This window comes from Canis lupus, chromosome X (genome assembly GCF_048164855.1).
Source record: "Canis lupus baileyi chromosome X, mCanLup2.hap1, whole genome shotgun sequence".
Lineage (NCBI taxonomy): Eukaryota > Metazoa > Chordata > Mammalia > Carnivora > Canidae > Canis > Canis lupus.
In genome coordinates, this window is record NC_132876.1 from 50,469,476 (window position 1) to 50,757,833 (window position 288,358).

Below are 288,358 nucleotides of genomic sequence, written 5' to 3' on the forward strand. Positions count from 1 at the left end.
TTATATCCAGTAAATACTGATGGCGAGAAAGTGAGAAAGATGTAAAGTGTGTAAGTTCTGAAAGGTAAACAGAGTTGCAAAAAAAAGGTGATAATTTTGGAAAGAAAAGTTGATGACAGAATGTGAAAAGTCATCTATACAAGTTTCTAAAAATGACAATCAGATGAATATATAAAGATTTAGAGCTAAAGAGGAAAAACTGAGCTGTAAACATTAATTTGGGCATCATTGGGATATAGTTGATATCATCTCCTCCAGGGAAGTTGTGTAGACAACTAAGGGCGATTTAAAAGAACACCAACATTTAAAGGGCAAAAAAGGAGTCAAATACAAACATAAAAGGAATGAATAAAAGAGGAATGAGAAAAATCAAGATAGAATGATGTTGCCATGAAAGTCAAAGGAGAGCATGGCCAACAAGCACATGAGAAGATGCTCCACATCACTTGCCATCAGGGAAATACAAATCAAAACCACAATGAGATACCACCTCACACCAGTGAGAATGGTGAAAATTAGCACGACAGGAAACAACAAATGTTTGAAAGGATGTGGAGAAATTATTGCACTGTTGGTGGGAATGTGAACTGGTACAGCTACTCTGGGAAACTGTGTGGAGGTTCTTCAAAGAGTTAAAAATAGAACTGCCCTAAGACCCAGCAATTGCACTGCTGGGGATTGACCCCAAAGATACAGATGCAGTGAAATGGCTGGACACCTGCACCCCAATGTTTATAGCAGCAATGTCCACAATAGCCAAACTGTGGAAGGAGCCTCTGTGTCCATTGAAAGATGAATGGATAAAGAAGATGTGGTATATGTATACAATGGAATATTACTCAGCCATTAGAAATGACAAATACCTACCATTTGCTTCAGCGTGGATAGAACTGGAGGGTATTATGATGAGTGAAGTAAGTCAATTGGAGAGGGACAAACATTTTATGGTCTCATTCATTTGGGGAATATAAAAAATAGTGAAAGGGAATAAAAGGGAAAGGAAAGAAAATGAGTGGGAGATATCAGTGAGGGTGACAGAACATGAGAAACACCTAACTCTGGGAAACGAACAAGGGGTGGTGGAAAGGGAGGTGGGTGGGGTTTGGGGTGACTGGGTGATCGGCACTGAGGGGGGCACTTGACGGGATGACCACCGAGTGTTATGCTGTATGTTGGCATATCAAACACCAATAAAAAACATATACAAAAAAAAGTCAAAGGAGGATATTTTAAGAAAATTATTTTTAAAAAAAGTTTTGACAAATCGAACGTAATTGTTGGCTCAGGGAAGAGGCTTGTGAGGTGTTGAATGCTGATGACTTTCGCAAACGCTTTCTGGTAATTCAGATACACCATGTCTAAAGCATATCTATTAGCTACCAGCCTAGTAACTCTATTTTAAAAGGATACGAAGTATAAAAATAAAGTAACAAAAGTATAAAAAGAGGTTAAACCTGATCTTTGAATGAGGAAGAACTTTTAAAGCATAAAAGCAATGGAGAAAAGAATAAGTGAAAGGATCAATAGATTTGACCACAAAGTTTTAAAGCTTCCGTATACTAAAAATATAGAAACAATAAAAAGAATAAATGAGAACACATTTACACAAATATGACAAATAAAAGTATTAATTTTATTTTTATTTTATTATCTTGTACCAGTCAATAAGAAAATATCAAGACCAATAAAAACAGATCAAAGAAGGGGAATTACATAAATGATTAAATTTTAAAAAGATGTAAATCTCACTGCTGTTCAAAGAATTGCAAGTTTAAAATGGGTATATTTGGGACTCCTGGGTGGCTCAGCAGTTGAGTGTCTGCCTTCATCTCAGGGTGTGATCCTGGAATTGTGGGATCGAGTCCCACATCGGGCTCCCTGGGGGCAGCCTGCTCCTCCCTCTGTCTATGTCTCTCACAAATAAAGAAATACAACATTAAAAAAATAAAATGGGGGATCCCTGGGTGGTGCAGCGGTTTGGCCCAGGGCACGATCCTGGAGTCCCGGAATCGAATCCCACGTCAGGCTCCCAGTGCATGGAGCCTGCTTCTCCCTCTGCCTGTATCTCTGCCTCTCTCTCTCTCTCTCTATCATAAATTAAAAAAATTTAAAAAAGGTTAAAAAATAAAATGGGCATATTTGTTTTAACCAATCAATTTATCCAAGAATTAAATGCTCAATATTGCAAGGGTGCAGTGAAATGGAAACTCATTCACACTGATGGGAGTAGGAATTGGTAGTACTTTTGTGGGAAGCTATTCAGCAATATATATCAAGGGTATTAAAATGCACATGTCCTTTTATTTTATTTTTAATAACACTAGTGAGGTAAAATTGACATACAAAGAACTACAAACATTTAATTTGTAAAATTTGATTAATTTGGAGATATGTAAAAAACTTGTGATAGCGTCATCACAATGAAAGTAATAGCTTTATTGAACACCTCTCAAGTAGTTTTTGGTTTTTTTGTCCCCTTTTGTTTGATGACAAGAACACTTTTTTTTTTATTGGTGTTCAATTTACTAACATACAGAATAACCCCCAGTGCCCGTCACCCATTCACTCCCACCCCCCGCCCTCCTCCCCTTCCAACACCCCTAGTTCGTTTCCCAGAGTTAGCAGTCTTTACGTTCTGTCTCCCTTTCTGAGATGTGGTTTATGTATACAATGGAATATTACTCAGCTATTAGAAATGACAAATACCCACCATTTGCTTCAACGTGGATGGAACTGGAGGGTATTATGATGACAAGAACACTTAACATGAGATCTGATATCTTAACAAATTTTGAAGGGTTCAATGCCATATTGTTAATCATGGGCACCATGTGGAATAGCAGATCTCAAGACCTTATTCATCTAACATAAATAAAACTTTATACTTATTGAAAAACTGTCCATTCCCCCTACTCCCTAGCCTCTGGCAACCATAATTGTATTCTCTGCTTCTATGAATTTGACTATTTTAGTTAACTCATATAAGTGAAATAATGTAGCATTTGTCTTATGAGTGGCTTACTTCACTTTGTATTTGTTCATGCTTCATTTGTGTTGTTGCAAATAGCAGGATTTGCTTATTCTTAAAGGCTAAATAATATTCCACTATTCTATACACAAAATACCACATTTTCTTTATTCATTTATCTGTTGAAGAACACATGAGTTAGTTCCACATTTTGTCTACTGTGAATAATGCTGAGATAAACATAATATAGGGAGGTATCTCTTCAAGATCCTGATTTCAATTCTTTTGGATATATACCCATAAGTGGGATTACTGGATAATATAGTTCTGTTTTTATTTTTTATTTTTTTGAGGAATTTCCACAGCTGATGTGCTATTTCACATTCCCATTAACAGTGTACAAAAGTTCTAATTTTTCCACATCCTTGACAGCACTTATCTTTATTTTTTTAAATAACCATCCTAACATGTATGAGGTGATATCTCATTGTAGTTTTGCCTTGTATTTCCCCCATAATTAATGATGTTGAGCATCTTATCTCATGTCTGTTGGTCATTTGTATGTTTTCATTGGAAATATGCTTATTTAAGTTCTTTGCCCATATATTTGCTTGGGTCGTTTGATTTTGTTTTATTTTGTTAATGCTGAGTTATAGGAGATCATTATATATTATGGATATTAATCTCTTTATCAGATACATGGTTTGCAAATATTTCTCTGTTTCGTAGGTTGCCTTTTTATTCTGTTGGACGTTTCTTTTACTTTGCACAAGCTTTTTGGTTCAATGCAGTTCCTTTTTTTGTTTTTTGTTTTTTTTTAATGTGTTTACTTTTTTATTGGAGCTTGATTTGCTAACATATAGTATAACACCCAGTGCTCATCCAATCAAGTGCCCTCCTCAGTGCCTGTCACCCAGTCACTCCATCTCCCTGCCCACCTGCCCTTCCACTACGCCTTGTTCCTTTCCCAGAGTTAGGTGTCTCTCCTGTTTTATCACCCACTCTGATTTTTTCCACTCCTTTTCTCTCCAGTTATCTCTTTTTCTTTGCTGTCTGTGCTTTTGGTATCTATCCTAGTAATCATTGCCCAGAACAATGATAAGAGGCATTTTATGTATTTTTTTTTCTAGGAGTTTTACAGTTTCAAGTCTTACATTTAACTCTATACTCCATTTGAGTTGATTTTTTGTACAGAGTATGGAAGAAGACCAATTTAACTTTTTGCTTGTGGTTGTCCAGTTTCGCCAAAACCATTTGATGAAGGGACTATGCATTTCCCATTGTGTATTCTTGGCCTCTTATTAAAGAGCAGTTGAGTATACATGAGTAGGCTTATTTCTAATATCTTTTATTCCATTTGTCTGTCTTTATGCCAGTACTGTACTGTTTTAATTACTGTAGCTTTAATAAATTCTGAAATCTGAATGAAACAGCAGGCCCAGAAATGTCACAATCTGGACTTGTAGCTATATTACAAAGCTGTAGTGATCAAGACAGTATGATACTGGCACAAAAACAGATACATAGATCAATGGAACAGAGTAGAAAATCCAGAAATGTTACCACAACTATATGGTCAACTAATACTCAACAAAGCATGAAAGAATATCCAATGGAAAAAAGAATTTCTTCAAGAAATGGTGCTAGGAAAACTGGACAGCAAAATGCAGAAGATCAGAACTGCACCATTTTCTTACATCCTCACAAACATAAATTCAAAGTGGATGAAAGATCTAAATGTGAAACAAGAAACCTTCAACATCCTAGAGGAGAACACAAGCAGAAACCTCTTTCACATTGTCCATAGCAAATTCTTAGTAGACATGTGTCCTGAGGCAAGGCAAACAAACAAAAAAAACAAACACAAAATGAACTACTGGGACTTCACCAAGATAAAGAGCTTCTGCACAGTGAGGGAAAAAGATCAACAAAACTAAGACAACCTTAAGAATAAGAGAAGATATTTGCAACTGACATATCTGATAAAGGGTTAATAAGAAATATCTATGAAGAACATATCAAATTCAACCCCCCAGAAAACAATCCAGTTAAGAAATAGGCAGAAAACATGAATAGAAATTTTTTCAAAGAAGACATCCAAAGGGTCAATAGACACATAAAAATATGCTCAACATCCCTCATCATCAGGTAAATACAAATCAAAACTACAGTGAGATATCACCTCATACCTGTCAGAATGGCTAAAATTAACAACACAGGAAACAATAGATATTGCTGAAGACTTGGAGAAAGGGGAACACTCTTACACTGTTGGTGGGAATACAAACTGGTGCATCCACTCTGGAAAATAGAGTATGGAGTTTCCTCAAAAAGTTAAAAATAGAATGACTCTATGATCCAGCAATTCCACTACTACATGTTTATCCAAAAGATACAAAAATACTGATGCAACAAGATACATGAACCATGATTATTATGGCTGCATTTTCAACAAAAGCCAAATTTTGGGAAGAGCTCAAATGTCCATCAACTGATTAATGGATAAAAAAGCTGTGGTAGGAACGCCTGATTGACTCAGAGGTTGAGTATCTGCCTTTGGCTCAGAAAATGGGATCGAGTCCCACTCAGGCATCCTGCATGGAGTACTACGTCTCTTTCTGCCTGTGTCTCTGCCTCTCTCTCTCTCTCTCTCTCTCTCTCTCTGTGTCTCATGACTAAATAAAATCTTAAAAGAAGTTGTGGTATATATACAATGGAAATTATTCAAAAGAAAGAACTCACCATAAAAGAAAGAATCAGAAACAGTATTCTCTGCCACAGAGTTACAGAATTTGGATTACAATTCAATGTCAGAAAGCCAAATCAGAAGCACAATTATAAAGCTCTTCGTGGCTCTGGAAAAAGGCATAAAGGATTCAGGAGACTTCATGACTATAGAATTTAGATCTAATCAGGCAGAAATTAAAAGTCAATTAAATGAGATGCAATCCAAATTGGAGGTCCCAATGATGAGGGTTCCTGAGGTAAAAGAAAGAGTGAGTGAGTGACATAGAAGACAAGTTGGTGAGACGAACTAAAGGTGGTGGAAGGGGAGGTGGGCAGGGGGTGGGGGCAACTGGGTGATGGGCACTGAGGGGGGCACTTGATGGGCTGAGTACTGGGTGTTATTCTATATGTTGGCAAATTTAACACCAATAAAAAATAAATTTATAAACAAAAAAAATTAAAAAAAGAAAACAAGATGGTGGCAAGGAAGCAAGCTGAGGACAAAAGAGAAAAACAAATAAAATATCATGAGGAAAGGTTAAGAGAAATAAATGACAGCCTCAGAATTAAAAATCTACTTTTAATTGGGGTTCCATAAGGCGCCAAAGGGACAGAGGACCAGAAGGAATATTTGAACAAATCATAGCTGAGAACTTCCCTACCTTGGGGAGGGAAACAGGCATTCAGATTCAGGAGATAGACCCCACCCTAAACTCAATAAAAACTGTTCAACACCTCAACATTTAATTGTGAAACTTGCAAATTCCAAAGATAAAGAGAAAATCGTTAAAGCAACAAGACACAAGAGATCCCTAAATCATATGGGGAGAAATATTAGATAAATAGCAGACCTCTCCACAGAGACCTGGCAGGCCAGAAAGGGCAGGCAGGATATATTCAGGGTCCTAAATGAGAAGAATATGCAGCCAAGAATAGTTTATCCAGCAAGGCTTTCATTCAGAATAGGAGAGATAAATAGTTTCCAAGATAGGGCAGAAACTGAAAGGATATGCAACCACCAAACCAGCTCTGCAAGCAATATTAAGGAGGACCCTGTAAAAGGAAGATGAAGCCCAAAGAAATAAGCCACAAAAACAGGGACTGAATAGGTATTATGATGACACTAAATTCGTATCTTTCAATAGTAACTTTGATCATGAATGGGCTAAATGATCCCATCAAAAGATGCAAGGCATTGGATTGGATAAAAAAGCAACACCCATGTATTTGCTGCCTACAAGAGACTCATTTTAGACCTAAGGACACCTCCAGCTTGAAAATGAAAGGTTGGAGAACAATTTACCATTCAAATGGTCCCCCAAAGAAAGCAGGGGTAGCCATCCTCATAGCAAATAAATTAAAGTTTATCCCAAAGTCTGTACTGAGATGAAAAACAACACTATATTATACTTAAAGGGATCTATCCAACAAGAGGACTTAAATTCATGAATATTTATGCCTTTAATGTGGGAGCTGCCAAGTATATCAATTAATAACCAAAGTAAAGACATACTTAGATAATAATACACTAATACTGGGAGACTTCAACACGGCGCTTTCTGCAAATGACAGATTTTAGAAGCACCACATCTCCAAAGAAACAAGAGCTTTAAATGATACACTGGAAGAGATGGATTTCACAGATATTTACAGAATTTTATATCCAAACGCGACTGAATACATATTCTTCTCAAGTGCAGATGGAATTTTCTCCAGAATAGACCACATACTGGGTCACAAATCAGGTCTTAACCGATAACAAAAGATAGGGATTGTCCCCTCCATATATTCAGACCATAATACTTTGAAACTTGAACTGAATCAGAAGAAGAAATTTGAAAGAAATTCAAACACGTGCAGGTTAAAGCCCATCCTGCTAAAACATGAAAGGGACAACCAGGAAATTAGAGAAGAATTAAAAAGATTCATGGAAACTAATGAGAATGAAGATACAACCATTCAAAATCTTTGGGATACAGCAAAAGCAGTCCTAAGAGGGAAATACATTGCAACAGAAGCATCCCTGAAAAAATTGGAAAAAACTCAAATACACAAGCTAACCTTGCACCTAAAGGAAAAGGAGAAAGAACAGAAAATAAAACCTACAATCAGAAGAAGAGAGTTAATAAAGATTCAAGTAGAACTCAATGAAATAGAGACCATAAGAACTGTAGAACAGATCAACACAACACAATTGGTTCTTTGAAAGAATTAATAAGATAGATGAACCATTAGCTAGCCTTATTAAAAATAAAAAAGGCTCAAATTAATAAAATTATGAATGAAAAGGAGAGATCACAACCAATACCAAGGAAATACAAAGGATTTTTAAAACATGAGGGATGCCCGTGTGGCTCAGTGGTTGGGCGCCTGTATTCGGCTCAGGTCATGATCACGGGATCAAGGATCGAGTCTTTAATCAGGCCCTCCCTCTGCCTATGTCTCTTCCTGTGTCTCTACCTTTCTCTCTGTCTCTCTCTCTCTCTTAGTCTGTGTCTCTCATGAATAAATGAATAAATCTTTAAAAAAGAAAAAACATATTATGAGCAGCTATACGCCAATAAATTAGACAATATAGAAGAAATGGACCCATTTCTGGAAAACCACAAACTACCAAAACTGGAACCCGAAGAAATAGAAAACCTGAACAGGCCAATAACCAGGGAGGAAATTGAAGAAGTCATCAAAAACCTCCCAAGACACAAAAGTCCAGGGCCAGATGGCGAACCTGGGGAATTCTATCAAATGTTTAAAGAAGAAATAATATCTATTCTACTAAAGCTGTTTGGAAAGATAGAAAGGGATGGAATACTTCCATACTTCTTCTATGAGGCCAGCATCACCTTAATTCCAAAACTAGACAAAGACCCCACCAAAAAAAGAGAATTGTAAACCAATATCCCTGATGAACACAGATGCAAGAATTCTAAACAGGATACTAGCCAACAGGACCCAATACTACATTAAGAAGATTATTCACCATGACCAAGTGGGATTTATCCCTGGAATGCAAGAGTGATTAAACACTCTTAAGCAATCAACATGATAGATCATATCAACAAGAGAAAAAACAAGAACCATATGATCCTCTCAATAGATGCAGAGAAAGCATTTGACAAAATATAGCATCCATTCCTGATCAAAACTCTTCAGAGTGTAGGGATAGAGGGAACATTCCTCAGCATCTTAAAAGCTATCTACGAAAAGCCCATAGCAAATATCATTCTCAAAGGGGAAACATTGGGAGCGTTTCCTCTAAGATCAGAAACATGACAGGGATGTCCACTCTCACCATTGCTATTCAACATAGTACTAGAAGTCCTAGTCTCAGCAATCAAGCAACAAAAAGAAATAAAAGGCAATCAAATTGGCAAAGAGGAAGTCAAATTCTCCCTCTTTGCAGATGACATGATACTATACGTAGAAAACCAGAAAGACACCACCCCAAGTTTGTTAGAACTCATACAGGAATTCGGCAGTGTGGCAGGATAAAAAAAATCAATGCCCAGAAATCAGTGGCATTTTTATACACTAACAATGAGACTGAAGAAAGAGAAATTAAGGAGTCAATCCCATTTACAATGCACCCAAGAGCGTAGGATAGCTAGGAATAAAACTAACGAAAGAGGTAAAGGATCTATACCCTAAAAACCCCAGAACACTTCTGGGGATCCCTGGGTGGCGCAGCGGTTTGGCGCCTGCCTTTGGCCCAGGGCGCGATCCCGGAGACCCGGGATCGAATCCCACGTCGGGTTCCCGGTGCATGGAGCCTGCTTCTCCCTCTGCCTGTGTCTCTGCCTCTCTCTCTCTCTCTCTGTGACTATCATAAAAAAAAAAGAACACTTCTGAACGAAATTGAGGAAGACACAAAGATATGGAAAAGTATTCCATGCTCATGGATTGGAAGAACTAATATTGTGAAAATGTCAATGCTACCCAGGGCAATTTACAATTTAATGCAACCCCTATCAAAATAACATAGACTTTCGTCAAAGAGTTGGAACAAATAATCTTAAGATTTATGTGGAATCGGGGATCCCTGGGTGGTTCAGTGGTTTAGCGCCTGTCTTTGGCCCAGGGCACGATCCTGGAGTCCCGGGATCCAGTCCCATGTCAGGCTCCCGGCATGGAGCCTGCTTCTCCCTCCTCCTGTGTCTCTGCCCTTCTCTCTCTCTCTCTCTCTCTATCATAAATCAATCAATCAATCTTTAAAAAAAAAGATTTGTGTGGAATCAGAAAAGACCCCAAATAGCCAGGGGAATATTGAAAAAGAAAACCAGAGCCGGGGGCATCACAAGGCCAGATTTCATGTTGTACTAGATCATCAAGATAGTGTGTTGCTGGCACAAAAACAGACACATATATCAATGGAACAGAGTAGATAACCCAGAAATAGGCCCTAAACTCTAGGGTCAGCTAATATTGGACACAGCAGGAATGAGTATACACTGGAAAAAGGACATTCTCTTCAATCAATGGTACTGGGAAAATTGGTCAACCACGTGCAGAAGAATGAAACTAGACCACTCTCTTTCACCATACACAAAGATAAACTCAAAATGGATGAAATATCTAAATGTGAGACAGGAATCCATCAAAATCCTAGGGGAGAACACAGGCAACAGCCTTTTTTAACTTGGCCACAGCAGCTTCTTGCAAGATACATCTATGAAGACAAGGGAAACAAAAGCAAAAATGAATTATTGGGGTTTAATCAAGATAAAAAGTTTCTGCACAGCAAAAGAAATAGTCAAAAAAACTAAAGGACAACCCACAGAATGGCAGAAGATATTTGCAAATGACATATCAGATAAAGGGGTAATATCCAAGATGTATAAAGAACTTATGAAACTCAACAGCAAAGAAACAAACAATCCAATCATGAAATTGGCAAAAGTCATGAGCAGAAATTTCACCAAAGAAGACATACGCATGGCCAACAAGCACATGAGAAAATGCTCCACATCACTTACCACCAGGGAAATACAAATCAAAAGCTCAATGAGATATCACCTTACACCAGTGAGAATGTTGAAAATTAACAAGACAGGAAACAACAAATGTTGGAGAGGATGTGGAGAAAGGGGAACCCTCTTGCACTGTTGGTGGGACTGTTGCACTGGTACAGCCAATCTGGAAAACTGTGCGGAGCTTCCTCCAAGAGTTAAAAATAGAACTGCCCCATGACCCAGCAATTGTACTGCTGGGGCTTTACCCCAAAGATACAGATGCAGTGAAACGCTGGGACACCTGCACCCAATGTTTATAGCAGCAATGTCCACAATAGCCAAACTGTGGAAGGAGCCTCGGTGTCCACTGAAAGATGAATGGATAAAGAAGATGTGGTCTATGCATGCAATGGAATATTAGTCATTAGAAACGACAAATACCCACCATTTGTTTCAACGTGGATGGAACTGGAGGGTATTATGCTGAGTGAAGTAAGTCAATCGGAGAAGGACAAACATTATATGGTCTCATTCATTTAGGGAATATAAGAATTAGTCAAAGGGAATAAAGGGAAAGGAGAGAAAATGAGTGGGAAATATCAGTGAGGGTGACAGAACATGAGAGACACCTAACTCTCGAAACCGAACAAGGGGTGGTGGATGGGGAGGTGGGCGAGGGTTTGGGGGTGACTGGGTGATTGGCACTGAGGGGGGCACTTGGTGGGATGAGCATGTTATATGTTGGCAAACTGAACTCCAATAAAAAAATATAACAAAACGAAACAAAAAGAATAGGTGCTATAGTGTGTCAAGTGGTTTTTCTGCATCTATTGAGAAGAAGTTATGTTTCTTACCCTTTATTTTATTAATGTCATGTATTAGTTGGTTGATTGGGGAATATTGAACCATTCTTGAAACCCGGAATAAATCCTGCTTGATTGTGGTTAATTATTCCTTTAATGTACTCAGATTCAATTTGCTAGTATTTTGTTGAGAATTTTTGTATCCATGTTCTTCAGGATATTGGCCTGTAATTCTCTTTTCTGGTGAGATCTTTCTCTGGTTTTGGATTGAAAGTAATGCTGACCTCATAGAATGAGTTCTATTTCTATTTTTTTGGAACATTTTGAGAAGAATATGTATTAACTGTTCCGTAAGTGTTTAGTAGAATTCTGCTATGAAGCCATCTCCCTCTGGACTTTTGTTTTTTGGGAGATTTTTGATTACTGATTCAATGTCTTTGGTGGTTATTGGTCTGTTCAAATTTTCTATTTCTTCCTGCTTCACTTTTAGTAGCTTTTATGTTTCTAGCACTTTATCTATTTCTTTCAGATTGTCCAATTTGTTGGCATATGATTTTTCATAATATTCTCCTATAATTATTTGTATTTCTGCAGATCTATTCTACTTTTTTGTTTCCATATCACTTATTTCTTTATTATTCTTTATTATTTCCCATCTTCTTTTGGCTTTAGGCTTCATTTGTTCTTTTTCTAGTTCCTTCGGTTTATGTACTTGATATATTTCTTGCTTCTTTAAGTAGGCCTCTATTGCTATACACTTCCCTCTTATGACCACTTTTGCCACATCCTAAATGTTTTGGACAATCATGTTTTCATTTTCATTTGTTTCCTTGTAATTTTTATTTCTTCTTTAATTTTCTGGTTGACCCATTCATTCTTTAGTAAGATGCTCTTTTACTTCTATGTATTTGTGGTCTTTCCAAATTTTTTTCTTGGAGTTGACTTAATATTTCATAGCATTGTGGTCAGAAAATTTGCTTGGTATGATCTCAATCTTTTTGTATTTGTTGATACCTGATTTGTGACCAAGTATGTGATTTATTCTGATGAATGCCCCATATGCACTTGAAAAGAATATGTATTCTGCTGCTTTAGGATGAAATGTTCTGAACATATTTTTAAGGCCAGATGGCCCAGAGTGTCATTCAAAGCCATTGTTTCCTCTTTGATTTTCTGCTGAGGTTATCTGTCCATTGCTGTGAGTGAAGTGTTAAAGTTCCCTACAATTATTGTATTATTATCAATTAGTCTCTTTATGTTTGTTATTAATTGTTGTATATGTTTGTGTGCTCTCAAGTTTGCATTGTAAATATTTACATTTGTAAGATCTTCCTTTTGGATAAACTCCTTTATTATGAATACAGTGCCTTTCTTCATCTTCTGTTACGATCTTAGATTTAAAATCTAGTTTGTCTGATGTAAGTGTTGCTCCTCTGGCTTTCTTTTGACATCCATTAGCATTGGTAAATGTTTCTTTATCCTCCTCAATTTCAATCTGTGGGCATCTTTAGGCTTAAAGTGAGTCTGTTGTAGGCAGTATATTTCTGGGTCTTTTTAAAAAGAAATCCATACTGATACCTTATGTCTTTTCATTAGAGCATTTAGTCCATTTACTCAATGTGATAATTTATAAGTATGAATTTAGTGCCATTGTATTACCTAGTCTAGTCTAGTCTTTGTCATTTTTGGTCTTTTCTTACCACTCAATAACTCTCCTTCAATATTTCCTGCAGGGCTGGTTAGATGGTCATAAAGTTCTTTAGTTTTTGTTTGAGAAACTCTTTATCTCCCCTTCTCTTCTGAATGACAGCCTTGCTGGATAAAGTATTCTTGGCTGGATATTTTTCTCATTCACTATGTTGAATATATCACACCACTCTCTTCTGGCCTGCCTAGTTTCTGTGGAGATATCTCAGCTAACCTTATTTGTCTTCCCTTATAAGTTAGAGATTTCTTTACCATTACTGCCCCTTTACTAGTATATTTATTATACATTGGTTATGACAGTAAAAAAAACATAGGAAATGATTTTTTAAAAAATAGTCAATAAACGAAGACTTGGATAATGACACATATAACAATATATGTTATTAATTTCTGATTTTGATTAATTTTTCATTAATTGGAGGAGTAGCTTATAATTAATCATTTTGTGTTCAGAGTGAGCACATTACCATGAACTTAATAGGAATCAAATACTTATTTTCATCAGATGTATACTGAGTGAAATAAAGTTAAATATAAAGACAGTATTCTTTTAGATTTATTTATTTCATAAAGAGAGAGTGAACAAGAGAGAACAAGTGGGGGGAGGAGCAAAGGGAGAGGGACAAGCAGACTCCATGCTGAGTGCAAATCTCATAACGCTGAGATCATGACCTGAGCCTAAAATAAGAGTCAGATACTTAACCAACTGAGTCACCCAGGCACCCCTAAAAAGGCAAGATTCTGAATGCAAATTTATAATGTATCAACAATATGAGAAAAAATTTTAAAAGTCTAAAGTACATTGAGTACACCAAAATATTAATAGTTATCTTTAGTTGTGGGTAAGAGTAAACTGTTACTCACTTTATTATTCTTATTTGTAATTTTGTTTTTCCTGAACTGCATATGAGTACTGTTTTTATAGTCTGAAAAAGCTTATATGAAGGAAAAGATGTGTTGAGTTGCCATAACATGTTCTTTCTGAATTCATGTTGACTCCAAATAATCACAGCCTCCTTTTCCAGATGCTCATAATATGTTTATCTAATAACCCACTTTAGAGTCTTGCCAGGAATAAACATTAAGCATTTGTCATGTTTGACATATGCTTTCTTGTATGTCCTGAAAGTTAGTCTATCTCCAGACTTTCAGCACATATCTATCCAGGTTGCCATGATTTCTCAAAATTAACAGCAGTAATTTTTTAATTATTTAGAAGTTTCATGGTTGCTTAGGACCCTCAGATAGAACTGTCTTGGGCCAAGGGATTTAAATTCCTTTACAGTAAGTAGGTTTTTTATTTTCTCACTTACTATGGACTTCAATTTTCTCTTAATAAGTTTTATTTTACCTATTTCTGTTAGAAAATCATTATCTTTTGGGTACCTGGGTGGCTCAGTCAGTTAAGTATCTGACTCTTTTTTTTTTAGTATCTGACTCTTGATATTGGCTCTGGTCATGATCTCAGGGTCCCCCATGTAGGGCTCTGTGCTCAATGAGGAGTCTGCCTGAGATTCTCTCTCCCTTTCCTTCTGCTACTCCCCACTGTGCACATGCACAATCTCTCTCGAATAAATGATTAAATATTTAAAAAAATCATTGTCTTTGATGGGTAAGACAGAAGTGGTACAGTTCTTACTAATATAATCCAGGCAGAGAGTCTATCTTATTTCTTCATCTTGTTCAAAACAAGAAAAACAAAACAAAACAGGCCACCTGGATGGTTAAGCTTCTGCCTTTGGCTCAGGTCATAATCCTAGAGTCTTGGGATGAGCCCCACATCAGGATCCCTGCTCAGTGGAGAGCTTGCTTCTCCCTCTCTGCCCCAGTTATGCTCTCTCTCACTATCTTTTTCTCTTTCAAATACATAACTAAAATCTTTAAAAAAGAAAAATGAAAACCCTCTTTTTTCTCAGCCTAAATTTACTCTCATCTTTATCTTTCTGACTGTACTTTTATACATTCATATAACTTTTTTTTTCTATTGAAGTAGAAAGAAGACCTGGGCTGAGAATTAATTTTGCCATTTGTATGGAAGTTGCTTTCTCTCCTAACCTGAGCCTGTGTTTTCTTTGCTGTAAAATGTCATTCATAATAATTGCTTACTTATTCCTTATGCTTATGAAAATGATCAAATGGGATAATATATGTGCAAATGTTTTGTAAGTTTTATGTTAGAGCATGGAGTATCCTCTCGGTGAAATGATTTTCAAATGTTTCATTGAACTAGTCCTTCATGTCAGTCTCATTGGTTTTGATTTATCATTCAAGAAAATGCCATCTCTTTGAAATTTTGGCAATCATCTTCATGTGTTTCATCCCCTAACTTACTTCAAGGAGCAGTTATTTCTTTTCCTCTGTGCTGTTATTACTTGGTACATATTTTGATTACTTACATAAATAAAAGTTATAAATGACATTATTTCATTGTATTATCATTGTTTCTCTTGATGCCTGTTATCTGTCATCCCTCTCCAAACTCCAACTCCACTCCTAGGCTTTGAGTTCCTTGAGAAAAATTGGATTCATTTTCTTTTTTGTAATTCTGGCCCAGTGTTTCTTGCATATAAATGTTTGCTGAAACAACCAATGAATCAATCAATTAATGAAGAACAAAACCAGCTATTAAATACTGTACACAAACAAGGAATTGTTCTGAGTGTTTTTTTCTCCTTTTCTTTTTGTATACATCCTTTAAAATGTAGTAAGCCATACCATATTAGGCAATTAACAGTTTTCTTTGTGTCTTATACTTTTTTTCAATGTACTGTTGATTTCTTCTCTGATAGAAGAAATCACTGAGATATATTCTCTCTTAGACTCTCTGATCATGGAGTCATATGTAATTTGTTATTTAGCCACTATTTCTTTGGCTATCACAAACCCCTAAAAACTATAGGATCATTTTCTTTCCTAAGATTCATTTCTTTTTTTTTTTTATTCTTTTTTTTATTGGTGTTCAATTTACTAACATACAGAATAACACCCAGTGCCCGTCACCCATTCACTCCCACCCCCCGCCCTCCTCCCCTTCTTCCACCCCTAGTTCGTTTCCCAGAGTTAGCAGTCTTTACGTTCTGTCTCCCTTTCTGATATTTCCCACACATTTCTTCTCCCTTCCCTTATTTTCCCTTTCACTATTATTTATATTCCCCAAATGAATGAGAACATATAATGTTTGTCCTTCTCCGACTGACTTACTTCACTCAGCATAATACCCTCCAGTTCCATCCACGTTGAAGCAAATGGTGGGTATTTGTCATTTCTAATAGCTGAGTAATATTCCATTGTATACATAAAACACATCTTCTTTATCCATTCATCTTTCGTTGGACACCGAGGCTCCTTCCACAGTTTGGCTATCGTGGCCATTGCTGCTAGAAACATCGGGGTGCAGGTGTCCCGGCGTTTCATTGCATTTGTATCTTTGGGGTAAATCCCCAACAGTGCAATTGCTGGGTCGTAGGGCAGGTATATTTTTAACTGTTTGAGGAACCTCCACACAGTTTTCCAGAGTGGCTGCACCAGTTCACATTCCCACCAACAGTGTAAGAGGGTTCCCTTTTCTCCACATCCTCTCCAACATTTGTTGTTTCCTGCCTTGTTAATTTTCCCCATTCTCACTGGTGTGAGGTGGTATCTCATTGTAGTTTTGATTTGTATTTCCCTGATGGCAAGTGATGCAGAGCATTTTCTCATATGCATGTTGGCCATGTCTATGTCTTCCTCTGTGAGATTTCTGTTCATGTCTTTTGCCCATTTCATGATTGGATTGTTTGTTTCTTTGGTGTTGAGTTTAATAAGTTCTTTATAGACTAAGATTCATTTCAATTTCACAGAACCTTGGTAGAAGAATTGGATTTAAAGGGATAAATCTTCTCTACTTCTTTCAGCTTCTGAGTTTTTATTTATTTTAGTAACCAAATAATATTCCATTGTATAGCTGTACATTTTGTTTTTGTTTATCCATTCATCAGTTGATGGACATTTGCATTGTTTTCACCTTTTGGCTATTCTTAATAATGCTGCTATGAACATTTGTGTGTTTATATATTTATGTGGACAAATGTTTTCAACTTTCTTGGGTATATACCTAGTGGTAGAATTCTTGGATCATATGGTAATTCTATGTTTACCTATTGGAAAAATTACTAAGTTATTTTCCACAGTAGATTAATATCTTTACATTTCTATCAGCAATTTATAAGGGCTTAATTTTCCACATCCTCTCCAACACTTGTTATTGCCTGTCTTGATTATTGCTATAGTAGCAGTTTTAAAGCTGTATCTCATTTTGGTTTGAATTTGCAGTTCTCTGGTGGCTAATAATGGTGAACTTCTTTTCATATGGTTATAGAACATTTGTGTATCTTCTTTGAGAAAAGATTTGTTTATATTCTTTGCCCATTTTTCAATTGAGTTACTTTCTTTGAATTTTAATTGATGTTAATATATTCTGGATACTAGTCTGTTATCAAATATATTATTTACAAGTATTTTCTCTTATTCTGTTGATTGTTCTTTCATTTTTGTCATAGCATCCTTTCAAGCACAGAATTCTAAAATTTTTATTAAATTCATTTTAACTGGGCAGCCCAGGTGGCTCAGCGGTTTGGCGCTGCTTTCCGCCCGGGGTATGATTCTGGAGACTTGGGATCGAGTCCCACATTGGGCTCCCTGCATGGAGCCTGCTTCTCCCTCTGCCTGTGTCTCTACCTGTCTCTCTCTCTCTCTGTGTCTCTCATGAATAAATAAATAAAATCTTTAAAAAAAATTCATTTTAACTTTTTTTTTCTTTTGTTGTTTATGTTGTGGTGTTGAGCTAAGAAACCATTGCCTAAGTTTATGGAAATTTACTTTTATGTTTTCTTTGAAGAGTATTATAGTTTTAGGTCTTACATTTATTTAGGTCTTGGATCCATTTTGGGCTAATTTTTATATATGGTATGAAGTAGGGTTCCACTTTCATTCTTTTGAATGTGAATGTCCTGGTTTTTGTTGAAAAGCACTTATGTTGAAAAGATTTTTCTTTCCTTTATTGAGTTATTTTTTACCCTGTCCAAAACAATTGAAAAATATGACAGAGTTTATTTTTTAGACTCTCAATTCAATTCTATTTATCCATATTCCTATCTTACTAGAGTACCATGCTGTCTTCAATACTATTTTGACTTGGTAAGTATTGAAATTCAGAAGTGTTATTTCTCCAACATTGTTCTTTTTCAAGATTGTTTGGACTATTTCAGCTCCTTTGCATTATACTAATTTTAGGATCAGCTTGTATATTTCTGTAAAAACCCACCTAAGATTTTGATGACTCTGTGCATAAATTTGGGGAATACTGCCATTTTAACAATATTAAGGTTTCCAATCCATGTTCATGAGATGAATTTTCATTTATTTAGATCTTCAATATCTTTCTGCAAATTGAGTTTTTTTTTTTACATCTTCCTTTCAATAGGGATGCTTTACATTTCTTTGTCTTGTCTAATTGTCCTGGCAAGAACCTCCACTACGATATTGACTAGAGCTGGCAAGAGTAAATATCTTTGTATTGCTCCTAATCTTAGGGGAAAATAATTCCATAATTTGCCATTATATATGGTCTTAGCTATGAGATCGTTGTAGATGTTTTTAATCAAAAGCAGAAATTCTCTTGCATTCCTATTTTGCTGAGTGTTTTATATCATGAAAGTATATTGGGTTTTGTCAAATTATTTTATTTTTCTATATCTGTTAAGGTAATCACGTGGCTACCATCCTTTATTCAGTTAATATTATGTAGCACATTGATTTTCATGTGGTAAATCAATTTTGCATTCTAGGGATAAATCTCATTTGAATATGGAATATAATGCTTTTTACATGATGGTAGGATTTTATTATTTGTTTTTTTAATTTTTATTTTATTTAAATTCAATTTGCCACCATATAGTATAATACCCAGGGCTAATCGCATCATGTGCCCTCCTCAGTGCCTGTTACTCAGCTATCCCATCCCCCTGCCCATCTCCCCTTCTGCAACCCTTTGTTTGTTTCCCAGAGTTAAGAGTCTCTCATGCTTTGTCTCCCTCTCTAATTTTTTCCCTTCTCAGTTCCCCTTCTTTACCTTATAATCCCTTTCAGTATTTCTTATATTCCACGTATGAGTGAAACCATATGATGATTGTCCTTCTCTGATTGACTTATTTCACTCAACATAATACCCTCCAATTCCATCCACATTGCAGCAAATGGTGGGTATTCATCATTTCTGATGGCTAAGTAATATTCTATTGTATGTATATACCATATCTTCTTTATCCATTCATCTGTTGAAGCACATCGGGGCTCCTTCCACAGTTTGGTTATTGTGGGTATTGCTACTATGAATATTGGGGTGCAGGTGTCCCAGCATTTCACTACAACTGTATCTTTACGGTAAATACCCTGTAGTACAATTGCAGGGTCATATGGTAGCTCTATTTTTAACTTTTTGAGGAACCTCCACACTGTTTTCCATAGTAGATATACCAGTTTGCATTCCCACCAACTGTGCAAGAGGGTTCCCCCTTCTCGTCATCCTCTCCAACATTTATTGTTTCCTGTCTTGTGAATTTTCACCATTCTGACTGGTGTGAGGTGGTATCTCTTTGTGGTTTTGATTTGTATTTCCTTGATGGCAAGTGATGTGGAGCATTTTCTCATGTGCTTGTTGGCCATGTGTATGTCTTCTTTGGTGAAATTTCTGTTTATGTCTTTTGCCCATTTCATGATTGGATTGCTTGTTTCTTTGCTGTTGAGTTTCATAAGTTCTTTATACATCTTGGATACTAGCCCTTTATCTGATATGTCATTTACAAATATCTTCTCCCATTCTGTAGGTTGTCTTTGAGTTTTGTTTACTGTTTCTTTTGCTATGCAGAAGCTTTTTATCTTGATTAAGTGCCAATAGTTCAGTTTTTCTTTTGTTTCCCTTGCCTTCATAGATGTATCTTGGAAGAAGTCGATGTGGCCAAGTTCAAAAAGGTTATTGCCTATGTTCTCCTCTAGGATTTTGATGGATTCTCATCCCACATTTAGATATTTCAACCATTTTGAGTTTATCTTTGTGTATGGTGTAAGAAAATGATCCGGTTTCATTCTTTTGCATGTGGCTGTCCAATTTTCCCAAACCATTTATTGAAGAGTCTGTCCTTTTACCAGTGTATATTTTTTCCTGCTTTGTCAAATATTAGTTGACCATAGAGTTAAAAGTCCATTTCTGGGTTCTCTATTCTGTTCCATTGATCAATGTGTCTGTTATAGTGCCAGTACCATACTATCTTGATGATCACAGCTTTGTAATACAGCTTGAAATCAGGTATTGTGATGCTGTCGACATTGGTTTTCTTTTTCAATATTCCTCTGGCCATTTTTCATAATATTTATACTTCCAATACATGAACATGGAATTTTTTCCATCTATTTATGTCTTATTCAATTTTTAAAATAAGTGTTCTGTAGTTTTTAGAGAATAGATCCTTTTCCTCTTTGTTTAGGGTTATTCCTAGGTATCTTATGATTTGAGGTAAAATTGTAATTGAGATTGACTCCTTAATTTCTCTTCTTCAGTCTCATTGTTAGTGTGCAGAAATGGCAGTGATTTCTGTGCATTTATTTTGTATCCTGAAAATTGCTGAATTGTTGTATGAGTCCTAGCAATCTTGGGGTGGATTATTTTGTGCTTTCTATATACAGGATCATGTCATCTGTGAAGAGGGAAAGCTTGACTTCTTCTTTGCCAACATGAATGCCTTCTATTTCCTTTTGTTTTCTGATTACTGAGGCTAGGACTGCTAGTAGTATGTTGAATACAGTGGTGAGAATGGACATCCGTATCGTGTTCCTGATCTGAGGGGAAAGGCTCTCAGTTTTTCCCCATTGAGAATGATATTTGCTGTGGGCTTTTCATAAATGGCTTTTTATCATATTGAATAATGTTCCCTCTATCCCACAATTAGAAGAGTTTTAGTCAGGAATAGATGCTGTATTTTTTCAAATGCTTTTCTGCATCTAATGAGAGGATCATATGATTGTTTTTTTTTTTTTCATTGATGTGGTCTATCACATTGATTGTTTTACGAGTGTTGAACCACCCTTGCATCCCAGGGATAAACCCCACTTGGTCATGGTGAATATTCCTCTTTATGTACTGTTGGATCCTAGTGGCTAGTATCTTTATGAGAATTTTTGCATTCATCTTCATCAAGAATATTCATCTTTAATTCCCCCTTTTTAGTGGGATCTTTATCTGGTTGTGGGATCAAGGTAATGCTGTCCTTATAAAATGATTTTGGAAGTATTCCCTCCCTTTCTATCCTTCAAAACAGCTTTAGAAGAATAAGTATTATTTCTGCCTTAAACATTTGGTAGAATTCCCCTGGAAAGCCATCAGACCTTTGACATTTGTGTCTTCGGAGATTCCTGATGGCTGCTTCAATTTCCTTGCTGGTTTTTGGCCTGTTCCAGTTTTGTTAATTTGTGGAATTCCAGAAATGCGTCTATTTCTAGATTGCCTAATTTGTTGGCATATAGTTGCTTATAATACGTTTTTAAAATCACTGGTATTTCTTTCGTTATTGGTTGTGATCTCTCCTCTTTCGTTCATGAGTTTATTCATTTGAGTCTTTTCTATTTTCTTTTTAATAAATCTGACTGGGGATCCCTGGGTGGCTCAGTGGTTTAGCCCATGCCTTTGGTCCCAGGGCGTGATCTTGGAGTCCTGGGATCAAGTCCCACATCAGGCTCCCTGCATGGAGCCTGCTTCTCTCCCTCTGCCTGTGTCTCTGCCTCTCTCTCTCTGTATCTCATGAATAAATAAATAAATAAAATCTTTTAAAAAATAATAATAAGTCTAAGGGTTTATCTATCTTATTAATTCTTTCAAAGAACCAACTTCTGATTTCATTGTCTGTTCTACAATTCTTTTCGTCTCTATTTCATTGAGTTCTGCTAAACTGTATTATCTCTCCTTCTGCTTGATTTATGCTTTATTTGTTGTTCTTTCTCCAAATCCTTTAGGTGCAAGGTTAGCTTGTGTATTTGAGTCTTTTCCAATTTTTGAGGGAGTCTTGTATTGCAATGTATTTCCCTCTTAGGGCCACTTTTGCTGTTTCCCAAAGATTTTGAGCCATTTATCTTCATTTTCAGAAGTTTCCATGAATCTTTTAAATTCTTCTCAAATTTACTGGTTGACCTACTCATCTTTTTTAGTAGGATGCTCTTTCACCTACATGTGTTTGAGTGTCTTCCGAATTTCTTCTTGTGATTGAGTTCTATTTTCGAGGCATTGTGGTCTGAAAATATGCAGGGTACAAATCCCAGTCTTTTGGTATTGGTTGAGACCTGATTTCTGACCCAGTATGTGGTCTATTTTGCAGAAAATTCCACATGCACTTGAGAAGAATATGCATTCAGTTGCATTCGTATGGACTGTTCTGTATATATCTGTGAAATATCCTTGGTATTTCAAGGCTCTTGTTTTTTTGGTGATGTTCTGCTTAGAAGATCAGTCTTTGGCTGAATGTGCCTTGTTGAAGTCTCCAACAATTAGTGTATTATTACCTAAGTATCAGTTTGGTTATTAATTGATTGGTGTACTTGGCAGCTTTCACACTAGGGGCATACATATTCATGATTGTTAGTTATTCTTGTTGGATAGACCCTTTAAGTATGATATAGTGTCCCTCTTCATCTTTTACTACAGTATTTTGGATAAACTTTAATTTATCTGATATGAGGATTGCTATCCCAGCTTTATATTGAGGACCATTCGAATGGTAAATGATTCTCCACCCCTTCATTTTCAGGCTGGAGGTTTCCATAGGTCTAAAATGAGTCTCATGTAGACAGCATATAGATTTGTTTTTCTTTTTTATCCAGTCTGATACCCTGAGTCTGCTGATGGGATCATTTAGCACATTTATGCTCAGAGTAACTATTGAAATATACGAATTTAGTGTCATCAGATTACCTATACAGTCTGTGATTCTGTGGATTGTTTCTTCGGGCTTCCTCTTTCTTTTACAGTGTCCCCCTTAATATTTCTTGCCGAGGTGGTTTTTTGGTCACATATTTTTTCAGTTTCTGTCTATCCTAGAAGCTCTTTATCTCTTCTTCTGTTCTGAATGACAGCCCTTCTCAATAAAGTATTCTTGGCTGCATGTTTTTCTCATTTAGTACCCTGTATATGTCATGCCAGCCTTTTCTGGCCTGCCAGGTCTCTGTGGAGAAGTCTGCTGTTAATCTGATAGTTCTCGTCATATAAGTTAAGAATCTGTTGTCTCCTAGTGCTTTAAGGATTTTCTCTTTATCTTTAAAATTTGCAAGTTTCACTATTAAAAGTCAAGGTGTTGAATAGTTTTATTGATTTTTTAAAGGTCCTCTCTATCTCTTGGATCTGAATGCCTGTTTCCTTCCCCAGATTTGGGAAGTTCTTAGCTATGATTTGTTCCACTATACTTTGTGGTCCTCTCTCTCAGTCTCTTCGGGAAGCCCAATTATACATATATTCTTCCTTTTTCAAGCTATCATTTATTTCCCTAAGCCTTTTCTTGTGGGCTCTTAATTGTTTTTCGCTTTTTTTCCCTCAGCTTCCTTCTTTACCATCAACTTGTCTTCTATGTCATTCACTCTCTTTTCCATCTCATTAATCCTAGAAGTTATAACATCCAGTTAGGACTGCATCTCAGTTAAAGTATGTTTAATTTTGGCTGCTTGACTAGATCTCAGTTCTACAGTAACAGAGTTTCTAGAGTCCTTTATTTTTTTTCCTGAGCCACCAGTAACTTTGTACTTCTGAACAGTACAGTAATTGTACTTCTGAATTGAATTTCTGTCATCGTATTTAAATCCACATTCAGTAACTCTTTGGCAGAGTGTATTGCTTCCAGTTCTTTCTTTTGTGTTTAATTCTTCCTTCTAGTCATTTTGTCCAGTGCAGATTGGCTGTATCAGTGAGATGAGTCCAAAATATCAACCACAACCTAAGTAAAATACACCCTTGTTAGAAGCAAAATCATTTGTCTCTGTAGTATTGCAGCCATTCTCTCTTTACATCTCAGGTTGAATTCAGAGGTGTTCAGGATGTTTTGAAAGTTATCTTGATAGGTTTGTGGGGTCAGATTTGTTTAGGACCCCTACTCTTCCGCCATCTTGCCCATTCCCCCATTAATTTATTTTCTAATCTTTATTATTTACTTCTTTCTGTGAGGATTGATATTAGTTTTCTCTTCTTTTCCAGTTTCTTAAGGTGAAAAGTTATTTACTTAATAGTTTCTTTTTAAATACAGGATTTTTAGATATAAATTTCTTCTAAGCACAACTTAGCTTCATCCCATAGGTTTTCTTATGTTGTATTTTGTTTCCATTTATCTCAATGTATTTTCTAAGTATCCTGTGTTTTCTTCTGTTATCTAGTTAGTACTATGTTTTGTAACTTTCTCACATTTTAAATTTCTCCATTTTTTTCTGTTGATTTACAATTTTATTCTGTTGTAATCTAAGTATATAATTTTATGATTTCAGTTCTGTTCAATTTATTGAGAACTGTTTTATGGCCTTATATATGATTTATTTTGGAGAATGTTAAGTGTACACTTGAAAATAAAATGTATTATTCTACTATTGGGTGGAGTGTTCTATTGACTTTAAATCTGCTGTTGAGCTAAGTTAATTTTTCATTTTAGATTTTGTACTTTCCATTTCTAAAATTTTTATTTCTTTTTTTATTATAATTTCTATCATATATATATAATCTATATAATTTCTATCATATATATATATTCTTTATTTGGTGAAACATTGTTCTCATATTATTCTTAATGTTTTGTTCATGGTTTCTTTAGCTCCTTGAGATTACTTAAGACATTTGATTAAAGTCATTGTCTAGGGCAGCCCTAGTGGCTCAGCAGTTTGGCATGGCCTTCAGCCAAGGGCATGATCCTGGAGACCCAGGATCGAGTCCCACATCAGACTCCCTGCATGGAGCCTGCTTCTCCCTCTGCCTGTGTATCTGCCTCTATCTCTGTGTGTGAGTGTGTGTGTGTGTGTGTGTGTGTGTGTCTCATGAATAAATAAATAAAAATCTTTAAAAAAATAAAGTCCTTGTCTAGTAATTCCCATGTGTTGATTTCCCAGGAACAGTTCTTTTTTTTAAGATTTTTTTTATTTATTCATGAGAGATACAGAGAGAGAGACAAAGAGGCAGAGGGAGAAACAGGCTCCATGCAGGAAGCCAGATGTGGCAGTTGATCTTAGGACTCTGGGATCATGCCCTGAGCCAAAGACAGTTGCTCGACTTCTGAGCCACCCAGGTATCCCAACTTCTCAGGAACAGTTCTAACCATACTTTCATGTTTCATAAAGTTTTCTTGAAAAGTAGGCATTTAAATATGTAAATGTTGGGGCGCCTGGGTGGTGCAGTTGGTTAAGTGCCCAACTCTTGACTTCAGCTCAGGTCATGATCTCAGGGTCCTGAGATTGAGCCCTACATCAGACTCCATGCTCAGTGCAGATTCTGCTTCTCCTTCTCCTTCTCCCTTCCTCCTCACTGCTTGCAGTCTCTCTCTCTCTCTCTCTCTCCCGATCAACAAATAAATAAATAAATATGTAAGTAAATAAATAAGTAAAATCTTTAAAAACTATATATAGGAAAAAGTCAACAAAACTAAAAGGCTGCCTACAGAATCAGACAAGATGTTTGCAAATGACATATCAGATAAAGGTTTAGTATTCACAAATCTATAAAGGACTTATCAGACTCAACCCCCTCAAAGTATATAATCCAGTCAAGGAATGGACAGGAGACCTGAACAGACATTTCTCCAATGAAGACACACAAATGGCCAACAAACACATGAAAAAGTGGTCCACATCACTTGCCATCAGGGAAATACAAATCAAAACCACAATGAAATGCACCTCACACCAAAAATTGGTCCACATCACTTGCCATCACGGAAATACAAATCAAAACCACAATGAAATACCACCTCACACCAGTCAGAATGGCTAAAATTAACAAGACAGAAAACAAGAAATGTTGGTGAGGATGTGGAGAAAGAGGAATCCTCTTACACTGTTGGTAGGAATGCATGCTGGTATAGCCAGTCTGGAAAACAGCATGAAGGTTCCTCAAGAAGTTAAAAATAGAGCTTCCCATGACCCAGCAATTGCAATACTAAGTATTTACCCCAAAGTTACAAATGTAGTGAAATTAGGGAGCACCTGCACACCAATGTTTATAACAGCAATGTCCACAATAGCTGTTGAAAGAGCTGAGATGTCCATTAACAGGTGAATGAATAAAGAATAGGTGATATATATGTAGAATAGAATATTACTCAGCCACTAGAAAGGATGAATGCTTACCGTTTACATTGAAATGGATGGAACTGCAGGGTATTATGCTGAGTTAAACAAGTCAGTCAGAAAAAAAACAATCATAATATAGATTCACTCATATGTGGAATATAAGAAACAAGGCAGAGGATCATAGGGGAAAGAAAGGAAAACTGAATGGGAAGTCATCAGAGAGGGAGAGAATCCATGAGACTCTTAATTATAGGAAACCAACTGAGGGTTCCTGGAAGGAGTTTGGTTGGGGGATAGGTTATAGGGGATAGGGTTGGGGGATAGGGTTATAGGCATTAAAGAGACATTTTATGTGATGAGCAGTGGGTGATAAATGCAACAGATGAATTATTGAACACTGTATCTGAAACTAATGATGTACTATATGTTGGCTAATTGAATTTAATTTAAAAAGACATATATTATGTGAGAACTCTAGGAATCTGATTAACCCTCACTCCAGGGTTTTTGTTGTTGATTTTGTTGCTCTTTGTTATTATTGTTGTTAGCTTAGTTACTTTTCTGAATTAATTATTTAAAGTGAGTATTCTTTGCTATTTATGACCATTAAAGTCTCTCCTTCATTGTCTTAGTTTTCAGGTAATACCTGTAAAGAGATTTCCTTAAGTGTCTTGAATGAATATATTTCCTTGCCTTTGTCAAAGGTCTCTGTTTGTGTTTTGGAGTATGCTTCCTGATAACACAGGACATCAATGTCAGATAGATAGGAGAGATTGGGCCATTCTCATATCTTTCTATACATTGTACACACCCCTGAGCATGCATTTGGCTTTCTGGATTCATATGAATATATTTGAGGTTTATCAAAATTCTCAGTAATGTTTCATTCCTGGTTTTTCTTTTATAGTTTTTTGTCATACTTTTGTTACCCCCACTGATATTGCTACCTCAGGCAGCTGCAATATTAAACAATTGTTGCTGGGTTTTTTGGGCAAATGCCCTAAGGGGTAGGCCTATTTGCAGAATGAGCTCTGAGTCAGAGCAAATAAAGACAAGCTTTGAGAAAGGAGCTATTCAGGAGTCTCCAGACAGGTCATATTGTGGCAAACACTTCAGTAAAGGGCTTTTAGGAAATCCAACTCCATCTATCCTCCTCCATTGTCTGCTAGGCTGTTGGTTTTCACAGCTTCAGTTATTGTAAGACCGTCAGTTTTCAAGGTTACTGCAGAGCTGGAGAGAATGGGAATAGAACAAGTTGAAATGTCATAAAACTCACTGTTCTCACTAACGTTCAGCCAGTTTTCTTGAATTGTTGCAAACTTTTGGTTAATTTACATTGTGCTGAAAAAATTAACCATTTTTGCCAGTGTTCTGGTGCTTTCATATAAAAGCCAATTTTCAGATTTTACTTCATTATCCCCGAAGTGTTTATTCAGTAAGGGCAACTTGTGTTCCTAGAATTCAAATAAAATACTCTTAAAGTATCATAATTGGGTGAAAAAAACACAGACTTTGATATTACACACACTGTACATTGAATCCTGGCTCAGTTATTTGGTTGCTGTGTCATCTTAGGCAAATGACTTATCCTCCCTGCATCTCAATTTTCTTATTTATTCATTGAGAATGATGATAGTTATGAGACTTAAATGAAATAGTGGCTATAAAGCTTTTGGTACATAAAAATTATTCAACGCATGTTAAATTTGCCACTCACCTTTTTGTTTAATTTTAACTCAGTGATTTCAACCTCAGTAAGTTGTTATCCCCCATGTTGGACTTGTCCATTTTACTTTGGTACAAGAAATATGTAAAAATGCTACTAAGATGCTCAGGCAGTGGTTACCACCCCATTAGCTCATTTGCAAGGTGTCTTTAGGGTGTGGTTGTTGCATTACAATTCCATTTTTGTTTGTGCCTTGAAGAACTGTGTTGGTTTTACTGACAGTGATACTACATTGCTGACTTATTTTCAGCCTCTATTTATCACCATGCCCCATAGATCCTTTTTAGCCCGACTCACACATGGTCAGTTATTTCTCTTATTATTCATTTATTGTTAGATTTATATGGTATTTTCCTCTCTAAAAGCTTAAGGCACTATACACAGAACTTAAACACATGGCTTAATGAACATTACACATCTAAAATGAAATTGAAAATGGGGAAAGTAGGCAAGCAAACAGGAATGGAAAATCTGAAGGATTAATGGATGATCAAGGGAAAAGGAAGAAGGATGTGTGGGCAATACTTTTTCTTTTGACAAAACACTCTGAGAACTTATCCCTGGTGAGTTTTTAAAACATTTAGTTTTTTAAATTGTTTTTAAAATTCAGATCTGTGATCAAGTCTCAAGGTACCTGAGGTCATTTACAGGTCAAAAGTGATAGATATGTTTTGCCTATACAGATTTGAGTGAACAGAAAGCACAACTCAATGTGTTCTATTCTATTGCCAAAGTCAGAGATTTAAATGGCAAATAACATTGGTCTCAGAATCAATTTCTTTCTTGATGGGGGGACATGCTAATGAAGTGTGAACTGTTAGGAGGAAATTGTGTGTTGTATGGGCAGGTTTATTGAATTTCGAGTGTAATGTGATAGATGGTACTAAAAGGAACAGGATTCTTCATAGGCTGTGAGTCACTAAGAGCATCACATTGACATAAGGTGTACTGAATCACAAATATTACTGGGAATTAAGTTGTAAGGAAGAATGATAATAATGCTTTTGTTTATTCCTCAGATTCTGGCATCTCACAGTGTATACTTCCAGTTTACAAGTATAAGTTAAATGGGCTTGGTGTTTGCTGTACATATCTGTTATTATAGAGGATATTGAGGGTCAGGTATGAATGGATATTGTCCTACTGCCTCTTATATTGACTTGCTGAGAAACCACCGTTTGAAATCACCCACAAGACATTCTTTGTTTAATGTCAGTGTTTTACACAACACACACACACACACACACACACACACACACACTTTCCTTCTGCCACATTAAATTGTGGTTTATGTGACCAGAATTTATTCATTTTTGTTATTTTGATTACCATTAATATTTATCTCAGAGGGTCTAAAATCAACTCATAATTCACTAGCTTGTTAGATTAGAAGGAGAAGCATTTCAAATTGATTCTTTCTGTTTCCATGTTATCATGAATGAAGCCAAATTGACTACTTTTTTTCATGATTCACAGTGGTTGGGGGTTCCAGGGTTTTCCCAATTATTTCATTAAACTACAACTAGGGTGAGATTTTTTGTGTGTGTGAATTTCACTTAAAAGAGATGTATCAAGAGACTGTTCAGAAAATGCAGACAAAATTCATTTTCAAAAACTAAACACTTATTATACATGGCTTCTACTGTGACAAAAGCCCTGGATAAAGATCTTTATCTAGATAGTCCTGGATGCAGGCCTATTTTTGTTTTCTCTCTGTTGGATCCTAGACTTTAGGTTTGCTCTCTGTAGCATCCTATACCTTCAGGACAAATTATTGAAGCCCATAGAATTTGGTTACAATCCCAAAAGGCATCTTGCTCTGAAACAATTAAGGTAACTGTAATTGTGTTTCAAAAGTATCACTGTTTTCCTGAATTTTGGTTTTTATTTTTTTCAATGAAGTTAAACCTTGTCTTGTGTACTGCTTTAATATTAGTGTTGTATGTTTATAATATTTAATATAGTAGTCTTAGTAAATACTTTGGTTAAGCCAAAACAGTTTATTTACTTCCCCTCCGCAAATAGCATGCAACAAAAATAACTTCATTTTCAGAAATACAGCTTACAGGGTGCATGGTACAGGATAAAAACAGATTATTTTAATATTCGTGATAAACAACTCTTTTGCACTCATAAATTCATCTTGAGTCACACATCTTTTAAAAGTATACTGAAATGGTCTCAGTTCTAAGTGAAAAATAAAATTAGTGGAGGAGAAGGGGCAAGATGGCGGAAGAGTAGGGTCCGCAAATCACCTGTCCCCACCAAATTACCTAGATAACCTTCAAATCATCCTGAAAATCTACGAACTTGGCGTGAGATTTAAAGAGAGACCAGCTGGAATGCTACAGTGAGAAGAGTTCGTGCTTCAATCAAGGTAGGAAGACAGGGAAAAAGAAATAAAGAAACAAAGGCCTCCAAGGGGGAGGGGCCCCGGGAGGAGCCGGGCTGAGGCCGGGGCGAGTGTCCCCAGGACAGGAGAGCCCCGTCCCGGAGAAGCAGGAGCTGCACCAATCTCCCCCGGGTGGAAAGGGGCCCGCAGGGAGTTAGAGCAGGACCCCAGGAGGAGCGGGGATGCCCTCAGGCTCCCGGGGACACTAACAGATACCTGCGCCCTGGGGAGAGTGCGCCGAGCTCCCTAAAGGGCTGCAGCGCACACGGCGGGACCAGGGAGCAGCTCAGAGGGGCTCGGGCAGCGGCTCCGCAGAGAGTTGGCTGCTTGGCCGGGAGCGCGAATCCAACAGCGCAGGCCTGGGAGCACTGGGCGCCCGGACAGAGCCCAAGATCCAGCCTCCCCCCGGACAGGTAGAGGCCGGGAGGGCCCAGGACAGCAAGGACACTCCTGCCCCGAGCTGGGCAGATCAGCGGCCCAACCCGGAGCCTCCAGGCCCTGCAGACGGAGAGCTCCGTAGTTACTGTAGGAGCTGACTCCAGGGCTCCAGAGCTGCGGTAGCCACTGGGGTTGTTCCTCCTGGGGCCTCACGGAGTAAACAACCCCCACTGAGCCCTGCACCAGGCAGGGGGCAGAGCAGCTCCCCCAAGTGCTAACACCTGAAAATCAGTACTGCAGGCCCCTCCCCCAGAAGACCAGCTAGACCGACCAGTTCCAGGGGAAGTCAAGGGACTTAAAGTATTCAGAATCAGAAGATACTCCCCTGTGTTTTTTGTTTTGTTTTTTTTTTTTTTTTTGATTTCTGATTGCTTCCCCCACCCCTTCTTTTTAACCTTTCTTTCTTTTTCTTTCTCTTTTTCTTTTCTTTTTCCTTTTTTTCTTCCTTTTTTCTTTTTTCTTTTTTCTTTTTCTCTTTTCTTTCCTTCTCTCTCTCTTTTTCTCCTTTACCCAATACAACTTGTTTTTGGCCACTCTGTACTGAGCAAAATGAATAGAAAGAAACCCTCACCTCAAAAGAAGAATCAGAAACAGTCCTCACTCCCACAGAGTTACAAAATCTGGATTACAATTCAATGTCAGAAAGCCAATTCAGAAGCACTATTATACAGCTACTGGTGGCTCTAGAAAAAAGCATAAAGAACTCAAGAAACTTCATGACAGCAGAATTTAGATCCAATCAGGCAGAAATTAAAAATCAATTGAATGAGATGCAATCCAAACTAGAAGTCCTAACGACGAGGGTTAACGAGGTGGAAGAACAAGTGAGTGACATAGAAGACAAGTTGATGGCAGAGAGGGAAACTGAGGAAAAAAGAGACAGACAATTTGAAGACTATGAAGACAGATTAAGGGAAATAAACGACAGCCTGAGGAAGAAAAACCTATGTTTAATTGGGGTTCCCGAGGGCTCCAAGAGGGACAGAGGGCCAGAATGTGTATTTGAACAAATCCTAGCTGAAAACTTTCCTAATCGGATAAGGGAAATAGGCATTCAGATCCAGGAAATAGAGAGATCCCCCTAAAATCAATGAAAACCGTTCAACGCCTCGACATTTAATAGTAAAGCTTGCAAATTCCAAAGATAAAGAGAAGATCTTTAAAGCAGCAAGAGACAAGAAATCCCAGGCTTTTATGGGGAGGAATATTAGGGTAACAGCAGACCTCTCCACAGGGACCTGGCAGGCCAGAAAGAGCTGGCAGGATATATTCAGGGTCCTAAATGAGAAGAACATGCAACCAAGAATACTTTATCCAGCAAGGCTCTCATGCAAAATGCAAGGAGAGATAAAGAGCTTCCAAGAAAGGCAGGAACTGAAAGAATATGTGACCTCCAAACCAGCTCTGCAAGAAATTTTAAGGGGGACTCTTAAAATTCCCCTTTAAGAAGAAGTTCAGTGCAACAATCCAAAAAAAAAGGACTGAATAGATATCATGATGACACTAAACTCATATCTGTCAATATTAACTCTGAACATGAACGGGCTTAATGACCCCATCAAAAGGCACCGGGTGTCAGACAGAATAAAAAAGCAGGACCCATCTATTTGCTGTCTACAAGAGACTCATTTTAGACAGAAGGACACCTACAACCTGAAAATAAAAGGTTGGAGAACCATTTACCATTCAAATGGTCCTCAAAAGAAAGCAGAGCTAGCCATCCTTATATCAGATAAACTAAAATTTACCCCGAAGACTGTAATGAGAGATGAAGAGGAACACTATCTCATACTTAAAGGATCTATCCAAAAAGAGGACTTAAAAATCTTCAATATATATGCCCCGAATGTGGTAGCTGCCAAATATTTAAACCAATTAATAACCAAAGTGAAGAAATAATTAGATAATAATACACTTATACTTGGTGACTTCAATCTAGCTCTTTCTACCCTCAATAGGTCTTCTAAGCACAACATCTCCAAAGACGAGAGCTTTAAATGATACACTGGACCAGATGGATTTCACAGATATCTACAGAACTTTACATCCAAACTCAACTGAATACACATTCTTCTCAAGTGCACATGGAACTTTCTCCAGAATAGACCACATATTGGGTCACAAATCAGGTCTGAACCGATACCAAAAGATTGGGATCGTCCCCTGCATATTCTCAGACCATAATGCCTTGAAATTAGAACTAAATCACAACAAGAAGTTTGGAAGGACCTCAAACACGTGGAGGTTAAGGACAATCCTGCTAAAAGATGAAAGGGTCAACCAGGAAATTAAGGAAGAATTAAAAAGATTCATGAAAACTAATGAGAATGAAGATACAACCGTTCAAAATCTTTGGGATGCAGCAAAAGCAGTCCTGAGGGGGAAATACATCGCAATACAAGCATCCATTCAAAAACTGGAAAGAACTCAAATACAAAAGCTAACCTTACACCTAAAGGAGCTAGAGAAAAAACAGCAGATGGACCCCACGCCCAGCAGAAGAAGAGAGTTAATTAAGATTTGAGCAGAACTCAACGAAATCGAGACCAGAAGAACTGTGGAACAGATCAACAAAACCAGGAGTTGGTTCTTTGAAAGAATTAATAAGATAGATAAACCATTAGCCAACTTTATTAAAAAGAAGAGAGAGGAGACTCAAATTAATAAAATCATGAATGAGAAAGGAGAGATCACTACCAACACCAAGGAAATAGAAACGATTTTTAAAACATATTATGAATAGCTATACGCCAATTAATTAGGCAATCTAGAAGAAATGGACGCATTCCTGGAAAGCCAGAAACTACCAAAACTGGAACAGGAAGAAATCGAAAACCTGAACAGGCCAATAACCAGGGAGGAAATTGAAGCAATCATCAAAAACCTCCCAAGACAAAAGAGTCCAGGGCCAGATGGCTTCCCTGGGGAATTCTATCAATCGTTTAAAGAAAAAAATCATACCTATTCTACTAAAGCTGTTTGGAAAGATAGAAAGAGATGGAGTACTTCCAAATTTGTTCTATGAGGCCAGCATCACCTTAATTCCAAAACCAGACAAAGAGAAGAATTACAGGAGATTACAAAGGAGAATTACAGACCAATATCCCTAATGAACATGGATGCAATAATTCTCAACAAGATATTAGCCAATAGGATCCAACAACACATTAAGAAAATTATTCACCATGACCAAGTAGGATTTATCTCTGGGACACAAGGCTGGTTCAACACTCGTTAAACAATCAATGTGATTCATCATATCAGCAAGAGAAAAACCAAGAACCGTATGATCCTCTCATTAGATGCAGAGAAAGTATTTGACAAAATACAGCATCCATTCCTGATCAAAACTCTTCAGAGTGTAGGGATAGAGGGAACTTTCCTCGACATCTTAAAAGCCATCTACGAGAAGCCCACAGCAAATATCATTCTCAATGGGGAAGCACTGGGAGCCTTTCCCCTAAGGTCAGGAACAAGACAGGGATGTCCACTCTCACCACTGCTTTTCAACATAGTATTGCAAGTCCTAGCCTCAGCAATCAGACAACAAAAAGACATTAAAGGCATTCAAATTGGCAAAGAAGAAGTCAAACTCTCCCTCTTTGCCAATGACATGATACTCTACATAGAAAACCCAAAAGCCTCCACCCCAATATTGCTAGAACTCATACAGAAATTTGGTAGCATGGCAGGATACAAATTCAATGCCCAGAAATCAATGGCATTTCTATACAGTAACAATGAGACTGAAGAAACAGAAATTAAGGAGTCAATCCCATTTACAATTGCACCCAAAAGCATAAGATACCTAGGAATAAACCTGACCAAAGAGGTCAAAGATTTATATCCTAAAAACTATAGAACACTTCGGAAAGACATTGAGGAAGACACAAAGAGATGGAAAAATATTCCATGCTCATGGATTGGCAGAATTAATATTGTGAAAATGTCAATGTTACCCAGGGCAATTTACATGTTTAATGCAATCCCTATCAAAATACCATGGACTTTGTTCAGAGAGTTGGAACAAATTATTTTAAGATTTGTGTGGAATCAGAAAAGACCCCGAATAGCCAGGGTAATTTTAAAAAAGAAAACCATAGCTGGGGGCATCACAATGTCAGATTTCAGGTTGTACTACAAAGCTGTGGTCATCAAGACAGTGTGGTATTGGCACAAAAATAGACACATAGATCAATGGAACAGAATAGAGAACCCAGAAGTGGACCCTGAACTTTATGGTCAACTAATATTCGATAAAGGAGGAAAGACTATCCACTGGAAGAAAGACGGTCTCTTCAATAAATGGTGCTGGGAAAATTGGACATCCACATTCAGAAGAATGAAACTAGACCACTCTCTTTCACCATAAGCAAAGATAAACTCAAAATGGATGAAAGATCTAAATGTGAGACAAGATTCCATCAAAATCCTAGAGGAGAACACAGGCAACACCGTTTTTGGACTTGGCCACAGTAACTTCTTGCAAGATACATCCACGAAGGCAAAAGAAACAAAAGCAAAAATGAACTATTGGGACTTCATCAAGATAAGAAGCTTCTGCACAGCAAAGGATACAGTCAACAAAACTCAAAGACAACCTACAGAAGGGGAGAAGATATTTGCAAATGACCTATGAGATAAAGGGCTAGTTTCCAAGATCTATAAAGAACTTATTAAGCTCAACAGCAAAGAAACAAACAATCCAATCATGAAATGGGCAAAAGAGATGAAGAGAAATCTCTCAGAGGAAGACATAGACATGGCCAACATGCACATGAGAAAATGCTCTGCATCCCTTGCCATCAGGGAAATACAAATCAAAACCACCATGAGATACCACCTCACACCAGTGAGAATGGAGAAAATTAGCAAGGCAGGAAACAACAAATGTTGGAGAGGATGCAGAGAAAAGGGAACCCTCTTACACTGTTGGTGGGAATGTGAAGTGGTGCAGCCACTCTGGAAAACTGTGTGGAGGTTCCTTAAAGAGTTAAAAATAGACCTGCCCTACAACCCAGCAATTGCACTGTTGGGGATTTACACCAAAGATACAGATGCAATGAAACGCCGGGACACCTGCACCCCGATGTTTATAGCAGCAATGTCCACAATAGCCAAATTTGGAAGGAGCCTCGGTGTCCATCGAAGGATGAATGGATAAAGAAGATGTGGTTTATGTATACAAGGGAATATTACTCAGCTATTAGAAATGACAAATACCCACCATTTGCTTCAACGTGGATGGAACTGGAGGGTATTATGCTGAGTGAAGTAAGTCAGTCGGAGAAGGACAAATATTATATGTTCTCATTCATGTGGGGAATATAAATAATTGTGAAAGGAATATAAGGGAAGGGAGAAGAAATGTGTGGGAAATATCAGAAAGGGAGACAGAACATAAAGACTCCTAACTCTGGGAAATGAACTCGGGGTGGTGGAAGGGGAGGAGGGCAGGGGGTGGGGGTGAATGGGTGCCAGGCACTGAGGGGGACACTTTACGGGCTGAGCACTGGGTGTTATTCTTTATGTTGGTAATTTGACCACCAATAAAAAAATAGTTTATTAAAAAAAAAGAAAAAGAAAATTAGTGAGTTCTTCAAATTTCATTAAACCACAAGTATATAATGAACCAATATTGCAAATCTTTTTAGAGTACTTCTTTGTTAACTTTTTTTTGACATTTCAAAGAAATTTAATCCTTTATTTCTCATCGTTGACTTGAAAATGAATAATAATACCCTTAGAATAATATTGTCCTGTTTTTTTTATTGGTTTTCCCTTCCCCCGAATAATTTCTTCTTGATCTGGCCTAATTATGTCTAGGTGCAAGATTTCAGACCCTGTTATAATAAGCCAGGTTGAAGGGCTGTTGACCATCTAGATGTCTTCTGAGAAATTCAGATCATGTTTTGTGCCTATTTTTAATTGGATTATTTGCTTTTTGAGTAATGACTGTTATAAGATATTTATGTATTTTGGATACTAACCCTTTATTGGTTATGTCATTAGCAAATATGTTCTTCCATTCTGTGGGCTGTCTTAGTTTTATTGATTGTTCCCTTTGCTGTGCAGAAGCTGTTTATTCTGATGTAGTCTGGGTAGTTTAAGTCTGCTTTTGTTTTCCTTGCCTCAAGAGACATATCTAGAAAAAACTTGCCTTGGATGGTGTCAAAGAGATTATTGTCTGTGTTCTCTTCTAGGATTTTTATGGTTTCAGGTCTCACATTTTAATCCATTTTGAATTTATTTCTGTGTATTATATAATAAAGTGGTCCAGTTTCTTTCTTTGGCATGTTGCTGTCCAGTTTTCCCAAAGTCATTTGTTGAAGAGACTATCATTTTCCCATTAGATATTCTTTTCTGCTTTGTTGAAGATTAATTGGCCATATAGTTATGGTTATATTTCTGGGTTTTCTACTATTGAATTATGTGCCTATTTTTTAATCTAGTACCATCCTTTTTTGATTACTATAGCTTTGCTTTTCTCTTTAAAGATTGCTTTGGCTATTCAGCATCTCTTGTGGTTTCATACAGATTTTAGGACTGTTTGTTCTAGTTCTGTGAAAAATGCTGTTGGTATTTTGATGGGGATTATATTAAATCTGTAGGTGGCTCTGGGTAGTATAGACAAAATTTGTTCTTCCAATCTATGAGAACAGTGTATTTCCATTTCCTTGTGTCACCTTTTTATAGTTTTCAGAGTACAGGTTTTTTACCTCTTTGGTTAAATTTACTCCTAGGTATCTTATTATTTTTGGTGCAATTGTAAATGGGATTGTTTTCTTAAATTTTCTGTCTGCTAATTCAGTATTAGTGTATAGAAATGTAAGAGATTCCTGTATATTGATTTTTTAACCTGCCACTTTACTGAACTTGTGTATCAGTTCTAATTTGGTGGAGTTTTTCTGGTTTTCTTTTTTTTCATATATTTTTTTTTATTGGAGTTTGATTTGCCAACAGTATAACACCCAGTGCTCCTCCATTCAAGTGCTCCCCTCAGTGCCCATCACCCAGTCACCCCATCCCCCTGCCCAACTCCCGTTCCACTACCCCCTGTTCATTTCCCAGAGTTAGGAGTCTCATGTTTTGTCACCCTCTCTGATATTTTCCACTCATTTTCTCTCCTTTCCCCTATAATCCCTTTCGCTATTTTTTATATTCCCTGTATGAGTGAAACCATATAATGTTTGTCCTTCTCCTATTGACCTACTTCACTCAGCATAATATCCTCTTGTTCTTTCCAGGTCGAAGCAAATGGTGGGTGTTCGTCATTTCTAATGGCTGACTAATATTCCATTGTATATATAGACCACATCTTTATCCATTCATCTTTCGATGGACACCGAGGCTCCTTCCACAGTTTGGCCACTGTGGAAATTGCTGCTCTAAACATTGGGGTGCAGGTGTCTTGGTTTTTCACTGCATCTGTATCTTTGGGGTAAATCCCCAACAGTGCAATTGCAGGGGTGTAGGGTAGCTCTATTTTTAACTCTTGGAGGAACCTCCACACAGTTTTCCAGAGTGGCTGCACCAGTTCACATTCCCACCAACAGTGCAAGAGGGTTCCCCTTTCTCCACATCCTCTCCAACATTTGTTATTTTCTGTCTTGTGAATTTTCCCCATTCTCGCTGGTGTGAGGTGGTATCTCATTGTAGTTTTGATTTGTATTTCCCTGATGGCAAGTGATGTAGAACATTTTCTCATGTGCTTGTTGGCCATGTGTATGCCTTCTTTGGTGAAATTTCTGTTTTCTATAGAGTATCATGTCATCTGTAAATAGCGAAAATTTTACTTCTTCCTTACTGATTTGCAATGCCTTTCATTTCTTTTCATTGATTGCTATGGCTGTGACTTTCAGTACTATGTTGAATAAAAGTGGTGGGAGTGGATATCCTTGTCTTGTTCCTGACCTTAGGGGAAAAGCTCTGTTTTTCCCCCTTGAATATGATGTTAGCTGTGGGTTTTTCATATGTGCTTTTTATTATATTGAGGTGTTTTCCTTCTAAACCTATTTTGTTGAGGGCTTTTATCATGAATATATGTTGTACTTTGTCAAATGATTTTTCTGCATCTGCTGAAATGATCAAACGGTTCTTATCCTTTCTTTATTCATGTGATGTATCAAGTTGATTGATTTGTGACTATTGTACTGCCCTTGCAACCTGGGAATAAATACCACTTGATTGTTGATGAATGAGTTTTGAATGTATTGTTGAATTCAATTTTCTAGCATTTTGTTGAAGATTTTTGCATCTATGTTTATCAATGATACTGGGGTATAGTTCTCTTTTTTAGTGGTATCTTCATATGGTTTTGGTATCAGGGTAATGCTGGTCTCATAGAATTAATTTGGAAATATTCCTTCCTCTTTTATTTTTTTGGAATAGCTTGAGAAGAATAGGTATTTACTCTTCTTTAAATGTTTGGTAGAATTTGCTTGTGAGCCATCTGATCTTTGCTTTTAATATTCCATTGTGCTTAGATCTCTGGGCATGGCCTTGTTCTTTTCTTTCATTTGTGATAAGTGTTTCTGTCTTTTCATTTTGTCTAAGTCTCTGTGCCTATTTCTCTGTGTTAGGAGAGCACATCTCCTCTTCTTGAGGGTAATAGCCTTACGAAGAGGTCCTGTAGTGCTCTGCCATGTAGTGTCCCCATTCCCTAGGGGGACCACCAGGCGAGGACTGAAGCAAGTGTAACTGGGAAGGGTGGTTCCACTAGATCATAGGTGGGCAGTGGTTGGTGTAAGTAAGTTAGGTAGAGAGTTGGTGCGGTTGGTACTGGTTCCTGCAGGTGGGTCTGTGATTATGCTGATGGGTTGGGGAGGGAAATGGTGCTGCACGCTTCCTTTATTCCCAGAGGGTTCTCTCCATGAATGCTGCTCTGAGATGAGCAAATAACCTTTCCACTATGTGCCCCAGGTGCTCTTCAGATGGCTATTTCCAGGCTGTATGTCCATGGGTTTTTTGCATGCTTTCTCTCCAAGAGCAGAGCAATGTCTTCTGGGCTCTACCCCAACCTTGCCTGCTGACCTTTAAAAACTCTAAAGTTTAAGACCCACTGGTTGCTGGAAGTCATTGCTATTTGCTTTCTAATCCAATTGCTATGGGAATTCATTTTCCCCAGGTGCTCCCCTGTATGTAAATCTTTTTCATGCCCTTCTCAGGGATCACAGCTCTTTCCCCACTGCAGTGACCACAAGCCATTTCCTTACCAAATGTCTCCCCACTTCCTACTTTCTTTGATATAGACTCTTCCTCTTCTCTGCTTTTAGTTGTAGAGTTTGTTCTGCAAGTCTTCAGGTTAATTCCTGCAGTATTTAGGATTATTTGATAGTTATCCAGTTGTATTGATGGGATAAGGCACACCTAGGGTCTTCCTACTCCACCAGTGTCTTCCAACCTGGCTTAGCAAAACCTAAGATACTTGCCCAAATTTTGCTAAAATGCTAATAAATAAACAAACTAATAGGAGCTGAAAGAAATTTGGAAAACTACATTTTCCAATTTCTGATTTTCTGAGAAATTGTTGCTACAACTAAAATGAATGTCTAATAACTTGAAGAACAATGAAGATCTTATGCAATCTTAAATTTCCCGAAGCAGCAGTCTACTCACTCAAAGACAAGAGTTCATTTTTTCACCTTTACTATCTAACACAGTGAGTCCAAGGATGGTACCAATTAGACAATTGGACAGTTGCCTTGCTGTCCTTAAAAATTAAATAGATTTAAAAAAACAAAAAAATTAAATAGATTTATGAAAATGTATAAATGTTTACTATAATAATCAAATAGTGTAGTAAAAATAAGAAAGCCCAAATAACCCCAAATCTCAACTCCTTATATAACCACCAGTATTCAGGGAACACCCTTCTAGACATCTTCTATGCAAGTATATGCATAGATGTCAATAGAGAATTTTACTTAAACAATATCATGTTATATATGTTGTCGTAGCCTTCCTTTTCCAATTAGTAGTATGTTGTAGAGTCGATATATTTCTAGGCCAACAAATAAAATCTATAGAAATAAGTAGGGTTGGATAAGCCATATCTGTGTCAGCCACTGACTCCCCATCATGTTCTGTTCCTGTCTCTTTTTATATCCTTCAGGGCCCAAGATATTTTCCCCTTTTTCTTGTATTCCTTCCTTCCCTCTCTCTGTTTTTATTTCCTCTCCCTGACCCTGTCTATTCTCTTCCTTTCCTTTCCTTCTTTCTTTCTTTCTTTCTTTCTTTCTTTCTTTCTTTCTTTCTTTCTTTCTTTCTTTCTTCTTCCTTCCTTCCTTCCTTTCTTCTTTCTTTCTTTCTTTCTTTCTTTCTTTCTTTCTTTCTTTTTCTTTTTTCACTTTCTTTCTTTCTTTTTCTTTTTTCATTTTCTTTCTTTCTTTCTTTCTTTCTTTCTTTCTTTCTTTCTTTCTTTCTTCCTTCCTTCCTTCCTTCCTTCCTTCCTTCCTTCCTTCCTTCCTTCCCCTCCATCTTCTCACTCTATTTCTCCCTCCCTCCCTTCCCCCATATCTCCCTTTTCCTCCCTCTCTCTCTCCAATGAAACTCTCTGGGTTAAACCATTTGTACCATGGCTAACATTGATTTAATCCCTCACTAACGCCAAGTGTGGGATACTGGATGCTACTGAATTCTAATATTAAGTAATGTCAAGACCTCATAAGAGGGAAAACTCAACTTTTTTGTTAGTAAAACTTCAAGAGCTTTATTTTAACAAATATTAGTAACTATTTTTTTAGTTATTGGAAAACATTATAGCCTCCAGATACGGAAGATAATTCAGTTAATATTGTGGTGTTTTTATTGACTTAAGTAATTTTAAATATTTTAACATATTTCTATTTGATTTGTAATAAAGCAAAACATGAATGAACAAATAGTAGTCTTTTTCTGGTTTTATTTATTTATTATTTATTTATTTATTTATTTATTTATTTTTTAGTTTCAGAGGTAGGATTTAGTGATTCATTTAATACATTCATTAGTTGCATATAACACCCAGTGTTGGGATCCCTGGGTGGCACAGCGGTTTGGCGCATGCCTTTGGCCCAGGGCGTGATCCTGAAGACCCGGGATCGAATCCCACGTTGGGCTCCCAGTGCATGGAGCCTGCTTCTCCCTCTGCCTGTGTCTCTGCTTCTCTCTCTCTCTCTCTCTCTCTGTGTGTGACTATCATAAATAAATAAAAATTAAAAAAAATAACACCCAGTGCTCATTCCATCAGGTGCCATCCTTAATTCCCATCACCCAGTTAATACTTTCCCCCACCTAAATCCCCTCCAACAACCATCAGTTTGTGTATATACTGTTTATATATATATATATATATATATATATATATATATATATATAACTTATTTATGGACATCTGGGATCTTTCAATATGGCTATTGTGGACATTGCTGCTATGACATTGGTGGGCAGGTGCTCCTTTGAATCGGTATGTTTGTATCCTTTCAATAAATACCTAGTAGTGCAATTTGCTGGGTCATAGAGTGGCTCTATTCTTAGCTTCTTGAGGAACCTCCATACTGTCTCCGAGTGGCTGCACCAGTTTGCATTCCCACCAACAGTGTGAGAGAGTTCTTGTTTCTCCTCATTTTCATCAACATCTATTGTTTCCTGAGTTGTTAATTGGTGTGAGGTCATATCTCATTGTGGTTTTGATTTGTATTTCCCTGATGCAGGCTCCCTGATGTGGAGCATTTTTTTCATGTATCTGTTGGCCATTTATGTGTCTTCTTTGGAGAAATGTCTGTTCACATCTTCTGCCCATTTCTTGACTGAATTATTTGTTTTTTGGGGTGTTGAGTTTGATAAGTTCTTTATGGATTCTGGATACTAACCCTTTATCTGATAAGACAATAAATAGTAATCTTTAACCTAAGATTTCACTTCAATATCTGAGTAAAGAGGGAAGAATTTTTCCTCCTTGATTGTTTTTAGGTTGATTAATTAAATTAGGGTGTTATAAATATATAAATACATTTATATAAATATAAATTAGGGTGACCAGGTAGGTAAATGCACATGAGCACATTGGACTTGGTGTTGAGGAAACGATAGAGAATGCTGGAGATGACAAAGAGTATCTTCCACATCCTCACTAATACTTGTTATTTTGGGCCTTTTCAAAAAATATTTATTTATTTATTTATTTATTTATTTATTTATTTATTCATTCATTCATTCATTCATTCCTTCATTCATTTGTGAGAGACAGAGAGAGAGAAAAGCAGAGACAAAGGAAGAAATAGAAGCAAGGTCCATGCAGGGAACCCAATGTAGGACTTGATCCAGGTACACTAGGATCACTCCCTGGGCCTAAGGCAGATGCTTAACTGCTGAGCCATCCAGGCGACGCAAGTTCTTGCCATTTTGATACCAGTCATTCTGACTTGTGAGAGTTGATATCTCATTGTAGTTTTGTTTTGTTTTTTAATAATAAATCTATTATTTATTGGTGTTCAATTTGCCAACATACAGAATAACACCCAGTGCTCAGCCCGTAAAGTGTCCCCCTCAGTGCCCGCCACACAGTCACCCCCACCCGCGCTCTCCTCCCCTTCCACAAACCCCTAGTTCGATTCCCAGACTTAGGAGTCTTCGATGATCTGTCTCCCTCTCTGATATTTCCCACCCATTTCTTCTCCCTTCCCTTCTACTCCCTTTCACTATTATTTATATTCCCCAAATGAATGAGACCATATAATGTTTGTCCTTCTCCGATTGACTTACTTCACTCAGCATAATACCCTCCAGTTCCATCCACATCGAAGCAAATGGTGGGTATTTGTCATTTCTAATGGCTGAGTAATATTCCATTCTATACAAACCGCATCTTCTTTATCCATTCATCTTTAGATGGACACTGAGGCTCCTTCCATAGTTTGGCTATTGTGGACATTGCTGCTATAAACACCAGGGTGCAGGTGTCCCGGTGTTTCATTGCATCTGTATATTTGGGGTAAATCCCCAACAGGGCAATTGATGGGTCGTAGGGCAGGTCTATTTTTAACTCTTTGAGGAACCTCCACACAGTTTTCCAGAATGGCTGCACCACTTCACATTCCAACCAACAGTGCAAGAGGGTTCCCTTTTCTCCACATCCTCTCCAACATTTGTGGTTTCCTGCCTTGTTAATTATCCCCATTCTCACTGGTGTGAGGTGGTATCTCATGGTGGTTTTGATTTGTATTTCCCTGATGGCGAGTGATGCAGAGCATTTTCTCATGTGCTTGTTGGCCATGTCTATGTCTTCCTCTGTGAGATTTCTGTTCATGTCTTTTGCCCATTTCATGATTGGATTGTTTGTTTCTTTGGTGTTGAGTTTAATAAGTTCTTTATAAATCTTGGAAACTAGCCCTTTATCTGATACGCCATTTGCAAATATCTTCTCCCATTCTGTAGGTTGTCTTTTAGTTTTGTGGACTGTTTCTTTTGCTGTGCAAAAGCTTCTTGATGAAATCTCAATAATTCATTTTTGCTTTTGTTTCTTTTGCCTTCGTGGATGTATCTTGCAAGAAGTTACTATGGCCGAGTTCAAAAAGGGTGTTGCCTGTGTTCTCAACTAGGATTTTGATGGAATCTTGTCTCACATTTAGATCTTTCATCCATTTTGAGTTTATCTTTGTGTATGGTGCAAGAGAGTGGTCTAGTTTCATTCTTCTGCATGTGGATTCCAATTTCCACAGCACCATTTAATGAAGAGACTGTCTTTCTTCCAGTGGTTAGTCTTTCGTGCTTTGTCAAATATTAGCTGACCATAAAGTTGAGGGTCCACTTCTGTGTTCTCTATTCTGTTCCATTGATCTATGTGTCTGTTTTTGTGCCAGTACCACACTGTCTTGATGACCACAGCTTGTAGTACAACCTGAAATCTGGCATTTTGATGCCCCCAGCTATGGTTTTCATTTTTAAAATTCCCCTGGCTATTCGGGGTCTTTTCTGATTCCACACAAATCTTAAAATAATTTGTTCCAACTCTCTGAAGAAAGTCCATGGTATTTTGATAGGGATTGCATTAAACGTGTAAATTGCCCTGGGTAACACTGACATTTTCACAATATAAATTCTGCCAATCCATGAGCATGGAATATTTTTCCATCTCTTTGTGTCTTCCTCAATTTCTTTCAGAAGTGTTCTATAGTTTTGAGGGTATAGATCCTTTACCTCTTTGGTCAGGTTTATTCCTAGGTACCTTCTGCTTTTGGGTGCAATTTAAATGGGATTGACTCCTTAATTTCTCTTTCTTCAGTCTCATTGTTAGTGTATAGAAATGCCATTGATTTCTGGGCATTGATTTTGTATCCTGCCACACTGCCAAATTGCTGTATGAGTTCTAGCAATCTTGGGGTGGAGGCTTTTGGGTTTTCTATGTAGAGTATCATGTCATTGGCAAAGAGGGAGAGTTTGACTTCTTCTTTGCCAATTTGAATGCCTTTAATGTCTTTTTGTTGTCTGATTGCTGAAGCTAGGACTTCTAGTACTATGTTGAATAGCAGTGGTGAGAGTGGACATCCCTGTCTTGTTCTTGATCTTAGGGGAAAGGCTCCCAGTGCTTCCCCATTGAGAATGATATTTGCTGTGGGCTTTTCGTAGATGGCTTTTAAGATGTTGAGGAATGTTCCCTCTATCCCTATACTCTGAAGAGTTTTGATCAGGAAACGATGCTGTATTTTGTCAAATGGTTTCTCTGCATCTAATGAGGGTATCCTATGGTTCTTGCTTTTTCTCTTGCTGATATGATGAATCACATTGATTGTTTTATGAGTGTTGAACCAGCCTTGTGTCCCAGGAATAAATATTACTTGTTCATGGTGAATAATTTTCTTACTGTACTGTTGTATCCTATTGGATAGTCTTGTTAAAGATTTTTGCGTCCATGTTCATCAGGGGTATCGGTCTATAATTCTCCTTTTGTTGGGCTCTTTGTCTGGTTTTGGAATTAAGGTGATGCTGGCCTCATAGAACGAATTTGGAAGTACTCCATCTCTTTCTCTCTTTCCAAACAGCTTTAGTAGAATAGGTATGGTTTCTTCTTGAAACGTTTGATAGAATTCCCCAGGGAAGCCATCTGGCCCTGGACTCTTGTGTCTTGGGAGGTTTTTGATGACTGCTTCAATTTCCTCCCTGGTTATTGGCCTGTTCAGGTTTTCTATTTCTTCCAGTTACAGGTTTGGTAGTTTGTGGCTTTCCAGAAATGCGTCCATTTCTTCTAGATTGCCTAATTTATTGGTATATAGCTGTTCATAATATGTTTTAAAAATTGTTTGCATTTCCTTGGTGTTGGTAGTGATCTCTCCTTTTTCATTCTTGATTTTATTAATTTGAGTCTTCTCTCTCTTCTTTTTAATAAAGCTGGCTAATGGTTTATCTATCTTATTAATTCTTCAAAGAACCTACTCCTAGTTTTGTTGATCTGTTCCACAGTTCTTCTGGTCTCGATTTCGTTGAGTTCTGCTCGAATCTTTATTAACTCGCTTCTTCTGCTGGGCGTAGAGTCCATCTGCTGTTTTTTCTCTAGCTCCTTTAGATGTAAGGTTATCTTTTGTATTTGCGTTCTTTCCAGATTGTGGATGGATGCTTGTATTGTGATGTATTTCCCCCTTAGGACTGCTTTTGTTGTATTCCAAAGATTTTGAACGTTTTTTATCTTCATTCTCATTATTTTCCATGAATCTTTTTAATTCTTCTTTAATTTCCTGGGTGACCCTTTCATCTTTTAGCAGGATTGTCCTTAACCTCCATGTGTTTGAAGTCCTTCCAAACTTCTTGTTGTGATTTAGTTCTAATTTCAAGGCATTATGGTCTGAGAATATGTAGGAGACGATCCCAATCTTTTTGTATTGGTTCAGACCTGATTTGTGACCAGTATGTGGTCTATTCTGCAGAAAGTTCCATGTGCACTTGAGAAGAATGTGTATTCAGTTGCAGTTGGATGTAAAGTTTTGTGGATATCTGTGAAATCCATCTGGTCCAGTGTATCATTTAAAGGTCTTGTTTCTTTGGAGATTTTGTATTTAAAAGACCTATCGAGTGTAGAAAGTTGTAGATTGAAGTCTCCACGCATAAGTGTATTATTATCTAAGCATGTCTTAACTTTGGTTATTAATTGATTGATATATTTGTCAGCTTCCACATTCGGGGCATATATATTATTAAGTCGCCTTGTTGGATAGATCCTTTAAGTATGATATAGTGTCCCTCTTCATCTCTCACTACAGTTCGGGGTCAATTTTAGTTTATCTGATATAAGGATGGCTACCCCTGCTTTCTTTTGAGGTTGTAGGTGTCCTTCTGTCTAAAATGAGTCTTTTGTAGACAGTAAATAGATGGGTCCCGCTTTTTTATCCAGTCTGACACCCTGCGCCTTTTGATGGGGTCATTAAGCCCATTGATGTTCAGAGCTACTATTGAAAGATATGAGTCTAGTGTCATCATGATGTCTATTCAGTCTCGGTTTTTGTGGATTTTTCCACTGGACTTCTTCTTAAAGGGGAATTTTACGAGTCCCCCTTAAAATTTCTTGCAGAGCTGATTTGGAGGTCACATATTCTTTCAGTTCTTGCCTGTCTTGGAAGCTCTTTATCTCTCCTTCCATTATGAATGAGAGCCTTGCTGGATAAAGTATTCTCGGTTGCATCTTTTTCTCATTTAGGACCCTGAATATATCCTGCCAGCCCTTTCTGGCCTGCCAGGTCTCTGTGGGGAGGTCTGCTGTTACCCTAATACTCCTCCCCATAAAAGTCAGGGATTTCTTGTCTCTTGCTGCTTTAAGGATCTTCTCTTTATCTTTGGAATTTGCAAGCTTCACTCTGAAATGTCAAGGTGTTGAGCGGTTTTTATTGAATTTAGGGGGGGATCTCTCTGTTTCCTGGATCTGAATGTCTTTTTCCCTTCCCAGATTGGGAAAGTTTTCAGCTATCATTTGTTCAAATACATAATCTGGACTTATGTCCCTTTCAGCGCCCTCAGGAACCCCAATTAAATGTAGGTTTTTCTTCCTCAATCTGTCACTTATTTCCCTTAATCTAGCCTCATGATCTTTAATTGTCTGTCTCTTTTTTCCTCAGTTTTCCTCTTTGCCATCAACTTGTCTTCTATGTCACTCACTCGTTCTTCCACCTTGTTAACCTTCATCCTTAGGACCTCTAGTTTGGATTGCATCTCATTCAATTTATTTTTAATTTCTGCCTGATTAGATCTAAATTCTGCAGTCATGAAGTCTCTTGAGTCCTTTATGCTTTTTTCTAGAGCCACCAGTAGCTGTATAATAGTGCTTCTGAATCGGCTTTCTGACATTGAGTTGTAATCCAAATTTTGTAAGGCTGTGGTAGCGAGAACTGTTTCTGATTCTTTCTTTTGACATGAGGTTTTCCTTCTAGTCATTTTGCTCAGTACAGAGTGGCCAAAAACAAGTTGTTGGGAAAAGGAGAAAAAGGGAGGGTAGAAAGAAGGAAAGAAAAGAGAAAAAGAAAAAAGAAAAAAGGAAGACAAAAAGAAAAAGAGAAGTAAAAGAGAAACAAAAGGAAAGATAGGAAAAAGGGAAGGGGGAAGCAAACAGAAATCAAAAGGCAAAGAAAAGAAAAGAAAAGAAGAGAAGAGAAGAGAAAAGAAAAGGAAGGAAAGGAAAGAAAAGAAAGAAAAGAAAAGAAAAAAGAAAAGAAAAGAAAAGAAAAAAAAAAAAAGAAAAAAACCAAGGGGGAGTATCCTCTGATTCTGTATACTGTAAGTCCCTTGACTTCCCCTGGAACTTTCCAGTCTGCTTGGTCAATACTTTGTTTTTCCACTGTCAATCTAGCTGGTCTTCTTGGGGCGGGGCCTGCTGTGCTTATTCTCAGGTGTGAGCACTTGGGGGAGCTGCTCAGCCCCCTGCTTGGTGCAGGGCTCAGTGAGTGATGTTTAAGCGCTTATCCGGTGAGGCCACTGTGAGGCTCAGTGGGGGTTGTTTACCCTGTGTGGCCCCAGGAGGAACAATCCCAGTGGCGGCGGCCAGCTCTGGAGCCCTGGATTCAGCTCCCGCAGTAACTATGGAGCTCTCAGTCTGCAGGGGGCCTGGATGCTCCGGGGGCGGGGCCGTGATCTGCTCAGTTTGGGGCTGGAGTTTCCTTGCTGTCCTTTGCCCTCCTGGCTTCTTCCTGTCCTGGGGGGAGCACCGGATCCTAGACTGTGTCCCCGGTGCCCTGTTCTCCCGGGCCTGTGCTGTTGGATTAGCGCTCCCGGCCGCGCTGCCCCCTCCACACGGAGTGTCTGCCCGAGCCCCTCGGAGCTGCTCCTGGGTCAAGCCCTGTGGGCTCCAGCCCTTTAGTCCGGAGCACTCTCCCCGGGGCGCAGGTGTGTGTTAGTGTCCCAGGGAGCCTGAGGGCATCCCCGCCCCTCCTGGGGTCCAGCTCCAACTCCCTGCGAGCGGCTTTCTGCCCGGGAAGATTGGTGAAGCTCCTGCTTCTCTGGGATGGGGCTTTCCTGTCCTGGGGACACTCGCCCCGGCCTTTGCCTGGCTCCTCGCGGGGCCCCTCCCCCTTGGAGGCCTTTTGTTTCTTTATTTCTTTTTCCCCGTCTTCCTACCTTGATAGAAGCCCGAACTCTTCTCACTGTAGCATTCCAGCTGTTCTCTCTTTAATTTTTTTTATTTATGATAGTCACACACACACAGAGAGAGAGAGAGAGAGAGAGAGAGAGAGGCAGAAACACAGGCAGAGGGAGAAGCAGGCTCCATGCCCCGGGAGCCCGACGTGGGACTTGATCCTGGGTCTCCAGGATTGCGCCCTGGGCCAAAGGCAGGCGCCAAACCCCTGCGCCACCCAGGGATCCCTGTTCTCTCTTTAAATCTCAGGCCGAATTCGTAGATTTTCAGGATGATTTGAAGGTTATCTAGGTAATTTTGTGGGGACAGGTGACTTGGGGACCCTACTCTTCCACCATCTTCAGATCATTGACTCCTCATTGTAGTTTTGATTCGCATTTCCCTGGTGATTAGTGATGTTGAACATCTTTTCATGTGTCTGCTGGCTATTTTTATGTCCTTAGAAAAATGTCTATTCAGGTGTTCTGCCCATTTTAAAAATCAGATTGTATTTTTGGTGTTGAGTTTTGTGAGTTCTTTATATATTTTGCATATTAAACCCTTATCAGACATGCCATTTGCAAATATCTTCTCCCATTTAGTTGGTTGCCTTTTGTCTTGTTGATGGTTTCCTTCACTGTGCAAAATAATTTTAGTTCAAATAGTCTCAGTTGTTTATTATTCCTTTTCTTTCCCTTTCTTGAGGAAACAGATCCAAGAAAATATTGCTCAGTCTGATGTCCTGGATTTTATTGCCTATGTTTTCTCTTGCAACTTCAATGTTTTTAGGTCTTATATTTAAGTCTTTAATCTATTTGGAATTTATTTTTTTGTATGGTGTAAAAAGTGGTCCAATTTTATTCTTTTGAATGTAGCTGTTCAGTTTTCTCAACATTATTTATTGAAGATTCTGTCCTTTCTTCATTGTATATTCTTGCCACTGTTGTCATAGATTAATTAGCCATGTAAACATGGGTTTATTTCTGGACTCTCTATTCTGATGTCTCTATTTTATAGGATATTTTTCTAAGAACAAAATTACCAGGATAATGGATCCAAACAGTTGTAAGACTTTAACACCATATGGTTAACTTTCAGAAAGATTTTTACTAATTTACCTTCCCATTATTATGTCTGGTTTATCTCCTCCCCATCATTAGCTATAATCATAAAAGAAATATTTGTAGGTATGATAAATAATAATATTATTTTTCTTCTTTAAATAATCTTACCCTTTTTGCCTTCTAAATTTCTTACAATGTCAAATCAGTCCATCTTTTTCTTTATTATTTTTCACAGCTTTAATGCCTAGACAGTGCTTCCCTATTTTCAGGTCAAATACATATTTGCTTATATTTTATTGTTGTATTTTTATGTATCACTTGATATTTAACTCTTTAATGTTACTAGAAACCTGTATTACCAGCTCCTTATGCTGAAATGCTGAAAAGTTGCTGAAGTGATTAAAGTAACTGATGCCAGGGAGTGCTAGTCTAGGTTGGTGTTGTAGAAGAAATCAGTCTTTCAAAAAATGTTTTATTTATTTATTTTAGAGAGAGAGAGAGAGAGAGAAATAGTGAGAGAGAGCACAAGCAGGGGGAACTGCAGGCAGAGGGAGAGGGGGAAGCAGGCTCCTCTCTGAACAGAGAGCCTGATGCAGTGCTAGATCCCAGGACCCTGATATCATGACCTGAGCAGAAAGCAGATGCTTAACCAACTGAGCCACCCAGGCACCCCAAGAAAATGAGTCTTGAGCAGAGTTTTGATTTAGAGAAGCAAGTAATATGATCAGATAGCATACTCCATTCATGGAGACATAGTTCAGAGTATAATAATTTGTATAACTAGAAAACCTTTATCAGTCTCTCTGTATATACATATATATATATATGTATCTATCTCTCTGTAGCCATATATACATATATATGTGTATATAAATATACACATATATATGTGTATGGTATGTGTGTATGTGTGTATGATTTTGACTATTTGAAGTCTCGTATCTTCCCTCATTTTGTGCTTTCCTTTTTTTTTTATTTTGTGCTTTCCTTAATGGTATAAGAGAATCTTGATATCATGATACAGAATTTTAGAATATTAAAGCTGGAAATTATCTCAGAGACCTTTTTGTGTTAAGTAGATACAAAATTAATTTCTAAAATGTTGAAATGATTTGTCTCAAATCACATTGCTGGAGTTGGCCTTAGAATTCAGATAACTGACTCTTCATTTTAGTGCTCTTCCCATTACAACAAATTGGTTAAAGGTCTCTCTTGTTAGATTATAGATACTCATGTAGAAGTAATCACATTGAGTTCAAATGTTAAAAGTACTTTGTCTTCATATGTCTTACCACATGAATTTACAATTGAAGATACAAAGTATAGAATATGTACAAATAGAATATTTACTTTGTTTATAAGGAAACATCTTAACATGCTAACAAACTTCCTCTTCGCTAAAGAATAATGTCAAATTCTAATTAATCTCATCATCCCTTCTACTTCATTCCTTTAAGTGGCATAATGATTGTGATATATGGCTAGACTACATGTCAATTTTAAACTTTGTGACTTTCCAGCTTGATTATTTCTGCTGTTTAATGTTTTTTCAGTTTTACTGAGACAACAAAGCCTTAGCTTTTAGACATACTCTAGAATTCAAATCCCCATTGTGCTGTGCTCTAGTAATTTTTCCTTGGATTTTTGACATAATCATTCAGAATTTTTTAAAAAATATTTTATTTATTTATTTGAGAAATAGAAAGAGTACAAGCAGGGAGAGGGACAGAGGCAGAGAGAGAAGCAGACTTCTTGTTGAGCAGGGAACCCAAGGCAGGGCTCCATCCACCCCAGGACCCTAAAGATAATGACCTGAGCCTAAGGCAGATACTAAACTGACTGAGTCACCTGGGTACCCCCACTGATAAAACTTTTGATGCATATCTTCTATATTCCTACTCGTGTGCTAGAAACTCTTGGAAGCATACTAGTACTTGCTAACCTCTAATGAGGGTCTTTTTCATTATGAGAAATAGCTTTGGATTTTGATGTTATATATTGGTAAGGTGACCAAAATTCAATTAGGATCACATCAGGAAACCTGAATGAAGGAAATTAGATAAGACATAATCATTACCATTATCATAACCAATAACTAAAAAAATTAAGTGTTTAATATGTGTTAGTGGCATGAGTGAGAAAAATTTGTGACCGTAAGAAGCTTATGATCTATTGAAAAGAATAATACATTCATAAAAGAATAAATAATAATGACAACTGGCATATGATAGGAACACACAAATTTATTTATTACTTTAGACAGGGGGAGGGGCAGAGGGAGAAAGGAGAGAGAAACTTAGGCAGGTTCCACACCCAGCATAGAGCATGATGCAGTGCTCAATCTTATGACCCTGCGATGATAACCTGAGTTGAAATCAAGGGTCAGACACTTAACCAACTGAGCCACCAAGACACCTCTAGGAGGAGCAAATTTAGATGAAGAAGTATAATTTTGTAAATGCTAGACTTCAAATGAATAATCAAATACACATTGGGTTAAGCGTGTGTTTAAACTGAGGGTTGGGATGAGATGTGAAGAGCACACCTGACTGGGAAATCAGTATGGATAAAAGGGCAGAGGTGAAATATTCATGGCCTATTTTGAAAAAAAAATATGAAAAGACTAGATAGCAGGTGTCATGGAAAGAGAACTGATAATTAGAATCAGGAAGATAGATGTTGGTTAAAATCCTAATCAGCCATGTAGGAGCTTTTTTACCTTCACTTATCTGAGTCTTAATATCTTCCATAAGAATACTGATAAAAGTGTTCAATTCATAGAGTTGGTGTGAGAGTTACATAAACTATAAATAAAATGCCTCATATAATATCTGGTAGATGTAGACACTAATTTAATGGCAGTTCCTTTTTTTGGTTCTTTTAACTGGAATAGAGGTAGAAGTAGAAGAATAGAGAGAGGTAAGTTGTGTTGGGCCTAACTTAGATTACCAATTTTATCCTTTAGGCATGGGAAACCACTGAAAGTTTATGAAGAAGAGAATAGCATGTGCACTGTGCAATTTTAGGACAATTAACCTTTTAATAGTCTAGAAAATGGTTTGGAGATGAGAGAAACTGGAGACAGAATGACTGTTACTATATTACGTAGGAGGTTAAAGAGGTCAATTCTGGAGTAGGGGCTGATTTGGAAAGGAAGCCATGGCCAGGAAATATCACAATGAAAGAATTGCTACAACATGAAGAATGGTTATAGAAGGAAGAAAAGGAGAAATAAAAGATGACTTATAGGTTTCAAGACTGAGTTGATGGGGAAAATAAGATGAGGGGAGAAGATTCTGGACGATAAGAGTATGTTTGAGCTTCTAATGTACTAAGAGACTATGCTGACTTGTGATGTGTTCATACCTGTGTTTATATGTGTGTGTGTGTGTGTGTGTGTGTGTGTGTATATATATATATATATATTTGGTCAGATTGAGTCTTTGGGGCATTAGTGATCCATGTTAATCTTATGGGAACTCTCTACTTTAATTCATAATTGAGGAATCTATCCACATGTCAGCCTTAACAAAAATAAAACATCAACTTTTTCCTCTTAGTCAATTTTTCCATATTGGGAAAATCTGCATTTGAAGAGGAATTTAGGCATTTAGAATAATTACAAGCTCAGTGTGCATGCTCTGGGTTAAAGAAAACTGCTATGATAGTATGTCGACCAGAGATAGAAAAGCAGTTAAAAGTGAAAAAGGACAAATATTTTACAGGTGTTTATTTGTGTTGACTGGACTATGGTAGTGAAACCTGCTAGATGGATTTGAAACCTTCCATGGAGTCACTTAGGAAATGCAGCGCCTTTCTTAGAATCTAGAAGCCTAGATGCCATTCCTAGGCATTAGAAAGTGTTGAGTTATTGAGAAGGTAGCCCCTGTAAATTGCTTTAGGTAACAGTAGCCTCAGTGTAATGTTTCAGGCTTTAACAATAAACTAAATACCCCAATGAAACCTGTTTGCATGAATTCTCTTTTATAGGAGACCACAAAATTGGAAAAAGCAAGCAGAATATGAAATGGTTTTGTTCAGTGAGATCAGACTTGAATGGCCCTGTATGTGTGTGTGGCAATGTGTTTATTGAAAGCCTCTCATACCTTCTGAATGTTTAATGGTTTGCTCTGCTTTAGCCTTCAAATTGGTAGCTCTTGTGTTAATTGCACAGAGGCTTTCAGATAACCCTTAGCCCAACAATTCATATCCAGGTAAATTTATTTCCTTTTTATTTTAGCTGGTTGGGGGTAGCAGTGGAGTAAGGTTTTTTCCCCCCAGGATGGGGACTTCTAGTACCTCCAGGAAGAAAGCAGACATTCAGGTCCAGCTGGTTTGAAAAGAATTTCTTTTTCTCAATAGATTTGTATCCATGGCAGTTAATTTAGGACCCATATTGTATGGGATTGAAAAGAGACTGATTTTACCTTGTCGAATTATCTGTGTCCTTTATTGATTGATCAAAAGGAAATGAGGGTTGTGGCATTGCTGCATATACTCAAGCAATCTCTTTTCAGCCAGCGATGTAACATGCACTAGGATGTGCTACATGCCTAGCAAAGGCTGCAGAATACCTTCTGCCTATTTTGATCTACCTAAAGAAACTGCTTTGTGTTGCTAGAGAATAGCTGACCCCATCATCCTAGTTACATTTTATCCTTGAATAATGAGGAGAAAATCTCCCTGCAGTAAATGTTTAGTTTATGCTGTTTTTTTCCTCTCACATCTAAAAGAAGAAAAGGCTTATGAAATAATGATGCTATCCTAAGCTGAACATAGGGTTTGTTCTTAATGTCTTAATCAATAGAGTTAGAAAGGTCAGCTCATCTCTAAACTAAAGCAAGAATCAGCTGTCCACCACAGAAATGAAATTTGGCAAAGAAGGCTGCAGGCTCATCTAACAGTTCCAGGTCTGTATTTCAAATCCATGAGTTTAACAGTTGGTCTTCACTGTTTATCTTTGACATCTTGACTAAGGGTCTTTAGAACTTGTGTAGTTTATCTATAGATTCCTCTAAATTCTTGTTAGTGTTTCTAATTCAAGCATTCTGCTCCAAACTTTGAATAAGAGTTTGATGTATGTCCCTGTAAGAGCCTGGAAGTCAGTTTTTGAGAATCACTATGGCATTTGTTAATTTATTCATACAATTAGGCATTTCTTTAACAAATATTTTTTAGTGCTTGTTATATTTCAGGCCCTGGGATAGATACTGGGATACAAATAGACTTACAGTCCAGGTTAATAAATGTTGTTTGAGGGACGCCTGGGTAGCTCAGGGGTTGAGCGTCTGCCTTTGGCTTGGAGCGTGATTCTGGGGTCCCAGGATTGAGTCTCACATCAAGCTCCTTGCGTGGAGCCTGCTTCTCTCTCTGCCTGTGTCTCTGCCTCTCTCTCTGTGTCTCTCATGAATAAATAAATAACATCTTTTAAAAATAATAAATAAATGCTGTTTGGGCCAACCTAACTTCCATGAAAAAAATCACTTTTCTTTTTTACCATTTTAAATTGACCTAATAGTTTTAAATTCAGGTGCTTTCCCCATTCTACACATATTTATACTTTTCTTTAGTTTGAGATGCTTGGATTTGAGTTCAAATTCTGGCTGTGATATTTATCAGCTCTGCGATCTTGGGTACATCACTTAACCTTACCTATTTTCCTTATCTTACTTATTTTCTTTATCTGTAAAATAGTACCTGATTCATGGGGTTGTTACAAAGATTAAATGAGGCACTGTCTGACATACAATTACAACTCAATAAATATTAAGTTATACTAGTTTTTTTTTACTTTGAAGGAAAATTTTTTTTTGGTTATATTCCATTGTCCATGTGAAGTGTGAACAGGAAAAATGAGCATACTGGCAAATGGTGAATTCTTGTTTCCTCTTCCTTTAATAAAGCCAAAAATTTAATGTACAAGAATATTGAGGCCATTTAGAAATTTGGTTTACTTTAAAATAGTAAGTCTATCTTTTCCAACTTGATGACAGAACCACTCAGTTTTGATTAGAAGTTTGTACTTAAGTGGTGCCTGGATGGCTCAGTCAGTTAAGCTGCCTTGGACTCAGGACATTGATCTTGGGGTCCCGGGATCAAGCCCTGTTTCGGGGTCCCTGCTCAGTGAGGAGACTGCTTCTCCCTCTGTCTCATTCTCACTTCTCTCTCTCACTCTTTCAAAGTAAATAAATAAAATCTTTTTAAAAAAAGAAGTTTAGTACTTGGGTTTTTACTCTTGGTATATTGAAGTGAATTTTATCCTTATATCTATTTCAAAATCGGGTGCTTGACCAATTTACCTAATTTCCATCATTGCAAAACCTACATGTACCCAGTATGCCCAGAGAGGTACATAAGTAATATGTTTTGTGAAAGTGAGAGCTGTTAGAACTTTGAAAACAATTTCTCTCTCAAAAAAGGACTTTCGTTTAACAAGATACTTTTGTGACCCATGACACCTAGTGATAAAAAAGGAGACTAGTATTAGCTCATTCTAAAAGTAGATATAAGACATTTGCCATTATTTCATATAGAAGCAATGACTTTTGGTTGATGACAGCATGATTATCAATGTAGCAAATCTTCCCACTACTTATAAACTATATCAACTGTGTTCCCTCAAGCCACACAGTCAAGTACTGGGGAATACAATAGGTGTCTCAAATGAAGTTTTTGGTTTTATGTGAATGAATATCATTGAGAAGGTAATTTACTCTAAAAATCAACACATCCTCAGAGCTGACCTTGATGTCTTATGGTATTAATGATCTCCCCAAAGGTAATATTGGCAATAAAATTTATGGATTTTTTTCTTTCTACAAATTTTATCATAATGTCTAACAATCATTCATACACAATGTTCAATGCAATATTCCTTGGTTCAGTCCAGATACTTATTATTATATAGCTGAATTTAAGTAAAGGTTAACATATATGCAAACCTTTTGTTGTCTATATTCAGAAACTGACCTACTTCAAGATAGGCATGCCTTACCTGGAAATGAAGCCAAGATTCCTATCCTAATATGATGAAATATCAAGAACTCTGTAAAGCTTTCAGTACAGTTGGTTCTAACTTCAGATGAGCAGGCCAAACAAGCCTTTACCTAAAGAGAAAAATCATCTGCTACTCTTGGCTTCTCTAATTAACTTGGGAAAATTTCTCAAATCTTAGTTATCTCAGGTGCCATTGAATGTGTTATTCACCATTCTGGATAAATTTGACTTTGCATTGTTAGTAGGCAACTTTAACAAATGTTGACATTCAAGTTGTTATTGGGTTAATAATTTTCTATATTTCATCAGGAATGTTGGAGAATTAGTTTTCCACATAGAGGCTGTGGGCTGTGACTGTAACTTGAATCTTGCCTTTGCAATTGATGGCTCTAATATCTCTTTTTTTCCCACTCCTCACATACTCACTTTTTTTTTGGTGGGGAGTACATTTAAGTTCTATTCTCTTAGAAATTTCAGTTATACAATACATTGTTGTCAACTATAGTCACCATGTCTTACATTAGATCATCAGACCTTATTCATCTTATAGCTGAAAGTTTATGTCCTTTTACCAAACTCTCCCTACTCCTCCCACCCCCAGCCCCTGACAACAGTACCTTAAAAAAAAATTTAATCTCTTTGACTTTGCCTATGTCATAGAGTTGCTTTGATAATTAACATGGGAATGCTGATATAGAGGATCTAGAATGGTGCCTGTGATATAATGGGTATTCATTAATTGCTAGGTATTATTATTGTCATTATTATTATTATTATTATACCTTCAAATTTGACCTTAGATAAAATAATAGATGGTAGAATTAATTCTATCACATGAAAGATGAAACCAGACATTTTCCCTTTCTGGAGAATTGGAAAAGCCTGTGTTCAGCATGCCTAATTGATAAAAATCTGCACCAATGGGGATATCATGGATGAGGTACTGTGGTTTCTTAGTAAGATAGACACCCATCTCCTGGGCCTACCAACAACAAAGCAATGAGGCACAGAAATCCAGATACCAATTTCAAATACTTTGGAAAGCATCAGTCTCCTGAAACACATTGAGGAACTCAGTAACCTGGTTAGAATTTACTGTTACTAGTAAAAAGCTGGGTACAATAAACCTGGCTATCCTGTTGTAAGCAGAATTTAAAATTCTAGAAGCAGTGTTGTATAAAATAAATGAATTGTATAGAATTGTGTGATTATAGGTTGAGCACATCAACTCAATCATGTGTTTCACTGATTATTAATTTTAAACTCGAAGCATTTTTGTTTTGTCAGTTGTAATGTTGTGAGTCAAAAAGAAAATAAAGAAAAGAAAAATGAAATCAAAGCTCCTACTAATCTATTAAACTACTACAAGCAGTGGAGATTGCTAACAGTGTCTAATAATCTGTCATTGTACCCTACTCAACAGTCCTAAAACTGTCATCCCTAAAAGGTTGTTATTAGAACACAAATGTAGTTGATTATTCACACTAGTGTGTTAAGATACTGTTGGGGCTGGAATACTTGGAAGCACACTTAAATGGGACTTACTGTTCATACTAAATTGATAAGATATCTTCAGCAGGGCTTTGAGTGAGGCTATGGCTGTTGAGAAAAATAAAACAAACGTGTGTGTGTGTGTGTGTGTGTGTGTGTGTGTGTGTGACAGAGAGAGAGACTTTTAATGAAAAAATATCAAAAGGTCAATATTGATCATGTAAGAGACCTCCAAGGGCTGGGGGAGTATCTTATTAACTGATTCATTTTTAAAAGATTTTATTTATCCATGAGAGAAACAGAGAGAGAGGCAGATATAAGCAGAGGGAGAAGTAGGCTTACTGCAGGGAGCTCGATTCAAGACTGGGTCCCAGGACCTGGGATCACAACCTGAGCCCAAGGCAGATGCTTAATCACTGAGCCACCCCGATGCCCCCTAACTAACTCATTTTGCATGTAATCCTAGAACCAAGCACACTGCTCAGCCCCTAGTCAGCTAATATGCATCAAACTGAATTTTATAAAAGGCTTGACTGATACACTCAAGTGTTTATTTTTGTCCAGATTGTGGAGCAGGGGGATGGACAGATCTCTTTCTACTAATATCTTTGGAATAGCATTTGCTTACTAGTTTTCAGTCCCATGGGAGAGGTCAACATTGTAGCAGTTTCCCATGTCATGTTCTCTGCCAGCTTCTTAGAAGTCCTAAAATTCCCAACTCTTAAATCTTGGGAAAAGAAAAAGAAGCTAAAAGCTCAGATATGAGCTCTTCCATCCACATTTTATAGATGAAATAGTTAGCGTTTTAAATTAAACATGCCTAAAACTCTTCTTCTAGTGAGGCTTTTGCAACCATCCTGCTTACAGAACTCTAACCTTGGAATAGAATCCACATATGAATCAAGGCCAGCCTGTTGGAGTTTCTCTAACCAAGGTCTAAATTTAAAATCAAGTGAAAGGGAATAAAGGGGAAAGGAGAGATAATGAGTGAAAATATCAGTGAGGGTGACAGAACATGAGAGACTCCTAACTCTGGGATACGAACAAGGGGTTGGAAAGGGAAGTGGGTGGGGGGATGGGGTGACTGGGTGATGGGCACTGAGCGGGGTACTTGGCGGGATGAGCACTGGGTGTTATATGTTGGCAAATTGAACTCCAATAAAAAAAAAAACTTGACTTCAAGAAAACAACAGGGGCTTTGGTAAAGGGTGGGAGTAGAGAACACCAGGGGGATGACATTTAGGGCACTAATGCAAAGTGTATATGATATTGGAAGTTGAAAAATTATCGCTCTTTCTATCCTGCTTGGTATTTTTTAATTCAAATTAAGCTACTGGAAATGGAAGAAAAATCATTTTTAGAGGCTGCTGAACAAAGCAAATCAAATTTTAGTCTGTGTTGACAGACATATAATGTCCATTAAATAAAAGAAATTCGTGGTCTCACTCTACCCTGGAGTTTTTCAGCTTATATTTTTAGTATAGTATTCTGTTCTGGGTATCACATTTTACGTGGAGTATTGATCAACCAAGTTGTGTTCAGAGGAGGGAGAGTAGTTTGAAGGTGGGCTTGGAAACCAGACAGAAGAGGGAATGTTGGACATAACAAGAATCATTTACCATGTTAAAAACTCTTAAATGGCTTCTTATTGCATTTAGATAAAGATCAAGATCAAACTCTCACTATAGCCTAAGGTGCTTTAATGGTGAAGAAAACAGGAAAACAGGTTTTATTTCTAGCAAGGCGTTCTGCTCCACTGTCCTACCTATTTTTACTTCCCACATTTCCCACCCCCTGTCACATTCTCCATCTAATCTCTGCATAGTTCACTTAATCCAACAGTGCAGTACGGTATAACACAAACCTATCTGCATGATTTAGTTCCTGTCCACTTTTCCAGCTTCATGCTTCTCTCTTTCCAGTTACTCTTTCTTATGTTTAAGTCGCACTAGTCCTATTTCTATACTGTTCATTGTTCATGTACCAAGTGTTTCTTGCCTCAAGGACATTGTATTCTGGTGTCTAGCCTGTTTGTTGAAAAGTCAGCCATCAGGAGCGAAATTTGCTCTTGTGAAGGTAATATGTCCTTCCTCCTTTTCCCTGCCTCTGGCTGTTTTTACTCCTCTATTTGTCCCTGCTTTTTAGAAGTTTTACTATGATATGCCTTCCTTTTTTTTTTCCCCTACAACTTGGGGTTTAATGAGCTTCTTGAATCTGTGGATCTTTTATCAGCTGTAGAAAAACTTCAAACAAATATTGCTTCATCTGCTTCTTCCATTCTTTCTCTTCTGGGCCTCCTTTCACATTTTATAAAATTTTCTCCGGAAAATTCAGATTCCAATTTTTGTTTCCTTAGCCCATGAGATAACCAAAACTCTTTATTGGCATCTTTGATTCTTAGCCTGCTTTCTGCATAGCTTTTCACTCTCTCTTGCCCTTTATGAAAAATTGGCAAATACCCTTATGAGGGAAGCAGTGTATAGAGACTGAAGCTTCATCTTAGCTTTATCTCTGCAATCTTAACGCCTTAGTTCCTGGTTGACTGGGCAGCAACTATACCTTCAAGCAATTTTTGTTTTGTTATTTTATCCTTGTTTTGTAGTTTATAGGTTTTTTTTTCTGGCTGATGCATTGATTAGCAAAACAATTCTCTAAACTTTATAGCTGGTAATGTAATAATATTGTTATTGTTATTATTAGTCATAATAGTAGTTTAAATTTAATTTTTACTGGCATAATAAATGAGTCTATGTACATTTTGAGTAGGTAGCCACTTTCATGTCACTAGGTTAAAAGATTCCCTAAGTTTTACTGCCTTAATGTATTTTCTCTGTGGCAGAGGTGTCATAATATTTTCCATGGTGCCTAAAATCACCCCTGTGGAGACATCCCATTTGGTTAAGGAAATATGCCTTCACTTTCCAACAACATTATCTGATTGGATTTTACATTTCCCAGTGTTTTTCTTTAGAACATTCTCTCTCAAAAGGTGCCACTGGAAAGACATCTGTGGTCTTAGACTTGTTTATATGGTAACAGTAGCTGGGTAACTAGAATGGAAGAAGAAATTTGCAAAATCTATTGAATCTCAGGCTCAGAATTCTTATAACATTACTTCTACTACACTTATTGACCAAAAAGTCCTAAGGGCAGTTCACATCCAAAGTGTGAAGACACAGATGCCATCTGTTAATAGAAGGACTGCAAAAAAGTGTGGGCATTTAAACTATTTTGTAGCAACAGTTTAGCCATAAGCCAATTTTGTACTGTCTTTGAGAAGTAAGTTAGTTCAGATCCTTCAGAAACAGAAACCAAGACAGGATAAGACATGCAAAGATTTATTAGGAGAAATTACTAAGTATAAAGAACAGGGAGCTAAATTGTCATGGAGAAACTTTAGACCACATTACAGATCTGACATCTGTAAAGGAGAGGAGAAAGAAAGGAAGATTAAGTAGAAATAGCCTTGGCTACAGCAAAATTCCAAAAATTGTCTGGAAACTGATGAAAAGATCACAACTTTTTATTGAGGTAATCTCCCTTAGCCTCTTGCTCATCAACTCTTGTCTTTTTAGCTTATAAATGTTGTTGGCTGTTCATCTATATTGCTCCTAGGAATGCCATATTCTATCAACCATCTCCACAACTCCCTATATGTAAAAACTACTTGACAGTCCTTCTACATTACTGGTTGTTATTGTAATTGTGTCCTCCTGACGTGGGGCAGTTACACCTTGTCCTTTGTCTTCTATTACTTTAGGGCCTTATTATCTCCATAGATATTAATAAGTCCAGTTCTGTGACCAAATCTCCTTCTATCATCTTTGGTCTGCAGAGGAGAGCCAACACTGAAATAAATTCTCAGTGATGCTGGTGCCCCTTTTGTCAGTGCATTTCTGTTGGCCTTGGTGAAAAGTATGTTCTCTGGGCTCTTCTGTGGAATACTATCCTTGGTTGGGTCTTCTGGACTCTATAATATATTTTTTCCAGCTGGCCCACCTCCTTGAGACTTTATATTTCTTCCAGTACTGTATGTTAAGGTACTTCAGACATTTGCACTTTATTCAATATAGGCCTTTGCTTTCTCTAGGCTTCTAAGAATCACAATAGCTGTGAGTTTGCCTCATCCTCTGGGGTCTTTGCAAGAGTATTAAATCCAATGTCCCCAGAAAATACCACTAAATTAATGCATTCTTGTTTATACAGTCTTATATTCTGGAAGACTTAATCAAACACCTTCAAAATCCACTCCCAGGAGTATTTCCCTGACTCCTGCTGGTACAAGCTAGCTAATTCTTGCACTTCCTTCAGGGTATAATTTTCTTTTTTCCCTTTATCAGACTGAACATGTCCTCAGACAGGTGATCTGGGGATTTAACCCTAGTTATATAACTTGTATCCAGGAGAGGAGGTAGAACAGCTTCCGAGGGCTGGAAGGATGGACAAATAGATACTATAATTTTGTAGGGGAGAAGTCTCTACAGCATTTCCAGCACACTGCTTATAGGGAAGGTGGGACATCTCTACAAGTTCTGAGGACTTGGGGGTCTGCAGAAAAAACATTTTCAGGAGAATCAATCCAAATGTCTCCTTGCATTTTAAGGTTCCAGGTTTTTCCATCCAGGGACCTAACCTAAGCATAACATACTTGCTTTGAGCCTAAGTGTCTCTAGAGGGGCTCCTGGGTGGCTTAGTCAGTTAAATGTCTGATTTTAGCTCCATTCATGATTGGGGTCTTAGGATAAAGCCCTGCCTCCAGCACTGCCACCCCGCCCACCCTGCTAGCTTCTCACTCAGTGAGGAGTCTGCTTGTCCCACTCCCTCTAACCAACCCCCCCCCCACTTGCGCACTGTCTCTCAAATAAATAAAATCCTAAAAAATATATCTCTAGAGCTCTATGACTTTGACTCTAAGATCCTGTGTCTTTTCCTCACAGTGTTTGTTCTTTTACTACAGAAGATAAATGCCTCTATTAATCTACTAAAGAGATTCTGTGATTTTAAACTTTACCCTTTAACTGTTAACACTTAGTTAACCTCTAAGTTTCTTATTAACCCTCTTTTGTTCATACAACTTAGCAATCGCCAGTCTACTCCGTTGTTCTTATAGACATATTCTTCCCATGTCTTTAAATGCCTGAATTATTTTTGTATTTAAATTCAATTAGCCAACATATATTACATCATTAGTTTCAGATGTAGTTTTCAATAATTCATCATTTGCATATAACCCAGTGCTCATGCCATCACAAACCCTCCTTAATGATCATCACCCACTTACCCCATGTCCCCACCCACCTTTCTGTCAGTGACCCTCAGTTTGCTTCCAAGAGTTAAGAGTCTTTCAAGGTCTTTCTCCGTTTCTGATGACTTCCCATACAGTTTTCCCTCCCTTCCCCTATGATCCTCTGCCCTGCTTCTTATATTCCACATATAAGTTAAACCATATAATAATTGTCTTTCTCTGATTAACTTATTTATATCAGCATAATTCCCTCCATTTACATCCACATTGATGTAAATGGTAAGTATTCATCCTTTCTGATGGAGATATATATATAAATCTTGGCTCTTTCCACAGTTTCACTATTGTGGACATTGCTGCTATGAATATTAGCTTGCAGGTGCCCCTTTAGATCACTACATTTGTATTTTTGGGGTAAATACCTAGTAGTGCAATTGCTGGGTGGTAGGATAGCTCTATTCTTAACTTCTTGAGGAACATCCATAGTGTCTTCCAGAGTGGCTGTACCAGCTTGCATTCCTGCCAACAGTGTAAGAAGGTTCCCTTTTATCTGTATCCTCATCAACATTTGTTGTTTCCTGTCTTACTGATTTTAGCCATACTGACTGGTTTGAGGTGGTATCTCATTGTGGTTTTGATTTGTATTTCCCTGATGTCAAGTGATGTGTCTCTTGGCTATTTTGTCTTTTTTTGATAAATATCTGTTCATGTTTTCTGCCCATTTCTTGACTGGATTATTTTTTGGGTGTTTAGTTTGATAAGTTTTTTATAGGACTTGAATAATAACCCTAATCTGATATGTCATTTGCAGATATCTTCTTCCATTCTGTAGGATGCCTTTTCATTTTGTTGGCTGTTTCCTTTGTCTTGCAGAAGCTTTTTATTTTGATTAAGTCCCAATAGTGCATTTTTGCTTTTGTTTCCCTTGCTTTTAGAGACATGTTTTGAAATAAGTTCCTGAAGCCCAGGTCAAAAGTTTGATGCCATTGTTCTCCTCTAGGACTTTGATAGATTCCTTCTCACATTTAGGTCTTTCATCCATTTTGAGTTTATCTTTGTGTATGGTGTAAGAGAATGGTCTAGTTTCATTTTTCTGCATATGGCTGTTCAATTTTTCCAGTACCATTTATTGAAGAGACTGTCTTTTTTTTTTTTTTTTTTTTTACCATTAGATACTTTTTCTTGCTTTGTCAAAGATTAGCTGACCATAGAGTTGACAGTCCATTTCTGGGTTCGCCATTCTGTTCCATTAATCTATGGGTCTTTTTTGTGACAATACCATGCTGTCTTGATGATCACAACTTTGTAATACAGCTTGAAGGCAGGCATTGGGATGCCCCCAGCTTTGGTTTTCTTTTTCAATATTCCCCTGGCTCTTTGGGGTCTTTTCTGGTTCTACACAGATTTTAGGATTATTTGTTCCAGCTCTGTAAAAAATGTTGATGGTATTTTAATGGGATTGCATTGAATGTGTAGATTGCTCTGAGTAGCATAGACATTTTCACAATACTTATTCTTCTAATCCATGACATGGAATGTTTTTTCATCTCTCTGTGTCTTCCTCAATTTCTTTCATAAGTGTTCTGTAGTTTTCAGAGTATAGATCCTTTACCTCTTTGATTAGGTTTATTCCTAGGAATCTTGTGGTTTTTAGTACAATTGTAAATGAGATTGATTCCTTCTTTTCTCTTTCTTTTGTCTCATTCTGAGTGTACAGATATGCCACTGATTTTTGTGCATTGATTTTTATATCCTGCTACATTGGGAATTCTTGTGTGAATTCTAGCAATTTTGGGGTAGAGTCTTTTGGGTTTTATACATGCAGTTTATCATGTCATCTGTGAAGCCTGAAAATTTGACTTTTCTTTGCCAATTTTAATGCCTTTTATTTCTTTTTGCTATCTGATTGCTGAGGCTAGGACTTCTAGTACTATGTTAAACAACAGTGGTGAAAGTGGGCATCCCTGTCATATTCCTGACCTTGGGGGAAAACCTCTCAATTTTTCCCCATTAAGAATATTTGCTGTGGGCTTTTCGTAGATGCAGTTTATGATACTGAGATATGTTCCCTCTATCCCCAAACAGTGAAGAATGTTAATCAAGAAAGGATGCTATATTTTGCCAAATGCTTTTTCTGAATCTATGGAGAGGATCATATGGTTCTTGTCTTTTCCTTTATTGATGTGATCTATCACGTTAATTGTTTTATGAGTGTTGAACCACCCTTGCATCCCAGGGATAAATCCCACTTGGTCAGGCTGAATAATCCTCTTAATGTACTGTTGGATCCTATTGGCTAGTGTCTTGGTGTGACTTTTTGCATCCATGTTCATCAGGGTTATTGGTCTTTACTTCTACTTTTTGGTGGGGTCTTTGTCTGGTTTTGGGATCAAGATAATGCTGGCCTCAGAATGAGCTTGGAAATATTCCCTCCAATTGTATCATTTGAAATAGCTTCTGTAGAATACATATTATTTCTTCTTTAAATATTTTGTAGTGGGCAGCCCAGGTGGCTCAGCGGTTTAGCACTGCCTTCAGCCCAGGGCGTGATCCTGAAGACCCAGAATCAAGTCCCACATCGGGTTCCCTGCATGGAGCCTGCTTCTCCCTCTGCCTGTGTCTCTGCTTCTCTCTCTCTCTCTCTCTTTCTGTGTGTGTGTCTCATGAATAAATAAAATATTTTAAAAAAATAAAAAAAATATTTTGTAGAATCCCCCTGGGAAGTCATCTGGCCCTGGAGTCTCGTTTTTTAAGAGGATTTTATGACTGCTTCAATTTCCTTGCTGGTTATGGGTCTGTTCAAGTTTTCTATTTTTTCCTGTTTCCGTTTTGGTAGTTTATAAGTTTCCAGGAACACAACCATTTCTTCCAGATTGCCTAATTTTTTGGATTATAGTTGCTCATAATATGTTCTTAAAATCATTTGTATTTCTTTGGTGTTGGTCATGATCTCTCCTCGTTAATTCATGATTTTATTAATTTGGGTCCTTTCTCTCTTCTTTTTGATAAGACTGGATATGGATTTATCTATCTTTTTAATTCTTTCAATGAACCAGATCCTAGTTTAATTTATCTGTTCTACTGTTCTTTTGGTTTCTATTTCTAAAATGCCTAAATTATTGTTTCTACAAGAGCATTGTAGAGCATTGTTCCTCCACTGGAACATTTCCCCAGGTCATTATAAGTGAAATTTATCAATTGGAATGCCACTTTCTACTAGGGACTATTTGAAACCTACATAACACTCAAGATAGTATTTTTTTCCACACTAGGTAGTGAGTGAGCCAGTTTCTAAAGCCCATATTTCTGCCTATTTTATTGTACCTCTGCTATCACCATTTGTGTTATGGTCCTCTGAGAAAATGTCAAGATGGGATTGGATGTGCAATATATTTATGAGATAAATTCCTTTGAAGATTCAAGAGGAAGTTTTGAGATAAGATTTGAGAGATAAGATTTGAGAGAACTGGATAAGATTTGAGGGATAGCCTTCAAGTCTTGATGTACATCAGTTACTTGTAAAGGAGAGAGGAAAATAAAGAGGATTGGGTAGAAAGACTGCAGCACAGTTCAAGAGTTTTGGCTAGTCCTATAGGAGCTCTTGAGTTAAAGTTACCCAATTGGAAGAGTCCTGCATCTCTGAGTAATGGGTCTCTATTTGTACTACTGCCATGCTATCTTTGGTTGGAACAAGTCCTTGAGAAGAGTGACCTCACTGCAAACATGGTGATGGATTGAGCAGGGCAGTAGATGGGGCCATTAGTCAGTGTTGTTCTATAAAGCAGATCTGTGGCAGAAATAAAAGCCCAGCCATTTGGATTAACATAAACTGTGCAAGTTTTCTAAATATCATAGATATCATTGTTTCATAAAGCAATTTCTATTTGGTGGGTTTTTTTGTTTGTTGTTTTCTCCATAAACTTTAGGTTTCTTTCTTAATTTGTTTTTGTTTTTATTGAATTTCATTTTGCCAACATATAGTATAACACCAAGCGCTCATCCCATTAAGTGCCCTCCTCAGTGCCCATTACCCAGTCCCCCATTCCCCCACCCGCCTCCTCTTCCACTACCCTTTGTTTGCAGTGGCAGTATCCATTGGCAGTAGCCAATGAAGTTTATCTAAGGTGCGATTATTGCTAATTGAAAACTTTTCCTAATTTAATTTGGATAGGCATGTCTTTTTTCAATGCTAGGGTGTAAATACAGAATTGCTCTAGTTTGAAAGTTTTATTTTGTGTTTTTCAAGACAATATTTAAGAAATAATATGTACAGAAGATGCCAGTTTTTACCCTTAAACCATGCAATCTTCTTATAAAAGTGATAGTTTCCTTGGTAACAGCCTCCTGAGTGAGAGACTAGAGATGAATCAATTTATCTTCTCTTTAGAACTCAACAACAAAAACCGAACACAGAGTTCATGTCCAATTCCTGGTGGGTCAGTTTTGTCATTTTCACATCACATTGGTGTCACTTGCTTAGATGAATAGCTAAGTGCTGATGATGCGACTTTAATGATATTTTTACCAGCATATGGTTCCCATGGGAACCTCACCTCTATCCCTTTGTGCTACTCTACTGATTAGAAAATAGCAGATATACCAGCAATAATTACTACTATAGTTGGATAATATTGAAGGCTATAGGCACAATGGATGACACAATATGGTAGGATTCATATTTGGATATTGTTTCTAAAAGTCTTGGTTCTGATCCATTTATGACCTAAATAGGGCTCTGAGAGTGTATGATGTACATTGAAGATTAATTTTTAGACTTTGGATTATCGGGTTGCTCAAATAATTGTTAATGATTATATCAATACTTCCCCAACCCTAGGTACCACATTCTCATATCTTTTAGTGGTTTTTATTATAAGTTGGCCAAATAGAACATAAGCTAGTTGACATAGGGTGAATTGTTCACCTTATGTTCAAGTGGATTGTCTTTCTAACTCTGAATCCTGGGTTTTGATGCTGGGTAGTAAGTCTCAGTTTTTATTTGGAGGGCTAATATTCATTGCACACATTGGTAATCTATGATAAATTGAATAAACTCAATTTATTGTCAGGTCTAAATATGAATGTTCAGTGCACAATTACCAAATGATTTTATCTGAGGGGTACAGAAATAAAGTTTCCTGTCATTAAACAGCTGCCTACCTTTTTACTGCAACTTAGGATTCTTCTACTAGCATATGGAAGAATTACTTCTCTGGCTTCAGCAACAATGGTATGGTGTTAAGGACACTGTGAAAATGCATGTTATTTGAAAGGTTAGAAATGCCTTCACGCTGGGTGAATATTCTTGTGAGAATTAGCATCTGAAAGCTTACCCACCTTGAAGTCATATAAATTATCAAGTACAAACTGGTCATTGTTTAAAAGTTGAGGTGGGGGGGCACTGAAGGGGGCACTTGATGGTATAAGCACTGGGTGCTATGCTGTATGTTGGCAAATTGAACTCCAATAAAAAAAAAAGTTAAGGTGGGAAGGGCTTGAATCTTTAGCTGTTTGAATCCATAGCTCTGGGAGAAGAGATCCAACAGTCCCACGGGAAGTTTAAAGACACTTCAATTATGGAGATATTATTTAATACATTGTCATTGCCATATACTAAATGAGCCCTAATGAGTTACCGGGCACTATTACTATTGCCATCATATACTAAATTAAAAATTTTCATCCCTGAACAACTAATGTATCTTCATGGTATTACCAGGGAAGAATACTTCAAAAGGGAAAAAACAGTTTGTCACATATTATAAGTTCAGGACCATACTATGTTTGTGTGTGTATGTTTGTATGTGTCTTTAAGTATGTTGTATATGTACCAAGCATTCTGCCTAACTCACCCCCATTGGACGGCAGGGCACAGTCAAACCTGTCTCAGACATTACAGACAACAGTTATCATGAAAATAGTACAGTTCCCTCTGTTCTGCCTAGTATCTCAGGGTTTTAAAAGTGCATTCATACTGGTTATCTCATTTAAAGCTGTTCACAAATCTGTGATGTAGGCAGGACTGTTAACTTTGTAGAATTGAAAATGCTGGCATTCAGAAAGGGTAAATAATTAGTCTAAGGTCACACAGTTTGTAAAATATAGACCTGGGACAATAAAACTGACCTTATTGCTCTGATATTCTTCTGAATAGAATTGAAATGAACAAGTGAGTTCTTAAAAGGGGGAGTGCCTATGCATACATGTGTGTTTGAGTGTACACCAGAAGTTGTGGGATTGAGCTATGGGAGAAAGAACCAGTTCTGAAAGAAGAAGAAGAAGAAGAAGAAGAAAAGAAGAAGAAGAAGAAGAAGAAGAAGAAGAAGAAGAAGAAGAAGAAGAAGAAGAAGAAGAAGAAAAGAAGAAGAAGAAGAAGAAGAAGAAAAAGAAAGAAAGAAAGAAAGAAAGAAAGAAGAAAGAAAGAAGAAAGAAAGAAAAAATCAGTTCTTATCTAAGACGAAACTGTTGAAAATCATGGTTATTATTTGTTATTGTACAATACTAAGACCTAATGAGACTGTCTTTTTCTTGTATTTTAGTTAATTTTCACCATTCTCACTGGTTTGAGGTGGTATCTCATTGCAGTTTTGTATTTCCCTGGTGGCAAGTGATGTGGAGCATTTTCTCATGTGCTTGTTGGCCATGTCTATGTCTTCTTTGGTGAAATTTCTGTTCATGTCTTTTGCCCATTTCATGTTTGGATTGTTTCTTGGGTGTTGAGGTTCATAAGTTCTTTATAGATCTTGGATACTAGCGCTTTATCTGATAGGTCATTTGCAAATATGTTGTCCCATTCTATAGGTTCTTTTTTAGTTTTGTTGACAGTTTTTTGCTGTACAGAAGTTTTTTATGTTGATTAAGTCCCAATAGTTCATTTTGCTTTTCTTTCCCTTGCCTTCATAAATGGATATTGCAAGAGGTAGCTAAGGCCAAGTTAAAAAAAGGGGGTTGCCTGTGTTCACCTCTAGGATTTCGATGGATTCTTGTCTCCCATTTAGATCTTTCATTCATTTTGAGTTTATCTTTGTGTATGGTGTAAGAGAATGGTCTAGTTACATTCTTCTGCATGTGGATGTCCAATTTTCCCAGCACCATTTATTGAAGAGACTGTCCTTTTGCAAGTGGATAGTCTTTCCTGCATAGTCCAAAATTAGTTGAATATAGAGTTGAGGGCCCATTTCTGGGTTCTCTATTTGGTTTTATTGACCTATGTGTCTGTTTTTGTGCCAGTACCACACGGTCTTGGTGATCACAGCTTTGTAGTACAACTTGAAATCCGGCATTGTGATGCCCCTGGCTCTGGCTTTCTTTATCAATATTCCCCTGGCTATTCTGGGTCTTTTCTGATTCCACACAAATCTTAAGATGATTTGTTCCAAATCTCTGAAGAAAGTCCATGGTGTTTTGATAGGAATTGCATTGAATGTGTAATTTGCCCTGAGTATCGTTGACATTTTCAAAATATTAATTCTTCCAATCCATGAGCATGCAGTATTTTTCTCTTTGTGTCTTCCTCAGTTTCTTTCAGAAGTGTTCTGTAGTTTTTAGGGTATAGATCCTTTACCTCTTTGGTTAGGTTTATTCCTAGACATTTTGTGGTTTTGGGTGCAATTGTAAATGGGATTGACTCCTTAATTCCTCTTTCTTCAGTCTCATTGTTAGTGTATAGAAATGCCACTGATTTCTGAGCATTGATTTTGTATCCTGCCACACTATTGAATTGCTGTAAGAGTTCTAGCAATCTTGGGGTGGAGTCTTTTGGGTATTTTAGGTACAGTATCCTGTCATCTGCGAAGAGGGAGAGTTTGACTTCTTTGCCAATTTGAATGCCTTTTATTTCTTTTTCTTGTCTGATTGCTGAGGCTAGGACTTCCAGTACTATGTTGAATAGCAGTGGTGAGAGTGGACATCCCCTGTCATGTTCCTGATCTTAGTGAAAGCCTCCCAGTGTTTCCCCATTGAGAATGATATTTGCTGTGGGCTTTTCGTAGATGGCTTCTAAGACGCTGAAGAATGTTCCCTCTCTCCCTACACTCTAAAGAGTTTTGATAAGGAATGGATGCTCTCTTTTGTCAAATGCTTTCTCTGAATCTATTGAGAGGATCCTATGGTTCTTGTTTTTTCTCGTGTTGACATGGTCTATCATGTTGATTGCTTTACAAGTGTTGAACCAGCCTTGCATCCCAGGGATAAATCCCACTTGGTCATGATGACTAATCTTCAAAATGTATTGTTGGATCCTATTGGGTAGTATCTTTTTTTATTTTTTATTTTTAAAGATTTTATTTATTTATTTATGAGAGAGAGAGAGAGAGAGGCAGAAACAGGTAGAGGGAGAAGCAGGCTCCATGCAGGGAGCTTGACGTGGGACTCGATCCCGGGTGTCCAGGATCACACCCTGGGCTGAAGGTGGCTCTAAACCACTGAGCCACCCGGGCTGCCCCTATTGGGTAGTATCTTGTTGGGAATTTTTGCATCTGTGTTCATCAGGGATATTGGTCTATAATTCTCCTTCTTTTGTGTCTTGGGAGATTTTTGATGACTTCTTCAATTTCCTCCCAGATTATTGGCCTGTTCAGGTTTTCTACCTCTTCCTGTTCCAGTTTTGGTAGTTTGTGGTTTTCCAGAAATGCATCCATTTCTTCTAGATTGCCTAATTTATTGGTGTATTACTTCTCATAATATGTTTTTAAAAATTGTTTGTATTTCCTTGGTATTGGTTGTGATCTCTTCTTTTCCATTCATGATATTATTAATTTGAGTCTTTTTTTCCTTTTAATAAGGCTGGCTAATGGTTCATCTACCTTATTAACTGTTTCAAAGAACCAACTCGTGGTTTTGTTGATCTGTTCTACAGTTCCTCTGGTCTCTATTTCATTCAGTTCTGCTCAATCTTTATTATCTCTATTCTTCTGCTTGGTGTGGGTCTTTGTTGCTCTTCTTTCTCCAGTTCCTTTAGGTGCAAGGTTAGCTTGTGTATTTGAGTGTTTTCTAATTTTTATGAGGTGCTTGTATTGTGATGTATTTTCCTCTTAGGGCTGCTTTTGCTGTATCTCAAAGATTTTGAACAGTTGTATCTTCATTTTCACGAGTTTCCATGAATCTTTTTAAATTTTTCTCTCATTTCCTGGTTGGCCCATTCATCTTTTAGCAGGGTGACCTTTAATCTCCACGTGTTTGTGTTTCTTCCAAATTTCTTCTTGTGTTAGAGTTCTAGTTTCAAAGCATTCTGGTCTGAAAATATGCAGGAGACAATCCCAAACAATTAGTATTGGCTGAGGCCTGATTTGTGACCCAGTATGTGGTCTATTCTGGAGAAAGTTCCATGTGCACTTGAGAAGAATGTGTATTCAGTTGCAAAGTTCTGTAAATATCTGTGAAATCCATCTGGTCCAGTGTATCATTTAAAGCTCTTGTTCCTTTGGAGATGTTGCTCTTAGAATATCTGTCATTTGCAGAAAGTGCCATGTTGAAGTCTACTACTATTGTATTATTATTATTTAAGTATGTCTTTACTTTGGTTTTTAATTGATTGATCTACTTGGCAGCTCCACATTAAGGGCATAAATATTCATGATTGTTAGTTCCACTTGTTAAATAGACCCTTAAAGTATGATATAGTGTCCCTCTTCATCTCTAACTACAGTCTTTAGGATAAACTTTAATTTATCTGATATGAGGATTGCTATCCCTGCTTTCTTTTGAGGACCGTTTGAATGGTAAATGGTTCTCCAACCTTTTATTTTCAAGCTGTAGGTGTCCTTATGTCTAAAATGAATCTCTTGTAGACAGCAAATAGATGGGTCTTGCTTTTTTATCCAGTCTGAAACCCTGCATCTTTTCATGGGAACATTAAGCCCAATCACGTTCAGAGTTACTATTGAAAAATATGAATTTAGTGTCATCGTAATGCCTATTCAGTCCCTGTTTTTGTGGATTATTTCTTTGGGCTTCCTCTTCCTTTTACAGGTTCCCCTTAATATTTCTTGCAGAGCTGGTTTGGTGGTCACATATCCTTTTAGTTCCTGCCTGTCTTGGAAGTTCTTTATCTCTCTTTCTATTCTGAATGAGAGCCTTGCTGGATAAAGTATTCTTGGCTACATGTTCTTCTCATTTAGGACCCTGAATATATCCTGCTAGCCCTTTCTAGCCTACCAGGTCTTTGTTGACAAGTCTGCTGTTTATCTAATATTTCTCCCTATATAATGTAGGGATCTCTTGTCTCTTGCTGCTTTAAGGATTTTCTGTTTGTCTTTGCATTTTGCAAGTTTCACAATTAAATGTTGAGGTGTTGAATGGTTTTTATTGATTTTTTGGGGGGGCCTCTCTATCTCCTGGATCTGAATTCCTGTTCCTCTCCCCAAATTAGGGAAGTTCTCAGCTATGATTTGTCCAAATATGCTGTCTGTCCTTCTGTCCCTCACAGCGCTTTCTAGAACCCCATTTTACCTAGATTTTTCCTTCTGAATCTATCATTTATTTTCCTTAACCTTTACTCATGGTCTTTTAATTGTTTTTCTCTTTTTTTCTCAACTTCCTTCCTTGCCATCAACTTGTCTTCTATGTTGCTACCTCTTTCTTCCAACTCATTAACCTTCATCGTTAGGACCTCCAGTTTGGATTGCATCTCACTTAGTTGAGTTTTAATTTCGGCCTGCTTAGATCTAAATTCTATAATTATGAAATCTCTTTAGTCCTTTATGCTTTTTTTCCAGAGCCACCAGTAGCTTTATAATTGGCTTTCTGACATCGAATTGTAATCCAAATTCTCTAACTCTGTGGCAGAGAGTACTGTTTCTGATTCTTTCTTTTGTGGTGAGTTCTTCTTTTTAGTAATTTTGCTCAGTGCAGAGTGGCTGTATGAGTGGGTTGTGTGAAGAATATCAACCATGACCTAGGTAAATTTCACCCTAGATGATTCTGCCATGTCAGAGACCAGAAATTGAAAACACAGATCAGAACAAAATAAAACAAAATAGAAGGACCACTAAATTGCAAAACAAATTTTAAAACAAAGTAGTCAAAAATAAAAGGCCAAGAATCCCAAAGAAGAAGAGGAAAGAAAAAGAAAGAAAAAATTTTTTAAAAGGAGAAGGAAAAAAATGGGGGTGGGGGGGGCTGGGAGATGGTGGTGGTGATGAAGTTGTAGGAGGTAGAATGTAGTCTACCTAAGGGGTTCTAGAGGGTGACCTCTTGTTTCTGAGTATATTAAATTCTTATGTTAGAAGATGCTCAGTCCCAAATTTATATTAACCAGAAATACTTGTAGAAGGCCCCAACATTGACCACAAAAACATAAATGAGATAACAAAGGGGGGAAGAATGGGAATGAGGAATCTCAGTGAATGAATCAGCACAGTATCCCACTTAGTTCTGGGTCCATGTTAGTCATGTTTTAGAAGGTATTAACTTCAGCCATTGTAGAACAAAATGAGGCAGAGGAAACAAAAAACACAAAACAAAGTAACATCTTGTATATCTCCCAAAATTAAGTTGAGTATGTTAAAGGGAATCTAGAAGTGGAAAATATATCTAGGACCTGTAATTGTAGAAATATGAAAGTCAAAAAGGAAGAATCTTAAAAATGAAGAAGTGGTAAAATATTGTAGTTGAGATGGGAAAGGAGAAAAAAATATTGGAAATTTACAGTCTGATATAAAAATGAGTTTTACTGGAAAAAGGGGAAAAAGGAGGAGTATCCTCTAGTTCTATATATTATAAGTCCCTCAATTTCCCCTGGAGCTTTCCAGTGCTGCTTGGTCAAGATCTCACTCCTCTCCTGTTCTTCCTGCTGGTCTTCTGGGGGAGGGTCTGTTGTGCTGATTCTTAGGTGTGTGCAACTGGGGAGATGCCCTGCCCCCTGCTGGGTGCTGGGCTCACTGGGAGCTGTTTACCCCGTGATGCCTCTGTTCCCTGGCAGCCCCGATCCGTCCCAGGCACACGGCGACACAAGGAGGAACAAGGAGGAACAACCACACTGGCTGCGGCGAGATCTCCAGCTCTGGAGTCAGCTCCCCACAGTAAGTAATGCAGTTTCCCACACTGGCCTAGTTGCTCCCGAGGTGGGGGGAAGGGCAGAGGGGGGGAGGGCGCTGATCTGCACAGCAGGGGGCTGCCCCGCGGCAGGAGAGTCCTCGCTGTCCTGAGCCCTCCCCGCCTCAGCCTGCTCCAGAGGGAGTGCTGTGTCCTGTGCTGTGTCTGCTCGGCACCCTGGGATCCAGGCCCTGCACTGCTGGAAGCACGCTCCTGGGGCTGTGGCTCCCGAGGGAAGGGGTCACCCCCCTCCGCCGGGAGCCGCCCACCTGACCGACTGGCTTCTCCCTGATGCCCTGCTGGGTGAGCGCTCCAGTCCTTTACTGAGATTGGCCCACAGTCTGTGGCGCGCTTTTCCCGGAGGCACACTTCCTATTATTGACTCTGGGAGACTGGAGGCTCCACTGCCTCTCCTGTGATTCTGCTTGATTTTCCTGCTAAGTGTCTTTCTGTCTGGGAAGAATCTGGTGTGGATTTTTTAGAGTTTCCGCTTCTCCGGGTCTGGGCTTTCCTGCCCTGGGTGCTCTCACCGCTCGGCCTTAGCCTGGCTCCTTGTGGGGCCCCTTCCCCACGTGATTCTTTTTTTTTTCCGCCTTCCTTCTTTGTTAGAAGCAAAAACTCTTCTCTCTGTAGCGTTCCAGGTGTTCTCTCTTTAAATCTCAGGTTGAATTTGTAGGTTTTCAGGATGGTTTGAAAGTTATCTAGGTTAGTTGGTGGGGCTGGATGAGTTGAGGACCCCTACTCCTCCGCTATCTTCCAGAAGTCCCCTTGGTTTTTTTTTGTTTTTTTTGTTTGTTTGTTTGTTTGTTTGTTTTTTAGTTTATCTATTTATTTGAGAGATGGAAAGAGCACATGAGCAGAGATAGGGTCTGAGGGAGAGGGATAGGGAGAGGTGGACTCCCCGCTGAGCAGGGATTCCCAATGCGGGGCTCTGTCCCAGGACCTTGAGATCACGACCTTAGCAGAAGGTCACTTACTTAACTGACTGATCCACCCAGGAGCCCACAACCCTACTTATTTGTGATCAAAGGTTCAGGTTCAAACTCCAATAGAGATATTGTTTTGAGAAGAAGTAATAAATTTAGTCTGAATATACAATTCATCTTTTTTAAGCTTTATAGAAATCTTACCGGCACTGGGTAAAGCAAATTTAGTGACTGAACTAAGAGATTACAAACATTGAGCAGAAATATATAGCTGTATTATCTCTCTTTTAGTATGCTTTGATTCTCCTAGAAGTCAAAGTGCTTAAAAGTTGTTAGATTATCAATTTTGGTAGCATTTGTTGGCTACAGGTAGTAAGATAATTGCAAGACAATGAAAGAAGTGAAGTAGGTTCCAGGTGAGTATTTCATTTATAATTACTTGTAATCTAAACCTCTAACCCTCCCTAACCCCACCATCAAACCTTTACACTATGTAACTCCTTTTAATTTAGTACTCTTAGTGGCACCTGGGTAACTCAGTTGGTTAAGCTTCTGCCTTTGGCCCAGGTCATGATCCCTGAGTCCCTGGGATCCCCCCTTTGGGCTCCTTTGCTCAGGGAGGTCTGCTTCTTCCTCTACCTCTCACCCCACTTGTGCTGTTTCTCTAGTTCTTAAATAAATAAATAAATAAATAAATAAATAAATAAATAAATAAATAAATAAAACCTTAAAATATTTAGTGCTTTTAAAGGCAGCAAAATTTATATGCTCATTTAATTTGAGCCAAGCTCTGCAATTAATGAGTTTGGAACACTTCCAAGCATGTTTTCTTTTGACAGTTATTAGTAGCCTCAGACTTTCATAAGCCCTTCCAGAAAGATACCCCTTCTCTGTGCTCTCTATAATAGACTGTATTATTTCTCTTTCCATTTTGTGACATAATTATTGGTGTAGCTGTCATTTATCTTACTCAGTTGTTTCTTGAACACAAAGACTGCATTTACTCACCTTTGTGTCTGAATTATCAACTAGAATTGTACTAGAATCATAGTAATAAAGACTTAACCAATATTTTTGAATGAATGAGTTGAAGGTGGGCAGGTTGGCATTAGGTATTTGTGAATTGAGTTGAAAGTGCTTAGTATTTCTTTGTTCAAATCCTTCATAGCTACCAAATTCCACTAGTATAAACATTCTTTCAGAACAAATTCTTATGAATTTTTGTTTTTTATGTAGATTCAATCTAATTGTTTATATTTATGGATTTTGTTTCTGTGAGTTGTTTCTTTTTTATAAAAGATTTTATTTATATATTTGAGAAATCATGAGAGAGCACAAATGGGGGGAGGGGCAGAGGGAGAAAAAGAAGCAGACTCCCTGCTAGGTGGAGAGCTCAATGTGGGGCAAGATTCTAGGACCCCAAGATCATAACCTGAGCAGAAGGCAACTGCTTAACTGACTGATCCACCCAGGTGCCCCTCTATGTTTTGTTTCAATTATAGTTTTAATACATTAATATATTTTATAAGAAAGCACAACCACTCACTTTTTAAAATTTCTGTGTTCTTGAAATTCCATTTGTGGTTGGTCATATGTAAATGTTAATCTGGGAATGCCTAATGAAAATTTGGCCTTGTTTATCTTCCCCAAACTTAGAAAATTGTTTCCATTCATAATTTCTTTCTACAGTACTTTTAAGCAAAATGTTTAATAAAAGTTCATTATCTGGGAGACTTGTTCTTTTATCTTTCTCTCTACTTTCTTTTTATTGATCTATTTCATATCTTCTATGTTCAAAGCAGCTCAGAGTTGTTTTGCCTAGACTGAATAAGATTACTTTTGTTGAACCAGAAAAGACCCTCATTTAAAGGAAATAAAGTATTTTATACTTATTATTGGAACTGAGTCTTGCCAAATGAGTCTGGTGATAAGCTTGTGACTTGTCTTGATTTTTCGTTGCTGGACACAAAAATCCCTAATAAGAGGTTTGATGTAGGTATGAGTTGTACTGATGATATCTCACTTCAGTCACTTGGGTGACTTGAGAAATAGTTTTGCTTTTCTGAAGCGGTTTTGCTTTATTAACATCTGCAGAATGCTAGGATATTCTGAAGAATCAAAAAGTCAATTGTTACATGTATGATTTACAAAATTCCAATCTTATATAAGCTTTCAGTATCCAAATATTTAGTGTAATGTAGAGGCCAATGAAGAAGCCAAAAAAGACTTCACCGGTTTGAAATGAAGATACTTTGATAATCTTTCATCTTTTCTTTCTACAGTGCTTTCCCTCATTATTCCCTCTTCATTTAATCTATTAAAGCTTCAGCTCCTCCACTTTTAAATATCTATCACATAAAATCAAGAATTAAATAAGAATATAAAGTTTATTTTATACTATTATATTCTACACAAATATAAGGATTATTTATTAATATTAATAAAGATTCTGCTTTCTTAATTTATTACTTAAAGCTAGTTTTCATAAAGGAAAGAAATCGATAAAGGTACACTAAAGCATGACTAACAATGACTGAATTGGTCATATGAGTTGCATATGCATTATAAACCCAGAGAAATAAGTCTCCAGTGATGGACATTCAGGTGCTTATATAACAAGCATGAGGGGGGCATGTGTAAGATATTTTGAGGCAGAGTCTTTTTGGAACATCTGAAATCACATCTTAGTAGTGACATGTAGTTTTCCTATAAATGAAGTTTTTTGCGGGGAGGGAGTGCAGAATTTAGAGGGATCAGCAGATTGATCATGGATTGAAGGTGAAATGGTAGAGAGCTATGTGGCTGGAAAGACAGGTGGGATATTTTGCCATGGATAGCCTATTTGATGCTAAGAAGTTTTAATTTTTATCCTGAAAAAAAAAAGGTGAGCTCCTAAAAAAACTTAAGACATAATCAAATTAGCATGTTTTGAATTCCTTAAGAGAGGTACAGTAAGCCAGTTAAGATGGTAGTAACTATAGCCATAGTAAGGAGAATAATTGGAATGGGGGAAAGTAGAGATAAAGGTCAACTGGGAGGCCACCAACCAAATACAGGGCAGATGTAATGTGGTCTTAAAATATTTTCTAGTGAGAAGCAGATGCATCTGAGAGGTCAGGATAAGAAATATGTAATTTGGGGAACTGAAAGTAGCCCAGAAGTACTGAATATCTAAGTGCCGATGGGTTGTATTGAGAGGGCAGGAGGTACTTAGGAATAAGATCATGCAAGACTATGCAAATTATGTGCTACAGATTGAATGTGTCTTCCCAAAATTTCCAGTGTGAATGTATTTGGACGTGGAGCCTTTGGAAGGTGATTCGATCATGAAGGTGGAGCTCTCTGAATGGGATTTTTGTCCTTATGAAAAAGACCCCAGGAATCTCACTTGTTCCTTCCATTATGTGAGGATACAGCAAAAGGATACCATCTATAAGTTACAAAACAGGCTCTCATCAGACACTAAATCTACCAGTTCCTTTATCTTGGACTTCCCAGCCTCCAGGACTGTGAGAAATAAATTTCTATTGTTTATAAGTCACCCGGTCTATGGTATTTTGCTGTAGGAGCCTGAATGAGCTAAGACATCATATTAAGGAGTTTTTATTTAACCCATAATCCATGGAAAGGCACTGAATGATTTTAGCAGTGTGAGTGACAGAGCAGAATTTGGAATAAGTTGGGTAAATGGTTGCTAGGAAAAAACAACACCGACAGAAGTGCCAAAATGCTCCTTATTTTATTTATTTTTTTAAGATTTTATTTCAAAGTAATCTCCACACACAAAGTGCAGCTTGAAGTCACAATCCCAAGACCAAGAGTCTCAGACTTCACCAATGGAGGCAGCCAGGGCCCCCTCACCTTTTTTAAAAAAAGATTTTATTTTTCCAAAATGTTCTTGATTTTAAAGAATTACTTTGTTATGCCCCCTAAACTTTCTAGTAGAGTTTTTTTCACTTGACATGTTCAAGTTGGAATATGTCAACACTCCAATCATGTTCAGATTCTCACAAAAGGGGAAGGTAAGTATATATTTGCTGATTTTTATTCATTTGAAAGGAAAAGAAGATAATAGATATGTTGTCTACAATTTTTTTCTTTTATTTCAAATAACAGTAAAATGAGCTGGATTGCATTATTAGTATATAGGGAATGTCCATCCATATAGAATAATGCTTTATGACTTAAATTTACTTTCTCTTTTTAACCTTTATTCATTTATTCATTTTGATTTCATTTTTTGCTGTCAACAGAGCTGGAATTCATACCAACCAAAGGAAGACAACTTATTTATATGACCTATTGTTTTCTAATAAAGTATTTTAGACAGATGTCCTTTATGTAAATAGAGCTATTGTAGCCATACTTTCTCCAACATGGAGGAGTTCTTTCTTTTTGCTAAGGAGTAATTTTGCTAATCAATATTTCTTTGGGGTTAGCTTCTTCTGTGCTACAGCCACGGCTGATGAGACACCTGTTATGGTGTACTAACCTCTGCCTCCATGTAGCACCAGGCTGGCTTTACATATCATCAAAGCTTCCAGTTTCTTAAATGATGTGATTCAAATGGCTTGCTGGCAATGATCCTCACCAGAATACTTTACTGGCTCTACCTAAGGCTTGTTATCTTAACATTAGCTTATTGAAGTTCAAATGCCAATATGATCTTCAAATGGTAAGCCTTTAAATTATTATCAATACTTTATCACAAAGTTAGTTTTTACTCATAATTTCTGGGCTATAAGGAAATGTAACACTAAGCAGATAAGTTTCATAGAAAGTCAAGGAGAATTTAGGGAAGGTATTGCTGGTAGAAAAGCAAACAGATGGAATATGGCAGTGTAGGACCAGAAGCAACAGAAAATACCACATTTGTTTGTGGACCCCAAAAGGGGGAGAGTTACTGTAGATGGTGATTGGAAAGGCATAAAAAATAGGTTTATACATTTTTAAAAGATGTAATTTATTTATTTGACATATATATAGAGAGAGTACAAGTGAAGGGAGTGGCAGGCAGATGTAGAGGGAAAAGCAGGCTCCCCGCTGAGCAGGGAGCCCCATGTGGGGCTCCATCCCTGGGTCCTAGGATCATGACCTGAGCCAAAGGCAGATGCTTAACCAAATGAGCCACCTAGGCACCCCAGGTTTCTACATTTTAAGCAGTTTTATAGATGGTGATTATGCTGCAAAGTAATTTTTGATACAGAAAGAAAGATAACAAAAGAAAGATTACTTATGATTATTCTGTAATCAGATATTTTCTGGAGCTACTTGAGGACTCTCATTTACCATATCCATAGACCAATGACACTCTCCACTGCCAACTAAACTTATTTATATCATTAATATGTTTTTCTATGGCTAAATGGGCTAAGAAGGTAAGGAAAGGATTATTTAATATCAGCCAAATGTGTTTTGTTTGATTTTCTTCCTCTTCTTAGAGCTTCCTATGTAACATCAGTACCACCCACCAGGTTTGCAGTCAGACTGGAATGTATTTACAGGTATATAATCAGAGGTGCCAAAGCCTCTCAGACAGAGAAGCAAGGTGGCAGAGGGGCTGATGATAAGGGCTTTGAGGTCAGACAGACCTGGGTTCACATCTTGGCTCTGCAGCTTACTAGCCTTGTAATCTTGACAAATTATTTAACCTTTCTGAATTTTCACTTCCCCATTTGCTATAAGAGGATATTATTAGGACTTACCTTGTAAAGTTACTATGAGAATTAAAGATTATGAGATTATGAATGTAAAGGTTTTTCACAGTGCTTGATACTTTGTAATCAGTCAATAAGTATTAATTATAAGTATGGTATTTACATTACATATAATTTTAATATCCCCATTGTAAATCAGGCAGCTCTCTTCCTTTCTCTCTCTCCCTCCCTCTCCTTCTCTCTTTCCCAAAGGTAGTATGGAAAGGAGGAGCATGAGTACTTTTGAATGATGTAGAGGATTTTGCATCACTGTTCTCCCCACTCCCTCCTTCAGCCTGAGTCTTTAAGGGGAAGTGAGAACTGGCTTAGTAATCATTATAAATAAAGCTAATCCTTTTCTTTTCATTTGTCCTAAACCTACCACCTTGCCCTAGTTGCTCTGAAGTGACCAACACAGATGTCCACACCCTTGACACTATCTTCAGATATCTTAATGGTAGAGACTTGCCAGTTGCAGAAATAGATCCATTGCCATAACCCTATTCAGCTTCAGGGTCATCTTCTCTCTCTTCCTCTGTCAGGGAAAAGTTGCCAGCGACAATCACATCTGAACATTTAAAATCTTATCACCTCTAAAATCTTATCACCTCTGAGAAGCTACCTGCTATAGCTCTTGTCTCCAGAGATTTTCTGTAAGAGAGAAATACAAAAGTAATTTATTTATAACTTTTGAGTGCCTACATTCATTCCTGATTCTGTGGGGGGGGGGCAATGTATTTTTGTATTTTTGAGGCTTGTTCCTTTAACCTGAATATTTCCAAGACTGATCTTCCTCTACTGTATTGAGCAGAGGAAATTTTCTTTTCATTTGGAGGCTGTATGGGTTGATTTTCTTTCTATCCCTTATCTACTCTTCTTACTTCCAAGAGTTCTGTGAGGGCTATATTTTGAAAAACTTTCTAAGCTCCTTGGATAAAAGACATCACAGAGAATGAAAATATGCAGAAAATAAATAAGTCATGCTAATTGGTTGCAACAGATCTGTAAAGATGCCCCAAGATTCTGCTTCTCCAGTCCAGCATAGTGCAGGGTTTATCACATATACAAATTCAGGAAATCTCCTTGGAGGAGAACAAACACAATTTTGAGTTCTAAAAAGCAGTATATAAAGTGAGAGAAAAATGTCAAGGGAGTGAACTGATAGCCAAGCAGATGGCCATCCTGAGACACACACACAAAAAAATAAAAAGGAATTCTAGTTCAAAATGATGCAAATGAGTTTTCTAAAGATTTTATTTATTTATTTTTAGAGATTTTATTTATTTATTCATGAGGGACACAGAGAGAGGCAGAGACACAGGCAGAGGGAAAAGCAGGCTCCATGCAGGGAGCCCAACGTGGGACTCGATTCCAGATCTCCAGGATCACGCCCTGGGCTGAAGGTGGCACTAAACTGCTAAGCCACCCAGGCTGCCCACAAATGAGTTTTCTAAATGGATATATTTTCAACACACAAGGAAATACAAGTTTCTGTGATTCTTAAGCATAGTATGCCAAATACAGTATAAGTGCTATAGCTTCAAGGATCTTTATTTGATTAATAGTATAGTTATTGGTGACATGTGAAAGACTTGGAGTAGAAGTGAGGGAAAATAAAGAGATTTCAGTGGTTTTAGTCACATTGACTAAGAATTTGAAAGTTTTATTTATGAGCGACTCTCTTGGCATTTGAGCTAAAGGGCAGGGCACATATCTTTTACTCCATGACCAAGACTAACACTTATAGTAATGATTTCTTTCAGCTGCAGTGGAAAATAATTGAACATATGTGAGAAATACTTGTGTTCAACACCTGTCATTGGTTTTTCCCATTATCTTTCCCATGCATTCAGTGCCTTTATTCCACCTCTTAGTAATCTTGACCATCCTGAGTAGCCTCCCAAACCCTAAAATGTTCCTGCCTGTCCCAACCCCATATATCCATTAAAACTTAGCTGTCCACTGTCACATTCACTTAAAGGCATTATATTTGCTAAGTGTACTAATTTCTTTTTGTTCTCAGGATATACACTTACATTTGATCAGGGCCCTTCAGTTACTAAAGCCAATGAGAGACAAACACTTAAAATTATAGAAATTGTATTGGTGTCAGTGGAGGAAAGATTTTTTTTGTTGGATAGGGGAGACAGCACCTGTCACCTAATATCTTATAGTTGTCTGGCTACTCCACATATTATTTACTGTTAGGGCATCTCTAACTATAAATAATATGTGCACTGATGTCACTGGACTAGCTTGATAGAGCAGTGAGAGAAATCTTGCTTTGGTCTCTGAAGGGTGGTAGCTATTGTCATAGCTCTACACTACCACAAAAACATTTCAACTCCTGAGAAGAAAGTCTTATATAAAATCTTTCCCTTAGAATTTGAGAAATACAGGTAGGCTTAACATCAGTTAGAAGAGATATAGGGAAGAAAGGAAAATAAATGGCTGTAGAGAGGGAATAGAGTGAAACAAAAATTTTCCTTAATTGCAGAATAGTCAGTATTTTTTTTCAGTTATGGTAACAGAAAATAACTTGGGATAGGTTAATAGGCCTTTGCTGTATTTGCAAATGAGACAAATTTGTGTAGTTGCTGATGTGTGGAAATGAAAAAAAATCCAAGACTGGCTTTATGATTTCTATTGGAAGTATAAGAAAGTAATTATAAAACAAGAAAATAATAGATCAAAAATGGGAGAAGATAGGGGAAAAAAGAACAAGAGTTAACAGGGGTTGGATGACGTGTAGTATCAAGAAGTAACAAGATAAAAGGGAAAGATGTTCAGATTAGCTACATATTACAATGATAGGGATTTTGAAGAGATAATTGGATGAGAAAGATTAAAAATAATTATGTGTACACTTTGGAACCTCTTTGTGGCATTTCCCAATACTTCAGTTAGTATTTTAATATTTTTCAATTATTTATTATATGTTGATTTTACATTTCTTTACATGCAACGTTGGGTTGAAATTGAACAACATGGTGGCTTAACTTTATATGGGTTATGCAAAAATATAAACATATTTGTCTAGTGGAACCCAAAGGTGGTGGTAGGGGCCAAATTGTGTTCCCCACAAATTCATATGTTGAAGTTCTAACATCCAGTACATCAGAATGTGGCTGCATTTGGAGATAGATATTTTAAAGAGGTAATTAAGATTAAGTGGCATCATAAATGTGGATCCTAATCTAATATGATTGCTGTCCTTATAAGAAGAGTAAATTAGAAAGCAGACATGCAAAGTTAGGACCATGTGAAGACAAAAGGAGAAAATGGTCATCTATAAGCCAAGGAAAGAGGCCTCAGAAGAAACCAAACTGTTAACACTTCTGGGCTCCAGAACTGTGAGAAAATAAATTTCTTTTGTTTAAAATTTTCCAAAGAAGACATACAGATGGTCAACATACACATAAAAAGATGCTCAACACCACTTTTCATCAGGTAAATGCAAATCAAAACCACAATGAGCTAACACTTCACACCTGTCAGAATTGCTCAAATAAAAAAAAAAAAAGACAAGAAACAACAAGTGTTGTGAGTATGTGGAGAAAAAAGAACCCTTGTATACTGACAGTGGGAATGCAAATTGGTATAGCCACTGTGGAAAACAATATTGTGGTTCCTCAAAAAATTAAAAATAAAATTACCACATGATCCAATAAGTCCACTACTGGGTATTTATGCAAAGTAAGTGAAAATACTAAAACACTAATTTGAAAAGATATATGGAGGCAGGGCAAGAAGGCAGAGGAGTAGGGAGGGGTCCTCAACTCACCTGTCCCCACCAACTAACCTAGATAACTTCCAAATCGTCCTGAAAACCTACGAATTCAACCTGAGACTTAAAGAGAGAACAGCTGGAACGCTACAGAGAGAAGGGTTTTCGCTTCTAACAAGGTAGGAAGGCAGAAAAAAAATAAAAAAGAATCAAGTGGGGGAGGGGCCCCGTGAGGAGCCAGGCTAAAGGCAGGTGGTGAAAGCCTCCAGGACAGGAAAGCCCAGCCCCCGAGAAGCAGGAACTTTAAAAAATCCGCATCGGATTCTTCCCGGACAGAAAAACGTTTAGCTAGGAAACTGGGCAGAACCCACAGGAGGGGCATTGGAACCTCCAGTTTCCCCAGAATCACTAATAGAGGAAGTGCACCCGGGGAGAGCATGCCACAGACTGGACCGATCCCGGTAAAGGGCTGGAGCACGCACCGGTGGGGCCTCGGGGAGAAGCCGGTAGGTCAGGCAGGTGGCTCTGGACGGAGGTGGCTGTGCCCTGCTGCCTTTGGCAGCCGCAGCCCCAGGGGCCGATTCCAGCAGCACAGGCCCTGGATCCCAGGGCGCCGAGCAGACGCAGCCCAGGATCCTGCGCTCCCCTGGGACAGGCGGAGGCCTGGAGGGCACAGGACAGTGAGGATGCTCCTGCTGCTGGGCACCCCCAAGCTGTGCAGATCAGCGCACCCGCCATCCCAGGAGCACCTAGCCAGTGCACACTGAGAGACTGCAGTAGTTACTGCAGGGAGCTGATTCCAGGGCTGTAATTCTGGCCGCCACCATTGTTATTTTTCCTCTTTGTTTCACTCTGTGCCTGGGAGGGGCGGAGACCCAGGGAACAGAGGCCTCAAGGGGTAAACAGCACCCACTGAGCCTGGCACGCGGGTGGGGTGGGTGGGTGGAGCATCTCCAAGGAAGAGTGAATTCTTGTCCAAGCAGCGCTGGAAAGCTACAGGGGAAGTCGAGGGATTTACGGTATATAGAACTACAGGGTACCTTTACTATTTTTTTTCCCTTTTCCAGTACAACTCATTTTTATATCAGACTAAAAATTTCCAATATTTTTTGCTTTTCCCACCTTAACTATAATATTTTACCACCTCTTCATTTTTTAGTTTCTTCCCTTTTGACTTTCATATTTCTACAATTACATGTCTTAGGTATATTTACCACTTCTAGATTCTCTTCAACATACTCAATTTAATTTTGGGAGATGTATAAGATATGTGGTTTTTTTGTTTGTTTGTTTTGTGTTTTTTGTTTTCTCTACATCATTTTGTTCTACAATGGCAGGAGTTAATACCTTCTAAAACATGACTAGCATGCACCCAGAACCAAGTGGTATACTGTGCTTATTCATTCTGTGAGATTATATTCTCTTTTCATTCCCATTCTACCCCCTTTTTTTTTTCTCATATATGTTTTCATGGTCAATGGTGGAGCTCTCTACAAGTATTTCTTCTTTATATGAGTTTGGGATTGAGCATCTTCTAACATACAAAACTTAATATATTCAGAACCAAGAGGATCAACCTCTAGGTCCACTCAGGTAGACTACATTCGCCCTCCAATACAAATTTGTCACCATCACCAACTCCCAGTCTCCCCTTTGTTTCTCCTTTTTTCCCTCTTTACTTTTACTTATTTCTCTTCCTTTTTTCTCTTTTCTTTTTTTTTTCTTCTTTTTTGGGTTTCTTGGCCTTTTATTTTTTACTAGTTTGTTTTAAAATATGTTTTGCAATTTAGTGGTCCTTCTGTTTTATTTTGTTCTGATCTTTGTTTTCAATTTCTGGTCTCTGACCTTGGCAGAATCATCTAGGGTGAAATTTACTTAAGTTGTGGTTGATATTCTTGACTCAGCCTGCTCATAGAGACCCTCTGCACTGAGCAAAATGACTAGAAGGCAGAACTGACCGCAAAAGAAAGAAGCAGAAACAGTACTCTTTGCCACAAAGAATTTGGATTATAATTCGATGTCAGAAAGCCAATTCAGAAGCATAATTATAAAGCGACTGGTGGCTCTGGAAAAAAGCATAAAGTATTCTAGAGACTTCATGACTGCAGAATTAAGATCTAATCAGGCTGAAAATAAAAATCAATTAAGTGAGATGCAATCCAAACTGGAGGTCTTAATGATGAGGGTTAATGAATTGGAAGAAAGAGGTAGCAACATAGAAGACAAGTTGATGGCAAGGAAGGAAGCTGAGGAAAAAAGAGAAAAACAAAAGACCATTAGGAAAGGTTAAGAAAAATAAATAATAGCCTCAGAAAGAAGAATATATGTATAATTGGGGGTCAGAGAGCGCTGACAGGGCCAGAGGGTCAGAAAGATTATTTGAACAAATCATAGCTGAGAATTTCCCTAATTTGAGGAGAGAAACAGGCATTCAGATCCAGGAGATAGAGAGGTTGCCCCCAAATCAATAAAAACCATTCAACACCTCAACTTTTAATGGTGAAACTTGCAAATTCCAAAGATAAAGAGAAAATCCTTAAAGCAGTAAGAAACAAGAGATACCTAACTTATATGGGGAGAAATATTAGATTAACAGCAGATGTCTCCACAGAGACCTGGTAGGCCAGAAAGGGCTGGCAGGATATATTTAGGGTCCTAAATGAGAAGAACATGCAGCCAAGAATACTTTATCCAGCAAGGCTCTCATTCAGAATAGAAGGAGAGAAAAAGAGCTTCCAAGATAGGCAGAAACCGAAAGGATATGTGACCACCAATCCAGCTCTGCATGAAATATTAAGGGGGACCCTGTAAAAGGAATAGGAAGCCAAAAGAAATAATCCACCAAAACAGAGACTGAATTGGTATTACAATGACACTAAATTCATATCTGTCAATAGTAAATCTGAGCATGAATGGGCTAAAAGATCTCATCGAAAGATGTAGGGTTTCAGACTGGATAAAAAGGCAAGACCTATCTCTTTGTTGTCTACAAGAGACTCATTTTACACCTAAGAAAACCTCCAGCCTGAAAATGAAAGGTCAGAAAACCATTTACCATTCAAGTGGTCCTCAAAAGAAAGCTGGGGTAGCAATTCTTATTTCAGATAAATTAAAGTTTATCTCCAAGACTGTGGTAAGAGAAGAAGAGGGACGTTATATCATACTTAAAGGGTATATCCAACAAGAAGACCTAACAATCTTGAATATTTATGCCCCTAATGTGTGATCTGCCAGAAAGATTAATCAATTAATAACCAAAATAAATGCATACTTAGATAATAATACACTAATAGTAGGAGACTTTAACATGGCCCTTTCTGCAAATGACAGATCTTCTAAGCACATCACCAAAGAAAGAAGAGCTTTAAATGATACAGTGGACAAGATGTTTTTCACAGATATATACAGAACTTTCCATCCAAATGCAACTGAATACACATTCTCCTCAAGTGCACATGGAATTTTCTCCAGAATAGACCACATACTGGGTCACAGATCAGGTCTCAACCGGTACCACAAGATTGGGATTGTTTCCTGCATATTTTCAGACCAGAATGCTTTGAAACTAGAACTCAAACACAAGAAAAATTTGGAAGAGACTCAAACATATGGAAGTTAAAGAGAATCCTGCTAAAAGATGAATGGGTCAACCAAGAAATTAAAGAATAATTAAAAAGTTTCATGGAAACTGATGAAAATGAAAATGCAACCATTCAAAATCTTTGGGATACAGCAAAAGCAGTTCTAAGAGGGAAATACATCGCAATACAAGCATCCATCCAAAAACCGGAAAAAACTCAAACACACAAGCTAATCTCACACCTAAAGGAACTGAAGAAAGAAGAGCAACAAAAACCTACACGAAGCAGAAGAATAGAGATAATAAAGATTCAAACAAAACTCAATGAAATAGAGACCAGAGGAACCGTAGAACAGATCAACAAAACCAGGAGTTGGTCCTTTAAAAGAATTAACAAGATAGAGAAACCCTAGCCAGCCTTATTAAAAATAAAAAAGACTCAAAATAATAAAATCATGAATGAAAGAGGAGAGATCACAACCAATACCAAGGAAATACAAATGATTTTAAAATGTATTATGAGCAGCTATATGCTAATAAATTAGGCAATCTAGAAGAAATGAATGCATTTCTGAAAAACCACAAACTACCGAAATGGAACAGGAAGAAATAGAAAACCTGAACAGGCCAATAATCAGGGAGGAAATTGAAGCAGTCATCAAAAACCTCCAAAGATACAAAAGTGTAGGGTCAGATGGCTTCCCAGGGGAATTCTATCAAACATTTCAAGAAGAAGCAATACCTATTTTACTAAAGCTGTTCCGAAGGATAGAAAGGGGTGGTATACTTTCAACCTTTTTTTTTTTTTATGGTGCCAGCATCACCTTAATTCCAAAACTAGCAAAGACCCCACCAAAAAGGAGAATTAAGGACCAATATCCCTGGTGAACACAGATGCAAAAATTCTCAACAACATAACTAGCCAATAGAATCTAATAGTACATTAAGAAGATTAGTCACCATGACCAAGTGGGATTTATCCCCGGGATGAAAGGTTGGTTCAACACTGGTAAAGCAATCAACGTGTTAGATCACATCAGCAAGAGAAAAAACAAGAACCATATGATCCTCTTAATAGATGCAGAAAAAGCATTTGACAAAATACAGCACCCATTCCTGATCAAAACTCTTCAGAGTATAAGGATAGGAGGGAACAATCCTCAGCATCTTAGAACCCATCTATGAAAAGCCCACTGCAAATATTCTCAATGGGGAAACACTGGGAGCCTTTCCCCTCTGATCAGGAAGGTGATAGGGGATGTCCACTCTCACCACTGCTATTCAACATATTACTAGAAGTCCTAGCCTCAGCAATCAGACAACAAAAAGAAATAAAAGGCATTCAAATTGGTAAAGAAGTCAAATTTCCCTATTGCAGATGACATGATATTATACGTAGAAAACCCAAAAAGACTCCATTCCAAGATTTCTAGAACTCACAGCAATTCAGCAATATGGCAGGATACAAAATCAATGCAAAGAGATCAGTGGCATTTCAATACACTAACAATGAGACTGAAGAAAGAGGAATTAAGGAGTGAATCCCATTTACAATTGCACCCAAAACCACAAAATGCCTAAGAATAAACCTAACCAAAGAGGAAAAGGATCTATACCCTAAAAACTACAGAACACTTCTGAAAGAAACTGAGGAAGACACAAAGAGATGGAAAAATATTCCATGCTCATGGATTGGAAGAATTAATATTGTGAAAATGTCAATGCTACCCAGGGCAATTTACAAATTTAATGAAATCCCTATCAAAATACCATGGACTTTCTTCAGAGAGTTGGGACAATCATCTTAAGATTTCTGTGGAATCAGAAAAGACCTTGAATAGCCAGGGGAATATTGAAAAAGAAAACCATAGCTGGGGGCATCACAATGCCAGATTTCTAGTTGTACTGCAAAACTGTGGTCATCAAGGCAGTGTGGTACTGGCACAAAAACAGACACATAGATCAATGGAACAGAATAGAGAACCAAGAAATGGGCCCTCAACTCTATGGTCAACTGATATTTGACAAATCAAGAAAGACTGTCCACTGGCCAGAGGACAGTCTCTTCAATAAATGGTTCAGGGAAAATTGAGAGACATGTTCAGAAGCATGAAGCTAGACCATTCTCTTACACCATACAGAAAGATAAACTCAAAATGGATGAAAGATCTAAATGCGAGACAAGAATCCGTCAAAATCCTAGAGGAGAACACAGGCAACACCCTTGTTGAAGTTGGTCACAGAACTTCTTGCAAGATACATCTATGAAGACAAGGGAAACAAAAGCAAAAATGAACTATTGGGACTTAATCAGGTAAAAAGCTTTTGCACAGTAAAAGAAACAATCAACAAAACTTAATTTTTTAAAAAGATTTTTTATAATTTATTCATGAGAGATACACACAGAGGCAGAGACAGAGGCAGAGGGAAAAGCTGGCTTCATGCAGGGAGCCCAAAGTAGGACTCAATCCCAGTTCCCCAGGATCAGGCCCTGGGCTGAAGGCCATGCTAAACTGCTGAGCCACCCGAGCTGCCCTGAAACTAAAATTTAACCTATGGAATTGGAGAAGATATTTGCAAATGACATATCACATAAAGGGCTATTATCGAAGATCTATAAAGAACTTATGAGAGTCAACACCCAAGAAACAAACAATCCAATCATGAAATGGGCAAAAGACATGAATAGAAATGTCACCAAAGAAGACTTACACATGGTCAACAAGCACATGGGAAAATGTTTCGCATCATTTGCCATCAGAGAAATACAAATCCAAACCACAATGAGATACCACCTCACACCGGTGAGAATTGTGATAATTAACAAGACAAGAAACGAAAAATTTTGGGGAGGATGTGGAGAAAAGGGAATCTTCTTGCACTGTTGGTGGAAATGTGAACTGGTACAGCCACTCTGGTTAACTGTGTTGAGGTTCCTCCAAGAGTTAAAAATAGAGCTACCCTATGACCCAGCAATTGCACTACTGGAGATTTACCCCAAAGATACAGATGCAGTGAAAAACAAAGACACCTGCACCCCAATGTTTATAGCAGGAATGTCCACAATAGCCAAACTGTGGAAGGAGCCTCGGTGTCCTTTGAAAGATGAATGGATAAGGAAATTGTGGTCTATATATACAATGGAATATTAACCATTAGAAACGACGAATACCTAGCATTTGCTTTGATGTGGATGGAACTGGAGGATATTATGTTGAATAAAGTAAGTCAATCGGAGAAGGACAAACATTATATAGTTTCACTCATATGGGGAATATAAAAAATAGTGAAAGGGATTATAGGGGAAAGGAGAGAAAATGAGTGGGAAAAATCAGAGAGGGTGACAAAACATGAGAGACTCCTAACTCTGGGAAATGAACAAGGGGTAGTGGAAGGGGAGGTGGGCAGGGGGATGAGGTGACTGGGTGTCGCGCACTGAGGTGGGCACTTGATGGGATGAGCTCTGGGTGTTACAGTATATGTTGGCAAATCGAACTCCGATAAAAATATTTAAAAAAAACCGGAAAGATCTATGTTTCACTATGTTTATTGCAACATTAATTACAATAGCCAACATATTAAGCAACATATATGTTCATTAATAGACAAGTGGATAGGGAAGATGTGATATATATATATATATATATATATATATATATATATATATAATTTACATACACAGAGACACACATGCAATAAAATATTATATAGCCATAAAAAGGATGAGCTCTTGCTATTTGAAACAACATGTATTATGCTAAGTGAAATAAGTCAAGTGAGAAAGAGAAATACCACATGACTTTCCTGATATGTGGAATCTAAAACACAAAATGAATAAACAAGAAAAATTGAAATTAGACTTATAAATATAGAGAATCAACTGATGGTTGCCAGAGGGAAGGGATGGAAGGATAGGCAAAGTGGATGATAGAGAGTGGGAGATCCAGGCTTCCAATTATGGGATAAATAAATCATGAGAATAAAAGGTACAACACAGGGAATATAGTCAATTATATTGTAATATCATTGTGTAGTGACAGATTAGTCATCACTACAGATTATTGTAGCTACACTTGTGACAAGTATAACATAACAAATGGATAAATTGAAATCACTATGGTGTATACCTGAAACTAATGTTACATTGTGTGTCAACTACACTCAAATTAAAAAAAATATGTATTAATTAAATATTTTGTTAAGCCACCCAGTCTGTCTTACTTTGTTATAGCACCCCTAGTAGAGTAATTCAGGCAGGAAAGCATCTGGTTCTCAAAAAGGGACTAGAATCAAGAAATAACAAGCTGCCATACACTTCAGAAGCACTGTCTATTGCTTCATTGTCTTTCTCTACATCATTTTTCTCTTGTAGAAGACTAACTTTGTTTCTATGCCCAAGTGACAAAATATTATTGCCCTACAACTCTCAAATTTATAACCATATAAAGAGATTGACTTGCAATTTTTGAATCTTAGTTAAATCTCCAGGAGAATCTTTGATCAGCTCAGGTTGGTTCACATGTCTGCTTCTTCCTAAAGAGCTATAAATCAGTTCAGGTAGGGTAGCAGTACATAGTGCAAACATGATAGCCAGGGGCCTATTCCTGTGGTCCTCTGTTATTACATTTTTTTGTTGTTTATAGCTCTTCCATTGGTTATTTTATTTTATCACAAAACATCTTTAAGGTATTCTGTATGAAGAGATATTTTTCTGTCCATTTAGTTCACTTTATGGCCAGAAACATATATTATAGACTGTATGTTTGTAACGTGCTTGGAAAGTTCAGTGTTCTATACCAGGAGCCATTTCTCTGTACATATAGTCCACCACATTGCCAGAAATATAGAGAGTACTATATCATGTTTATATATAATGTTATATATAATATAAACTTACTATGTTTTTATTAGGATAGATCAGTTGCTAGATATATGATATATACAATAAATGCATAGATCCCTCAGTTTGTGGGGTTTTTTAAAAGATTTTATTTATTTATTAGAGAGAGAGAGAGAGCGAGAGAGAGGCGGAGACACAGGCAGAGGGAGAAGCAGGCTCCATGCAGGGAGCCCGACGTAGGACTCGATCCTGGCACCTCAGGATCACACCCTGAGCCGAAGGCGGCGCTAAACTGCTGAGCCACCCGGGCTGCCCTCAGTTTGTGTTTAATAGGCAATAAGGGAGAACAAAAATTTAAGAATGCTATCAATAGGGGCAGCCCGGGTGGCGCAGCGATTTAGTGCCGCATGCACCCCAGGGCGTGATCCTGGAGACCCGGGATCGAGGCTTCTCCCTCTGCCTGTGTCTCTGCTTCTCTCTCTCTCTCTCTCTGAGTGTGTATCTCATAAATAAATAAATAAAAATCTTTAAAGAAAGAATGCTGTCAATAAAGAAACAAAGAGCAGAATGATTCCATTGCAAAGATGTATCTATATCATTCATACAGGCTCGGATAATAGGTGGATAAGTAAACCATTTTAAGTATACACCAGGTGGTTAAATAGCACTTAGATATAGGGGGAGGCATTGAATTTTTTCTCTAAATGAAAATCAAAGTAAACATTTATTTTTAAGAATTTCAGTTTCAAGCGAGACATTTGCAAAGCATCACCAGGCTCTTAATCTTCTGAAAAGCTTTTCATAAGTCATTTCAAGGATTCTAGAATAATACTCCTTTTTATAGTTTGACAGCTTGGCATTAAAAACAGAGCTGAATTCTGCCCTTCATGGTGCAGCATGGAAAAGGAATATGTATTCTCTTTCTTTCAACAGCTCTTTGACTCTTCAAACAGGAACTGTTTGAGGCTCAGACTGTGTAGTTGTGTTTGGCCATCCTCCTGTTTGACAAACTTTCCCCTCCTTTTCATTATTCTAATTTCACAGTGCATGAGAGTTAGATTTTCAGATCTTCATCTCTCCATCTCAAGAAACAAACTGCATATTTAACCAGGTTGTTTTTTCAAATGGAGTCTAGTCAAGAGTTTTAAACCAAACTAAATCAAAACAAAACATCAAACAAGCACATTAACTGTGATTACTGTTTAGTTAATATCATCTTTTCTTCCATTTCTGTCCATGTGAAAAAGTAGCCCTAATCATGTATTTACATGATATATATGTTTATATATGTATACATTTACATGATATACATACGTAATGCACTGTATATGTAACATATATAAATATATAATATATTTGCATGATATATTGATACATATGCACATATGTAAATTAGATGTGTGTATATATACTATTTGGTGGGAGTACTCTTAAAAATACTCTGGATCTTTATTTTTTGTTTAATGCAAAAAGTACTGAGCAATTATGGTTTTAATTATTATGGTAAAGTAAAATTTCTAGCCCTCTCTCCCAACTGCACTATAATCATGGATATATTTTTTCAAATTTCTTCTCTTCTGGACTCATCAAAATAAGTTAAAGTTCCTAAGAATCTTCCAGATTTATATTATACTTCAGTTTTCAGGTGCTACATCATTAAAACAGAGTCAAGAAATGTTTAATGGATGGCTCATTTGTGAATGGTATGGCATTCTTGGGACCAAAGAAGAAAGGAGGGCAAATACACTTTGAAGTGGAATTTGTAGGCTAAAATTTGGTACTAATTTCACTGACATTCATTGGTCTTAGCTACATGTATTACTAAAGAGACCTTTTGATCTCACACAGGAAGATCTTGAGATAACTGATATTGAAGCACCTTTATGCCTTGAGGACATTGTAAAGGATTAAGTGGAGACTAAAAGCAAGAACTAATCCTCCGAGTTAGAATAAGTAGTCTTCAATGTTACTAATGTGTTTGTTCAATGCTTCTACTTACATTTGCCAATGTTGTTCTATTTATTCATTTATTTTTTTATTTATTCACATCATTTATTCCTACAACAAATACTTACTGAGAGCCCATTAAATGCTAGGTTTTGTGTTAGACACCATGATCCAGTAGTTGGCAAGACATATACAACTACTGCTTTAGTTATCCTTTTTTCCTGACATAATAGCTTCTTGGTATAAATTATAGTTACAGTCAATATCTTTTTTTGTGGTAGAAGGTAAATCTTTTGTAAAAGAAAAATGTGACAAGTTTTATTTTTTATTTTTTTTAATTTATTTTTTATTGGTAATGTGACAAGTTTTAAACATAAAATCTCTTCTCTCTTCCTCCTACTCTAGTTCTCTAACAATATGGTCCAGATAACTTTTACTTTCTCCCATAAGAGTGTGAGCTGATCAGAGGCCATTTTTGGATATGACCCCATCTCTGAAATTACCAATTTTTAAGACTAATTCATCAATCCTGAAAGTTCCTACTAGAACATGACAGTTATGTCACATGTACAAGAGGAATGAAGGCTGTGAGCAGAGATATATGGGCTATAGGAAAAGGATTTTAGGGTCATTGACAAGTCAATTTCCATTCTTTAGAAAGTATAGCCACAAAAACTTAAGAAATAGTGTATTTAGCCAGAGATAGGAAGTCATTCATATGTCTGCCATCTATACCTTTCTGGAGGTGTTACGGGGTTATACCAATATATACCCAGTATGTAATAGTACTAGTTTTATTAATTTTATTCTTTCACTTCACATATATGAACTATACATCAAAATTTCAGAAATAATTTCATCTTGTGTATGATCATATCTTATTTGTTAGAAATAACTCTATGATAAAGAGATTATTACTTTCATTTTAAAGGTGTGAAGATTGAAGCATATAGAGTATGCTCTTTGAAAAATCAAAGATCACACAGAAAAATAGACACTAGCTAGGACTATAATCGAGGCAACCTGACTCAAAAATCTATTATGTGGCAGGAACTATGTTAGGTGCTAAGGATGTAGTAGTGACCTGTCCTCTTCAAGCTCATTGACTAGCGTAGTAGACATATATTTATGATATACTGTAAGAAATAGGTGTGAAATTACAAGTGTGAAAAATATTATAAAGGAGAGACATATGGTGAATGAGATTCTGTAATATGTAGATTTGACCTCTTCTAGGTGATTAGGGAAGGCTTCCATGAGCAAGTGATGCTTAAGACTAATTGATAAGTTGGGTTGGCATTAATTAGATATGAGAGTAAAGACAGACACTTCATGGAGGCAGAATAGTATATGCAAAGACACTAAGTTGGGAGGAAGAATAATAAGTATGAAGTTTACCCAACTAAGATCGGTATGGCTCAAGCATAGTGGTGGCCAGGGAGCAGTGGATATGTTGATGGAAAAAAAGTGGTCTTAGAATAAGAGATGGTAGAATAAGTAGAATAATAAGAGATCCTAGAATGGAGAAGAAGTTCTAGGTTGGCCCATTAAAGGGCTTAGACTGGCTACATTAATGAATTAGTTTGTATCCTAATGGCACTAGAAAATCAGTTGAGACAGCATGATTACATTTTCATTCTGAAAAGACTATCCTGGCTGTAGTATTAAAATAATAGGGGATGCAGGAAGATACATATATATTACTGAGGAAACAGTTGTATTTGTCATGACAGAAAATAATGTTGGTTTGGACCAGGCTAGAGGAAAGAAGTGCACATTTTTGGAAGATATTTAGGAAGTAAAACTGGCAAGTCAGGGGTGGATTGGATATGAAGAGTATGGGGGATGAATGTATGTATTGTCAAGGGACATGATCAGATTTATGTCTTAAAAAGGTGATTTCTGAGCCAGTGATCTTTTACATCATGGTGATTTTATTATACTTTCAAGTCTTAACTGGAGAGCAAAGTGAAACCTTAAAGAATTTAATCTTATTTTAATCTAATAAATCTTGTTTCTATTCTAAACCTTTTTAAAAAGATTAGAGAGGTTATGGTTTTCAAGTTGGACACCCAGTAAGTAGCAGAACCAGGACTGGTTCCAGATTCAACAACCCCCACAGTGATTACTTATTCCAAAATGGGGAGTCCTTATGTTCATGGTTTATAGCAGTTGGTATGAGGAGCCTGAGATTGGGAGGACAGTCTGGTTTTAGAGATAGTAAGCACTATGGTTATGAGAGATTCTGGGGCAGAAGAGACAAATGATGGAAATTCAATAAAACGTTGGAGTTGATGAATCAGGGTAAAACTTAATATGTTTGGAATATGTGCTATTTTTGAAGTGGCTGATAATGTAACCACCTCCTACAGTTGACTACATATATTAAATGAAAAAAAAATGAAGATCAAGCTGTTTCTAGACCTGGTATCAATGTGCATCACTGCAGTGACTACCACCAATAGATTTGAAATCAATGGGAAAAGAATTTATCTCTTATCAAAACAGTTTCAACACTTTTGGAATGCAGAGAATACATTCTGATATATGTACTGTGCCTACTATTTTCACATCTTATTTTTCTTTCAATATTATTGAGAAAAAACTGACATACAATACTGTATACATTTAAGGCATACAGCATGATGGTTTGTTTGATTTACATATATTGTGAAAGGATTACCACAATAGGTTTAGGTAACATCCATCTTCTCATATAGAGACAATAAAAATAAAAGAAAGAAGAAAAGAATAAAGGGAAAAATATTCTTTATCATAAGAACTCTTAGGATTTACTCTTTTAAAAAACTACCCTATATATCATAAAGTAGCATTAGCTAGAGTCATCATGTTGTACATTAGTACCCTTGTACTTATTTACTTATAACTCAAAGTTTGCACCATTTGACCTCCTTCCTCCAATCCCCACCCCCGCCCCTCCTGCTCTGGTAACCACAAGTGTGATTTCTTTTTCTATAGTTTGTTTTGTTTTATTTAGAATCAACATATATGTGAGATCATACAGTATATGTCTTTCTTTGACTTATTTCACTTAGCATAATGCCCTCAAGGTCCATCTATGTTGTTACAAATGGTAGGATTTCCTCATTTTTTATGACTGTATATTCCTTGTGATAAGAACTACTTTATCCATTTTCCCACCAATGGACAAGTGTTTTCATGTCTTGGCTGTTGTAAATAGTGCTGCCTATGAGCATGGGGGTGCAGATATTTTTTCAAGTTACTGTTTTGGTTACCTTAGGATATCTTGCCAGATGTGCACTTCCTGGATCTTATGGTAGTTTTATTTTTAATCTTTTTAGGATACTTAGTACTGTTTTCTTAGTGGCTATAACAATTTACAAACCCACTAACAGTGTAGAAGAGTTTCCTTTCTTCCACATCCATGCCAGCATTTGTTATATCTTTTCTTTTGAATGATGGCCATTCTAACAGACATGAGGGGTTATACTTCTTTGTGGTTCTGATTTTAATTTCCATGTACCTGTTAAGCTTTCATTTATCTTCTTAGGAGAAATGTCTATTCACTTCCTTTGCTCACTTTTTAATTGGGTTACTATCTATCTATCTATCTATCTATCTATCTATCTATCTATCTATCTATCTATCTATCATCTATCATCATCTATCTATCTATCTATCTATCTATCTATCTATCTATCTAGCATGTATCTATCTAGCATCTATTTATTTATTTTGCTGTTGAGTTGTATGAGTAGCATATATTTTGGATAGTAATTACATATCAGATATATTGTTTGCAAATATGTTTTCCCATTCTACAGGTTGCCTATCACTTTGTTGATGGTTTTCTTTTGCTATGTAAAAGCTTTTTAGTTTCAAGTACTGTTGTTTTTTTATTTTGTTACTTATACTTTAGATGCTATATCCAAAATGTCACTACCAAGACCCATGCCAAGGAGCTTTTTTATTTTTAGGAGCTTTATGGTATAGATCTTAAATTTAAGTCCTTAATAAATTTTGAGTTGATTTTTTAAATTTATTTAATTTTATTTTTATTTTTTTGAATAAATTTATTTTTTCTTGGTGTTCAAAACGCAAACATATAGAATAACACCCAGTGCTCATCCCATCAAGTGCCCCCCTCAGTGACTGACACCGAGTCACCGCCACCCACTGCCCAACTCCCCGTCCACCACCCTTAGTTCGTTTCCCAGAGTCAGGAGACTCTCATGTTCTGTCTCCCTTTCTGACATTTCCCACTCATTTTTCTCCTTTCCCTTTTATTCCCTTTCACTATATTTTATATTCCCCAAATGAATGAGACCATATAATGTTTGTCCTTCTCCGATTGACTCATTTGACTCAGCATAATACCCTCCAGTTCCATCCACCTTGAAGCAAATGGTGGGTATTGGTCATTTCTAATGGCTGAGTAATATTCAATTGTATACATAAACCACATCTTCTTTATCCATTCATCTTTCGATGGAAACCAAGGCTCCTTCCACAGTTTGGCTATTGTGGACATTGCTGCTAAAAACATCGGGGTGCAGGTATCCCAGCGTTTCATTGCATCTGTATCTTTAGGGTAAAACCCCAGCAGTGAATTGCTGGGTCATAGGGTAGCTCTATTTTTAACTCTTTGAGGAACCTCCACACAGTTTTCCAAAGTGGCTGCACTAGTCCATATTCCCACCAACAGTGCAAGAGGGTTCCCCTTTCTCCACATCCTCTCCAACATTTGTTGTTTCCTGTATTGTTAATTTTCCCCATTCTCACTGGTGTGAGGTGGTATCTCATTGTGGTTTTGATTTGTATTTCCCTGATGGCCAGTGATGTGGAGCATTTTCTCATGTGCTTGTTGGCCATGTCTATGTCTTCCTCTGTGAGATTTCTGTTCATGTCTCTCGCCCATTGCACGATTAGAGTGTTTGTTTCTTTGCTATTGAGTTTCATAAGTTCTTTATAGATCTTGGAAACTAGCCCTTTATCTGATACATCATTTGCAAATATCTTCTCCCATTCTGTAAGTTGTCTTTTAGTTTTGTTGACTGTATCCTTTGCTGTGCAAAAGCTTCATATCTTGATGAAGTCCCAATAGTTCATTTTGCTTTTGTTTCTCTTGCCTTCATGGATGTGTCTTGCAAGAAGTTACTGTGGCTGAGTTCAAAAAGGGTGTTGCCTGTGTTCTCCTCTAGGATTTTGATGGAATCTTGTCTCACATTTAGATCCTTCATCCATTTTGAGTTTATCATTGTGTATGGTGCAAGAGATATGGTGCATACCATTGTGTATGGTCTAGTTTCATTCTTCTGCAGGTGGATGTCCAATTTTCCCAGCACCATTTATTGAAGAGACTGTCTTTTTTCCAGTGGATAGTCTTTCCTCCTTTGTCGAATATTAGTTGACCATAAAGTTGAGGGTCCACTTCTGGATTCTCTATTTTGTTCCACTGATCTATCTGTTTGTTTTTGTGCCAGTACTACACTGTCTTGATGACCACAGCTTTGTAGTACAACCTGAAATCTGGCATTGGGATGCCCCCAGCTATGTTTTTTCTTTTTTAATATTCCCCTGGCTATTCGGGGTCTTTTCTGATTCCACACAAATCTTAAAATAATTTGTTCCAACTCTCTGAAGAAAGTCCATGGTATTTTGATACGGATTGCATTATACATGTAAAGTGCCAGGGTTACATTGACATTTTCACAATATTAATTTTTCCAATCCATGAAGATGGAATATTGTTTCATCTCTTTCTGTCTTCCTCAATTGCTTTCAGAAGTGTTCTGTAGTTTTTAGGGTATATATCCTTTACCTTTTTGGTTAGGTTTATTCCTAGGTATCTTCTGCTTTGGGGTGCAATTGTAAATGGGATTGACTCCTTAATTTCTTTTTCTTCAGACTCATTGTTAGTGTATAGAAATGCCACTGACTTCTGGGCATTGATTTTGTTTCCTGCCACACTGCTGAATTGCTGTATGAGTTCTAGGAATCTTGAGCTGGAGTCTTTTGGGTTTTCTATGTAGAGTATCATGTCATCTGTGAAAAGGGAGAGTTTGACTTCTTCTTTGCCAATTTGAATGCCTTTTGTTTCTTTTTGTTGTCTGATGGCTGAGGCTAGGACATCTAGTACTATGTTGAATCGCAGTGGTGAGAGTGGACATCCCTGTCTTGTTCCTAATCTTAGGGGAAAGGCTCCCAGTGATTCCCCATTGAGAATTATATTTGCTGTGGGCTTTTCATAGATGGCTTTTAAGATGCTGAGGAATGTTCCCACTATCCCTACACTCTAAAGAGTTTTAATCAGGAATGGATGCGGTATTTTGTCAAATGCTTTCTCTGCATCTATTGAGAGGATCCTATGGTTCTTGTTTTTTCTCTTCCTGATATGATGAATCACATTGATTTTTTATGAGTGTTGAACCAGCCTTCCATCCCAGGGATAAATCCTACTTGGTCATGGTGAATAATCTTCTTAAAGTATTGTTGTATGCTATTGGCTAGTATCTTTTTGAGAATTTTTGCATCCATGTTCATCAGGGATATTGGTCTATAATTCTCCTTTTTGGTGGGGTCTTTGTTTGGCTTTGGAATTAAGGTGATGCTGGCCTCATAGAACGAATTTGGAAGTACTCCATCACTTTCTATCTTTCCAAACAGCTTTAGTAGAATAGGTATGGTTTTTTCTTTAAAAATTTGATAGAATTCCCCAGGGAAGCCATCTGGCCCTGGACTTTTGTGTCTTGGGAGGTTTTTGATGACTGCTTCAATTTCCTCCCTGGTTATTGGCCTGTTCAGGTTTTTTATTTCTTCCAGTTACAGGTTTGGTAGTTTGTGGCTTTCCAGAAATGTGTCCATTTCTTCTAGATTGCCTAATTTATTGGCATATAGCTGTTCATAATATGTTTTAAAAATCGTTTGTATTTCCTTGGTGTTGGTAGTGATCTCTCCTTTCTCATTCATGATTTTATTAATTTGAGTCTTCTCTCTCTTCTTTTTAATAAGGCTGCCTAATGGTTTATCTATCTTATTATCTTTCAAAGAACCAACTCCTGGTTCTGTTGATCTGTTCCACAGTTCTTCTGGTCTCGATTTCATTGAGTTCTGCTCGAATATTTATTAACTCTCTTCTTCTGCTGGGTGTAAGATCTATCTGCTGTTTTTTCTCTAGCTCCTTTATGTGTAAGGTTACGTTTTGTATTTGATCTCTTTCCAGTTTTTGAATGGATGCTTGTATTGTGATGTATTTCCCCCTCAGGACTGCTTTTGCTGCGTCCCAAAGATTTTGAATGTTTGTATCTTCATTCTCATTAGTTTCCATGAATATTTTTAATTCTTCCTTAATTTCCTGGTTGACCCTTTCATCTTTTGGCAGGATGGTCCTTAGCCTCCACGTGTTTGAGGTCCTTCAAAACTTATTGTTGTGATTTACTTCTAATTTCAAGGCATTATGGTCTAAGAATATGCAGGGGACGATCCCAATCTTTTGGTATCGGTTCAGACCCGATTTGTGACCCAGTATGTGGTCTATTCTGGAGAAAGTTCAATGTGCACTTGAGAAGAATGTGTATTCTGTTGAGTTTGGATGTAAAATTCTGTAGATATCTGTGAAATCCATCTGTTCCAGTGTATCATTTAAAGCTTTTGTTTCTTTGGAGATGTTGTGTTTAGAAGACCTATTGATTGTAGAAAGCACTACATTGAAGTTAATGTATAAGTGTATTATTATCTATGTCTTAACTTTGGTTATTAATTGATTGATATACTTGGCAGCTCCCACATTCGGGGCATATATATTGATGATAAGTTCTCTTGTTGGATAGATCCTTTAAGTATGATATAATGTCCCTCTTCATCTCTCACTACAGTCTTTGGGATAAAATTTAGTTTATCTGATATAGGCATGGCTACCCCTGCTTTCTTTTGAGGACCATTTGAATGGTACATGGTTCTCCAACCTTTTATTTTCAAGCTATAGGTGTCTTTATGCCTAAAATGAGTCTCTCTTAGACAGCAAATAGGTGGGTCTTGCTTTTTTATCCAGTCTGAAACCCTGCACCTTTTGATGGCGTCATTAAGCCTGTTCACATTCAGAGTTAGTATTGAAAGATATGAGTTAAGTGTCACCAGGATACCTATTCAGTCCCTGTTTTCGTGGATTGTTCCATAAGACTTCCTCTTTCTTTTACAGAGTACCCCTTAAAATTTCTTGCAGAGCTGGTTTGGTGGTCACATATTCTTTCAGTTCCTGCCTGTCTTGGAAGCTCTTTATCTCTCCTTCTATTCTGAATGAGAGCCTTGCTGGATAAAGTATTCGTGGCTGCAGGTTTTTCTCATTTAGCACCCTGAATTTATCCTGCCAGCCCTTTCTGGCCTGCCAGGTCTCTGTGGAGACATCTGCTGTTTTTTTTTTTTTTATGATAGTCACAGAGAGAGAGAGAGGCAGAGACATAGGCAGAGGGAGAAGCAGGCTCCATGCACCGGGAGCCTGATGTGGGATTCGATCCCGGGTTTCCAGGATCGCGCCCTGGGCCAAAGGCAGGCGCCAAACTGCTGTGCCACCCAGGGATCCCGACATCTGCTGTTAATCTAATATTTCTCCCCATAAAATTTAGACATTTCTTGTCTCTTGCTGCTTTAAGGATCTTCTCGTTATCTTTGGAATTTGCAAGCTTCACTATGAAATGTCAAGGTGTTGAGCGGTTTTTATTGAATTTACGGGGGGATCTCTCTATTTCCTGGATCTGAATGCCTGTTTCCCTTTCCATATTAGGAAATTTTTCAGCCATGATTTGTTCAAATACATATTCTGGCCCTCTGGCCCTTTCTGCACCCTCGGGAACCCCAATTAAACGTAGATTTTTCTTTCTGAAGTTGTCATTCAATTCCCTTAATCTGTCCTCATGATCTTTTAATTGTCTCCTTTTTCCTCAGTTTCCCTCTTTGCCATCAACTTGTCTTCTATGTCACTCACTTGTTTTTCTACCTCGTTCACCCTCATCCTTAGGACCTCTAGTTTGGATTGCATCTCTTAATTGATTTTTAATTTCTGCCTGTTTAGATCTAAATTTTGCAGTCATGAAGTCTCTTGAATCCTTCATGCTTTTTTCTAGAGCCACCAGTAGCTGTATAATAGTGCTTCTGAATTGGCTTTCTGACATTGAAGTGTAATCCAAATTTTGTAACTCTGTGGGAGAGAGGACTGTTTCTGATTGTTTCTTTTGAGGTGAGTTTTTCCTTCTAGTCATTTTGCTCATTGCAGAGTGGCCAAAAAGAAGTTTTATTGGGAAAATGAGAAAAAGAGAGGAGAGAAAGAAGTAAATAAAAATAAAATAAAAGGAAAAAAAGAAGGCAAAAAAGAGAAGAAAAGAAAAAAAAGGGGGTGGGTAGAAGCAAATAGAAAACAAAAAACAAGGGGGAGTGTCCTCTGATTCTGTATACTGTACATCCCTCCACTTCCCCTGGGACTTTCCAGTGCTGCTTGGTCAATAATTTGTTTTTCCCCTGTCAGTCTAGCTTGTCTTCTGGGGGAGGGGCTTGCTGTGCTGATTCTCAGGTGTTAGCACTTGGGGAAGCTGCTCAGTCCCCTGCCTGGTGCAGGGCTCAGTGAAAGATGTTTAACCTCTTTATCCTGTGAGGCCACTGTGAAGGTCACTGGGGGTTGTTTATCCTGTGAGGCGCTGGAGGAACAACAACAGTGGCAGCGCAAGCTCTCCAGCCCTGGAGTCAGCTTCCGCAGTAACTACAGAGCTCTCAGTCTGCAGGGTCCTGGATGCTCCGGGGGCGGGGCCGCTGATCTGCTCAGCTCTGGCTGGAGGCAGGAGTGTCGTTGCTGTCCTGTGACCTCCTGGCCTCTGCTTGTCCCAGGGGGAGTGCCGGATCCTGGGCTGTGTCCCCGGAACCCTGGGCTCCCAGGCCTGCGCTGCTGGAATCGCGCTCCCGGCTGCACAGCTCCCTCAGCATGGAGCCTCTGTGGGATCCACCTGCGAGCTGCTCGCCGGTCGAGCCGTGCCGTGCTGCAGCCCTTTTGGGATCTTGGCCGCGGGATGTGGGGCGCTCTCCCTGGGGCGCAGGTCCTCTGTTAGTGTCCCTGGGAGCCTGAGTGTATCCCCGCCCTCCTGGGATCCTTCTCCAACTCCCTGTGAGCGCCTTTCCATCCGGGAAGATTGGTGAAGCTCCTGCTTCTCCAGGACAGGCTTTCCTGTCCTGGGGGCACTCACCGTGGCCTTTGCCGGGCTCCTTACGGGGCCCCTCCCCCTGGATGCCTTTTGTTTCTTTATTTCTTTTTCCCCGTCTTCCTACCTTGATAGAAGCCTGAACTCTTCTTACTGTAGCATTCCAGCTGTTCTCTCTTTAAGTCTCAAGCCGAATTCGTAGGTTTTCAGGATGATTTGAAGGTTATCTAGGTAATTTGGTGGGGACAGGTGACTTGGGGACCCTACTCTTGCACCATCTTGCCCCACCTCCCTTGAGTTGATATTTTTGCGTGGTTTAATATATGGGTCCCTTTTTTTCTTACATACGAATATCCAATTATTCTATCACCATTGAAAAGAGTGTCTTTTCTCCATTGTGTATTCTTGACCCCCTTGTCAAACATTAGTCGATTGTATATGCTTGCATTTATTTCTAAGATCTTTATTCTGTTCCATTAGTGTATTTGTCTCTTTTATGCCAGTACCATATTCTTTTGATTAATATATCCTTATAGTATAGCTTAAAATCAGGAAGTGTGTTACCTCCTGCTTTATTCTTCTTTCTCAGAATTTCTTTGACTATTCAGGGTCTTTTGTGGTTCAACATAAATTTTAGGAGTGTTTTTTTTTCTACTTCTGTAGAAAATGCCATTGGATTTTTGGCAAGAATTGCATTGATTCTATAGATAACTTTCAGTAGTTTTGGTATCTTAGAAGTATTAATTTTTGCAGTCCGTGAACACAAGATATCTTTCCATTTATTTGTATTTTCTTCAACTTCTTTTATCAATACCTTATAGATTTCAGCAGAGACCTTTCACCTTTTAGTTAAGTTTATTTCTAAGCATTTTATTGCTGTTGATGCTATTTTAAATGGGATCAATCTTTCCTTTTTGGATGTTTCATTGTTTGTGTATAGAAATGCCACCAATGATTCTATGTTAATTTCGAACCCTCCAACTTCACTGAATTTCTTGACTAGATATAAGTTTTTTATATTGAATCTTTAAGATTTTCTATTTATAAAATCATGTCATCTGCAAATAGGGGCAATTTTACTACTTCCTTTCTAATTCTGATACCTTTTTGTTTTTCTTGCCTATTACTCTTTCTAGGACTTCCATTACTATGTTGAATAGTAGTTGTGAGAGTGGGCACCCTTGTCTTCTTCGTGACCCTAGAGGAAAAGTTTTTATCCTTTTATCATTGAATATGATGTTAGCTTGGGTTTGTCATATATTACCTTTATGTTGAGATGTGTTCCTTCTATGCCTAATTTGAGTTTTTATAAAGCATTGATGTTGAATTCTGTCAGATGTTTTTTTCTATATTGAGATGATTATATGACTCTTTTATTTCATTATCTTAATGTGATATATAACACTGATTGATTTGCATATATTCAACTGTCCTTGCATCCCAGAGATAAACTCCACCTGATCATGGAATGATCCTTTAATGTGCTGTGAGATTCAGTGTGCTAGAATTTAATTGAGAATTTTTCCATCTATATTCATCAGAGATATTGGCTTGTGGTTTTCTTTTTTAGTAGCGTCCTTTTCTGATTTTGGAATCAGGATAATGCTGGCTTTGTAGAATTAGTTTGAGTGTTTCCTTCTCTTTAAGTTTTTGGAAGAGTTTGAGGATTGATGTTAATTCTAATTGAAAGGTTTCATAAAATTTACCAGCAAAGCCATCTGGTCCTGGGCTTTTCTTTATTGGAGATTATTGATTACTGATTTAATTTCCTTACTCGTAATTGGCCTATTCAGATTTTTTTTTCTTCCAAACTCAGTCCTGGTAATTTGTATGTTTCTAAGAATTTTTAACTTCTTCTAGCTTTCTGAATTTGTTGCCATATAGCTGTCCATAGTAGCCTTTTATGATCCTATGAATTTCTGTGGTATCAGTTATAATGTTTCCTTTTTCATTTATAACTTTGTTGATATGGATACCTTCTTTTTTTCTCTTGGTTAGTCGGGCTAAGGGTTTGTCAGTTTTATCTATTCAAAGAAGTAACTATTAGTTTGATTAATCTTTTTTATTGTTTTCATGTTCTGTTTTTATTTCTTCCTAATTCAGTCTTGGTAAGTTGTCTTTTTCTAAGATTTTTTTTTTCATTTCTTAAATTGTTTGCTTGAGATCTTTCTTTCTTCTTAATGTGTTTTTTGTCTCTTTGCTTTTGTTGCACCCCATAAGTTCTGGTATATTGTTTCATTTTTATGTCTCAATTTTTAAATTTTCCCTTCAATTGTTTATTTGATCTATTTGATTGTTCAGGATAATATTATTTGATTTACATGTGTCCATGATTTTTCCATTTTTCTTCTTCTTATTGATCTCTAGTTTCATGCTATGGTGGTCAGAGAAGACACTTGCTATGATTTCCATCTTCTTGAGTGTGCTAAAACTTGTCTTGGGCCTAACAAATATTCTATACTAGAAAATATTCCATGTACACTTGAGAAAAAATTAATATTCTAAATAATAGCTGAAAAATGTCCCAAATCTGAGGAAGGAAACAGGCTTCCAGATTTGGAAGGCACAGAGAGCCCCCAACAAAATCAACACAAAGAGGTCCGCACCAAGAAACATAAAAGTGAAATGGCAAAAAGGTGCACAAGACAGCAGTTACAGCCAAAGGAATTTTTTAAAGCAGCACAAGAAAATAGTTACACACAAGGGGAAGTCCATAAGCTATCAGCTGTTTTCTCAGCAGAAACTTTATAGGTCAGGTGCAAGTTGCATGATACATTCAAAGTGATGAAAGGAAAAAAAAACTGCTATAAAGAGTATTCTATTCAGCAAGGCTACTATTCAGAATAGAAGGAGAGAGAAAGGATTTCCTGGGTAAGCAATGTTTAAATAAATTAATTACCGGTAAACCAGCCTTACAGGAAATGTTAAGGGGGAATTCTTTTGTGGAAAGGAAAGGCCATAATTAAGAGTAAGAAAAACAGAAAAGAAAAATGTCACAGGTATATACAGACATAATAAAAGTGGTAGATTAATCACTTGTAAAACCAGTACAGAGGTTATAGTACAAAAGCAGTAAAATCAACTGTATGTATAAAAATCAAAGGACACACAAAATAAAATAATATAAAGGATAGAGGGAAATTGGGCAGAATTGCAGGAGGGGCAGTGAAGCTCCAGTTTCCCAGGATCACTAATAGAGGAAGTGCACCCGAGGGAAAGTGCACCACAAATTGTGGACTAATCTCGGTAAAGGGCTGGAGCATGTGCCAGGTGGGGCCTTGGGGAGAAGCCAGTCGGTCAGGTGGGTGGCTCCTGACGGAGATGTCTGTGTCCTGCTGCCACCAGGAACCGCAGCCCGGGGAGCATGATTCCAGCAGCACAGGGCCCCTGATCCAAGGGCACCTGAGCAGACAAAGCCCACAATCCTGCATTCCCCCTAGGACAAGTGGAAGCAGGGAGGGTACAGGATAGCAAGGACTCTCCTGCCTCTGGGTGCCCTCAAGCTGTGCAGATTAGCACACCTGCACCTGCACTAGGAGCATCTAGGCCAGCGTGGACTGGGAGACTGCATTAGTTACTAGTGGGGAGCTGATGCCAAAGCTGAAAACCTGGCCACCGCCATTGTTGTTTTTCCTCCTTGTCTCATCTTGTGCCTGGGAGAGACAGGGCCACCAGGGAACACAGGCCTCAAGGTGTAAATGGCTCCCATGGAGCCTAGCACCCAGCAGGGGGCGGGCATCTCCCCAAGGTACAGACACCAGAGAATCAGCACAGCAGGCCCCTCCCCGAGAAGACCAGCTAGAAGGACAAGGAAAGACCAAGTTCTTGACCAAGCAGCACAAGAAAGCTCCGAGGAAGTCAAGGGATTTACAGTATATAGAAATAGAGGGACCTCCAACCTCTTTTTTTCTCCCCTTTTCCAGTACAACTCGCTTGTCAGACAAAAATTTCCAATGTTTTTTTCTCTTTTCCCACCTTAACTACAATATTTTACCACCTCTTCATTTTTGTTTCTTCCTTTTTGGCTTTCATATTTCTACAATTAGATATATCTTCCACTTCTAGAATCCCTTCAACATACTCAATTTAATTTTGGGATATACACGAGATATATTTTTTTGTTTGTTTTGTGTTTTTTTTTTCTTCTCTGCCTCATTTTATTCTATAATGTTGGAAGTTAATACCTTCTAAAACATGACCAGGATGCACCCAGAACCAAGTGGTATACCGTGCTGGTTCATTCTGTGAGATTCCTCATTCCCTTTCTGGTCCCCTCTTTTATCTCATCTATGTTTTGGTGGTCAATGTTGGGGCCCTCTACAAGCATTTCTGGTTTATATAAATTTTGAACTGAGCCTCATCTAACATACATAATTTAATACACTCAGAACCAAGAGGATCACCATCTAGGACTCCTGAGGTAGAGTACATTCTGCCTCTACCACAACTTCATCACCACCACCATCTCCCGATCCCCTGTTTTTTTATTTTTTCTCTTCTTCTTTTTTCCTTTTTCTTCCCCTCTTTTCTTTTGCTTTTTTCTCTTCTATTTTTCTCTTTTCTTTTTTTAATCCTATTTGGTATTCTTGGCCTTTTATTTTTTTACTACTTTGTTTTAAAATTTGTTTTTCACTTTAGTGGTCCTTTCTTTTATTTGGTTCTGATCCTTGTTTTCATTTTTTGGTCTCTGACCTCGTCAGAATCATCTAGGGTGAAATTTACTTAGGCTGTTGTTGATATTCTAGAACCAGCCCACTAGTACAGCCAGTGTGCAAAGAGAAAAATGACTAGAAGGAAGAACTGGCCACAAAATAAAGAAGCAGAAACAGTACTCTCTGCCACAGACTTAAAGAATTTGGATTACAATTCGATGTCAGATAGCCAATTCAGAAGCAAATTTATAAAGCTACTGGTGGCTCTGGAGAAAAGCATAAAGGCTTCAAGAGACTTCATGACTGTAGAATTGAGATCTAATCAGGCTGAAATTAAAAATCAAAAAAAAAAAAAAAAAAAAAAAAAAAAAAAAAAAAAAAAAATCAATTAAGTGAGATGCAATCCAAATTGGAGGTCTGACGATGAGGGTTAATGAGAAAGGGTGAGTGACATAGAAGACAAGTTGATGGCAAGGAAGGAATTTGAGGAAAAAAGAGAAAATAAATTAAAAGACCATGAAGAAAGGTTAAGGGAATTAAATGATAGCCTCAGAAGGAAGAATCTATGTATAATTGGGGATCCAGAGAGGACTGAGAGGGCCAGAGGGCCAGAAAGATTATTTGAACAAATCATAGCTGAGAACTTCCCTAATTTGGGGAGAGAAACAGGCATTCAGATCCAGAAGATAGATCCCCCCTCAACAAAAATCAGTAAAAATCTTTCAACATCTTGACAATTTATAGTGAAATTTGTGAATTACAAAGATAAAGAGAAAATCCTTAAAGCAATGAGAGACAAGAGATCCCTAAATTATAAGGAGAGAAATATCAGATAAACAGCAGACTTCTCCACAGAGACGTGGCAGGCCAGAAAGGGCCAGCAAAATATATTCAGGGTCCTAAATGAGAAGAACATACAGCCAATAATACTTTATCCAGCAATGATGACACTAAATTCATACCTTTCAATAGTAACTCTGAATGTAAATGGGCTAGATGATCCCATGAAAAGACGCAGGGTTTCAGAATGGATGAAAAAGCAAGACCCATCTCTTTGTTGTCTACAAGAGACTCACTTTAGACCTAAGGACACCTCCAGCCTGAAAATGAAAGGTCAGAGAACCATTTGCCATTCAAGTGGTCCTCAAAAAAAAGCTAAGGTAGCAATCCTCATATCAGACAGATTAAAGTTTATTCCAAAGACTGTAATAAGAGAAGAAGAGGGACATTATATCATACGTAAAGGGTATATCCAACAAATGACCTAGCAATTATGAATATTTATGACCCTAATGTGGGAGCTGCCAAGTAGATCAATCAATTAATAACTAAGATAAACATACTTAGATAATAATACACTAATAGTAGGAGACTTTAACATGGCACTTTCCACAAATGACAGATCTTCTAAGCACAACACGACCAAAGAAAGAAGAGCTTTATTTTTTTTAAAGGTTTTATTTATTTATTCATGAGAGACACAGAGAGGGAGAGAAAGGAAGAGACACAGGCAGAGGGAGAAGCAGGGTCCCTGCAAGGAGCCTGACGCTGGACTTGATCCCGAATCTCTAGGATCACACCCTGGGCCAAAAGCAGATCCTACACCCACTGAGCCACCAGGGGATCTCCTAAACAAGAGCTTTAAATGATACAGTGGACAAGATGGATTTCACAGATATATATATAGAGCGTTCCATTCAAACGCAACTGAATACGCATTATTCTCAAGTGCCCATGGAACTTTCTCCAGAGTAGGCCACATACTGGGTCACAAATCAGGTCTCAACTGATACCAAAAGATTGGGATCATCCCCTGCATATTTTCAGATCATAATGCTTTGAAATTGGAACTAAATCACAAGAAGAAGTTTGGAAGGATTTCAAGCACGTGGAGGTTAAGGACCATCCTGCTCAAAGATGAAGGGTCAACCAGGAAATTAGAGAAGAAATAAAAAGATTCATGGAAACAAATGAGAATGAAGATACAACCATTCAAAATCTTAGGGATACATCAAAAGCAGTCCTGAGGGGGAAATACATCGCAATACAAGAATCCATCCAAAAACTGGAAAGAACTCAAATACAAAAGGTAACCTTGCACCTAAAGTAGCTGGAGAAAAAATAGCAAATAGATCCTACACCCAGCAGAAGAAGAGAGTTAATAAAGATTCGAGCAGAACTCAGTGAAATAGAGACCAGAAGAACTGTGGAACAGATTAACAAAACCAGGAGTTGGTTCTTTCAAAGAATTAATAAGATAGATAAACCATTAGTCAGCCTTATTAAAAAGAAGAGAGAAAAGACTCATATTAATAAAATCATGAATGCGAAAGGACAGATCACCACCAACACCAAGGAAATACAAACAATTTAAAAAACATATATTGAGCAGCTATACGCCAATAAATTAGACAATCTAGAAGAAATGGATGCATTTCTGGAAAGCCACAAACTATCAAAACTGGAACCTGAAGAAATAGAAAACCTGAACAGGCCAATAACCAGGGAGGAAATTGAAGCAGTCATCAAAAACCTCCCAAGACACAAAAGTCCAGGGCCAGATGGCTTCCCTGGGGACTTCTATCAAACGTTTAAAGAAGAAACCATACCTATTCTACTAAAGCTGTTCTGAAAGATAGCAAGGGATGGAATACTTCCAAACTCGTTCTATCAGGCTAGCATCATCTTAATTCTGAAACCAGACAAAGACCCCACCAAAAGGGAGAATTACAGACCAATATCCCTGATGAACATGGATGTAAAATTCTCAACCAGATACTAGCCAATAGGATCCAACAATACATTAAGAAGATTATTCACCATGACCAAGTGGGATTTATCCCCAGGATGCAAGGCTGGTTCAACACTCACAAAGCAATCAATGTGATTGATCATATCAGCAAGAGAAAAAAGAAGAACCATAGGATCCTCTCAATACATACAGAGAAAGCATTTGACAAAATACAGCATCCTTTCTGGATCAAAACTTTTCAGAGTGTAGAGATAGGGGGAACATTCCTCAGCATCTTAAAAGCCATCTACAAAAAGCCCACAGCAAATATCATTCTTAATAGGGAAACACTGGGAGCTTTTCCCCTAAGACCAGGAACAGGACAGGGATGTCCACTCTCACCACTGCTATTCATCATAGTACTAGAAGTCCCAGCCTCAGCAATCACGTAACAAAAAAGAAATAAAAGGCATTCAATTTGGCAAAGAAGAAGGCAAACTGTCCCTACTCACAGGTGACAGGATACTGTATGTAGAAAACTCAAAAGACTCCACCCCAAGATTGCTAGAACTCATACAGCAATTCGGCAGTGTGGCAGGATACAAAATCAATGCCCAGAAATCAGTGGCATTTCTAACCACTTACAATGAGACTGAATAAAGAGAAATTAAGAAGTCAATCTCATTTACAATTGCACCCAAAAGCAGAAGATATCTAGGAATAAACCTAACCAAAGAGGTAAAGGATCTCTACCTTAAAAACTATAGAACACTTCTGAAAGAAATTGAGGAAGACACAAAGAGATGGAAAAATATTCCATGCTCATGGATTGGAAGAATTAATATTGTGAAAATGTCAATGCTACCCAGGGCAATTTATACATTTAATGCAATCCTTATCAAAATACCATGGACTTTGTTCAGAGACTTAGAACAAATTATTTTAAGATTTGTGTGGAATCCGAAAAGACCCCGAATAGCCAGGGGAATATTAATAAAGTAAACCATAGCTGGGGGCATCACAATGCCAGATTTCAGGTTGTACTACAAAGCTGTGGTCATCAAGACAGTGTGGTACTGGCACAAAAACAGACACATAGATCAATGGAACAGAGTAGAGAATCCAGAAGTGGACCCTCAACTTTATGGTCAACTAATTTTCGACAAAGCAGGAAAGACTATCCACTGGGAAAAAGACAGTCTCTTCCATAAATGGTGCTGGGAAAATTGGACATCCACATGCAGAAGGATGAAACTGGACCATTCTCTTACACCATACAGAAAGATCAACTCAAAATGGATGAAAGATCTAAATGTGAGACAAGATTCCATCAAAATCCTAGAGGAGAACACAGGCAACACCCTTTTTGAACTCGGCTACACCAAGTCTTGCAAGATACATCTATGAAGGCAAGAGAAACAAAAGCAAAAATGAACTTTTGGGACTTCATCAAGATAAGAAGCTTTTGCATAGCAAAAGAAATAGTCAACAAAACTTAAAGACAACCTACAGAATGGGAGAAGATATCTGCAAATGACATATGAGCTAAAGGGCTAGTGTCCAAGATCTATAAAGAACTTCTTAAACTCAACAGCAAAGAATCAAACAATCCAGTCATGAAATGGGCAAGAGACATCAACAGAAATCTCACAGAGGAAGACATAGACATGGCCAGCAAGCACATGAGAAAATGCTTCGCATCACTGGTCATCAGGGAAATACAAATCAAAACCACAATGAGATAGCAACTCACACCAATGAGATTGGTGAAAATTAACAAAGCAGGAAACAACAAATGTTCGAGAAGATGTGGAGAAAGGGGAACCCTCTTGCACTGTTGGTGGGTATTTGAACTGGTGCAGCCATTCTGGAAATCTATGTGGAGGTTCCTCAAAGAGTTAAAAATAGATCTGCCCTAGACCTAGCAATTGCACTGCTGGGGATTTACTCCAAAGATACAGATGCAGTGAAAAGCCGGGAAATCTGCACCCCGGTGTTTATAGCAGCAATGTCCACAATAGCCAAACTGTGGAAGGAGCCTCGGTGTCCATTGAAAGATGAATCGATAAAGAAGATGTGGTTTATGTGTACAATGGAATGTTACTCAGCCATTAGAAACGACAAATACCCACAATTTCCTTGATGTGGATGTAACTGGAGGGTATTATGCTGAGTGAAAGAAGTCAATTGAAGAATGACAAACATTATATGGTCTCATTCATTTCTGGATTATAAAAAATAGTGCAAGGGAATAAAGGGGAAAGGAGAAAAAATGAGTTGGAAATATTGGAGAGGGGACAGAACATGAGAGACTCCTGACTCTGGGAAACGAACAAGGGGTGGTGGAAAGGGAGGTGGGCAGGGGGTGGTGGTGATTGGGTGATGCGCATTGATGGGGGCACTTGATGGGATGAACACTGGGTGTTATGCTATATGTTGTCAAATTGAACTCCAATAAAAAAGAGAGAAGCACAGTTTTCAGTTGAGCACCACAAGAAAAGCTTACTGCCTTATAACTGAATAATTGTCTTTCCCAAACTTATATCATGTTGTGTCTAAAATATATACAATTATGGCTTAATTAATTACCATGCTGGCTTAACTATTCTCTATTCAAAAGGGATTCCATACATGTATATGCAGTTTATATGTATTCTTATTAAATATTTTACTATGTATCACTCATTAATAAATGCAATGGTTTTTGTAGTCTGTTAAGTGTAGTTTCCAGTTCTCAATATATTAAGCTTATGAAGCATATATTATTCTTGTTCCCAATGTATATATATGGACAATTAATATATATGCCCCTGAAATGAAGGATGTATTTAAATACTCCTTAGAGAGTTCTTCACTAATTGTTCAAAGTGAATCCCATTCCTTCCTGCAGTCATTTATATGGATCCTTTTTTTGTTTGTTTATTTCATGGCACCTACTATAATTTTCAGTAATTTTGTTTTTCTGTTTACTTGATTTGTCCTCCTCTTCTCTCTACCATAATGTAAATGTCATGAGTCAGGGACTGTGCTAGATGTAATCACAATTACATTCCTAGTACTTGAAACAGTCTGGCACATAGTTGAAGCCTAATAAATTTCAATAGAACAAATGATTTTTTTTTTTAGAACAAATGATTATTATAATTCCTTATAAAACATCATATTTAGCACAATAGTAGGTATTCAGTAAATATTTGTTGATTATTAGATTTTTAGATATGACTTAAGCAGGTTAGAGCTATCTCCTCCATGCAGTGATATTAATACTAAACTTGTTAGTCAGGATATTACATTTTATTTCCTATTATTGTCTAAACAAAGGGTTAATCTCTTTCTCCAGAGTGCCAACTCTAATAATGTACTCTCATTGTTTCACTGAGTCCCGGAAACATATGTAGCCCATTTTTCAATTTGTTTTATCAACATGTAATATTTAGGGAAGCCAAGTACCATATGTGACCAGTAAATCAATGCTGCTAATGAAAATAGTGTAAAATGAGCTGGAAAGGAGCAAGAAAGAGGGGAGTGAAAAAGAAAGAAATACAATCATTAAGCAGTCAATGTAGTAAAGAGGAATGAAGCAGATAAAAAGTTATTTATTTACATGGTGTCTCTCTGTTACAGTTGGAAGGACTCTGATTTGTAAATTAGATGATTTTGGTTTGAATCATAGCTCTCATGCATACTAGCTGTGTGACCCTAAGCAAATGACATAATCTCGTGGATTTCGTTTCTGCCACTTTAAAGGGGGGCTAGTAATAGCCTTGTGGATTACAATGAGTATTAAATGAGATAATATATATGCAAGTTCCTGGACAGCTATGTTTTACATTAAGCATGAAATTTAATTTCAGGTAATTTTAAAATTTATTTATTTTTATTATTGTACATTAGGCTTTGTCAATTACTTTGGTAAGTTATTTAATTTTTGTGGGTCTTTTTCCTCATCTGAAAAATAGGCATAATTGTATCTACTTATTTGGATCACTGGGAAAATTGCCTTGTAACATTATCTTGAATGGTGCCTCAATACATAGTAGGTTACAAATATATTGAAAATGTGTGTTGTTGTGGCTAGTGATACACCTCATTTCAGTAAGTCTGTGTGTGTGTGTGTGTGTGTGTGTGTGTGTGTAAGAATGAGAATAAGAACTTGCATGACAGGAGCTTGCATCAAAGAAACACATGGAAAGTATAAAAAAGGACACGTAGTTTACAGAGGCCAATTTAGAAATTCTGTGATCCACTATAAGCTCCAATATTAGTTAAATAAAACTTCTTAACTTTTTAGAAATTAATCCTCTGAATAGCAGGATAATATCATCTCCTCCAATAATAGTTGTAAAAAATAACCAAAATAGTGGTTTGAGGGCATTTTGCAAATATAAACATGTTATAAACAGCTTAATGAGAAAATATAAAATAATACACTTCATCCTATTCAACAATAAAATTTGGACAGATAATACTATAAAGGTCAATAGTAATATAACAAATTATATACTTTTCCACCCTTGGAGTCAAAGAAAATAGATGAGACAAATTTTCAGAATAACAGGGTCATTTTCTGGAATAGAACATCTAACAATAGAAATCTGAGGGAGCAGAATTTGAAAATAGTATAATGAGATTCGATGAGCACCCTCTGCTGAGCTAGAATATCTTACTGTAAACACAATAGGAGGGGAAAGTGAGGTTTAGAGAGGTTAGAGGTTTAGTGTTCTTCGGAATCACTCCTCTTCTTACTATTCCCATTGATCTCTCTCTTGCAATAAGTATGCTTTACAACTGTTGGCTATGTGAGAAGGCTTTGCTTTTAATGAGCTCAACTGGACTATGGCCAGTGGTAAATGTTTAAAAACTGCTGCCTCCCAAAGCTCAGATTTGTAGCATTTGTTGATTTCTGGGATAGTAATACTTCCACTGCAGCCGATTTAAAGCTTCCAATGGTTTAACTACCAGTTTAAAAAATGCATGAAATTATAACAATTGGATTTTCTGGCTTAGTAGTAAGCAGCTCTAACACACTGCAATGCACATGGTTTCTGGAAGAGGTTACGTATTTTATGTGTAATGGTTGAGGCAGAAAGGGATGCTTTCAGAGGAAGCCTAGCTTAGATGCACTCAACTAATTCCACCATGATAGCAATACTTTATATTAAATATTTCCATCACATTCTCAGTATCTCTCTAGGGTTTCGCCTGTTTCAATGTTGTCTTCTCTTATTTTATCCTGGTTTAGGTGTTCTAAAATATCCAAATATATTGCTTTAGGGATGGAATTTTAAAGCTATGTTTTTGTGCACACCACTGTGGCTATTTAACTAAATTGGCCACTCCAGTCTAAACATTCAGGAAAATGGATTCAATTCTCAAAAGCAGTCACCATTTGGTGTGTGCCTCTTCTCTGCCTGGCAGTGTGCTAACCACTTGTCATTATAAAAGTGAAGAGGATGCAGCTCCTGCTTTGCAGTGCTCATCATCTTGCCAACAAGCTAGTTACTGCTATGGATTAAATAGTGTCCACAAAATTTATATGGTGAAGTCCTAATGCCCAGTACTTCACAATGTGATTGTGTTTGAAGATAGGGACTTTAAAGAGGTGGTAATGATAAATTGATGCCTTTATAGTGAGCCCTAATCAAATTTGACTGGTGTTCTTTATAAGAAGAGACAATTTGGACAAACAAGGTGACATCAGAGATGAGGATGCACAAAGAAAAGACAAGGACATTGAAGGACAAAAAAGATGAGACTTGCCTCATCTCTCAAGCAGAGCTAGATAACTATCAAATGATTCTGAATACTCAAGAAAGTGACCTGAGAACTGATAGGACAAATTGCACAACTAGAAGGAGAGAAGAGGCCACTTCAAGGAAAGTAGGACGTGAGGATACATAGTTTGGGAGAGAAATGGATCCTGGGGGCTGCAGAGGGGAGGGAGCCTTGATTGCAGAGAAAGGAGTGCATGAGAGAGTGGAGTGCACAGGGATACACACAAGGAGAACATTTCCCTGAAGTTATTGGCTGAACTATGAAAGGGGCTGAATTTCATGAGTTTTTGCAACCAGTAGGACTCAAAGACTGGAGTTTTAGAGGTCCCAGGCTTGGTAGAGTTAGAGACGTGGGGACACTGTCTTAGTCCTGGAGGGTGGCAGTCAAACAACCCTGGGGCAGACTGTATAATCTAAGGATCACCTAAGGGGCATGGGAAAAGACTGTTCACACTTTTTGGAGTTCATCTATGAGAGGTGGCATTGCCTCTCTAGGGACAAAAGAACTGGTGAGTGTTATTTCCCTCCCCTGTCACTCAGCATAGACACAGAGACACCTGCTGAGGGTGACTAACCCAGACACTGATTGTTTAGCCTGCTTGCTCTAAATACCACGAACCCATGCTCTGATGCAACTACTTTTATCCCAAGAGGACCAGCACAGATCCTCACCACACCAAGTCCCTGAAATTTAGAACTTTGAAAAAGTCAGCAGGCCTGCTAGGGTAGAGCCCAATATACATTGCACTGCTCAAAACAGCAAGTGACCTAGAGACAGTGTGAAATCAGCCATCTGAAAAATGTGATTCATGAGGGTAAATAATTTGATCCTCTGAAAGTGCTTCCTTGATAACAGCAAGAATGGACTCCCTTCTCCAGGGACAAAGGAGCAGGCTGGTCCTATTTCCCTCTCCTGCTCCTCAGCATAATCCACCTTCAGTAAACAGCACAGCTCCAACACTGGCTGCCTAAACTGCTTACATCAAGTCCCACCCACCTGTGCTTTGTTAGTACTACTTTTCTCAGACAAGTGTGTCTTAGGACCAGCTCAGTGGGACCTTCTCCCAGAAGACAAGTACAAACCTCTGCACACACCATGTCTACTAACCATAGAGTTCTGCAAGGCTTAAGTTCAGTGGGAATAGCACCAGGTCTCTTTTAACAAGTAGACCAGATCTAGTTAAAACTCACCACACATTGGCCAAGGTCCAAACACTCCCCACTGCAGGGAAGGAGAAACTATGCAGATGACTGGCCTGTGGGATATAGCAGCCAAAACATAGCAGCAGAGTACATGTAGCACACACCAGAGACACTTCCTGAAGTGCCAGGCCCTGGATGGTATATGACCTCTTCTTCATAAAGCCATTACTCTCAAAAGAAGGAAACACTACAGCCTTCCCTAACAAACAGAAAAAACAGAGGGCTAGACAAAATGCAAAGATGGAGGAATTCATCCCACAAGAAGGAACAAGAAAAGATCACAGCCATGGACCTACTTAAAACAGAAGTGAGTATATGCCTAATCCAGAATTCAAAGCAAAAATCTTAGCATACTAGCTGGGTTTGAGGAAAGCATGGAAGACATCAGGTAGACTCTTACTGCAGAAACAAAAGAGATGAAAAACAATCAGGCCAAAAAAATTGCAATAACCAAGATTATAAACTGACTGGATGGAATGACCACATGAATAGAAGATAGAATTATAGAGAATAGTGAAGCTGAACAAAAACAAAAAAGAGAGAAGAAATTTGTTTTTTTTAAATTTTATTTATTTTTGAGTCATCAGAGAGAGAGAGAGAGAGAGAGAGAGGCAGAGACATAGGCAGAGGGAGAAGCAGGCTCCATGCAGGGAACCTGATGTGGGATTCGATCCCGGGTCTCCAGGATCATGCCCTGGGCCAAAGGCAGGCGCTAAACCGCTGCGCCACCCAGGGATCCCAAGAGAAGAAATTTGGACCATAAGTGTAGACTTAGGGAGCTCAGCAACTCCATCAGACATAATAACATTACCTCAATATCATAAAATCAATCTATGAAAAAGCCTACAGTGAATATCATTCTCAATGGGGAAAAACTTAGAGGTTTTCCCCTAAGGTCAGGAACACAACAGAGATGTCCACTCTCACCACTGTTGTTCAACATAGTATCAAAAGTCCTGGCCTTAGCAATCAGGCAGCAATAAGAAATAAAAGGCATCTGAATCAGCAAAGAAGTCAAACTCTCACTCTTCACAGATGACATGATACTGTATGTGGAAAACTCAAAAGACCCACTCCAAGATTGCTAGAATTCATACAATAATTCACAATGTGGCAGGATATAAAAATCAATGCTTAGAAATCAGTGGCATTTCTATACACTAAAAATGAGACTGAAGAAAGAGAAATTAAGGAATATATCCTATTTATAATTGTACCAAAAACCTAGGAATATACCTAACCAAAGAGGTAAAGGATCTATACTCAAAAAAATACAGAACACTTCTTTAAAAAACTGAGGAAGACACAAGAGATGGGAAAATATTCTATGCTTATGGATTGAAAGAAAAAATATTGTGAAAATGTCCATGCTACTCAAAGTGATCTACACATTCGACACAATACCTATCAAAACACCATCAATATTTTTCACAGAGCTGGAACAAATAATCCTAAAATTTATATGGAACCACAAAAGACTGAATAGCCAAAGGAATGTTGAAAAAGAAAACCAAAGCTGGGGGCATCACAATGCCTGACTTCAAGCTCAATTACAAAGCTGTAATCATCAAGACAGTATGATACTGGCAAAAAACAGAATCATAAATCAATGGAACAGAATAGAAAACCCCCAAATGGACCCTCAGCTCTATGGTCAACTTATATTTGACAAAGCAGGAAAGAATATGCACTGGAAAAAGGATAGTGTCTCTTCAATAAATAGTTCTGGGAAATGTGGAAAGCTACATGTAGAAGAATGAAACTGGATCATTCTCTTACACTACACACAAAGATAAATTCAAAATGGATGAAAGACCTAAATGTGAGACAGGAATCCATCAAAATCCTAGAGGAGAAGATGGGTAGCAATCTCTTCAATTTTGGTGGCAGCAACTTCTTAATAGACATATCTCCAAAGGCAAGGGAAACAAAGGCAAAAATAAACTATTGGGACTTCATCAAGATAAAAAGCTTAATGCCAGGACACCTGCACCCCAATGTTTATAGCAGCAATGTCCACAATAGCCAAACTGTGGAAGGAGCCTCGGTGTCCATCGAAAGATGAGTGGATAAAGAAGATGTGGTTTATGTATACAATGGAATATTACTCAGCCATTAGAAACGACAAATACCCACCATTTGCTTCGACATGGATGGAACTGGAGGGTATTATGCTGAGTGAAATAAGTCAATCGGAGAAGGACAAACATTATATGGTCTCATTCATTTGGGGACTATAAAAAATAGTGACAGGGAATAAAGGGGAAAGGAGAAAAAATGAGTGGGAAATATCAGAAAAGGAGACAGAACATGAGAGACTCCTAACTCTGGGAAACGAACTAGGGGTGGTGGAAGGAGAGATGGGCAGGGGGTGGGGGTGACTGGCTGGCGGGTACTGAGGTGGGAACTTGACAGGATGAGCACTGGGTGTTATTCTATATGTTGGCAAATTGAACACCAATAAAACATAAATTTATAAAAAAAAGATAAAAAGCTTCTGCACAGCAAAGGAAAAAGTCATCAAGACTAAAAGGCAACCTACAGAAAGGGAGAAGATATTTGCAAATGACATATCAGACAAAGTGCTATTATTCAAAATCTATAAAGTACTTATCAAACTCTATACCGAAAATTTTAAAAATCACATCAAGAAATAGGCAGAAGACATGAACAGATATTTTTCCAAAGAAGACATACAGATGGCCAACAGACACATGAAAAATGCTCAACATCACTTGGCATCAGGGAAATACAAGTCAAAATCACAATGAGATATTGCCTCACACCTGTCAGAATGGCTAAAATTAACAACACAGGAAACATTAGACGTTGGTGAGGATGGAGACGAAAGGAAAGACTCTTACACTGTTGATGGGAATGCAAACTGGTGCACCCACTCTGGAATACAGTATGGAGGTTCCTCAAAAAGTTAAAAATAGAACTACCCTATTATTCAGCAATAGCACTACTAGGTATTTAGCCAAATGATACAAAAATGCTGATTTGAAGGGATACATGTGCACCCCGTGTTTATTTATTTATTTTATTTATTTATTTTTTGCACCCCGTGTTTAAAGCAGCATTATCAATAGCCAAATTTTGGAAAGAGCCCAAATTTCCATCGACTGATTAATGGATAAAGAAGATGTGGTAAAAAAATAAAAAAAATAAAAAAAGAAGATGTGGTATATATAATGGAATATTACTCACCCATAAAAAGAATAAAATATTGCCATTGTAACAAAGTGGATGGAGCTAGAAAATGTTATGCTACGTGAAATAAGTCAGTCAGAGAAAGACAAATACCATATTATTTCACTTGTGTGGAATTTTAGAAACAAAACATGATCATAAGAAAAAGAGAGGAAACAAAACAGACTTTTAGCTATAGAGAACAAATTGAAGGATGCTGGAGGAGAGGTAGGTAGGAAGATGGGTTAAATGGGTGTTGGGTGTTAAGGAGGACACTTATGATGAGCACCAAGTATTGTATGTAAGTGATGAATCACTAGATTCTCCACCTGAAACTGATGTTACACAGTATGTTAACTAAGTGGAATTTAGATAAAAACATGAAAAAGGGAAAAAAACAAGCCTGACAACACCTTGTTCTCCAAAACAAGGAAATAAATTTCTGGTTTTTAAGCCATATTTTGTTCTTCCAAGCCCTGGAAAATTAACACAGTTACTACTATAACTAAATATTTATGATATCTATCATTTAGAGTCAGGTTCCATTTTGAGGAGCATAAAACTTAAAATAACAGTGGTTTTATGGAGATAGATTATTTCTCTCTCATATAAAAGTTCAGGTTATAAGCAGCACAGAGCTCTCATTGGCATCTGTGGTCCATGGTATGCATTGAGACCCCATTTTCTTCCAATCACTCTGCATGTTCTATATGTGGAGTAATTTTACATTTTTTTGTAAATTTATTTTTTATTGATGTTCAATCTGCCAACATATAGAGTAACACTCAGTGCTCATCCCATCAAGTGCCCCCCTCAGTGCCTGTCACCCAGTCACCTCCACCCCCACCCATCTCCCCTTCCACCAACCCTAGTTCGTTTCCCAGAGTTAGGAGTCTCTCAAGTTCTGTCTCCCTTTCTGATATTTCCCATTCATTTTTTCTCCTTTCCCCTTTATTCCCTGTCACTATTTTTTATATTTCCCAAATGAGACCATATAATGTTTGTCCTTCTCCGATTGACTTATTTCACTCAGCATAATACCCTCCAGTTCCATCCACGTCGAAGCAAATGGTGGGTATTGGTCATTTCTAATGGCTGAGTAATATTCCATTGTATACATAAACCACAAAGATCTAAATGTGAGACAAGATTCCATCCAAATCCTAGAGAAGAACACTGGCAACACCCTTTTTGAACTTGGCCACCGTAACTTCTTGCAAGATACACCCATGAAGGCAAGAGAAACAAAAGCTAAAATGAACTATCGGGACTTCATCAAGATAAGAAGCTTTTGCACAGCAAAGGATACAGTCAACAAAACTCAAAGACAACCTACAGAATGGGAGAAGATATTTGCAAATGACGTATCAGATAAAGGACTAGTTTCCAAAATCTATAAAGAACTTCTAAAACTCAACACCAAAGAAACAAACAATCCAATCATGAAATGGGCAAAAGACATGAAGAGAAATCTCACAGAGGAAGACATAGACATGGCCAACATGCATATGAGAAAATGCTCTGCATCACTTGCCATCAGGGAAATACAAATCAAAACCACAATGAAATACCACCCCACACCAGTGAGAATGGGGAAAATTAACACAGCAGGAAACCACAAATGTTGGAGAGGACGTGGAGAAAGGGGAACACTCCTCCACTGTTGGTGGGAATGTGAAATGGTGCATCCACTCTGGAAAACTGTGTGGAGGTTCCTCAAAGAGTTAAAAATAGACCTGCCCTACAACCCAGCAATTGCACTGTTGGGGATTTACCCAAAGATACAGATGCAATGAAACACCGGGACACCTGCACCCCGATGTTTCTAGCAGCAATGTCCACAATAACTAAACTGTGGAAAGAGCCTCGGTATCCATCGAAAGATGAATGGATAAAGAAGATGTGGTTTATATAATTTACATTTTAAGATCGTGGCATCGGTGTTCTGGATGGGAGAATGGAGGAAGATTTGAATGAGAGAAGGCAAAGTTGTCAGTGGAGGAAAAGGTCCTGGAGGTTACCACATATTTCTGCATTGCACATAACTATGATTCATGGCTACACCTACCTGTAAGGAAGATTGGGAGTGTAATATTTAGCTCAGCTAAAAGTTTATTACTATGAACAAAATGGATACTGAATGGGGAAAAGAAATAACATCTGATACACTTTGCCTCATTGACTAACCAAGTAACATTGTTTTTCCTTCCAAACATAGAACATATTTCACTCTTTCCCAAGAGAGAAGACCTGGTGTCTCATCCAGTTAGTATGTTCATCTCAAAGTTTAAGGTATTTGGTGACACACGTTTAAAATTTATGTCCTAACTCTGGGAAACGAACTAGGGGTGGGGGAAGGGGAGGTGGGCGGGAGGTGGGGGTGATTGGGTGAGGGCACTGAGGGGGGCACTTGATGGGATTAGCACTGGGTTTTATTCTGTATGTTGGCATATTGAACACCAATAAAAAATAAATTTACAAAAAAATAAATAAAATTTATGTCCAGTTGTGATTCATTGTATTTTGGTTATGTACAAACTAAGAAACAAGTTCATTGTGCTTTGGTCACCTATAAACTAAAAGACAAATTACCTGCCCTCCCACTCATCCACCTAGTATACAACTGTAGAGAAGAAACAGCATAGTCACAACAAAAACTTCCATTTGGAAAAGGGAAGAATGGAAACTACACAGAAGTTACTCATCATCTACAGCAATGATCAAATCATTTGGGGCAAAAGTAGTAAACACCCAAAGCAAAGGCCTGGAAATATGAAATTGAATTTTATGAATGGAACAGCTAATTTACTTAACTAATTAGTGATTTCAATGAACTGACCTGTTTATTCACTTTTCCATATATAACAACTGAATTATTCCTTAATCAGGCTATATAGATCTTTCCTGACTTATGATAGGATTATGTTCTGATAAACCTCTCATAAGTTGAAAACATTATAAATCAAAAATGCATTTAATATATCTAACCTACCAAACATTATGGCTTAGCCTAACCTATCTTAATTGGGCTCAGACATGTACATTAGCTTACAGTTGGGCAAAGGGATCTAGCACAAAGCCTATTTTATAATAAAATGCTGAATATTTCATTAATTCTTGAATACTGTATTGAAAGTGAAAAACTGATTGTATGGGTATAGAATGGTTGTAAGTGTATTGGTTGTTCATCCTTACCTCATGATTGTTACTGAATATGTATCACTTTCATACCATTCTAAAGATGAATAATTTTTTTTTCAGAGAGAGAGAGAGAGAGAATAAGACAGAGAAGGAGAGAGCAGTTGAGGAGGGGCAGAGGGAGTGGGGAAAAGAGAATCTTAAGCAGGCTACATACTCAGTATAGAGTCCTACATGGGGCTTAATCTCACAACCCTGAGATCATGACCTGAACCTAAATCAAGAGTCAGACACTTAACTGACTGAACTACCCAGGTGCTGCTTAAAGATGAAAACATTTAGGGAGGAGGGGCAAGATGGCGGAAGAGTAGGGTCCCCAAATCACCTGTCTCCACCAAATTACCTAGAAAACCTTCAAATTATCCTGAAAATCTATGAATTCGGCCTGAGAATTAAAGAGAGAACACCTGAAATGCTACAGTGAGAAGAGTTCCCGCTTCTATCAAGGTAGGAAGACGGGGAAAAAGAAATAAAGAAACAAAAGGCCTCCATGGGGGAGGGGCCCCGCGAGGAGCCGGGCTGAGGCCAGGGCGAGTGTCCCCAGGACAGGAGAGCCCCGTCCCGGAGACGTAGGAGCTGCACCGACCTTCCCGGGCAGAAAGGGGCCCGCAGGGAGTTGGAGCAGGACCCAGGAGGGCGGGGATGTCCTCGGGTTCCCTGGGACACTAACAGACACCTGCGTGCCCGGGAGAGTGCGCCGAGCTCCCTAAGGGCTGCAGCGCGCACTGCGGGACCTGGAGCAGCTCGGAGGGGCTCGGGGGCGGCTCCGCGGAGGGGGCTGCGCAGCCCCGGGAGCAGCTAAGAGGGGCTCGGGCAGAGGAAGAGGCTCCGTGCAGGGGGGCTAAGCGGTTCCTGGAGCAGCTCGGGGGGGCTCCGGCGGCAGATCCGCGGAGGGGGCTGCGCGGCCCGGGAGCGCGAATCCAACAGCGCAGGCTCCGGAGCACAGGGCGCCGGGACACAGCCCAGGATCCGGCCTCCCCTGGGACAGGCAGAGGCCAGGAGGGCCCAGGACAGCAAGGACGCTCCTGGCCCGAGCTGAGCAGATCAGCGGCCCGCCCCGGAGCCTCCAGGCCCTGCAGACGGAGAGCTCCGGAGTTCCTGTGGGGGCTGAATCCAGGGCTGCAGAGCTGTCCTCCAACACTGGGGTTGTTCGTCCTGCGGCCTCACAGGGTAAACAACCCCACTGAGCCCTGCACCAGGCAGGGACACAGCAGCTCCCCCAACTGCTAACACCTGAAAATCAGCACAAAGGCCCCTCCCCCAGAAGACCAGCTAGACGGACAACTTCCAGGAGAAGCCAGGGACTTAAAGTACACAGAATCAGAAGATACTCCCCCGTGGTTCTTTTTTGTTTTGTTTTGTTTTGTTTTGTTTTGCTTTTTGATTTGTTTCCTTCCCCCACCCCCCTTTTTTCTCCTTTCTTTCATTTTCTTTCTCTTTTCTTTTTTTTTTTCGTTTTCTTTCTTCCTTTTTTTTTCTCTTTCTCTTTTATTTCCTTCTTCCTCTCGTCTCTTTTTCTCCTTTTCCCAATACAACTTGCTTTTGGCCACTCTGCACTGAGCAAAATGACTAGAAGGAAAACCTCACCTCAAAAGAAAGAATCAGAAACAGTCCTCTCTCCCACAGAGTTACAAAATCTGGATTACAATTCAATGTCAGAAAGCCAATTCAGAAGCACTATTATACAGCTACTGGTGGCTCTAGAAAAAAGCATAAAGGACTCAAGAGACTTCATGACTGCAGAATTTAGAGCTAATCAGGCAGAAATTAAAAATCAATTGAATGAGATGCAATCCAAACTAGAAGTCCTAACGACGAGGGTTAACGAGGTGGAAGAACGAGTGAGTGACATAGAAGACAAGTTGATAGCAAAGAGGGAAACTGAGGAAAAAAGAGACAATTAAAAGACCATGAAGATAGATTAAGGGAAATAAACGACAGCCTGAGGAAGAAAAACTTATGTTTAATTGGAGTTCCCGAGGGTGCCGAAAGGGCCAGAGGGCCAGAATATGTATTTGAAAAATTCTAGCTGAAAACTTTCCTAATCTGGGAAGGGAAACAGGCATTCAGATCCAGGAAATAGAGAGATCCCCCCCTAAAATCAATAAAAACCGTTCAACACCTCGACATTTAATAGTGAAGCTTGCAAATTCCAAAGGTAAAGAGAAGATCCTTAAAGCAGCAAGAGACAAGAAATCCCTGACTTTTATGGGGAGGAGTATTAGGGTAACAGCAGACCTCTCTACAGAGACCTGGCAGGCCAGAAAGGGCTGGCAGGATATATTTAGGGTCCTAAATGAGAAGAACATGGAACCAAGAATACTTTATCCAGCAAGGGTCTCATTCAAAATGGAAGGAGAGATAAAGAGCTTCCAAGACAGGCAGCAACTAAAAGAATATGTGACCTCCAAACCAGCTCTGCAAGAAATTTTAAGGGGGACTCTTAAAATTCCCCTTTAAGAAGAAGTTCAGTGGAACATTCCACAAAAACAAGGACTGAATAGATATCATGATGACACTAAACTCATATCTGTCAATACTAACTCTGAATGTGAACGGGCTTAAAGACCCCATCAAAAGGCACAGGGTTTCAGACTGGATAAAAAAGCAGGACCCATCTATTTGCTGTCTACAAGAGACTCATTTTAGACAGAAGGACAACTACAGCCTGAAAATTAAAGGTTGAAGAACCATTTACCATTCGAATGGTCCTCAAAAGAAAGCAGGGGTAGCCATCCTTATATCAGATAAACTAAAATTTACCCCGAAGACTGTAGTGAGAGATGAAGAGGGACACTATATCATACTTAAAGGATCTATTCAACAAGAGGACTTAACAATCCTCAATATATATGCCCCAAATGTGGGAGCTGCCAAATATATAAATCAATTATTAACCAAAGTGAAGAAATACTTAGATAAAAATACACTTATACTTGGTGACTTCAATCTAGCTCTTTCTATTCTCGATAGGTCTTCTAAGCACAACATCTCCAAAGAAACGAGAGCTTTAAACGATACACTGGACCAGATGGATTTCACAGATATCTACAGAACTTTACATCCAAACTCAACTGAATACACATTCTTCTCAAGTGCACATGGAGCTTTCTCCAGAATAGACCACATATTGGGTCACAAATCGGGTCTGAACCGATACCAAAATATTGGGATCGTCCCCTGCATATTCTCAGACCATAATGCCTTGAAATTAGAACTAAATCACAACAAGAAGTTTGGAAGGACCTCAAACACGTGGAGGTTAAGGACCATCCTGCTAAAAGATGAAAGGGTCAACCAGGAAATTAAGGAAGAATTAAAAAGACTCATGGAAACTAATGAGAATGAAGATACAACCGTTCAAAATCTTTGGGATGCAGCAAAAGCAGTCCTAGGGGGAAATACATCGCAATACAAGCATCCATTCAAAAACTGGAAAGAACTCAAATACAAAAGCTAACCTTACACATAAAGGAGCTAGAGAAAAAACAGCAAATAGATCCTACACCCAAGAGAAGAAGGGAGTTAATAAAGATTCGAGCAGAACTCAACGAAATCGAGACCAGAAGAACTGTGGAACAGATCAACAGAACCAGGAGTTGGTTCTTGGAAAGAATTAATAAGATAGATAAACCATTAGCCAGCCTTATTACAAAGAAGAGAGAGAAGACTCAAATTAATAAGATCATAAATGAGAAAGGAGAGATCACTACCAATAGCAAGGAAATACAAACGGTTTTTAAAACATATTATGAACAGCTATACGCCAATTAATTAGGCAATCTAGAAGAAATGGATGCATTTCTGGAAAGCCACAAACTACCAAAACTGGAACAGGAAGAAATAGAAAACCTGAACAGGACAATAACCAGGGTGGAAATTGAAGCAGTCATCAAAAACCTCCCAAGACAAAAGAGTCCAGGGCCAGATGTCTTCCCAGGGGAATTTTATCAAACGTTTAAAGAAGAAACCATACCTATTTTCCTAAAGCTGTTTGGAAAGATAGAAAGAGTTGGAGTACTTCCAAATTCGTTCTATGAGGCCAGCATCACCTTAATTCCAAAACCAGACAAAGACCCCACCAAAAAGGAGAATTACAGACCAATACCCCTGATGAACATGGATTTTAAAAATTCTCAACAAGATACTAGCCAATAGAATCCAACAATACATTAAGAAAATTATTCACCATGACCAAGTAGGATTTATCGCTGGGACACAAGGCTGGTTCAACACCCGTAAAACAATCAATGTGATTTATCATATCAGCAAGAGAAAAACCAAGAACCATATGATCCTCTCATTAGATGCAGAGAAAGCATTTGACAAAATACAGCATCCATTTCTGATCAAAACTCTTCAGAGTGTAGGGATAGAGGGAACATTCCTCGACATCTTAAAAGCCATCTATGAAAAGCCCACAGCGAATATCATTCTCAATGGGGAAGCACTGGAAGCCTTTCCCCTAAGATCAGGAACAAGACAGGGATGTCCACTCTCACCACTGCTATTCAACATAGTACTGGAAGTCCTAGCCTCAGCAATCAGACAACAAAAAGACATTAAAGGCATTCAAATTGGCAAAGAAGAAGTCAAACTCTCCTTCTTCGCTGATGACATGATACTCTACATAGAAAACCCAAAAGTCTCCACCCCAAGATTTCTAGAACTCATACAGCAATTCGGTAGCGTGGCAGGATACAAAATCAATGCCCAGAAATCAGTGGCATTTCTATACCCTAAAAATGAGACTGAAGAAAGAGAAATTAAGGAGTCAATCCCATTTACAATTGCACCCAAAAGCATAAGATACCTAGGAATAAACCTCACCAAAGATGTAAAAGATCTATATCCTCAAAACTACAGAACACTTCTGAAAGAAATTGAGGAAGACACAAAGAGATGGAAAAATATTCCATGCTCATGGATTGGAAGAATTAATATTGTGAAAATATCAATGTTACCCAGGGCAATATACACGTTTAATGCAATCCCTATCAAAATACCATGGACTTTCTTCAGAGACTTAGAACAAATTATTTTAAGATTTGTGTGGAATCAGAAAAGACCCCGAATAGCCAGGGTTATTTTAAAAAAGAAAACCATATCTGGGGACATCACAATGCCAGATTTCAGGTTGTAGTACAAAGCTGTCGTCCTCAAGACAGTGTGGTACTGGCACAAAAACAGACACATAGATCAGTGGAACAGAATAGAGAACCCAGAAGTGGACCCTGAACTTTATGGTCAACTAATATTCGATAAAGACGGAAAGACTCTCCATTGGAAGAAAGACAGTCTCTTCAATAAATGGTGCTGGGAAAATTGGACATCCAGATGCAGAAGAATGAAACTAGACCACTCCCTTGCACCAGACACAAAGATAAATTCAAAATGGATGAAAGATCTAAATGTGAGACAAGAGTCCATCAAAATCCTAGAGAAGAACACAGGCAACACCCTTTTTGAACTCGGCCACAGTAACTTCTTGCAAGATACATCCACAAAGGCAAAAGAAACAAAAGCAAAAATGAACTATTGGGACTTCATCAAGATAAGAAGCTTTTGCACAGCAAAGGATACAGTCAACAAAACTAAAAGACAACCTACAGAATGGGAGAAGATATTTGCAAATGACATATCAGATAAAGGCCTAGTTTCCAAGATCTATAAAGAACTTATTAAACTCAACACCAAAGAAACAAACAATCCAATCATGAAATGGGCAAAAGACATGAAGAGAAATCTCACAGAGGAAGACATAGACATGGCCAACTTGCATATGAGAAAATGCTCTGCATCACTTGGCATCAGGGAAATACAAATCAAACCACAATGAGATACCACCTCACACCAGTGAGAATGGGGAAAATTAACAAGGCAGGAAACAACAAATGTTGGAGAGGATGCGGAGAAAAGGGAACCCTCTTACACTGTTGGTGGGAATGTGAACTGGTGCAGCCACTCTGGAAAACTGTGTGGAGGTTCCTCAAACAGTTAAAAATATACCTGCCCTACGACCCAGCAATTGCACTGTTGGGGTTTTACCCCAAAGATTCAGACGCAATGAAACACCGGGACACCTGCACCCCGATGTTTATAGCAGCAATGGCCACGATAGCCATACTGTGGAAGGAGCCTCAGTGTCCAACGAAAGATGAATGGATAAAGAAGATGTGGTTTATGTATACAATGGAATATTACTCAGCTATTAGAAATGACAAATACCCACCATTTGCTTCAACGTGGATGGAACTGGAGGGTATTATGCTGAGTGAAGTAAGTCAGTCGGAGAAGGACAAACATTATATGTTCTCATTCATGTGGGGAATATAAATAATTGTGAAAGGAATATAAGGGAAGGGAGAAGAAATGTGTGGGAAATATCAGAAAGGGAGACAGAACGTAAAGACTGCTAACTCTGGGAAACGAACTAGGGGTGGTGGAAGGGGAGGAGGAAGGGGGGTGGGAGTGAATGGGTGACGGGCACTGGGGGTTATTCTGTATGTTAGTAAATTGAACACCAATAAAAAATAAATAAAAAAAATTTAAGTTGAACCATTATAAGTTATGGAGCATTTGCATTTAAAATAAACTTAAAAGTAAAGAAAATTTCTGATCCAACATAAAAGAGGAAAAGAATGAAGAAGACATTTACTGATAGACTATTATATTCATTTATTCAAGAACTAAAAAAATAATAATTACTATTCTAGGTATGGGAAATAGAGGAGTAAAGAAAACTCATAAAGTGCATGCTCTCATGGAGTATATATTTTGATAAGAAGAGATAGTCAATAAAAAGATAATAAATATACATTATACCAGTTTATATACATATATATGGATATATATATTCCTCAAAACAAACATTGCATTGGTATCATAAATATCAATTTTCAGCAATATAATCTTATAGAGAAGGAAATGAAAAGGATGATGAGAAAACTACCCTTGATAAAGCCAATCCAAAGAATAGATTGATACTCAGGTCTTATCACTTGTTATCCTTTCAACCTTGTTCAGTTCCTCAGATACAGTTCAGAAGAGTTTTGCAATTTTTCTGCCTATATATTTATTTATAAAATATAAAAACAACATTTTTATTTAAAGCAAACTCTATCTCTTTATATTTGATTATGTATGGATGAAGAAATATGGGCAGTAGTTAGCAGAGTCATAAAGCTCTAGTATCAGATTGACTTGAAAGTGAATCCTAGATTTACCACCTACCAGTTGCAAGATTTGAAGTAAATTAGTTTCTAAACTGTAAAAATGACTTAACATCACTTATCTTACAGCTTTGAGAAAATTTAATGTAAACATTAATACGAAGTGTACAGAATCCTACTTGGCAAATGCTCAGTGTTGATTGCTTTGCATTTTTCCACATCGTATGTATAAAACACTTTAAATAATTTTAAAAAGTAATATAACCAACACAAATATAATTCATAATAATATAAAATTAATTTAATGCAAATAGCATACTTAATTCATTGATAGTATAACAAGGTGGTAAAAAAAGGGAATTTTGAAATCAGGCAGACCTAGAGTCTATTATGTGATTAGGCTCTTTAAATGCTTTCTTGATTGATTCTTGCAACAGTCCTCTGAATTCAGTCTTAATATCTCTATTTACTGATATGAAATAGACTCAGAGAGGTTAACTGATACATCCATAATCATGAAGCTAGTAAGCAACAAATATGGTATTTGAAAACATGCCTATTCAATTTCAAACTCATGCCTTTTCTATTATATTGTACTACCATTATGGCTATCACTTTGTAGATCAGGTAAGCATTGTCATGTGGTCCATTTTATTTCTCTAAAGGTTTAAATGATATAGTAGTGCAGTATTAAATTAGATAAAAGCAATACCTATAGGTTTTCATTTCAGGTTCTTCCACAGCACTAAAGTATTCTCCATCTTTTGAATAATTTTCTTTTATTGTCTATGACAGAAGCTATTCACTTTGTTTTATTCCAGGAGAAACTTTCCCCATTCATCTTTGACATTCTGAATTTCTACTCTGGTTCCCAGTTTCCTGATTCTGTCATAAAGGTTTCCCAAAGTTGGATCAGGCTGACTAGTTGGATCACATAGATGTAGATGAATACTCTCTACCTAAAATTCAAGTGCCCTTGAAATAAGCCTCTGAGGTTTTAACTTTGTTACTATCATAATACTTTGGATATTTATTTAATGTTTTAAAAGATTCTATTTATTTATTTGAGAGAGATAAAGAGTGTGTGTGTGTGTGTGTGTGTGTGTGTGTGTGAGAGAGAGAGAGCATGAGCAGGGGCAGGGGCAGGGGGCAGAAGGAGAAGGAGAAGCAGGCTAACTCTTGAGCAGTAAGCCCAACCTAGGGCTATATCCCAAGATCCCAGTATCATGACCTCACCAAGGCAGACACTTAACTGACTGAGCCACCCAGGTCCCCCAATATTTATTTATTTTTTATTTTATTTTTTTTATTTTTTTATTTTTTTAATTTATTTTTTATTGGTGTTCAATTTACTAACATACAGAATAACACCCAGTGCCCGTCACCCATTCACTCCCACCCCCCACCCTCCTCCCCTTCTACCACCCCTAGTTCGTTTCCCAGAGTTAGCAGTCTTTACGTTCTGTCTCCCTTTCTGATATTTCCCACACATTTCCTCTCCCTTCCCTTATTTTCCCTTTCACTATTATTTATATTCCCCAAATGAATGAGAACATATAATGTTTGTCCTTCTCCGACTGACTTACTTCACTCAGCATAATACCCTCCAGTTCCATCCACGTTGAAGCAAATGGTGGGTATTTGTCATTTCTAATAGCTGAGTAATATTCCATTGTATACATAAACCACATCTTCTTTATCCATTCATCTTTCGTTGGACACCGAGGCTCCTTCCACAGTTTGGCTATCATGGCCATTGCTGCTATAAACATCGGGGTGCAGGTGTCCCGGCGTTTCATTGCATTTGTATCTTTGGGGTAAATCCCCAACAGTGCAATTGCTGGGTTGTAGGGCAGGTCTATTTTTAACTGTTTGAGGAACCTCCACACAGTTTTCCAGAGTGGCTGCACCAGTTCACATTCCCACCAACAGTGTAAGAGGGTTCCCTTTTCTCCGCATCCTCTCCAACATTTGTTGTTTCCTGCCTTGTTAATTTTCCGCATTCTCACTGGTGTGAGGTGGTATCTCATTGTAGTTTTGATTTGTATTTCCCTGATGGCAAGTGATGCAGAGCATTTTCTCATATGCATGTTGGCCATGTCTATGTCTTCCTCTGTGAGATTTCTGTTCATGTCTTTTGCCCATTTCATGATTGGATTGTTTGTTTCTTTGGTGTTGAGTTTAATAAGTTCTTTATAGATCTTGGAAACTAGCCCTTTATCTGATATGTCATTTGCAAATATCTTCTCCCATTCTGTAGGTTGTCTTTGAGTTTTGTTGACTGTATCCTTTGCTGTGCAAAAGCTTCTTATCTTGATGAAGTCCCAATAGTTCATTTTTGCTTTTGTTTCTTTTGCCTTCGTGGATGTATCTTGCAAGAAGTTACTATGGCCGAGTTCAAAAAGGGTGTTGCCTGTGTTCTTCTCTAGGATTTTGATGGAATCTTGTCTCACATTTAGATCTTTCATCCATTTTGAGTTATCTTTGTGTCTGGTGCAAGGGAGTGGTCTAGTTTCATTCTTCTGCATGTGGATGTCCAATTTTCCCAGCACCATTTATTGAAGAGACTGTCTTTCTTCCAATGGATAGTCTTTCCTCCTTTATCGAATATTAGTTGCCCATAAAGTTCAGGGTCCACTTCTGGATTCTCTATTCTGTTCCACTGATCTATGTGTCTGTTTTTGTGCCAGTACCACACTGTCTTGATGACCACAGCTTTGTAGTACAACCTGAAATCTGGCATCACCTTAATTCCAAAGCCAGACAAAGACCCCACCAAAAAGGAGAATTACAGACCAATATCCCTGATGAACATGGATGCAAAAATTCTCAACAAGATACTGGCCAATAGGATCCAACAGTACATTAAGAAAATTATTCACCATGACCAAGTAGGATTTATCCCTGGGACACAAGGCTGGTTCAACACTCGTAAAACAATCAATGTGATTCATCATATCAGCAAGAGAAAAAACAAGAAACATATGATCCTCTCATTGGATGCAGAGAAAGCATTTGACAAAATACAGCATCCATTCCTGATCAAAACTCTTCAGAGTGTAGGGATAGAGGGAACATTCCTCGACATCTTAAAAGCCATCTATGAAAAGCCCACAGCAAATATCATTCTCAATGGGGAAGCACTAGGAGCCTTTCCCCTAAGATCAGGAACAAGACAGGGATGTCCACTCTTACCACTGCTGTTCAACATAGTACTGGAAGTCCTAGCCTCAGCAATCAGACAACAAAAAGACATTAAAGGCATTCAAATTGGCAAAGAAGAAGTCAAACTCTCCCTCTTCGCCGATGACATGATACTCTACATAGAAAACCCAAAAGTCTCCACCCCAAGATTGCTAGAACTCATACAGCAATTTGGTAGCGTGGCAGGATACAAAATCAATGCCCAGAAGTCAGTGGCATTTCTATACACTAACAATGAGACTGAAGAAAGAGAAATTAAGGAGTCAATCCCATTTACAATTGCACCCAAAAGCATAAGATACCTAGGAATAAAGCTAACCAAAGATGTAAAGGATCTATACCCTCAAAACTATAGAACACTTCTGAAAGAAATTGAGGAAGACACAAAGAGATGGAAAAATATTCCATGCTCATGGATTGGCAGAATTAATATTGTGAAAATGTCAATGTTACCCAGGGCAATATACACGTTTAATGCAATCCCTATCAAAATACCATGGACTTTCTTCAGAGAGTTAGAACAAATTATTTTAAGATTTGTGTGGAATCAGAAAAGACCCCGAATAGCCAGGGGAATTTTAAAAAAGAAAACCATATCTGGGGGCATCACAATATTTATTTATTTTTTAAAGCAAATGTCTTAGTGATCATATTATGAACAATCATTTTTTTCTTTGTGGATATATATGGTATAGGAAGAAAATTTGTTGAGGAACACCAAAATTCTTAGTATAGATACTTCAATTGACTTATGAAAAAAGAAAATCTTGGGGTTTCCACAGCTCTACTGATTCCTAATGTAATGTTGTGTTTGTTTTTGAAAACTTTCTGTGAGTCTACATAGTTAGGTTCTTTGAAAACCAGAGAATGGGTATAAAAATGTTCAAAATCAACAGTAGCCTCAATAGACCCCCACCTTGTTTATCCAACAAGAGTGTTTATATAGGAGTATCCTAGGTGTTGTGTCAATTATTCACAAGTTTTGGAGTTTTAAGAAGACAATCCAGAATTTTAACAGCGCCAATCTCAGAATAATTTTCATTCCACCTGCTGAATTAAAAAAAACTTATGAAGATTATCACATACACATTTGATGAAATAAGATTTTGTTGTCTCTTCCTAAAAACAAAATAAGAAGAAAACCCACCAATTTTCACTCTGAGTTTGGTACTTAATCAACTAAACATTGTATATTTTTTGAGAAATTATATTTGATCTATACTTACAACAGTTTGAATCATTTTTCTAGCACTTGACATTAAGTTTGTTATCAATGTCAACATTTCTCTTCATTTTAAAAAAGTTTTCCCATGGTTTTTATAAGATATCTTAGTGTTATAGAACCAACATGATTTCTGAGTCTTTTTTAAAATTTAAATTCACTTAATTAACATAATGTATTATTAGTTTCAGAGGTAGGAGTCAGTGATTCATCAGTCTTATATAATACCCAGTGCTCATTACATCAGGTGCCCTCCTTAAAGTCCATCATCCAGTTCCCCCATCACCCCACAGACTCCTCTAGCAACCCTCAGTTTGTTTCCTATGATTAAGAGTCTCTTCTCTCTTTGATTTCATGTTGTTTTATTTTTTCTCTTTTCTTCTATGATCCTCTGTTTTGTTTCTAAAATTCCACATATGAGTGAGATCACTTGATAATTGTCTTTCTCTGATTGACTTATTTCACTTACCCCCAGTTCAAGCCAAGTTGTTGCAAATGGCAAGATTTCATTTTTTATGGCTGAGCAGTATTACATTATATATATATATATATATATATATATATATATATATATATATATAATATTCCATTATATATAACATCTTCTTTATCCATTCATGTATGGATATTGATGGACATCAGTATCTCTTTCCATAGTTTGGCTATTGTGGACATGGCTGCTATAAACATAGGGGTGCAGGTGCCCCTCCAAATCACGACCTTTGTATTTTTGGCATAAGTATCTAGTATTGCAATTGCTGGGTCATAGGGTAGCTCTGTTTTTAATTTCTTGAAAAACCTCCATACTGTTTTCAAGAGTGGAAGTAAGAGCTTACATTCCCAACGTGTAAGAGAATAGTTCATTTTTGCCTTTGTTTTCCTTGCCTTTGGAGATGTGTCTAGAAAGAAGTTGCTGCGGCAGAGGTCACAGAGGATGTTACCTGTGTTCCCCTCTAGGATGTTTTTTAATAATAAATTTATTGTTTATTGGTGTTCAATTTTCCAATATACAGAATAACACCCAGTGCTCATCCCGACAAGTGCCCCCCTCAGTGCCTGTCACCCAGTCACCCCCACACCCCACGCTCCTCCCCTTCCACCACCCATAGTTCATTTCCCAGAGTTAGGAGTCTTTAAGTTCTGTCTCCCTTTCTGATATTTCCTACCCATTTCTTCTCCGTCCCTTCTATTCTCTTTCACTATTATTTATATTCCCCAAATGAATGAGAACATATAATGTTTGTCCTTCTCTGATTGATTTCACTCAGCATAATATCCTCCAGTTCCATCCACGTTGAAGCAAATGGTGGGTATTTGTCATTTCTAATGGCAGAGTAATATTCCATTGTATACATAAACCACATCTTATTTATCCATTCATCTTTCAATGGACACCGAGGCTCCTTCCACAGTTTGGCTATTGTGGAAATTGCTGCTAAAAACATCCAGGTGCAGGTGTCCCGGCGTTTCATTGCATCTGTATCTTTGGGGTAATTCCCCAGCAGTGAAATTGCTGGGTCATAGGGCAGGTCTATTTTTAACTCTTTGAGGAATCTCCACACAGTTTTCCAGAATGGCTGCACCACTTCACATTCCTACCCACAGTGCAAGAGGGTTCACTTTTCTCCAAATCCTCTCCAACATTTGTTTCCTGCCTTGATAATTTGCCCCATTCTCACTGGTGTGAGGTGGTATCTCATTGTGGTTTTGATTTGTATTTCCCTGATGGCAAGTCATGCAGAGCATTTTCTCATGTGCATGTTGGCCATGTCTGTCTTCCTCTGTGAGATTTCTGTTCATGTCTTTTGCCCATTTCATGATTGGATTGTTTGTTTCTTTGCTTTTGAGTTTAATAAGTTCTTTAAAGATCTTGGAAACTAGCCCTTTATCTGATACATCTTTTGCAAATATCTTCTCCCATTCAGTAGGTTCTCTTTTAGTTTTATTGACTGTATCCTTTTCTGTGAAAAAGCTTCTTATCTTGATGAAGTCCCAATAGTTCATTTTTGCTTTTGTTTCTTTTGCCTTTGTGGATGTATCTTGCAGAAGTTACTGTGGCTGAGTTCAAAAAGGGTGTTGCCTGTGTTCTCCTCTAGAATTTAATGGAATCTTGTCTCACATTTAGATTTTTCATCCATTTTGAGTTTATCTTTGTGTATGGTGCAAGAGAGTGGTCTAGTTTCATTCTTCTGCATGTGGATGTCCAATTTTCCCAGCACCATTTAATGAAGAGACTGTCTTTCTTCCAATGGATAGTTTTTCCTCCTTTATCGAATATTAGTTGACCATAAAGTTCAGGGTCCACTTCTGGGTTCTCTACTCTGTTCCATTGATCTATGTGTCTGTTTTTGTGCCAGTACCACACTGTCTTGATGACCACAGCTTTGTAGTACAACCTGAAATCTGGCATTGTGATGCCCCCAGATATGGTTTTCTTTTTTAAAATTCCCCTGGCTATTCGGAGTCTTTTCTGATTCCACACAAATCTTACAATACTTTGTTCTAACTCTCTGAAGAAAGTCCATGGTATTTTGAGAGGGATTGCATTAAACGTGTAAATTGCCCTGGGTAGCATTGACATTACCACAATATTAACTCTTCCAATCCATGAGCATGGAATATTTTTCCATCTCTTTGTGTCCTCCTCAATTTCTTTCAGAAGCGTACTATAGTTTTTAGGGTATAGATCCTTTCCTCTTTGGTTAGGTTTATTCCTAGGTATCTTACACTTTTCGGTGCAATTGTAAATGGGATTGACTCCTTAATTTCTCTTTCTTCAGTCTCATTGTTAGTGTATAGAAATGCCACTGACTTCTGGGCTTTGATTTTGTATCCTGCCACGCTACCAAATTGCTGTATGAGTTCTAGAAATCTTGTGGTGGAGGCTTTCGGGTTTTCTACGTAGAGTATCATGTCATCGGCGAAGAGGGAGAGTTTGACTTCTTCTTTGCCAATTTGAATGCCTTTAATGTCTTTTTCTTGTCTGACTGCTGAGGCTAGGACTTCTAGTACTATGCTGAATAGCATTGGTGAGAGTGGACATCCCTGTCTTATTCCTGATCTTAGGGGAAAGGCTCCCATTGATTCCCCATTGAGAATTATATTTGCTGTGGGTTTTTCATAGATGGCTTTTAAGATTTTTAGGAATATTCACTCCATCCCTACACTCTGAAGAGTTTTGATCGGTAATGGATGCTGTATATTGTCAAATGCTTTCTCTGCATCTATTGAGAGGATCCTATGGTTCTTCTTTTGTCTCTTGCTGATATGATGAATCACATTGATTGTTTTACGAGTGTTGAACCAGCCTTGTGTCCCAGGGATAAATCCTACTTGGTCATGGTGAATAATTTTCTTAATGTACTGTTGGATCCTATTGGCCAGTATCTTGTTGAGAACTTTTGCATCCATGTTCATCAGGGATATTGGTCTGTAATTCTCCTTTTTGGTGGGGTCTTTGTCTGATTTTGGAATTAAGGTGATGCTGGCCTCATAGAACGAATTTGGAAGTACTCCAACTCTTTCTATCTTTCCAAACAGCTTTAGTAGAATAGGTATGATTTCTTCTTTAAACGTTTGATAGAATTCCCCTGGGAAGCCATCTGGCTCTTGACTCTTGTGTCTTGGGAGGTTTTTGATGACTGCTTCAATTTCCTCCCTGGTTATTGGCCTGTTCAGGTTTTCGATTTCTTCCTGTTCCAGTTTTGGTAGTTTGTGGCTTTCCAGGAATTCGTCCATTTCTTCTAGATTGCCTAATTTCTTGGCGTATAGCTGTTCATAATATGTTTTAAAAATCGTTTGTATTTCCTTGCTGTTGGTAGTGATCTCTCTTTTCTCCTTCATGATTTTATTAATTTGAGTCTTCTCTCTCTTCTTTTTAATAAGGCTGGCTAATGGTTTATCTATCTTTTTAATTCTTTCAAAGAACCAACCCCTGGTTTTGTTGATCTGTTCCACAGTTCTTCTGGTCTCGATTTCGTTGAGTTCTGCTCGAATCTTTATTAACTCTCTCCTCTGCTGGGTGTAAGATCTATTTGCTGTTTTTTTCCTAGCTCCTTTAGGTGTAAGGTTACCTTTTGTATTTGAGTTCTTTCCAGTTTTTGGATGGATGCTTGTACTGCAATGTATTTCCCCCGCAGGACTGCTTTTGCTGTATCCCAAAGAGTTTGAATGTTTGTATCTTCATTCTCATTAGTTTCCATGAGTCTTTTTAATTCTTCCTTAATTTCCTGGTTGACTCTTTCATCTTTTAGCAGGATTGTCCTTAACCTCCACGTGTTTGAGGTCCTTCCAAACTTCTTGTTGTGATTTAGTTCTAATTTCAAGGCATTATGATCTGAGAATATGCAGGGGACGATCCTAATATTTTGGTATCGGTTCAGACCCGATTTGTGACCCAGTATGTGGTCTATTCTGGAGAAAGTTCCATGTGTACTTGAGAAGAATGTGTATTCAGTTGAGTTTGGTTGTAAAGTTCTGTAGATATCTGTGAAATCCATCTGGTTCAGTGTTTCATTTAAAGCTCTCATTTCTTTGGAAATATTGTGTTTAGAAGACCTATCGAGTGTAGAAAGTGCTAGATTGAAGTCACCAAGTATAAGTGTATCATTATCTAAGTATGTTTTTATTTGGTTATTAATTGATTGATATATTTGGCAGCTCCCACATTCGGGGCATATATATTTAGGATTTTTAAGTCGTCTTGTTGTATAGATCCTTTAAGTATGATATAGTGTCCCTCTTCATCTCTCACTACAGTCTTCGGGGTAAATTTTAGTTTATCTGATATAAGGATGGCTACCCCTGCTTTCTTTTGAGGACCATTTGAATGGTAAATGGTTCTCCAACCTTTTATTTTCAGGTTGTAGGTGTCTTTCTGTCTAAAATGAGTCTCTTGTAGACAGCAAAGAGATGGATCTTGGTTTTTTATCCAGTCTGACAACCTGCGCCTTTTGATGGGGTCATTAATCCCATTCATGTTCAGAGTTACTATGCCTGTCTTGGAAGCTCTTTATCTCTCCTTCCATTCTGAATGAGAGCCTTGCTGGATAAAATATTCTTGGTTGCATATTTTTCTCATTTAGGACCCTGAATATATCCTGCCAGCCCTTTCTGGCCTGCCAGGTCTCTGTGGAGAGGTCTGCTGTTAATCTAATATTTCTCCCCATAAAAGTTACAAATTTCTTGTCTCTTGCTGCTTTAAGGATCTTCTCTTTATCTTTGGAACTTGCAAGCCTAACTATTAAATGTTGAGGTGTTATATGGTTTTTATTGATTTTAGGGGGGGATATCTCTATTTCCTGGATCTGAATGCCTGTTTCCTTTCCCAGATTAGGAAAGTTTTCAGCTATGATTTGTTTAAATACATATTCTGGACCTCTGTCCCTTTCGGCGCCCTCGGGAACCCCAATTAAATGTAGGTTTTTCTTCCTCAGGCTGTCGTTTATTTCCCTTAATCTATCCTCATGGTCTTTTAATTGTTTGTCTCTTTTTTCCTCAGTTTCCCTCTTTGCCATCAACTTCTTCTATGTCACTCACTCATTCTTCCACCTGGTTAACCGTTGTCATTAGGACTTCTAGTTTGGCTTGCATCTCATTCAATTGATTTTTAATTTCTGTCTGATTAGCTCTAAATTCTGCAGTCATGAAGTCTCTTGAGTCCTTTATGCTTTTTTCTAGAGCCACCAGTAGCTTTATAATAGTGCTTCTGAATTGCTTTCTTACATTGAGTTGTAATCCAAATTTTGTAACTCTGTGGGAGGGAGGACTGTTTCTGATTCTTTTTTTTTTTTTTTTTTTTTGAGGTGAGGTTTTCCTTCTAGTCATTTTGCTCAGTGCAGAGTGGCCAAAAACAAGTTGTATTGGGAAAAGGAGAAAAAGAGAGGAGAGAAAGAAGGAAAGAAAAGAGAAAAAGAAAAAGAAAAAAGGTAAAAAAAAAAAAGAGAAGAAAAAGAGAACGAAAAAGAAAGAAAGGGGAAAAAGGGGTTGCAGAAGCAAGCAGAAATAAAAAAATAACCACAAAAAAGAAAAAACAAAAAACCATGGGGGAGTGTCCTCTGATTCTGTTTATTGTAAGTCCCTTGACTTCCCCTCGAACTTTCCAGTGCTGCTTGGTCAATAATTTTTTTCCCCTGTCCGTCTAGCTGGTCTTCTGGATGAGGCGCCTTGTGCTGATTTTCAGGTGTTAGCACTCGGGGGAGCTGCTCTGCCCCCCTGCCTGGTGTAGGGCTCAGTGAGTAATGTTTATCCTTTTTATTGGGTGAGGCCACTGTGAGGCTCAGTGGGGGTTTATCCTGTGAGGCCCCAGAGGGAACAACCACAGTGGCGGCCACCAGCTCTCCAGCCCTGGATTCAGCTCCCGCAGTAGCTATGGAGCTCTCAGTCTGCAGGGGCCTGGATGCTCCAGGGGCGGGGCCCCTGATCTGCTCAGCTGGGGGCAGGAGCGTCCTTGCTGTCCTGGGCCCTCCTGGCCTCTGCCTGTCCCGGGGGGGAGGCAGGATCCTGGGCTGTGTCCCCACGCCCTGTGCTGCCGGGCCTGCACTGTTGGATTCGCGCTCCCCGACGCGCAGCCCCGACTCAGTGGAGCCGCCGCCTGAGCCGCTCCGAGCTGCTCCCGGGTCAAGCCGTGGGCGCGCTGCAGTCCTTCAGGGAGCTCGGCGCACTCTCCCTGGGGCGCAGGTGTCTGTTAGTGTCCCAGGGAACCTGATGGCATCCCCGCCCTCCTGGGGTCCTGCTCTAACTCCCTGCGGGCGCCTCTCTGCCCAGGAAGATTGGTGAAGCTTCTGCTTCTCCGGGAAGGTGCTTTCCTGTCCTGGGGGCACTCGCCGGGTCCTTAGCCCGGCTCCTTGCAGGGCCCCTCCCCCTTGGATGCCTTTTGTTTCTTTATTTCTTTTTTCCCCCATCTTCCTACCTTGATAGAAGTGTGAATTCTCACTGTAGCATTCCAGCTGTTCTCTCTTTAAATCTCAGGCCTAATTCGTATATTTTCAGGATGATTTGAAGGTTATCTAGGTAATTTGGTGGGGACAGGTGACTTGGGGACCCTACTCTTCCTCCATCTTGCCCCACCTTCTTTTCTCTGCTTATTAATTGATTGATTTACTTGGTAGCTCCCACATTAGGTGCACAAATATTCATGGCTGTTAGGTCTTCTTCTTGTTGGATAGACCTTTTAAGTTTGGTATAATGACCCTCTTCATCTCTTACTACAGTCTTTAGTATAAACTTTTATTTATCTGATATGAGGATTGCTACCCCAGCTTTCTTTTGAAGGGCATTTGAATGGTATATGCTTCTCCACCCCTTCATTTTCAGGCAGGAGGTGTCCTTAGTCTTAAATAAGTCTCTTGTACATAGCATATAGATGGTTCTTTCTTTTTCATCCAGTTTGATACCCTTCGTCTTTGATGTGATTATTTAGCCCATTCACATTCAGAGTAACAACTACAAAGATATGAATTTAGTATCTTCATGTTACCTTTCAGTCCCTGTTTTGTGGATTGTTTCTTTGGGCTCCCTCTTTCTTTTACAGGGTACCCCTTAATATTTCTTGCAGAACTAGTTTGGTGGTCACATATTCTTTCAGTTTCTGCCTATCCTGGGGGCTCTTTATCTCTCCTTCTATTCTGAATGACAGCCTTGCTGGTAAAGTATTCTTGGCTGCATGTTCTTCTAATTTAGTACCCTGTGTATATCATGCCAGCTCTTTCTGGCCTTTCAGGTCTCTGTGGAGAGGTCTATTGTTAATCTGATCTTTCTTCCCATATAAGTTAAGAGTTCCTTGTCTCGTGCTATTTTAAGTATTTTCTCTTTATGTTTGACATTTGCAAGTTTCACTATTAATTGTGGAGGTGTTGAACAGTTTTTATTGATTTTTTGGGAGGGTCCTCTCTATCTCTTGGATCTAAATGCCTGTTTCCTTCCCAAGATTAGGGAGGTTCTTAGGTATGATTTGTTCAAATATACTTTGTGGTCCTTCTGTCTCTCAGCCTCTTCTGGATTCCCAGAAGAGACATATATTCTTCCTTCTCTGGTTATCATTTATTTCCATATGCATGTCATTGTGGGCTCTTGTTTTTCTCTTTTTCTGCAGATTACTTTCTTATCATCAACTTCTATTCTATGTTACTCACTCTCTTGCACCTCATTAACCCTAGCAGTTACAATATCCAGTTTAGATTGCATCTCATTTAATCTATTCTTAATTTCGGCCTGATTAGATCTCAATGCTACAGTAATGAAGTCTCTAGAGTCCTTTTTTTTTTTTTTCCCAGAGCCACCAGTATCTTTATAATTGTACTTATTGTACTTCTGAATTGACTTTCTGGCATCATATTGAAATCCAAATTCAGTAACTCTGCAGCAGAGAGTACTGTTTCTGGTTCTTTCTTTTGTGTGAATTCTTCCTTCTAGTAATTTTGTCCAGTGCAGAGTGGCTGGATGAGTGGGTTGACTCAAAAATATCAGCAAAAACTTAGGCAAAATACACCCTAGATGATTCCAAAGAGGTCAAATTCCAGAAAATAAAGAAAAAAAGTAGAACTGAACTAAATAAAACAAAAGGACCACTACAGCGAAAAACAAATTTTAAAACAAAGTAGTAAATAAAAAAAATGAAAAACCATAAACACAGAAGAAGAAAAAAGAAAAAGAAGAAAAGAATTAAATAAAAGAGCAAAAAAATCAGAGATAATTGCATTAGGAAGTGGTAGTGGAGAGATGCCTCTACCTGAGGCATCCTAGAGGGTGAGTCTCTTGGTTCTGAGTGTATTTTGTTCTGTATGTTAGAAGATGCTGACTGCCAGATTTATGTAAGCCAGCAATACTTATGTAAAGCCCCAACAATGCCCACAAAAACATAAACAAGATAAAAGACGGGGGCAGAATGTAAGAGAAAGAGAATATAATCTCTCAGAATGAACAAGCACAGTATTCCACTTGATTCTGGGTGTATGTTGGTCATGTTTTAGAAGGTATGAGCTTCCACCATTGTAAAACAAAATGAGGCAGACAAAGCAAAGCAAAACAAAACAAAACAAAACAAATACCCATATCTTGTATAAGTACCAAATGTAAACTGCATACGTTGAAGGGAATCCAGAAGTGAAAAATATATCTAAGACATGTAATTGTAGAAATTTGAAAGTCAAAGAGGAAAAAAAAAACTTAAAAATGAAGAGCTGGTAAACTATTGTAGTTAAGGTGGGAAAAGAGAAAAAATATTGGAAAATTTTAGTCTGACATAAAAGAGTCGTTATGGGAAAAGAAAAAAAAAAGGACCCTCTAGTTCTATATACTATTTTCTTTCAGTCCTGGTGCTTTCCAGGGCTACCGGGTCAATAAACTTGCTCTTTCCTTGTTCTTCCAGCTGGTCTTCTGGGGGAGGGGCCTGCTGTGCTGAGTCTCAGGTGTGTGCAGCTGGGGGAGCTGCCCCCCTCCCTGCTGGGTGTGGAGCTCAGTGGGAGCTGTTTAACCTGTGAGGCCTTTTTTCCCTAGAGGCCCTGCCTTTTCCAGGCACAAAGTGAAACAAGGAGGAAAAACAACAATGGCAGTGACCAGATTTCCAGCTCTGGAGTCAAGATCCCCACAAGTAACTAACTGCTGTTTCCCAGTTCTCGCTGGTCTAGATGCTCCTGGAGGCAGCCACGGGTGCCCTGATCTGTACAACTTGTGGGGGCTCCCAGCAGCAGGAGAGTTCTAACTTTCCTCTGCTCTCCCCATTTATGACTGTCCCAGGGGGAATGGAGGATTGCCAGCTTTCTCTGTTTGGGCGCCCTGGGATCCACGACCCTGTGCCGCTGGACCTGTGCTCCCAGGGACCACATCTCCTGAAGGGAAGGGGGACAGCCACTTCCATCTGGAGCTGGCTCACCTGACTGGCTTCTCCCAAATGCACTGGAGGGCTGCAGCGCTCTAACCCTTTACTGGTATCTGACCACAGTTTGTGGTGCTCTTTCTCCCCAGCACCCGTCCTCTTATTGTGACTCCAGGAATCTTGAGGCTCCTCTGCCCCTCCTGGGATTCTGCCGGATTTCCCTGCTAAGCACTTTTCCATCACAGAAAACTCAGGCATGGATTTTTAAAGTTCCCACTTCTCCAGGGCTGGGCTTTCCTGCCCTGTAGACTTTCACAGCTCTGCTTTATCCAGGCTAGTGGCAGTTCCCTTCCCCCACTTAATTCCTTTTTTATTTTTTTCCCACCTTCCTACCTTGTTAGAAGTGAAAATTTTTCTCTCTTTAGCCTTTCCAGATGTTCTCTCTTTAAATCTTAGGTCAAATTTGTAGGTGTTCAGGGTTTTTAAAAATTACCTAGGTAAGTTTTTGTCTGAAGCTTTAATGTTTTGAAGCCAGGCATTGACTAATACTCTCTATTTATGAAAGCCCTAGATGGCATCTTCTTTCAATAGAATGCTGTCCCATCTACATTAAAAATAGGTTGTTTGGGTAGCCACAATATTAATTTCCTTATCTAGATCTTCTGGATAATATAGCTTCTACATTGGCACTTGTTGCTTTACCTTGTACTTTTACGTTATGGAGATGGATTTTTTCCTTAAACCTCATGAATCAACTTCAGATATACTCAAACTTTTCTTCTGCAGTTCCTCACCTCTCTCAGTCTTCATAAAATCGAAGAAAGTTAGAGCCATGCTCTGGATTAGGTTTTGGCTTAAAGGAATATTGTGACAGGTTTTGTCTTCTACCTAAAACACTAAAATTTTCTTACATAAGGGATTAAGCTGTTTCATCTTCTTCTCATTCATATATTCAGTGAAGTAGCACTTAAAAAACATTTATTTATTTATTTGAGATAAAGAGGAGAGAGAACATATGAGTTCAGTGGGAAGGGCCAGAGGGAGAAGAAGAAAGAGAATCTCAGGTAGAATCTCTGCTGAGCACAGAGCTTGATACCATGACCCTGAGATTACAACCTGAGCTGAAATCAAGGGTTGGACACTTAACAAACTGAGCCACTAGGGAACCCCTAGAGTAGCACTTTTAATTACCTGAAGAGGTTTTTCTTTGCATTGACAACTTGGCTAGGTGTTGGTAAAAGAAGACTTCCTTTAAGCCTTTATTGGCTTTTGACATGCCTTTCTTTCTTTCTTTCTTTTTTTTTTTTTTTGTATATTTTTAAATGGAGACCGAAATTAACAAGACAGGAAACAACAAATGTTGGGGAGGATGTGGAGAAAGGGGAACACTCTTGCACTGTTGGTGGGAATGTGAACTGGTACAGCCCCTCTGGAAAACTGAGTGGAGGTTCCTCAAAGAGTTAAAAATAGAATTACCCTACGACCCAGCAATTGTACTGCTAGGGATTTACCCCAGAGATACAGATGCACTGAAAAGCCAAGACACCTGCACCCCAATGTTTATAGCAGCAATATCCACAGTGGGCAAACTGTGGAAAGAGTCTCCATGTCTATGGAAAGATGAATGGATAAAGAAGATGTGGTATATGTATACAATGGAATATTACTCAGTCATTAGAAACAATGAATACCCACCATTTGCTTCAATGTGGATGGAACTGGAGGGTATTATGCTGAGTGAAGTAAGTCAATCGGAGAAGGACAATCATTGTATGGCTTCACTCATACAGGGAACATAAAAAATAGTGAAAGGGTAACATTGACATTTTCACAATATTAATCCTTCCAATACATGAGCATGGAATATTTTTCCATCTCTTTGTGTCTTCCTCAATTTCTTTCAGAAGCGTTCTGTAGTTTTTAGGGTAGAGATCCTTTACCTCTTTGGTTAGGTTTATTCCTAGGTATCTTCCGCTTTTGGGTGCAATTGTAAATGGGATTGACTCCTTAATTTCTCTTTCTTCAGTCTCATTGTTAGTGTATAGAAATGCCACTGATTTCTGGGCATTGATTTTGTATCCTGCCATGCTACCGAATTGCTGTATGAGTTCTAGCAATCTTGGGGTGAAGGCTTTTGGGTTTTCTATGTAGAGTATCATGTGATCTGTGAAGAGAGACAGTTTGACTCTGTTTGCCAATTTGAATGCCTTTTATTTCTTTTTGTTACCTGATTGCTGAGATTAAGACTTCTAGTACTATGATGAATAGCAGTGGTGAGAGTGGAGATCCCTGTCTTGTTCCTGATCTTAGGGAAAATGCTCCCAGTGCTTCCCCATTGAGAATGATATTTGCTGTGGGGTTTTTGTAGATGGCTTTTAAGATGCTGAGGAATGTCCCCTCTATATCTACACTCTGAAGAGCTTTGATTAGGAAGCGATGCTATATTTTGTCAAATGCTTTCTCTGCATCTATTGAGAGGATCCTATGGTTCTTCTTTTTTCTCTTGCTGATATGATCAATCAAATTGATTACTTTAAGAGTGTTGAACCAGCCTTGCATCCTGGGGATAAATCCCACTTCATCATGGTGAATAATTTTCTTAATGTGCTGTTGGATCCTATTGGCTAGTTATCTTGTTGAGAAGGTTTGCATCCATGTTCATCAGGGATATTGGATATTCTCCTCTTTAATGGAGTCTTTGTCTGGTTTTGGAATTAAGGTGATGCTGGCCTCATAGAATGAGTTTGGAAGTATTCCATCTCTTTCTATCTTTCCAAACAGTTTTAGTAGGATAGGTATGGTTTCTCTTTAAACATTTCATAGAATTCCCTTGGGAAGCCATCTGGCCCTGGACTTTTGAGTCTTGGGAGGTTTTTGATGATTGCTTCAATTTCCTCCCTGGTTATTGGCCTGTTCAGGTTTCTATTTCTTCCTCTTCCAGTTTTGGTAGATTGTGATTTTCCAGAATTGTGTCCATTTCTTCTAGATTGCCCAATTTATTGGCATATAGCTGCTCATAATAAGTTTTTAAAATTGTTTGTATTTCTTTAGTATTGGTGATGATCTCTCCTTTCTCATTCATGATTTTATTAATTTGAGTCCTCTCTCTCTTCTTTTTAATAAGGCTGGCTAATGGTTTATCTATCTTATTAATTCTTTCAAAGAACCAACTCCTGGTTTTGTTGATCTGTTCCACAGTTCTGGTCTCTATTTCATTGAGTTCTGCTCGAATCTTTATTAACTCTTTTCTTCTGTTGGGTATAGGATCTATTTGCTATTTTTTCTCCAGCTCCTTTAGGTGAAAGGTTAGCTTTTGCATTTGAGTTCTTTCCAGTTTTTGATGGATGCTTGTATTGTGATGTATTTTCCCCTTAGGACTGCTTTTGCTGTATGCCAAAGATTTTGAAGGTTGTATCTTCATTCTCATTAGTTTCCATGAATCTTTTTTAATTCTCTAATTTCTTGGTTGACACTTCCATCTTTAAGCAGGGTGGTCTTTAACCTCCACGTGTTTGAAATCCTTCTAAATTTCTTCTTGTGGTTTAGTTCTAGTTTCAAAGCATTGAAAATATGCAGGGGACAATCCCTACCTTTTGGTATCAGTTAAGATGTAATTTGTGACCCAGTATGTGGTCTATTCTGGAGAAGGTTCCATGTGCACTTGAGAAGAATGTGTATTCAGTTGTGTTTGGATGTAAAGTTCTGTAAATATCTGTGAAATCCATCTGGTCCAGTGTATCATTTAAAGCTCTTGTTTTTTGGAGATGTTGTGCTTAGAAAATCTATCAATTACAGAGAGCACTGTGTTAAAGTCTCCAAGTATAAGTGTATTATTATCTAAGTATGTTTTAAGTTTGGTTATTAATTGATATACTTGGCAGCTCCCGCATTCGGGGCATAAATATTCTTGTTAGGTCCCCTTTTGGATAGATCCTTTAAGTATAGTGTCCCTCTTCATCACTCACTACAGTCTTTAGGATAAACTCTAATTTATCTGATATGAGGATGGCTATCCCTGCTTTCTTTTGAGGACTATTTGAATGGTAAACGGTTCTCCAACCTTTTTTTTTTTTTTTTTCAGGCCGGAGGTATCCTTACATCTAAAATGAGTCTGTTGTAGACAGCAAATTGATGGGTCTTGCTTTTTTATCCAGTCTGACACCCTGGGCCTTTTGATGGGATCATTAAGACCATTCACATTTAGGGTTACTTTTGAAAGATATGAATTTCATGTCATCATAATATCTATTCAGTTCCTGTTTTTGTGGATTATTTCCTTGGACTTCCTCTTCCTTTTACAGAGTCCCCCTTAATATTTCTTGCAGAGCTGGTTTGGAGGTCACATATTCTTTCAGTTTCTGCCTATCTTGGAAGCTTTTTTTCTCTCCTTCTATTCTGAATGAGAGCCTTGCTGGATAAAATATTCTTGGCTGCAGGTTCTTCTCATTTAGGGCCCTGAATATATCCTGCCAGCCCTTTCTGGCCTGCCAGGTCTCTGTTGAGAGGTCCGCTGTTAACCTAATACTTCTCCCCATAAAGGTTAGGGTTCTCTTGTCTCTTGCTGCTTTAAGGATCTTCTCTTTATCTTTGGAATTTAAAATTTCCACTATGAAATGTTGGGGTGTTGAATGGTTTTTATTGATTTTGGTTGGGGGGATTCTCTCTATCTCCTGGATCTGAATGCCTGTTTCCCTCCCCAAGTTAGGGAAGTTCTCAGCTATGATTTGTTCAAATACACTTTCTGGCCTCTGTCCCTTTCGGTGCCCTCGGGAACCCCCATAGATTAAACGTTGATTTTTTTCCTTCTGAGGCTGTCATTTATTTCCCTTAACCTATCCTCATGATCTTTTAATTGTTTTTCTCTTTTTTCCTCAGCTTCCTTCCTTGCCATCAACTTGGCTTCTATGTCACTCACTTGTTCTTCTACCTCGTTAACCTTCGTCATTAGGACCTCCAGTTTGGATTGCATCTTATTTAATTGATTTTTAATTTCTGCCTGATTAGATCTAAATTCTGCATTCATGAAGTCTCTTGGATCCTTTATGCTTTTTTTGTAGATCCACCAGTAGCTTTATAATTGTGCTTCTTATTTGGCTTTCTGACCTTGAGTTGTAATCTAAGTTCTGTATCTTTGTGGGAGAGAGTAGTGCTTCTGATTCTTTCTTTTGTGGTGTGTTTTCCTTCTAGTCATTTTTCTCAGTGCAGAGTGGCTAAAAACAAGTTGTACTGGAAAAAGGAAGGAAAAGAGAAAAAAAGGGGGGGAGGGAAACAAAGAGAAAAACAAACAACAAGGAGGGTTATCCTCTGATTCTATATACTGTAAGTCCCTCGACTTCTCCCGGAACTTCCTAGTGCTGCTTGGTCAAGAACTTGCTCTTCCCCTGTCCTTCCAGCTGGTCTTCTGGGGGAGGGGCCTGCTGTGCTGATTTTGAGGTTTGTGTTCCTGGGGGAGCTGCCTTGCCCCTGCCAGGTGCACGGCTCAGTGGGAGCTGTTTATCCTGTGAGGCCCCTGCTCTCTGGTCGCCCTGCTCAGTCTCAGGCACAAGGTGACACCAGGAAGGACAACTCCACTGGCGGCGGCCAGCCTTCCAGCCCCTGAGTCAGCTCCAGCAGTAACTACTGCAGTCTCCCAGTCTGCAGGGGCCTGGATGCTTCAGGGGCAGGGGGCGCTGATCTGCACAGCAATTTACACATTTAATGCAATCCCTATCAAAATACCATGGACTTTCCTTCAGAGTGTTGGAACAAATCATCTTAAGATTTGTGTGGGATCAGAAAAGACCCCGAATAGCCGGGGGAATTTTTAAAAAAGAAAACCATAGCTGGGGGCATCACAATGCCCAATTTCGGTTGTCCTACAAAGCTGTGGTCATCAAGACAGTGTGTTACTAGCACAAAAACAGACACATAGATCAATGGAACAGAATAGAGAATCCAAAAGTGGACCCTCAATTTTATGGTCAACTAATATTCAGCAAAGAAGGAAAGACTATCCTCTGGAAAGAAAAGTCCCTACAATAAATGGTGCTGGGAAAATTGGACAGCCACATGCAGAAGAATGAAACTAGACCATTATCTTGCACCATACACAAAGATAAACTCAAAATGGATGAAAGATCTAAATTTGAGACAAGATTCCATTAAAATCCTAGAGGAGTACACAGGCAACACCCTTTTTGAACTTGGCCACAGCATCTTCTTGCAAGATACATCCATGTAGATAAGAGAAATAAAAGCAAAAATGAATTACTGTGACTTCATCAAGATAAGAAGTTTCTGCACAGCAAAAGTGTCAATAAAACTAAAAGCTAACCTACAGAATGGGAGAAGATATTTGCAAATGACCTATCAGATAAAGGGCTAGTATCCAAGATCTATAAAGAATGTGGGATTTGATGCCCAGGAGCATGCCCTGAGCTAAAGGCAGACTCTCAACCGCTGAGTCACCCAGGTGTCCCCAGAAAAAATGTTTAAAGGCAAAAATTAAAACCATACTATAGGAAAATACAGTTTCATGTTTCAAAATATCTGTTATGGGAAATGGTTTTCTAAGAATGTTAAGAGAACAGAAATCATAATGAAAAAGAATAACAGATTTGATTGTATAGTAATTTAAAGTATGTCAAAATAAAATAAAACGTAAGAAAGAAGAAGGAAACTACTTTTGCATATATGAGAGTTAATGATATTAATATGTAAGGAATTCGTTAATCAAAAAGAAAGAGATCCCAGTAGAAGGATTAAAATTGGCCCATTAGAAATATCAGAAAGGGAGACAGAATGTAAAGACTGCTAACTCTGGGAAACGAACTAGGGGTGGTAGAAGGGGAGAAGGGCGGGGGGTGGGAGTGAATGGGTGACGGGCACTGGGGGTTATTCTGTATGTTAGTAAATTGAACACCAATAAAAATAAATTTTAAAAAAATTGGCCCATTAAAGATATTTGATCTCAATAGTTATCAAGGGAATGCAAATTAAAACAAGATATCAAACTCCATTTTCAGAAAGTCATAAGAAAAAAGATATAATGTACAGTATTGACAAGAATATTAAAAACGTTCATTAATTACCCCTGGCAGTGTGACTGGCATCACAATTCTGAAAGGAATGATGGTAATATTTGTAAAAATCCTTAATATTGTATGTACATTTCAAAATAGAAATTTCACTTCTAGAAATATTATCCCAGAAAAATTATGATAGATGTAAAATGTCATATGCATATATGTTATTCAAGAAGTCTGTAGTGTTGTTTACAAGTGGCCAGTTTTCTAAGGTATGATGAAATGGATGTACCTAGAGGATACTATGCTAAGAGAAATATCAGAGAAAGACAAATAGCATATAATTTCACTCAAATGTGGAATTTAAGAAACTAAACAAATATGCAAAGGGGATAAAGAGAGAGAGGGGGGCACAAACCAAAAAAATATATACTTAACTATAGAGAACAAAGTGATGGTTACCAGAGGAGAGGTGGGTAAGGGGGATGGGTGAAATAGATGATGAGGATTAAAGAGTACACTTAACATGATGAACACTGAGTAATGCATAGAATTGTTGAATCACAATATTGTACACCTGAGACTAATATACCACTATATGTTAACTATACTGAAATTAAAATAAAATTTAAAAGTAGGGGAAAATCTACATGTGTGTTAGTAGGTGGTATAAAAATGTTGATGTGCACATACTGGTATTCACCATATATTAAGTGAAGTAAAACAGATTATGGAAAACCATACTTAGCATAAACCCATCTGCCATGTTTCCCCCCCCTCACCTCAAGCTCCTTGAACATGGACTTTGAAAATGGACCTTTGTGGGGAGCCACTTTCACTTTTTTTTCCAAATGGCTCCATCTGATATTACATGTTTCAATTCAAATCTCACCTCCTCAGATGTGATATTTAAGTACCCCCTGTCATTCCTCATTACAGCATGCTATTTATTTTATCTCTTTTAGCACTGATCACAATCTGTAATTTTTTGTTGCCTATTTCTTCCACTAGAAGTTAAGTTTGATGAAAGTCAATTTGTCTTATTTACAGGTATATCTCTCTAACAATTAACACAGTGCCTGGTACATAATAGAAGCTTCATGAAAACTTAGAGGAAGAAGAAAGGAAGGAAAGAAAGGAAAGAAGGAAAGAAAAAAGGAAAGAGAGAAAAATATAGGTGGGAGGAAGGAAAATTCATATGGAAAAGTCTGGAAGGGTTTACATCAAAATACTGACAAGGGTGATTTATTAAAATGAGATAGCAGATTATTTTAATTTTTTTCACTAGACTTCTCTGATTTTTCTGAAAAATTTGATGTAATGAGTTTGCGTTACTTTTATAAGAAAAAAAAGAAACAAAAAGTATTTATAGTTTGACAAGAGGAAAGGCTATAAAAATAATGAGAAACTGAATTAAGGTAGTGACAGTAGGGATGGAAAGGATATGGTAAATTTTAGAGACATTCTGGAGTTAGAATGAACAGGAGTTGGAGGAGCATGAGGAAAAGAAGGAGTTAATGATGACACTTATTCTAAGAGTTCTAGTACAATTGGAGAGTGCTTCATGGTTGGTTTCTTTACCCCTAATAGGTTCTTCTCATAATCCTTCTTTCCATCTCATTTTGGAGGGCATGATATAACACATTTTGTGTTAGAAACGTACTTTTGATGTCAGTGGTGAAGTCTGAAAACTGTTATCCCAGAGAGGGTTAGATCTAGATTAGTGGCTGTGGAGATAAGAAGGGGAAGGATGAGAGAAAGTTATGGAATATAAAATTCTCATAGTGAGTCTGCATATGCTTGTGATATTGGGCAAATAGTGGTGACATTTCCTGGGGTAAAATATGGATTTACAAGCAGAAATTTTTCTGATAATTTTGGTTTAGAGGAGCCTATATTACCTCAGTTTTGGAAGTGATGAGTTAAAGGCAGTGATTGTCATGCTTCGGGCTTGAACAGGGGATACTTTTGACTTGCAATAAGGAACACACATGATGAGGATCAAAATTGGGAATTTTGTATCCTTTGAGACATTGAGGTATAAATGTTTACTATTTAGTTAGATCTATATATCTGCAGCTCACAGAAAACTTTGAGGCTGGGAAGATTGATCATCATGGGTCATCAGGTTCTAAGTGTTAAATGAAATAGAGATATTTAGAAACCACAACATTTTAGCCTGATCTATCTCAAAAAAAACATTAAATCTCTCCCTCTCTCACCTAATAATTTAGGTGTCTGCAACTGTTCAACTACTCCACTGTCAAAAACACCTAGCCTGCAAAGCACTGCTCTCTGTGTTCTGTTGAAATAATTTTTATGATTCCTGATATTTGTTTCTTGTTTCTTCCTTTGGCTTTGATATCTCTTCTAGTTGTCTAACACATGCAATTGGGAAAGAGGCAGGGTGATGTTGTACAATTGTATTTCAATTGTTTCTTGGGTTCTGAAATCATTCTGCAAAATTGAAATAAAATGTATAAGTCACCAGAGTAACTTAGAAAATAGTCCTTGTCCATATGTATGAGGTTAATAATATGTAATTTGAGTACACATATAGTAAGAAAAGTTTATTTTATTTTTTTATTACTGGTAAAAGTTTGCTTCATGTTCCAACCATGTACTATAGGTGATATTACAAAGATTCCACCTCTTCAGGTTAGGACTCCAATAGTGAGGATGAAAATTCTCTAGGAAATAAAAATAAATACTAAAGAACTAATAAGGAGTAAGGTGTTATCAAAGGAAAGCTGGGCAAGAAGTACAGATGATGACTTCCTTTCATGCAGCTTCCTGCTCCTTATTCAATTTGATGTTTATTAGGATAAAATTATTCAATTAATTTCTTGATGAAGAATAATTCAGTTTAATAACATTTCTCTTTCATTCATTGATTGTCAGAAAAATATATTAGAAGTAGATAGTTTTTGAATTTTTTAAAAGATTTTATTTATTTACTCATGAGAGAACAGAGAGAGGCAGAGACATAGGCAGAGGGAGAAGCAGGCTTCATGCAGGGAGCCCGATGTGGGACTTGATCCTGGGACTCCAGGATCATGCCCTGAGCCGAAGACTGACATTCAACAGCTGAACCACCCAGGTGTCCAAGTTTTTGCATTTCTCTAGTTGCAGATTATTTGCATTTTTTATGTTGTCTTTGCTCAATTCATCAAGCACAACTCTAAAGGTCAAAACATTGCATTTAGCAAATGCAACCTCCCACCTACCTACTTCCTCCTACACCTCAGAGCCTACGACAGTGATTGGGAAGAGGAACTTAGTCCCACATGTAAGAGAAGTTACATGGCCCATTCTCTGTGAGCCCTTTGTAGGATTAGCTTCTTAGTCTATATTTCCTGAAGACCTAATGTTTGAACCATTATATCTCAATGCCTTATATTGAGTATATGCATTGGTTAAAAATAACTAGGAATTACTAAAGTTATATATTTATTTCCTTGCTTAATTTTTCTCTCTTCCAGGATTATTTTTATTTCTCTCCTCAGAATGTTATTCTTGAATTTAGGAATCTAATTACAGTAAAAGTTTGTCATCTAGGAAATTGGAGACACCACTGTTAGACAAACATTCTACTGGCTCAAGAGATAATTCATGTTGTACCTGGCTGTTCCCTCTTATAAGGCTCTTTGTGCATTTTACTAAGATCTACTAAGTAAATGAAACAGTTACCACAATTTATTTTCTCTTCACCTTCGAGTCCGCAACCAGATGAACCAATATAGAGTTAGATTAAAATATTTTGAGCCAACTTTGAATTAGATTAAAATCTAATAGTAAAATGGTAGACTCTAAATACTAGTTCATTATTTTATTGTATTTAAAACTTGTCAGTCTTAAAAAATTATAGAATAAAGTGCAGTGAGGAAGGACTCTTATGTAGTTAAGCACATTATATTTAGTTTTTTAAAAATATTTTAGCTATTTATTCATCAGAGACACAGAGAAAGAGGCAGAGACATAGGCAGAGGGAGAAGCAGACTCCTCACTGCAGCCCAATGCAGCACATGATCCCAAGACCCCAAGATCACGCCTTGAGCTGAAGGCAGATGCTCAACTGTTGAGCCACCCAAGCATCCTTACTTATTTTATTATTATTTTTAAACCTCACTTTTTCTTTTTAAAATTAAAGAAAAATTTTAAGCCCCTCTTTTGGTGATGAAGTTGTGCTATCAAACAGATTTTAGGGATACTTACTTCTCATTTTAGTATAGTTCTTGGATCTTCCATGCTAGACCTTATCATAAGATTTCTTTTTTTTTAAGACTTATTTATTTATTCGTGAGAGACACACACACACAGAGAGGCAGAGACATAGGCAGAGGGAGAAGCAGGCTCTTCACAGGAGCCCGATCCAGAACTCAATCCCAGATCCTGGGATCAAGACCTGAGCCGAAGGCAGCCGCCCAACCACTGAGCCACCCAGGCGTCCCTGTCATAAGGTTTCTGATAAAGTCTGAACTACATCATTATCAAATATACAGAATCAATATGAACAACATTATGCCTTCATTTGGGAGAATCTAAATGACTTAACATGCATAGTAGTGGGACCTTCATTTAATTGTTAATATTCTTTGTGCTTTCTATAAAGGTGACCTTTCTCATCAGATCATTATCTGTGACCAGATTATACATCATAAGGTTTATTCAACCTTCTTTAAAAGGTTCAGTCTAGATGTCTTGCTCATTCAAGGGGCTCAGAATAGCCACAGCAAATAGATTCATCCCTCTGGTCATTAATGGATATTTAAGGGTTACGGTACAAAGTGAAAAATCCAAGAAAACTGTAATAAAAATCAGATTCCTATTGTTAATGGAGCGTATTGTCTATTGAAGACTCTAATTTCACTACAGGGTGTACTCTTGGAGCCTTTTAGTCTAATTAGAATTCATTTCCATATTCTTTATCAATTTCTTCTTCAGCTGAAATCTTCTCAAATGACCTTTCTTCCCCCAATTATGACTCACACAAAGACTTTATTTTTCCCCAAACAATCATTCAAATACAATGGCATTTTTCTAGTAAATACATTTTAAGAATAAATGACCTCGCTGGTGAACATCTAATAAATGGGAGGAAGACATTGAGTGTACTAAGCTTGCTTTCAGTGTTGACATTTTTTATATATTTCTGAGGTGGGTAATACCAAGTGGGAGGCATGTTTCTGGGTCCTCTGAAGGTAAAAAAAATTGAGTGTATGTATACACACACACACACAAATTAGATGGAAAGATTTAATTGCATGTCTGAAACAAGAAAATAAAAGGGGAAGTCAGGTTGTTATGTGTTGTATACAGAGTTCCAACAAGGAAAACTACCTATGCTCCCACTTTGTTCCTTGAGTTCATCAAAGCAATTTAAATATGCATAGTTCCTGAAGCGTAGTTCAGTCTGACTGACACAGTGCTTTGCCTGTTCTTATTCTGGGTCATTTAGATGAATTCCAAAACTGTGTCTGGAAAGCCTTATTAATGTCTGTTAATTATCAGACAAAATTTCTAATTTAATCCTATTTTCTGAACTCAGGTCAGAGGCTGGTTTGTTGTCAACTATCAGAGGGAATTTTCTGGTCGATTTACAGGGTCCTGTAGGTAGTCGGGATGAAATAGAAAAGAAGGGAACAAATACCTCACCCTCTTCTGTATTGGTTACAGAGAGAGCATTAGTTCTCCTGTATAGTTTGTACAGGGACAATATGTACCCGTAAAAATGAAAGGACAGAATGAAGATGACTAACATTAAAAAAAAGAAGAAAAAGAACTTGTACATTGGAAGCTTTCAGTCATTTTTCCGTTAGTTTACTTTACAAAATTCAACAAATCAGAAATTATATGGGAGAAGAATCTGAAAGCTTTATGAGCTTCTACCGACCAAATTATAACCAATTCCATAGTGGGAATGAAATAGGAAATATTTCACATAACCTGTCTTTCTAAAATTGTGAGGGCTTTTGTTTTTGTATTATTGTGGTTAGAAATGCTATGACATTTACCTTCATGTTTCCAGAAGTGACACATATTGCTCTTCCTCATGATTCTGTTTCTAGTGGTAAAATGTACATAGCTTATCTTGAAGTTCTACATAGGGTCTTTTCCCTCTGATTGAGTGGTTTAATGCTTCAAATAATTCTGGGAAAAAAAAATTGCAGTGCAGGGGGTTCCCTGGGTGGCTCAGCGGTTTAGTGCCTGCCTTCTGCCCAGGGCACGATGCTGGAGTTCCAGGATCAAGTCCCACATCAGGCTCCCTGCATGGAGCCTGCTTCTTCTTCTGCCTGTGTCTCTGCTTCTCTCTCTCTCTCTCTCTCTGTGTGTCTCTCATGAATAAATAAATAAAATCTTTAAAAAAATTACAGTGCAAATTATTACTCTGACATCAATTAATCACTGGGGGTTGTTATGCAGTGTTGACTCCATTTTCCATAACCTAAACAAAGTGATATTGTTGATTTTGGTATAAGACATTAAGCACACATTTCTTCTCCCTTCCCTTATTTATATTCCCCAAATGAATGAGAAGAAATGTGTGGGAAATATCAGAAAGGGAGACAGAACGTAAAGACTGCTAATTCTGGGAAACGAACTAGGGGTGGTAGAAGGGGAGGAGGGCGGGGGGTGGGAGTGAATGGGTGACAGGCACTGGGGGTTATTCTGTATGTTAGGAAATTGAACACCAATAAAAAATAAATTAAAAAAAAAACTATAAAAAAAAGACATTAAGCAGATGGATTCAATGTTATTTAAATAAAAGTTAGGTGGTTAATTGTGAAAACCGAGATTTGAGTTAAAGATTCTCTCAGGTCCAAAGATCGTTTCTATTCAGTAATGATATGCACAAGCTAACAAAAAATCTCATTTGACAAAAATTATATCAATGATCTTCCATAGTGAATATGATGTCAAAAGTGCTAATCCAGAGAAACTGTCAAGAACTTTAAATTCTTTTTGTAGACGTGCAGTTCATAATTCTAGTTCAGCATCTTTTAAAGGTTAAAACTTGTACTTTTGAAACTGTTATCATTATTCTTTCATTCTAAGTTCCTTTTTCAAATTATGAAACACAAACTGTTTAGGTTTTTTAAAAATATTATTAAATATATTATTAATAATTATTTAAAATTATTAATAATAAATAATGCTTTTGAGGATGCATAGAGTATACCCTATTACAAAAAACTCCATGGACTCCAATCAAGATTGTTGTTGATGTTGTGTTCTTGAGATCTGAAACTTAATGTGAGAAATTTAAGTAAGGGAAATTAAAGGGAAATTGCTCATTTATGACAGAATATGAACTGAAAGAGATCATGTAGAACATTTCAACAATAATCTTCCCTATTGTCATGCAAACAGTGTAGCTTTTGTTAGGGAGACTGCTTCTGAGATTTGTATAAAAGAAAAAAATCTATATAGAAATTTCTAGGAAATTTGTCACAACTAATTCAATTCAACGATCAAACATCCATAATATAAAACTAAATTAGCCACAACTCTTGCCACTGAGAAACTAAAAACTCAGCGGAAGAATTTTAAAAAATAAATAATTTCTATGAAAAGTTCAGCCTTACACTAGAACTTCTTAGCTCTTTACCTGGATTTGCTTTTTGTCATATTTATGACATTCTTATATTCCATATAATTTATATTTTTTGCCTTTCCACACTAAAATTAAAGCTCCAGGAAAATAGGAAGCTTTTGTCTGTTTTGCTTGTGCTTAGTGATTAATGGAAAATAAAAACTATTGAATCAGTGAATGAATGAATGAGTATTACAAAGACTGTATTGAGTGTTACAATAGAGGTAGAAATCAAGTGATTTTAAAGTATATAGAAAGATGAGAGATAGGCCAATTCTGTGTTCCTGTTCAAATGTTAGCTAATGTGTGAAGCCATCTTCAGATCATCCAAGTGAGTTTCCTTATGCTGTGTCTTTATTTCTTCATACTTCTCTTATAACACTTACTATCTTGTACTTTAATTATCTATTCATCTCTCCTTGGGACTATGAAATATTTTAAAATAAGGACTCATTTTTTCCCATTTTTTCCATAATTGTCCATTACAGTGTTCAGGACCTAAGTGGTTTTTGAATGAATAAATGAAAGTTTAGTAAGTCTGGGATTCAGAAGCTAGGGTTTAGGTGTGGGGAAGAAGTGTGAACAAGTTAAACAAAGGGCATAACCAAATTTTCTTAGTATTTCTGGGGTCAAATGAGTGATAGATAAGATTAGAAATGTAGAGTAAGGGATGATTATAGAAGGTTTCATCTCTCAATATTATGGGCTTGACTGTGTTTCTGTGAGTAGTGAGAGGTTCCAAAAATGTTTTGGTAGGGAAATGCTGACTATATATGTGATTTAAGAGGGCAGAGTGATGGATTGAAGTCAGGGAGATACTAGTTACAAAGCTATAATAAAGAAAACTTGTGATAATGAGTTTGAGCTAAGATAGTGGATAGTAGACAGTTTGCTTGGAAAGGCAGTAATATATGACCAAAAAATATTATCAAATAATACATGCTTAAAAATAGGGAATGACTAAGAAAATGGAAGCTTAAATATTGATGCTGAGGTTTTAATTTTAAGTGCCTAGAAAAATAAATGTCCTTAGTACAGAAGGAGTGGAAAAGTTGGAGTCTGATGAGGTGATGTGCTTTAAATATGTTATGTTTCAGATGGTTCTGGGTCATTAATAAATACCAATCAGACAAATGTACATTTGGTACTGCACTTCAGAAGAAAATTAAGGTTTGAAAAATGTATTGTTGAAGTAATGGGAGTAGATAAAATTTAAAAAATAGAAGGAAATAGCATGAATTTAGACTAAGAACAGAACATTGGGATATACTTTAGTTAAGAAGTGCACAGAAGAAGACTCCACAAAAATGATGGAAGCATATTCAAAGAGAAAATAAGAGAAGAAAAGAGAATGAGAAGAATATCACAGAAATTATTTGAAAATAAAATGTACAAATGAAGAGGTGTCAAGGATACTGAATTATGGAGATAAATAGATTAGGATGAGAATTAGGAGGGTCATGGTAACTGGTGTTTTGTAGTGACTTTATAGTTTTTAAGACATGCCAGATATTGAACTCAGAATGAAAGGATTTGAGAAAAAAAATCCAAAAAGGATTTGGGCAAGTATGCAGCAAATATAAACTACTTATTGAAGAAATTTGACAATTACTGAGGGTTTACAAGGATTGAAGAGAACAGAAGTCTGTATATAGTTGCTACAGTGGATTCGGTAAAGATAATTATTTAGAAATGGAAAGAATCAGAATTGGGAGTGCATTTGAAATTTTATATTATGGATATTTAGTGCAAATCAGAATGTTTATAAGTCTTTCTTGAAGCAACATGAGCAAATCAGGAGAGATTTTTAAAATGGCTTCTTGGATTAATTTAAGTTTGGGGTTCAGTATGCTAGATATAATGCAAGGTTAAAGAACTTAGGAAGTTCAATGAATTGGTGAGAATGTTATTGAAACATTTGGCATAGGATCATAAATAGGTAGCAAGACTAATAAAGCACTGAGCAAGTTATTAAAATGTGATAATATAACACTCAGAGAAGTAGGAGGAGTACAATTAGGGCAACAAGGAAATTCCATGCAATGATAAGGTCTAAGATGACAAGTGAGGTGGAATACAGATAGAAGTTATTTAGCTATAAGCATTATTGCAATACTATTGTAAGAAAGTAGTTTTGTTATATGACATCTTTCAAGAAATTAGGTTAGTAGAGCATTATGGATGAGCCTCTAAAATTTATATTTTATTTTTTAAACAATAAACATTCATTTCTTATAATTCTGGAGACTGGGAAGTCCAAGATCAAGGTATGGATGGTCTGGTGAGTGCCAGCATCTTCTTGGCTTATAGATAGCCACCTTCTCAGTGTGTCTTTATATGGCCAACAGCATATTTTATGAATTTTGTATCTTATAAAATTTTTGTGATCACATGATGGTTTCTGAATGAAATTTTAAAGTATAACTTAAAACTTTCCAAATAAATGGGTAAAAGGAGTAGGATGCATTTACTACAGGATTGATTAATCTAAAAATCAGTAACTTGTGTGATTCTGTTTTGACTAAAAATCTTAAGCATCTAGAGGACTTCTGGGAAAGAAGGTAGAGTAGGAGGACACTAAACTCACCTTATCCCACAGATACTAGATAACACTTATATCAGTGTAAATAACTCAGAAAATGATGCAAGGATTAGCAGAACAAACTCCACAACTAAATGTAGAGAAGAGGCCACATTGAAGATGGTAGGAAAAGTGAAGAGATGGATGGGAGCCAAACAGACCCCCAAGACTGTCCACAGGATGGAGGGATGCCATGGTCCAGGAGAGGGGAGAGAAATGGGCCCTTATACCAGAGATTCCACATGGGGAAAATAAATCCCTATAACATTTGACTTTGAAAATTAGAGGGGTTGATTTTTTTTAAATCTTTTTTTAAAATTTTTATTTATTTATGATAGTCACACACACACACACACACACACACAGAGAGAGAGAGAGAGAGAGAGAGAGGCAGAGACATAGGCAGAGGGAGAAGCAGGCTCCATGCACCGGGAGCCCGACGTGGGATTCGACCCCGGGTCGCCAGGATTGCGCCCTGAGCCAAAGGCAGGTGCTAAACCACTGCGCCACCCAGGGATCCCCGAAGGGTTTATTTTTATGTGTTTTTTACAAGCAGTGGGATTTAAAACCTAGAACTTTAAAAACCATCAGGCTCAGCTCTAGGAGATCTGGTGGGAGGAAAGGAAATCAAATCCCCATCCTTAAAGAGATAGCACAATAAACAGCTTGAGGACATACAGCATAGAAACAGCAGTTTGAAAAATACCTGAGGAATATGAGAGAGAGAGATTTTTGTACTAGTGTCAGAGTGTGTGCTGAAGGGGAAGGATCCTTGGGAAACTCCTCCAGGAGCAAAGGGGCTGCCAGGCTCCATTTCCCTCCCTTGTCCTCCTTCCACATAAAAAGCATGACCACCTGTAGGAACCAGCACCTGTAGACACTCACTACCTAACTTGCTAACACTGCATATCCTGCCCTCCCACACTTAGGCAGACCCACCTCCTTCAATACACTCTTGACCAGAGCCCGCTCAAAGTGAGACCGCAAGCCTGGCTGTGTGTATGCAGCCCGAACAGGGGCCAACACTACTCCAAAGTGTCTCCTGCCCCAGGGAAAGGGAAAGATAACTACACACACCAAGAGACTGCACTTCCAGCAGTAGGCTGGAGTAAGACAAGCTAATTTGATTGCAGGCCCCACCAACCAATGAAAGCTTCACCAGGAAAACACAGGGAAATCCCCTGCAGTGTTGTGCTACTGCATCTTTGGTAAATGCTTAGTTTTACTTAAGCCCAAGGCAGCCCCAGACTTACCAACTAACTCCACAGGGACCCAATTCTGCCCACAGCAGGCAATGGGAGCCACTGCGGGTGACTGGATTGAAGGAAAAAGTGGCTTAGCCACAATAGTAGAGCACGCACAAAACACATAGGAGATATCCTTAAGTGCCAGGTTCTGGTGAACAGGGAACATTGTACTGCAGGTCACTACAAAAACTCTTGTGAGAACATCATTATATAGCTGAATAATATTCCTTTATATAATATGCCACCTCTTCTTTATCCATTCATCTATCAAAGGACACTGGTCTGCTTCCAGAGTTTGGCTACTGTAACCAATGCTGCAATAAACTTAGAGGCACATATATGTTTTTGAACTAGTGTTTTCATTTTCTTTGGGTATATACACAGTAATGGAATCATATGGTATTTGCATTTTAATTTTTTTAAGAACCTCCACACTGTGTTCCACAGTAGCTGTGCTAGTTTGCATTCCCATCAACAGTACAAGAGGGTTACTTTTTCTCCACATTCTCCCCAACATGTGAAGTGATATCTCATTGTGATGCCTCCATCTTGCTTTTCTCTTTCAAAGTTGCTTTGGCTATTCAGGGTCTTTTGTGGGTCCATTCAAAATTTAGGATTGTTTATTTCTAGTTCTATGAAAAATGCTGGTGGTATTTTGATTGGGATTGCTTTAAATGTGCAGATTGCTTTGGGTAGTATGGACATTTTAACAATGTTTTTTCTTCCAATCCATAAGCATAGAATATCTTTCCATTTCTTTGTGCCTTCTTCAATTTTTTTCATAAGTGTTCTATAGTTTTCAGAGTACGTATCTTTAGTTATTTTTTATGTTTTATAACTCTTCTTCATAAGGCCACTACTTTCAAGAGCAGGAGACATAGCTGACTTTCCTAACATTTACTAATGCAGAGAGTTAGACAAAATGAGGAGACAGTGGAATTTTTCCCAAATGAAAGAATAAGGCAAATATTTTAAATAATATTTTATTCTTTCTTAAGAAACAAATCAAACAAACAGAATGTTAAAAAGACAGACCAAGGAACAGACCCTTAACTATAGAGAAGAAAAAGATGGTTACCAGAGGGGAGATAGTTGGAAGGATGGGTGACCTAGGAAGGAGTTTGAGGCTACACTTGTCTTAATGAACACTGAGTACTACATAGAATTGTTGAATCACTATATTGTACACTTAAAACTAATATAACACTGTAGGTTAACTATACTTGTATTAAAGAATAAGAAAATTAAAACACTAAAAAGTATAAAATAATTTTTAATCTAAATAAATAAATAAAAAGTTAAACAAAAAAAATCTTAATCATCTATTCTGTTCTAGGTATTGAGGATACTATGATGAGTATCTTTTCCTCAAGTTACTGGTGCTTATTAAAGCAATGTATCAGCTCCTAAATTAAAAAAAATAAAAAAATACATGTTTTTCTTTTGGTATAAAAAGCTCAAAAATGCAAACAATCATAAACAAGATAATAAAATATTATTCATAATCCTACTATTTGGAGAAAATTGTCAAAAGTTCTTTCCAGTATTTTTAGCTATGTATGTATGTGGTTACAAAAATATGATGTATTTACTTACTTATAAATTACATTTTACATTTTTCCATAATTTCTTGTGAGCATGTTTCCATATCAATAAATAACTTTTGTATAATTTCATACATACTAAATATACTAAATAGTACATGGTATCTTACTTTATGGCTGTTAATTTATTTCTCTAGTACCTTTTATTTGGACAGTTAGATTATTTCCACAATTGCACCATGAATAAATACTGTAAACATCTTTGACTGTATGATTTAAAAAATATTTTAATATAATTGAGAGAAAATTACTTCTGAGATTTCTTGAACTTACTTTTCTACCTAATTGATTAAATAACATTTCTTTAGGCATAGTTGGATCAAATGGCATATTTTTAGAATCTTTCGAAATGTTCCCCTGACTTCAATATTTCCATTCCCTTAAATGTCTTTTAATTGCCTATCATTTTTATTTAAAATTTTAGGGAAAATACAATGTTATTAAAGAGAGATATTGGGCACCTGGGTGGCTCAGTGGTTGAGCATCTGCCTTTGATTCAGGTTGTGGTCCCAGGGTCCTGGGATTGAGTCCCACTCCCCATTGAGTCCCTATAGGGAGCCTGCTTCCCCCTCTTCCTATGTCTCTGCTTCTCTCTCTGTGTATCTCATGAAAAACTTAATAAAAACTTTTGAAAAAGGGTTAAATATTAAGCCAGAAGTGTTTTAACTTGAATAGTTCACCAGAGAAGCTGTAGTCACTTAGGTTCTCATGAGTATGGTGCTTATTTTTTTTCAAAGATTTTATTTGTTTATTCATGAGAGACACACAGAGAGAAAGGCAGAGACATAGGCAGAGGGAGAACCACCACTGAGCCACCCAGGTGCCCCAAGGGCATGGTGCTTATGATAGGTGTGTTTTGATAGACATGGGAAACAGGGATAGCATTTGACATACTGAGAATTCCAGGTAGGATGCTTTGTGGTATAATACCATAGTACAGGTTTTCTGGAACATGAGGAACAGTACCTAAAGGAAAGGATGAACATTAAAGAGGGGGAGAGCTGATGCCAACATGTTGTCTTCACTCCACACTGGTGTGAACAGCAAATACTGTAAGACCATGTGCATTTTATCCTTCTCTGTTTCCTCCAATTTCTTCAGCATTGCTCTGTTGAAATATCTTCTAGGGAAAAAATTGTAGTGTACTTAGAAAAATTTGTCCATCAAAATTCACATTATCTAACTGGGTAATAAAGAGAATATTTATAGTTTGCAATTACAATCTTTTTTTAAAAAGATTTACTTATTGAGGAGGGGCAAGATGGCGGAGGAGTAGGGTCCCCAAATCACCTGTCCCCACCAAATTACATATATAAGCTTCAAATCATCCTGAAAATCTACGAATTCGGCCTGAAATTTAAAGAGACAACAGCTGGAATGCTACAGTGAGAAGAGTTCACGCTTCTATCAAGGTAGGAAGAAGGGAATAAAAGAAATAAAGAAACAAAAGACATCGAAGGGGAGGAGCCCCACGAGGAACCAGGCTAAGGCCGGGGCGAGTGTCCCCAGGACAGGAGAGCCCCTTCCGGGAGAAGCAGGAGCTTCACCAATCTTCCAGGGCGGAAAGGCGCCCGCAGGGAGTTAGAGCAGGACCCCAGGAAGGGGGGGATGCCCTCGGGCTCCCTGGGACACTAACAGACACCTGCGCCCTGGGGAGAGTGCGCCGAGCTCCCTAAGGGCTGCAGCGCGCGCACGGCGGGACTGGGAGAAGCTCAGAGGGGCTCGGCTGGTGGCTCCGCGAAAAGGGGGCTGCGCCACTGGGAGCGTGAATCCAACAGCGCAGGCCCGGGAGCACTGGGCACCGGGGACACAGCTCAGGATCCAGCCGCCACCCGGGACAGGCAGAAGCCAGGAGGGCCCAGGACAGCAAGGACGCTCCTGCCCCGAGATGAGAACATCAGCGGCCCCGCCCGGAGCCTCCAGGCCCTGCAGACGGAGAGCTCCGGAGTTACTGCGGGGGCTGAATCCACCACCAGGGCTGACCGCCGCCAATGTGGTTGTTCTCCTGGGGCCTCACGGGGTAAACAAACCCCACTGAGCCCTGCACCAGGCAGGGGGCAGAGCAGCTCCCCCAAGTGCTAACACCTGAAAATCAGCACAACAGGACCCTCCTCCAGAAGACCAGCTAGAGGGACAAGTTCCAGGGGAAGTCAAGGGACTTAAAGTATACAGAATCAGAAGATACGCCCCCGTGATTTTTTTTCTTTTTTTTTCTTTTTGATTTCTGATTGCTTCCCCCACCCTTTTTTTCCCTCTTTTTCTTTTTTCCTTCTTTTTTTTCTTTTTTACTTCCTTTTTTCTTTTTCTCTTTTCTTTCCTTCTTTCTCTCCTCTCTTTTTCTCCTTTTCCCAATACAACTTCTTTTTGGCCACTCTGCATGGAGCAAAATGACTAGAAGTAAAATCTCACCTCGAAAGAAAGAATCAGAAACATTCCACAGAGTTACAAAATTTGGATTACAACTCAATGTCAGAAAGCAATTCAGAAGCACTATTATAAAGCTACTGGTGGCTCTAGAAAAAAGCATAAAGGACTCCAGAGACTTCATGACTGCAGAATTTACATCTAATCATTCAGAAATTAAAAATCAATTGAATGAGATGCAATACAAACTAGAAGTCCTAAGGACGAGGGTTAACGAGGTGGAAGAACGAGTGAGTGACATAGAAGACAAGTTGATGGCAAAGAGAGAAACTGAGGAAAAAAGAGACAAACAATTAAAAGACCATGAGGATAGATTAAGGGAAATAAACAACAGCCTGAGGAAGAAAAACCTACGTTTAATTGGGATTCCGGAGGGCGACGAAAGGGACAGAGGGCCAGAGTATGTATTTGAACAAATCATAGCTGAAAACTTTCCTAATCTGGGAAAGGAAACAGGCATTCAGATCCAGGAAATAGAGAGACCCCCCCAAAATCAATAAAAACCGTATAACACCTCGACATTTAATAGTTAAGCTTGCAAATTCCAAAGATAAAGAGAAGATCCTTAAAGCAGCAAGAGACAAGAAATCCCTGACTTTTATGGGGAGGAGTCTTAGGGTACCAGCAGACTTCTCCACAGGGACCCGGCAGGCCAGAAAGGGCTGGCAGGATATATTCAGGGTCCTAAATGAGAAAAACATGGAACCAAGAATACTTTATCCAGCAAGGCTCTCTTTCAGAATGGCAGGAGAGATAAAGAGCTTCCAAGACAGGCAAGAACTGAAAGAATATGTGACCTCCAAACCAGCTCTGCAAGAAATTTTAAGGGAGACTCTTAAAATCCTCCTTTAAGAAGAAGTCCGGTGGAACAATCCACAAAAACAAGGACTGAATACATATCATGATGACAATAAACTCCTATCTTTCAATAGTAACTCTGAACGTGAACGGGCTTAATGACCCAATCAAAAGGCGCAAGGTTTCAGACTGGATAAAAAAGCAGGACCCATCTATTTGTTTTCTACAAGAGACTCATTTTAGACAGAAGGACACCTACAGCTTGAAAATTAAAGGTTGGAGAACCATTTACCATTCAAATGGTCCTCAAAAGAAAGCAGGGGTAGCCATCCTTATATCAGATAAACTAAAATTTACCCCGAAGACTGTAGTGAGAGATGAAGAGGGACACTATATCATACTTAAAGGATCTACCCAACAAGAGGACTTAACAATCCTCAATAGATATGCCCCGAATGTGGGAGCTGCCAAATATATCAATCAATTAATAACCAAAGTGAAGAAATAGTTACATAATAATACACTTATACTCGGTGACTTCAATCTAGCACTTTCTATACTCGATAGGTCTTATAAACACAACATCTCCAAAGAAATGAGAGCTTTAAACGATACACTGGATCAGATGATTTTCACAGATATCTACAGAACTTTACGTCCAAACGCAACTGAATACACATTCTTCTCAAGTGCACATGGAACTTTCTCCAGAATAGACCACATACTGGGTCACAAATTGGGTCTGAACCGATAGCGAAGGATTGGGATTGTCTAATTTCAATGCCTTGAAATTAGAACTAAATCACAAGAAGTTCGGATGGACTTCAAACACGTGGAGGTTAAGAACCGTCTTGCTAAAAGATGAAAGGGTCAACCAGGAAATTAAGGAAGAATTAAAAAGATTCATGAAAACTAATGAGAATGAAGATACAACCATTCAAAATCTTTGAGATGCAGCAAAAGCAGTCCTGAGGGGGAAATACATCACAATACAAGCATCCATTCAAAAACTGGAAAGAGATCAAATACAAAACGTAACCTTACACATAAAGGAGGTAGAGAAAAAACAGCAAATAAATCCTACAACCAGCAGAAGAAGAGAGTTAATTAAGATTCAAGCAGAACTCAATGAAATAGAGACCAGAAGAACTGTGGAACAGATTAACAAAACCAGGAGTTGGTTCTTTGAAAGAATTAAAAAGATAGATAAACCATTAGCCAGCCTTATTAAACAGAAGAGAGAGAAGACCCAAATTAATAAGATCATAAATGAGAAAGGAGAGATCACTACCAACACCAAGGAAATACAAACGATTTTTAAAACATATTATGAACAGCTATACGCCAATAAATTAGGCAATCTAGAAGAAATGGACACATTTCTAGAAAGCCACAAACTACCAAAACTGGAACAGGAAGAAATAAAAACCTGAACAGGCCAATAACCAGGGAGGAAATTGAAGCAGTCATCAAAAACCTCCCAAGATACAAAAGTCCAGGGCCAGATGGCTTCCCAGGGGATTTACATCAAACGTTTAAAGAAGAAACCATACCTCCTCTACTAAAGTTGTTTGGAAAGATAGAAAGAGATGGAGTACTTCCAAATTCGTTCTTTGAGGCCAGCATCACCTTAATTCCAAAACCAGACAAAGACCCCACCAAAAAGGAGAATTACAGACCAATATCCCTGATGAACCTGGATGCAAAAATTCTCAACAAGATACTAGCCAATAGGATCCAAGAGTACATTAAGAAAATTATTCACTATGACCAAGTAGGATTTATCCCCAGGACACAAGGCTGCTTCAACACTCGTAAAACAATCAATGTGATTCATCATATCAGCAAGAGAAAAACCAAGAACCATATGATCCTCTCATTAGATGCAGAGAAAGCATTTGACAAAATACAGCATCCATTCCTGATCAAAACTCTTCACAGTGTAAGGATAGAGTGAACATTCCTCGACATCTTAAAAGCCGTCTACAAAAAGCCCACAGCAAATATCATTCTCAATGGGGAATCACTGGGAGCCTTTTCCCTAAGATCAGGAACAAGACAAGGATGTCCACTCTCACCACTGCCATTCAACATAGTACTGGAAGTCCTAGCCTCAGCAATCAGACAACAAAAAGACGTTAAAGGCATTCAAATTGGCAAAGAAGAAGTCAAACTCTCCCCCTTCGCCGATGACATGATACTCTACATAGAAAACCCAAAGCCTCCACCCCAAGATTGCTAGAACTCATACAGCAATTTGGCAGTGTGGCAGGATACAAAATCAATGCCCAGAAGTCAGTGGCATTTCTATACCCTAACAATGAGACTGAAGAAAGAGAAATTAAGGAGTCAATCCCATTTACAATTGCACCCAAAAGCATAAGATACCTAGGAATAAACCTCACCAAAGAGGTAAGGGATCTATACCCTAAAAACTATAGAACACTTCGGAAAGACATTGAGGAAGACACAAAGAGATGGAAAAATATTCCATGCTCATGGATTGGCAGAATTAATATTGTGAAAATGTCAATGTTACCCAGGGCAATTTACACGTTTAATGCAATCCCTATCAAAATACCATGTACTTTCTTCAGAGAGTTAGAACAAATTATTTTAAGATTTGTATGGAATCAGAAAAGACCCTGAATAGCCAGGGGAATTTTAAAAAAGAAAACCATAGCTGGGGGCAACACAATGCCAGATTTCAGGTTGTACTATAAAGCTGTACTCATCAAGTCAGCTGGTACTGGCACAAAAACAGACACATAGATCAATGGAACAGAATAGAAAACCCAGAAGTGGACCCTGAACTTTATGGTTAACTAATATTCGATAAAGGAGGAAAGACTATCCATTGGAAGAAAGACAGTCTCTTCATTAAATTGTGCTGGGAAAATCGGACATCCACATGCAGAAGAATGAAACTAGACCACTCTCTTTCACCGTACACAAAGATAAACTCAAAACGGATGAAAGATCTAAATGCGAGACAAGATTCCATCAAAATCCTAGAGGAAAACACAGGCAACACCCTTTTTGAACTCAGCCACAGTAACTTCTTACAAGATACATCCATGAAGGCAAAAGAAGCAAAAGCAGACATGAACTATTGGGACTTCATCAAGATAAGGAGCTTTTGCCCAGCAAAGGATACATTCAACAAAACTCAAAGACAACCTACAGAATGGGCGAAGATATTTGCAAATGACATATCAGATAAAGGGCTAGTTTCCAAGATCTTTAAAGAACTTATTAAACTCAACAGCAAAGAAACAAAGAACCCAATCATGAAATGGGCAAAAGACATGAACAGGAATCTCACAGAGGAAGACATAGACATGGCCAACATGCACATGAGAAAATGCTCCTCATCACTTGCCATCAGGGAAATACAAATCCAAACCACAATGAGATACCACCTCACACCAGTGAGAATGGGGAAAATTAACAAGGCAGGAAACCACAAATGTTGAAAAGGACGCGGAGAAAAGGGAACCCTTTTACACTGTTGGTGGGAATGTGAACTGGTGCAGCCCCTCTGGAAAACTGTGTGGAGGTTCCTCAAAGAGTTAAAAATAGACCTGCCCTACGAACCAGCAATTGTACTGTTGGGTTTTTACCCCAACGATACAGATGCAATGAAATGCTGGGACACCTGCACCCCGATTTTTCTAGCAGGAATGTCCACAATAGCCAATCTGTGGAAGGAGCCTCGGTGTCCATCGAATGGTGAATGGATAAAGAAGATATGGTTTCTGTATACAATGGAATATTACTCAGCCATTAGAAATGACAAATACCCACCATTTGCTTCAACGTGGATGGAACTGGAGGGTATTATGCTGAGTGAAGTAAGTCAATCGGAGGACAAACATTATATGTTCTCCTTCATCTGGGGAATATAAATAATAGTGAAAGGGAATATAAGGGAAGGGAGAAGAAATGTGTGGGGAATATCAGAGAGGGAGACAGAACAAGAGAGACTCCTAACTCTTGGAAACGAACTATGGGTGGTGGAAGGGGAGGAGGGCGGGGGGGTGGTGATGAATGGTTGATGGGCACTGAGGGGGGCACTTGACGGGATGAACACTGGGTGTTATTCTTTATGTTGGTACATTGAACACCAATAAAAAATATATTTATTTAGAAAAAATAAATAAATAAAAAAATAAAAAGTGTAAAACTGAAAAAAAATAAAGATTTACTTATTTATTCATGAGAGACATAGAGAGAGAGGCAGAATCAGGCAGGCTACCTGCAGGAGCCTGATGCAGGACTCGATTCCAGATTTCCAGGATCATGCCCTTCGCCAAAGGCAGACACTCAGCCACTGAGCCACCCAGGCATCCCAGAAATTGGAATCTTGATCCCATTTTTATTTGAGATTTTCTTTAATATCTCCAGATAGTGATACACACACACAAATATCTTTAAATATGTATGTGTACTTTACATATAAAATATGTATATCTGGTGTATGTCAAAACCCCTGTCTTTGAAACTATGTACTTGCATGACTGCCTATCTCCTGAACAAAACAATTATTTTTCTTTTTGAATTACCAAAACCATTGACTGCATTAAAGGTACCTTTTACTTTAGGTCACTCACTTATTTTTATTTAGAGTGAAGTCCTTTGGGAAATGAGTGTATGGCTCTACTCTAAATATTCACATATGAATGTGTGCAGTTGTAGAGATATTGAAATTAATAATTATAGTAGAAATTAAGTATTATATACAACAATATTAAAATGTTTGTTTTTTGATTCTGATTGCTGCTTGGATTTTTTAAGAATAAGGAAAAGATGACCTTTTTGTATTGGCCCCTAGGTTGTTTACTTCTTTACAATAGGCTGAAACCTATTAGCTCAAAAGCCTGCTGGTGCCAAATTCAAATTTCTACATATTCAAATATTTTTAAAGTAGCCCCAAAGCATATTTTTAGTCATTTGAGGTCTGATTCATTTGTATACTCTGTGAAACCTGGCCCCATATCTGCAGGCTTTTGATAAAGTCGAGCCTCTGGTTATGACTCCAAGCTGCCATGGTCCTTTGGAGTTTTCTGACCCAGAGACTTTCCACCATGCTGCTGAGTGACATTGCCTAGACACCTAAGCCCTACTCTGTTCCCTTTCTAGCACCAGGGAGATCCTTCATTCTCTTCCTCTTCACCTTAGCCTCTGACTAAGATTACATGTGGGGACTTTTCAGGAAACCCTGTTCAAAGGCCACCCAGTTTGCTCTTTTGTGTTACTGTCTCTTGTCCTTTATCATTAGCCCCAATTTTCTCAAACTCCTCACAGAACATAATAACATGTATTCAAAGACACACAGAGCCAATTAAACTTGTAAAACTTGAATTGCAAATCTGATTACATACATTATATATGAAAATGTACATGGATTAAAAGTAGTATGTGCAAAAAAGTAAAGAGTATGATAAATCTTTATGAATATATACTTGTAGAAATATCTGTGTAATTTGTAATGTAAAATTAAAGATTTTCTCCATGTTTTAAAGTTTTGAGGTAATGGCTAAAGGCATAATTTAAAAATATTTTCTGGTATTTTAGTACCTTTCTTGTCACTCTTTCTATTGCTATTTTTAACTTGCTTATCTGTAGGATATAAAAGTGAAAAGCATATAAATAAATCTTTCATGGAAGTCTACTTTTTTATAATTTAAGATAATACTGGTACTTTGTATGCATAGCTTGTGATAAATTAAATGTCCAAGTTTGTTGAATAGAAAACTTGAATTTTACTGATCAAAGAAAATGCTTTACTTTTAAAAAAAATTATTTACTTATTTATTTATTTATGAAAGAAAGAAAGAAAGAGACAAAGGAGAGAGGCAGAGGGAAAGAGAGAATCTTCAAGCAGAAGCCTGGTTGAGTTCAGTGCCCAGCATAGGGCTCAATCCCAGGACCCTGAGCCAAAATCAAGTTAGCCACAGAACTGACCAAGCCACTCAAGCACCCCTGAAAATGCTTTATTTCTGAGATGGACATACTTTATGGACGTTATTCTTTATTTGAATTATTCATTTATTCATTCAATAACCAGTGTTATGCTCAAGATAACGTGTTTTGGAATGAGACTTGTGCTCAACATATAGTTCTGCTGTTTACTAATTGGGAAAGTTTGGACAAGTCAGTTAACATCGCCGAACATCACTTGGCTTAACCTTCCATTGCTTAATTACTTCATCAGTTATATGTGCACTTAGATACTGAAATATTTGTTGAGCACTCAATATGTGCATATGTCATTAGCAAAACTACAAACTTCCTGGTTTAAGCAGTACCAAAGTCGACCAAATGAGTTTGGAAGGTGCTAATTAACTAGTAACAAGATGATAAGGCAACAATTATTCTGGTTCTTTTGGGGGCACAGGATCCTCAATTTAGGTAGTTCCAGGCATATATTTGGCAGTTTTCTGCTTTGTTTCCTTCTTTCAAAGAGAGTACTATCAAAATACTAATTTAGACTGTCACAATGCAAAGGTTTGACAGTCACATGAAGAATAGTTATTAAGGAGCAAGATAAAGACAAGTAAGAAAAGGAATTTAAATGACTGACTAAACATAGTGAACTTTCTGAGGAATGTAATATAAGGCCATGACAATTGCGATCGTAAGAATCTCTGCTTTTTGCTTGTTTCTACTTTGGCTTACTCTATTATTACTCTCAAGAAGGAAAATGATTTAATACATATGTTCATTGTCACAAAGTAGTTTTTGCCAAAAAGGGAAGAGATTTTTTTCTTCTTGAATCAGAAACTAAGATTTTATGCAAGAATTATTTTTGGTGATATTTGCCTTTGCTGTGGAAACATAATCTAACTTCTCTCTCTACAGGCAGAATGTTGGGCAGTTAAAACTCCGCCCAAAAACTCTGGGAACGATTTAAAGGGTGGTTCCTGACCACTTTGAAATTATACCATTTGATAGATAGTAAATGCTCCTGCTTATTCTACTGCTGATTATTCTCAAGGATTTACTGAAGTGGACCCTGTTAGTTCTTCAAGCCAGAAGTCCAAATTTGTAGGTGAGTATACATACATTTGTACTCTGTTGGCTCACTGAGTATATATGAAGTCCGTGTAAACTCAGTTCATAACCAAATACACACATTTCACTGTTACAAATTGACCTCACAACTGGATATATTTGGTCCTTCGTTGTTTATAAAGATCTTGGTTTGACTACAGGTATATATGGAGCTATATGCTTTCTGTTAAAGTAAGATCTTCAAGGTAAGGTTGGATAATGATCTATCCGATGGATGTAAACTGTACACTTAGGATTTTTCTTGATCAGTGTTGAGTTGTTTTGGCTTCTCATCATACTTAAAGAAAAGATTCTTATTACTTAACCTACAAAGCCTTAGATAATCTGACCTCTGCATACCTCTTCCACCTCATCTCCTGCCATTTTACCCTTTGCTTACTTAGGCTCAGTCAGTCAAGTGGACCTTTCTGACTCTCAATCAAACCAAACTCATTCTCTCTTAAGGGCCCTTTCAAATTTCATTCTCTCCACTTAGAATACTTTGTCCTCTGATATTGAATAGTGTACTTCATTATATCTCAGTCACAGTTCAAATATTATTGTCATAGACAGGACCTCCCTGGCTACCCAATCTAATAGCATATTTATTTAATCCTACCCACTACTGATAGTCACTCTTTATTAGATATTTTTTCTTGTTAGATATTTCTTCTCTTAAGAATATTTTTATTGTCTGTCTCCTTTTACTAAAACATAAGCCCAGTGAAGTCTTACTGGCTTATTCACAGCTGTATCTTTAACACCTAGATCAATGTCTGTGTTGTAAGAGACACTCAAAAATTTATTGAATGAATAAATAAATTTTGAGAATGACTTACACTGCACTCACTCAATTTATAAATTCAAAAGATTAATGTGTGTTGGGCTCAAGGGTTGGGCCCAAGGAACAAGGACTCTTAAGTGTCTAACATAGGAGAAGGAGGTTCAGATGTATTCCAATCTCAAACTACAAGAATCATAGCAAAGGAAAGGATATCAAAAGCATCTCTTGATGTAGCTTCCATAATTCTAAACTCCATTAAAATCCCTCTGTTTTCCTTTCCCCCAATATTGGAAAATTCAAATATGATGGCCTTGAACATGATTGTTAAAAATGCATCTTCTTTGAACCTCTACCACATAATTTTCTTTCTTTTTTTTAAAGATTCTATTTATTTATTCATGGGAGACACAGAGAGAGAGGCAGAGACATAGGCAGAGGGAGGAGCAGGCTCCTTGAAAGGAACCTGATGTGGGACCTGATCTCAGGACCCTGGGATCATGACCTGAGCCAAAGGCAGATGCTTAACCACTGAGCCAACCAGGAGCCCCTACCGCATCATTTTCTTTTTTGATCCATCTTCACATTAGACATTAGAATTCACATAATTCACATTAGAATTATCTTTTTTTTAAATGTAAATGCTGTAACATCAAATTTCCTTCTGCAGATAACATCCAAATCATTACCTTAGTTTAAGAGTGCGCAATCTGGCTTTCTACCTCCACATACTTTGAAATTTTTTGTATTCTTGGAATGTGCTGTCACCTTTCCCTTGGTTTAGGGCTTCACATATGCTATTCGATAAGCTTGATACAGTCTTTCTTCAGGCTCCCCCCCTTTCCTAAATTATCCTTCAAGTCTCAATAAAATGTCTCTCTCAAAAGGCTTCTTTTGCTCTTCAGACTAGTTGAAATCTCTAATATGAACTCTTACAAGCCCCTGTGCCCTTTATCTTTATACTTAACACATTTTATTCTGATTCCAATATAGAAAGCAGAAATATGTATGTTTTATTAACTATTACATAGTGCCTGGCACAGAACAGATGCTCAGCAATTACTTAAATGAAATTATTCAATGATGTGTTTGGAGTTTTTATTTACTCAGAATTTCCTCTTTTCTCTTATGAAAAAAACACCTTCTTTTTTCTAAAAACAGGTCTTTGATCAAATTATCTCAAATAATTGAAACTGCCTCCATTTTTTTGGTATTATTTTTTTAATTGGAGTTCGATTTGCCAATACATAGCATAACACCCAGTGTTCATCCCATCAACTGTTCCCCTCAGTGCCCGTCACCCAGTCACCCCATCCCCTTGCCCACCTCCCTTTCACCACCCCTTGTTTGTTTCCCAGACTGAGGAGTCTCTCATGTTCTGTCACCCTCACTGGTTTTTCCCACTCATTTTCTCTCTTTTCCCCTTTATTACCTTTCACTATTTTTATATTCTCCAAATGAATGTGACCATATAATGTTTGTCTTTCTCCAATTGACTTAGATTACTCAGCATAATACCCTCCAGTTCTATCCATGTTGAGGCAAATGGTGGGTATTCGTCATTTCTAATGGCTGAGCAATATTCCATTGTATACATATACCACATCTTCTTTATCCATTCATCTTTCAATGGGCAACAAGGCCCCTTCCACAATTTGGCTATTGTGGACATTGCTGCTATAAACATTGGGGTGCAGGTGTCTCGGCTTTTCACTGCATCTGTATCGTTGGGGTAAATCCCAAGGAGTGCAATTACTGGGTTGTACAGTAGCTCTATTTTTAACTCTTTGAGGAACCTCCACACAGTTTTGCAGAGTGGCTACACCAGTTCACATTCCCATCATCAGTGCAAGAGGGTTCCTCTTTCTCCACATCCTCTCCAATGTTTGTTGTTTCCTGTCTTGTTAATTTTCACCATTCTCACTGGTGTGAAGTGGTATCTCATGGTGCTTTTGATTTGTATTTCCCTGATGGCAAGTGATGTGGAGCATTTTCTCGAGTGCTTGTTGGCCATGTTTATGTCATCTTTGGTGAAATTTCTGTTCATATACTCTGCCCATTTCATGATTGGATTCCTTGTTTCTAGTGTGTTGAGTTTCATAAGTTCTTTATAGACCTTGGATATTAGCTCTTTATCTGATATGTCATTTGCAAATATCACCTCCCATTCTGTAAGTTGTCTTTTAGTTTTGTTGACTGTTTCTTTTGCTGTGCAGAAGCTTCTTATCTTGATAAGTCTCAATAGTTCATTTTTGCTTTTCTTTCCCATGCCTTCATAGACATCTCTTATAAGAAGTTACTGTGGCCAAGTTTAAAAAGGGTGTTGCTTATGTTCTCCTCTAGGGTTTTGATGGATTTTTGTCTCACATTTAGATATTTCATTCATTTTGAGTTTAGCTTTGTGTATGCTGTAAGAGAATGGTCCAGTTTCATTCTTCTGACCGTGCCTGTCCAATTTTCCCAGCACCATTTATTGAAGAGACTGTCTTTTTTTCCAGTGGATACTCTTTCCTGCTTTGTCAAATATTAGTTTGCCATAAAATTGAGGATCCACTTCTGGAATCTCTACTCTGTTCCATTGACCTATGTGTCTGTTTTTGTGCCAGTACCACACTGTTTTGATGACCACAGCTTTGTAGTACAACCTGAAATCTGGCATTGTGTGGCCCCCAGCTATGGTTTTCTTTTTTAATATCCCCTGGCTATTCTGGGTCTTTTCTGATTCCACACAAATCTTTAGATGATTTGTTCCAACTCTCTGAAGAAAGTCCATGGTATTTTGATAGGGATTGCATTAAACGTGTAAATTGCCCTGGGTAGCATAGACATTTTCACCATATTAATTCTGCCAATCCATGCGCATGGAATATTTTTCCATACCTTTGTGTCTTCCTCAATTTCTTTCAGAAGTGTTCTGTAGTTTTTCAGGTATAGATCCTTAATCTCTTTGGTTAGGTTTATTCCTAGGTATCTTCTGCTTTTGGGTGCAATTGTAAATGGGATTGACTCCTTAATTTCTCTTTCTTCAGTCTCATTGTCAGGGTAGAGAAATGCCACTGATTTCTGGGCATTGATTTTGTATTCTTCCAAACTGCTGAATTGCTGTATGAGTTCCAGAAATCTTGGGGTGGAGTCTTTTGGGTTTTCTAGGTACAGTATCATGTCATCTGCAAAGAGGGAGAGTTTGACTTCTTCTTTGCCAATTTGAATGCTTTTTATTTCTTTTTGTTGTCTGATTGCTGAGGCTAGGACTTCTAGTACTGTGTTGAATAGTAGTGGTGAGAGTGGATATCCATGTCATGTTCCTGATCTTACGGGAAAGGCTCCTAGTGTTTCCCCATTGAGAATGATATGTGCTGTGGGCTTTTCGGAGATGGATTTTAAGATGCTGAGGAATGTTCCCTCTATCCCTACACTCTGAAGAGTTTTGATCAAGAATGGATGCTGTATTTTGTCAAATGCTTTCTCTGCATCTCTTGAGAGAATCATATGGTTGTTGTTTTTCTCTTGTTGATATGATCTATCACATTGATTGCTTTCAAGTGTTGAACCAGCCTTGCATCCCAGGGATAAATCCCATTTGGTTGTGGTGACTAATCTTCATAATGTATTGTTGTATCCTATTGGCTAGTATCTTGTTGAGAATTTTTGCATCTGTATTCATTAGGGATATTGGTCTATAATTTTCCTTTTTGGTGGAGTCTTTGTTCAATTTTGGAATTAATGTTATGCTGACCTCATAAAATGAGTTTGGAAGTATTTCATCCCTTTCTATTTTTCAGAACAGCTTTACTATAACAGGTATTGTTTCTTCTTTAAATGTTTGATAGAATTCCCCAGGGAAGCCATCTGGCCCTGGACTTTTGTGTCTTGGGAGGGTTTTGATGACTGCTTCAATTTCCTCCCTGGTTATTGGCCTGTTCAGGTTTTCTATTTCTTCCAGTTCCAGTTTAGGTAGTTTGTGGTTTTCCAGAAATGGATTCATTTCTTCTAGATTGCCTAGTTTATTGGCGTATAGCTGCTCATAATATGTTTTTAAAATCATTTGTATCTCCTTGGTATTGATTGTGGTCTCTCCTTTTTTCATTCATGATTTTATTAATTTGAATCTTTTCTCCTTTGTTTTTAATAAGGCTGGCTAATGGTTTATCTATCTTATTAATTCTTTCAAAGAATCAACTCCTGGTCTTGTTGATCTGTTCTACAGTTCTTCTGGTCTCTATTTCATTGAGTTCCACTCAAATCTTTATTAACTATCTTCTTCTGCTTGGTGTTGGTTTTACTTGCTGTTCTTTCACCAGTTCCTTTAGGTGGGAGGTTAGCTTGGGTATTTGAGTTTTTTTTCCAATTTTTTGAGGGATGCTTGTATTGCGATGTATTTCCCCATTAGGACTGCTTTTGCTGTATCCCAAAATTTTTAGTGGTTGTATTTTAATTTTCATTAGTTTCCATGCATCTTTTTAATTCTTCTCTAGTTTTCTGGTTGACCCATTCATTCTTTAGCAGGATGCTCTTTAGCCTCCATGTGTTTGAGTTTCTTCCAACTTTCTTCTTGTGATTGAATTTAAGTCTCAAAGCATTCTGGTGTGAAAATATGCAGGGGACAATCCAAATCTTTTTATATCAGTGGACACCTGATTTGTGACCCAGTATGTGGTCTATTCTGGAGAAAGTTCCATGTGCACTTGAGAAGAATGTGTATTCAGTTGCATTTGGATGTAAAGTTCTGTAAATATCTGTGAAATCCATTTGGTCCAGTGTATCATTTAAAGCTATTGTTTCTTTGGAGATGTTGTGATATGAATATCTATCATTTGTAGAAAGTGCCATGTTGATGTCTCTTACTATTAGTGTATTCTTATCTAAGTAGGTCTTATTTTGGTTATTAATTGATGGATATATTTGAAACTGCCTCCATTTTCAAATTTTTCTAATCACAGAATATGCCTCCCCATCATTAATTTGTTGTTCTAGAAAGACCATCTTTCCAGAAAACAAAGAAATAGCCAAACAATAATGCTTGCTGTGATTCTTCCTATTTATTATTTTTTTTAAATTTTAGAATATCAATGAAGAATCAGAATATGTTTCCTAAGGGCAGGGATCTTATCTTTTTTGTTTATTTCTCTTGTATACAGTGCTAGAACAATGCCTGGCACATCATAGGTTTCACCAAATATTTGGTTAGGGAAAATGCTTCTGTCTATCATTCTTGGCCTGGAGTAGAGAAAATCCATAGATTCTTGTTAATACTAGGCCTTCTGGATTTTACAGTTTTGGGTTTCTAGAGACAAGCTGTAGCACTTCAGAATCAGTGTAAATAAACACTGAATTTGAGGGACTCAGAATTATCTGGGCTGATATCAAAGTTGTTATAGCCTTATAGTCACTGTGTGTCACTTACATCAAAAAAAGATCATTTATTCTCTGGATTGTGGAATAAATAGTGGAACTAAAGCATCAGTGATGGTTTAAATCTTTATAATAGCTGCACATATCAGTTCTGTTGCATGTTGGTGCATTTTGTTAATCTTCTTTTCATTAAAGATAAGCTCCATTGCAAATTGATCTGATGTACCTATAAGAACTTCCCTTATGCAGTGTACCATAACTTTTAGATACTCAGCTAGTACTAGATCAAGATCAACTCATATTTTACACTGTGAGAACACATTGTTCGAAAAGGAAATATCAGTGTTCAAAGTTCATAAGATATTTGGTGTTTAAAATGTAGTGTGATTTGGCACCCCAGTGGCTCAGTGGTTTAGCGCTGCCTTCAGCCCAGGGTGTGACCCTGGAGACATGGGATCAAGCCCCATGTCAGGCTCCCTGCATGGAGCCTGCTTCTCTATCTGCCTGTGTCTCTGCCTCTCTCTCGCTCTTTGTGTCTCTCATGAATAAATAAATAAAATCTTTAAAAAATAAAATAAAATATAGTACATTTATTTATGTGACTTTCAGCAACCTTGTATAATCTAGTGAAACAATATTTCCTTTCACAGTCAATTCTCTGTCATCTGATGTCACTAAATGGAAAAGATCAACAGAGCTAAAAACTGGAAATATTGCTTATCTCTACTCTGAAAGGGTCTCCCACAATATTGAAAAGTGAACAGTAAACATACATGCTTTATTTGATTTAAAGAGGACAGATAGAAGGATCTTACGATGTACCTACACTATATTGAAACACCGAAGTCCCTTGTACATGCTATTGTCTAGAGGCTATGTTGAAACTATTGTAGATCCAACAAAGTTTTAAACTTTTCATTTGTGTCTAAATGTAACTTTTAAAAATTTATTTATATAAAGGAGAGAGAGAGAAAAAGAATGCATGGGGGCGGGGGGCAGAAGGAAAGGGGAGAGAGAATCTCAAGTAGACTCCCTGCTGATTATAGAGTCTAACTCAGGGCTGAATCTCACGACCGCAAGATCAGTGCCTGAGCCAAACTCAAGAGTTGGATGCTCAACCAAATGAGGCATCCAGGCCCCCCAAGTGTAACTTTAAAGTAAACTATGACAAACTTGGTTTTTAATATAAAACTTTTCAAAATATAGTCTGAAAATTTGTGCATTTATAATCTTATGTATTGTGTTAAGGGATAATTTGAATCAAAATTTATAAATATATGTAAAATATTGTCTTAAAGGGCAAATAGTACTGAGAGGGGGAAAATATCCTTTTTTTGAATGAAAGAATGTCACAGCAGCAAACACATTTATTTATAACCTTTCCTCTCCATTTCATTTTTCAGTGGTAGTGGAAAATTGTGGCAATTCATAATTGATCAGGGATGCTAGAAAGACAACTTCACATCTTCTCTTTGATATGATTTGGAAGGAGTCTAGTCTCTTGTTAGAAAGTCATATTTGCAATTTTTTTTCCAAACAGGCCTAGAAAGTTGTAATGGTGGAATGGACATTTTTTTTCATCCCAAATTAGGAATTCTCATTCTCAATCCTGAGAGTAGGGATGAAGTGAACATAAGTTCAAAATTACCCTGTTGGTCCAGGATTACCAATAATGAATGGAATCTTATCTTAGATAAAATTTCAGTTTATGTATGTGTCACCATTTAAAAAATGTGATTTTAAGTGCAAGTTAGTGTTTAAAACTATGTATTTTAGGAAGATGTCCATTATTTGCAATAATATTAAGGTTAAAAATTATGCCATCACTTACATATTTTCTCAATGAGAACCTTGGCTGTTGTAAGCACTGCTCTTTGGCAATGAGGGTGCAATTAAAACACCCATCCAACTGGTGGTAATTTATCTAAATTTCCAGCAAAGTGTCTTATTTGTAATAGCCTGTAGTAATCTAGTTTAATAAAGACAGTACTCAAGTATTTTCCTCCCCCAAGAACAGTAGTTATTAGGATATATAATTTCCAAGCCATTTATACTTTATAGGGGTTCTTTCTTCATGTAAATCCAACTTATGAAAGTACTTGGCTCTTTTATGTGCAATTACCTGGATTACTATTCTCTACCACTGACATTCTTTCACATCATTTTCCTAAAATTCTCCTTCAATAGTCTAGGAAAAGACTAATAAAGCTAGACAAATTTCTTGCCCTCTTTCTCACCTGTCTTATGTACATAGATATATACATATACATATATAAGAGCACATGAGGGTTTATGGAGATTTTTAAAAAGTAAAACTATGCTAAAATTTGAGTTTTGGGTAAAAGGGGAAATTTTCTAGACAAAAATATGTTGCTAAAGTGTTTCTAGAATAAAAACACAAAATAGACCAATAACTATAAAGGAAGTTGGAAAAAAGAAAAGTTTAAAGGAATTGCCTGAAAGATATCTCAGCTCCAAAATCGTTTTATGACTAATTTGTCTTAAACCCTTAAGAAACTGGAAATTCCTGCACTTTTAAAATTTATATTACCAGAAAATAAACTCTTCAAGGACACAAAGTTAATTTTCACAGCTAACACAACAGCATAAATCTGATGTATTACTTTGCAAATATAACCCTTATCCCAAACAAACTACAGTCTAATCTTATTTACGAATATATATATGTATGCATGTATGTGTTTGTAAACATATGTATGCCTACTAAACAATGAAATAATAGGTGAATATTATATAATCAGGGAGCTGGTAGGACATTGTGTTACTTCTAAGGAAAAGAAAACTGTAAGAAAAATTAAATGATAGATTTGATTGCATAGTTTTTAAAAAATTTGGTGAATATCATTAAAAGAAAAATGGCGGGTATTTGTCATTTCTAATAGCTGAGTAATATTCCATTGTATACATAAACCACATCTTCTTTATCCATTCATCTTTCGTTGGACACCGAGGCCCCTTCCACAGTTTGGCTATCGTGGCCATTGCTGCTATAAACATCGGGGTGCAGGTGTCCCGGCGTTTCATTGCATTTGTATCTTTGGGTTAAATCCCCAACAGTGCAATTGCTGGGTCGTAGGGCAGGTATATTTTTAACTGTTTGAGGAACCTCCACACAGTTTTCCAGAGTGGCTGCACCAGTTCACATTCTGCTGAGTGAAGTAAGTCAGTCGGTGAAGGACAAACATTATATGTTCTCATTCATTTGGGGAATATAAATAATAGTGAAAGGGAATATAAGGGAAGGGAGAAGAAATGTGTGGGAAATAGCAGAAAGGGAGACAGAACGTAAAGACTGCTAACTCTGGGAAACGAACTAGGGGTGGTGGAAGGGGAGAAGGGCGGGGGGTGGGAGTGAATGGGTGACGGGCACTGGGGGTTATTCTGTATGTTAGTAAATTGAACACCAATAAAAAATAAATTAAAAAAAATAAAAGAAAAATGGCGAATGAAAAATAATTGAAAAATAACAGATGAAATGTTAATATTTTAAATATATGAATATCACATGCATGCCAATTAGAAAACATGAAGCATTCTAGGAGAAAACAAGGGACATAAAGATAAAATTTATAAACACTGCCAATCTATGAAAACACCTTTAACCTCCAAATTAATTGAAATTCAAATTAAATAATTAAATAGATTTTTTTCTAGCAAACGAGGAAGAGATTGTTAACATACAGCTAGTTCTGGTGATAATATTGTAAAATTGGCACCCATGTACACTGACAATGAAGTGCAAATTATCTTGAGGGAAAGTTGGCAATATGTTTGAAGAGATTTAAACAGCTTTACTCCCTATGACCTAGTAAATCCACACATTGGAAATTATTCTAAAGAAATAATTAGACACATGTAGAAAGACATACTAAAAGGATGTTTACTACAACATTATTTTGATGCTAAATATTTGAAATTACCTTAAGAAACAGCACAGAGGATCATAGGGGAAGGGATGGAATGGGAAGGCATCAGACAGGGAGACAAATCATGAGAGACTCTTAACTATAGGAAACAAACTGAAGGTTGAGGGAGGAGAGGTGTTTGGGAGGATGGTAATTGGGTGATGGTCATTAAGAAGGGCATGTGATGTGATGATCATTTGACATTATATGTATTTGATGAATTACTGAACTCTACATCCAAAACTAATGATGTACTAGTATATGTTGGCTAATTGAATTTAAACAAACAAACAAACAAACACAGGATTCACCCACAGGCAGGCAAAAAAATTAAATCACTTTAAATGTCTAAAAATTTGGAATTATTTATAAGCAATGATTGATGCCATTTAAAAGCATGCTTTAAATTATGTTTAGTGACATGGAAAATTTACTTTTTAAAATTTTATGTAAGTAATGCAGAAACTAAAACAGAAATGGAATGATTTTATGATATTTATATACACATCAATATATAGAAAATACTAAATATATACAATTTTTAAGTGTTTATGTTTGTGATGGGATTTTGAGTGGTTATTCTCTTCTTTTTCATTTGTTTTTATTCAAGTTCGATTTGCCAACATATAGTATAGCACCTAGTGCCCATCCCATCAAGTGCCCTTCCCATTGCCCATCACCCAGTTACCCCGACCCCCCGTTCACCTCCCCTTCCACAACCCTTTGTTCGTTTCCCAGAGTTAGGAATCTCTAATGGTTTGTCTCCCTCTCTAATTTTTCCCACTCAGCTCCCCTCCTTTTCCTTATAATGCCTTTAATTATTTCTTATATTCTACATATAAATGAAACCATATGATGACTGTCTTCTCCAATTGAGTAACTTCACTCAGCATAATACTTCCAGTTCCATCCATGTCAAAACAAATGGTGGCTATTCATCCTTTCTGATGGCAGAGTAGTATTCCATTGTATATGTAGACCACATCTTTATCCATTCATCTGTTGAAGGACATCATGACTTCTTCCACAGTTTGGGTATTGTGGACATTGCTGCTATGAACATTAGGGTGCAGATGTCCCGGAGTTTCACTACATCTGTATCTTTTTTTAAAAATTATTTTATGATAGTCAGAGAGAGAGAGAGAGAGAGAGAGGCAGAGACATAGGCAGAGGGAGAAACAGGCTCCATGCACCGGGAGCCCGATGTGGGATTGAATCCCGGGTCTCCAGGATCGCGCCCTGGGCCTAAGGCAGGCGCCAAACTGCTGGGCCACCCAGGGATCCCCACTACATCTTTATCTTTAGGGTAAATACCCAGTAGCGGAATTACTGGGTCGTGGGGTAGCTCTATTTTTAACTTTTTTTTTTTTAAACTTTTTTTTTTTATTTATGATAGTCACAGAGAGAGAGAGAGAGAGAGAGAGGCAGAGACACAGGCAGAGGGAGGAGCAGGCTCCATGCACCGGGAGCCCGATGTGGGATTCGATCCCGGGTCTCCAGGATCGCGCCCTGGGCCAAAGACAGGCGCTAAACCGCTGCGCCACCTAGGGATCCCCCTATTTTTAACTTTTTGAAGAACCTCCACACTGTCTTCCAGAGTGGCTGTACCATTTTGAGTTCCCACCAACAGTGCAAGAGGGTTCCCCCTTCTGCAAATCCCCTACAACATTTGTTCTATCCTGTCTTGTTAATGTTCACTATTCTCACTGGTGTGAGGTGGTATCTCATTGTGGTTTTGATTTGTATTTCCCTGATGGCAAGTGATGTGGAGCATTTTCTCTGTGCTTGTGGGCCATGTGTATGTCTTCTTTGGTGAAATTTCTGTTTATGTCTTCTGCACATTTCATGATTGGATTGCTTGTTTCTTTGCTGTTGAGTTTGATAAGTTCTTTATAGATCTTGGATACTAGCCCTTTATCTGATATGTCATTTGCAAATATCTTCTCCCATTCTGGAGGTGGCCTTTTAGTTTTGTTGACTGTTTCTTTTGCTGTGCAGAAGCTTTTTATCCTGATTAAGTAACAAAAGTTCATTTTTGCTTTTGTTTCCTTTGCCTTTATAGATGTATCTTGCAAGAAGTTGCTGTGGCCAAGTTCAAAAAGGCTTGTGTTCTCCTTTAGGATTTTGATGGATTCTTGTCTCACATTTAGATCTTTCAACTATTTGGAGTTTATCTTTGTGTACAGTATAAGAGAATGGTCCAGTTTCATTCTTCTGAACGTGGCTGTCCAATTTCTCAGCACCATTTATTGAAGAGACTGCCTTTCTTCCAATGGATAGTCTTTCCTCCTTTATCGAATATTAGTTGACCATAGAGTTGGGTGCCCATTTCCGGGTTCTATATTCTGTTTTATTGATCTATGTGTCTGTTTTTGTACCAGTACCACACTGCCTCGATGATCACAACTTTGTAATACAGTTTGAATTCAGGTATTGTGATGCCTCCTGCATTGGTTTTCTTTTTCAATATTCTCTGGCTATTTGGGGTCTTTTCTGATTCCATACAAGTCTTTAGATTATGTATTCTAATTGTGAATAAAATCCATGTTATTTTGATGGGGATTGCATTGAATGTGTAAATTGCCCTGGGAGGCATAGATATTTTCACACTACTTATTCTTCCAATCCATGAATATTGAGCATTTTTCCATTTCTTTGTGTCCTCCTTAATTTCTTTCAGAAGTGTTCTGTAGTTTTTAGGCTATAGATCTCTTACCTCTGGTTAGGTTTATTTCTAGGTATCTTATGGGTTTTGATGCCATTGTAAATGGGATCGATTCCTTAATTTCTTTCTTTGGTCTCATTGTTAGTGTATAGAAATGCCACTGATTTCTGGGCATTGATTTTGTATCCTGCCACATTGCTGAATTGCTGTATGATATCTATCAATCTTGGGGTGGAGTCATTTGGGTTTTTTATATACAGTATCATGTCATCTGCGAAGAGGGAGAGTTTGACTTCTTCCTTGCCAGTTTGACTACCTTTTATTTTTCTTTGTTGTTTAATTGATGAGGCTAGGATTTTAGTACTATTCTGAATAGCAGTGGTAAGAGTGGACATCCTTGTCGTGTTCCTGATCTTAGGGGAAAGGCTCTCAGTTTTCCCCAATTGAGAATGGTATCTGCTGTGGGCTTTTCATAGATGGCTTTTAAGATGCTGAGGAATGTTCCCTCTATCCCTACACTCTGAAGAGTTTTGATCAGGAATGGATGCTGTAGTTTGTCAACTGCTTTCTCTGCATCTATTGAGAGTATCATATGATTCTTGTTTTTTTTCTCATGTTAATGTGATCTATTATGTTGATTATTTTACAAATGTTGAACCACCCTTGAATCCTGAGGATAAATCCCTCTTGGTCATCGTGACTAATCTTAATGTACTGTTGGATCCTATTGGCTAGTATCTTGTTGAGAATTTTTGCATCTGTGTTCATCAGGGATATTAGTCTATAAGTCTCCTTTTCTGAGGGGTATTTTCTGGTTTAGGAAAAACACTAATGCTAGTCACATAAAACAAGTTTGGAAGTATTCCCTCCTTTTCTATCCTTTGAAACAGCTTTCATAGGATAAGTATTATTTCTTCTTTAAACATTCGATAGAATTTCCCTGGGAAGCTATCTGGCCCTGGACTTTTGAGTCTTGGGAAGTCTTTGATGACTGCTTCATTTTACTCCCTGGTAACTGGCATGTTCAAGTTTTCTATTTCCTCCTATTCCAGTTTTGGTAATTTGTGGTTTTCAGAAATGCATCAGTTTCTTCTAGATGCCTATTTTTTTTGCATATAGCTGCTCATAATTCATTTATAAAATCATTTGTATTTCCTTGGTATTGGTTGTGATCTCTCCTCTTTCATTCGTGATTTTATTGAGTCTTTTTTCTTTTTAATAAGACTGGCTAATGGTTTATCTATCTTGTTAATCCTTTCAAAGAACCAACTCATAGCTTTGTTGATCTGCTCTACAATTCTTCTACTGTCTATTTCATTGAGTTCTGCTTGAATCTTTATTATCTCTCTTCTGCTTGGTTTAGGTTTTATTTTCTGTTCTTTCTCCAATTCTTTTAGTTGCAAGGTTAGCTTGTGTATTGAGTTTTTTCCAATTTTTTTGAGCAATGTTTGCATTGTGATGTATTTCCCTCTTAGTATTGCTTTTGCTGTATCCCAAAGATTTTGAGTGGTTGTATTTTCATTTTCATTACTTTCCATGAAACTTTTTAATTCTTCTCTAATTTCCTGATTGACCCATTCATCTTTTAGTAGGATGCTCTTTAACCTCCATGTGTTTGAGTTTCTTCCAAATTTCTTCTTGTGGTTGTGTTTTAGTTTCAAAGCATTCTGGTCTGAAAATATGCAGGGGACAGTCCCAGTGTTTTGGTATCAGTGGAGACCTGATTTGTGACCCAGTATGTGGTCTATTTTGGAGAAAATTACATGTACACTTGTGAAGAATGCATATTCAGTTGCATAAGGATGGAATGTTCAGTATATATATCTGTGAAATCTATTTGGTACAATGTATCATTTAAGGCCCTTGTTTCTTTGTAATGTTGTGCTTAGAATATCTGTCATTTGCAGAAAGTGTGGTGTTGAATTCTTCTACTTTCAGTAAGTTATTATTATACTTTCAGTAAGTTATTATCTTTCAGTAAGTTATAGAAATCTATTTGGTACAATGTATCATTTAAGGCCCTTGTTTCTTTGTAATGTTGTGCTTAGAATATCTGTCATTTGCAGAAAGTGTGGTGTTGAATTCTTCTACTTTCAGTAAGTTATTATCTAAGTATCTCTTTACTTTGGTTATTAATTGATTGATATACTTGGATCTCCCACATTTGGGACATAAATATCATGGTTGTTAGGTCTTCTTCTGGATAGACCCTTTAACTATGATATAGTGCCCCTCTTCATCTTCTATATAGTATCTGGTATAAACTTTAGTTTATCTAATATGATGATCGCTACCCTAGCTTTCTTTTAAGGACCATTTGAATGGTAAATTTTTCTCCACCCTTTTATTTCAGGATGGAGATATTCTTAGGTCTAAAATGAGTCTCTTGTAGACAGCATATAGATGGGCCTTGTTTTTATATGCAGTTTGATAACCTGTGTCTTTTGAGGAGATCATTTCACCCATTCATGTTCAGAGTAACTTTTGAAAGATGAATTTAGTGTCATTGTATTACCTATTCAGTCTTTGTTTTTGTAGTTTGTATCTTTCGGCTCCCTCTTTCTTTTACAGGGTCTCCCTTAATATTTCTTGCAGAGCCAGATTGGTGGTCACCTATTCTTTCAGTTTCTGCCTATCCTGGAATCTCTTTATCTCTCCTATTATGAATGAGAGCTTTGCTGGATAAAGTATTCTTGGCTGCAGGTTCTTCTCATTTAGGACCCTGAATATATCATGCCAGCTCCTTCTGGCCTTCCAGGCCTCTGTGCAGAGGTCTGCTGTTAATCTGATATTTCTTCCTACATAAGTTAAGAATCTTGTCTCATACTGCTTTAAGGATTTTCTCTTTATCTTTAAAATTTAAATTTCATTATTAAATTTCGAGGTGTTAAATGGTTTTCATTGATTTTTGGGGGGATTCTCTCTGTCTTGGATCTGAATGCCTGTTTTCTTTCCTGGATTTGGGAAGTTCTCAGCTATGATTTGTTCAAATGTACTTTGTGGTCCTCTTTCTCTCTCTCACCCTCTTCTGGAATCCAAATTATACATATGTTCTCCAGTCTGAAGCTCTCATTTATATTGCTAAACCTTTCCTCATGGGCTCTTAATTATTTTTATTTTTTCCCTCTGCTTCTTTCCTTATAGAAGTGAAGAATATCACTTCTCACTACAGAAGTGATGAATCTCTGTCAGTCTTTTCCTTCTCATTAACTCTTGCAGATAGAGCATACAGTTTGGATTTCATCTTAATTAAACTATTTTTAATTTCTGCCTGATTAGATCTCAGTTCTATAGTAATGAAGTCTCTTGAGTCCTTTATGCTTTTTTCCAGAGCCACCAGTAGCTTTATAATTGTACTTCTGAATTGAATTTCTGACATTGTATTGAATTCCAAATTCTGTAACTATGTGGAAAAGAGTACTGTTTCTGTTTTTTTTGTGTGTGTGTGGTGAATTTTTCCTTCTAGTCATTTTGTCCAGTGCAAAGTGGCTGTATGAGTGGGATGAGTCAAAAATATCAACCACGACCTAAGTAAAATACATCCTAGATGATTCTGAAGAATTCATAGACCAGAAACCAGAAGAAAAAGAACAGAACAAAATAAAACAAAAGGACCAGTAAAGTGAAAAACACATTTTAAAACAAATTAGTAAAACAGAAGAGGCCAAATATGAAAATCAAAGAAGAAGAAAAAAAGAAAAAGAAGAAAAGAAAAAAAAAGTAAAGAGGAAAAAAGGGGGGGATGAAAAAAAAAAGGGGGGGGGATGGTGGTGAGGAGAGAGTGTAGTCTCCCTGAGGGATCCTAGAGGATGTTCTTCTTGGTTCTGAGTGTATTTTGCTCTGTATGTTAGAAGATGCTCAATCCCAAATTTATAAAAACCAGCAATACTTACATAAAGCCCCAACATTTTCCACCAAAATATAAAGAAGATAAAAGAAGGGTCAGAATGGAGAGAGAGAATATAATCTCCCAGAATGAACCAGCATGGTATTCCACTTGGTTCTGGGTGTATGCTGGTCATGTTTAAGAAGGTATGAACTTCCATCATTGTAAAACAAAACAAGGCATAAAAATAAAAAACCAAAAACCTATATCTTTTATATATATATATCAAAGTTAAATTGAACACATTGAAGGGAATCCAGAAGTGAAAAATATATCTAAGACATGTAATTGTAGAAATATGAAAGTCAAAAAAGAAAACAACTTAAAAATGAAGAGTTGGGAAAATATTGTAGTTAAGGTGGAAAAAGAGAAAAAATATTGGTAATTTTTAGTCTGATATAAAAATGAGTTGTAATGGAAAAAGATAAAAAAAGGGACCCTCCATTTCTATATACTATTTTCTGTCAGTCCTGGAGCTTTCCAGGGCTGCTTGGTCAATAAACTTGCTCTTCCAGGTGGTCTTCTGGGGGAGGGATCTGCTGTGATGATTCTCAGGTGTGTGTGACCAGGTGGAGATTCCCAGCCCCTTCACCCATACTGGGCTCAGTATGAGCTACTAATCCTGTGAGGCCCTAGAGGCCCTGCCTCTCCTAGGCACAAGGTGAAACAAGGATGAAAAACAACAATGGCAGTGACCAAATTTCCAGCTCTGGAGTCAAGATCCCCGTAACTAACTGCAGTCTCCTAGTCCTCACTGGTCTAGATGCTCCTGGAGGCAGCTGCAGGTGCCCTGATTTGCACAACTTGTGGGAGCTCCCAGCAGCAGGAGAGTTCTCGCTTTCCTGTGCTCTCCCCACTTATGCCTGTCCCAGGGGGAATGGAGGATTGCCAGCTTTCTTGCTTGGGCACCCTGGGATCCAGGGCCCTGTGCCTCTGGACTTGTGCTCCCAAGGATGCCTCTCTTTAAGGGAAGCTGTACATGCCCCAGAGGGGCATGTTTTACAGCCTTTTACTGATATCAGACCATGGTTTGTGTTGAGCTTTTCTCTTCGTGCCCCTCTTCTGATAGTGACTCCAGGAATCTTGAGGCTTCACTGCCCCTCCTGAGATTTTGCCCGATTCCCCTGCAAGTACTTTTCCATCAGGGAAAACTCAGGCGTGGATTTTAAAAGTTCCTGCTTCTCTGTGGCTGGGCTTTCCTGCCCTGGAGGCTTTTGCTGCTCTGCCTCAGCCTGGCTACTCACGTTCCCCTCTCCCACTCTATTCTATTTTATTTATTTATTTATTTATTTATTTATTTATTTATTTTTGCCTCCTACCGTGTTAGAAACAAAAACCTTTCTCTCTGTCGCATTCCAGCTGTTCTCTCTTTAAATCTCAGGTCGAGTTCATAGGTGTTCAGGATGTTTTGAAAGTTATCTAGGTAAGTTTTTGGGCCCAGGTGACTTAAAGACCTCTACTCTTCTGCCATCTTGCCCTTCCCTTGAGTTATCTTTCTCATGCTTTCTTAATTGGTAAATTTTTTTTTTTTACAGTGGATATATGCTACTTTCTATTATTTAAAAAATAGATTCAGAATGTCTATATTGAATTCTTGAAATTAATCCCTCCATTAAAATCTCATTAGAAAAACATAATATGAATCTGTTCAAAGCCTACCTACAGCCAGTGAGGTACTCAAAATTCATTAAATCTCAGTAGACATAAAGAGAAAAATACTTTAAAAATCTAAAAGCCCTCAAATCTCAAAGGGTCAGCTTGAATAAATATTATTTATATTAGAGAAGACTAATTACATCTAGGAAAAAAATAAATTCAACAAGTAAGCACATAATTATATTCATCAGCTTGAAAGAGTTAATGAAGTTTTTTAGATGGCTATTGGATATTTCACACTTTCCTAGTTCCTGGGTCTTTTGTTTTTCATTTAACTTTCTCCTTTCTTATGATGAAGTACATTTTTTTTTTCATCAGATCCACGTTGCTGTAAGGATTTGATCACTTAACATTGTACTTTCAGTAATAAGCCCACCAAGTAAGCATTCAAGGTAATTTCATTTATATCTGTGAAGTATAATTAAAGAACTGCATTTTCAAAGGTAGAAGATCCTAGCATGTACCTCAGTCAACTAGGATGCAATCTTATTTAATAGTGCCATTGATAGCATTTTTTTTTAAATTTTTATTTATTTATGATAGTCACAGAGAGAGAGAGAGGCAGAGACACAGGCAGAGGGAGAAGCAGGCTCCATGCACCGGGAGCCCGACGTGGGATTCGATCCCAGGTCTCCAGGATCGCGCCCTGGGCCAAAGGCAGGCGCCAAACCGCTGCGCCACCCAGGGATCCCCCATTGATAGCATTTATTTAAACCTCCAGTGCCAAATTCTGGGTGGGGAAGGAAACCTTGGATGAAATTAGTTTCTAACGATAAACGGACGGTAACACGGGATTCTTTAAGAATTGATGAAAATCTTAAAATGTTAGATCTTCTGCATTTAAATAGCACATTCATTAAAAAAATGAGCAATTTTTGTATAGCATAAGAAAACACTCACACACACACACACACACACACACACGGGCACTCACATGCTTAAGTCATAGAGCTTCCAGAAGACAAGTACCTATATTATCTTTTCTTTATATTATCAAAATAGGTTGAAATGTACCCTACAAAATAGCTTTTACAACATTGGCACAGGGAGGAAAAATGGTCCAAGTGATTTGATTAAAGTTCCAATAATTATTAGATTAAAATACAATTCATTTATCAGTACTTTAACTTTAGCCCTTTAAATAAAAGTACAGAGCTATAAGGCATAATTAAGTCACTTATTCCCATTATAGAGACTCAGTCACACCTATTTACTATAAGAACTGATTATACAACATAGAATTTAAAGGGAATTACCTGTATTCACAAAGATAATTTTGTAAGTGGCTACTCTTTGGAGTATGCATTGTTTTTCCTTCACAGAACAAGATAGAAGTGAAAAACATTATTAGCACTGAAGTGAAATTGGCAAGAAGTATATTTCAAGATCAACAAAGTTTTTCTGTTCTCATTCATGCTAATAATAAAAAGCCTTTATAGACAAATGCGGAGGCTACATTATCTTCTTGCATGGACAAATTTTTGTAGAATATGAAAGTGTGTGTGTGTGTGTGTGTGTGTGTGTGTGTAGAGGACAGGGTGACAGAGGAGGAGAGGAAGAACATTTGAAAGAGTCAGCAGGGAGCAAGGAATGGGGGAAGGGTAAGGATTAAGTAATAAGCATCCACTCAGGCTCTTGTTTCTTAAATCATCTAAATAGCTGTATCTAGATAATTATCAAGTCAGCAGGTCAGGCCAAGGATTTGTGTTTTAGTCACTGTAATATATAGTGGAAACTTCAAATCTTTGGTTCTTACTGCATCTGATGCTACTAGATAAAAGTATCTTTCAACAGCTATCTTAGCCATTGTTGTTTTATATTTTCCAAAAGTTAATCATCAAAGTACCATTCCAAGAGCCCACATGTATGATAATATGAAAGTCAGTGGTTTGGAACCTAAAAAGAGAGGTGGACAGATTGAAACTGAATTTTGAGGACAGTGGAAGCAAAGTGTAAATGCCAAATTGATTCTAATATTGACTCAATGTCATCCATTGGATTGGGTACCTGTGCCACTCTCAACATCTCAGGTGTATTATGAGTGCTACATAATGCTGACTCAATATGAGACTCATTTGGATCAGAATTCAGATTGGATCAGAATTTATAAAGATGTCCAATCTCTGTGTCTGTCTGTCTGTCTGTCTCTGTCTCTCTCTCTCTCTCTCACACACACACACACACATTTTCTTCAAATCATCTATGTGAGAGAAGACAATGTTTTCAGAATATATTGTAGTAGGAAGATAATCTGGAGAGAATGCAAACAGAACAAATAAAAAAAAAGTGCTACAAATAGCTTTGGGTCAACCTCTTTATGAGTTATATATTCTTTCCCTTCAATCTCTATTACCCCCATACTAACCATCCCATGGGATGTGTTCTCTTATCCTTGTGTTGCTATCCAGTAGCAGAAAGTAGGGACAGATTAAAAAAGAGATGGCCATGGCACTAATAATTTGGGAAAGGGCCATTTTTTACTTTGGGATAATCAGAAAGTTCAGTTCAATAAGCATTTGTGTGTGTGTGTGTGTGTGTGTGTGTGTGTGTGTGTGTGCCTATTATATTTCAGGACTGTTGTGAACTAAGGGTACCAATGTGAATATATATATAGGCCTTGGTATTAAGTATTTTATACTTTAGAGATAGTAGAAAGCAAAATAGTGAATTACATTTTAATATGGTAACTGACAAGATTAACTGTAAGCTCCATGAAGGCAGCAGTTATGCCTAATGTTGCTCACTTATAGTCTGATTATCTAACACATTGTCTTACACATAGTAAATTCTCAATAAATGTTGAATAAATAAACAGAAGTGTATGTAGGCATTATGAGATCAGAGAAGAGGGCAGATCACAGCTGGTGATTTGGAGTGAGCTTTTTGGGAGGGATGATAGTTGAACTGAATCTTATTAATAATTTAGCCAGGTTAAAAAAAAGTGGTAGTCTCCACTTTTAGAAGGAATAGCACAATAGGTAAAAATGCATGAAATAGAATGTTGGATCTTACAAAAATATAAGAATTTTGGTAACACCAGGTATATTTAAACAATGCTGAGGGAAGGAGGAAGATAGCAGTAGAGTACGAAGACCTTAGATTCATCTTGTCCCATGAATACAACAAGATAACTATCAAATCATCCGAAATATCCCAGAAACCATCAGAATACTGACAGAACAAACTTCACAACTAAAGGAAGAGAAGAGGCCACATTGAAGAGGGTAGGAAGTGTAGAGACATAGTTTAGGGAAGACATGGATCATGGGTGCTCCAGAGAGGAGGAAGTAAAGAGTCACAGAGAAGGGGAGAGAGAGGAGCACACAGGGGAATACACAAAGATAACATTTCACAAAGCCATTGGCTTGGAAAATGAGAGGGGCAGAATTTTGTAAATTCTTGCAACCAGTGGGGCTTAAAGTTTGGAGTTTTAAAGTCAAGAGGCTTGGCTGAGATAGAGTCCGGAAGGCACTGCTCTGCTCCTGGAAAGAAGGCAGGCAAACAACCTGGGGGAAAACAACATAGAAAAAGTGATGTGAAGAATGCCTGGGGGACACAGGGGAGGATTATTCACTCTTCTTCAAGTGGATACCTGAGAGGCAGTGTTCATGGACAAACAACTCTAGGGGAAAAAAGGAGCTGGCTAACTCCATTTCCCTCCTTTGTCCCTCAGCATGAACACAGAACAACCTGTAAGAGACAGTGCACTGTTGACAATAGCTGCTTAACATGATTATGTCCCGTTCTCTAGTGGGACTGCCCTCAGTCAAGCTTGCTTCAGTCACATCATTGCAGGCACCCCTCCCCAAAGAAGACCAGAACAAACCCCCAGCCCACACCAAATCTCTCAACCAGATTTCCGCAGGGCCCCAGTTCTGGTGGAGTTGGTGTCAGGTCTCATTTCAGAAGCAGTCCAGAGATTACCTACTTAAAGCTCACCATATTCAGCCCAATGATCAAACATTGCCCACAGTATACTGGCAAGGAGAGCCTCTACAGATGACTGGACTGAAGGATACAGCACCCAGAACACAGCAGCAGAACATACAAAACACACACCAAAGACACTCCCTGAAGTGTCAGGGCCTGAACAGTAGACGACCTCTTCTTCATAAAGCCATTGCTTTTGGGATTAGGTAATATAATTGTTTTTTTTTAATGCAGAGAAGAAAGCAGAGACTTAGACAAAATGCCAACATGGAAAAATTTATAACGAATGAAAGAACAAGATAAGAAGACAGCGAGAGATAAAAGAAAAACAGATATAAGTAACATTCCTGATGGAGAATTTAAAGCAATGATCATAAGGGTACTCTTGGGCTTGAGAAACGAATGGAAGATATCAGTGAGACCCTAACAACAGAGACAAAATAGTTTAAAAAGAATCAATCAGGAGTGCTTGGGTGGCTCAGTTGGTTAAGTATACAACTCTTGGTTTTGGCTCAGATCATGACCTTAGTGTCATGATATTGAGCCCTGTGTTAGGCTTTGCATTCAGCATGGAGTTTGTCCCTCTCCCTTTGCTCCTCCCTCGGCTTGCTCTCTAAAATACTAAATAAATAAAATTTTTAAAAAAAGAATCAAAGACGAAGAGTGCAATAAGCATGATTGAAAACAAACTTGATGGAATGAGAAGCAGGCTAGATGAAGGAGAGGAATGGATTATTGCCCTAGAAGACGAATTAATGGAAAGAAATGAAGCCAGACAAAGGAGAGAGAAAAGAACTAGGCAACACAAAAATAGACTTAGGAAGAGAGAGAAAAGGGGAAAGAAAATTTATTTGAAGAAATACTAGCTGAAAACTTCCCTCATCTGGGGAAAGAAATAGACATTCAGATCTAGGAAGCACGGAGGACTCCCATCAAAATCAACAAAAACAGGCCAATGGCAAGACATATTGTAATTGAACTTGCAAAATATACCGATAAAGAAAAATCTAAAGAGTAGCAAGACAAAAGAAGTCCTTGACTCACAAGGGAATACCCATAAGGCTAGCTAGAGATTTTGCAATACAAACATGCCAAGACAGAAGGGAGTAACATAATATACTCAAAGTGCTGAATGGGCAAAATCTGCAGCCAAGAATATTCTTCCAGCAAGGCTATCATTCAACAGACAAGGAGAGATAGGGTTTCTCAAACAAAAACTAAAGGAGTTCATGACCACTAAACCAGCCCTGTAAGAAATATTAAAGAGAGGGTGGCTGGGTGCTTCAGTCAGTTAAATGGCTGCCTTCAGCTCGGGTCATGATCTCAGGGTCCTGGGACTGAGCTCCACATTGGGCTCTTTGCTCAGCAGGGAGTCTGCTTCTCCCTCTGCCTCCCTCCCCACCCCGCTCATGTTCTCTCTCTCTCTGTCTCTCTGTCTCTCTCTCTCTCCCCCATGCTCTCTCAAACAAACAAATAAATGAATAAATAAAATCAGTTTTAAAGGAAATATTAAAGGGGACTCTTTGAGTGCAAAGGAGAACCAAAAGTGATAAAAACAATAAAGTATCAGAGAAAATCTCCAGAAACAATGACAAGTCATAAAATGGTAATAAAGACATATCAATCAATTATTTCTCCCAATGTACGTAGACTAAACACACCGAACAAAAGACATAGGGTGTCAGAAGGGATAAAAAAGGAGCAAGACCCATCTCTATGCTGCCTACAGGAGACTCATTTTAGACCAAAAGACACCTGCAGATTGAAAGTGAGGGGATGGAGAAGTATTTATCTTGCAAATGGATGTCAAAAGAAAGCCTGGGTAACAATGCTTATATCAGACAAAATGGACTTAAAACTAAGACTCTGACAAAAGACAAATCATAATCATAATGGGGACAATCAAGCAAGAAGCTATAATAATTGTAAATATTTATGCCACTAACATCAGAGCACCTAAATATATGAAACAATTACTGACAAACATAAAAGAACTAATTGATTATAATATAATAATAGAAGGAGACTTTAACACTCCACTTATATCATTGGACAGATCATCTAAGGAGAAAATCAACAACCAAATGATGACTTTGGATGATACACTGGACTACATGGATTTAGCAGATATATTCATAATACTCCCTCCTAAACAAAATCAAAAGAAGAACAAGAACCAAAACAAACAAAAAAATAAATTAAAAACCTTTTCAAGTGAACATAGGACATTCTTCAGGATAGATCACATATTACATCACAAACACAGGCCTCAACAAGTCAACTGAAACCATACTTGGCATCTTTTCTGACCACAACTCTATGAAACTGAAGTCAATCAAAAGAAAAAAATTGGAAAGATCATAAATACATGGAGGTTAAGCAACATGCTACTAAGCAATGAGTGGGCCAACCAGGAAAACAAAGAAGAAATTTAAAAAAAACATGAAAACAAAAAATATTGAAAACACAATGGTCTAAAACCTTTTTTGATGTGGGAAGAGTGGTCCTTAGAGTGAAGTATATAACAAAACAGGCTGACCTTAGAAAGCCAGAAAAATCCCAAATAAGCAACTTAACCTTACATCTAATGGAGATAGAAAGAGCAACAAACAAAAGGCAGTAAGAAGAGAGGGAAAAATAAAGACTAGAGCAGAACCAAAACCTATAGAAACTAAAATTTATAAAAGGATCAATTAACCTAAGACCTGGATCTTTGCAAATATTAATAGAACTTATAAACATCTGACCAGACATATCAAAAAGGAAATGGAAAATAACCAAATAAATAAAATCACAAATAAGAGAGGGAAAATAACAGCCAAAACCAAAGAAATACAAACAATTCTAAGAGAATATTATGAAAACCTATATGCCAAATATTGGACAACCTGGAAGAGTTGGATAGATTCCTACAAATGTATAAATTACCAAAACTGAAACAGGAAGAAATGGAAAGCTTGAGCAGACAAATTTTAACCAGCAAATAAAATAAATCAGTAATCAAAAACTCCCAACAAACTAAAGTCCAGGGCCAGATGGATTTGTGGGTGAATTCTCCCCATTTTTTTTACATTATTTTAAGTTAAATTCAATTTGCCAGCATATAATACCCAATGCTCATCACATCATGTGCCCACTGCATTGCCCATCACCCAGTTACCCCATTCCCCCACCCACCTCCCCTTTGGCAACCCTTTGCTTTTTTCCCAGAGTTTGGAGTCTCATGATTTCTTTCCCTCTCTAATTTTTCCCACTCAGCTCCCCTCCTTTCCCTTATAATCTCTTTTACTATTTCTTATATTCCATATATAAATGAAACCATATGATGATTTTTACTTCTCCGATTGACTTACTTCACTCAACATAATACGCTCCAGGTCCATCCACATCAAAGCAAATGGTGGGTATTCATCTCTTGGAATGGCTGAGTAATATTCCAATGTGTGTATATATATATATACACACACACTATATATATATACATACTATATATATACGATATATACAATATATATTGATGCATTTATACATTTATACATTTTCTTATCCAATAATCTATTGAAGGACATCATGGCTTTTTTCACAGTTTGGCTATTGTGGACATTGCTGCTATAAACATTGGGGCGCAGGTGTCTCGGCATTTCACTACATCTGTAATTTTGGAGTAAATACCCAGGAGTGTAATTGCTGGATCCTGGGGTAGCTCTATTTTTAACTTTTTGAGGAACCTCCACACTGTTTTCAAGAATGGCTGCAACAGTTTGCATTCCCACCAACAGTGCAAGAGGGTTCTCCCTTCTGCAAATTCTCTCTAACATTTGTTCTTTCCTGTCTTGTTAATTTTCACCATCATCACTGGTGTGAGGTGGTATCTCATTGTGCTTTTGATTTGATTTCCCTTATGGAAAGTGATGGGGACCATTTTGTCACATGCTTGTTGGCCATGTGTATGTCTTCTTTGGTGAAATGTCTGTTCATGTCTTCTGCCCACTTCATGACTGGATTATTTGTTTCTTGGGTGTTGATTTTGAAAGGACTTTACAGATCTTGGATACTAGCCCTTTGTCTGATAGGTCATTTGCAAATATCTTCTCCCATTTTGTAGGTTGTCTTTTATTATTTTTGACTGTTTCTTTTGCTGTGCAGAAGCTTTTTATCTCATGTCCCAATAGTACATTTTGGCTTTTGTTTCCCTTGCCTTCATAGATATATCTTGCAAGAAGTGGCTGTGGCCAAGTTCAAAAAGGGTGTTGCCTGTGTTCTATTCTAGGATTTTGATGGGATCTTGTCTCAGATTTAGATCTTTCATTCATTTTGAGTTTATCTTTGTGTATGGTGTAAGAGAATGGTCCAGTTTCATTCTTCTGCAAGTGGCTGTCCAATTTTCCCAGCACCATTTATTGAATAGACTGTCCTTTTTCCAGTGGATAGTTTTTCCTGCTTTGAGAATATTAGTTGATCATAGAGTTGAGGGCCCATTTCTTGGGTCTCTATTCTGTCCCATTGATCTATGTGTCTGTTTTTGTGCAAGTACCACACTATTTTGATGATCACAGTTTTGTAGTACAGCTTGAAGTCTAGCATTGTGGTGTCCCCAGCTTTCATTTTCTTTTTCAATATTCCCCTAGCTATTCGGGGTGTTTTCTAGTTCCATACACATCTGAAGGTTATTGGTTTCAACTTTGTGAAGAAAGTCCATGGTACTTTGATAGGGATTGCTTTGAATGTGTAAATTGCCTTGGGTAGCATTGGCATTTTCACAATATTTATACTTCTAATCCATGAGCATGGAATGTTTTTCCCCTTCTTTGTGTCTTCCTCAATTTCTTTCAGAAGTGTTCTGTAGTTTTCAGTGTATAGATCCTTTACCTCTTTGGTTATGTTTATTCATAGGTATCTTATGAAAATGGGTGCAATTGTAAATGGGATTGATTCCTTAATTTCTTTCTTCAGTATCATTGTGATTGTATAAATTTGAAACTGATTTCTGTGCATTAATTTTGTATCCTGCCATATTGTTGATTTGTTGTATGAGTTCTAGTAATCTTGGGATGGAGTCTTTTGGGTATTCAATATAAGTATCATATCATCTGTGAATAGGTAGAGTTTGACTTCTTCTTTGCCAGTTTGAATGCTTTTTTTTTTTTCTTTTTGTTGTCTGACTGCTGAGGCTAGGACTTCTAGTACTATGTTGAATAGCAGTGGTGAGAGTGGACATCCCTGTCACATTCCTGATCTGAGGGGAAAGGCTCTCAGTTTTCCCCAATTAGAATGATATTCACTATGGGCTTTTCATAGATGGCTCTTAAGATGCTGAGGAATGTTCCTTCTATCCCTACACTCTGAAGAGTCTTAATCAGGAATGGATGCTGTATTTTGTCAAATGCTTTCTCTGCATCTATTAAGAGGATCATATGGTTCTTGTTTTTTTTTTTTCTTCTCACGTTGATGTGATCTCTCATGCTGATTGTTTTCTGAGTGTTGAACCACCCTTGAATCCTGAGGATAAATCCCACTTGGTAGTCTTCATTAATTCTCTTAATGTACTGTTGGATCCTATTGGCTAGTATCGTGAAAATTTTTGCATCTGTATTCATCAGGGATATTTGTCTATAAGTCTCCTTTTTTGGGGGGTCGTTTTCTGTTTTGGCAATCAAGGTAATGCTGGCCACATAAAACGAATTTGGAAGAATTCCTCCCCTTGCTATCCTTTGGAACAACGTTAGTAAATAGGTATTAGTTTTTCTTTAAACGTTTGGTAGAATCCCCCTGGGAAGCCATCTGGCCCTGGACTTTTGTGTCTTGGGAGGTTTTTGATGACTGCTTCAATTTCCTCGCTGGTTATTGGCCTGTTCAGGTTTTCTATTTCTTCCTTTTTCAGTTTTGGTAATTTTTGGCTTTCCAGAAATGTATCCATTTCTTCTAGATTGCTTAATTTGTTGGTGTATAGCTGCTCATATTATGTTTTTAAAATTGTTTGCAAATCCTTGGTATTGGTTGTGACCTCTCCTCTTTGTTTCATGATTTTATTAATTTGAGTCTTTTCCCTTTTCTTTTTAATAAGTCTAGCTAGTGGTTTATCTATCTTATTAATTCCTTCAAATATCCAACTCCTGGTTTTGTTGATTTGTTGATGTGTGCCAGAGTTCTTGTGGTATCTATTTCATTGAGTTCTGCTCGAATATTTATTATCTCCTTCTTCTGCCTGGTGTAGGTTTTACTTGCTGTTCTTTCTCCAGTTCCTTTATTTGGGAGGTTAGCTTGTGTATCTGAGTTTTTTCCAATTTTTTGAAGAAGGCTCATATTGCAATGTATTTCCCTCTTAGGACTACTTTTGCTGTATTCCAAAGATTTTGAATCATTGTATCTTCATTTTCTTTCTTTTTTTGTATCTTCATTTTCATTAGTTTCCATGAATCTTTTTAATTCCTCTCTAATTTCCTGGTTGACCCATTCATCTTTTAGTAGGATGCTCTTTAACCTCCATGTGTTTGAATTTCTTCCAAATTTCTTCTTGTGATTGAGTTCTCATTTCAAGGATTGTGGTCTGAAAATAAGGAAGGGACAATCCCAATCTTTTGGTATCAGTTGAGACCTGATTTTTGACCCAGTGTGTGGTCTATTCTAGAGAAAATTCCATGTGCACTTGAGAGGAATGTGTATTCAGTTGCATTCAGATGAAAGTTCTCTATATATTTGTGAAATCCATCTGGTCCAGTGTATCATTTAAGGCCCTAATTTCTTTGCTGATATTCTGCTTTGTAGTTCTGTCATTTGCAGAAAGTGCTTGTTGAAGTCTCCTCTATAAGTGTATTATTATCTTTAGTATCTCTTTACTTTGGTTATTAATTGTTTGATATACTTGGCAACTCCCACATTAGGGGAATAAATATTCATTGTTGTTAGGTCTTGTTGCATAGACCCTTTAAGTATGATATAGTGTCCCGCTTCATCTCCTACTATATATACTCTTTGGTATAAACTTCAATTTTTCTGATATTAGGATTGATATACCTGCTTTCTTTTAATGACCATTTGAATGATAAATTTTTCTCCACCCTTTCATTTTCAGGCTGTAGGCATCCTTAGGTCTAAAATGAGTCTCTTGTAGAGAGTAAATAGATGGGTCTTGATTTTATATCCAGTCTGATACCCTGCATCTTTTGATGGGATCATTTAGCCCATTCATGTTTAGAGTAACTATTGAAAGTTATGGATTTAGTGTCATCATACCTATTCTGTCCCTGTTTTTGTGGATTATTTCTTATGCTTCCTCTTTCTTTTACAGTGTCTCCCTTAATCTTTCTTGCAGAGCTGGTTTGTTGGTCACGTATTCTTTCTGTTTCTGCCTATCTTGGAAGCTCTTTATCTCTCCTTCTATTCTGAATGAGAGCCTTGCTGGATAAAGTATTCTTGGCTGCATGTTCTTCTCATTTAGTACCCTCTATATATCATGCCAGCCCTTTCTGGCCTGCCAGGTCTCTGTGGAGAGGTCTGTTGTTAATCTGATAGTTCTTACCCTTATAAGTTAAGAGTGTCTGTCTCCTGCTGCTTTAAGGATTTTCTCTTTATCTTTGGAATGTGAAAGTTTCACTATTAAATGTCAAGGTGTTGAACTGTTTTTATTGGTTTTCTTTGGGTGGGGTCCTCTCTATCTCTTAGATCAGCATACCTAGTTCCCTCCCCAGATTTGAGAAGTTCTCAGCTATGATTTGTTCAATGTACTTTGTGGTCCTCTCTCCCTCTCAGCCTCTTCTTGAATCCATATAGGTAAATTCTTCCTCTCAAGCTATCATTTATTTCCCTAAGCCTTTCCTCATGGTCTCTTAATTGGTTTTCTCTTTTTTCCTCATCTTCCTTCCTTACCATGTACTTGTCTTCTATGTCATTCAATTTTTCTTCCACATCATTAACCTTAGCAGTTAGAACATCCAGTTTGGATTGCATCTCATTTAATTGATTTTTAATTTCGGCCTGATTAGATCTCAATTCTACAGTAACGAAGTCTCTAGAGTCCTTTATTCTTTCTTCTGGAGCCACCAGTAGCTTTATAATTGTGCTTCTGAATTGTCTTTCTGACATTGAATTAAAATCCAAATTCTGTAACTCTGTGGCAGAGGGTACTGTTTCTGATTCTTTTTTGGTGAGTTCTTCCTTCTAGTCATTTTGTTCAATGCAGCGTGGCTGTATGAGTGGGCTGAGTCAAGAAGATCAACCACAACCTAAGTAAATTTCACCCTAGATGATTCGAAGAGTTTAGAGATCAGAAAATGAAAAAAGGTTATAAGAAAATAAAACAAATGGACCACTAAATGAAAAGCACATTTTAAAACAAAGTAGTAAAACATAAAAGGCCAAAAACCAAAAACAAAGAAGAAAAAAAAAGAGAAAGAAGGGAAAAAAAGTAAAGAAAAGGGGGAAAAGAGGAAAATGGGGGGAAGGGGGATGGTGTTGGTCAGGAAGTGGTGGTGGAGAGAGAATGTAGTCTACCTGAGCGGTCCCAGAGTGTGATCCTCTTGGTTCTGAGGTTATTTTGTTCTGTATGTTAAAAGATGCTCAATCCCAAATTTATATAAATCAGCAATACTTCTAGAAAGCCCCAACATTTTCCACCAAAACATAAACAAGATAAAATGGGGGGTCAGAATGGGAAGGAAGAGAGAATATAATCTTCCAGAATGAACCAGCACAGTATTCCACTTGGTTCTGGATGTATGCTGGTCATGTTTTAGAAGGTTTGAACTTCCAGCATTGTAAAACAAAGCGGGGCAGGAAAAAACAAAAAACAAAAACCCATATCTCATATATCTAACAAAGTTAAATTGAATACAGTGAAAGGAATCCAGAAGTGAAAAATACATCTAAGACATGTAATTGTAGAAACATGAAAGTCAAAAAGGAAAACAACTTAAAAAATGAAGAGCTGGGAAAATATTGTAGTTAAGGTGGGAAAAGAGAAAAAAAATTGGAAATTTTTAGTCTGATATAAAAACAAATTGTAATGGAGAAGGGAAAAATAAAAAAATAAAAAATAAAAGGAGGACCCTCTAGTTCTATATACTATTTTCCCTTGGTCCTGGAGCTTTCCAGCATTGCTTGGTCAAGAACTTCCATTGTTACATTGTTTCCATTGTTCTTCCATGTGGTCTTCTGGGGGTGGGGTCTGTTGTGCTGATTCTCAGGTGTTTGTGCCATGGCAGAGACGTCCCACCCCTCACCTGGTGCCTGCTCATTGTGAGCTGTTCATCCTGTGAGGCCTTTGTTTCTTAGCAACCCCACCTTTCCCAGGTGCAAGGTGAAACAAGGAGGAAAAACAATAGCAGTGGCTAGATTTCCAGCTCTGGTGTTGAGCTCCCTACCAGTAACTAATGCAGACTCCCAGTCTGCACCAGCCTAGATTGCTCCAAGGGCCAGTGTAGGTGCACTGATCTGCACAGCTTTGGGGCGCCCAGTGGCAGAAGAGTTCTATCTGTCCTGTGCCCTCCCCACTTCTGCCTTTCCTGTGCCCTCCCCACTTCTCCCTGTCCCACACAGGATCCCCAGCTTTGTCTGCTTGGAAGCCCTGGGATCTGGGGCCCTGTGCCACTGGACCTGCACTCCCCGGGGCTGCCTCTTCCAAAGGGAAAGGGTCAGATCCACCTCTGTCTGGAGCCCACCCACCTAACCTACTGGCTTCTCCCAGTAGCCCCAAAGGGGTGCATCATTTTAGCCCTTTACCGTTATCAGACCGTGGTTTGCAGTGAGGTTCTCCTGGGCATCTTTCCTCTAATAGTGACTCCAGGAATCTTTAGGCTTCACCCTCCTGGGATTTTGCCCAATTTCCCTGCTAAGCACTTTTCCATCCAGGAAAACCCAGGAGTGGATTTTTAAAGTTCCTGCTTCTTCAGGGCTGGGCTTTCCTGTCCTGGAGGCTTTCACTGCTCTGCTTTAGCCAGGCTACTCACGGTGTCCCTCCCCCACTGTATTCTTTTTTATTTATTTATTTTTCAGCCTTCCTACCTTGTTAGAAGTAAAAACTTTTCTCTCTGTAGCATTTCAGCTGTTCACTCTTTAAATCTCAGTTCGAATTCGTAGGTGTTCAGGATGTTTTGAAAGTTATCTAGGTATGTTGGTGGGACCAGTGAGTTCAGGACCCCTACTCTTTCACAATCTTGCCCCTCCTCCTAGAATTGAAAAACTTTTCTCTCTGTAGCATTCCAGCTGTTCTGCCTTTATATCTCAGGTCAAATTCATAGGTGTTCAGGATGTTTCAAAAGTTATCTAGGTATGTTTGTGGGACCAGATGAGTTGAGGAACCCTACACTACTGCCATCTTGACAGTATCCCCCCAATATTTATATTTTTAATGATATAGTATTTATTTTCAGAGAGTGAGAGAGAGAGAGAGAGAGAGAGAATTGGGAGGGGGGATGGGCAGAGGGAGAGAATCCTAAGCAGGCTTCAAGCTCAGTGTGGTGCTGTACATGGGGCTTGATCTCAGGACACTGAGATGATGACCTGAGCCAAAATCAAGAGCTGGACACTTAACCCACTGTGTCACTCAGGCGCCCTTCTGCCAAACATTTAAAGAAGACTTAACATATATTTTTCTTACAGTATTCCAAAAAAAAAAAAAAAAAGAAACAGAAGGAAAACTTCCAAATTCTTTCTATGGAGCCAGAATTACCTGGATATCAAAACCAGATAAAGACTCAACTATAAACAAGAATTACATGCCAATATCCCTGGTGAACATAAATGCTTAAATTCTCAATAAAATATTAGCAAACCAATTCCAACAACCCATTAATAATTATTCATTATGTGGAAGGGGAGGTGAATGGGGGGATGTGGTAACTGGGTGATGGACAGTGAGGAGGGCACTTGACGGGATGAGCACTGTTTGTTATAGTGTATGTTGACTAGGCTGTCCAATTTTGGGTCTTGAATTTAAATTTAAAAAACATAAAAAAATAAAATCATTTTTTAGTTCATAGATAACAACAACAAAAAAGGATCATTCACCATGATCAAAAAAGATATATTCCTGGATTGCAAGAGTGCTCCAAATCAATAAATGTGATACATCAGATCAACAAGACAAGGGATAATAATCATATGATCATTCCAACACATACAGAAAAAGACTTTGAAAAAAGTACAACATCCGTTCATAATTTAAGAAAAAAAAGAGCCTCAACAACATAAGTTTAGAGAGAATATACCTCAACATCATAAAGGCCATTTAAGAAAAACCTATAGCTAATATCATTCTAAATGGAGAAATCTTTTTTAAAGATTTTATTTATTTATGAGAGACACAGAGAGAGAGAGAGAGAAAGAAAAATAGAGAGAGAGAGAGAGAGAGGCTGAGACAGAGGCAGAGGGAGAAGCAGGCTTCATGCAGGGAGCCTAATGTGGGACTTGATCCTGGATCTCTAGCATCACGCCCTGAGCTGAAGGCAGACACTTAACCACTGAGCCACCCAAGCTATCCCAAAATGGGGAAAAATTGAGAGCTTTTCCTCTGAGGTCAGGAAGAAGACAGGGATGTCCACTCTAACAACTTTTATTCAACATAGTACTGAAAGTCCTACCACAGCAATCAGACAAGAAAAAGGAATAAAAAACATCCATTTTGGCATGGAAGAATTCACACTTTCACTGTTTGTACACGATACTTTATGTAGAAAACCCAAAAGTCTCCACCAGAAAACTGCTAGAACTGGTATATGAATTCAGGAAAGTTGCAGGATACATAATCAATGCATAAAAGTCTGTTGCATTTATATATGCCAAACAATGAAGCAGCAGAAAGAGAAATTAAGGAATTGATGTGATTTACAATTGCACCAAAACAATAAGAATTGTAGGAATAAAATTTTTGTGATGAGCACTAGGTGTTGTATGTAGGTGATGAATCACTAAATTCTTTCCTTAAAACTACTATTACAGTGTATGTTGGCTAGCTAGAGTTTAAATAAAAACTTGAAACAAACAAAAATAATAGAAAAATAAACAAAAGTAATAAACCTAACCAAAAAGATGAAATGCCTGTACTCTGAAAACTATAAAACACTGATGAAAAAATTGAAGATTACAAAAAGAAATGGAAAGACATTCCATGGTCATGGATTGGAAGAACAAATATTATTAAAATGTCTTTACTATCCAAAGGAATCTTCATATTTAATATAAAGACTATCATAATACCAACAGCAGTTTTCACAGAGCTAGAACAAATAATTCTAAAATCTTTATTCGACCACAAAGGATCCCAAAGAGCCAAAGCAACCTTGAAATAGAAAACCCTATAAATGAACCCACAACTATATGGTAAATTAATCTTTGACAAAGTAGAAAAAGTATCCAATGGAAAAAAGACTGTTTAAGTGATGTTGGGAAAACTGGACATGCAAAAGAATGAAACAGGATCACTGTATTACACCATACACAAAAATACATTCAAAATGGATTAAAGACATAAATCTGAGACAGAAAACTATAACAATCCTAGAAGAGGCACAGGCAGTAACCTCTTTGACATCAGCCATAGCAACTTCTTTCTAGATACGTCTCCTGAGGCAAGGTAAATAAAGACATAAATAAACTGTTGGGAATACATAACAATAAAAATCTTCTGCACAGTGAAGGAGACAATCAACAGAACTAATAGGCAACCTAAGGAATGGGAGAAGATATTTGCAAATGATATATGTGATAAAGAGTTATTTTCCAAAATAAATAAAGAATTCATCAAACTAAACACCCAAAAGACAAATAATCCAGTTAAAATATGGGCAGAAGGCATGAATAGATATTTTTCCAAAGAAAATTTCTAGACAACTAACAGACACTTGAAAAGATGCTCAATGTAACTCATCATCAGGGAAATACACATTAAAACCATGATGACCTATCACCTCATACCTTTCAGAATGGCTAAAATTAACAATGCAAGAAACAACAGGTGTTGGTGAGGATGTGGGGGAAAGGGGAAAACTTTTGCACTGTTGATGGGAATGCAAACTGATGTAACCACTGTGGAAAAGAGTATAGAGGTTCCTCGAAAAGTTAAACATATCAGTACTTTAAAATCCAGCAATTGCATTAGTAGGGATTTACCCATAGAATACAAAAACACTAATTCAGAGGGATACATCTACCCTGATATTTATAGCAACATTATCTGCAATAGCTAAATTGTGGAAACAGCACAAGTGTCCATCAACTGATGAGTGAATAAAGAAGATATTATATATAATTCATTCATAAAGAGGAATGAAATCTTGCCATTTGCAATAGCATGGATGGAGCTAGAGAGATAAGTCAGAGAATGACAAATACCATATGCTTTCACTTGTATGTGGAATTTGAGAAACAAAATAAATGAGCAAAGGGACAAAAAGGAGAGAGGCAAGCCAAGAAATAGACTTTTAACTGTAGAGAACAAACTCATGGCTACCTGAGAGGGTGGATTAAATAGGCGTTGGAAGTTAAGGGGTGCCATTGTGAGGACTTGTGATGAGCACCAGGTGTTGTTTGGAAGAGTTGAATCACTACATTGTACAATACATTGTACACATTGAAACTAATATTACACTGTATGCTAACTGGAATTTAAATAAAAGCTTAACAAAAAGTATAAAATAAAGAAATAAGGAAATAATACAGTCCCCCATAAAAGATACCTTCCCCCCAAAAAAGCCTTAATTTTTCTAACTATTGTAGTTGACCTTTATTTGTAGCTGGTTGATGATCTATATATAAAGAGCTGGAAAGAGTAAGAGGCAAAGTTTGCTCGTATTTACCTTTTGCCGAAGCACAATCATAGCTGAGCTCATTCTAAATCATTTTTCTATTACAATTTAAACAGTGGAGACTAATATCAGAAGATATGATAGTTTCCTATCGTAACTCCCACAGCTATAAGCTTAATGGTAGTGTCAAGTCTTTAGTGAGTTAATACATGAAGACACAATTGATGCTACACTTTACTGTCACCGGTTGGACATCTGTATCTTTGTCCTATTTTTCTCAGTTATGTTTTTCCTGTATACACCCTTAATATGGTACAATAGCTTTTTCTCAATCATTTTCAGTTCATTGAATTGAATTCATTCTTTGTTTTCTTTAACATAAATCCCAAAAGAAGAGTATGAGAAATCTCTTATATAAGACTGAGCTTTTAATGTTTCTGTTACAAACATTTGAAGATTCCAGAATAGAAGGAGGATGAGGGAGTATAAAAGTTACTTTAGGAGGTCTAAGGATTAAAATATACAGAAAAAAGAAAACTCTGGCTTGAGGAAGTTATTCTAATACATTAGCTATTAATTGTTTAGGAGTACAGAACCAACATAAGAGAAGCTTACTAACCCAAGCTTCAGTATTTCAAGGAGATAATAGTCAGACAGCATAAATATTAAGAAAATTGATAATCATATTAGCCTTTCTAAGTTGGAGAAACTCATCCAACTTAGTTGGGGTAATGCCTAATAAATGGCTATTTGATTATTGTATAAACTTTTGTTTGCTTTTAAAGTCTAGGCAGCACCATTTATAGAAAGGACCCTAATGGAGGAGAGACAGTTAGATAGGGTCCTTGCAGAGATCAATTAGAGTTAATAATAATCAAAAGTTTGATAGTGAATTTGTGATGCTAGCAAATTCAGGACCAGAAACAGAACAAATTATGGGGGTTGTGCAGTCTGCAACACATGCCTACATCCAAATACCAAAAAGTTTGATGATATCCTTGTATACTTTGGGTGGCATCAGGATTAGAAATTTGCAAATAAATTTTAGAACCTAACGTGCAGCCCCTCCTTTTCAGGTGAGGAAAATGAAACCCTGTGAGGGTTTAATGATCTTCCCAGTTCATTAAATTAGCTACAGTAAAAGCCAAAACAAGAACCTTCTCAATCTAGTGTTCTTTTTACATTAATCAATTAATAAGAGTTAAAGTTAGCTTAAAGCCATCCATTTATTCCAGGTTGTTTCATTTTTTAAAATTACACTTTAGTATTTCTAGTAATAGGCATACTTAATTAGTGTTTAACCTACACTGGAGTGGGGAAGGGGAAGTCAATGTTATATGGTGAAAAAACACTGAACTAGAATTGGGAAGACCTAGATTCTAGTTTCAGATATTTATTTGTACAAACCAGCACTGTGAGCTTAGAGTAATTATTTAATCTCCCTAGATCTCATTTTTCAAATTGCAAACCAGGGGATTTGAACTAGACAGTGTCTGTGATGGCTAATTCTATTGTCAATTTGACTGGGCCATGAGGTACCCAGATATTAGGTCAAACGTTATTCTATGATGGTGTTTTTTGGATGAGATTAACATTTGAATCAGTAGACTAAGTAAAACAAATTGCTCTCCCTAATGTGGATGGGCTTCATCCAATTAGTTTAAAGCCTGAATAAAAAGAAAAGGTTGACCATAACATGACAGGATTTTTTTCTGCCTGACTGCCTTTGAGCTAGAACATCAGTTTATTTCCTGACCTTAGACTCAGACAGGAACTACACCATCAGCTTCCCTAGGTTTTTTGCTTAAAAACTGCATGCAGATCCTAGAGCTTATCAACCTCCATAACGATGTGAACCAATTCCTCACACTCTTTCTCTCTTCCCCTCCTACCCCACTCCTCCCTTCCCCCTCTTCTTCTTTCTCTCATTATATATATTGAGTTGGAAAAGGGGATAAATACACACAAGAACATACACACATATATCCTATTGTTTCTGTTTCTATCAAAAACTGGCACTACTACAGTATCTAAAGGTCTTTCCATAATTTAAAAAATTCTTCCTGTATACATATACTTAGAGAAAGAACTGTTAATGTCCTCTGCACTGATATCCTCTTCCCTCTCATCCAAAGTGAACTTTGAGATCCAAGAAAAGACATATTTAAAAACCATCTTCCTTAAGAATCAGTGTAACAAGCTATCCATTTTTGAAAAACTGAGACACTGATATTAAAGAGAAAGCAGAGTAAAAATTCTAAATTGAGTCCACAATAAAATCTCTGGAAATATAAATAGCTGAATGCTTCTGGTATTTTTTATGTATCTGTGTCTTCTGCAGTTGTTATATATCTTCTTTCTTTTTGAATTGCAAGTTTTTCAATGCCGAGGACTGCATCTTGTATTTCTTAGATACGCCTTTTCCTTCCTCTAGTGTCACTGTTTACTTCAGGGCCCAATTCTCATTGGGTGCTTAGTCAGTGCTGACAGAGAAAGGATTCAGAGTCATCATAAGACACTAGAGTTTATTATGCTAAGTGAAATAAGTCAGTCAGAGAAAGACAAATCCAGATGATTTCACTCGTGTGGAACTTAAGAAACAAAACAGGTGCATATGGAGAAATAAAAGAGGCAAACCATAAAACAACTCTTAATGATAGAGAACAAACTAAAGGTTAATGGAAGAAGGTGGCTGGGAGGTGGGGGATAGGCTAAAGGGGTGATGGGTATTAAGGAGGGCACTTGTTATGTGAACACTGGGTGTTATATGTAAGTGATGAATCACTGAATTCTACTCCTGAAACCAATATTGCATTATATGTTAACTAACTAGAATTTAAATAAAATTTGAAACAATAAATAAATATTGAAAGAAAATTTTGAAAAAGGAGTAAAGAAATGCAGCTAATTAGGAAATCCACAGAGTCTAAAGATAGGCAATTTGAAGTCTGAAATAAGTCATAACCCCATTGTAGTTAGTGAGTACCAGAGAAACTATTGAAGTTTAGTGAGGAGAGTTTTCTTCAATACATCTCTGCTGCTGATTCTTTGTCTTTTTTTTTTCTAGCATTCCCTGAATGTGTTGGTCAACAATGTTCGGTTGCAGGTGCCCGGTTTCCTACCTGAAAAGACTTGAGCAAGAAAGGAGAGTTTATTGGCTCATCTAACTAGGAAATCTAGGAGTGAAATTCATATCTAATACAACTGCATCAGGGACTCAAACAACATTAGGGCTCTTTTAAGCTCTACTTTCTGATTCTTGCTGCATGCCAGAATAACTGGTCATTTTTGTAGACTAGCTCTTCCAAATAGTAGAGGAAATGGACAGGACTATTTCAGGGATCCCATACTCACAGTTTGCAGTCTGGGAAATAAAGAAGCCATACCACCAGCATCATTGACAAAAATCTCTGGGAAAAACACTGATTGACTCAGTTGGATTAGTTTTCATCCCCTGTCTAGTTATTGTGGTCAATAACCAGGAGAATTGGGTACTCTTGCTGGTGCAGCCTAGGCTATATAAGGAAATTGTCTTATTTCTCTAGGACTCAGCTTTCTCACTTGTCAAATGAGAGAGAAGACTTTGGCAAAGGGAATTCTGCCAGTTGCATCATCATCAAATGAAGCCCACCTTATCTCAGAATGTGGCACACTTGAAAATTTTAGCAACAAGTAAAAAAAGTCATACAAAGTAGTTTTATTTTCTAATTATATAATGGACTCCATTGAACCCATTATCTGGCCTGGGATTCAGAATATTGACAATAACTAACACCTGCCTTTTGTGCTTCTCTGCTAGCCCATCACCTGCTCCCCTGTACCTCAGATAAACACTATCCTGATTTTTATATTACCATTCCCTTACATTTTAAAAATCTCAAACTCATGTGTGCCAAGATATAGTTGTTTAATCTTAGTTGTATTTATTTTTTATAAAAGTGCACCATCCTATGGAATCTTCTGGGTCTTGTTCTTTGTACTGAATATGTATCCATTCTTCTGATGATGGGTTTCTAGTTGTTTCTAGGCTTTTGTTTTTCTTATTGTGACAGTTTTATTTTACTTTCTTTTTTTGCCCCACCACCCCTCTCTAATACAAATAGTGCTATTATGAATAATTCTGTAAAAAAATAAAAAATAAAAAAATGAATAATTCTGTAATTGTACAAGAAATATTGAGGGCTATATACCAGGGAGTGGTATTGCTGAGTCATGGGGTACATGAATATTCAATTTTACAAGATAATGCCAAAATATTTTCCAAAGTGGTCATATCAACTTATACTCTCACCAGGAACATTATCAAGAATCTGTAGGGCCTTATCCTCTGGTATTATAAAAATTCTTAACATTTTTTCCAATCAAATTATTATAATATAACATCTCTTTGAGGTCACTATATTATCAGTATTATATTTTATTGTGTATTGCTATGTTATTAATGAGGTAGAACCTTTCTGTATATGTTTATCAGCTATATCCATTTTTTCTTATCTTTTGTGAAATGACTTAATATCTTTTTTTAAAAAAGATTTTTTTATTTATTCATGAGAGACACAGAGAGAGAGAGGCAGACACACAGGCAGAGGGAGAAGCAGGCTCCCTGCAAGCAGCCCAATATGGGACTCAATCCCGGACCCAGGGATCACGTCCTGAGCCCAAGGCAGATGCTCAACCGCTGAGCCACCCAGGCGTCCTGACTTAGTATCTTTTCACCTGTTTTTCTATTTGTATTCTTTGTCCTTTCCCTATTGATTTAGAGGATTGTTGGAATCAGCCCTTTTACAATTATATGTGTTGCAAATGCTTTCTTTCCACCTGTGTGCTGTCTTTTTACTACATTTCACTATACTTATTTCAAAGAAAATAAGTTAATATAGTGAAAATGATCAATGTTTTACTTTATAGTTAGCAGTTTTTACATTTTGATTAAGAAAATTTTCACTTCTCTTAAGGTGATAGTCACTTAAAGTTTGAAAAAAATTAGTGTTAAAGTTTTCTTTATATGTCAAAGGACTTAATTCACCTCGAGTTGCTGTTTTGTATATGATTTGATAGGGATTCAATTTTACTTTATCCATATGGAAAACCATTTTTTCTAGCCCTATTTATTGGATAGTTTATCCTTTCATCTCAGATCAGCTCTGACATCACTAAAAAATATTAGTTTCCATCATGCATAGTATGCCAAGTATTTAACCACCTGCCATTAGAAAATTTGAAAACATTGTTTTAAACACAGAAAATCTGGATTCACCTTCTATAGATTAGGCATTTACAAAAGAAGGGAACATTTCAACATTTCATTTATGTGAAAAAGGGAAGATTCTGTACATAAGTTCCACCCTATCATTTATCAGGCAGATAAGGTAACATGTGAAAGAAACCATTGAGATTGAATTTTATGTATGTGCTGTTAACCATAGTCAGTTTATGAGGTATTTGGAAGAAGCCAAAGAGGAAAAGATATTTAATTTTCTTGAATATTTACAGATGGCTAGGTCATGACAACTTGCTAAAGAAATTCACTAAGCATGGATTTTTTTTTTTAATATAAGACCTCTGAGGGGCTAAGCTTTTTGGATTCCTATGGTTCATAATATTGTGCTTCTTACTGATATGACAAGATATCTTTTTTTAATACAAAATTTATTTTTTATTGGTGTTTAATTTGCCAACACACAGAATAACACCCAGTGCTCATCCGGGCAAGTGCCCCCCTCAGTGCCCATCACCCATTCACCCCAACCCCCCGCCATCCTCCCCTTCCATCACCCCTAGTTCATTTCCCAGAGTTAGGAGTCTTTATGTTCTGTCTCCCTTTCTGATATTTCCTACGCATTTCTTTTTTATTCAATTATTAAATCAATTGTATTGAAGTATAATTTACATACAACGTATTTCACCCATTTTATTTATTTTTTTCTTTTCTTTTTTTTAAATAATAAATTTATTTTTAATTGGTGTTCAATTTGCCAACATACAGAATAACACCCAGTGCTCATCCCGTCAAGTGCCCCCCTCAGTGCCCGTCACCCATTCATCCCCACCCCTCGCCCTCCTCCCCTTCCACCACCACTAGTTCATTTCCCAGAGTTAGGAGTCTTTATGTTCTGTCTCCCTTTCTGATATTTCCTACCCATTTCTACTCCCTTCCCTTCTATTCCCTTTCACTATTATTTGTATTCCCCAAATGAATGAGAACATATAATGTTTGTCCTTCTCCGACTGACTTACTTCACTCAGCATAATACTCTGCAGTTCCATCCACGTTGAAGCAAACGGTGGGTATTTGTCATTTCTAATGGCTGAGTAATATTCCCTTGTATACAGAAACCACATCTTCTTTATCCATTCATCTTTCGATGAACACCGAGGCTCCTTCTACAGTTTGGCTATTGTGGACATTGCTGCTAGAAACATCGGGGTGCAGGTGTTCCGGCGTTTCATTGCATCTGAATCTTTGGGGTAAATCCCCAACAGTGCAATTGCTGGGTCGTAAGGCAGGTGTACTTTTAACTCTTGGAGGAACCCCCACACAGTTTTCCAGAGTGGCTGCACCATTTCACATTCCCACCAACAGTGTAAAAGGGTTCCCTTTTCTCCACATCCTCTCCAACATTTGTGGTTTCCTGCCTTGTTAATTTTCCCCATTCTCACTGGTGTGAGGTGGTATCTCATTGTGGTTTTGATTTATGTTTTCCTGATGGCCAGTGATGCGGAGCATTTTCTCATGTGCGTGTTGGCCATGTCTATGTCTTCCTCTGTGAGATCTCTGTTCATGTCTTTTGCCCATTTCATGATTGGGTTGTTTGGTGTTGAGTTTAATAAGTTCTTTATAGATATTGTAAACTACCCTTTATCTGATACGTCATTTGAAAATATCTTCTCCCATTCTGTAGGTTGTCTTTTAGTTTTCTTGACTATATCCTTTGCTGTGCAAAAGCTTCTTATCTGGATGAAGTCCCAATAGTTCATTTTTGCTTTTGTTTCTTTTGCCTTCGTGGATGTATCTTGCAAGAAGTTACTGTGGCCGAGTTCAAAAAGGGTGTTGCCTGTGTTCTCCTCTAGGATTTGGATGGAATCTTGTCTCACATTTAGATCTTTCATCCATTTTGAGTTTATCTTTGTGTATGGTGTAAGAGAGTGATCTAGTTTCATTCTTCTGCATGTGGATGTCCAATTTTCCCAGCACCATTTACTGAAGAGACTGTCTTTCTTCCAGTAGATAGTCTTTCCTCCTTTATCGAATATTAGTTGACCATAAAGTTGAGGGTCCACTTCTGGATTCTCTATTCGGTTCCATTGATCTATGTGTCTGTTTTTGTGCCAGTACCACACTGTCTTGATGACCACAGCTTTGTAGTACAACCTGAAATATGGCATTGTGATGCCCCCAGATATGGTTTTTATTTTTAAAATTCCCCTGGCTATTCGGGGTCTTTTCTGATTCCACACAAATCTTAAAGTAATTTGTTCTAACTCTCTGAAGAAAGTTCATGGTATTTTGATAGGAATTGCATTAAACGTGTAAATTGCCCTGGGTAACATTGACATTTTCACAATATTAATTCTGCCAATCCATGAGCATGGAATATTTTTCCATCTCTTTGTTCTTCCTCAATTTCTTTCAGAAGTGTTCTATAGTTTTTAGGGTAGAGATCCTTTACCTCTTTGGTTAGGTTTATTCCTAGGTATCTTATGCTTTTGGGTGCAATTATAAATAGGATTGACTCCTTAATTTCTTTCTTCAGTCTCATTGTTAGTGTATAGAAATGCCTCTGACTTCTGGGCATTGATTTTGTGTCCTGCCATGCTACCAAATTGTTGTATGAGTTCTAGCAATCTTGGGGTGGAGGCTTTTGGGTTTTCTATATACAGTATCATGTCATCTGCAAAGAGGGAGAGTTTGACTTCTTCTTTGCCAATTTGAATGCCTTTAATGTCTTTTTGCTGTCTGATTGCTGAGGCTAGGACTTCTAGTACTATGCTGAGTAACAGTTCTGAGAGTGGACATCCCTGTTTTGTTCCTGACTTAGGGGAAAGCCTCCCAGTGCTTCCCCATTGAGAATTATATTTGCTGTGGGCTTTTCGTAGATGGCTTTTAAGATGTTGAGGGATGTTCCCTCTATCCCTACACTCTGAAGAGTTTTGATCAGGAATGGATGCTGTATTTTTTCAAATGCTTTCTCTGCATCTATTGAGAGGATCATATGGTTCTTGGTTTTTCTCTTGCTGATATGATGAATCACATTGATTGTTTTCCGAGTGTTGAACCAGCCTTGTGTCCTGGGGATAAATCCTACTTGGTCATGGTGAATAATTTTCTTAATGTACTGTTGGATCCTATTGGTTAGTATCTTGTTGAGAATTTTTGCATCCAGGTTCATCAGGGATATTGGCCTATAATTCTCCTTTTTAGTGGGGTCTTTGTCTGGTTTTGGAATTAAGGTGATTGTGGCCTCATAGAATGAATTTTGAAGTACTCCATCTCTTTCTATCTTTCCAAACAGCTTTAGGAGAATAGGTATGGTTTCTTCTTTAAACTTTTGTTAAATTTCCCCTGGGAAGCCATCTGGCCCTGGACTTTTGTATCTTGGGAGGTTTTTGATGACTGCTTCAATTTCCTCCCTGGTTATTGGCCTGTTCAAGTTTTCTATTTCTTCCTGTTCCAGTTTTGGTAGTTTGTGGCTTTCCAGAAATGCGTCCATTTCTTCTAGATTGCCTAATTTATTGGCATATAGCTGTTCATAATATGTTTTTAAAATCGTTTGTATTTCCTTGGTGCTGGGAGTGAACTCTCCTTTCTCATTCATGATATTATTAATTTGAGTCTTCTCTCTCTTCTTTTCAATAAGGCTGGCTAATGGTTTATCTATCTTTTTAATTCTTTCGAAGAACCAACTCCTCGTTTTGTTGATCTGTTCCACAGTTCTTCTGGCCTGTATTTCGTTGAGTTCTGCTCGAATCTTTATTAACTCTCTTCTTCTGCTGAGTGTAGGATCTATTTGCTGTTTTTTTCTCTAGCTCCTTTAGGTGTAAGGTTAGCTTTTGTATTTGAGTTCTTTCCAGTTTTTGAATGGATGCTTGTATTGCGATGTATTTCCCCCTCAGGACTGCTTTTGCTGCATCCCAAAGATTTTGAATGCTTATATCTTCATTCTCATTAGTTTCCATGAATTTTTTAATTCTTCCTTAATTTCCTGGTTGACCCTTTCATCTTTTAGCAGGATGGTCCTTAACCTCCACGTGTTTGAAGTCCTTACAAACTTCTTGTTGTGATTTAGTTCTAATTTCAAGGCATTATGGTCTGAGAATATGCAGGGGATGATCCCAATCTTTTGGTATCGGTTCAGACCAGATTTGTGACCGAATATGTGGTCTCTTCTGGAGAAAGTTCCATGTGCACTTGAGAAGAAGGTGTATTCAGTTGCATTTGGATGTAAAGTTCTGTAGATATCTGTGAAATCCATCTGATCCAGTTTATCATTTAAAGCTCTCGTTTCTTTGGAGATGTTGTGTTTAGAAGACCTATAGAGTACAGAAATGCTATATTGAAGTCACCAAGTATAAGTGTATTATTATCTATGTATACCTTGAGTTTGGTTATTAATTCATTGATATATTTGGCAGCTCCCACATTCGGGGCATATATATTGAGGATATTTAAGTCGTCTTGTTTATAGATCCTTTAAGTATGATATAGTGTCCCTCTTCATCTCTCACTACAGTCTTTGGGTTAAATTTTAGTTTATCTGATATAAGGATGGCTAACCCTGTTTTCTTTTGAGGACCATTTCAATGGTACATGGTTCTCCAACCTTTTATTTTCAGGCTGAAGGTGTCCTTATGTCTAAAATGAGTCTCTCTAGACAGCAAATAGATGGGTCCTGCTTTTTTATCCAGTCTAAAACCCTGCACCTTTTGATGGGGTAATTAAGCCTGTTCACGTTCAGAGTTACTATTGATAGATATGAGTTTAGTGTCATCATGATATCTATTCAGTCCTTTTTTTTGTGGATTATTCCTCTGGACTTCTTCTTAAAGGGGAATTTTTAGAGTCCCCCTTAAAATTTCTTGCAGAGCTGGTTTGGAGGTAACATATTCTTTCAATTCCTGCCTGTTTTGGAAGCTCTTTATCTCTCCTTCCATTCTGAATGAAAGCCTTGCTGGATAAAGTATTCTTGGTTGCATGTTTTTCTCTTAGGACTTTGAATATATCCTGCCAACCCTTTCTGGCCTGCCAGGTCTCTGTGGAGCGGTCTGCTGTTAATCTGATATTTCTCCCCATATCAGTTAGGGATCTCTTGTCTCTGTCTGCTTTAAGGATCTTCTCTTTATCTTTGGAATTTGCAAGTTTCACTCTTAAATGTCTAGGTGTTGAACAGTTTTTTATTGATTTTTAGGGGGGTGATCCATTTCCTGGATCTGAATGCCTGTTTCCCTTCCCAGATTTGGAAAGTTTTCAGCTATGATTTGTTCAAATACATATTCTGGACCTCTGGCCCTTTCGGCGCCCTCAGGAACCCCAATTAAACGTAGGTTTTTCTTCCTCAGGCTGTTGTTTATTTCCCTTAATGTATCCTCATGGTCTTTTAATTGTTTGTCTCTTTTTTCCTCAGTTTCCCTCTTTGCCATCAACTTGTCTTCTATGTCACTCACTCGTTCTTTCACCTCGTTAACCCTCGTCGTTAAGACCTCTAGTTTGGATTGCATCTCATTCAATTGATTTTTAATTTCTGCCTGATTAGATGTAAATTCTGCAGTCATGAAGTTTCTTGAGTCCTTTATGCTTTTTTCTAGAGCCACCAGTAGCTGTATAATAGTGCTTCTGAATTGGCTTTCTGACATTGAATTGTAATCCAGATTTTGTAATTCTGTGGGAGAGAGGACTGTTTCTGATTCTTTCTTTTGAGGTGAGGTTTTCCTTCTAGTCATTTTGCTCAGTGCAGAGTGGCCAAAAACAAGTTGTATTGGGAAGAGGAGAAAAAGAGAGGAGAGAAAGAAGGAAAGAAAAGAGAATAAGAAAAAAGAAAAAAAAATAGAAGAAAAAGAGAAAGAAAAGAAGGGTGGGGGAAGCAAATAAAAATCATAAAGCAAAAAATAAAATTAAAAATAAAAAAAAACACGGGAGAGTATCTTCTGATTTTGTATACTTTAAGTCCCTTGACTTCCCCTGGAACTTGTCCGTCTAGCTGGTCTTCTGGGGGAGGGGCCTGTTGTGCTGATGTTCAGGTGTTAGCACCTGGGGGAGCTGTTCTGCCCCCTGCCTGGTGCAGGGCTCAGTGGGGGTTGTTTACCCTGTGAGGCCCCAGGAGGAACAACCACAGTGGTGGTGGCCAGCTCTGGAGCCCTGGGTTGAGCTCCCACAGTAACTAAGGATCTGTCCGTCTGCAGGGGCCTGGATGCTCCGGGGGTCGGGACGCTTATCTGCTCAGCTCGGGGCAGGAGCGTCCTTGCTGTCCTGGGCCCTCTTGGCCTCTGCCTGTCCCGGAGGGGAGGTCGGATCCTGGGCTGTGTCCCCGGCGCTCTGTGTTCCCGGGCCTGTGCTGTTGGATTCGGCTCCTGGCCAGGCAGCCCCCTCTCCGTGGAGCCACCGCCGGAGCCCCACCGAGATGCTCCCGGGGCTGCGCAGCCCCCTCCGCTCTGAGCCTCCGCCCGAGCCCCTCCGAGCTGCTCCCGGGTCAAGCCCTGCGCGCTGCAGCCTTTTAGGGAGCTCGAAGCACTCTCCCCGGGGCTCAGGTATCTGTTACTGTCCCAGGGAGCCTGAGGGCATCCTCGCTTTCCTGGGCTCCTGCTCTAACTCCCTGCGGGTGCCTTTCCGCCCGGGAAGATTGGTGAAGCTCCTGCTTCTCCCGGACGGGGCTCTCCTGTCCTGGGGGCACTCGCCCCGGCCTTAGCCTGGTTCCTCGAGGGGCCCCTCCCCTTGGATGCCTTTTGTTTATTTCTTTTATTCCCTTCTTCCTACCTTGATAGAAGCGTGAACTCTTCTCACTGTAGCATTCCAGCTGTTGTCTCTTTAAATCTCAGGCCGAATTCGTAGATTTTCAGGATGATTTGAAGCTTATCTAGGTAATTTGGTGGGGACAGGTGACTTGGGGACCCTACTCTTCCTCCATCTTGCCCCTCCCTCCTATGACAAGGTATCTGACCACAATGAACTTGAAACATTAGGAAACAAAGTAAAAGCACTGTCAATACATTCAAAAGTGTGTAGGTATTTAAATTTAAGAAGACTATGACTTTAGCAAATATTATTTGAAGACTGGATATATTTCCTACTGTTGAATGATAGTGGATTCATGTTTTTAATGTAGAAGTACTTGTGGAAAGAAAGTTATAATTTCTCAAGAGATTCAGGGAGTTTTAATGAGTGCAAACCAATGCTTCAAATTTCTTTCAGCTAAAAAATGTAAGAGACAGTAGGAAGTATAGTATGTATTTGCAATACATGATGTAAACGTGTTCATATTTTAATATACTAAGATTACCTCTAAATCAACAAGGAAATGGTAAACATCAATAGAAAACTGCACAAAGGGGGATCCCTGGATGGCTCAGCAGTTTAGTGCCTGCCTTCAGCCCAGGGCATGATCCTGGGTTCCTGGGATCGGGACTCCCTGCATGGAGCCTGCCCTCTGCCTATGTCTCTGCCTCTCTCTCTCTCTCTGTGTCTCTCATGAATGGATAAATAAAAATCTTTTTAAAAAGAAAACTGCACAAAGGACATAAAAGGGCAATTTACAAAGAAGAAATACAAATGGTAAGAATAATCATCAAAATTTATTTAATCTCACTAGGAAGAAATTAACAATTTCTGAACATAAAATGCCATTTTCCTCAATCATAATATCTAAAATTTAAGAGGCTGCCAAAACCTACTGTAGTTGAGAGTATGGAAAAATAACGCCTTTTGAATCATTGCTGGAGTTAAAATTAGTATAAACTTTAAATAAGGCAGTTAGGGAAATACTTAAAATATATGCACTCTGACTAACTCTTTTGGGAGGCAATTATCCAGTCCTGGGTCTCTTGTATTATTATACATCTTGAGAGTGAGACTTGGACTGTCATTTATCCTGGACTATCTTTCCAAGAATGTTTATGTAGCGGAAAACATAAATAATATCTCCCTCCAATGCAGAGACAGGTATTCTTACAACGTTAAAATATAGAGATAGTATCTTAGTCTAGAGCAAAGGACAGGTATGATTATTGGTCAATATAAAAGATTCAGTTTCCTTAAGCTCAGGTTTTCTCCCCTCTAATACAACCCACTGTGTGTAAATGTATTATCAGGCCCACTTTTGAGTCACTCTGTGAAAACTGGGGCTTGGGGAATTGGCCAGAAAAAAAATGCTGATACCGTGGCTACTGTTAATGTTGTAAATATTAAACTGTCTTCCCTCTCTAACCCAGGGGTCTCATATTTTCTATCAACATCCATGCTAATATGTTTGCTTTGCAAATAAAGTCTCATACCTTCGACTCTTATTGGTGAGAATTATTTTGAAGATTTTTAAAAGATTTTTTAAAATTTATTTACTCATGAGAGACAGAAAGAGAGAGAGAGAGAGAGGCAGAGACACAGGCAGAGGGAGAAGTAGGCTCCATGCAGGAAGCCCAATGCAGGACTCTATCCCAGGTCTCCGGGATCAGGCCCTGGACTGAAGGCAGGCGCTAAAGCGCTGAGCCACCCAGGGATCCCCATATTTTGAAGATTTTATCCTAGTATGATGCTAGTACAAGAACACAAAGACATTTACACAAGTGGGTTCATGGTAGTCATATTTATACAGCTGGAATAAAATGAAAACAATCTGAATAATTATTCATGGAAAGAAAACTCATTAAATCATCACATACTATGAGTTGGAATACAATGAAGCCATAAAAATGAATACATAGCTGTGTACTTAATGAATATGAAAGATATCCATGACATATTATGTATAAAAGCAGGTATTGAACACTAGTATATTTCTTTTTTTTTGTATATATATTTTTATTGGAGTTCAATTTGCCAACATATAGCATAATACTAGTATATTTCCAGTTTTATTAGTAAACATTTTTTCCCTCTTTCTTTGATTATATCTCATTTACACACACACCTACATTTTTAGATATATCTAAAGTTAATTTTGTATCTGGTTGTGAGGTAGGAGTTTAAATCCCTTGGTTTGTATGCAGACATCCAGTTGTCCCTGCACCTTTGTTAAAAAGACTATTCTTTATCCAACCATCTTAATACCATTGTCAAAAGTCAAGTGACCATGAATGTTAATTTCTAGATCTTCCAGTGTTCCATATGTTTATCATTATGCCAGTAAAACAATCATAAGTACTGTAACTTTGTAGTAAGTTTTAAAATTAGGAAGTATGAGGCTTTCAATTTCATCCTGCCTTTTCAAGGTTGCCTTTGTTATTCTGAGGGCCTTGCATTTTCATAGGAATTATAGAATCAGTATGTTCACTTCTGCAAAGCACATCTATGATTTTGATAAAAATAGCATTAAATCTATTGATCACTTTGAGGATTCTTGCCATTTTAACAGTATTAAGTGTTCCAATCCACAAACACAGGATGTCTTGCCATTTATTTAGGTTTTTAAAAAATTTCATTCAATGATACTAGTTCTCATTGTACAATTTTGCATTTCTTTGTTCAGATCTATTCCTAAGTGTTTTTCACTCTTTTTCATACTATTGAAAATAGATATTTATTTATTTTTTAAAGACTTTATTTATTCATGAGAGACACACAGAGAGAGGCAGAGACATAGGAAGAGGGAGAAGCAGGCTCCCTGTGGGGAGCCTGATGCAGGACTCCATCAGGCAGAAGGCAGACACTCAACCACTGAGCCACACAAGCATCCCACACATTTCCTTTTTTTAAGGGCTGAGCAATATTCCATTGTATATGTGAACCACATCTTCTTTATCCATTCATCAGCTGATTGACCCTTGAGATCTTTCCGTAATTTGTTTAATGTAGATAATGGTGTTGGTTGTTATTTTTCCTTTCTCATTTGTGATTTTGTTTATTTGAGTTCTTTTCCTTTTCTTTTTGGTAAATCTAGCTAAAGGTTTATAAATTTTATTAATTTTTTTCAAAGCACCAGCTTCTGGCTTCATTGATGTGTTTTATTCTTTTTTTTCTTTTTTAGTATATTTCATTTATTCATACTCTAATCCTTATTATTTCCTTCCTTCTGCTGGCTTTAGGCTTCATTTGTGTTCTTTTTTTAGCTCTTTTAGGTATATGGTTAGGTTGTTTATTTGATATTTTTCTTGTTTCTTGAGGTCGGCCTTTATTGCTATATACTTCCCTCTTAGGATTGTGTTACTGCATCTCAAAGGTTTTGGACCATTCTGTCTACATTTTCATTTGTTTATATGTGTTTTTTCATAATTCCTTCTTTGATTTGTTGGATGACCCATTCATTGTCTAGTAGCATGTTGTTTATCCTCCATATATATTTGTGGCTTTTCCATTTTCTCTTGTGATTGACTTCTAATTTCATAGAGTTATGGTCAGAAAAGATGCACCGTATGATCTTAATCTACTGTATTTGTTGAGGCTTGTTTTGTGACCTAATATGTGATATATTCTGGAGAACACTAAATGTGACCTTTAATGTGTATTCTGTTTGTTTTTGTTTAGGAAAGAATGTTCTGAATATATCTAAGTCCATGTGGTCCAGTGCATCATTCAAAGCCAAGGTTTCCTTATTGATTTTCTGTTTAGATGATATGTCCACTGATGTAAGTGAGGTGTTAAAATCCCCTTCTTTTAATATATTATGAATTAATTCATATATGTTTGTTAGTAATTTTTTTATATATTTGGATGCTCCCAAGTTAGAGGTATAAATACTTACAATTGTTATATCCTCTTGTTGGATTGTCCCCTTTATAATTATATAATGTCCTTTGTCTCTTGGCAGAGTCTTTTTTTTTTCCTGATTCCAACTGACAATTTTTTTAAAATTTAAATTGAATGAATTAACATATTGTGTATTATTAGTTTCAGAGGTAGAATTCAGTGATTCATCAGTTGTATACAACACTGAGTGATCATTACATCATGAGTCCTCCTTAATCCCCATCACATTATTACTGCATCCCACCATCCCTCTCCCCTCTAGCAACCCTCAGTTTGTTTCCTATGGTTAAGAATCTTTTATGGCTTCTTTCCCTCTCTGATTATGTCTTGTTTTATTTTTCCTTCCTGTCCTTAATGCATCTTTTTTTTTTCTTAAATTCCACATATGAGGGCAGCCTGGGTGGCTCAGCAGTTTAATGCCGCCCTCAGCCCAGGGCCTGATCCTGAAGTCCCGGAATCGAGTCCCACATCAGGCTCCCTGCATGGAGCCTGCTTCTCCCTCTGCCTGTGTCTCTGCCTCTCCTTCTCTCTGTGTCTCTCATGAATAAGTAAATAAAATCTTTAAGAAATTCCACATATGAGTGAAATAATATTTTAATTGTCTATCTTTGATTGACTTATTTTGCTTAGCATAGCTTCTAGTTCCATCCACATCTTTGCAAATGGCAATATTTCATTTTTTGATGGCTGAGTAATATTCCATTATACATATATACCACATCCTTATCCATTCATCAATGGACAATTGGGCTATTTCCATAGTTTGACTCTTGTGGACATTGCTGCTGAAAACATTGGGAGGCAGGATCCCCTTCAGACCACTACATTTTTATCTTTGGGGTATATGCCTAGTAGTGAAGTTGCTGAGTCATAGGGTAGTTCTATTTTTAACTTCTTAAAGAACCTCCATACTGTTTTCCAGAGTGGCTGTAACAGCTTACGTTCCCACCAACAGTGTAAGAGGGTTCTCCTGTCTCCACATTCTTGCAAACATTTGTTGTTTTGTGACTTGTTGATTTTAGCCATTCTAACTGCTGTGACATGATATCTCCTTGTAGTTTTGATTTGTATTTCCTGGATCCTGGGTAGTGTTGAGCATTTTTTTCATGTGTCTGTTGGCCATTTGTATATCTTCTTTGGAGAATGGTCTGTTCGTGTTGCTGCCCATTTCTTGACTGGATTATTTATTCTTTGGGTGTTGAGTTTGATAAGTCCTTTGTTGATTTTGGAAACTAACCCTTTGTCTGATAAAACATTTGCAAAAATCTTTTCCCCTTTAGTAGGTTGTCTTTTGGTTTTGTCCACTGTTTCCTTTGCTATGCAAAAGCTTTTTATCTTGATGAAGTCACAATACCTCATTTTTGCCTTTGTTTCCCTTGCCTTTGGAGACATGTTTAGCCAGAAGTTGCTGTAGCCAAGGTCAAAGAAGTTAAAGAAGTTGCTTCCTGTTTTCTCTTCTAGAATTTTGATGAATTCCTGTCTCACATTTAAGTATGATATAGGGCCCCTCTCTTCATCTCTTACTAAAGTCTTTGGTATAAACTCTAATTTATCTGATATGAGGATTGCCATCCCAGCTTTCTTTTGAGAACTATTTGAGTGGTAAATTGTTCTTCACCCCTTCATTTTCAGGCTGGAAGTGTCCTTAGGTCTAAAATGAGTCTCTTGCAGCCTGTGTTCTCCTCTAGGATTTTGATGGATTCCTGTCTCACATTTAGTTCTTTCATCAGTTTTTGAGTTAATTTTTTCTGTATGATGTAAGAAAGTGAACCAGTTTCATTCTTCTGTACATGGCTGTCCAATTTTCCCAACACCATCTGTTGAGGAGACTGTCATTTGTCCTTTGGATATTCTTTCCTGCTTTGCCCAAGATTAGTAGACCACAGAGTAGAGTTGAAGGTCCATTTCTGGGATCTTTATTCTTTCCATCGATCTATGTATCTATTCTTGTGCCAGTACCATACTGTCTTGATGATTAGAGCTTTGTAATATAGCTTAAAGTCCGGCATTGTGATGCCAGAAGCTTTGGATTTCTATTTAAACTTTCCTTAGGCTATTTTAAATCTTTTCTGGTACCATACAGATTTTAGGATTATTTATTCCAGCTCTATGAAAAAAGCTGATGGTATTTTGTTAAGGATTACATTGAATGTATAGACTACTCTAGGTAGCATAGACATTTTAACAGTATTTGTTCTTCCAATCCATAAGCATGGAACATTTTTCCATTTCTTTGTGTGTTCCTCAATTTCTTTCATGAGTGCTCTATAGTTTTCTGAGTATACATTCTTTGCCTCTTTGATTAGGTTTATTCCTAGGTATTTTATGGTTTTTGGTGCAATTACAAATGATCAATACCTTAATTTCACTTTCTTCTGTCTTACTGCTAGCGTGTAGAAATTCAACTGGTTTCTGTGCATTAATTTTGTATCCTGTCATGTTGCTGAATTGCTGTGTAAGTTCTAGCAATTTTGGAGTAGAGTCTTTTGAGTTTCCCACATAGAGTATCATTTAATCTACAAAGACTGAGAGTTTGACTTCTCAGAGTCTTAGTTTTAAGTCCATTTTGTCTGATATAAGCATTGTTACCCAGGCTTTCTTTTGACATCCATTTGCAAGATAAATACTTCTCCATCCCCTCACTTTCAATCTGCAGGTGTCTTTTGGTCTAAAATGAGTCTCCTGTAGGCAGCATAGAGATGGGTCTTGCTCCTTTTTTATCCCTTCTGACACCCTATGTCTTTTGTTCGGTGTGTTTAGTCTACGTACATTGGGAGAAATAATTGATTGATATGTCTTTATTACCATTTTATGACTTGTCATTGTTTCTGGAGATTTTCTCTGATACTTTATTGTTTTTATCACTTTTGGTTCTCCTTTGCACTCAAAGAGTCCCCTTTAATATTTCCTTTAAAACTGATTTTATTTATTCATTTATTTGTTTGTTTGAGAGAGCATGGGGGAGAGAGAGAGAGACAGAGAGACAGAGAGAGAGAGAACATGAGCGGGGTGGGGAGGGAGGCAGAGGGAGAAGCAGACTCCCTGCTGAGCAAAGAGCCCAATGTGGAGCTCAGTCCCAGGACCCTGAGATCATGACCCGAGCTGAAGGCAGCCATTTAACTGACTGAAGCACCCAGCCACCCTCTCTTTAATATTTCTTACAGGGCTGGTTTAGTGGTCATGAACTCCTTTAGTTTTTGTTTGAGAAACCCTATCTCTCCTTGTCTGTTGAATGATAGCCTTGCTGGAAGAATATTCTTGGCTGCAGATTTTGCCCATTCAGCACTTTGAGTATATTATGTTACTCCCTTCTGTCTTGGCATGTTTGTATTGCAAAATCTCTAGCTAGCCTTATGGGTATTCCCTTGTGAGTCAAGGACTTCTTTTGTCTTGCTACTCTTTAGATTTTTCTTTATCGGTATATTTTGCAAGTTCAATTACAATATGTCTTGCCATTGGCCTGTTTTTGTTGATTTTGATGGGAGTCCTCCGTGCTTCCTAGATCTGAATGTCTATTTCTTTCCCCAGATGAGGGAAGTTTTCAGCTAGTATTTCTTCAAATAAATTTTCTTTCCCCTTTTCTCTCTCTTCTTCTGGGATTCCTAAAATACACATTTTATTATGTTTTATGGAGTCACTGATTTTCCTAAGTCTATTTTTGTGTTGCCTAGGTCTTTTCTCTCTCCTTTGTCTGGCTTCATTTCTTTCCATTAATTTGTCTTCTAGGGCAATAATTCATTCCTTTGTTTTGCATAATTCTTTTTTCTCTCCTTTGTTTGACTTCATTTCTTTCCATTACTTTGTCTTCTATGTCACTAATCCACTCCTCTCCTTCTTCCAGCCTACTGTTAATTTCATCAAGACTATTTTCTTTTTTTTTCATCAAGACTATTTTCAATGTCATTTATTGCATTCTTCATCTCTGGTTCTTTTTTAAACTATTTTATCATTGGGGTAAGGGTCTCACTGATGTCTTCCACTATTTTCTCAAGCTCAGTAAATATCCTTATGATAATTGATTTACATTCATTGCAGACATTACTTGTATCTATTTCACTTCAATCTCTGGCTGTGGCCTTATCTTGTCTTTTCATTTGGAATAAATTCCTCCAACTTGATATTTTGTCTAAGTCTCTACTTCTTGTCTGTGTTAGAAAAGCCAGTTATGTTTCCTGCTGAATGTAATAGCCTTATGAAGGCAAAGTTCTGTAATGCTCAGGGCCTGGATCTTCAAGGAGTGTCTCTGATGAGTGCTACATGCCCTCTGATGTTGTTTCTGGGTGCTGTATCTTTAGGCCAGTCTTCTGCAGAGATTCCTCTTGCCTGCTGTGTGCAGTGTTTGGTTCCTGGCCTGAATGTGGTGGGTTTTAACTACTGTGCTCTCATCTGCTTGTGAAATAAGATCTGTCACCATCTCCATTGGAAATGAGGCTCTGCATAACTCTCTGATTGGTACATGCCATTTGGGCAGGGGTTTCTGCTGGTATCCTGAGAGTGGGTCTTGCTGTGCTGGGACTGAGGCAAGCTTTCCTGAAAAGACCAGTGCCACTAGAGCACATGATTGTGGGGCTTGTTATAAACAAATTAGGTAGCCAATGTCAGTGCTATGCTTCTTCTCACTGTCCACTCTGTGTTTATGCTGAGGGTCCATGAAGGAAAACTTCACCAGACAGCTCCTTTGATCCTGGAGAGGCATCTCTGCAAATGCTGCCTGTCAGTTACACACTCCAAGAAAAGCAAACAATTTTCCCTCTGTGTGCCTCAGGCATCCACCCAGATCTCCATTTGCATACTGTCTATCTCTGCGTTGTTTGTCTTCTCTCTCTCCAGGAGCAGAGCATTGCAATCAGGGATCTATCCAACCAAGCCAGCTAGCATTTATAACTCCAGTCTTCAAGCCCTGCTCATTGCAAAAACTCATGATAATCAGTCCCTCTCATTTTTCCCAGCCAATGGTTTTAGGGAAACATCATCCTTGTGCACTCCCCATTGTAATCTTCTCTCTCTCACCTGTCTCTGCAAACATGGCTCACTCCCTTCCACAGTACCCATGATCCATTTCTCCACTGAACCAAGTCTCTACACTTCCAACCTTCCATGATGTGGCTTCTTCTCTCTGTTTAGTTGTGGAATTTGTTCTGTCAGCCTTCTGATTGATTTCTGGAATATTTAAGATGATTTGATAGTTATCTAATTGTGTTCATGGGATGAGTTGAGCCTAGGGTCCCTCTACTCTGCTGCCATCTTTCTCTGACTCTCAAAAAATGGAGGCTTCTAAAATAAGAGTACACCTACATTATGGCAATCTTTTAAGAAATCCATCTCACTAAGAAATGAGGAGGCTATCACAATAGAGAATAAAGGTCTGCATTTTGACAAAATAGTCCACTTTCCAACTCCTGATATTTTTGCTCAAAACCTGTTCCTGGGTTGGTTCTTTCAGATATATTCACTAGGCTCCAAATGTAGTTATTGAACTTGAATTAGTTAACATACTTCAAAGAACAGGTTGTCATTTGAGAAATAAAAAGGAAAAAAATCAGGGAATTTCAAATGCACATGTTTTCTGATCTTTGAGAAAAGAATGAGATACAGTGAGAGTGAGAGCAAAGTGCGATATATATATATAGAGAGAGAATTAACTAATGGAAAGGATAGTTAATACAGCGATTAAGACTTCTAAAATACTGATATTTTATTAATAGTTAATACTATTCATCCTTTTAATTCAGAATATGTTACAAACATTAGCTTAAAGTCTAGTGAAATCTCACGTTAAACAGGCAATATCTTATAACAGACATTTTCTCCAAAATGCCTATGGGAAATGTAGGATTGAATCAATGGGTAGATAAGGTCACAGTTTGTGGGCCTTTGTCTTGCTTGACAGCGTACTGTTGAAATTTCATCCTGTAATTATTAATTATTCATTTTGACCTGTTTAAGAGAATTAATGTGAAATTTATTTACTGTTTTTGATAATTAAATGTAGTGATTAGCATATGATTTATGCTAGAGTTTTCTTCTTTAATAACTCATGAACAAAACAGTGGTTGGATTTGATGATATGGTGGCATTGTAATGTTTGAAGGAAAATAATAGAGAAGGTTTTTCTTTTTTACTACATTTAAGGGATCTCATTGTAATATACTTTGGAAACCTAACACTGTTTATGTAATTGAAAAGTAAGTAAGTATCAAATAGTTGTTGTTTGCTGTGCACAAGAGTGACAGCTATTTGTCAGCTTAGGTGCCTGATTTTCTCCACTAGTTCATGTTAAATAATCAGCTACTAGGGACATGTCTGGTTTGTGTTTAGCTTTGGGTCTCCAAATATGTGATGCAAACAACTGTGTTACTTTCAGTGTCTGGCTAATCAAATGAGAGATAACAGATTATGATATGCAATGGAATAGCCTATAGAAACAAGCTAGAAATGAAAGAATTCTGTATGACAAAGCAGATTTAGAAGTTCTTTCTATGATTAGAAATGTGTATGGCATGGTTGAGATTCACAGATGAAAAGAGTGGTTTGCGTAAGGAAACAGATTTGGATTATTCAGATAAAAAACATTTCCCCTTTCCCTTGCAAACACACACACACACACACACACAAACACCCAATAAGTATGGGTTGTTTCTATTTTAATTACTGACTAAATGCTTTACCTCACATCTAGGTGATGTCATAAGTATTAAATAAACTTGAATATAAAGCACTGATATTTTGTGGAAACATCTATACATTGGACTTGTGAAATGAAAAGTGAAACTTCTCAGGATGTGTAATTTATCATGACACATACCTTGATTTTAGTAAAAAAAAAAAAAACATTGACAAAGGACAGCCCCAGTGGTGTTAACAGTTTAGCGCTGCCTGCAGCCTGGGGTGTGATCCTGGAGACCCGTGATCAAGTCCCATGTCAGGCTTCCTGTATGGAGCCTGCTTCTCCCTCTGCCTGTGTCTCTGTCTCTATGAATAAATAAAATCTTTAAAAAAAAACATTGACAAAAATATAACATCTAGTAAAATAAAGAAGCAAATACAGCAAGATTGACTATTTTAGATTAGATATTATGTATTAATAGTAGCTAAACAATACCATCACTGAATATTTATTTAATACTATGCTAAGCATTTTAGCAGGTACACTATTCATTGTTTACAGAATCACACCACACTTTATCTCAGAAAATCCTCATACAACACTATGAGGTAGATATGGCCATTATCAGAATTTTACAAATAAGAAAACAGAGACATAAAGAATGTTGGGGTTAAATGACTTGCATATGGTTGCAGTTATTAAATGGCAGAATCATAAGAACAGGCCTGGAAATGACAGTGTGTTATTTGCTGGGAATTATAAATTAGAACAATGACAGAGAACCAGCTGATTTAGTTCTTCTCAATACTAGTCAGGCCACAGATGGTTTACTAATCTGTTTTTCTTTCAATTACCCATTGGTTATAATTTGCGGACAACTCCCTTCCTAGGTACATGGAAGTTTCCTAGCAGCAGATTGACTTAAAAAACAGAAGGCCAATTGTGCATGACTTCTGACAATTTCTGGGCATCTTACTAATGGGTTTTTCTTTTCTTTCTAAAATAATGATTTCTAATAACAATTAAAAAAAACCAAGCCTTTCTCAAAAAATAAGTCCAAATATTTAGGTAGAACCTATTGATCATGGCTGGAGAATGAAGAATGAAGGATGAAGAATAAATTAGTTTAGGAGAAGAAACAATTTGAGTTATGAAGGAATTATTTGGGAAGGGAACATTTTAAAAATTAATATAACAAAAGATGAAAATAAAAGATTCATTCTCTGTAAGAAGCAGTGCCTTTTTTTTTTTGAAGCAGTGCCTTTTAAAAATTTCAAACAATCATATTTGTCTAAAGGGAAATTATATATTCCTCTTGCTGATCCTCTGTGACTACCATTTTCACGGTTTCCAACTTATTCTGTCAATGCTTAGTGGTAGAATTAAATATACCTATTTAAAAATTTTTTAACCAAAATCAGTTCACAAAGAGAATAATGATGAATTGAAAGCTTATTCTATTCTAAAAACAAAGCTTTAATCCAGGTCATAGATTATGTCTCCCGGGCTCAAGAATTGTAATTAGGTCTTGCCGTATTTTAGTACCATGAATAATGGAAACAAGAGTTTGCTTTGATCTCAACTTTATCTTGGAGTGGTTTAAATCAAGTTAAACTCAATTCAAATTATTTGATATGACTATTTCAGCTATAGAGCTTTCTTCTGAGATCTTTTGATATTAATAACATGATTTCAATTCCCTCCTTCCTGTTCCTTCCTCCCAGCCTCAAGTAATTCTTTGTAATCCACTGATCCTCAGAATTCACATCAAAAAGAAAAAAAAAATGGAGACAAATTATGGAGACAACACTGTCCTTAATGTCAACTAGATGTTCCATCATCTTTGTAGAGGCAAAACAACAGTCTTTCAACAATATTCAGATTGATTATAATTTCCTTAGACTCTTGAAAGCATCCCATTGCATTTTCTACAAAGTGAGCTAAGTTAGTTCAAGAATAATGATAATGATAATGATAATGATAATATCAACACCACCACCAGCAGCAAACTTAATAGAACTCAATACATGCCAAACACCCTTTAAAATACTTAGCAAAATTTTTTTTCTATTAAGTTTGCTGCTGGTGGTGTTGATATCATCATTATCATTAGCAGGAAATAGAAACAAAAGCTATGGCATCAGATTACAACCTTTTGCTAGTTCCTGGATGTAGGTGGTATTCAACATTAGCTGTCCTCACCAAAATATCTGGATTATTTCCATAAGGAACTTTATTTGATATGTTATGACACCAGTCCTAATAGAAATGGGTAGGCCAAACAGAGTAATATGCAAGGATAATACAAGATAATAATGAGTCTTTAACTGCTTACAGGGAAGTTCTCTGTAGCTTTTATTACTCCCCTTTTTCTCTTATGTGGTTAGAAATAAAATAACAACTACATGAATGATAAAGAAGAACACAAAAGACAGATATAATTTCAAAAATAATTCAGAGAGTGTTCATTTATAAGTAATCTGTTTACTCTAATAGGTACCTCTTTGGTAGCTAACTTTCCTCAGCTAAATCCTTGCTGTTTATGACTAGTTACACTTTGAATGAGTACACAAGGCAAAACAATGTTGTCCCTGCACTGTTGGTGAAATCCAGGCTGAGAAACTTCTCCAAGGATCATGACTTTTTCTCTATCACAGTAGAACTTTTTTCACCTTAATATTTCTAGAGCTTTAACTACCCATTTGCAATTTTTCTCATTTGGAAGATTTCCTTGCTCTAAATTTTATTCTTTGAAAGAGGAAATAAGAAAGGGCTAGTATGTCCTTTGCCAGCATGCCCTAAAAAATCAATTCTCAAGAGATTAATCTGAGTCCTCTCTATGCCCCCTCCCACCCCATTTGAGGAAATATACCAACTAGAACCTATAATATTATTTGTATTGAAGTTACATAGAATACAGACTTTATAGAACACTTGATGACTTTATAGAACACAAAGTGCACTTTGTGCTAAAAAAACCCCTTATGTTTAAAGCAAATAAAAGAATGGCATTAGCCTTTTTTTCCCCTTCATGGCACACTATTACCCTTGAAAAAAATTTTGAGTCTCTAGTCTGTTGTGGCAAGTCTACTAGAACACTGCTTGGAGGTATCATATTTAATAGCTACTTATGTCTTCAACTATGAGAAAGTCTCTTCTTTTGCATGACATCTCTCCCCTTTAAGCTCCTTGAGTATGAGCCACTGCAATACTACTAGACTCTTAACCCCAAAATACAATATGTCAATATCAGAAGAGAGCACATATAAAGGTGGGGAGAGAATTGAGGCAAGAGAAAAAGATGAATTAAGGAGCAAAAGACCAGAATTACTACATTTTCTAAGAAAATAACTTTATATACTTCATGTTCCTAGTGCAGGATGTTGTTACATGCTTACAAATACAAATGTTAACTGTGTAAACATTAAAACTGTGTCTAAATGAACTTAGGGCAAGCCTGCATATTCTTCCTGGGAAAAAATATTTTTCCTTTGCAAAAATCAAACAATTTTCTTAAGATGAAAAATTGAGAAATACAAAAGAAATACACACGATATGTTTTGCTAGAGGTGAGTGATCAAAAGCAGAACCTAGTTTTAAGAAGATATATGATCAGTATGGCATAGTATCATAGAGCAAGATTTTAGAGGCAAAGGACTACGAAATATAAAATCTGGATGGAAGAGGCATTACATGCTGTATGCTGCTGAGAAAGTTGAAAGTCCAGTGGTCCTGAAAGCTCACCTGTAATGGTCAGTAAAATAATAGTAGGCCTTTATCTGTTGATATTAAGTTTAAGAAATTCAAAAACTCATATAAGACTCCAAAAAGAAATGAGCACAAATCACAAATTTTCTCTTTGTACTGAAAACCTGAAAGTGCAATAGAGTAAATAATAAATTAAAAAGCTGCTGATGTAGAAATGAGATCCCATCTTCCTATCAAAGAAAAGCAAATGGGTGGCTGAAAGGAAGGGTAGTAAAATTTTATCAGATAGCCCTGGGAATATAAAATTGAAGAACTTTTTATGAATGGAGGTGACAAACTGCTATGCACAAAAATTAAATTATAACAGCAGCACAAAACTTAAGGCTATTTTTAGTCATATGTAGCAAAATATTACAGTGCACCTGTACCCTTTTGGAGAGAAAATAGTTTCACGAAACAAACCCATGTGTGCAAATTCATAGTTGATAATTAGTGCAGCATATTATAATCTTACATTAGCAATTGCATGTTGTTTAGGGTACAGGCAAATATTTTCAAAAATCCTCTGAAACCTTTGCTCTCTATTCTCCATGGAGCAAAGTAGCATTTAAAACTGTCTCAGTACTTTAGTCTGCAGCTTTACCCCCATCTCGCATTAGGGATTTGACTTTCATGCTCAGAGAGAGCCAAGGCAGATGGGAATTATTCAGAATTTGGAAAAACAAGGAAGCTTCAATTAATTAAATGCTGGCAGGCAACCTCTACATTGCACATTTTACTCCCACATACATTTTGTTTGTGCATATACACTCATGCATATGATTTCTTTTATCTTTTATAAAGAGGATCACACTTTAGTAATGAAAGACTGTTTCTGAACAGAATTCAATTTATGTTATGTCCCAGCAGGTTAATTTAGAGATAACAAAAGGGGAAGTATGCAAATCCAATTTCAGAAACAAAGATGAACTACTGACATATTTGGTAAAGGCAAGTCCAATATGAAAACCAAACAGTCTTTCCCTCAATGTGTGGCAGGCCTTTAATTAAACTTAAACTTAATGTTGTGAAGGACAGAAAAAGAGCTATATGTGCTTAATGTATGTGTGTGGGGGGAGGAGTGAAACAAGGAATACATTTGGATTCTCATTTGGGGTCGATTGAATAAGGAACTCAGTAGGTTATATCAAAGGGAGTGGAAACTTTTGTTCTATTTCTTCTCAATGGTGGGATGACATTAGTTCTTGGTTCTTAGCCAGATTTCAGGGCAACTACTGGACATAGAATTATAGAATATATAATAATATAACAATGTTAGAGTTTAAAAAATTTTCCTACAGAATTTTTTATTGTTTCATGTTCCTATAGGAGCATAATGTGAAAGAGACATCAATTTCCAGGAAATGGATTTAAGAAAAAGATTTCTGATTAGATAATATGTTTTATTATGAGAAAATTAAACAAATGGCAGTTTTGTAACCATTTGTGTCTTTAAAGACAGTTAGGAAGGTTTGAGAAATAATTAATTTGATATGTGAAAAGAGATCACCTATTCAGTTCTACATTGTTATCCATAGTGAAGTTGTGTCATCAATTACTCTGCTAAGTATGTCAATTCTATACTGCAGCCATCTTTACATAGACAAACTCTGTTCTAAATTCCAAGCTATGGATAAAGTCATATTTCAAAGGAGACGACTATAGAAATTAAGTGCTTAGATATATGAAACTGATACTCCAGAATGTGCTGGGTGAAAATATTTAAGTCATAGCCTTCAAGATAAGTTACTCTTAAAATAATACTTCCTTTAATTTGAATCCTGAAGGCAGCTATATCTTTCAAAGAATAAAGTTTTAACAAATGTTGAACAAGTAACTAGAGAAGATGGCAGAGGCAAAGGGCTGCCCTAGCAGGAAGCAAAGTGATAAGCAGGAGGATAGCTCTAAGAAAAATCTATATTAAAAGAATAGAAAGAAATATTAAGCCAGTGCATCAAAGATCAATGGAAGCAGTAAACTTTTTGTTTCATTTTTAATATCAGAGCCTTTAGTACAAATGAAAAAAGTAAATACACTAAGAAATATACATCAAATGAAGAAAGAAATGTGACTTGGAAAAATAGAAACTTACAATTAGCAACATATCAGGGCAAATTGATCCTATTTGTGAAGAATATGAAACTTCTTGAAATTGGTAAATCATGGCTTGGTGGCCATATTCACTGAATAATATTTATTATTCATTTCTCAGTTTCTGACACTTCTTTTTAAGATGCTTCCAACTGAAGTGGCATCTCTGCTCATTGATCTTCTATTTTACATTAGTTGTTCTGGCCTTTTTGTTGTTTCAGTCTTTGAAATCACACACCTTTTTATGAGATAAGGAATGCTCCAAAAGGCAACTTGCAGGATGATTGCTGTATAAAAGGGCTAAGTTTGAAATGATGCCTATTAATGCCCCTGATTTAGCAGGAATGTCTCCACTTTGTTCAGTACACATTTGCTTTTTAAATTCATTCCACTAGAAATTTTGTCTCTGGCTTTGGTGTTATAATCCTCTATTCTCTTCTATTCTGTTATCAGTTTGACAATAAATGTTGCTAGCTTTCACAGAAAAGTCTGAAATTCAAAGGAAAGCCTGACTTTTTGGCTGCCTTACAGAAAGCATTGGTCTGACATTCGATGAGATAATGGATGAATATTTTAACTGGTTAAATACAATTGTTTAAAGAAATGAGATTTTAGGGTATCCCTGGGTGACTGAGTGGTTTAGCTCCCGCCTTCAGCCCAGGGCATGATCCTGGAATCCTAGGATCGAGTCCCACCTCAGGCTCCCTGCACGGAGCCTGCTTCTCCCTCTGCCTCTCCTCTCCTCTCTCTCCGTCTCTCATGAATAAATAAATAAAATCTTTAAAAAATGAGATTTTACATAAATGAGAATAGTCTAAAGTTGATTGTTATTCTTGTTTTAATTTCAGGAAGAACAGTCACTATATTTTCCTCTATTTTTTTATTTATTATAAATTTATTCTCTCACTATCAGGAGCAAGAAACCAGATACTTGCAGAAATGGTTTTGATGATTCATCAACATTTTACATACAAAAACAATTCACCAAATGAATTTCTACAATCAAGTATAGAAAATAGGCAATTGACTTTTCCAGTGATTAACTATTTAACAATAAACATATTATGCAGAAACAGCTTTTTTCTTTCTCTCACTATTGTCAAAGAGATCTACTTAATAGCAATTATTCAAAGGCAGTTAAGAGTGAAATGCAAAAGCTTTAATGAGAAGAGAAACTGTGCAGTAACTCTATTGCTTAATATATACCATTACACAAAAGCCCTGCCATGTTTCTTCAGGACCGGTATCTTGGAATACCTCCAGTCATGATTAACTACATCAAAAGTCCATCTGCCATCTATGTTCATATCACAATCATGCCGAGTCCAGACAGAGTATAGAAATGGAAGAAGATAAGCAGATGCTCATAAATAAGGTTTCTTTGAAATGCAAGGGCATTTACATTTTAGAAAAAAAAGTCTTCAATTTAGTTTTGCAAACATTGTAAAGCATCACTTACTACTCTGCATGAGTGTCTAAATTCATTTAACTAGCAGACTGCTTTTAACCATTAAAATAGAAAATGTTTTAATATGTCAATCGGAATTACAGCACTGCTATTTATTTGCTAGTGATAGAAAAACCATTTCCACTTCCCTTTTTAACCTCAGTCTCAACAACAGAATAAAGTATTTTTACATATTTGTCAATTTTATTATTATTAATATTTGTCTGAAATTTCAGGAGTTTTGAAAGGAACAAATAATTTTCATGGCACTTTTAGGTTCAGGAAGTTGTGAATATTTTAGGAGAATGTGTGATCTTTTTTTTTTTTCTGTATTTATTCAAATAAAGAGAGACGCAGAGAGAGAGAGAGGCAGAGACACAGGCAGAGGGAGAAGCAGGCTCCATGCAGGGAGCCTGACATGGGACCTGATCCCAGGTCTCCAGGATTATGCCCTGGGCCGAAGGTGGTGCTAAACCCACTGAGCCACCCAGGCTGCCCAGAGAATGTCTGATCTTGAAAGCATGCCAGCTTACTTTTGAAAGTCATGAAAGAGCTCTTTAGTTTGGAGAAGTTTTATATTCCTTGTGAACACCCATTCTCCAGAGTCCCAGATTAGATGGAGCCAACATTGACTCTTCACAGTTCTTTTTAGCCATAGTCTTTCTTGATCAGTGAGTTTGAATCAAAACAATTTAATATTATGAATTTATGCATATGCAAATGTCAATATATTCCCTTCCTAAACTCAGCTAAAAGCTATTGCTAATAATGATATTCTCACTTTCTGGAAAGATCATATGTTCTAATTGCTTATTGATTAAAATTATTTTAAAATGTTTTTCTTTAAAGTCAAATTCCAAAATTGCTTAAGCAGGGAATTTTAAATAATTTTAGACTTCTTAAATATATGTTGGAAGTAGAGAATGTTAAGAAGTAATACATACACATTCTTGGTTCACAGACTGGCTCACTGAGGCCTGCTCTAGTCTTTACACATAATGCCAAAGAGATCCTTGGGAATATGTGCTTTTCCAGTGTCAGGGAATATGTGTTTTTTCCGGTGTCAGTATAAGTCAGTAGATATTATTGGCTGGGTAACAGGGATGGTGGCTCTCTCAAAGGAAACCTGGAGTAGTGTTATTTTCCTTGTAACCCACAAAATGTGTGTTCTCATATATTTCACAATTTTAGTCAATTGCTGATACTGATTCTAGTAAAGTCCAACATTGTGGGGATTCTCATTTTGTCTGATCACTTTTCTCTGAAATTCTCTGCTGGCTGTCACATGTCAGGCTCTTCTGAGGTAAATGTAGACTTTTAAATAACAAAAACATCTAAATGTGCAAAGTAGTGCTTTAAAGATTCTTATACCCAGTGAGCACTGGTTATTATGCTATATGTTGGCAAATCGAACTCCAAAAAATATATATACAAAAAAATAAATAAATAAAGATCCTTACACTAACTTAATAAACTCTATGCTTTAAGGGAAGCATTGATCAGTAGTCACTGAATAAGTTAAATGGTACTCTAATGTCACAAAGTACATTTAAAAATATATATATCAGGTCTAGCATAATTATAATCTTTATTTTTTAAAGATTTTATTTATTAATTCATGAAAGACACAGAGAGAGAGAGGGAGAGAGAGAGAGAGAAAGAGAGAGAGAGGCAGAGACAAAGGCAGAGGGAGAAGCAGGCTCAATTCAGGGAGCCTGACGTGGGACTTGACCCCAGGACTCCAGGATCACGCCCTGGGCCCAAGGCAGGTGCTAAACTGCTGAGTCACCCAGAGATTCCCATTATAATCTTTATTATTGCTATCATCATAAACTTACATTTACCCACTGTGTGCTTGATATTTTACTGGGGGCTTGAAGAACATATACAGTAATACTCAAAATATATGCTTATTCGTACAAGTTAGAGCTTTCTGTATTTTAGGAAATAAATCAGAAACATATACCAAGAACTATTGAATAGTGAAATATCAGTATAAAATGAGAGTAGAAAAATGTTATGGTTATATTGTACAGTTTTTTTATTTTATTTTTTTTATTGGTGTTCAATTTACCAACATACAGAATAACCCCCAGTGTCCGTCACCCAATCACTCCCACCCCCCGCCCTCCTCCCCTTCTACCACCCCTAGTTCGTTTCCCAGAGTTAGCAGTCTTTACGTTCTGTCTCCCTTTCTGATATTTCCCACACGTTTCTTCTCCCTTCCCTTATATGCCCTTTCACTATTATTTATATTCCCCACATGAATGAGAACATATAATGTTTGTCCTTCTCAGACTGACTTACTTCACTCAGCATAGTACCCTCCAGTTCCATCCACATTGAAGCAAATGGTGGGTATTTGTCATTTCCAATGGCTGAGTAATATTCCATTATATACATAAACCACATCTTCTTTATCCACTCATCTTTCGATGGACACCGAGGCTCCTTCCACAGTTTGGCTATATTTTCTCTCAATAGTTCACCTTTTCTGGGCAGGAGTTACTGGTAAATGTGCTGGGTCTGAGTAGGCAGATGAGGAAAAAAAAAAAAAGAAGAAGGAAGTAAACTATGGGAGGTGTAAAAAAATGGGAGTGTAAGGGGAAGCTAGGTCTTCTATGCAGTACAGGTTCTATCAGGACTTCCTTTTCCTGATGATTTATTGTTTATCTCCAGTTAGGCACAGTCTCCCAGGTACTGCTTTTGTGACTACTGTCTCTGATACCCATGCAACCATCAAATACTCTGGCATTAATAGAAAGAACTGGATGGAGAAATGTTTCCCTAGGGCCTTGTACACAGGGAAAAATTCTATTATTTATATCTAATCTGGGCCAGTCCTAAAAAACGTATTTTCTCAGATTTTATAAACAATATTTGAGTTTTTTTTGGGGGACAGCATAGTGTAGGAGAAAGGGAACAGACTTTAGAGTCAGTCAAATCTTGGATCAAATTCAGGTTATGTAACCATGAGCAAATTAGTTAAATTTGCTTAGTATCAATTTATCTGAAAAAGGTCAAGCTCTAACAAAAAAGAACATCTAAGACAGTGATTATTAGTATTCATCATAATAACAATATACAATATTAAATATAGTGCAGAGAATATAGTGAAAACTAAATATAAGTTCTAATATGTGGATTTTAATTTAAGAATCTTTAGGTAGTCTGTGAATTAATCACTTAAATATTTACACATGTAATATGGTAATGTTCTCCACATTCTTATTTCTGCTATTCATGAATATGTTACTTATAATATTTAAAAAGACTTAACATGAAAAAGATAATAATTTTGTATCAATTCTGGTGATTTTTTTTCCTGGGTCTAAATCAGAAAGGAAGACATGAGAAGAATGTGAATATATTATATTATCAAGGGGATCAGCCACCTGAAAAAAAAATCTAGGAGTACTATGTTAAAAGATCACACCTCAAAATAGACTTATAGATTTGAATTTTTATTCCTGGTCCTATACACTAAGAATAAACTTTTCTCAAAATGGAATTACATCAAAAACAAATATTACTTTAGATATGACTTTGGAGGGATCCCTGGGTGGCGCAGTGGTTTAGCGCCTGCCTTTGGCCCAGGGCGCGATCCTGGAGATCGAGGATCGAATCCCACATCCGGCTCCTGGTGCATGGAGCCTGCTTCTGTCTCTGCCTCTCTCTCTCTCTCTCTCTCTCTCTCTCTCTCTCTCTCTCTGTGACTATCATAAATAAATAAAAATTAAAAAAAAGATATGACTTTGGAAATATTTGTGGGATAGACGAAATGTGCTCATCTCTATGTTTATACTGTGGACATTGACTTACTTAGTTTCAGGTATACATTGGATTACTAATATGATCTGAAATTGTCCAATTTTTTGTTGTTTTGAATTTGTATTTTTATTAAACACTATTTAGAATGATTAGTCTATTGGTTGGACTTGTAACTATATTTTCTTATGATAGATTTATTGATATTTATTTGTACTTATTGCAAATGTTTCAGAATTACTATTCTTTTTCTGATTCTACTATGCTTATGTGTTGAAATTATTATTATTATTATTTTTATAATTCACATAAGATAAAATTCATCCTTTTTGTTTCAGGTTTTCATTTAAATTCTAGTTAATGTGTAATGTAATATTGGTTTCAGGAATAGAATTTAGCAATTCATCACTTACTTATAATACCCACTCCTCTTTACAAGTACCCTCTTCAAGACTTATCACCCATTTAGCCAATCCCCCTCCCACCTCCCTTCAGCAACCCTCAATTTGTTCTTTATAGTTAAATGTCTCTTACAGTTTGCGTCCCTCTCTTTTTTCTCCCCTTCCCACATGTTCATGTGTTTTGTTTCTTAAATTCCACATATGCAAAATTATATGGGATTTGTCTTTCTCTGACTTGTTTCACTTAGCATAATACACTCTAGTTCCATCCACAATTTTGCAAATGGCAAGATTTCATTCTTTTTGATGGTTGAGTAATATTCCATAATATGCATATATATGGAATATTTTATATATTACCACTTTAATAGTAGTAGTATTAATACTACTTTATTACCCATTCACCAGTCAGTGGACATTTGGTCTCTTTCCATAATTTGGCTATTGTTGATAATGCAGTAGCATTATTGAGTTGCAATTGCCCCTTCCAATCACTATATTTGCATCCTTTGGGTAAATACCTAGTAGTGCAATTGCTGGATCATAGAGTAGTTCTATTTTGAACTCTTTGAGAAACCTCCATACTGTTTTCCCAAGTGGCTTCACCAGTTTGCGTGCCCACTAAAAGGGTTCCCCTTTCTCTGCATCCTTATCAACACCTACTGCTTCCTTTGTCATTAATTTTAGCCATTCTGACAGATGTGATGTGATATCTCATTAAAGTTTTAATTTGTATGTCCCTGATGATAAGAATTACTACTTATTTTATATGTGGTTTGGGGCAAGTAATTTCAAACCTCCTAGGCCTCAGTTTCTTCCTATGCCAATGAGGAGTGAAGTAAATGATTTTACATCTCTATCATTTCATAATTTGACAATTCTAATACTGCAGTTACTTCAGAATTATATTTGCTAAGGATGATAGAATAGACCAAAAAATGTTGAATGCAATTTAAATAACAATGCAGGTTTTTTGAAAGCCCTCTGAAAATTATAAAGAAGTATATAAGCATAAGAAATTATTAGACTTTATTCAGTTTAATTTGAGAAATGAATAAAAAAAATGAAACAGAAAGCTTAAATATGCTTAGGATCGAATTTAAGTGTCCTATTGGGCATACCAGTGTTTGCTTTTCATACTACTTACTTTCTACCAGGTATATCAGGTTGTGATAATAATGATAATAGCTGTAGCAGCAATAGTAGTAGTAATACCCATTATTAATTGAATATCCACTGGGTATCAATTACTATATGATATGTATCTATATATTTATATCAGTCATATACATGAATGCCTTAAATTGTAAGGTAGGTATTATTGTCCTCAGCTTACTGATAGAGAGGAAACAAGAAGATATAGGTTAGATACCTTGCTTAAGTTTTAAAAACTAGTCAATGTCAAATCTGAGATTCTATCCTTAGACCCATTTTATTTCATTCGAGATGAACTTTTAATCAGTCTAATCTAAGGAGGGCAGCTGGCATATTTTACTTGATATTAAAGTAACAAGCTTGGTTTCATTTAGATGGAAAGCCTTGATTGTAGGACTGTCTCCTTTTTAACATAGTGCTGACCACCATATCAACTGTTAATGGATAAGTATAGTTAAATCCCATTAATTTGAAACATGGGGGACTATAAAAGATGGACTCTGAATTAAGTAGAATATCTATTATTTTATTTAAGAATAGGGCATGTGGTACCCAGGAAATTAGTTACTAGATACAATTGACTAAATTTGAGTAATATTTATATTGTAATAAACTATCTAACACCTTACAATTTTTTAATGTAACTGTACCACAGTCATGCACTATTTCTACAGAAATGAATAAACCTGAAAATGAAGGAAGTTGAGGAAAATTTAAAAGTAATTTGCTATAAAATTCATGAAAACATTTTATTCAAAAACACATTGATATAGTAATAAGGAGGTAATGTGTTGTGCTGAAAAAATTGGGATCACTACACCAGCCAGAATTCATTTAATGCAAATATGGACTACATTTAGCATCTTAGAAACATTAATTAGGATTGAGATCTTATGAAAAAATCTGTGGTTAGAAATATCCAGAAATTATGCCATTGGTTGCACCATTTTCCAGATTATTTCATTTAAAGGCTTGTCTTTCAAGGTCAAGAGAAATGCCAAACACGATAGTTTCTTACTTGGCCACAGATGGTACAGCTGCAAGAGCTCAGACATATGAACATGTTGTTCTTTCTCCTTGGAAAATAGTGTTTAAAACACTTTTCAAAGGATAGCTTATTTCCCTCCTACTTAATTTGACCTGTGAATACCATTAACTGTTATTTATTAGAGTATTTGTTGTTCAGGGTATTCAAACAAAAGCTGCTTATTAAAATTTGAAAAAAATAATTTCAGCTTTTTTAATAGACAAGACTTCTTTGTTTAACAGATGGCTCAGCAGTTGTAAGCAAATTATTCACAACGCAAAAGCAGCACAAATAATGACTTTAAAACACTGTTCTCAACTTACACATTTTAAAAAGAAAAAAAAATGATTTTGTGCTGTCTCCTTTCTTACTGTGACTTTGAACAGATGATTAGTTTCTGAAATTGACAATAGATAAATCTTACCTCTTGATGGACACTAGCTTGATGCCAGTTTTATTAGCTTTGTATGAATTATGAACCCATCATCAAAAATAGTGTCTTTTGAAACAATGCTGAACTTTACCTTTTGATATTAAAACACCAAATATGAAGATGGAAATTAGTTTGGGGAGACACCTATTCTATTCCTGAGTTATGTGGCCAATTTTACTGATCTCTAAACTGTGGAGGAAAGAGGAGGCAATAATCAGTTTTTGCAATTGGCTAATGACAAAATAGAAATGTCAGTTCCATTAAAGACTTAAACTGGATGGGATTTCAAAGCATTGCAGTGGTTTTACCATTTAAAAATTTTGTTCCTTGTTTTACATTAAAGGGGAGAAAATTCTGCTTCCTTTATTTTCACTTTTTAATCCTAATATCATTTGACAGTCTTACTTTTCCTCATGTTAGTATAACCTCACATGTTTCTATGTGCAATAACCTCTTTTGGGCAGTGTCTCAAGGCTATTTGTAACCTAGAAGTAGATTTTCTTTGATTTATTATCAAAAGATTTTTTATTTTTCTTCAAGTGGTTCTTGTTCTGGAAGGAATTGTCAATGACTGAGAAATATTATTTTTCTGTATGCGAAATGTACTAATCAAAATTGGAAAAGATCCAACTACAATTACTCTTCCCAAATAAAATATTCTGTCTTTTTAATTTTGAGTTTTTCAAAAGCCATACTTCTTATCACTTTGGCCTGAGTAGCTATACTGAATCATAAACCCAATGATAGTATATTTATATTATATCAGGTAGAAAGAATGACAGATTCATGGAACTGGAGTATCTTGGAAAAAAATTTTGTCTAAAGCATTATCTTCAACCAAGATCAGGTTCACATTATTTCAGATATAGAAACAGAATGCAGAATATTTTTCAGTATTCTAAGTTTCTAAACCCTCCAAGTTTCTTCTTGTTGTTTTAAAAGAACAGAAAGACATATTTGTTAACGTGGACAGATTCCATCTGATATTATTTTGTCTTTAGAGGAGGTATCCAAAAGAGATTAGTAATAAATCACAAAGAAATCTATTTTCATATGTTTGAAGGAGAAAATATAGGTACCTGTTAGGAATCTATTCTTTGTAGCCAAATGATGCCCTCATTCTATTTAAGTTGATGCTTTACCTTAAGTGTGGAGAGTTGTCACACTGAAACATCATTAATTCAGCTGACATCAAGGGTTTGCTCCCTTCACAGTATAATTAGCTTTATTTTGTTTCCTGGCCATAGACTTTGTGTGCAATTCAAATTAACTGTTAAAATATATATTATAATGTTTAGGGGGATCCAAGAAGCAATGTGGATGGATCAGCACACTGCCTCTCTGTTACTTGAAGAAACATATGTACTATTGTTTCAGTTATACAGCTTCTTTGTAAAAAAAAACAGCTCAGGCAATTGCAGTAGTGGAAGACATGTTTTATCATATAAAACACACATATGTGTATATATATATATATATACATAAGACATGTTTTATATATATGTATATATATATACAATAAACATGTAATATATATATAGTTTACATCTCTTGCTCTACATAATATTTGATAAGAAAATCATAAATACCAAAAGTCTTTCTTTTAGTTATCATATAGGGTCAATAAAATTACTTTTCATCCACTGAAGTCTTCAAAACATCCTCAAAGATAGGCACTCATGCTAATTCCAATGATGATTTTGCAATTGCTGTTTGTGTCAGCCGTTTACCTAAGCTAGCTTTATACAGCAAAAGAAGGTGTATTTTCCCACCAAATCAATGCCAACCATTGTGTTTTACATCTCCCCAAAACTGGTACTTTGGAGGAAGAGTTATAGTGGCTATCTATCACTAGCAGCAGCCACCAGATCAGATTCATTCTGACATTTAAAACTGCCTTAACCAATCACAGGCCTTTGAACACTGCTGTTTTCCAAAATGGTTTGCAGTTTAAATGTTTCTTCATCATTATTCCCAGTCTAAGATGCTACACTAACCTATTGATTTTCCTAGAAATCACGTTGTTCTGATAGGCTATTTCCTGTGCTTTTATTAATTGGCGCATTAGTTGTCAATCATAAACCACTCCATAACTAAAGTGCTTTACCAATTTATATAAGAACTTAAAGCTTACATAATTTTCCTCTGATACTATTAAAGAATAAACTCTATTATTTTGCCTGATTTCCTCACTCTTTTAGTTAAAAATTGAAAGGCAGCATTGATTTGGTAGAATAAAACCTAAATTATATTTTTTTAGGCTTAGATTTTTGTCTTTTTTTGGTTGCTAAGTAGATGAATGACCTTAAGCAAGAGAGTCACATAACATTTCAGAATCTTAGTTTCCTCCTTTTCAATTATAGCACAGCCATTGAAGTTCTTTGAAACAGCAATCTATTATATTAAATAAAAGAAAAGATTTTTAACATTACTTTGAAAACCTTCATGATTTGGGCTTTTTTCCCCTAAACTTTAGTAAATTCCTCCTTCATTTTATTTTCTTTTTCTCTTTCCCTCTTATGAAGGTACTGATAATATAATGTCTTGAATTATCTTAATTCTTCTTTCAAAAATATTATTCCATAAGCTTTGTAGTTTGAAGAGAATTCATTATTATGGTTAGATTTGAAACACATATTCTCTACACATTACAAAGCTACTCCTCTATTAACAAATAAATCTCATGAAATAAAACAATAGGAAGGAGTATGTTCTTTCTCTAGAGTGAGATACAATTTTCTGAAAACTAGGGAAATTTTTCTTCTGCTGCTTCTCTTCCACTCAGACTGGCAAGTGCTTATAGGAGATGGCACTTTAAATTCTACTCTCGGTCCATTACTTGTCTTGCTCCATGGTCTCTGATGAAAAAGTCCCAGGAAGCATTATCAGTAGGAAACTTTTGTGATGTAAGTAATTGTGAATCTTTTCAGTTTAGTGGAACTGGGGCTTCACTTTGTTCAAATCCTTTGCTTAATTGATATACTAAATATGTCAGATTATTCTAATTGATGATATCAAGTGAATTCTGTTCAGGAGGTGAGAGTACTATGAAATCCGTTGATAAAAGAATTCTTAGATTGAAGAGTTTTCACTTTCTCATTCATTTTCCAGATTGAATTGATTTAAAATAATGTACTTTGTAGCATGTGGCACAGCCAGACAGGAGTAAAGCTTTTTAATGCATTATTTTGTATATGGTTTTGCTATCCTGTTTGCTCCATTCTGGACACAAGTATCCTGACTGCACTGTCAATTAGGATTCAAGTAGTCTAGATATCATTTTTTAAGAAATCATTTGATTTTAAGTAACAAACAGCTACTTATATCACTTCAGATATAAAGGGCATTTGTTGAAAGAATACTATAGAAATAGTGTAATAATCATTGATTTCTCCCTCTTTCTCATACCCTATATCTGACTTGTGAGTAAGTAGCATTGTCCGGTGTTATAACTCTAAACCGAGCCATGATTATTTTTCATTTGTATTTTTTCTGTAGCCTTTATTTTGCCTCTGTACTTCACCTATGGCCCTACAGTCTACAGCCTATTTTCAATGCAACTGCTATTGTAACTATTTAAATTTAAATTAGATAGGGACGCCTGGGTGGCTCAGCAGTGGAGCGCCTGCCTTCAGCTCAGGGAGTGATGGAGTGATCCTGGGGTCCGGGATCCAGTCCCACACTGGGCTCCTTGAGGGGAGCTTGCTTCTCCCTCTGTCTCCTCTCTCTCTCTCTCTCTCTCTCATGAATAAATAATAAAATCTTTTAAAAATAAAATTTAATTAATTTTTAGTAGTACAAGTGTAGCTACCATCTGTCTTTTGATCAACACTCTTCAATACTGCATTTTACTTAAAATTTAAACCAAAATCCTATCAATGATCTATATGGCCCTACATAATCTACCATCTTTGTGTCATGTGCTTAACTTCATCTCCTAATATTCTCTTTGCTTTATTTCAGCTCATTTATATCTACGCATATTTGCATCCTTGCTATTATTACTTGAATATTCCAGGCTCCTGCATCAATATTTGTTTTGGCTCTTATATCTGTATGAAAGCCTTTTCCTCCCCTCCCAACCTCCACATATCTATAAGGCCAAATCTTTTACCTCTTTTATGTCACCTTACTCACCAACCCATCTACTCCACCTATACACCATATTGTTAGTCTTTATACTTATTTTTTCTTATTTTTTGATATACTTATCACCTTTTGCCACTTGTGTTAATTTACTTTTAATGTTTATTATTTCTTGTCTATCACCTACCACTAGAATATAATCTCCATGAGAACAAGGACATTTATTTTATTCACCAGTATAATACTGATGCTTAGAATAATGTTTGGTATATACTAGTCATTTAAACCATATTTGCTAAGCAATTAAAAAACTAATGTATAGAAAAATGGATGTTTGGAAGGATAGAAAATAAAAGAGAGTCGGGCTAAGTAGGAACTTATTCTGGAATGTGGGGAACTAAAGGAATTTTCTTATCTTTTACTAGATATTATGGTCTTCTTTTCTCCGCTTCTCTCTTTATATTAATTCCATAATTTATCAATGATAATTTCATAGCTTTCAGTATACAGATCTTATATTTCTTTTGCTAAAGCTCATTCCTAAATATTTTTATTATTTAGATCATATTGTAAATGTAATTATTTGGTTAATTTTATTTTCATACTGTTTATTGTTATTGTATAGAAATATAATTTTTACATTCATCTTGAATCATGCAACATTGGTGAACTTGTTTACTAGTTCTAAAAATATTTTATGGATTCTTAGGATTTTCTATATATAAAATCATGTTATTTGTAAATAGAGAAAGATTTAGTTATTTTTCAATTTCAGTGCATTTTATTTTATTTCATTGTCTAATTGTACTGGTTAGAACTTATGATGTTGAGTAGCAGCAGTCAAAGTGGGCATTTTTATCTTGTTCTTGATCTTAGGGGAAACTTCCAGTCTTTCATTATTAACTGTAGTGCTGGCTGTGGGTTGTTCATAGATTTCCTATATCAGATTGAAGAAGTTCCCCTCTATTCCTAGTTTGTTGATATTTTTTTAATCATGAAAGGGTATTGAATTATGTCAAAAGCTTTTCTGCATCTAGTAATATAAGCATGCAGTTTTGCCTTTTATTATATTAATATGGTTTATTACATTGATTTTTAGTAGTTATATCAACTTTGCTTTCCTGGGATAAATCCCACTTAATTATGTTATAGTCTGGTATGATCCTTTTTATATGTTGCTGCGTTTGGTTTGCTGCTATTTTTATGCTTATATTCATAAGAGATATGGGTGTGTAGTTTTCTTTTCTTGCCATATCATCATGTAGTTTTGGTATCAGGCTAATGCTGTCCTCATAGAATTAGTTGGGAAATGTTTCTTCCAGTTTTGGTGCTAATTTTATAAATGTTTGGTAGTTATCAGTGCACTCATCTGGGGCTAGGCTTTCTTTGTTGGTAGTTTATTTGATTAGTAATCCAATCTCTTATTATAGGTTTGTACAGATGTTTTTTTTTCTTCAGGAGTCAGTTTCAGTAGTTTGCATATTTCTAAGAATTTGTTCATGAAAGTTGAATAATTTATTGTCATATGGTTGCCCATTATATTCCTTTATAATGCTTTTCATTTTATAAGGTTGACAATAATGTCCTTATTTTCATTTCTTATTCTAATAATTTGAGCTATCCCTCTCTCTCTTTTTTTCCTGGTTACTATAAGCTTAAAAAAATGTGTCAATTTGATTGATCTTTCCAAAATACAACTTTTATTTTCCTTGATTTTTATCTATTGTTTCTCTATTCTCTCCTTAATTCATTTCCATTCTAATCTTTATTATTTCCTTTCTTGTGTTTCCTTTGGGTTTAGTTTGTTCTACATTTTTTAAGTTCTTAGAGTAGAAAACTAAGTTATTGATTTGTGAAATTTCTTGGGGATATTTTGATGTCTTGTGATAAAAAGTTGTCACTTGAAGGAATGAAGATTTTCTAAGAAGATGATAAGATAAAAACTGACTTGTTTTCTACCACCTACCAATCTACCTGGAGTGGCTTTTAACTCAATACTCTATAAAGAAAGTAAAACAATAATTTGAAAAAGACTAAAGCCACAATACTGCATTAGAATATTATGTAATTTACTGAATTAAATTTAAACATGAATGTTTACATGCATGCACCATCATACATATGCAGAAAATCTACATATATTACAGAATGCTATTTTTTGTATAAAATAATTACTCCTAATTAGGGTTTGGAACAACTCTTAACCATGTGAGACCAAATGAAATGTTTATTTCCTGAAGCAGTTTTAGACCTTTTATTTAATAATTCTTAAGTATTTTACATCAGTCTTTCTCAATTTGTGTTCCTTTCCAGGCTCCTTGAAGTGGTCTCATAACTAGGTATTTAAAATGAATCACAGAGAATTCTTTCTGTCTTTAATTGCTGTGTGTTATTGATTCTGTTTCTAAGGAGGCTGCTATACTTGAAGGCACACTAAACTTACAGATGTTTCTGCTTAATACTAGACCAACAGTTTTCCTGCTTCTTTGCTGTGATTTTACGGCTATACAATACACTTACTGTTTATCATGCTGCATATCTTTTGTTCTGTCCTATGCATATCTCAGCTGCTGTGTAGATATGGGAAGAATTTTATTCTACTCTAATTTTTGTTGGAGAGAGAAATTCCAGGATAAGCCTGACCTAAAACATCTCCCACATTTCATAGAAGTTATGGGCACTTTCTTACTTATGTTGTAACACTATTTAACAACTCCCTGGTGATAGCAGTGCAGAGCTTTACTTTTAGCTTTTTCATACACATTGTGTGAGGCATTAAAAGTGGAACTTTTATCTAGCTTAATGCTTATTTATTTGAGGGCAACTGGGGAGGGCTTTCTAAGTTATGCATTTCTCCCATGTTTTATTTTATTTCTACATTTAAATACTTAATAAAATATATCATATTAAAACCATATGTACATAGATTATTCATGTATGTGGAGTTTTAAAAATATTGATAAAGTAAACACCATTCACTCAGACAAAGAAAATTAAAACTATTAAAGCCTGAGCACTGGCTATTATATGTAAGTGATGAATCACTAAATTCTACTCCTGAAACCAATATTACACTGTATGTTAATCAACCTGAATTTAAATAAAAACTTGAAAAAAACTAAACTACTAAAGTCTCCTATGTATTCAGGCTTAATCACATCTCTCTTTCAAATCCAAGGAAGTCACTATCATGAATTTTGTGTTTATAGTTTCCTTCTTTTCTATATAGTTTTGTCTATTTTGCATGTGTCCCTAAACAATATATTATGTAGCTTATCTGCTTTTGAACTTTATATAAACAGAAGTGTGCAGTTTATATTACGTCCAGGTTCTTTTGCTAAACTCTATTTTGTAAGATTTATCTATGCTGTTAGTGTTTCTTTTTCTTTGAAAAATCTGATCATTTCTTTTTCCCAATTTACTATTTTATTGTTTGTCCTTTTTATTGATTTGCAGGATTACTATAGTGATACATATAAATCATATAACAACATATATAAAAATGCACATAAATCCTAATTATGTATAAATCATACATAATTATTAGATAAATTATGTATATGTGATTCCAACATGTGATATGCATAATTCTAATAATTATTAATCATATTATTTATAGATAAATTCTTCCAGTGTAAAACTATCTTATCTCTTCCTTTTTGCTATCCTTTGATCAAGGAAAGTCTTTTTTTGGGGGGGGGGTTCTTAATTTTAATTATCAATTTTTTTTACAGGTTTTGTGGGGTTTTTGTTCTTGTTTTAAAATTCTCCTATATTTTCTTCTTATGGTTCAACAGTTTACCTTTAAGTTTTTAATATGTCAGGAATTAATTTTGTACATGATGTAAAATACATATCTATTTTTGTTTATATTTCTGATATAAATGATCACTTTTCTTAGATAACTTATTTTATATTCAGTTGTTTTCAAATTTTTTGACCAAAACTCATAGTGAGTAGTGCATTTTGTATTGTTATCAAGTATTGAACCACATTTATACAAACAGAAGCACAAATTTATATTTTCATTAAATATAAATTACTATAATTATGTGCAATGAACTGTAGTATCTTACCTTCTATTTTTAATTGAAAATTTTCTTCAGATAATGGTAGATTCACAAGAAATAATATAGAGATTTCATGTGCACTTTATTTGATTTCCTCCAATGGTAACCTTATACATATTTTCAATTTTTTTCTGACCCCCAAAATTTATTTCATGTAATTGAATGATAACTCAATCTTTTTATTCTATTGCAGTTTTATTCATTTTTAAGAATCATGCAACAATCCATAAATTATTGCATCTTTGATGTCCCCACTGTAGTGTGCCCATGAGTGTACTTCAGAGAGTGAGATGGGTACACAGATGGCACAAACAGTACACACACACGCTTGCACACACTAGGTGTGCAGGTCCTAAAATAAAGTGATCAGCCAGCATAAGTGATGACTCAATCTTAAGAAAAAATATTTCTTCCACTAATCTGTAATGCTAGGTTTCTCAGATAAAGCTTCCATATATGCATGTATCCATATGATTTTGAACAGTGTACTTTTTCCAATTATGTATTAGACTGTCACTGCATTCTCTAAATTATTAGATTTATAAGGATATATAATAAGGACTTGTCACACAACTTATTTCATCATTAAAATTCACTTAACTATCCCAGGTCCTATATTCTTCCACATGACTTTTAGAATCAATGTGAAGTTTCATGAATAAACCACATTGAATTCATGGATAAATTTTGGGAGAATATGCATCTTTATTATATTTAGTTTTTGTATGTATGAATATGGTATATGTATTTATTAATATTTTAAATAACTTTTTAAAAAAAGATTTTATTTATTCGTGAGAGACACAGAGAGAGAGGCAGAGACATAGGCAGAGGGAGGAGCAGGATCCATGCAGGGATCCCAATGCGGGACTCGATCTCGGGACTCTGGGATCATAACCTGAGCCAAAAAAGGCAGATGCTCAACTGCTGAGCCATCCAGGCATTCTAAATAACTTTAATAAATGGTAATTTCTGTATGAATTTTTATATAATTTTATTACATTTATTTTAAAGTACCTTATTGTGGTTACTATTTTATTAACTTTTATTGCAATGATATCTTCAAAAATAACATTTCCAGCCAATAATAGTTTATAGAAATATAAGTATTCATATTTATATAGCATAATTAATAATTATCTTATTAATTTTGATAATTTGTAGATTTTCCTATTTTTATGTAAGTAATCCAATATTATATTAGCAATAGAAAATTTGGTTTCTTCCTTTCTAATTTTTAACACTTTGAGATTTGTTGTTGTTGTTGTCATTTTGTTTTACATTTAGTACATTGGCTAGAGCTTGCAATAAAATGCTGCATAGAAGTTCTTGATATTCGAACTTCTTGATTCCATCCTGATTGTAAATAGAATAATGCTTCACCATTAAGCTTATTTTAGGTTTGCTTGTTATATTTTTATCAGTTAAGAGTGTCCTCTTTCTTTCCTATCCTGCAATTATGAGCACTTGTTGAATTTTATCAATATTTTCTTCATGTGTTAAGATATTCATGTTATTTTCTTCTTGATTCTTATAATTAATAGAACATATTAAGAAGTCTGAATATCTTGATTCATAGATTTTATGATATTAAACCAACTTTGCATTCTGTGAAAAAACCTAACGGCATAATATATCATCTTTTACTACATTGTGGGTTTTTTGGTTAATTTTTAAAATTTTTTCCATCTACAGCAATGAGTGAAATGGATTTTTCATACTGTCGTCTTTTTGATATGAAAATTCTTCTAGATTATAAAATTGGCTGTGGAATATTCCCTCTTATTCCATTTTAAAAGACCTTGTCTAATATTATAATTCTATGTTGCTTTAATGTTTGATAGAACTTACCTGTGAAGACATCTGGCCCTGGAATTTTTCTTGTGGGAAGATCTTTAATTTCTATTTCTTTGTAACTGACTGCAAGGTTAATTTAGTTTTCTCTTTATTTCCACAGGGAGAGATTTTTAGGCCATGCAATCTTTTATATTATGGGAAAAACAAGTCACTTCCCTACCTAGGAAGTTGTGCTTTCTCTTCCGCATAGAGAATCATTCATCTAGTGGATGTCATTCATATTCTTATGAGTCTATCCTTACCCTTATATTGAGGAAATTGAAACTTAAAAAAGTCTAAGTTAACTTATGAATGGTCAAGTAAAAGGTGTAAGAATAGAGCATATGTTTCTTTACTTTCAAGCTATTTTTTTTATGTCCTAGTGATGTAGTGTTCTTTTTTTTTTTATGTAGTGTTCTTTTGGTGAAGACCATCTCTCATTAATTACCTTATGTTACAGAAGGTAAAAAGTACAGATTGGGAGGAAATTTTAGCCTAGATTGTAAATTAATTTTTCCTTTTATTCACTGTTGTTAGGTGGGGAAATCTATATCCCAGTAAGTGTTTCCTGCCTCGTGAAGAAAACTAAACTGTTCCCTCACTTATTCTTTTACAAGAGAAGAGAATAACTAGATCTTATTGTTGAGTTTGCATAAACAGAGTGTATATCCTCATTTGTTCTATTCTTTCCTTACCAGTGAACGTCCCTACAGAGAACAGGTTTCCTACTCTGATCCTTTATAAATTGTAAAGGAGAGCTGCTTCTGTGAAAGAAATATATGGTAGTCTGACAGTGCCAAGAGTAGGTAGATCAACCTGTCTAATTCAGAGATTCAATAATAGAAAGTCAACTTGACCACAGACATAAGCCACATTTTCTAATATCAGCTATATGACAATAATAACCTATCTGGAATTCTATCTGCTTTATAACCATTTGTCTTCTAACATATTTAGAAACTGGAAGAGGAATAGGGCATGGGGCTTCCTCAAACCCTTGTGAAAATTTTGGAATACAGAATTATGGACCAAAACAACATATTTAGAGGCTCTTTTGGGACTAAGGTACATAGCTTTTTCTTTGGATATTAGCATGTGTACTGGACATTTTATTTTGGCAGTTTATGTAAGCTTTTATTGGGCCATATGGCTCCATATGGTTGGTTTTTGTAATTGTTCACTTGGCTTTTAAATGATGTGACCTGTAGAGGCCACTTTGGGACCCAGCTGTCAACTAAGTGGAATTTTCACCATGGTAAGTGTGATAGGAAGCTTTCAAAGATGGCCATCAATGATTCCCTTCTCCTAGTAGTCACACCTTTGTGTATTTCCTCTACCTGGAATTTGATCTGTAGCTAGCAACTTGCTTCTAACAAATAGAATATGAAAAAAAGGAGTGGGATAACATTTCCATGACTGGGTTACAAAACTATGTAACTTCCATCTTGCTAGCATTCTTTATATTGCTTTTTGTCTTTCATGTTTCAGTAAAGCAAGCTGCCATGTTGGGGAGGTCCATATGTAAAGAAAACTTATGACAGCTTCCATCTAACAGGCATTGAAAAACTGAAGCCCTCATTACAACAGCTGATGAAAAACTGACTGCTGCCATCAACCATATCAGTGAGCTTAGAAGATGATCCTTCTCCATTTGACCCTTCATATGAGACCACAGCTTTAGCTAACACCTTGATTGCATGCTTGTATAAGATCCTGAGCCAGAAGACCTAGTAAAGTCATACCCACATTTCTGACAATCAGGAACTGTAAGATAATATATGTGACTAATTTATGCCACTAATTTTTGAGAATTTGTTATGAAATAATATATAGCTAATATAATGAATCATAAAATTTAGATGGCTTTAAGCAGAAGCAAGCTATACTTTTATAAAAAAGGGGCTGAATTGAATGAAAATTGAATGAATTGTGCTACCTTAAGGGAAACTGAGCAGCTCAGCAACATGTGGGGTTGGCAGCAAAATGATATCAGCCACAGGCCTCAGTAAAGAAGCGGATCAAGTGAGCCTTAGTCTTGATATACCCTCGATGGTCTTGGTCAAATGATGGGGGCTTTACAGTTAAGGTTGTATCTGTTTGAATTTGAAGTATATAAGCATTGGCTGAAACATATGTTTGGAGCTTCGTGGGCCTCAGCAGATACATGAGTGTTGCAGCAACCTTTGTAAGCAGAGGTAGCTGAATCAAGATTGAATTAAAGGTTAAAATAATAAGACTTTCTAGATATCAGCCTTTTAGACAAAGATTTCTGGCTTCTAATTTTGGTGTTTTTTATTTAAGTCTGTAATAAAGTACATTAAATGCATATTGCTTCAGAGCAATAGTGTGTCTTACTCTAACTTTGAAATGTTAGTGTTAAACTCCTGAAGGCTAGAGTACCACATTTACTCCTACAAATTATCTTTAGTGTTTGGTGGGAAAAATTGAATTTATATGGTTGGTCTATAGACATATTTTATTTTCTTCCCACCAAATGGTTATGAGACGAGTCCAGATTTATTAATTTTTAAAATATTTATTATGATTTTAAATTACAGAGCCCAAATTGTGGCTTTACCTATAGAAATGTGGTGGATTTTATTAGAAAACTAATGGATTGATTAGAAAAATAATTTATCACCCTGGGTTGAGGTAGCAAAATAAGTTAATGAAATGATTAAAAACCCCAAATGTAAGAAAACAATTTAAAAAGTCTATCCTGTATTTTGTCCATAAGAGTCTGAGATGTTTAGGGAATCAAGAAGCATCTAGAGTGATTTGAAAAGTATGTTTTAATTTTAATATAAAAATAGAAGCAGTAGAAGAGTGAAAACAAAATATTTACTTATAAGTAAGGTAAAGCTCTTAGGCATAAAACATCTTATTTTTATGAAAGGAACAAATGAGATATCAAAGGCCAGAATAGAATGATATAAAAGGGAAATGAATATTGTTCCATATATAACTTCTCTGAAAAGGATATTATTAAAATAAGAAATATCCAGGTTTTCACTAGATTTTAGAAAGAGTGACTAGAACCCAGTGAAATCAGAGAAATAGATGAAAGTTATTAGGTAACAGCCAGATATGATTCTTCAGTATAGGCCAGGATCCAATATATTATTGAAATATGGCAGATAAAGAATTCAGGAGTCAAAAGAATAATTTGGGAGCATTATTCATAATTAAGGACAATTATACTAGATAAACATAGAAAATTTTGGACAAATTTGATGGTAGAGAAGCCCCAAAAGAGTATAAAATAGCATAAGAGAATTACTAAGTGAGTTTTGAGGCAGCACATTTATTTCAGAGGAATTTAGTTACAACCTGTGCCCTAAGGGAACAAGTCTGAAAAATTTAATGAATGAGGGCACAAAAGAAATGTACATCAAGAATGAGACATGTCAAAGTGGAATAAGACAGAACAAAGATAGATCAACTTCAGACCTGGGTCAGGCAGTATTCTAATGGGAAAATATCTTTTGGGTAATATTATCCAACTCTAGAAAGCTAGGGTGAACATGATTTTTCTGAAGTGTAGATACTTTTGACAGGCCCAACTTTTGTTGATTTCATATTTCTCACTATGTGTGACCCCAAAAATGAAATATAGAAGAATATGTTTACAAAAAAAATGTTTGAATCAGATGTCAGATGGGAAATAAAAGAAAGCATTCAAATATGATAAAGAATATTAACCCTACATATGTCAGACATGAAAAGGTACCAACTTAAAAAGCAGATTAAACTGAGTCTTCCTGAAAGGCACAAAGAAACAACAGAGGAGAATGAAACATTATAGGCATATTCCACTTTTCGAAGGGGAATAAAAAGGAACTAGCAGACATAAATGTTGATTGTACCTTTGAAGATTCAAAGCCAGAAGGAAGACACTGATTTAAGGAGCACATGAGAGTGTTATTAGTCAAAATAAGGTCTCCGGGGGGATAAATTTCAGAAGAGTCAACATCAACTCCACCTCAGAACTTCAGAGTGATACTCCAGCAGACATAAGTTTTGGAATGAGCACAAACCCTTCTTTAAAAGAAATATTTCACAAGGCCAGGCAGTTCTTTAGCAGGAGAAGAGAAGTTACTGTGGCATAGGACTGATAATTTTGGTTCTGAGAAGATGGTGAAGGGTATATCACTATGCTGAGACCACCCTAAGTGTAGCTTTGGGATACCATATATGTAGGACCAAAGCAAAAACAGGAAATAAGAAGTCTGAAATCTACAAAAGGGAATAGAGATCTAAAATAAGCCTTGGTAACAGGGGCTGTCACCATTTCAAATGAATAAACTTTGACAGAGGACACAGTGTCTTGAGTGACATTCAGAGAATAAATATATGCCAAGATGTATGTTCTTTTCCAGACAAAGTCAATGCATGGTTCCAAAACTAATCTCTACAGAAAATTTCTCCTTATTTTTTGAGATTCACTGGTCATGAACTTTGATAAACTAGCATGCTGACATTCTGATTTGTTGGCATCCTGGGAAAACTTTAACCAAAATTATATTTTTCAGTCATTTTATTCTTCCCTCTTATACCACAAAGTTTCAACTATGGTGAGTGTGTATACTTAGTAAAAGGCACATAGAGCTGACAGTACAAATTCTGAGGACTTGAAGGGCCTATACTCATTCCATTAGAGAATTCTAGAGCTACTTTCTTTTTTCTTTTTTCTTTCTTTTTTACTTCACTGAGATCCAAATCGGCTTACAAAGAAAAGCTTGCTGCTCCACTACTCCACGCCCTAAGTATAAAGAGGCTTACTGCAGTATGGAAAGAAAATTTATGTAAGCTAAGCCACATTCTGCAATATCAGCTTAATCAGTAATAGGGCCTATATTTTTTTTTACTCTCCTTTATTCTTTGCCTATCTCTCAACTGAGTTTAAAATTAGGGCAAAGAGGGCAGCCCAGGTGGCTCAGCAGTTTAGCGCCTGCCTTCAGCCCAGGGCCTGATCCTGGAGACCCAGGATTGAGTCCCACGTTGGGCTCCCTGCATGGAACCTGCTTCTCCCTCTGCCTGTATCTCTACCTCTCTCTCTCCCTCTCTCTCTCTCTCTCTCGCTGTGTCTCTCATGAATAAATAAATAAAATCTTTAAAACAAAATAAAATTAGGGCAAAGAAATGGCTCTTCTATTTAAGGATCCTTTTAAACCACAATAGGGAAATTTAGTTGGCATTTGTTAGTAAAAAAAACAGATAGTCAACAACTCAAAGAGCATGAAAAGTTCCTTCTTATTTATTAATTCTAAAAGGACACACAGTTACTCTTTATATTATATTCATAACATTTCTGTAGAGATTTTGAGGTCCCAGGCAATATTTTAAAATTCTTGCTCAAAATGGTACTGAATTAGAAGTCAAAGAGTTTGGCTTTTATTTCCATAGCTGTCACTAACTGGCTTGGGTAAATCAGCCAACTTCCACAAGAATGAATTTCTACAACTTTAAAATGATGGTTTCAGATTAAATTATTCCCATGATTTATCTATAATAAGTCATAATAAAGTCAAATAACATGAAACTGGAGCTTACACAAATGTCCATTAACAACAGAACAAATAAATAAATATTGATACATGCTTTTGGTAAACATAAAAATCATTTGTGTTGGGTATGTGTCTTGGAATGAAATTACTGAATCATATTGTATGCATATATCCATCTCGGTAGATACTGTCATAAGTTTTTTAAAGTGCTTAACCATACCAATATAGGAGCTCCAGTGGCGCAATCGGTTAGTGCGTGGTACTTATACAACCATACCAATATATTTTCTTACCAGAAGTATTTTATCAGGGAATCAGTTATTCATATCCTTGAGAATATTTACTGTTTTCTATCTTTTTCATCTTATCCATTCAGGTGGAATGTAATAATATTTCATTGTGGTATTGACATGCATTTTCCTGATTACTGATAAATTTGAACACTTTTTAAATATGTTTATTGGCCATAAAACCTTTGTTTTTAAAACTTAATTTTTTGACATAATTCTATCATAGTAGACCCAGCTAATGGGGAACTTTCTCAGGCACAAATATGTAGATAGCCTCAAAAGAACAAAACAATTAAAAATATCCACTGAAATATGTTGCTGAGGCCAAAAGAAATTAAGAAAAATCATCAAGTACTAGAGGCAAAGATAAAAGATAAAAAATAAAACCAGAATGGTAACCTCATAAACTTGCTATAGTGAAATGGGGATAGTCATTGATCTGAGTAAACTCAGAAACTCTAGCGTTAAGGTCTTGGGCTTTGCATCATGTGTAGACAAAAAATTAAACCCTTACCTCTATGTGAGGTGAAAGGTTGGATCTGAGACCACTGCATAGAATTGTTACACTCTCTGTGAAAGAAGGATTAGAAAAATTATTCCCAAGAGTCCAAGAAGAATGCAAAAAAGTAATTGCTTTACCTAATGGTAGGAAAATGTACTATATTCTGAGAAAATAAAACCATAAACATGAAATACACACAGGATTAGAGACTGAATTTACTGTTTCCACAAGGCTAAGAAATCACCAAAATATTTTTTAAAAAACATAGAAATAAACCTAAGGCCAAAGATACTCCCAGAGGACATGAAGTGGAGACTCTCAATTCTCATGATATTTCTACAAGAAAAAAAGTCCTGCTAAAAATGAGCTCAAACCAAACAAAAAATTACAACACACACACAACATTGGCATATTTTCAGAAAGAACCAGCAGTCACAAGGAATAGGAAGATAAACACAAGAACATGATGTAGGAAGATCTAAAAGAAACTACATTAATATATTTTTAATAATTAAAGAAATTTTTAAATAATAAAAATCATAGGAAAAAACAAAACATCATGGAAAAAAGTACAGTTTTGAAAAATGCTAAATAAGACTTTTAACAATGTAACTGAATGGGCAGGCTAGACAAAACTGAATAAAAAATTATTGAGCCAGAAGGTAGATAATACAAAGCTACCTAGAATGCATCATAGAGTGATGAAAATATGGAAAATATGGGGATCCCTGGGTGGCGCAGCGGTTTGGCGCCTGCCTTTGGCCCGGGGCACGATCCTGGAGACCCGGGATCGAATCCCACGTCGGGCTCCCGGTGCATGGAGCCTGCTTCTCCCTCTGCCTGTGTCTCTGCCTCTCTCTCTCTCTCTGTGACTATCATAAATAAATAAAAAAAAAAAAATATGGAAAATATGAAGGAGGTTTTAGCAACACAAACGATGGGTTGGGAAACTATAAGGTATCTAATAGTTCCAGGAAAGATAAGCTAGAATGGATAAAAGATATGAGGGTGCTTATCAGAGTTAAGTAGGGTTTTTTTTAATTACTTTTTTCACTTAAATTTAATTTGCCAACATATAGTACAACACCCAGTGCTCATCCCATCAAGCGCCCTCTTCAGTAGTTCTAAAAGTTATATATTATTTTCGAGGAACTTAAAAGTTTGGCTTAACTTTAAATTTTTAGGTAAAATATTAATGTTAAAAAATTATAATTGATCACACAAAAAGATTCACAAACTTACAAATCACTGAATTCATCCAATTAATATTAAATGGAAGGTAAAATGGCCTGAATGAAGCTTGGTCAATTCCATAGGAGTCAAGGCAGAAGAAAATACAGTAAAAATAACAGCATGGAAAATAAAAAGGACAAAATCAGATTGTTAAAATAAATAAAATATATCATTAATAAATACATATAAAGGGATGTATAGAGGAAGATAAAAGAGATTATCAGCTGATTAAGAAATAATATCCAGCTATATGTTGTTTATAAAAGACACACAAAAATTAAGGCCATAGAAAAGTTGAAAATGAAAAAAAAATAGATGTATCAGGCATACACTAAAAAATAAATCTGATGAGGCTATGTTAATATAAAGTGAATAGACTTTATGGGAAAATCATTAGAGATAAAGAAGATCATTGCATAATGATACATGGATACATTATCTTCAAATATAATAGTTCTGACTTTATATGTATCTGATTCCATATCTTCAAAATACATATACAAAATTTGACAAAACTACAAGGAGAAATTTACAGACCTACTACTCTAATGAAATAATGTAGCACTCTTTTCTTCATAATAGAATGATTAAGTTATAAATTAGTAAATTGAACACCAATAAAAATAAATTTAAAAAAAAGGAAAAAATAAAAAATAAAAAAAAATTAAAAAATAAATAAATAAATAAATAAATAAAAATTTGCTGTTTTTACCAGTAGCCAAATTTTAACATTTTTAATTGCTATGCAGATTCAGATCCTTCCTCAGATTTGTATTATATTCATGATGAATAGGGTGTTAACTTTACATGGGATTTTTTTTTACATGGGATTTTTAAAATATACTTTTCTGAGGAGTAAATTCGTTGTTAAGCAGCACAGAGCCTATTATGTTCCTTAACAATTCTTTAATTTCTTCTCTGAAGAGAATTAAAAATCAGGCAAATATAATTTGACAGATTTCTCTGAAAGCTATTAAAACAATATCATCTCACATGTATTCCCAGACAGTGTATGAATATACATAATTGAAATCTGTAAAGAAATAAACATTAATGTACCACTGGAAAAAAAAAAGAATTTTATCTAATGAATATACATATACCCCTATATCCAACCATTAGGAAATATATGTTATTTTCAGATACATATGGAGCTTCTATAAAAATTGATCACATAATGGACCACAAACCAGGTCTTAACAAATAACAAATATATTCTATAATCTTAATGCATATACATTTAAAATCAAACAAAAATATAACCAAGACACTGTTATCCATTTGTAAAGAAAACACTTCTACATGATCCATAGGTCAAAGGAGATAGCATGAGTTAAATTAGAAAAAAAATGTAGTTTTAGAACAGGAAAAAGAATTCATTTCAAAATTTGTAGGAACTACAATTCCACTTAGAAGGGAGAAGAAATGGGTAGGAAATATCAGAAAGGGAGACAGAACATGAAGACTCCTAACTCTGGGAAATGAACTAGGGGTGGTGGAAGGGGAGGAGGTCAGGGGGTGGGGGTGAATGGGTGACGGGCACTGAGGGGGGCACTTGACGGGATGAGCACTGGGTGTTATTCTGTATGTTGGCAAATTGAACACCAATAAAAAATAAAATTTTTATTAAAAAAAAAGAAGGTAATGGAACTTTTAAATGCATACAATAGGGCAGCCTGGGTAGCTCAGGGGTTTAGCACTGCCTTCAGCCCAGGGCATGTTCCTGGAGACCCGGGATCCAGTCCCATGTCAAGTTTCCTACATGGAGCCTGCTTCTCCCTCTGCCTGTGTCTCTGCCTCTCTCTTTCTGTGTCTCTCATGAATAAATAAGTAAAATCTTAAAAAAATAAAATAAATGCATGCAATAGAAAGCAGGCTCTAAAGTTTACCTCAATTATACTTCAATAATAAACTTTAAAATAAAAAAATTAATTTGAAAGCTGAAAAAAATTAATCATCCAATTTGAGAAGGTAGAAAAGAGGCATTAAGATAAACCAAAGAAAAGAAGGGAACAAAATGATAAAAAAGAGCAAGTTTTCAAAAAGTGATTAATAACATAAAAAAAAGAAAAAATACAGAGGATCAACAAATAAACACTCAAATATATAAAAGTAGTATTAAAATAGACAAACCTTTTAAATTATCAAGAAAGCACTTACTAAAAACCAATGTTAAAGTAAATAGGGGGCATAGATATAAAGTGTGCATATTCAAAAATAATAAAAGGATACTGTAAGAATTGTGTGCCAATATATTTGAAAATGTACATGAGATGTTCAAATTTATAAATATATATTTATATATATATATACACTCAAGGTCCACCAATTTTCAAAGAACATATAATTTATATTACTGCATACAATTCTACTGCATACAATATAAAAGAGACATTTTAAAACTCATTTATGAAACTATTATAACCTAGAGACAAAACCCAAAAAGAATATGAAGAAGAAAATTATAGACCAATTTAATACATGAAAATACTAGTAATCCATCTCCCTTAATATACTTGAAAATATATCCTGACCAAGTTGAATTTAACCTAGGATTACAGGAATTTTTCAATATTAAAATAAATGTTATTGTAAGTCTTCCAGTTCTATTAATATGGTATCCTAAATGAATAGGAAACATAACTAGAACATCCAAAATTTCTGGAAAAGAGATGTAAAATTCTTTCGTGAGTACATGACTGGATTAGTAGGAGAGAAACATAAAGCCCCAGAATCTAGAAAGAATGAGAAATTATATATTTGGAGAGGAGAGGAAGCACTGGAGCAGGCATATGTTTTGGAGCTTCTGATTTCTGGAAATATGAAATTTAGGTTAAATGAACCATTCTTGAAAATTAACAAGACAGGAAACAACAAATGTTGGAGAGATAGGATGTGGAGAAAGGGGAACTCTCTTGCGCTCTTGGTGGGAATGTGAACTGGTACAGCCACTCTGGAAAACTGTGTGGACATTCCTCAAAGAGTTAAAAATAGACCTGCCCTACGACCCAGCAATTGCACTGCTGGGGATTTACCCCAAAGATACAGATGCTGTGAAATGCCAGAACACCTGCACCCCAATGTTTATAGCAGGGTTGTCCACAATAGCCAAACTGTGGAAGGAGCCTTGGTGTCTATCAAAATATGAATGGATAAAGAAGATGTGATATATATATATATATATATATATATATATACACAATGGAATATTACTCAGCCATTAGAAACGACAAATACCCACCATTTGCTTCAACGTGGATAGACCTGGAGGGTATTATGCTGAGTAAAATAAGTCAATCGGAGAAGGACAAACATTATATGGTCTCATTCATTTGGGGAATATAAAAAATAGTGAAAGGGAATAAAGGGAAAGGAGAGAAAATGAGTGAAAATATCAGTGAGGGTGACAAAACATGAGAGACACCTAACTCTGGAAATGAACAAGGAGTAGTGGAAAGAGAGGTGGGTGGGAGGTTGGGGTGACTGGATGATGGGCACTGAAGGGGGCACCTGGCAGGATGAGCACTGGGTGTTATGCTAAATGTTGGCAAATTGAACTCCAATAAAAAAAAATAAAAAAATAAAACTAAAATGAACCATTCTATGTAGATTTAGAAAACTGCATCTATTGAAATTAACATATACCACATGTATGTACTACTATTAAATAATTGTTTAAAAAGGCATTAAAATATAGCAAAGGAATGAGTATAAAAAGTGATCAAGCACATTTGAAGAACAAAATAGAACTACATAAATATATCCATGTGTATATATGTATACATGAAATTAGAAATCCAATAAACACATTAAATAGCTGATTAGGCACCAAAAGAATGAGAAAGCTACAAGATAGATATGAATATTATGAGACAATGCAGTAGAGGGACAAAGTGATGAAAATAATGAGAGATTAAAGTACAAAAAAAGAGAGTGAGAAGGCAGATCCAACATAAATCTAATTTGAGAAGCAGATGAAGATTCTATAGACATTGGGAAAAGATGATTTTTTATTTATTTTTTTTAAGATTTTATTATTTATTTCTGAGAGACACAGAGAGAGACAGAGACATAGGCAGAGGGAGAAGCAGGCTCAATGCAGGGAGCGGGATGTGGACTCGATCCCGGAATTCTGGGATGACGCCCTGAGCCAAAGTCAGACTCTCAACCACTGAGCCACCCAGGCGTCCCAAAAGGTGATTTTTAGAAGATAACTGACAATTTTCCAGAATTGATGAGAGATACGAATCTTTAGATTCAAAGCTTCAAGAAGTCTAGTGGATTTCAAGAAGGAGAAATAAGAAAAGCAATCCATGGTTTGAAATTTCAGAACACAGAAGACAATGATAAAGCAACCAAGGAGAAAAGAAAGATTAGCTACAAAAGGACAATTAGATTGTCAGTTGACTTCTCAATAGCGGTAGTGGAAACCAGAGAACAGTGAAATACTAAAGAGTCAAGAAAATGTGTAACTGTCAACTTAAAATTATGTACCTATGAAAAACAGGTTTTCAAAAGTTACAGCAGAATAAAGATATATTTGGAAAAACATAAACTGTGACGTTTACTGGCAACAGTTTTTCAGTAAAGGAATTTCTAAAGCTCGCTCTTCAGGAAGAAGGAAAGTAATCCCAGAAGAAAGGTCGAGGATACAAGAAACAGTTGTAAATTATAAACATAGAAATAAAACTAAATGCAGTTTTACCATATAAAACAAATAAGTATATTCATGAGCATTTTCTGGGATTAAATACAGCCCCCAAATCTCAGTGGTTTATAGTGCACACACACACATACACACACACATTTTACATCTATGAGTTGTCCCATTGTCTTCTCATTCTAGAACATGAGCTAAAAAAAGTAGACTCTTTCTTGGACATGCTGGTTTCATGGTGGAGGGCCGGGGAAAGAGAAAAAGAATGTGATAGTGATTAAAAGATCTGCTAGCAACTAGCATATTGTCACTTCTGCTAAAATCCCTTTGACCAAAGAAAGTAACATGATCAAATCTGAAATGGTACAAGCAAAAGTTTATATATATAAATTTTTATATAAATATATATTATATATATTATATATAATTTTATGTACATTTACAGTTGATTTAATTATTGCATGATTTTAAAATATATATATGTTTTCTTATTTTATGTATGGATTTTGCTTTGTTCTAAGATGGCCAGAATGGATTCATTAAGGGAATGCAAGAATCAAGGTCGGGACAGCTTATTTATCATCTAATCATTGTTACGATAGAATCTTAGTTAAGTATTGTAATCTTTTTGTACCTAAAACCAGTTGCTTCTCTTGGTATCACTCAAATTGGATGCTTATCATCAAAGAAAACTAGGGGAGTTTGAGCTAGTCTCCATATTCAACAAACAAATTAATAAAGAGTTTAAACAGTTAAATAAACAAGGAAAAAAATATGTTGCCAGCCAATATAAATGTTAATTGACCAGAGGCTCTGACTATAACCAGAAATATTTTCTAGATAGGCAATGAGGATTACTAGTAGAATACATAGCATCCACGTAATCTCATAATAAAATTTCGCTTGTAAAGTATTTCACACTTTGTTGATACATTAGCAGAGAATTTCACACTTCATTGAAAAGTCATTAATACAATTATTAGATCATAAGTTTACACTTTTAAGTCTCAGCTTTGAAACCCTATTATCTGAAGAATTATTTTTGATAGACAATTCAGCTTTTAAAATATGCTGAATCAGGATGAAATCTGTTCCATCTTCTCTACCCACCTAGCAGTTAGCCTTTGGATAGTGCTAGGGGAGTGTTTCTGGGACTTGTTCAGGAAATTTACTTAACTATTTATGGCCAACAGATTTTTTCAAGTTTCCTGAAAGGAAATCCTCATAATCTAGTACACTGGATTTCTGGCCTAATGGGCCTATTGAGTGACCATTTATGTCTTTAAAATATCAATTATTAATATTCTCATAAATGAATAAAATTATATAAAATAGTTTATAATTAAATTGCCTTGGAACTTATGTCAAAATTTCTTAAAGCAATACAAACACATTGCTGCAAAATTCCATCAGGTGTGTGTATACAATATTTAACTTCTTACAAAACTACATATCATTTTACATACAGTTTTGCACATTGAATAAGATATAAATATCTTGGAAATATCTTAGAAACCGTTCCATATCAGTATATGCATATATTTGTAGGTAATAGACATTTATCATTGTGCTTTATGATTGAATAATGTCCTAATTTAATTAATGATTCTACTGCTAATGAATCTTTGGGTCACTTCCATTTTTATATACATTATAAACAATGCTGCAGTGAACATACTTATACGTCTATATTTTTGTTTGTTTGTTTTTAAAGATTTTATTTATTTATTCATGAGAGACACAGAGAGAGTGAGAGGCAGAGACACAGGCAGAGGGAGAAGCAGGCTCCCATGCAGGGAGCATGACGTGGGACTCGATCCTGGGTCTCCAGGATCACACCCCGGACTGCAGGCAGTGCCAAACTGCTGCGCCACCGGGGCTGCCCTACGTGTATATATTGATATAATTCTATGAGTAAATCCATATATACTGTTTTTTTTACATAGCCTCTAGGCCCAGCAAATGGTAAGAAGTTTTGTAATATGTAAAAGGGAGTTATAAAAACACTTGGGGCAGTACATAAATAAGATTGACATTTAAAGAAGGGAAAAATGCACATATTTAAGCCACAAAGGGTTAATATTTTCTGTGATATTTGTGTGCCAACTTTGTGAGATTTTTTTCATGCTGTGAGGGAGATGAAATTTTACCTGTTATAGCCTCTTTCTGCTGGAATACATAACTTGCCCAACCAAAGCTATAGTACTTGCTAATCCATATGAGGGGTGAGCTTTATACTTTCAAAAGATTGTATTTGTATTTTCAAAGACTATATCTACCAGTGGCATAGTGAGAGTAAATAGCACCTGTGAGAAATAAAATACACTTCCATCACTTTTACCTTATTGAATGCTTCCTAAGTGTTAGGATTTCCAAAGGCTAAAAAGGCCTTCATGTGTTCTTACAGACATATGTTGAGTGAATTGTCTGTCTCTAGCCCCCTATTAATTTTGACTGTAATTTCAAAGATTTCTATTTGGAAAGTAAGGGTAAAAATGAGACTAGGATTTGTTGATGATAGAGTCCTAGCCAGTAGTATACTGTGACAGTATGTTCAGAAATAGTAGCCAGAATTTTTTGTTGAAAATTTCATAATTACATCATTTGAATAATCTAAAGGGATATTATGAGCAGGTAGTCTATTTTTGGAGGGATTGTATTCTATTAAATAAAGGCTTTTTGGGAAGAGATGGTTCAGAAAAATAATTGTAATTATCTATCACAAATTCTATCAGTCTCCCAAGTACGCCCTTAGGATCCAAAGTATCAATTCTTAATTTTTCAATTTAAAGGTAGGGTTATTTTAGTAATAAGAAAATAGTTTATAGAAAACTCTGCCAGACACTATGACAATGAGGTTAGAAATGAAAGACTGTAAGAGTCCCCTGGTGTTTTGGGGATCTGCAGCTTGTCTCAGCTTAATCTTTACCTGAATGGGAATAGACCTCAGTTAGAAGAGATCATATTAGGTCTAACAGAAGGCTCAATAACTCCTGGTTTATGACACTCCCATCCAGCCACTCACTGAGCTGAATATGACCTTGCCTGTTGACCCAGCACATAAGCCAACCCTGTAACAACCTGGGTAGATATAAGAAGCTGCCCATAATTTAGCATCTAGTGGTTCATGAATAAACCTTCTGCTGTTAGGAAAAACTTGTTCAGTCTCACAAAAACAAAACAAACAGAGGGAAGCCTGGAGATAGAGCACTTCTCAAAAGTCTTGTGAGTAAAGGAAATTATGTCCTTTTTTTCCTCATGGCAATAATATAATTCCTGATATTTTTTCTTCTGACTTAGCTATAGGTATTTGTAAGTCTGTTGGAAGTCATCTAAATAGGCCAAAACCATGAATGTATATCTTATTACTTTCCTTGTTATTGGATTCTATTAAGAAATATTTCTGTCCCTTTTGCCTTTTCTACCAGCAGAGTTTCCAATTGATCTCTATGAGTGATGATTATGTGGATCTATAGCATTCTGTGGCACTAGTATATAAATCAGTTTGTCACAATACTTGTTCCTGATGGTTCCTGCTAGGTATTGCCACCAACTTTCTTTAACATGAGTCAGATCAATGTCCATGTTCCATTATTGGAAGGGACCAATACTTCAGACCTACTAGGTGTTTTCTTTCATTTAAAGTCATGTGAAACAAATTTTCTTTAATAGTGAAAACATGCCAAGAGATTATTACTGAAACATGATTGGTTGACCATCTCTGATTCTAGATGTTGATTATCATTTTGTAAGATTGTGACTTTAAATGACTTGAAGACAAGCCTGAACAAAGAAAAATCCTACCTTCTGTGAGGGTGCTATAACAAAAATAAGCTCTTTTGCCCAGGTGTCTGAAATGTTGAACCAATTTCTACACTGGGACAATGCAATAAGTAGTCACTAACAGAGTTTCTTCTGTACTAGAACAGTTGGCTATCAACAGAACTTAGTTACACTATATGCAACTCAAGAATAGTATCTAAGTATTAATTACATGAAAGAAGAAAAAAACTTTTTATTTTGGATAAATAACATGCTTGTATGTTTTAACTTGAATTCCATGTTGATTTATTAATGTACTTACTTGATTTTTAAAATTGTGCCCACAAATCTATTCCTTAAGTATATTTTTTTTAACTTAAAACTACAAATTTATTTATATACAGTATCTATAGGTCAGATAACTTGGCATGGCACTATTGGATACCCTTGTTATGGTCTCACTGGGCTGAGATCAGGGTGTCAGCTGCCATTTTCATTTGGGGATTGGAGTTCTTTTCTGAGCTCACTGGTCATTAGCAGAGCTTATTTTCTTGTGATTGTAGGATTGAAGATTTGTTTTGTGGTTGGCTGTTGGCCAAGGGTTGTTCTCAGTTCTAGGGGTTGTTCCCAGGTCTTTTCCATATTCAAGTCAGTGGAGGCACATTGAATCTCCTTCCTAGCAAATCTTCTTAAGTGATTTTTAAAATCAGTTAGATGCTTGTGCTTCAGGGTATAAAGAAGTTACTGTAGTTAAACATAGCCAGCAAAATAAGAACCATATGCAATTTGTAAAAAAAAAAAAAAAGTAATTCCATAGATCTTGGATACTAGCCCTCTATCTGATGTCATTTGCAAATATCTTCATTATAAGTTGTCTTCATTATGTAAGTTGTCTTTTAGTTTTGTTGACTGTTTCTTTTGCTGCGCGGTAGTTTTTATCTTGATTAAGTCCCGATAGTTTATTTTTGGCTTTTGTTTCCTTTGCCTTCATAGATGTATTTTGCAAGAAGTTACTGTGGCCAAATTCAAAAAGGGTGTTGCCTCTGTTCTCCTCTAAGATTTAGTTGGATCCTTATCTCACATTCAGATCTTTCAACCATTTTGAGTTTATCTTTGTGTATGGTGAAAGAGAATGGTCCAGTTTCATTCTTCTGCACGTGGTTGACCAATTTTCCCAGCACCATTTATTGAAGAGATAATCCTTTTTTTCCAGTGGATATTCTTTCTTGCTTTGTCGAGTATTAGTTGACCATAGAGTTGAGTGTCTATTTCTGGGTTCTTCATTCTGTTCCATTGATCTATGTGTCTGTTTTTGTGCCATTATCATACTGTATTGATGATCACAGTTTTTTAGTACAGCTGGAAATCCTGCATTGTGATGCCCCTGGCACTGGTTATCTTTTTCAATATTCCTCTGGCTATTTGGGGTCTTTTCTGATTCCATACAAATCTTAGGATTATTTGTTCCAACTCTGTGAAAAAAGTCCATGGTATTTTGATAGGGATTGCATTGAATATGTAAATTTCCCTGGGTAGCACAGAACTCATTAAACCTAATACTCAACAAAATACAATCATGAAATGGGCAGAAGACATGAACAGAAATTTCACCAAAGAAGACATACACGTGGCCAACAAGCACATGAGAAAATGCTCCGTATCACTTGCCATCAGGGAAATACAAATCAAAACCACAATGAGATACCACCTCACACCAGTGAGAATGGTGAAAATTAACAAGACAGGAAACAAAAAATGTTGGAGAGGATGTGGAGAAAGGGGAACCCTCTTGCACTATTGGTGGGAATGCAAACTGGTGGAGCCACTCTGGAAAATAGTGAGGAGGTTCCTCAAAAAATTAAAAATAGAGCTACCCTAGACCCAGAAATTGCACTACTGAGTATTTACCCCAAAATTAGAGATGTAGTGAAATGCCAGGACACCTGCACCCCAATGTTCATAGCAACAATATCCACGATAGCCAAACTGTGGAAGGAGCCATGATGCCCTTCAACAGATAAATGGATAAAGAAGATGTGGAATGGAATGGAATGGTATGGAATGGAATGGAATGGAATGGAATGGAATGGAATGGAATGGAGTATTAGTCAGCCATCAGAAAGGATGAATACCCACCATTTGCTTTGACATTGGTGGAACTGGAGGGTGTTATGTGAGTGAAGTAAGTCAATCAGAGAAGGACAAACATTATGTGGTTTCACTCATATGGGGAATATAAAAAATAGTGAAAGTGATTATAAGGGAAAGAAGGAGAACTGAGTGGGAAAATTAGAGAGGGAGACAAACCATGAGAAACTCCTAACTCTGGGAAATGAACAAAGGGTTATGGAAGGGGAGGTGGGTGGAAGGTTAGGGTAACTGGGTGATGGGCACTGAGGAGGGCACCTGATGAGATGACTACTGGGTGTTATACTATATGTTGGCAAATTGAACTTAAATAAAAACAAATGAAAAAAATAAAATTAGGATAACAGTTAAAAAATGTAATTCCCAATGTAATCTATGTTGTCCTTGGCAATGAGGTAGGGAAAAAATTGCATACGTCATGGTATAGATTTATGTATAGATATTTTCCAAATCATGCTCTTTGAATACTGTGGTGTTTAATAACTTTTGAAATCAGGAAAAGTGAGCCCTCCAACTTAGTTTTTATGTTTGATTTTCCATATGAATTCCAGCATGAATTTTCCTTTTATTGCCAAAACATATCATTGGGTTTAGGTAGGAATTTTATTGAATCTGCAGATCATTTTAGGTTGTATTAACATCTTTACAATATTAAATCTTTTAATCTGTAAACATAAGATACGTTTCCAATAATTTTTGTCTTCTTTAATTTCTTTCAGTAGTGTTTTATAGTTTTCAGTGTACAAGTCTTTCTCTTCCCTAGTTAAGTATATTCCTGAGTATTTTATTCTTTCTGTTGCTATTGTAAATGGAATTGTTTTCTTTATTTCACTTTTGAATGGGCCATTGCTGTTTACAGAGAAGTAACTGACCTCTGTGTGCTGATTTTCTATTCTGCAACTTGGCTCAATTTATTAGTTCTAACAATTTTAATGGAACCTTTAGGGTTGTTCATATATAAGATCATGTCATCTGTGATCAGAGAAATGTTATACTTTCCTTTCTAATTTGGATGTCATTTATTTCCTTTGCTTGCCTACTTACTCTGGCTAGAACTCCAGTACTATGTGCAATAGAAGTGCCAAAAGTGGGCATCCATTTTATTCCTGATCTTAGAGGAAATTTTTTCAATCTTTCACCATCCGTTATTATGTTAGCTGGTAAAATTTCATATATGGCATTTATTATGTTGAGGTAGTTTATTTTAATTCCTAGTATGTGAATGTTTTTATCATGAAAGTGTCTGAATTTTATCAAATGCCTTTTTTTGCATATTTGAGATAATAATGTCTTTTATTTTTCTTTGACTCTGTTGATGCGGTGTATCACATAGACTAACTTTTGTAAGTTGAACAATTCTGCCTATAACCACGATAAATCCCCCATGATCATGTTATGTAATTTTCTAATCCTTTAGTATGTTCTCAAATTTGATTTACTAAGATTTTGCTGAGGATTTTTATATAAGTATTCATATAAAAAATATTGGTCTGTAGTTTTATTTTCTTGTGAAGTGTTTGCCTGGCTGTATTAGCTTGCTAGGGCTGCCACTGCAGATTGGATGGCTTAAAAAGGATAAATTGATTTTCTTACAGTTCTAAAGATCAGAAGTCTGAGATCAAGGTGTCAACAGGGCTTTTTTCCCCCCTGAAGTTTTGTCTTTTCCTATACATGGCTGTTTTCTTTCTCTTATTATGGTCTTTCCTCTGCTCCTATACATAACTTGTGTCTTTGTGTGCCCTAGTCTTTTTATAAAGACACATATTAGATTGTTTTAGGGCCCATCCTATGACCCCATTTTAACTGAATTGCCTAGTTAATGGCCCTATATGCAAATAGAGTCACATCCTGAAGTACTGGGGATTAGGACTTAGAACTTGTGAATAGGGAGAGGGGGGCACAATTTATTCCATAATTCTCTATATTCTGGACACCAAAAATTTGTGACCTTCTCACAAGCAAAATACATTTATCTCCATCTCAACAGCTCCCCAAATCTTAGCCCATTCCAAAATCAACTCAAGTTCCAGTTCTCATCTAGCAATATCATATAAATCAAGTATGGGTGAGACTTGAAGTATGATTTATCATGAGGCTAAATTTCTCATCTGTTAGTTTGTAAAACTAGATGAGATTTTTGTTTCCAAAATATAGTGATGAGATAGGCATAGGATAGACATTTCTATTCCAAAAGGCAGCAATCAGAAAGACGTTTGAGGTCATTTTTCCCAAATCACTCCAAACCTAGCAGGACAAATTCTGTTGGATTTTAAGACTCTAGAATTATCTTATTTATTTCAATACTCTCCTCTGAACTCATCTAAGTGGCTATCTTGCCTTGACCACTGAAGTGGCACCCAAACTCTTACAGTTCTGTGTGATGGCACTACCCCCGAGACCCTCTGCAGTGGCCTCACCCCAATGGCTTAGGCAGTGGCAGCCTGGCTTGCTGCCGCTGAGGAGGTAACAATCTTGTCCCCATTCTCAACCTATGCCATCTGGGACTGTGGTGATAGTGACAGCCCTACTGATCTCTGAATCATTTTTGGAGTTATTCTTTACTTTTTAAAAAGAGTAATGCTTAATAGTGGCTGAGTAGTTATATTGTCTTGTCCTATAGAATCCCAGATATCCAACAGTCTTTCTTAATTTTGTTCTATCTATATCCCCTTTTGTCCACGTTGGCATTGTTTATGCTGATATGCTGAAATAACCCTATCTCTATTCCTGCATTTTGATGAGTTAGCTTGTTGATTAGATCCAAGAGTCACACTCATCATTTCTTTATCGAATGGTTATTTAGCCCAACCTTCAGTGTTCTCTCAGAATAACTAATTCTAATTAATTTCTAACTCGAAATTACCTACTATTTTTTTGGAATGAGGATATACTGAGAATTATTTAAATATTGAAGTTATGGTTGCCTTTTGCTTCAATTTCTCCTTCAATTTTTCTCTTACCTTTTGTATTTTACTATAAGCAACAAGGAGAAATCAGATTGCACCTTCAAGAATTTGCTTAGGAATATCCTCAACTAAAGACTCAAGTTCACAACTTGCAAATTCTTTCATGAAACTCTAGAACACAATAAAGCCAAGTTTCTTGCCACTCTATAATGAATATCACTTTTCCCCCAATGTCCAATAATAGGTTCTTCATTTCCCTATGAGACTTCACCAGGATGGCCTTTGTTTTTTTATAAAAAATTTATTTTTTATTGGTGTTCAATTTGCCAACTTAGAGAATAACACCCAGTGCTCATCCCGTCAAGTGCCTCCCTCAGTGCCCGTCACCCAGTCACCCCCACCCCACTCCCTCCACCCATTCCACCACCCCTAGTTCGTTTCCCAGAGTTAGGAGTCTCTCATGTTCTGTCTCCCTTTCTGATATTTCCCGCACATTTCTTCTCCCTCCCATTCTATTCCCTTTCACTATTATTTATATTCCCCAAATGAATGAGAACATATAATGTTTATCCGTATCCGAATGACTTACTTCACTCAGCATAATACCCTCCAGTTCCATCCACGTTGAAGCAAATGGTGGGTATTTGTCATTTCTAATGGCAGAGTAATATTCCATTGTATACATAAACCACATCTTCTTTATCCATTCTTTACCTTTTATCCATTCATCTTTCAATGGACACAGAGCTCCTTCTGCAGTTTGGCTATTGTGGACATTGTTGCTAGAAACATCCAGGTGAAGGTGTCCCGGCGTTTCATTGCATCTGTATCATTGGGGTAAATCCCCAACAGTGCAATTGCTGGGTCATAGGGCAGGTCTATTTTTAACTCTTTGAGGAACCTCCACACAGTATTCCAGAGTGGCTGCACCAGTTCACATTCCCACCAACAGTGTAAGAGGGTTCCCTTTTCTCCGCATCCTCTCCAACATTTGTGGTTTCCCACCTTGTTAATTTTCCCCATTCTCACTGGTGTGAGGTGGTATCTCATTGTGGTTTTGATTTGTATTTCCCTGATGGCAAGTGATGCAGAGCATTTTCTCATGTCCATGTTGGCCATGTCTATGTCTTCCTCTGTGAGATTTCTGTTCATGTCTTTTGCCCATTTCATGATTAGGTTGTTTGTTTCCTTGGTGTTGAGTTTAATAAGTTCTTTAACTTATTAAAGAAACTAGCCCTTTATCTGACACCTCATTTGCAAATATCTTCTCCCATTCTGTAGGTTGTCTTTTAGTCTTGTTCACTGTATCCTTTGCTGTGCAAAAGCTTCTTATCTTGAAAATCCCAATAGTTCATTTTTGCTTTTGTTTCTTTTGCCTTCGTGGATGTATCTTGCAAGAAGTTACTGTGGCTAACTTCAAAAAGGGTGTTGCCTCTGTTCTCCTCTAGGATTTTGATGGAATCTTGTCTCACATTTAGATCTTTCATCCATTTTGAGTTTATCTTTGTGTTTGGTGGAAGAGAGTGGTCTAGTTTCATTCTTCTGCATGTGGACGTCCAATTTTCCCAGCACCATTTATTAAAGAGACTGTCTTTCTTCCAGTGGATAGTCTTTCCTCCTTTATTGAATATTAGTTGACCATAAAGTTCAGGGTCCACTTCTGGGTTCTCTATTCTGTTCCATTGATCTATGTGTCTGTTTTTGTGCCAGTACCACACTGTCTTGATGAACATAGCTTTGTAGTACAACATGAAATCTGGCATTGTGATGCCCCCAGATATGGTTTTCTTTATGGTTTTCTTTTTTAAAATTCCCCTGGCTATTCGGGGTCTTTTCTGATTCCACACAAATCTTAAAATAATTTGTTCTCTCTGAAGAAAGTCCATGGTATTTTGATAGGGATTGCATTAAACATGTAAATTGCCTGGGTAACATTGACAATTTCACAATATTAATTCTTCCAATCCATGAGCATGGATTATTTTTCCATCTCTTTGTGTCTTCCTCAATTTCTTTCAGAAGTGTTCTATATAGTTTTTAGGGTATAGATCCTTTGCCTCTTTGGTTAGGTTTATTCCTAGGTATCTTATGCTTTTGGGTGCAATTGTAAATGGGATTGACTCCTTAATTTCTCTTTCTTCAGTCTCATTGTTAGCGTATAGAAAAGCCACTGATTTCTGGGCATTGATTTTGTATCCTGCCACGCTGCCAAAATGCTGTATGAGTTCTAGCAATCTTGGGTGGGGGCTTTTGGGTTTTCTATGTAGAGTATCATGTCATTGGTGAAGAGGGAGAGTTTGACTTCTTCTTTGCCAATTTGAATGCCTTTAACGTCTTTTTCTTGTCTGATTGCTGAGGCTAGGACTTCCTGTACAATGTTGAATAGCAGTGGTGGGAGTGGAGATCCCTGTCTTGCTCCTGATCTTAGAGGAAAGGCTCCCAGTGCTTCGCCATTGAGAATGATATTTGCTGTGCGCTTTTCGTAGATGGCTTTTAAGATCCTGAGGAATGTTCCCTGTATCCCTACACTCTGAAGAGTTTTGATCAGGAATGGATTTTGAAATTGTCAAATGCTTTCTCTGCATCTAATGAGAGGATCATATGGTTCTTGGTTTTTCTCTTGCTGATATGATGAATCACATTGATTGTTTTACGAGTGGTGAACCAGCCTTGCATCCCAGGGATAAATCCTACTTGGTCATGGTGAATAATTTTCTTAATGTATTGTTGGATCCTATTGGCCAGTATCTTGTTGAGAATTTTTGCATCCATGTTCATCCGGGATATTGGTCTATAATACTCCTTTTTGGTGGGGTCTTTGTATGGTTTTGGAATTAAGGTGATGCTGGCCTCATAGAATGATTTTGGAAGTACTCCATCTCTTTCTCTCTTTCCAAACAGCTATAGTAGAATAGGTATGGTTTCTTCTTTAAACGTTTGATAGAATTCCCCTGGGAAGCCATCTGGCCCTGGACTTTTGTGTCTTGGGAGCGTTTTGATGACTGCTTCAATTTCCTCCCTGGTTATTGGCCTGTTCAGGTTTTCTATTTCTTCCTGTTCCATTTTTGGTAGTTTGTGGCTTTCCAGAAATGCGTCCATTTCTTCTAGATTGCCTAATTTATTGGCATATAGCTGTTCATAATATGTTTTTAAAATCGTTTGTATTTCCTTGGTGTTGGTAGTGATCTCTCTTTTCTCATTCATGATTTTATTAATTTGAGTCCTCTCTCCCTTCTTTTTAATAAGGCTGGCTAATGGTTTATCTATCTTATTAATTCTTTCAAAGAACCAACTCCTGGTTCTGTTGATCTGTTCCACAGTTCTTCTGGTCTCGATTTTGTTGAGTTCTGCTCGAATCTTTATTAACTCTCTTCTTCTGATTGGTGTAGGATCTATTTGATGTTTTTTCTCTAGCTCCTTTATGTGTAAGGTTAGCTTTTGTATTTGAGTTCTTTCCAGTTTTTGAATGGATGCTTGTATTGCGATGTATTTCCCCCTGAGGACTGTTTTTGCTGTATCCCAAAGATTTTGAACAGTTGTATCTTCATTCTCATTAGTTTCCATGAATCTTTTTAATTCTTCCTTAATTTCCTGGTTGACCCTTTCATCTTTTAGCAGGATGGTCCTTAACCTCCACATGTTTGAGGTCCTTCCAAACTTCTTGTTGTGATTTAGTTCTAATTTCAAGGCATTATGGTCTGAGAATATGCAGGGGACGATCAAAATATTTTGAAATTGGTTTAGACCCGATTTGTGACCCAGTATGTGGTCTATTCTGGAAAAAGTTCCATGTGCACTTGAGAAGAATGTGTATTCAGTTGAGTTTGGATGTAAAGTTCTGTAGATATCTCTGAAAACCATCTAGTCCAGTGTATCATTTAAAGCTCTCATTTCGGGATCCCTGGGTGGCGCAGCGGTTTGGTGCCTGCCTTTGGCCCAGGGCACGATCCTGGAGACCCGGGATCGAATCCCACATCGGGCTCCGGGTGCATGGAGCCTGCTTCTCCGTCTGCCTGTATCTCTGCCTCTCTCTCTGTGTGTGACTATCATAAATAAATAAAAATTAAAAAAATAAAGCTCTCATTTCTTTGGAGATGTCGTGTTTAGAAGACCTATTGAGTATAGAAAGTGCTAGATTGAAGTCACCAATATAAGTGTACTATTATCTAAGTATGTCTTAAGTTTGGTTATTAATTGATTGATATACTTGGCAGCTCCCACATTTGGGGCATAAATATTGTTGATTTTTAGGTCCTGTTGTTGGACAGATCCTTTAAGTATGATATAGTGTCCCTCTTCATCTCTCACTACAGTCTTCGGTGTAAATTTTAGTTTATCTGATATAAGGATGGCTACCCCTGCTTTCTTTTGAGGACTATTTGAAAGGTAAATGGTTCTCCAACCTTCTATTTTCAGGCTGTAGGTGTCCTTCTGTCTAAAATGAGTCTCTGGTAGACAGCAAATAGATGGGTCCTGCTTTTTTTATCCAGTCTGAAACTCTGTACCTTTTGATGGGGTCATAAGCCCGTTCACATTCAGAGTTACTATTGAAAGATATGAGTTTAGTGTCATCATGATATCTATTCAGTCCTTGGTTTTGTGTATTGTTCCACTGAAGTTCTTCTTAAAGGGGAATTTTAAAGTCCCCCTTAAAATTTCTTGCAGAGCTGGTTTGGAGGTCACATATTCTTTCAGTTCCTGCCTGTCTTTGAAGCTCTTTATCCCCCCTTACATTTTGAATGAGAGCCTTGCTGGATAAAGTATTCTTGGTTGCATGTTCTTCTCATTTAGGACCCTGAATATATCCTGCTAGCCCTTTCTGACCTGCCAAGTCTCTGTGGAGAGGTCTGTTGTTACCCTAATACTCCTCCCCATAAAAGTCAGGGATTTCTTGTCTCTTGCTGCTTTAAGGATCTTCTCTTTATCTTGAGAATTTGCAAGATTAACTATTAAATGTCAAGGTGTTCAACGGTTTTTATTGATTTTAGGGGTGATCTCTCTATTTGCTGGATCTGAATGCCTGTTTCCCTTCCCAGATTAGGAAAGTTTTCAGCTATGATTTGTTCA